At 51.8% G+C, this 204,765-nt stretch overlaps 8 protein-coding genes, 3 long non-coding RNA genes, 1 other non-coding gene and 3 pseudogenes across 99 annotated transcripts; 9 read left to right on the plus strand and 6 right to left on the minus strand.

The window, feature by feature from the left end:
* Nucleotides 1-1,009: 1,009 nt before the first annotated feature.
* CRKL (CRK like proto-oncogene, adaptor protein) lies at nt 1,010-48,927 on the plus strand. 6 transcript variants are annotated; one of them, XR_013398558.1, is made up of 4 exons: nt 1,010-1,846; nt 23,488-23,953; nt 39,405-40,954; nt 42,892-43,427. XR_013398558.1 is itself a non-coding variant. In XM_077948177.1 (3 exons), exons 1-3 carry the CDS (start codon nt 1,536-1,538, stop codon nt 34,394-34,396), a joined length of 993 nt encoding a protein of 330 aa, XP_077804303.1. In that variant the 5' UTR covers nt 1,010-1,535; the 3' UTR covers nt 34,397-35,024.
* LOC144331956 (uncharacterized) lies at nt 6,271-12,036 on the plus strand. Its single transcript, XR_013399576.1, has 2 exons — nt 6,271-6,733; nt 11,879-12,036. It is a non-coding gene; the product is annotated as an uncharacterized LOC144331956 (long non-coding RNA).
* On the plus strand, nt 46,751-54,329 carry LOC144331927 (uncharacterized). The gene is made up of 2 exons (XM_077950747.1): nt 46,751-47,552; nt 54,062-54,329. The coding sequence occupies exons 1-2, from the start codon at nt 46,877-46,879 to the stop codon at nt 54,211-54,213; spliced, it is 828 nt and encodes a 275-aa protein (XP_077806873.1). The 5' UTR covers nt 46,751-46,876; the 3' UTR covers nt 54,214-54,329.
* Nucleotides 54,330-54,971: 642 nt separating this feature from the next.
* AIFM3 (apoptosis inducing factor mitochondria associated 3) lies at nt 54,972-71,520 on the plus strand. Of its 44 annotated transcripts, none has more exons than XM_077950679.1 (21): nt 55,160-55,207; nt 57,744-57,998; nt 63,511-63,724; nt 63,969-64,078; nt 64,274-64,383; nt 64,463-64,507; nt 64,723-64,819; nt 64,902-65,014; nt 65,874-65,960; nt 66,397-66,488; nt 66,590-66,720; nt 66,832-66,947; nt 67,052-67,123; nt 67,210-67,273; nt 67,877-67,953; nt 68,065-68,182; nt 69,430-69,528; nt 69,789-69,864; nt 70,182-70,286; nt 70,910-70,930; nt 71,157-71,520. In XM_077950679.1, the coding sequence occupies exons 2-21, from the start codon at nt 57,968-57,970 to the stop codon at nt 71,194-71,196; spliced, it is 1,818 nt and encodes a 605-aa protein (XP_077806805.1). In that variant the 5' UTR covers nt 55,160-55,207; nt 57,744-57,967; the 3' UTR covers nt 71,197-71,520. The 44 variants fall into 44 exon arrangements, 40 of the variants coding, with proteins under 40 accessions (XP_077806804.1, XP_077806805.1, XP_028683779.1 ...); XM_028827946.2 differs by having other exon boundaries at nt 57,828-57,998; XM_002798284.4 differs by lacking the exon at nt 55,160-55,207 and adding an exon at nt 57,271-57,319 and having other exon boundaries at nt 57,828-57,998.
* Nucleotides 71,521-72,452: 932 nt separating this feature from the next.
* Nucleotides 72,453-90,132, plus strand: LZTR1 (leucine zipper like post translational regulator 1). 7 transcript variants are annotated; one of them, XM_077950670.1, is made up of 21 exons: nt 72,453-72,731; nt 73,189-73,251; nt 76,287-76,343; nt 78,038-78,117; nt 78,544-78,652; nt 79,630-79,713; nt 80,451-80,508; nt 81,442-81,581; nt 82,660-82,861; nt 83,234-83,389; nt 83,818-83,928; nt 84,684-84,776; nt 84,946-85,041; nt 85,126-85,291; nt 85,580-85,749; nt 85,896-86,052; nt 86,774-86,900; nt 86,991-87,140; nt 87,750-87,855; nt 87,940-88,064; nt 88,188-90,132. In XM_077950670.1, the coding sequence occupies exons 1-21, from the start codon at nt 72,532-72,534 to the stop codon at nt 88,315-88,317; spliced, it is 2,580 nt and encodes an 859-aa protein (XP_077806796.1). In that variant the 5' UTR covers nt 72,453-72,531; the 3' UTR covers nt 88,318-90,132. The 7 variants fall into 7 exon arrangements, with proteins under 7 accessions (XP_077806796.1, XP_015005268.1, XP_077806797.1 ...); XM_015149782.3 differs by having other exon boundaries at nt 87,940-88,020; nt 88,287-90,132; XM_077950671.1 differs by having other exon boundaries at nt 85,941-86,052.
* A 700-nt stretch (nt 90,133-90,832) lies between these two features.
* THAP7 (THAP domain containing 7) lies at nt 90,833-93,154 on the minus strand. Of its 2 annotated transcripts, XM_015149745.3 has the most exons (5): nt 93,115-93,154; nt 92,861-92,940; nt 92,288-92,443; nt 91,698-91,838; nt 90,833-91,485 (listed from the first exon to the last, which is right to left on the minus strand). In XM_015149745.3, exons 2-5 carry the CDS (start codon nt 92,938-92,940, stop codon nt 90,933-90,935), a joined length of 930 nt encoding a protein of 309 aa, XP_015005231.1. In that variant the 5' UTR covers nt 93,115-93,154; the 3' UTR covers nt 90,833-90,932.
* Nucleotides 93,155-94,689: 1,535 nt separating this feature from the next.
* LOC144331928 (tubulin alpha-3 chain-like) lies at nt 94,690-101,613 on the minus strand (annotated as a pseudogene).
* A 9,171-nt stretch (nt 101,614-110,784) lies between these two features.
* On the plus strand, nt 110,785-133,112 carry P2RX6 (purinergic receptor P2X 6). Of its 19 annotated transcripts, none has more exons than XM_077950727.1 (12): nt 110,785-110,958; nt 111,561-111,711; nt 113,603-113,674; nt 118,826-118,901; nt 119,093-119,186; nt 119,269-119,349; nt 119,426-119,571; nt 119,680-119,769; nt 123,088-123,181; nt 123,295-123,360; nt 123,536-123,613; nt 123,700-124,594. In XM_077950727.1, the coding sequence occupies exons 1-12, from the start codon at nt 110,795-110,797 to the stop codon at nt 123,968-123,970; spliced, it is 1,383 nt and encodes a 460-aa protein (XP_077806853.1). In that variant the 5' UTR covers nt 110,785-110,794; the 3' UTR covers nt 123,971-124,594. The 19 variants fall into 19 exon arrangements, with proteins under 19 accessions (XP_077806853.1, XP_077806854.1, XP_001084368.4 ...); XM_077950728.1 differs by having other exon boundaries at nt 119,426-119,567; nt 119,660-119,769; nt 123,088-123,191; nt 123,284-123,360; XM_001084368.5 differs by having other exon boundaries at nt 119,426-119,567; nt 119,660-119,769.
* SLC7A4 (solute carrier family 7 member 4) lies at nt 125,306-144,747 on the minus strand. Of its 15 annotated transcripts, none has more exons than XM_077948162.1 (7): nt 144,652-144,747; nt 143,670-143,971; nt 142,089-142,160; nt 127,734-128,537; nt 126,296-126,936; nt 125,921-126,029; nt 125,306-125,815 (listed from the first exon to the last, which is right to left on the minus strand). In XM_077948162.1, the coding sequence occupies exons 3-7, from the start codon at nt 142,096-142,098 to the stop codon at nt 125,640-125,642; spliced, it is 1,740 nt and encodes a 579-aa protein (XP_077804288.1). In that variant the 5' UTR covers nt 142,099-142,160; nt 143,670-143,971; nt 144,652-144,747; the 3' UTR covers nt 125,306-125,639.
* Nucleotides 131,171-131,267, minus strand: MIR649 (microRNA mir-649). Its single transcript, NR_032667.1, has one exon. It is a non-coding gene; the product is annotated as a microRNA mir-649 (primary transcript).
* Nucleotides 144,748-145,625: 878 nt separating the features above from the next.
* Nucleotides 145,626-162,154, plus strand: LRRC74B (leucine rich repeat containing 74B). The gene is made up of 9 exons (XM_015149777.3): nt 145,626-145,819; nt 147,074-147,216; nt 147,566-147,698; nt 148,642-148,848; nt 152,453-152,562; nt 153,872-153,987; nt 155,638-155,716; nt 157,639-157,734; nt 161,173-162,154. Exons 1-9 carry the CDS (start codon nt 145,678-145,680, stop codon nt 161,326-161,328), a joined length of 1,182 nt encoding a protein of 393 aa, XP_015005263.3. The 5' UTR covers nt 145,626-145,677; the 3' UTR covers nt 161,329-162,154.
* Nucleotides 162,155-164,457: 2,303 nt separating this feature from the next.
* LOC100430390 (tubulin alpha-3 chain-like) lies at nt 164,458-172,499 on the plus strand (annotated as a pseudogene).
* Nucleotides 172,500-173,275: 776 nt separating this feature from the next.
* Nucleotides 173,276-184,058, minus strand: LOC144331486 (mitotic-spindle organizing protein 2B-like; annotated as a pseudogene).
* A 203-nt stretch (nt 184,059-184,261) lies between these two features.
* LOC114670385 (uncharacterized) lies at nt 184,262-194,826 on the plus strand. Its single transcript, XR_013399547.1, has 4 exons — nt 184,262-184,567; nt 191,171-191,294; nt 192,695-192,823; nt 193,374-194,826. It is a non-coding gene; the product is annotated as an uncharacterized LOC114670385 (long non-coding RNA).
* Nucleotides 191,169-192,582, minus strand: LOC144331940 (uncharacterized). The gene is made up of 3 exons (XR_013399560.1): nt 192,457-192,582; nt 191,461-191,547; nt 191,169-191,302 (listed from the first exon to the last, which is right to left on the minus strand). It is a non-coding gene; the product is annotated as an uncharacterized LOC144331940 (long non-coding RNA).
* Nucleotides 194,827-204,765: the final 9,939 nt, after the last annotated feature.

Here is a 204,765-nt window from a genome sequence, read left to right on the forward strand (position 1 = left end):
TGGGAAGCTGAGGCAAGCAGATCACCTGAGGTCAGGAGTTTGAGACCAGCCTGGCCAACATGGTGAAACCCCGTCTCTACTAAAAATACAAAAATTAGCAGGGCATGGCTGCGGATGGCTGTAATCCCAGCTACTCGGGAGGCTGAGGCAGGAGAATCGCCTGAACCCGGCAGGCGGAGGTTGCAGTGAGCCGAGATCGCGCCCCTGCACTCCAACCTGTGGACAGAGTGAGACTCCGTCTCAAAATAAATAAATAAATAAATAAATAAATAAATAAATAAATAAAAATAGAAAACAACAAAAACAAATAGGGATTAATAAATAGGGAGAAGCAGGCATAATCCAGGGCAGGCGAAGCCTCGGGGCCACGCCCGAGAGGCGTTTGCATTTTACCTTCAACAGTTCAAAGCCCTGGATGGCCAGGTTACCCAATTGTGGACTGCCTTGACTACTTAATTGAGTCAATCTAACCCCCACCTTCTCTCTCCTCTCTCTCCATTTAGCGGGTCACGTAGCCACTAGGGCTTCCTTAGCCTATCAAGCCACCTGGGGACTGAGTCATTCAGTCACCTATCTGGTAGTCACATCTGCCCCTGGAGTCATCCCTTTACTGGGCCACCTCGGCCCATCGTGACCTGTCACTTCTTGAGCTCCCTCAGGCCCCTAGGCTGGCCAGGTCGCCTCAGTGCCACGCCTCCCTGGCCCGCGATTCGGCCTGCACGTTACGCTTTGTTCCCAGAAGCAGGTTTTCGACACGCCGCTCCCTCTCGGCTCCAGCTGTTTTCCTGCCAGCGCTGGGAGACCCGGCAGCCGCAGCGCCCCCAGCGGCGCGCAGCGGCCCAGGAAGAGAGTGCCTACCGCCGGCGCCTCTTCAGCCTCCTCCCGGAACGCGGGAGCGGGCGCGACCAGCGCCCACCCAGATCGTGGTGACGGTGCTCCTCATTGGCAGCATTGTGTGACGCCACGGAAGGGCCCCGGCGGCCGCCGGGAGCCGGGGCTCCGCGCGTGCGCAGACGGAGCGCGCTGAGCGGAGGGGGAGGTGGCTGCCGCTTCTCCCGCGTCCGCCATTTTGTTGCTGTAGCTATTGGGAACGAGCTGGGCAAAACCATCCCGGAGGCGCGACGCTCCTTCGAGTTCGGTGCCTCGTGTGACGGCGGGGGTCGGTGAAGACCCGTGGAGCTGCGACGCCGGCGCGTTCCAGGCCGGGAGTCACTGGAGGCACCCCTGGGACGCCGAGCAGCCCGAGAACCCCGGGGTGGCCTCAGCTGCGGCTCGGCTTTGCGTGCCCTGACCCCCCGGCTCTGCCCTGCATTCCCGGGCGGCTCTCCGTGAGGCGGCCCCGGAGCAGGCGGGCGGCGTTGGAGGATGCTGCGGGCCTGGAGCCGAGAGGAAAGTGCTGGCCCAGCCCTCTGAGCGCTCCTCGAGGTGTGCGAGAGGCCCTTCCTCGGCCCCAAAGCCGTCTGCCGGGCTAAGGCGTGCAGAGCAGGCGAGGACAGCCGCCGCCCCTACCGCCGCAGAGTCCCCGGCCCGACACCATGTCCTCTGCCAGGTTCGACTCCTCGGACCGCTCCGCCTGGTACATGGGGCCGGTGTCTCGCCAGGAGGCGCAGACCCGGCTCCAGGGCCAGCGCCACGGTATGTTCCTCGTCCGCGATTCTTCCACCTGCCCTGGGGACTATGTGCTGTCGGTGTCCGAGAACTCGCGGGTCTCCCACTACATCATCAACTCGCTGCCCAACCGCCGTTTTAAGATCGGGGACCAGGAGTTTGACCATTTGCCGGCCCTGCTGGAGTTTTACAAGATCCACTACCTGGACACCACCACTCTCATCGAACCCGCGCCCAGGTACGCGAGAGCCCGCCCCGACCGCGGAGGAAGGTCGAGAACCGGGTCGGTCGAAGGGTGTTTGTGTAGGGGGGTGGGGCGCGCTTGAACCCATATTCCCCCCATTCTGAACCAAATTATTTTCCAGAAGGCCTTCCTAATGGAAAGCTAGTGTCAGGATCTAGGTCACTGGATAAGAGGATGCGTTTTTGTTTTTTGTATTTTCCTCATGAGGCTGTTTCTCAATGTCAGGAGGATGCGTTTTAAATGTTTAACGGGGGTGGCATAAAATGCACGCTTTTTGCCTTTCGTGACTTTCTCTGGGTGTAATACTGATGCAGGGATTTGCTGGTTTTCCTAAAAACCTTTTTTTTGAGACGGAGTCGCCAGGCTGAAGTGCAGTGGTGCGATCTCGGCTCAATGCCACCTCCGAGGGCCTCCCAGGTTCAAGCTATTCTCCTGCCTCAGCCTCCCGAGTAGCTGGGACTACAGGCTCACGCCACCACGCCCAGCTAATTTTTGTATTTTTAGTAGAGACGGTGTTTCACCATGTTGGCCGGGATGGTCCCGATCTCTTGACCTCATGATCCGCCTGCCTTGGTCTCCCAAAATGCTGGGATTACAGGCATGAGCCACCGCACCCGGCCAAAAACCGTTTTTAGCCATAGACTTCTTTGAGAATCTGGAGATAGCCGAGCACTCACCACCCAAGCCCCACCCCTCCCCGCCAAAGGCACGTACACACAAGTTTGCACACTATCCCAGGTTCTTGTACTCCCTCCAAATCTCTGAACTCCAGGTTAACTCCAGGACTGCAGCCTTTGTAACAGTCGACAAAATGAAACCAAAATATCAAAACTATATATTTGATACTGTGGTGCCAAGTTTGAAGCAGGCCAGACACCACCACTTTTATAGTACGTTAATCACAAAGATAAGGTGCATTGGCTTCAGCGAGGATATTTTTTGGAAAATGTATTTAATATTTTCTCCCCAAGGACCATTAGTAGGCCAGAGATTAGTCTGATTAATTTCCAAGGTGGAATTAGGCTAAAATGTTATTAAGGAAAATTTTTGAATTACACTGAGTTGTATCCTAGTTCAATTTCAGACATGCTTTTTGTGTTAAGTCTAATGACTTAGTATCTCTTATTTTTAAATTAATGCAAAGTGACCAAGTAGTCTCTTTTCCAAGTGAAATACATTATTTTAATTGATTAGTTGCTTTAATTTGCCTTAAGCATTTTAACAAAGATTTGTTTTTATTGTTGTGTTTGCCCTGTAACACTTTGATTTTATCAGAGGTTTCTTTTATTTAAATTATCCCAAATTTGAGTTGAAAAGTTGCCTAGAATTTTTAAAGTAACAAACTGGCCAGTTCATTTCTTAAACATCTGTTTTAAAAGGATTGGGTGTTGATGCAGTTTTTCCAGGGTTAAATGTTTATGACTTTATGGATTTGTCGACCGGGTATTACTCTAAACTTTAAACATTAAAAGCTATTATAATTAAGGACACGAACTGTTTGCATAGTGAGATAGGGATAGAAAAAGAAGCCATGATAGTATAATGACTTTAAGATTAACTACTGAACTAAATGGACTTTAAAAGTGGGCAGAAAGTGATTATAAATCAAATACTGTATAACAAAGACCAGGACACCAAGAATCTGATTGGTGAAACATGCGGTTCCTGGCAGATGCTGGTAGTTGCAGTCAACTTTGAGCACAATATAATTCCAATTTAAGGGGTTGAGAATCTTAGAACCCACTGTAGTGAGATTTGTAGTATGATTGAATAAATTATTCATCTCGTTTGTGAGAGTGAATTATATAATTAATACCAGGCATTCATTAAGCCATGCATGTACTTACGTTGAGGTGATGAATACTAATAATACAGCTGTTTCAAAAAGCGAGTTAATGGCGGGGTGTGGTAGCTCACGCCAGTAATCCCAGCATTTTGGGAAGCCGAGCCAGGCAAATCACGAGGTCAGGAGTTCGAGACCAGCCTGACCAACATGGTGAAACCCCGTCTCTACTACAAATACAAAATATTTGCTGGGCGTAGTTGGGGGCATCTGTTATCCCAGCTCCTGGGGAGGCTGAGGTAGGAGAATTGCTTGAACACGGGAGGCGGAGGTTGCAGTGAGCCGACATCGCGCCACTGCACAGCCCCGCGACAGAGTGAGGCTCTGTCTCAAAAAAAAAAAAAAAAAAGAAAGAAAGAAAGAAAGAAAAAAAGTGAGTTAATGGCTTGAATCTCTTTCTAGAGGGAGGAAAAGAAGTATGCTGCTTCTGTCTATCCACAGAATCGCCTCCAAATTTTCCATACATGCATGTGTCTTCTTAGAGAACAAGCATGTAATTCTGTTTTTGCCTCCTCTCGTCCTTCCTTTGCTGCAGCTCTACTAGGCTGCTCACTTATTCCCTGGTAGCCATCCTTCCTTACTCATACCTTTGTACCTTTGCACCTTTGCTCCAGCTGTTGGCTCTTCATTGACTGCCTTAACTACACCTCGCTCTCCATCTGTTGAAATCCTACCTGTTGTTCCAGTCCCTTCACAGATGATAGGGCCTTTCTCTGACCCTCCCCCTCACGTTCAGCTTTGTTTCTCCTTCTCTGTGCCCTCTGCCTCAGGCCTGTTGCTTTAATTTAGTTTTTCATTTTCCTAGGTATCTCTGAAGGAGATCACCATGCTGGGTGAATTAGATACTGACTGAATTTACTTTGTTATACTGAATCTTCGAATTGCCACTCCCAAGCCTGGTTTTCATGGCTTAGCCTTAACATGTTATTAGCCTTTTATAGAAAGCTAGTGACTACTAGAGCCTTGCCAAACGGAAAACTCAGTGTAATGCTTCTTCACATCCCAAACAGGATAAATTTAGTGGCTTAACTTTTCAGGCATCAAAACTGAGCTTTTAAAGCCAGAATTTAATACCTCTTGGCTAATATTTTGGTTTATCTTGCATAGCTAAAATTTGTAACAATAATGTCCTACTCGAAATTTAAGGACTGGTGGCTTGCATTGTTATAGTCTTATCCTTTTTATTGGAACGTTTCATAATTTTTAATTTTATATTTTTGTTCAAATGTTTATAAGAGAATTATAACCCAGCGTAGGTACTGGGAAGGATGTGTGACAGACATACTTTCTCCCTGTGGAACTCCTACTGTAGTGGAGAAGACAGACTGAAAAGTAGAAAAATAAAGTACTAGTAAGATTAATAAATGCTATGAAGGAAATAAACCAAGGCTGAAGGACTATAACAGGAGGGACCTACCCGGGGTGGTGTGGTAGGAGAAAGCATGAAGCTAAGACCTAAGAGTAAAGAAGAACCCTGCCTAGGCAAGGCTTGGCTTGAGAGGAGGGGAAGAGCTTACCAGGTTTAGGGAAAAGCTTATGGAGATGTCCTGAGGTGAGAAAGTCCATTGTGTTGGGAGTGTGTTGTTTCTTTCTCTTTTTTTTTTTTTTTTTTTTTTTTGAGACGGAGTCTAGCTCTGTTGCCCAGGCTGGAGTGCAATGGCCGGATCTCAGCTCACTGCAAGCCCCGCCTCCCGGGTTCACGCCATTCTCCTGCCTCAGCCTCCCGAGTAGCTGGGAGTACAGGCGCCCGCCACCTCGCCCGGCTAATTTTTTTTTGTATTTTAGTAGAGACGGGGTTTCACCGTGTTAGCCAGGATGGTCTCGATCTCCTGAACTCGTGATCCGCCCATCTCGGCCTCCCAAAGTGCTGGGATTACAGGCTTGAGCCACCGCGCCCGGCCTTTCTCTTTTTTTTTGGAAGATGAGGTCTCACTCTGTGGCCAGGCTACAGTGCAGTGGCCCAATCTTGGCTCACTGCACCCTCCTCCTCCCGGGTTCAAGTGGTTCTCCTACCTCAGCCTCCTGAGTAGCTGGGACTACAGGCGTCCGCCACCATGTCTGGCTAATTTTTGTATTTTTACTAGAGACAGGGTTTCACCATGTTGGCCAGGATGGTCTCCATATCTTGACCTCGTGATCCACCTGCCTTGGCCTCCAAAGTGCTGGGATTACGGATGTGAGCCACCCTATCTGGCTCGGGCGTGTTTCTTAAAGGAGAAAGGGGACATAAAAAATTAGTTTGGAGATAAAGATGAAGGTCAGGAATTGGGTTTTTATTTAAAGTGCTGTGGGCTCCAAGGAAGGAATTTGAGGCAGAGGAGTGACCTGGGGCTGTTATTGTAATCCAGCTACAAAATGATGGTGACTAATAGTGACAGTGGAACTGTGACTTGGAGGTGCCTATTTTGGAGATAAAATTGATTTGCTGGTGGGTGGGGATGAAGGGAAAGGGAAGAAGGGATGATTTGGTATGTTTGTAACTTTGTATCTTCTGTGTTTTTATCTTTAACTGCTTTTTGTATTTGTGATATTCCTATGATGGATTTCATTTCACTTTATATATTTTTTGAGACCAAGTCTTGCTCTGTCCCCCAGGCTGTAGTGAAGTGGTGTAATCTCGGCTCACTGCCACCTCCACCTCTGGGGTTTAAGATTCTCCTGCCTCATCCTCCCTAGTAGCTGGGATTACAGCATGCACTGCCACACCTGGCTAATTTTTGTATTTTTAGTAGAGACAGGGTTTCACCATGTTGGCCAGGCTGGTCTTGAGCTCTTGACCTCAAGTGATCCACCTGCCTGGGCCTCCCAAAGTGCTGGGATTACAGGTGTGAACCACCGCACCTGGCCTAGCTCTAATGTTTTTTATTTAATAGGGGTTGTTTCCAGTTTAACAACAGAATGCTTAAGAAGGTAGCTTGCTTTGTTTGACATTTTCCATTTGTCGATAGATACATTCAGGCTACAAAGAAAAATTAGAAGAAATAAAATTTTGCCATTAAAAACTAAAGGAGGTTGGCCCTTCAAGAAAATAATGTATTGTACTCAGCAGACTTTGGGCATTGCATGCACCTAGTAATATGGAACCAACATTGAATCAGAGAGCTCTATCATGCTTCTGAGGAGCTTACTGGTTACTTTTTTTTTTCTCTTTTTGAGATGGAGTCTTGCTCTGTGGCCCAGGCTGGAGTGCAGTGGCGGGATCTTGGCTCACTGCAAGCTCTGCCTTCTGGGTTCATGCCATTCTTCTGCCTTAGCCTCCCAAGTAGCTGGGACTATAGGTGCCCGCCACCACGCCCTGGTAACTTTTTGTATTTTTAGTAGAGATGGGGTTTCACTGTTAGCCAGGATGGTCTCAGTCTCCTGACCTCATGATCTGGCCCCCTGGGCCTCCCAGAGTGCTGGGATTACAGGCATGAGCCACCACACCCAGCGTTTTTTTTTTTTTTTTCTTTTGAGACGGAGTCTTGCTCTGTTGCCAGGCTGGAGTGCGGTGGTGCGATTTTGGCTCACTGCAACCTCCGCCTCCCTGGTTCAAGCGATTCTCCTGCCTCAGCCTCCCAAGTAGCTGGGACTACAGGTGCATGCTACCACACCCGGCTAATTTTTGTATTTTTAGTGGAGATGGGATTTCACCATGTTGAGCAGGATGGTTTCTATCTCTTAACCTCAGGGGATCTGCCTGCCTCGGCCTCCCAAAGTGCTGGGATTACAGGCGTGAGCCACTGCGCCTGGCTACTAAAAAAAATAAATAAAATGTCAGCTGTGCTTGGTGGCTCATGCCTGTAATCCCAGCACTTTGGGAGGTTAAGGCAGGAGGATCGCTAGAGCCCAGGAGTTCGAGACCAGCCCTGGCAAGATAGTGAGACCCCATTCCTATAAAAAAATTTAAAAATTAGCTGAGCATGGTATCATGTGCCTTTAAGTCCCAGCTACTTGGGAAGCTGAAGTGGAAGGATTGCTTGAGCTTGGGAGGTCGAGGCTGCAGTGAGCTATGATCGTGCCACTGCACTTCAGCCTGGGCAACAGAGCCAGACTTTGTCTCAAAAAATGAATAAACGAATGAATGTAAGTTGTATGTGTTTAATTTCCATGCATGGTAAAGCAGCTGTGGGAGAACCGAGAAAGGGTGCTTAGTCTAACCTGAGAGCCCAGAAAAGGAGCCTCACACACCTGTGAAGTAGAAGCCAATCCCTGAAGGGACAGGAGGAAACAAGCATGGTTGTGCCTCCTCCTTACATCCCCTGTTCTAAATATTTAAGAACTCAAGTCTAGACTTCCATAATTGGGAATAGGGGAAAGGATTGCCAGTAATTTTAATCAGCATAGAATTCAACACTGTGAATAAACCCCTTTGCATTTCTCCTGACCAGTGGTTAAAATCATATGAATTTGATTCAGATAAAATACAAGAACATGGCCGGGCACAGTGGCTCACACCTGTAATCCCAGCACTTTAGGAGGCCAAGGCGGGCGGATTGCCTGAGTGCAGGAGTTTGAGACCAGCCTGGGCAACGTGGTGAAACCCCGTCTCTACTAAAATGCAAAAAATTAACCGGGCATGGTGGCGTGCTCCTGTAGTCCCAGCTACTCGGGAGGCTAAGGCAGGAGAATCACTTGAACCGAGGAGGCAATTGGGGGGGGGTGGAAGTTGCAGTGAGCCAAGATCGTGCAGCTGGACTCCATCCTGGATGACAGAGGGAGACTCTCTCCAAAAAAACAAACAAAAACCAAGAACACTGTGCTTATGCTGAGAATGGAATCTTGTCCAGTTAAGAGTTGTGTTCCCAGCCGGGCGTGGTGGCTCACACCTGTAATCCCAGCACTGTGGGAGGCCGAGGCGGGCGGATCACGAGGTCAGGAGATCAAGACCATCCTGGCCAACATGGTGAAACTCCGTCTCTACTAAAACTACAAAAATTAACTGGGTGTGGTGGCATGCACCTGTAGTCCCAGCTACTCTGGAGGCTGAGACAGGAGAATCGCTTGAACCAGGGAGCCTGAGGTTGCAGTGAGCCAGGATTGCGCCACTGCACTCCAGTTTGGGCAACAGAGTAACACTTCGTCTCGGAAAAACAAAAAACAAAAACATTATTTTAATTATTTCAGATAAGTAAAAGGGGACACAGCCTATTATTGGGGAATTCAGATTAACTTGAGTTGAATCTGAGCTAAAATCATAACAGGTTAGGTGGGGCCACTAGGCACATAGCAACTCACCTGGAATGAACGTGAGAAGAGGCTTTGAAGGCACACTCAACAGTATTCGAATTCTGTCACACCAATTTTCTGATAGAATTAAACCATAGTTAGGTAATTCAAATATCCGAGCTTTTATGCTTTCGGAAACAGAAAAGGAGGGAAATTGGAAAGGGAATTTCTTTGATATATGGAGGCCTACTATATACCAAAACTCACTGCTAGACTCTTGGCATCTACTGGAAGTAAACCATGTTTTTGTTTTTGTTTTTTGTCTTTGAGAAGCTTGGTCTATTGAAAAAATTAAAATAGAATGCCATGACAGCTTAAAAGCAAAGGTCATCAACTGTACCTGAGAGGTGGGGAAAGGCTTGAAAGAGGAGATGCTCTTCAACTGATTCTTTTTTTTATTTGAGAGGAGTCTTGCTCTGTTGCGGCCCAGGCTGGAGCGCAGTGGCTGGATCTCAGCTCACTGTAAGCTCCGCCTCCCGGGTTTATGCCATTCTCCTGCCTCAGCCTCCCGAGTAGCTGGGACTACAGGCGCCCGCCACCCCGCCCGGCTAGTTTTTTATATTTTTTTTAGTAGAGACGGGGTTTCACCGTGTTAGCCAGGATGGTCTCGATCTCTTGACCTCGTGATCCGCCCGTCTTGGCCTCCCAAAGTGCTGGGATTACAGGCATGAGCCACTGCACCCGGCCCTCAACTGATTCTTTAAGGATGAGAACAAGTATACGAGGTAGAAGAGGTGGTGGCAGTGCCTGCTGGTAAAGACACAGTTATAATTAATGTAAATGATGGGCGGGAACCTAGGAAGGAAAGATAAAGCCAACTTGTAAAGGGCCTCCTGTGCCTTGTAAATGAGTTTAACAATGGGAGCCATCTAAGGTTTTTAAAAAGAGAACTGTCAAATTTTAAAAGGAGAACTGATGAGTTTTACTTTTGAGAAACTGCTCTGGGTGGGGAAAGATCTGAAGGACTAATTCTCTTACTAGAGAGGGACCCTGAGAAGCTGAGCCAAGGTCAAATGCCATAGGAATGTAAAGTGGCACATAGAAGGTGAGGGAAGAGGTATGATGACTTCAGAGAGGATTGAGTGGTACCTTTGAGAGAAGAGAAAGGGATCAGGGTGGGGGGTGATTCTTTTCAACAGAAAGAATCTTTCTTTGAGGTACCTTCTGGAAGCTAGGTGGTATTCAGCAATCTGATGGGTTTGTTATTGAGAAGAGAGGTAAGGGCTGAATACACATAGATTTGGGAATCTCAGCTTAGATAGGATCACCCAGAATGAGCAGGCAGAACAGGAATAAGTAGAGGAAGAGAAGCTGTGGAAGGAGTGGCAGCCACAAGCATAGGAGGAGGAGCCATTAGTGATGCCCTGAAAGCCCAGGGACAGAAGGAAGGGGACCTTGGCGTTAAATGCTGGTCAGTGATAAAGAATGGTGGTTACTGGCTGGGCGTGTAATTTTAGCTAGGTGCAGTGGCTGGTTCACATCTGTAATCCTAGCGCCTTGGGAGGCCAAGGCAGGTGGATTGCCTGAACTCAGGAGTTTGAGACTAGCCTGGGCAACATGGTGAAACCCCATCTCTAGGCTGGGCGCGGTGGCTCAAGCCTGTAATCCCAGCACTTTGGGAGGCCGAGACGGGTGGATCACGAGGTCAGGAGATCGAGACCATCCTGGCTAACATGGTGAAACCCCGTCTCTACTAAAAAATACAAAAAACCATAGCTGGGCGCGGTGGTGGGCGCCTGTAGTCCCAGCTACTCGGAAGGCTGAGGCAGGAGAATGGCGTAAACCCAGGAGGCGGAGCTTGCAGTGAGCTGAGATCCGGCCACTGCACTCCAGCCTGGGTGACAGAGCGAGACTCCGTCTCAGAAAAAAAAAAGAAAAGAAACCCCATCTCTACTAAATTATAAAAAATTAACTGGGCGTGGTGGTGTGTGCCTGCAGTCCCAGCTGCTCAAGAGACTGAGGCAGGAGAATCGCTTCAACCTGGGAGGCAGAGGTTGCTGTGAGCCAAGATAATACCACTGCACTCCAGCTTGGGTGACAGAGCAAGACTCCGTCTCAAAAAAAAAAAAAAAAAAAAAAGAAGAATGGTGGTTAAAAGTAGTTTCACTAGAGAAGTACTTAGCTTATCTTGGAATTGAATTTTTTTTTTTTTTTTTTTTTGGAGACGGAGTCTCGCTCTGTCGCGCAGGCTGGAGTGCAGTGGCCGGATCTCAGCTCACTGCAAGCTCCGCCTCCCGGGTCTACGCCATTCTCCTGCCTCAGCCTCCCGAGTAGCTGGGACTACAGGCGCCCGCCACCTCGCCCGGCTAGTTTTTTGTATTTTTTAGTAGAGACGGGGTTTCACTGTGTTAGCCAGGATGGTCTCGATCTCCTGACCTCGTGATCCGCCCGTCTCGACCTCCCAAAGTGCTGGGATTACAGGCTTGAGCCACTGCGCCCGGCCTTTTTTTTTTTTTTTTTTTGAGACAGTGTTGCTCTGTCGCCCAGACTGGAGTGCAGTGGCGTGATCTTGGCTCACTGCAGCCTCCACCTCCCAGGTTCAAGTAATTCTCCTGCCTCAGCCTCCTGAGTAGCTGGGATTACAGGCGCCCACCACTACGCCCGGCTAAGTCTTGTATTTTTAGTAGAGATGGGGTTTCACCACATTGTACCAGGCTGGTCTCTAACTCCTGACCTCAGGTGATCCACTTGCCTCGGCCCCCTGATGTGCTGGGATTACAGACATGAGCCAGCCACTGCACCTAGCTAAAATTAATTTTTCTACCGGTGTTTTTTGTTTGTTTTTAACTGTGAAATATTTCATACATGGAAAAGAGTAAGGCGGCCGGGTGCGGTGGCTCACACCTGTAATCTCAGCACTTTGGGAAGCCAAGACGGGTGGATCACTTGAGGTCAGGAGTTGGAGACCAGCCTGGCCAACGTGGTGAAACCCCATCTCTACTAAAAAGACAAAAATTAGCCAGACATGGTGGTAGGCACCTGTAATCCCAGCTACTTGGGAGGCTGAGGCAGGAGAATTGCTTGAACCCGGGAGGTGGAGGTTGCGGTGAATTGAGACTGCACCACTACCCTCCGGTCTGGGTAACAGAGCGAGACTCTGTCTCAAAAAAACAAAACAAAACACAAAAAAAGAGTAAGTCTGGGCACGTTGGCTCATGCCTGTAATCCCAGCACTTTGGGAGGCTGAGGGAGGCAGATCACTTGAGGTAAGGAGTTTAAGACCAGCCTGGCCAACATGTGAAACCCATCTCTGTTAAAAATACAAAATTAGCCGGGCAGTAGTGAGGCCCTGTAATCCCAGCTACTGGGGAGGCTTAGGCATGAGAATCGCTTGAACCCGGGAGGCAGAGGTTGTGGTGAGTCGAGATCACACCACTACACTCGAGCCTGGGCAATAGAGAGACTCAGTCTCAAAAGAAAAAAAAAAAGAAAAGAAAAAAAGAAAGAAAAAAAGTATATGTAAGCTGGGTGTGGTGGCATGCACCTGTAGTCCCAAATACTGGGGAGGCTGAGGTAGGAAGATTGTTTGAGCCCAAGAGTTCAAGACCAGCCAACATAAACCCCCATCTCTGCAAAAAAATTAAGGATTAGCTGGGCATGGTGGCTCATGCCTGTAGTCCCAGCTACACGGGAGGCTGATGTGGGAGGATCACTTGAGCCTGGGAGGTCAAGGCTGTAGTGAGCCATGATCATACTGCTGCACCGCAGCCTGGGCAACAGAGCAAGACGCTATCTCAAAAAATTAAAAAAACAAACAAAAAACTATCATCACTGTGCTCCCTTTAAAAAAAAAAAAAATAGAACATTGGCCAGGCATGGTGGCCCAGACTGTAATCCCAGGACTTTGGGAGGCCGAGGTGGGAAGATCGCTTGAGCGCAGTGAGTTCAAGACCAGCTTGGGCAACATGGCAAGAACCTGTTTCTACAAAAAATACAAAAATTAATCAGATGTGGTGGCATGCACCTGTAGTCCCAGCTACGAAGAAGACTGAGGTGGGAAGATCGCTTGAGCTTTGGAGGTTGAGGCTGCAGTGAGCCATGATTGTGCCTCTGCACTCCAGCCTAAGCAACAAAATGAGATCCCATCTCAAAAAAAAAAAAAAGAATATTACCAGCACCTTTGAAACTTCCTTTTTCCAGAAGTTGATTGTATTGGTTCTTAGCTTGCATAAGGAGATTTTAAGCTTAGAACATATTAAAACTTGGTTTAAAGATGTTTTGTGTATGGTTTATACATGTAGAAACTGAGAATGCTTTTAACCAAAAGAGCTGAGAGATTCATTATCATCAGATAAGAAAATTCAGTTACGAATTAGTTGTCTGGGGCTTTGCTGCTCAAAGTGTGCAGTGGACAATAAGCAAAAAGTGAGAAGTATGGTCAAGGGTGTTTGAATGGGCTTGGAAAACCCTGTACATTTTATTTTATTTTTATTTTTTTGAGGCGGAGTCTTGCTCTGTTGCCCAGACTGGAGTGCAGTGGCGCGATCTCGGCTCACTGCAAGCTCTCCTTCCTGGGTCATGCCATTCTCCTGCCTCAGCCTCTGGAGTAGCTGGGACTACAGGCATGCACCACCACGCCCAGCTAATTTTTTTGTATTTTTAGTAGAGACGGGGTATCACCGTGTTAGCCAGGATGGTCTCCATCTCCTGACCTCTTGATCCGCCTGCCTTGGCCTCCCAAAGTGCTGGGATTACAGGCATGAGCCACCGTGGCCGGCCTTTATTTTATTTTTATTTGTTTATTTATTTATTTATTTTGAGATGGAGTTTCACTCTTGTTGCCCAGGTTGGAGTGCAATGGCGCGATTTCGATTCACTACCTCTACCTCCTGGGTTCAAGTGATTCTCCTGCCTCTGCCTCCCAAGTAGCTGGGATTACAGGTCTGTGCCATCATACCCAGCTAATTTTGTATTTTTAGTAGAGAATGAGTTTCTCCATGTTGGTCAGGCTGGTCTTGAACTCCCGACCTCTTGTGATCTGCCCGCCTTGGCCTCCCAAAGTGCTGAGATTACAGGCGTGAGCCACTGCACCTGGCTTATTTATTTTTTGAGACGGAATCTCCGTTTGTCACCAAGGCTGGAGTGCAGTGGTATGATCTCGGCTCGCTGCAACCTCCGCCTCCGAGGTTCAAGCGATTCTCATGCCTCAGCCTCCTTAGTAGCTGGGACTACAGGCACGTGCCACCACACCCAGCTAATTTTTGTATTTTTAGTAGAGATGGGGTTTCACCATATTGGCCAGGCTGGTCTCGAACTCCTGACCTCATGATCCACCTGCCTCGACCTTCCAAAGTGCTGGGATTACAGGCTTGAGCCACCGCGCCTGGGCAACCCTTTATGTTTTAAAGGGAAGTTGGGGGAGGGTGCTATTTTCAACCTTGCTCAAAGAACAAATAAATAATTGAGAAGCAATAAATTTTTCTGATGAATGTGCTTCATATTTCTTTAGACAGTGGGATCTAATGGAAAGGCTAAGATATCTGACATGGAGCAACATACATTTATCTCTTCAGTGGAACTAATGTGTAATTTTCAGGGGAGTTTGATGAATAAATAAGTTTGAGAATATAGGGCATAGGACTTGGAATTTATGTCAGGGTTATGACTGGTGAGATTGATTTGCTGTCAAATTTATGAATATCTCTGCAGATACTAACACAGAAAATGAGCCCCAAGGTCACTATAGCAGTATAGTAGTGGAGGGAAGTAGAAACTATCTTTATCATATTTGTACACAGACATACCCCTCACCAGGGAAGCAAAGAAGTTGAAAAACACACTGCCTCCCTGACCCAGGAATTTAAACGAGGGATCAGCAAACTGTTGAGTAAAGGGTCAGATTTTATTTTATTTTATTTTATTTTATTTTTATTTTTATTTTTTTTGAGACGGAGTCTCGCTCTGTCGCCCAGGCTGGAGTGCGGTGGCGCGATCTCGGCTCACTGCAAGCTCCGCCTCCCGGGTTCACGCCATTCTCCTGCCTCAGCTTCCCGAGTAGCTGGGACTACAGGCACCCACCACCTCGCCCAGCAATTTGTTTTGTATTTTTAGTAGAGATGGGGTTTCACCGTGTTAGCCACAATGGTCTCGATCTCCTGACCTCGTGATCCCCCTGTCTCGGCCTCCCAAAGTGCTGGGATTACAGGCTTGAGCCACCACGCCCAGCAAGGGTCAGATTTTAAATATTTTCAGCTTTTCCATAGGGTCTCTGTCCAACTACTCAACTATGCCCTTGTAGCGAAAAACAGTCATAGACAGTACAAAAATGAATGGGCTTGGCTATCTTTTTTTTTTTTTTTTTTTTTTTAAAGACAGAGTCTCGCTCTGTCACCCAGGCTGGAGTGCAGTGGCGTGATCTCGGCTCATTGCAACCTCTGCCTCCCAGGTTCAAGCAATTCTCTTGCCTCAGCCTCCCAAGTAGCTGGGCCTACAGGTGCATACCACCGCACCTGGCTAATTTTTGTATTTTTAGTAATGACAGGGTTTTGTTATGTTGGCCAGGTTGGTCTCGAACTCCTGACCTCAAGTGATCCTCCCACCTCGGCCTCCCAGTGTTGGGATTACAGGCGTGAGCCACCACATGCATGGCCCTTTTTTTCCTTTTTTTTTTTTTGAGATAGAGTCTTACTCTGTCTCAGGCTAGAATTACAGTGACGCAATCTTGGCTCATTACAACCTCTGCCTCCCGGATTCAGGTGATTTTCCTGCCTCAGCCTCTCAAATAGCTGGGATTACAGGCGTGCGCCACCACGCCCAGCTAATATTTTGTAATTTTAGTAGAGATAGGTTTTACCATGTTGGCCAGGTTGGTCTCGAACTCCTGACCTTAGGTGATCTGCACATCTTGGCTTCCCAAAGTGTTGAGATTACAGGCGTGAGCCACAGTGCCCAGCCATAGATAATTTTTTAATTAATTAATTAATTTTTTTGATATGGAGTCTCGATCTGTCGCCGTGGCTGGAGTGCAGTGGTGTGATCTCAGCTCACTGCAAGCTCCGCCTCCCGGGTTCGCACCATTCTCCTGCCTCAGCCTCTCTGAGTAGCTGGTACTACAGGTGCCCACCACCATGCTCGGCTAATTTTTTGTATTTTTAGTAGAGACGGGGTTTCACCGTGGTCTCGATTTGCTGACCTTGTGATCTGCTCGCCTTGGCCTCCCAAAGTGCTGAGATTACAGGTGTGAGCCACCGTGCCTGGCCAGTAATTTTTGTACAGTGTACTGGAGCTAAGAATGATTATAGTTTTGAGATGGAATCTCACTCTGTTGCTCAGGCTGGAGTGCAGTGGCGCAATCTCTGCTCACTGCTACCTCTGCCTCCTGGGTTCAAGCGATTCTCGTGCCTCAGTCTCCCGAGTAGCTGGGACTGCAGGCATGTGCCACCACGCCTGGCTAATTTTTTGTATTTTTAGTAAAGATGGGATTTCACCATGTTGGCCAGGTTGGTCTCAAACTCCTGACCTCAGGTGATCTGCCCGCCTTGGCCTCCCAAAGTGCTGGGCTCACAGGTGTGAGCCACCGCACAAGGCCTGATTATTTTATTTTTAAAGAGTTTGAGAATTTGTGACAAAGACCATATGAAGCCTGCAAAGCCTAAAATGGATACCATCTGACCCTTTATGAACATTTGCCGACCTTTGAAAGGCCTTGGCCAGCCCAGCTCCTGTTATGTGCCTGTGAGAATTAATAGCATAATGTGTGTACTGAGGGCTGTGAGAAGACTGGGTAGGGGAACATTTGAATGAACTTACTGGGCTGTAGTCCATTTTATTTATTTATTTTTGAGTCAGAGTCTTGTTCTGTGGCCTAGGCGAGAGTGTAGTGGTGCCACCTAGGTTCACTGCAATTTCCACCTCCCAGGCTCAAGTGATTCTTGTGCCTCACCTTCCCGAGTAGCTGAGATTAGAGGTGTGTGCCACCATATCCGGCTACTTTTTTTTTTTTTTTTAATTAAAAAGTAAACTTTAATGTCGCGAAAATGCAAACTTGGGGAGGGCAGAAAGATCACACACAAGGCTGTCACTTCACACTTGGAGGGTTGCACAGCGGCCGGGCAGAGGCGCTCCTCACTTCCCAGACCCTGGGGCAGCCAGGCAGAGGCGCTCTTCACTTCCCAGATGGTGGGGGAACAACTGGGCAGAGGCGCCTCTCACTTCCCAGACAGTGTAGGCGGTGAAGGTGGAGTGGGAGGCTGTGGGGGAAGGCGCTCCTCACTTTGCAGGCAGTGCAGGGACTAGGCAGAGGCACTCCTTGCTTCCCAGGCGGGGCAGCAACTGGGCAGAGGTGCTCCTCACTTCCCAGACAGTGGGGCGGCTGGGCAGAGACTCTCCTCATTTGCTAGAGCCCAGCTACTTTTTGTTTGTTTGTTTATTTTTGGAAATTAAGTCTCCCTCTGTCACCCAGTCTCCCAGGCTGGAGTGCATGGGCACAATCTTGGCTCACTGCAACCTCCACCTCTCGAGTTTCTCCTGCTTCTGCCTCCCTAGTAGCTGGGACTACAGGTGTGCGCCACCATGCCTGGCTAATTTTTATTTTATTTTATTTTTGAGATGGAGTCTCGCTCTGTCGCCCAGGCTGGAGTGCAGTGATGCAATCTCGGCTCACTGCAAGCTCCACCTCCCGGGTTCACACCATTCTCCTGCCTCAGCCTCCTGAGTAGCTGGGATTACAGGCGCCCGCCACCACACCTGGCTGATTCTTTTTTTCGTATTTTTAGTAGAGACAGGGTTTCACCATGTTAGCCAGAATGGTCTCGATCTCCTGACCTCGTGATCCACCCATCTCGGCCTCCCAAAGTGCTGGGATTACAGGCTTGAGCCACTGCACCCGGCCCTGAGTGCCACTTTCTAAACGGGTTCCCTTAGATTTTACCCTATTCCCCACATCACCACCACCCTTGGTTAAGCTTTTTTTAATTTTTTTTTTTTTTTTTTTTTTGAGACGGAGTCTGGCTCTGTCGCCCAGGCTGGAGTGCAGTGGCCGGATCTCAGCTCACTGCAAGCTCCGCCTCCCGGGTTCCCGCCATTCTCCTGTCTCAGCCTCCCGAGTAGCTGGGACTACAGGCGCCCGCCACCTCGCCCGGCTAGTTTTTTTTGTATTTTTTAGTAGAGACGGGGTTTCACCGGGTTAGCCAGGATGGTCTCGATCTCCTGACCTCGTGATCCGCCCGTCTCGGCCTCCCAAAGTGCTGGGATTATAGGCGTGAGCCACCGCGCCCGGCCTTTTTTTTTTTTTTTTTTAAAGAGAGATGGGGTCTGTAGCTCCTGGGCTTAAGGGATCCTCCTGCCTCAGCCTCCCAAAGTGCTAGGATTACAGGCATTAGCCACCATGCCTGGCCTCTAGTCTATTTCTTTCCTTTTTTCTTTCTTTTTTTGAGACAGTCTTACTCTATCTCCCAAGCTGGAGTGCCGTGGCACAGTCTCAGCCCACTATAACCTCTGCCTCTTGGGTTCAAGCAAATCTCCTGCTTCAGCCCAATCCGCCTGCGTTGGCCTCCCAGAGTGCTGGGATTACAGGCATGAGCCACTGCGCCTGGCCTCTAGTGTATTTCTAATGGAGAACCAAATACATGAACCTGTGTTCAGCAGAATCATTCAACTTCAAGAGGAGCAGCTTTCTGTGCATCACCTCCTTAGCTTGTTCTCCTGACCTTTAGCAAAACTCCTTCCTTTGAGTACTCCTTGACCCTATCAGCTTCTGTTGGGACACATGTTTGTTGTTATTGTTGTTGAGATGGAGTCTTGCTCTGTCACTCATGCTGGAGTGCAGTGACTCATGCGACCTCTACCTCCCAGGTTCAAGTGATTCTCCTGCCTCTGCCTCTTGAGTAGCTGGGCTTATGGACTCATAGTACTACACCAGGCTAATTTTTGTATTTTCAGTAGAGATGGGGTTTCACCATGTTGACCAGGCTGGTCTTGAACTCTTGACCTCAAATGATCCACCTGCCTCGGCCTCCCAAAAGGGCTGAGATTACAGATGTGAGCCACCATGCCCGGCTGAGACACATGTTAATTATACTGTGTTCTCTCATTTGCCTTTCTCTGTTAAATTCAGTCTTTTGAGAGGAGGAACTTGGTTTTATTTACTTTTTTTTTTACCTCTAAATTCTTTTTTTTTTTTTTTTTTGAGATGGAGTTTTTCACTCTTATAGCTTAAGCTGGAGGCTCACTGCAACCTTTGATTCCAGTTTTCAAGCGATTCTCCTGCCTCAGCCTCCCGGGCAGCTGGAACTACAGGCGTGCACCACAATACTTCGCTAATTTTTTTTTTTTTTTTTTTTTTTTTGGAGACGGAGTCTCGCTCTGTCACCCAGACTGGAGTGCAGTGGCGCGATCTCCACTCACTGCAAGCTCCGCCTCCCCGGGTTCCCGCCATTCTCCTGCCTCAGCCTCCCGAGTAGCTGGGACTACAGGCGCCTGCCACCGCGCCCGGCTAATTTTTGTATTTTTAGTAGAGACAGGGTTTCACCGTGTTAGTCAGGATGGTCTCAATCTCCTGACCTCGTGATCCGCCCGTCTCGGCCTCCCAAAGTGCTGGGATTACAGGCGTGAGCCACCGCGCCCGGCCACTTCGCTAATTTTTTGTATGTTCAGTAGAGGTGGGGTTTCACCATGTTGGCCAGGCTGGTCTCAAACTCCTGACCTCAGGTGATCTGCCTGCCTTGGCCTCCCAAAGTGCTGGGATGACAGGGCCATTCTCCCACCTCAGCCCCCCTAGTAGTTGGGACTACAGGTGCAGAACAAAGCACAGCATCTGGCTCCCAAATTCTTAGTAGGGCCAGTGGATACCTGGGTAAATGGATTTCATCAGTGTTAATCCCCCACTGAAGCTATATTAAGTGTTCTCTTGTAGGACTGCTTTTTTTTTTTTTTTTTTTTTGACACAGGGTCCTGCTCTGTCGTCTAGGCTGGAGTGCTTTATATGCAATCTCCACTCACTCAGCTTCTGCCTGCCAGGCTCAAGTGATCCTCCCACATTAGCCTCCCCTGAGTAGCTGGGACCACAGGCTTGTACCACCTTGTCTGGCTAGTTTTTGTATTTTTGTAGAGACAGTTTCAGAGACAGAGTGGTCTCGAACTCCTGAGCTCAAAGTGTTGGGATTACAGGAGTGAGCCACCACACACAGCCAGGATTAACTGCCTTTTTTTTTTTTTTTGAGACAGAGTCTTGCTCTGTTGCCCAGGCTGGAGTGCAGTGGCGTGATCTGGGCTCACTGCAAACTCTGCCTCCTGGGTTGACACCATTCTTCTGCCTCAGCCTCCCGAATAGCTGCGACTACAGGCGCGTGCCACCACGCCCGGCTAATTTTTTGTATCTTTAGTAGAAAGATGGGGTTTCACTCTGTTAGCCAGGATGGTCTCAATCTCCTGACCTCGTGATCTGCCCACTTTGGCCTCCCAAAGTGCTGGGATTACAGGCGTGAACCACCATGCACTGGCTAACTGCTTTTAACTATACAAATAATAAAATACTCTTGGATGGAGTCTTAAGGTGGAACTGCCTATGCTCTTAATAGTGTCTGAAATTTATATGGTACTTACTAGACTCGTCACAGGATCTCTATGGCTCTTCAAATAGCAGGGGCTGGGTGTGATGGCTCACACCTGTAATCCCAACACTTTGGGAGGCCAAGGCGGGAGAATTGCTAGAGGCTAGAAGTTCAAGACAAGCCTCGAAAACATAGTGATACCCCCATCTCTACAGAAAATTTAAAAATTGGCTGTGTGTGGTGGCAACTGCCTGTAGTCCCAGCTGCTCAGGAGGCTGAAGTGGGAGGATCACTTGAGCCTGGGAGGTAGAAGCTACAGTGAGCTGTGGTTGTGCTGCTGCACTCCAGCCAGGATGACAGCAAGACCCTGTCTCAAAAAAAGAGAAAGAAATAGAAGCAGTGATGTACTTGAAGGGTATGTGTATGTTCATGTGGTTATATTGAATGCTTGGTGCTGGTCGGTAATTTTGAATGCTTCACATGCATTATGCCATTCTCATACACCTAACAGATGCAGGGTTCATCCCTAAGGCTGATTAGCTCATTATGAGTGAGGAGTCTAGAACCAGACTCCCTGAGTTCAAGTCTAACCTCTTCTTTGGCTCCTCCTTTGTAAAATGGAAATGATAACAGCGTCTACCTTACAGGGTTGCTGTGACTATTAAATAATCTAATATCTTCAAACACCGTAAACTATGCCTAGCATAGATAATAAGTATGATCTCTTTATTATTACTCCTGTTCCTACTATTCTTGCTAGCTATTTATTTATTTTTTTTTTTTATTTTGTTTTTTTGAGACAGAGTGTTGCTCTGTCGCCCAGGCTGGAGTGCAGTGGCGTGATCTCAGCTCACTGCAAGCTCTGCCTCCCAGGTTCATGCCATTCTCCTGCCTCAGCCTCCTGAGTAGCTGGGATTACAGGCACCTACCACCACACCTGGCTAATTTTTTGCATTTTTAGTAGAGACGGGGTTTCACCGTGTTAGCCAGGATGGTCTTGATCTCCTGACCTCGTGATCTGCCCGCCTCGGCCTCCCAGAGTGCTGGGATTACAGGTCTGAGCCACTGTGCCCGGCCTCTTATTTATTTATGTTTTTTTTGAGACTCGCTGTGTCTCCCAGGCTGGAGTGCAGTGGCGTGATCTCGGCTCACTGCAAGCTCCGCCTCCCGGGTTCACGCCATTCTCCCGCCTCAGCCTCCCAAGTAGCTGAGACTACAGGCGCCCGCCACCACGCCCGGCTAGTTTTTTGTATTTTTAGTAGAGACGGGGTTTCACCATGTTAGCCAGGATAGTCTCGATCTCCTGACCTCGTGATCCACCCTCCTCGGCCTCCCAAAGTGCTGGGATTACAGGCTTGAGCCACCGCGCCCGGCCTTATTTATGTTTTGAGACATAGTCTTGTTCTGTTGTCCAGGCTGGAGTGTAATGATGCAGTCATAGCTCCCTGCAGCTTCTAACTCCTGGGCTCAAGTAATGCTTCTGCCTCAGCCTCTTGAGTATCTGGGACCCCAGGTGTGTGCCACCATGCCCAGCTAATTTTTTGTCTTTTTAGTAGAGACAGGGTTTTGATATGTTGGACAGGCAGGTCCCCAAGTGATCTGCCTGCCTTGGCCTCCGCAGGTCTCCAAGTGATCTGCCTGCCTTGGCCTCCCAAAGTGCTGGGATTACAGTTCTGAGCCACCACTCCTGGTAGATTTATTGTTTTTAACTTGGCAAGTCTGTAAGCCCTTTTTTGTTCCTTTTTTTTCAAGGGGCCAGAGGTAGAGGCCTTTGTCATTTTCTGTGTGTCCAGGGAAGTGTGCAGGATGTATAAGCCATAGATTAGGAGTGGGAGGAAGAGTGTGTGGTGGTTGTGACAAGGGTCCAAAGGAAGGCAGCTTCCGAACTTACTTGAGATTATAAAAATAAATTTAAACCAGGTATCTCTGTGTAATCAAAAGGTTTCTGTAAAACAGAGATGAAGTGTATGTGTGTGTATATACTTGTAATTTGAAAAGACATTCAGAATAGTAACTTCTGGGACAGTACAGACTACAAAAATTACAGCATGATAGAACCTTCTTAACTACTAAGAATATAGAAAGGAAAATAAGGCCTGGCATGGTGGCTCACACCTGTAATCCCAGCACTTTGGGAGGCTGAGGCAGGTGGATCACTTGAGGCCAGGAGTTTGAGACCAGCCTGGCCAATATGCCAAAATCCTGTCTCTACTAAAAACACAAAATTTATCTGGGTATGGTGTTGCACATCTGTAATCTCAGCTAGTCGGAAGGCTGAGGCAGAAGAATCACTTGAACACCGGAGGCAGGGGTTGCAGTGAACTGAGATTGCGCCACTGCACTCCACCTGGGTGACAGAGCAAGATTCTGTCTCAAAAAAAAAAAAGTCTGGGCTCGGTGGCTCACACCTATAATCCCAGCACTTTGGGAGGCCGAGGCAGGTGGATCACGAGGTCAGGAGATCGAGGCCATCCTGGCTAACAAGGTGAAATTCCGTCTCTACTAAAAAATAGAAAAAATTAGCGGGGCATGGTGGCATGTGCCTGTAGTCCCAGCTACTCAGGAGGCTGAGGCAGGAGAATTGCTTGAACTTGGGAGGCAGAGGTTGCGGTGAGCTGAGATCCCGCCACTGCACTCCAGCCTGGGCAACAGAGCAAGACTCCGTCTCCAAAAAAAAAAAAAAAGTAGGGGCCAGGTGTGGTGGCTTATGCCTGTAATCCCCAGCACTTTGGGAGGCTGAGGTGCATGGATCACCCAATGTCAGGAGTTCAAGACCAACTTGGCCAACATGGTGAAAACCCTTCTCTACTAAAAATACAAAAAAACATTACCCGGGCATGGTGGTGGGTGCCTGTAACCCCAGCTACTCGGGAGGCTGAGGCAGAAGAATCACTTGAACCAGGGAGGCAGAGATTGCAGTGAGCTGAGATCACGCTATTGCACTCCAGCATGGGCAACAAGAGCGAAACTTGTCTCAAAAAAAAAAAGAAAAGGAAAATAATTTATTGTAGAGGAAAGTGGTTTATTAAGAAGTTTGACAGGCACTGGCTTAGAGTAAGATTTTTCTCTTATAGTAATTTTCTTTCTCTCTTAAGGTATCCAAGCCCACCAATGGGCTCTGTCTCAGCACCCAACCTGCCTACAGCAGAAGATAATCTGGAATATGTACGGACTCTGTATGATTTTCCTGGAAATGATGCCGAAGACCTGCCGTTTAAAAAGGGTGAGATCCTAGTGATAATAGAGAAGCCTGAAGAACAGTGGTGGAGTGCCCGGAACAAGGATGGCCGGGTTGGGATGATTCCTGTCCCTTATGTCGAAAAGCTTGTGAGATCCTCACCACACGGAAAGCATGGAAATAGGAATTCCAACAGTTATGGGATCCCAGAACCTGCTCATGCGTACGCTCAACCTCAGACCACAACTCCTCTACCTGCAGTTTCCGGTTCTCCTGGGGCAGCAATCACCCCTTTGCCATCCACACAGAATGGACCTGTCTTTGCGAAAGCAATCCAGAAAAGAGTACCCTGTGCTTATGACAAGACTGCCTTGGCATTAGAGGTAAAATCTGTTCAGACTAGCTTTTTGGGTCCTTTGACATTTGGTTTTAATTTTTAGTTTTAGTTTCTGCTCATTTAAGCTTATATTCATGGAATTAGAGCACTTAGATGATTTTGGGAGATACGCACTGTTAGCATTTCATGTTTAAATTTTTTTACAGAGACAAGGTCTCTGTTAAAAAGAGTTGTTTGCCCAGGCTGATCTCGACATCCTGGCCTCAAGCAAATCCTCCTACCTCAACCTCCCATAGTACTGGGGTGACAGATATGAGCCACCGTGCCCGGCCTGTTATTAGTGTTTCACAGGTTGTTTTCTTCTTTCCTATTCCTTGTTTGTCCCACATTCTCAGCCTCCTTGCTCTTTTTTGTTCCCAAAGCCTAACAGATTTAGTTTTGCAGTCATTGGTTTTTCTTCCAGTAAGGAAAGATAATAATTAAGGAAGACCCATGACCTAGAGGCAAAATCAGCATACAGATGCATAGCTACTTGTATGGTTCTGTATTTCTAACATTGGAATCAGTTGAGAAATATGAAAATGTCTTAGAATTTCTCTTGAACTTGGTAGAGGAATTAATTTTTTTTTTGACAGAGTCTTGCTCTGTCACCCAGGCTGGAGTGCAGTGGCGCGATCTCTGCTCACTGCAAGCTCTGCCTCCCGGGTTCACGCCATCTCCTACCTCAGTCTCCCGAGTAGCTGGAACTACAGGCACCTGTCACCATGCCCAGCTAATTTTTTGTATTTTTAGTAGAGACGGAGTTTCACCGTATTAGCCAGGATGGTCTCGATCTCCTGACCTCGTGATCCACCTGTCTCGGCCTCCCAAAGTGCTGAGATTACAGGTGTGAGCCACCGTGCCCGGCCCAGGAATGATTTTTTTTGAGATGGAGTCTCGCTTTGTCACCCAGGCTCCAGCACAGTGGCATGATCTTGGCTCATTGCAACCTCCACCTCCCGGGTTGAAATGATTATCCTGTCTCAGCCTCCCAAGTAGCTGGGATTACAGATGCCTGCCAGCCTGCCCATCGAATTTTTGTATTTTTAGTAGAGATGGGGTTTCAACATGTTGGCCAGGCTGGTCTTGAACTCCTGACCTCAGGCGATCTGCCTGCCTCGGCCTCCCAAAGTGCTGGGATTACAGACATGTATGACCACGCCCAGCCATAGAGGAATGATTTTAAAATACATCAGCCCTTGCTTGTTACAGGTTTTGTAAATTACAATAGCATGATATAGAACTTGAACATTTTAATTACCAAGTCATTTTCTTTTCTTTTTCTTTTTCTTTTTCTTTTGAGACAGAGTCTTGCTCTGTTGCCTTGTTGCCTAAGCTGGAGTGCAGTGGCGTGATCTTGGCTCACTGCAACCTCCGCCTCCTGAGTTCAAGAGATTTTCCTGCCTCAGCCTCCCGAGTAGCTGGGACTACAGGCACGCACCACTATGCCCGGCTAGTTTTTGTATTTTTAGTAGAGACGGGGGTTTCACCATGTTGGCCAGGCTGGTCTCGAATTCCTGACCTCAGGTGATCCGCCTGCCTCAGCCTCCCCGAGTGCTGGGATGACAGGCGTGAGCCTCCGCACTCAGCCATGTCATTTTCTCTTAACTAAACATTACTTTTTAAAAAGACTCTTTCTCAGCTGGGCACAGTGGCTCATGCCTGTAATCCCAGCACATTGGGAGAGCGAAGCTGGTGGATAACTTGCGGTCTGGAGTTTGAGACCAGCCTGGCCAACATGATGAAACCCTGTCTCTACCAAAAAATACAAAAATTAGGCAGACGTGGTGGGCACACGCCTGTAGCCTCAGCTACTCAGGAGACTGAGGTGGAACAATTGCTTGAACCGGGGAATTAGAGGTTGCAGTGATCATGCCACTGCATTTAAGCCTGGGCAATAGGGTGAGACCCTATCTCAAAAAAAGGGGGGAGAATGTTAAGAGAGACCCCAAGTGCAGTTCAGAAGGATGAAGTAAGGGACCCTGTTGCTTCAAAAAAAACAAATCCTGACTCACCAAACAACCTGCCCACAGATAAAAGTTGTCTAGAATTGGTTTGTCCATAGGTCATCCTCAATGTTTTTTTGTTTTTGTTTGTTTTGTTTTGTTTTGTTTTGTTTTGAGATGGAGTTTCACTCTTGTTGCCCAGGCTGGAGTGCAATGGCACGATTTTGGCTCACCGCAACCTCCGCCTCCTGGATTCAAGCGATTCTCCTGCCTCAGCCTCCAGAGTAGCTGGGATTACAGGCATGCGCCACCATGCCCAGCTAATTTTTTGTATTTTTAGTCGAGACGAGTTTCTCCATGTTGGTCAGGCTGGTCTCGAACTCCTGACATCAGGTGATCTGCCCGCCTTGGCCTCCCAAAGTGCTGGGATTACAGGTGTGAGCCACCATGCCTGGCCCTCAATTTTTCTTTGGACCAGTAGTAGTATCTGAATGAACTGAACCTGAAGGTTTGTTTCAATGTTTGATTTTTGTCTCCCTTTCATGTTGGCTATAAGGAAAGAAGGAACATCTGAGGCTGTGGTGGGGGTCTGGGACTGAGAGGCTCCAGGTCTGAGGAGGCTGCCTCCGCAGATAGGAGTGCTGGCTGAGCAGGCCTTCCAGCTTTCTTTCCTTCTTTTTTTTTTTTTTTTTTTTTTTTGAGATGGAGTCTCATTTGTTGCCTAAGCTGGAGTATACTTGGTATAATCTCGGCTCACTGCAACCTCTGCCTCCTGGGCTCAAGCGATTCTTCTGCCTCAGCTTCTCAAGTAGCTGGGATTACAAGTGCCCGCCACCACACCCGGCTGTTTTTAGTAGAGATGGGGTTTCACTCTGTTGGCCAGGCTGGTCTTGAACTCCTGGCCTCTGATCCTCTACCCGCCTCAGCCTCCCAAAGTGCTTGGATTACAGGTGTGAGCCACTGCGCCTGGTCAGGCCTTTCAGCTTTCTTACCCCCACACAGACCGGCCTAGGCACAGGTGCATGCCTCTGGCCTGGTCTACACCTCAGCACCTTAGAATAACATGGGATGCTCTGGGCTGTTAATATGTTGTAGCATGCATTGTGTTTTCAGCCTTTTGAGGCGTTTTCACATCTGTCATAGCATAGGATTGGGGAGCTAGGAGTCAGAGTGGGTGTGACTCGTGTGTGTTTGGCAGCTGCTCGTTGAGAACCTTGAAGGTGGAGGCTCCCAATCAGAATTTTAGGTACCTGCCTGTTGACCTCTGGCTCTAGGATTGTGTGTTTTAGAAACCTATATCTAGTGTGCGTGCGTGTGTGCTCATTGGAGCGAGTACTAGGAGGTTGTAGGGAGGAACATCAGGTATTACAGAAGGGATCATTTAGAGCTTGGTGTGTGGGTGGATAGGTAGGTGCCCGAGACAGGTCAGGAGTAGGAGGAAGGAAGCCTAGTTAATGATTGTGTATTTTAAGATAACCTACATACTTTGCCATTACATAGCTCCTAGTCTCTCTGGCCCCAGAGAGAGGTTCTCCACACCTGAGCCTCATGACACTAACCCAGCCAGCTGAGCTTCAGCAAATGGTTTTTTTCGTGCTTGAATGAGAGAAAGTGTAAATAGGACTTGAGAAATAGACCTTTACCAAATTCCATTTAATGGTATTTCGCTTTCTGTATATTTAAATGAAACTTTAGGTTATAGCATAAGTAAAAAAAAACTTTTTTTTCCTGAGATCGAGTCTCTGTCACTCAGGCTGGAGTGCAGTGGCGTGATCTCCGCTCGCTGCAACCTCCGCCTCATGGGTTTAAGCGATTCTCATGCCTCAGCCTCCTGAGTAGCTGGGGTAAATATTTTTTTGATTGTTACCTTCTAAAACTATTATTAGGATAGTGGTGCCTGTCTGATCTTGTTAACAACAACTCTTGGGACTTTTGCAATTAGGTTACTAGGAAAAGTATTAAAATTAAAATGAGAAACAGACAACTAGGACAAAATGTGCCAATAATTGAAGCTTCATTATTCCCCTAGATAGTATTACAGAGAACAATGATGGCTTAGGTGACTTTATACCTTAAATTATTTTACAAGTTTTTTTTTTTTAATAAAACTTGATTTTCAAAAGAGTATTCCTGTAAGTAAAGAGGTATTTCAAAACCAGTCTGTGTTTAGCTATTTTCTTTTCTTGCTGACTTTTCTGTAAGAAGAGAATTGATCCTGAGATTTGATTTGAAGGGGAATACTTGGTATCTGTAAGGTGAGTAGAGCTTGTGTGATGAGACTAATGTCACTGAATAGCTGTAGATAGGTGAGCATGCTGGGCAAAGGGCAAAAGTGGCAAAAGACAGCCAGGGCAGTAGGCTGTTGCCATATCACGAAGGGCTAAGCTGAGGAGATTAACAGTTTTCTTGCATTGCCTTCATTTGAGTCATGAAACAGCCAGTTTCTCACAACTGACAAGGTCAGGTTTGCAGGCAATTTCTTTTTATTTATTAATTTTAAAATTTAGAGCAAATGCTTGACTCTCATGTAATAATATCATTCTCATCCATTTGCATTCCAGTATGCTTTTCTGACTAAAAAGAAAGGGAAGAAATATCTTAGCAACTTTAGAATTGTACTTAACCCTGGGTACACACACCCCTGAATATTTGTATGAAAATTTGTATTCAAATGTCTAAATGCAGCCTCAGCTGTGCTTTTCCCCCATGGTATGGTATAAGAAAACAGTTGGTGACACAAGCTGGGGATCTGTGGGAACTGAAGTCAGTGGTACAGATCGTGTGGAGGAAAAATAGTTTCCCAGGCTTGCAAGTGAGACTTAAAGTGATTTGGGATGGAATTGATAGAAATCAAGCAGAAAGGTTGTATTGATACCTTAGGTCATTTAGTCTAATCATTTTCCCAGTGCTTTTAGCCCTCTTCAGAGTCTAACTCCATGGCCCTCCAGTCTCAACTCGGACACCTCCAAAAAAGCATCACTTCAACAAAAGTTCATTGAGTGCCTATTATGTGACAGGCTGGGAATTTGGGATACAGTAGTGAACAAAACAAAGATGTCTTTCCTGTGGAACGTCTGGAACATAACAGTTTCATGCGGTGGTGTCTCATGTTGTATGGCTCTGGTAGCTGACAAGTCTTGTGTTCTGGCTCTCCACCAGGGAGAAAGAAGCCACAGCCAGTCCCCTTCCTGTGTTTGGCTAGCCCAGTGTGTGGACTTAAGTGCATGGCCCCATAGTTGTCCCTCTTGAGTTTTGTTGTTGTTGTTGGTTTGGTTTTTATTGATCTTGTCATACCATCTGTGTACATCTCTGAATCCTTTTCTTTTTTTTGAGATAAAGTCTTACTGTGTCGCCCAGGCTGGTGTGCAATGGTATGATCTCGGCTCACTGCACCCTCCACCTCACAGGTTCAAGCAATTCTCCTGTCTCAGCCTCCCGAGTAGCTGTGATTACAGGCGTCTGCCAACCACGCCTGGCTAATTTTTGTATTTTTAGTAGAGAAGGGGTTTCACCATGTTGACCAGGCTGGTCTCAAACTCCTAACCTCAAGCAATCTACCTGCCTCAGCCTCCCAAAGTTCTGGGATTATAGGCATAAGCCACCACGCCCAGCCTCTGAATCTTTTAAAATCCTGATGTCATCTAGTGTATTCATTACCCTCCAGTGTCCTAACTGCAGGTTTTGTAAAAGCACCAACCAGATCTTTGTACTAAAGTCCTTCTCTGCAGCCTCTCCAGATCTGCCTCTTATATCTATAAAAAGACAATGAGGCCGGGCGCGGTGGCTCAAGCCTGTAATGCTAGCACTTTGGGAGGCCGAGACGGGCAGATGACGAGGTCAGGAGATCGAGACCATCCTGGCTAACACGGTGAAACCCCGTCTCTACTAAAAAATACAAAAAAAAAAAAAAACTAGCCGGGCATGGTGGAGGGCGCCTGTAGTCCCAGCTACTCGGGAGGCTGAGGCAGAAGAATGGCGTAAAACTCGGGAGGCGGAGCTTGCAGTGAGCTGAGATCTGGCCACTGCACTTCAGCGTGGGTGACAGAGCAAGACTCCATCTCAAAAAAAAAAAAAAAAAAAAAAAAAAAAAGACAATGAGGTTGATCTGGTGTGACTTGGTGGGCTCATGCTGCTTCCAGATGCTCTACTTCCCATTCTAAATCCTCACAAACCATCTGTTAGCTAATTGCATCCAGAATTTTTTCTGGGATTCATTTCAAGCTCACTGTTTTACATTTTATGGAATTTGCCATGTTTGTTTTGACAAAAGAACGAGGGAGACTTGACCCTTTCTAAATCTTCTAGTGTCCTATGATATAATTTCTCTATGACGAGACTAGTCTTGGACTCTTACTCCTGCTTGCCAGTGTATTTGGTCAACTCTTACGTACCTGTCCTTTTCAGCATGAGAACACCCTTTCATCATCTTTGGTGCTCTTTTTTTTTTTTTGGCATTTTTTTCTTAGTGATGCTCAGTTCTTTGAGCTCACCAGCATCCTCAACATTCTTCTCTTCGTTCCTGTACTTGCTCTGTGTCATCTGTGATTGCGTTTTTCTTTTCTTTTTTTTTTTTTTGAGACGGAGTCTCACTCTGTCGCCCAGGCTGGAGTGCAGTGGCCGGATCTCAGCTCACTGCAAGCTCCGCCTCCTGGGTTTACGCCATTCTCCTGCCTCAGCCTTCCGAGTAGCTGGGACTACAGGCGCCCACCACCGCGCCCAGCTATGGTTTTTTGTATTTTTTAGTAGAGACGGGGTTTCACCATGTTAGCCAGGATGGTCTCGATCTCCTGACCTCGTGATCCACCCGTCTCGGCCTCCCAAAGTGCTGGGATTACAGGCTTGAGCCACCGCGCCCGGCCTGTGATTGTGTTTTTATAATTTCTTCTTGGATTGTCTTTGCCCCGTTTCAAAACCTGTAGTCATTTGGATTACATCAGGTCTCTGTGTCTTTTGAATTGGCCTTCCCAAGGGCCCATGGTACAACTTCCGTCACTGACTGAGCTGGAATTATCAGATTCCCACTTTACCAATTGGTTTTGCTTCATTGCTTAGAGTTAAATTTGTATTAGCATTTTCTTCATTGCTGCTTCTACTTGCTGAGGTGAAGTAATCTACAAAGTAAGTTTAGGTTTCAGTAATACTGATTGTACTTTGTAATCTCTTAGGGATCATCATGAGTTCCTCCTACTGGGTAGCCTGCAGTGGTGTTGGGCCTGTATGTATTCATCATGAAGCATCTGACTCAGGGGTCCATGCAGCAAGTTTAAAGCCTCCCAGTGTAACGGGGCTGCTGTCTCTCACTTCACGTCACGTTCTAGCAACGTGAAGCCTTCTTACCAAGGCTTCTCGGAAAGGCCCACAAGTTAGCATTCACCTTAAGCAAGAATCTCAGGTGTGTTCTACCCATGTCGTGGTGGTGTGTGTGGATGTCTGGTGCCCGAGGAATCATTTCCACTCGCCTCCTTGGACCTTTCTTTCGTCAGGACTGGCCAGGATCCTCTTCCACCCTTCTGTCTTTGACATTGTGTCAGTTGTCCTTCACAGCATCTCAGCTTTATTTCTTCGGTACCAAAAGTGCTTTTTTCCCTTGATTATAATACCATGCAAACATAGGAATCTTTAGAAAGTCCTTTAGAATTTTAGAAGATTCTCCTATTTAAAAATATATACATATATGTGTTTGTGTGTGTGTGTGTGTGTGTGTGTGTATATATATATATATATATATTTTTTTTTTTTTTTTTTTTTTTGAGATGGAGTCTTGCTCTGTCGCCCAGGCTGGAGTGCAGTGGCGCGATCTCAGCTCACTGCAACCTCTCCTTCCCGGGTTCAAGCAGTTCTCTGCCTCAGCCTCCCAAGCAGCTGGGATTACAGGTGGCTGCCACCAGGCTGGGCTAGTTTTTGTATTTTTAGTAGAGATGGGGTTTCACTGTCTTGGCCAGGCTGGTCTTGAACTCCTGACCTCATGAGCCACTGTGCCCAGCCCAGAAAAAAAATATTTATTTATTTATTTATTTATTTATTTATTTTTTGAGACGGAGTCTCGCTCTGTTGCCCAGGCTGGAGTGCAGTGGTGCGATCTCGGCTCACTGCAATTTCCGCCTCCTGGGTTCATGCCATTCTCTTGCCTCAGCCTCCCAGAGTAGCTGGGACTACAGGTGCCCGCCACCACGTCCGGCTAATGATTTGTATTTTTAGTAGAGACAGGGTTTCACCGTGTTAGCCAGGATGGTCTCAATCTCCTGACCTCGTGATCCACCTGCCTCGGCCTCCCAAAGTGCTGGGATTACAGGTGTGAGCCACCACGCCCAGCTGAAAAAAAATTTTTTTAAAGGTTTTTGTTCCTCTTTCCTAATGTGTAAATTAAGTGAGAATGCCATGGAATTGGGGCCCTGGTGTGGTTCAGGCAGGGCCTGTCCCATCCTGGTCATTATGCTGACCTCTGTTTTCTGTGATAGCTGTTTTCTGATGATAGCTGTTGAGTGAGAAGAACCATCAGCTAGGGGTTCACAGAAGTTTATTCTCATTACTGCTCCCCCACTAAGAGCTTGAGGTTTATATAATTTGCCAGCAGTCCACCTTCTGTCTATGAATTTACCTATTCTAGGTATCTGATATAAGTAAAATGATACAATATTTGTCCTTTGGGTCTGAATTATTTCATTTGGTACAATGTTTTCAGAGTTCATCCAGGTTGTAGCATATATCAAAACTTCATTCCTTGTCCCAGCATGGGGTGGCTCACACCTGTAATCCCAGTGCTTTGAGAGGCCAAGGTGGGAAGATCACTTGAGGCAAGGAGTTTGAGACCAGCCTGGGCAACATAGCGAGACTCCATCTATACAAGAAATTAAGATAAATACTTCATTCCTTTAGGGCGAATAATATTCCATTGTTATGTATATATCACATTTTGTTAATCCATTTATCTCTTGATGGATACTTGAGTTGTTTTCGTTTTTTTTGGCTATAGTGAATAATGCTGCAGTGGACATTGACACACAAATGTTTGAGTTCTTGCTTTCAGTTATTTTGGTTATATATCTCGGAGTGGATTTCTGGGTCAAATGGGTAATTCTGTGTTTAGCTTTTTTTTTTTTTTTTTTCCTTGAGACGGAGTTTTGCTTTGTTGCCCGGGCTGGAGTGTCGTGGCACAATCTCAGCTCACTGCAACCTCTACCTCCTGGGTTCAAGCGATTTCTCCTGCCTCAGCCTCCCAAGTAACTGGGATTACAGGTGCACGCCACCACACCTGGCTAATTTTTGTATTTTTTAGTAGAGACAGAGTTTTGCCATGTTAGCCAGGCTTGTCTCAAACTCCTGACCTCAACTGATCCGCCCACTTCAGCCTCCCAAAGTGCCGGGATTATAGGCATGAGCCACAGCACCTGGCCTGTGTTTAGCTTTTTGAGGAACAAACTCTTTTCCATAGCAGCTGTACCATATTCCATTCAACCAGCAGTATGTAAGGGTTCCCTTCTTCACTGCCAAAAAAAAATTCTTCCACATCTTCACCAACACTTATTATTTTCCATATTTTTTATTATAGCCATCCTAGTAGGTGTGATGTGGTATCTCATTGTGGTTTTGATTTGCATGTTCCTAGTGACTGATGTTGAGCATCTTTTCATGTTGGCTGTTGGCAAATCTTTGGAGAAATGTTTTCAAGTTCTTTGCCCATTTTTTAATTGGGTTATTTGGGCATTTTTGTTTGTATTTTATTTTATTATTATTTTTTTTTTTATATTTTTTGAGACAGTCTCTGTCGCCCTGGCTGGAGTACAATGGCACGCACGATCTCGGCTCGCTGCAACTTCTGCCTCCCAGATTCAAGCGATTCTCCTGCCTCAGCCTCCCGAGTAGCCAAGATTACAGGCGCTTACCACCATACCTGGCTAATTTTTTGTATTTTTAGTAGAGATGGGGTTTTACCATGTTGGCCTGAACTCCTAAACTCAGGTGATCTGCCTGCCTTGGCCTCTCAAAGTGTCGGGATTACAGGCGTGAGCCACCATGCCTGACCTTAGTTACTGTATTTAGGCTATTGATCCATTTTAAAAATGACTTTTTGTGTACAGTGTGAGGTAAGGTTTCAGAGTCTTTCTTTTAAAAAAGTGCTGGAATTACAGGTGTGAGCCACTGTACCTAACCAGTATTAACATCTTAATAATAAGTCTTTCCATCCATTAACACAAATGTTTTTGCATTTATTTAGGTCTTTAATAACTTTTGGTATGCAAATCTTTCACCATGGTTAAATGATTCTCGGTTTGTTTTGTTTTGTTTAGATGGAGTCTTGCTTTGTCACCAGGCTGGGGTGCAGTGGCACAATCTCGGCCTACTGCAACCTCCGCCTCCCCGGTTCAAGCGATTCTCTTGCCTCAGCCTCCCAAGTAGCTGGGACTACAGACATGTGCCACCACGCCCAGCTAATTTTTGTATTTTTAGTAGAGACGAAGTTTCACCATGTTGACCAGGATGGTCTCGATCTCTTGACCTTGTGATCTGCCCGTCTTGGCCTCCTAAAGTGTTGGGATTACAGGCATGAGCCACCACACCCAGCCTATTCTTGGATATTTTTATTTTAGATGCTATTGTAAATGGAATCACCTTTTTTTTTTTTTTTTTTTTTTTGAGACAGAGTCTCGCACCGTTGCCCAGGCTGGAGTGCAGTGGCACGATTCTTGTGCCTCAGCCTCCTGAGTAGCTGAGACTACAGGTGCCTGCCACCACTCCCAGATAACTTTTTTTTTTTTGGTATTTTAGTAGAATTGGGGTTTTACCATGTTGCCCAGGATGGTCTCGAACACCTGAGCTCTGGCAATCTGCCCTCCTTGGCCTCCCAAAGTGCTAGGATTCAGGCATGAGCCACTGTGCCCCGCCTGGAATTGCTTTCTTAATTATTCATTACCAATATATAAGACACAACTGATATCTATGTGTTGATCTTGTACCCTGCAACTTTGCTGAATTTGTATCTTTTCTTGTGGAATCTGTGAACTTTTTTGTATATATGATCGTGTCTTGACTTCTTCCTTTTCAAAGCCCATATACTCTTGTACCACGGCATACTGGCCTGTGGTATCTTTAGCCGTGCCATCTACCCTTCCGAAATAAAATCTCTGTTAACCAGTAAACAGCCCTCTTGAATCAAGTTACTACTCTGAAGGATAGTGGTAATTTTAAGGAAGAGACGGAGTCTTCAGTATTAAAACCCTATTAGATAGCATTCAGTTGTGGGCTTGAGCACATGAGATTACTTGACTGCTACCCAGGGCACACAGACAGGGAGCCTAGCCCTCTAAAGTCTCTGTCTCTCTGGCTACTCTGATTCGGGTGCAGGTGCACAGAGAACATAGGGGCAGGCAGTGGACCCATGCAGCTCCGTGAGGGCCAGGGGTGTTTGTCTCCTTTGTGTCCCCTCTCGTATCTCTCCACAGCCTACACATAGATCTTCAATATTTGTTGAATGACTAGAGGAATAAAAGCCACAGAGAGCAGGATGATACCTGTCTGGTGATTACAGTACATGGACTTTGTTTTGTTTTAGCTATTTTGGGGGCTATAAGCGCCTTTGAGAATCCAGTGAAAGTTGTGCAGTCTTCAGAAAAACAACATACATTCATGCATTTGCATACAACTTGGCAGGATGTTCTTTGGTCACGGAGACCCATTCACGTCACCCAAGTTAGAATTTATGATTCCAGTGTCACCAGTGTACTCCTGATCTTTTATGTAACCTGAAAGCATGAAATCTCAGAATATCAATACAGGGAGTGGAGACTGATTATGGAACCAAAAAACTGCTGTGACAACCAGTGCTTGGGCCCTCCAGTGCCTTGACTGCTCTTTGAATCAAGTGCTACATGCCAGTCAGTAGAGTCTTTTCCTGGACAACACTCTGGACAAGTAGGGCTGTAGGAAACTATTGCCAGCAGCAAGAGGTACCCTCTTGCTATTTAACTCATGGTAGACATAAAAGGGCTGACTAGTGTCCCTGGCATATGTGTTTTAGAGTTAATGTGTCCACTCCCCAGGTGCTAAGTGCGGCCAGCCCCAAAGATAGTATTTTGACAGTACTTATAATGATTAGGATTGTCCTGTTCCATAGGGTGAAAATTAATAAAGATGACGCATTAGGTATGTGCTTCCTCTTAATCTGTTGATAAGGTAAGCCACATCTTCCAGGTATAGTTTGCCCCTTGAACCAAGTTGGTATCTACCTACATCAAGATTGATCTGCCCTCTGACTGCACTTTCAGGGATCATTTCTTTTTTTTTTTTTTTTTTTTTGAGACGGAGTCTCGCTCTGTCGCCCAGGCTGGAGTGCAGTGGCGCGATCTCGGCTCACTGCAAGCTCCGCCTCCCGGGTTCACGCCATTCTCCTGCCTCAGCCTCCCGAGTAGCTGGGACTACAGGCGCCCACAACCGCGCCCGGCTAATTTTTTGTATTTTTAGTAGAGACGGGGTTTCACCGTGGTCTCGATCTCCTGACCTTGTGATCCGCCCGCCTCGGCCTCCCAAAGTGCTGGGATTACAGGCGTGAGCCACCGCGCCCGGCTCAGGGATCATTTCTATAGTTCATTACTAGAGAAGTTTCTCTGAAGGTGTAGAGCACCAAAAACAACAACAACAACAACAACAAATTGATCCCTCCAGAGTGAGTGCTTCTTTGAACTGGATCCGTGTACCATGAACCCAGAGGAAGAATAGGGAGTGATGAGGGAAACAGCAAGGTGACTGCCAAGCTACCAACCATTTTAGGATCTCAGCACAAGCACTGTTCGGTAGAGCCATGGAAGAAGCTGGTCCATAGCCAGGCCTGTAACTGGGCAGCAGGCTGCATAACAGCCAGGATGTCTTTTCTGTGTTAAGATAGAAAACAGCATGAGGAATGATGATGGTGTTTTAGCATGTGGAAACTCCTGCAAGGCCACAATGAGGCACTAGTGGTCAAGGGGCCACCAGAAGTCTCTCAGCCATTCTCTTCCTAGGCTGCTCTTTGACCTACTTCTGCTGGTCAAGGTTCCCTCTGTCTAAGCAGTAGCTCCTTGATCCTATGCTCTGCAGCATTGATTTAGTAGTGTTTTTCTGCCACTTGCTGCTTTTATGTGTCTTCTCTCTCTTTTTTCTTTTTAATAGAAGCTAGGTCTCACTATGTCACCCAGGCTGGTCTTGAACATGTGGCCTCAAGTGATCCTCCTACCTTGGCTTCCCAAAGTGCTGGGATTATAGGCGTGAGCCACTGTGCCTGGCTACACCAAGTGCAGTGACATGATCTTGGTTCACTGCAACCTCCACCTCCCAGGTTCAAGTGATTCTCCTGCCTCAGCCTTCTGAGTAGTTGGGATTACAGACATCTACCACCACACCTGGCTGATTTTTGTATTTTTTAGTAGAGATGTGGTTTTGCCATGTTGGCCATGCTGGTCTCGAACTTCTGACCTCAGGTGATCCACCTGCCTCGGCCTCCCAAAGTGTTGGGATTACAGATGTGAGCCATTGCGCTCAGCCTTTTTCTTTTTCTTTTCTTGAGACAAGGTCTCGCTCTGTCACCCAGGCTAGAGTGCAGTGGCATGATCACAGCTTACTGCAACCCTGCAACCTCTGCCTCCTGCGTTTAAGCGATCTTCCCACCTCATCCTCCCAAGTAGCTGGGACTGCAGGTGCATGCCGCCATGCCTGGCTCATTTTTGTATTTTAGAGACAGGGTTTCACTGTGTTGCCCAGGCTGGTCTTGAACTCCTGGGCTTAAGTGATCCACCCGCCTCAGCCTCCCAAAGTGCTGGGATTACAGGTGTAAGCCACTGCGCCCAGCCACTTAGTGTTTTTTACACTATGTTATTATCTAACAAAGATTCATCGTGTATCCCACTTAAAAGACAAGTTTTTTGAGGATACGAACTGACCTGCCCATTTTCCATGGAATAGATGTTCAGTAAATTTTATTTAATTGTTTAGGTAGGATCATGTAGAAAGTATCCTGTTAAAGACCGCCAGACTCACAAGTTAATTGGAAGGTATGAGGTGTGAGTGTTCTTGGTAGCTTTCAGTCCCTAGCCTCCTCATCTCCATCTTCCCGTTGTCTTCCTTGGCTGCTCAGTATCCATCACAGTAATTTATTAGACCCCGTTTTCAGCCTGTTCCTTGTTGGTTTTGAGAGGACCCTTGTTGGTGACAAGGTTGGAAATCCTCTGATACATACAGTGCTGTGCTTCTCAGTGCTAATTCCAGCTCTTCCCTTCGTGCATCCAAAGGGTATGATCATTAGAGGGGGCGTGGGGCTGGGTTCTACTCAGGAATCTCTACTCAAGTAACAATCATTTGATTACTGTAAGACCCTTTCAAAGTTGGAAGGAAACTGAGACTTGGAGAACTTAAGCAGTTTGCTACAGTCATGTAGTTTCTAAAAGTGGCAGAACCAGGACATTTGTTTGGTGTCCTGCATGTTCCAAAGTTCATGGCATGGACCACTGGACTGTGCCACCTTGTGCCTGTTTTTATTTTGAGATGTAGTCTTGCTCTGTTGCACAGGCTGGTCTCAAACTCCTGGGCTCAAGCAATCCTCTCACCTCAGCCTGCCAAGTACCTGGAACTACAGGCACGCACCACTATGCCTGGTTCTGTATGTGTTTAAGCAGACGAAAGCTTTTATTATTGTCTTAGATCTTAGGCGTGTCTTATATTCAAGTAGTGTTTTTATGGACCTGAGTACACAAAATAGAATCTTAGATTAGTGCTCTGCTGAACAGAGAGCACAATGTCTACAATGGCTACCACCTGAAGGTCTTTTTTTAAAATACACCTTTTTGTGTGATTTGACTTTAACCGTTCTCAGAATCATGTGTTCATTTCTATCCTGTTGGGGTTAGTAGCCAAAATAAAGGGTTGGTTTGGGGAGGAGCTGCTTTGTGCTCAAAAGCTGTTTGTGCGTGTGCGTGTTTTTGTTTTTTTGAGCAGGGTCTCACTCAGTTGCCCAGTCTGGAGTGCCATAGAACGATCACGGCTCACTGCGGCCTCAGCCTCATGGGCTCAAGCCATCCTCTCACTTCAGCCTCCTGAGTAGCTGGGATTAGAGTCCTGTACCACTACACCCGGCTAATTTTTCTATTTTTTAGAAGAGATGAGGTTTCACCATGTTGCCCAGGCTGGTCTCGAACTCGTGACCTCAGGTAATCCCAGGAGTTCAAGGTACAATGAGCTGTGATCGTGCCACCGCATTCCAGCCTGGGTGACAGACCCTGTCTATAAAAAATTAATGTGCATGGTGGTGCACGCCTGTAGTCACAGCTATTCAAGAGGTGGTGGTGGAAGGATCACTTGAGCCCAGGTGTTAGAGGTTACATTGAGTAGTGATCTCACCACTACACTCCAGCATGGCTAACAGAGTGAGACTCTGTGTCTAAATAATAATGTATGGGCCCTTTGGATAAGGTAGTGTTTGTGATTTAATGTAAACTGTCTTTTTCTTGTTGCAGAGAAATGCTAACTTTGTCTTCTTCATCCGTACAGGTTGGTGACATTGTGAAAGTCACAAGGATGAATATAAATGGCCAGTGGGAAGGCGAGGTGAATGGGCGCAAAGGGCTTTTTCCCTTTACGCATGTCAAAATCTTTGACCCTCAAAACCCAGATGAAAATGAGTGATTGCCGTTGCCCCATTTCCTGCTGCTTTGTTGTTCTGCCTGTCCTAGTCTCCTTTGAAGTGGGAAAGCATTCTCTCTCATAGGCAAGTCACACTGCATTGCCGAAGTCCAGCTTTCTGCAGACTGGCAGTCGCACACACATTTGGAATGCACACAGCGACTGCCTCCTGACGTTTGTATCATAGTTGTATTGTCAAAGAGTAGCCGATTTTAGAGTTCTTTTGGATCATAAACTGGAAATACTGATGGAAGCACACAAGTGGAGAGAAGTTGACGAGGAAAGGGTCTTCCTTCTCATCGCTGCCTGTTTGTACATGGGACTGATTCTGTCGTGTTCACCAGAGAAAGCCTGAGGCCATGGCGAGATACTGCATGTTTGCTGTTCCACAGAGCAGTGGCTCAGCTGCCATCTTGCTTTTCTTTGGACAACAGGAACTGAACCTTAAGGAAGAGAGAATTCTGTCCTAAAACTCCAAAATCCGGCTTTTTTTTTTCTTTTGGTTTGGTTTGGTTTTGGAAAACTAATTAATTAGACTTGTGTGGGGTTTTTTTGTTTTGTTTTGTTTTGTTTTTTGTTTTTTTGAGACGGAGTCTCGCTCCATCACCCAGGCTGGGGTGCAGTGGCGCAATCTTGCCTCCCTGCAGTTTTCGCCTCCCGGGTTCAAGCAATTCTCCTGCCTCAGCCTCCCGAGTAGCTGGGATTACAGGCGCGTACACCACGCCCAACTAATTTTTGTATTTTTAGTAGAGACGGGGTTTCATCATGTTGGCCAGGCTGGTGTCGAACTCCTGACTTCAGGTGATCCACCCGCCTCAGCCCCTCAACGTGCTGGTATTAATAGCCATGAGCCGCTGTGCCTGGCCTAGACTTGTGTGTTCTAAACAGGTTAAGTAGCAGGTTGGGTTTTTATGATAGTGCAAGGAATGACACATGCCTCTGAGCTTCTAAACTGAAGCTGCTGTAACTAAAGGAATCTGAAAAGAACAACCCTGAAGCAGAGGCCTTTATTGTCTTGGTTGCCAGTAGTAGTTTGTTTTGCCATGTAGCAGAAAACACACAAAATAATGCAGCTGTGGTGTGCCATGCTATGTGCACAGCCCCTTGGATTACTTTGTTTTAAAAAACATCAGAGTTGGGGGGTACTTTAGGGAAACCTTTGCTTACCTTGTTTGCCAGTGATAAGAGCAGTGGGTTGGAGGGCAGTTGGCCAGTTTTCTGTTCAGCTTTTCAGTGAATGTACCCCTTTAAGGTTAAGACTTAAATTCCCCTAAAAAGTGGGGTTGTTCATAGAATCATTGGACTCATTAATGAATCGTTAAATTCCACTCACTGAAGCCCAGACCTCCGTACCCAGGCCCAGTCTCACCAGGCTGCCAGAGAAAGTTGGTGCTGCTGATACTGGTCTCACAGTCTAAGTAAGTGTCTGATGCTCCCAAGCAGTGGAAATGCAGGCTCTGGAAATTGGTTAATGTATTTGATGTCTTAGTGTTTTAGTGACTAGGGAGACCATTAACCAGTTTATCATTAACCACTTATCAGTGTATTGATGTTAAAGCATTTCCCTGTTAGCTAAAAGAGGCCTGTTCATACAAGCCAGCTGGTATATATGTGTGGTTCATCCGTCATCTGCTGCTCATGGCAGACTAGAATTCTGGGAACCCTGTGTAATTCAGTCTGTTCTCCCTTCTGGGCCCTGGTAAAGACAAGCCTCAGCTTATAGTGAACACAGCAGACCTAGAAATGTAGCAACAGCCTAATGAGTAACTGTCATTTACTGAGTATCTGCTGTGACTGTGGCCCTGTCTGGAGGTTCCTAGGTTTTGAGATTTAGAACAATGCCTTCTGGAGACAGAACCAGCAAAACAACCATTTTTCAATTTTTCTTTAAATCAGTATTCTATTAGGCAGATAACTGCCATATTCATGAATCTTGAGAGTGTTCCCTGTGACAGAATTAATGGTCAGTTGGGAAAACTATCACCATGGCTTCCCATCTGTGGTTCTCTAAAATTCTTAGAGATTAGCCCTTCCTTGCCAGTGAGAACGGTGGCCGCCTCCTGCTCTGCATGGTCTGCGGCAGTTGCCGCTTCTGGTTAGGTGTGTCAGGTTGGCTTATTTTGGGCTCAGGCCTGGCGTAGCACCCACAAGTGGCAGATATATCACAGAGTCCCCAAACTCTGCCTAGAAATAGTGTTTGCCCTTTAGCCAGTGACCTGGTTCATCCCTGCCCAAGTTGAACCCTGAGTGGAGTTTCCAGCAGAGGGATGAATGTGCCTTGTTCAAGGAGGGCACAGACCCTTAAGCCTTTTTCAACCAGATTTAGCTGAAGGACTTGACACCTTTGAATTACAGCAGTTGACTTAGAGCGCAAGAAGTCTGTGGCCATTTTGGAAAGCAAGGTTTCCTTTCAGCCCTGTCTACTGACCAATACCCCAACTCACCTTGTGTGGCGCACTTCAGAATCAGATATACCTAGAGTATACCTGTGGTTTGGTTTTATAATTAATCAGCTCATCACTTCAGCCCATGAAAATGGCATCCAGGGCTGTCAGGAGATTCAGAGCTCAAAACAAGGCGAGCTTGAGTTCTGCACTCCTGATATGTGCCAAAAGTAAAACTTTTTGACTTACAACCTTGTCAGTTTTTTAAATCAGGCAGGGATATTCTCTTTTTCACACTAAACATATGAAAGCAGCACCCCTGCCTCAGCTCAGCTTCGTGCCTGGGTTCCCCACTGGTCTGGGAAGACAGTTGTGCTCCATAGAGCAGTGCAAATCTGACCTAGAGGGTGGGTGTTCGTAACAGCTACTTGCTCTGCTCTACCATGTTTTAAGAAATATTTGGATGTTAAATTAACTCACTATGGTTTTTCACCTGGGAAGGAAACAAATTACATACTAGAGGGCATTGACTGTTTGGTTATAAACTTGTGTATTCTGGGAAGGACCTGCGGTACAGAAGTCAGCCATGTCTGTGCTGTGTGGAACCACCTGACGACATGGTTAACGAGGAAGATGATGTGTTGACCGGCTGCCGTTTGAGGACTTTGGTCACCCAGACTAGACACCTTCTGTGCTCATGTTTGGAAAGCTGAAAGGGAAGGACAGCTGTGCCCTCCTGGGAGCTCACGTGTCCCTGGCACTGTGCTAGCTTTCCTTTACAGCTGTTTACAGACAAGGCAGGCCTGAGGAGGATGGCCACTGCTCTTGTGATGTTTGCTCAGAGGAATATGAACATTTTATTTTTGAAAAGGGATGATGTGGTTTTGTGCCAGGTGTTTATAATTTAATCCTTTAATATTATGGTTATTAACCTCTTAAACGTGAAAGAATTCTTGATTGTTTTAACACAGTACCTAAGACTAATGCTTTCTGTGGACACCACTAAGCTCTGCCTCAACTCCACCCTCTGGGACCGGAGAACTATGCCCCTGGAAACTGCTGTCGGTGTGGACACTGTGCTGGTTCTATTTTCTAAAGGAGTAGAAAGACAGGTCTCTGAGACAGGATCGTTGTCCCTGCAGGAGGAACAGTGGCCTTGCTTCTTAGACGGTCTTCACTGTGTGTTTTAAAACAAAAACAACAACAACACCGTAAAACTCTTTTGACCTGTAATTTAAAGATCATAAACTTCAGGCAATAATATTTTCTGTGTAAGCTTTTAAAATTATTTTTGGGGATCATAGCTTGTTTTATTTTGTGCTATAAAATTAACAGTATTAAATGACTTATATTCTTAGAACACATCGAGTGTCTTTTCTTAACAGATTAGTGCCTTTTTATTTTTGTATTCCGTTTTACGTTACTGGTCCCAGCATCAAAACCCTTGTTTCCATGGCCTGTTTGTATATTGTCTCAATAAAACTTGCATCAGCCGGTGGTGGCGGCAGCTTCGGTGTTTCAGTGTCTCCTCAGTCAGCCCCCACTAGCCTCCTGGCAGTTGAGCAGTGGTGAAATCTCTGATGCTCCTCAGTGACCCCTTAGTGCTGCTGCTGACCAAGAGCTAGAATGAAGTCTTGGCATCCGCCCATTCCAACACTCCGGTACCCAGAGGAGAGCACTTGGGGTATCCCTCCAAAAGAGAAAAAATCTGGCTCCCAGAGTGTCTGCCTTGTAGGACTGTACGGGAGCCTAGTGTTTGGCCTTTTTGAGCATGGGGCAATAGTTCCCACAGGTTGCACCAACACAGAGAACTTGGATTTTTTTCCTTCTAGGCACCCATATCTGAGGCTTCTAGTAAATATTTCTTCAGCTTGAGCTAACCAGGGTTGAATGGTTTCAAGCAGAAGTCATGGGAAGTGAGCAGCCTCATCGCAGGTCAGGGCATGATACCTATGCGGCTTTCTTGAATCCTTTTCTGTTTTTGGCTGTACGTGGTTCTCCTGATGAACTTTGGGAGACCTCCAAATGGATTGGCTTGAGGTGTTGGGAGGCCCACTGACACCCCCTCAGCCAGGGCCTTGTCTCTCCTACTCCCAGCTCTCAGTACATTTTATCTTTGACTTCACTTGTACTCTATTCCCATAACTGTTTGTGTATTGAGAGGTGCATATTTTCTTGCAAAACCTCAGGAAGCCATTTTTTAAAATTATGGCTGGGTGTGGTGGCTCATGCCTGTAATCCGAGCACTTTGGGAGGCCAAGGTGGGCAGATCTGGAGTTCAGGACCAGCCTGGCCAACATGGTGAAATCTCATCTCGCCAAAAAATATAAAAATTAGCCAGGCGTGGTGATGCACGCCTGTAGTCCCAACTACTGTGCAGGGAGGACCAAGGTGGGAAGATCTTTTGAGCTTGGGAGGCAGAGGTTGCAGTGAGCAGACATACCACTGCACTCCAGCCTGGGTGACAGAGGGAGATCCTTTCCCCTCCGCCCCCTGAGACAGTCTTGCTCTGTCGCCCAGAGCTGGAATGCAATGGTGTGACCTCAGCTCACTGCAACCTCTGCCTCCCAGGTTCAAGCAGTTCTGCCTCAGCCTCTCCTGAGTAGTTGGGATTACGGGCGTGTGCCACCACGCCCAGCTAATTTTTGTGTTTTTAATAGAGACAGGATTTCACCATGTTGGCCAGGCTGGTCTCGAACTCCTGACCTCAGGTGATCCACCCGCCCCAGCCTTCCAAAGTGCTGAAATTACAGGCATGAGCCACCGCGTCCAGCCAAGACCCTGTCTTTTTTTTTTTTTTTTTTTTTTGAGGCAGAGTCCCGCTCTGTCGCCCAGGCTGGAGTGCAGTGGCTGGATCTCGGCTCACTGCAAGCTCCGCCTCCCAGGTTTACGCCATTCTCCTGCCTCAGCCTCCCGAGTAGCTGGGACTACAGGCGCCCGCCACCTCGCCCGGCTAGTTTTTTGTATTTTTTAGTAGAGACGGGGTTTCACTGTGTTAGCCAGGATGGTCTCGATCTCCTGACCTAGTGATCCGCCCGTCTCGGCCTCCCAAAGTGCTGGGATTACAGGCTTGAGCCACCGTGCCCGGCGACCCTGTCTTAAGAATAAATTTACCAGCACTTTGGGAGGCTGAGGCAGGTGGATGTCGAGGTCAGGAGTTCAAGACCAGCCTGGCCAAGATGGTGAAACCCCATCTCTACTAAAAGTACAAAAATTAGCTGGGCTTGGTGGCGGGCGCCTGTAATTCCAGCTACTAGGGAGGCTGAGGCAGGAGAATTGCTTGAACCCGGGAGGCGGAGGTTGCAGTGAGCCAAGATCGCACCACTGCACTCCAGCCCCATGGGTGACAGAGTAAGACTCCATCTCAAAAAAAATAAGTAAAGTTAAAAATTTATTTGAGACAATGTCTTGCTCAGGCTGGAGTGCAGTGGTAAGATGATAGCTCACCTCCAACTCCTGGGCCCAGGCAATCCTTCCACCTTGGCCTCCTCAGTAGCTGGGATTATAGGCATGAGCCTCTGTGCCTGGCCCAGGATATATATTTATATAGAACTATGATGCTAAAATGTCCCTGATTCCTACTTTCAGGTTTCTGCTGAATTAGAGAGAAATCTGCCATGAAATATCAAAACTGTTACATCATTCTGAAAGAAACAATACTTTCCAGATACAACTTTGAAAACTACCTTTAGAGCCTGGTGCAGTGGTGCGTTCCTGTAGTCCCAGCTACTCTGGAGGCTGAGGCTGGAGGATTGCTTGAGCCTAGGAGTTCCAGACTGCAGTGAGTTATGACTGTGCCTGTGAACAGCCACTGCATTCCAGCCTGGTCGACATAGTGACCCCTATTGAGACATAGTAACATCTCAAATTTTTTTTTTTTTTTTTTTAAACAGTCTCCTCTGCAGTGGCATATTCTTGGCTCACTGCAACCTCCACCTCCCAGGTGGGAGTAGCTGGGATTACAGGCGTGCACCACCATGCCTAGCTACTTTTGTATTTTTAGTAGAGACGGTTTCACCATGTTGACCAGGCTGCTATTGAACTCCTGACTTCAGGGGATCTGCCCACCTCGGCCTCCCAAAGTGCTGGGCGTGAGCCACTGCGCACGACCAGCATCTCAAGTTTTAATAAATAACTAAAAAATAACAAGTTTGAAAAAGTAGATCGGCCGGGCGTGGTGGCTCAAGCCTGTAATGCCAGCACTTTGGGAGGCCGAGGCGGGCGGATCACGAGGTCAGGAGATCGAGACCATCCTGGCTAACACGGTGAAACCCCGTCTCTACTAAAAAATACAAAAAACTAGCCGGGCGAGGTGGCAGGCGCCTGTAGTCCCAGCTACTCGGGAGGCTGAGGCAGGAGAATGGCGTGAACCTGGGAGGCGGAGCTTGCAGTGAGCAGAGATACGGCCACTGCACTCCAGCCTGGGCGACAGAGCGAGACTCCGTCTCAAAAAAAAAAAGAAAAAAAGAAAAAGTATATCTTGGCCAGGAATGCTGACCTGGGTTCCTTCGAGGCGAGGGAAACTCTTGGACATGGGACATAGTCGGGACTACCCCTCTGCTTGCCTCCCTGCTGGGTTAACAGTACAGCTGGCCCAGCCAGTCTTGAAACCTTACCCTGCAACAAAAACTTGACACCTCCAGGCTAGTCATTCCGGAGGTGTCTTCTCTGGCCAAGTCGGTGACTCCCCAGCCCACTATTGTAACTGGACTCTGTTAATCCAGGCTGAAGGAGCTGGATGGGGCCAGGGGCAGTGGCTCACCCCTGTAATCCCAGCACTTTGGAAGGCCTGAGACGAGAGGGTCGCTTGAGCCCAGACGTTTGAGACCAGCCCGGGAAACATGGCAAGACCTGGTCTCAAGCCACACATGGTGGCATGCACCTGTGCTTCCAGCTGCTTGGGAGGCTGAGGCTGGAGGATCGCTTGAGCCCTGGAGGTCGAGACTCCTGTGAGCCATGATCGCACCACTGGACTCCATCCTGGGTGGCAGTGAGAACCTGTCCCTAAAGAACTGGGTGACCTCGACCCTCCACATCGCTGGCTCTCCACGGGCGCTGCACAGTGGAGACCCGGGATCTGATTGCATAGGACTGGGCACTGGAGTTTTAAGTTCTCCAGGGAGGTTTAATATGCAACGAAGTCTGGGAACCACTACCAGTGAACCCCTTCATTTTGTGTGGCTCCGGCTCCTGGAAGCCCTAGGACCAGGAACTGTAGCCCATCTACCGCGTAGTGTTGGTGTGAGAGTGGAGCCCGGGTCTGTCCCGGCGCGGGCCCGCGGCCACCGCGTTTGGGTTCCAGATCCCAGCCCCCGCGCTCAGTCCGGGCTTCCTGTCCGGCGCTCTCCCAGTCCCTTCCCGCGCGCTTTTACCTGGGGTGTGGTGGGGGCGGGGGACAGAGCCGGGCGCAGTCGGGAGCACAACCCTCAGGCAGGGCTGTGGGCCACTGTGCTGAGGGCCAGGCCGCCACGCCCCTGGACCCTGAAAGCGGGCTCGGATCCCCGCTGCAGCGCGGACTCCGGCGTGGCCTGCAACCCGGACCCTGGCCAGCTCCGCGTCCTCCAGATCTTTACTCATGGCCCGGCATCGCCGGGCCCAGCTGCACCTTCGGTCCCCGCCCGCGGCAGCCGAGGTGGGGCATCTCCAGCGCCGAGTCTGGGGGAGGTGGACATGGCACGGAAGCGGGTTAAGGGCAGAGAGAATCCCAGCTTGGGATGGGGGTAGAAGGTGGTGGACCCTGCGCGGGGTGGGTGTGGAGGGTGGCCGAACTCTTGGGGCCCCTGGTGCTTCCGGGAGCTCCGTCCTAGCCCTCGGATCCCAAGGAAGAACTTGATGTTTCCCTGACATTCTCCAGTGCCCATGGCTTCTGGCGTCCACAGATGGCGGGGGCACATTCAGAAGCTGCAGAGACTGGGGACTGTGGGCTGGGGCAGCTGCGGGGCGGAGGGTGGCATGGGGTGGGGTTGGGTGGCGTGAGGTTGCGGAAAGCAGGGCGTGGGGCCCAACCGCTGGCTGCGCCGCCCTATGGCTCTTCGGAGCCATCGCATTTGCCCTCTCAAGGCTTCCTGGGCTCTCGGCCCTAAGTAACCTGTGTCCCTGAGTCCCTGAGGGAGGCGCAGGATCTTAGCTCTGCCCTCGCTAAGATGAAAGCAGGACCGTGTGGAGGAGGGACGGTTGCATGGGATGGCCAGGGTGGGCGCCCCAAGAAGACAGCTTCCGCCTGCCCTCCGGCCAAGGAAAGCCCTGGGGAACACATTCTCAGGCTAAAGGGTCTGAGGAAGAGAAGACTAGCAAGGCGGAAGCCCTGGAGATGCCCAACAGTCAAGTCCGGGAAGGACGGAGTAGGTAACCAGTAACTGCCTAGAGAGTGGGAGCCAAGAAGAGGAGGGGCCTGGACAGGGCTGCAAGGAGGAAGACACAGGCCGCCATGCCAGCCCTCTGGAAATAGCGGTTTGCAGACCACCTGAACTCACCAAGACAGCTCTGAAGAATTTAGTGAATTATGCTTTGGCTTCTGGATTGAAGGAAAAAAGTATCTATAGGATGCAGCATTCAAAAGACCTGTAGGCAGGGCACGGTGGCTCACACCTGTAACCCCAGCAATTTGAGAGGCTGAGGCGGAGAGGATCACGTGAGCCCGAGGGTTCAAGATCAGCCTGGGCAATATAGTGAGTCTCTACAAAAAAATAAAAATAAACAAATTGGCCGGGCGCGGTGGCTCAAGCCTGTAATCCCAGCACTTTGGGAGGCCGAGACGGGCCGATCACGAGGTCAGGAGATCGAGACCATCCTGGCTAACACGGTGAAACCCCGTCTCTACTAAAAAATACAAAAAACTAGCTGGGCGAGGTGGCGGGCATCTGTAGTCCCAGCTACTCGGGAGGCTGAGACAGGAGAATGGCGTGAACCCTGGAGGCGGAGCTTGCAGCGAGCTGAGATCCGGCCACTGCACTCCAGCCTGGGTGACAGAGCGAGACTCCATCTCAAAAAATAAATAAATAAACAAATTAGCTGGACCTGTAGTCCCAGCTACTCCACAGGCTGAGATGGGAGGATGGCTTGAACCTGGGAGTTGGCCCCGGGCGCAGTGGCTTATGCCTGTAACCCCAGCGCTTTGGGAGGCCAAGGCAGGCGAATTACTTGAGGTTAGGAGTTCGAGACCAGCCTGGCTAATCATGGTGAAACCCCATCTCTACTAAAAATACAAAAATTAGCCAGACCTGGTGGCCCATGCCTGTAATCCCAGCTACTCAGGAGGCTGAGGCAGGAGAATCGCTTGAACCTGGGAGGCAGAGGTTGCAGTGAGCCGAGATTGCACTACTGCACTCCAGCCTGGGCAACAAAGCAAGACTCAGTCTCAAAAGAAAAAAAGGAAGGCCAGGTGCGGTGGCTCATGCCTGTAATCCCAGCACTTTGGGAGGCTGAGGCAAGTGGATTGCTTGAGTCCAGGAGTTCAAGACCAGCCTGGGCAACATGGCGAAACCCTGTGTCTACCAAGAAAATACAAAAATTAGCTAGGCATGATGGCGAATGCCTGTAGTCCAGATACTCGGGAGGCCAAGCTGGGAGGATCACCTGAGCCCGGGAGATGGAGGCTGCAGTGAGCTGTCATCACACCACTGCACTCCAGTCTGGGCCACAGAGCAGGACCCTGTATCAAAAAAAAAAAAAAAAAAAAAAAAAAAAAATATATATATATATATATATATATATATATGTATTTTTTAACACAATTACAAAACACTTTATAATTAAAAATAATAAAATGTTTGTAATAAAAAACCTTTTCATGGCAGAACAATATTCCACTGTGTGGACTGAGACAGCTGGATTTTTGTTTTTTTGTTGTTGTTTTGTTTTGTTTTGTTTTTTAGACAGAGTCCCACTCCGATGTGCAGGCTGGAGTGCAGTGACGCGATATCGGCTCACTGCAACCTCCACCTCCTCGGTTCAAGCAATTCTCCTGCCTCAACCTCCCAGGTAGCTGGGATTATAGGTGCCCACCACCATGCCCAGCTAATTTTTTTTTTTTTTTTTTTTTTTTAGTAGAGACAGGGTTTCGCCATGTTGGCCAGCCTGGTCTCGAACTCCTGACCTCAGGTGATCCACCTGCCTCGGCCTCCCAAAGTGGATTACAGGCGTGAGCCATCGCGCCTGGCCGGAGACAGCTTATACTAGCCCATCAGTCACTGGGAGTGTGGAGATTGTTGCCAATCGTGTGTGTGTGTGTGTGTGTGTACGCACACACGCACGTGTGTTTAGAAAGGGGGTTTTGTCATGTTGCCCAGGCTGGTCTTGAACTCCAGGGCTCCAGCGATCCTCCTGCTTTGGCCTCCCAAAGACCTGGGATTACAGGTGTGAGCCATGCTCCTGGCCTGTTGCCAAATTGATGATAGAAATTCCTCAGGGGATCCAATTAAGGGCCGCAGGGACAGGGCCACCCTGTAGCCCTGTGGGCTAGCTCACTCTAGGAGTCCTCTGACCTCTTCCCCCTACCTCTTGCCTCCTTCCAGTCCAACACCAGTCCTAGGTTTCTTTCCTGAAGACACATGTAACCGGACACAGTGGCATATGCCTGTAGTCCCATCTACATGGGAGAATGAGGCAGGAGAATCCCTTGAGCCTAGGAGTTCAAGGCTGCAGTGAGCTATGATCGTGCTTCTGAACTCCAGCCTGGGTGACAGAGAGAAACCCTGTTTCAAAAACAAAACACATGTGATGAAGACCCCTTACCCAGCTCCCCCTGTTCCTCCAGACCAGCCAACATCCATGTAAGGCCCCTGCCTAGAACTTCATGGCAAGCTGGACCGGACTGGCATATTCTGAGTTCTCCAGAATCTACCATCTTACCTCCTTGCCCACACTGTTTCTTCTGTGTGAATGCCCTTTTCCTCTCCTGTGAACTACGGGCATCTGCCCTCAGCTCTTGCCACCTCCCTCCATGAGAACAGGGATTAAGACTGGCTATGCCTCACCAGGCATGGTGGCTCACACCTGTAATCCCAGCACTTTGGGAGGTCAAGGCAGGCAGATCACCTGAGGTTGGGAATTCGAGACCAGCCTGACCAACATGGAGAAACCCTGTCACTACTAAAAACACAAAATTAGCTGGGCATGGTGTTGGGCGCCTGTCGTCCCAGCTACTCGGGAGGCTGAGGCAAGAGAATGGCACGAACCCGGGAGGCAGAGTTTACAGTGAGCTGAGATTGTGCCACTGCACTCCAGCCTGGGTGACACAGCAAGACTCCGTCTCAAAAAAAAAAAAAAAAAAAAAGACTGGCTATCCCAGAGTCTGGGGACAGGACAGTGCACGCTGCAAAGCCAGCCATTTGAGGAGGGCCTCGTCTGAACTGAATAGATCAATGGGCTGGAGCTGACTTTGGACAGAGTTGAACAACCCCAGAGAATGTAGTGGGTGCTGGGCATACAGTGGTCAGGCCTGTGTAGGCAGACCTGGGCTGAGAAGAGGCTGGGCTGCAGTAGCCAGGGCAAGGCAGAGGGGCAGGGACAGGAGTGGGTGATGGAGTTGGGCCCCAGTTCTTTACTTGCATATGAATGAACCACTGTACAGCTGCGGGCACCACTGCATCAGCTTGCGCCTCCACACAGCTGCCTTTGGCTCATGTTGGCTGTGCTGTATCAGTCCTTCAATGTTTCCCGGGGATCAGTTAATTAAGTTGAGGTCTCTGCATCTGGAAATCCACCTCAGCCTGCAGGGAAAAGGCCCCCAGTCTTGGTCTTTGCCTTCAGAACCCTCAAGGAGAATCCTGCTGATTCTCAGATTGGGCTCCAGGGGGCGACAGTGTCAATCACAATGTTAGATACTGAAACTGGCTCAGTTCTTTTTTTTTTTTTCCTTCCCTTCCCTTCCCTTCCCTTCTTCCCTCCCCTTCTCCCTCTCTTTCCCCCTCCCTTCCCTTCCCCTCCCCTCCCCTCCCCTTCCCTTCCTCTCTTTCTCTTTCTCTTTCTTTCTTTTGTTTTTTTTGACGGAGTCACACTCTGCCATCCAGGCTGGAGTGCAGTAGCGCAACCTCAGCTCACTGCAACCTCCGCCTCCTGGGTTCAAGCGATTCTCCTGCCTCAGCCTCCTGAGTAGCTGGTATTACAGGTGTGCGCCACCACACCCAGCTAATTTTTGTATTTTTAGTAGAGATAGGGTGTCACCTTGTTGGCCAGGCTGGTCTCGAACACCTGACCTCAAGTAATCTGCCCACAAAATACTGGGATTACAGGTGTGAGCCACTGCAGCGGCCTTTTTTTTTTCTTTTTTTGAGTCAGGGTCTCACTTTGTTGCCCAGGCTGGATGTAGTGGCAGAATCATGGCTCACTGCAGCCTTGACTGCCCGGGCCTAAGCCATCCTCCCACCTCAGCCTCCCAAGTGGCTGGGACTACAGACTTGCACCACCACACCAAGCTAAAGTGTTGTTTTGTTTTTTTGTAGAGACAGTTTTGCCTTGTTGCCCAGACAGCGATCCTCCTGCTTCAGCTCCCCAAAGTGCTGGGATTACAGGCGTGAGCTGCCACACCCAGTCACTTTCTTACCTAAAATACCTGCACACCCTGCTTGGAGACTCTAGGGTGAGGGGAGTGGGGAATAGGAGAATCTGACAGTAGAGGATAAATGTAAGGAGGAGAGGGACAAGCTTGCTGTGTGGTGGGATGCTCCAGGGCTGGGGGTGCCTAGGGATCTACCTCTCTCCCAGGCTGTGGAATTATCCTCCCCACACTCACTGCTTCTCTAACCTTGGCTATCTCCTCCTGCCTTTGGGGTGTCTAATGGGCCTGAGGGACCTCCCAGCTGCTCTAGGTCATCTCACTGCAGCCATGTGCCCCATTTGGTACTGTCAAAGCTGCTGGAATATTATCGCCTTTCCAGAACCATCCTTGGGGCAAGATCAGGACCTCAGGCTGCCAGGGGCTCAGAGCCCTGCTGGGTCTTCCTGGGGCCCCTGGTCCACACACATCTCCCCTAAGCCTTACGGCCCTTCGAGAGGCAGCACTTCTAGCCTGCCATTGGTTTTAGCTTTTGCCCTATGAAGATCTTGTGATTTCTGCCCCAGCATGAGGCAGCAGGAACCTCAAGCACAGTGCCTGGGGCCAAGAGAGTCACAATGGACTTGCCCCAGGTCAGGCCTGCACTTGCCTTGTGTCAGGGTATCTCCCCAGGTTGCTGGCCTCCTCAACCCCCACACTGACCTGTTTCCCCAGCTTTCTCTCTGGCACCCCAAACTCAGCAGCCCCGACCCCACTTCCCGAGCACCCCCTGTGACTGGTTCTGCACCTGTCATGGTGTCCTGGCAGCAGTCTGGGAGAGTATTTCAGTTACCCCCGGGATCCTGGGGAGGCTGGAGCAGAGGGGTCCACTCACTGATTGCCACGGTCACAGAATAAGACTTGAATTGTGCACTGGAGGCCCTGCGGCCTTGCATGAGCCTGGTAGGCCTCTCCCCTCCTGCTTCCAACCCTCCACCTGGGAGGCCAGCCTGCCCAGGGCTGCTCTGCCACTTAGCAGCTGTGTGGCCCTGGAGAGTCCCTAACCTCACCGGACCTCAGTTTCTCTGCTTGTGAAATGGAGATAATACAAAGAGAACCTTCCTTCTCAGGCTGTTGTGATGGGTAAGGAAATAAATGCATGCAAAATCACAGCCGTAGTTATTATGAGGCACACTGTCTTCCTGGCTGCAGGAGATTCTGAGGGTGGGTGGGGGGTGGGGCAGCCAGATCACCACGTGCATGAAATGGGGGCAGGCTGGTTGGAGATGGAGGGCACCAGGCCCAAGCACTGCCATCTGCCCAGTGATGGGACTCTCCTATGGCAGTGGCAACGGTCCCACTGTGGAAGCGACACATGAGCTGAGAGGACTTTCCTGAACTGAGCCACATGTGCCCTTCGGGCCTGGGCACCCCACCACCTGCTCCCAGTGTGACCCATGCAGGGCCTGTTCCTGACCCTGAGCAAGACCAAGACTTCCTGGGCTGCGTTCCCTATCTGTAAAATTGTAGGAGGGTGGTGGGGTTGGGGGGCTCGAACTTGCCCCCTAGTGGGGTGGGGCACAAATAGTCCCAGAGGATGGCCTGGGAAGACCGGCTGGGCCTGGCACAGGGGACTATTACTGCTGTCATTATTGTCCTCCTTACAGGAGAGGAGAGTAAGGCCCAGACAGGGGAGGAACCCACACAGCCTCTGTGCTCTAGCCTGCTGGAAGGACAAAGTCTACCTACAAATGCAGAGATCCACACATTAAAGACAATGAAACACCCAAGTGTTAGGAACCAGAATAATCAGCCCTAATAGAGGGGAGGCTGGTCAGGGAGGGCTTCCTGGAGGAGGAGGCACAACACCAGGATGCACTGTGATTTCTGGAGACCCAAGGAGTTCTGGTAAATGACAGGTGAGAAAAAGAAAAATGTAATAAAATATAATTGAAAATAGACCCTGGTACGTGTGGAGAGAGGGCCGGGAGGAACCTAGGACACAGGTGAACCTGAACTCCCCCACCCAGTGAAGGGAGCTGTGGGCAGTAAGGTTTGATTGGGGTTTTCTTTTTTTCTTTTTTTTTTTCTTGAGACGGAGTCTTGCTCTGTCACCCAGGCTGGAGTGCAGTGGCCGGATCTCAGCTCACTGCAAGCTCCGCCTCCCAGGTTCACGCCATTCTCCAGCCTCAGCCTCCCGAGTAGCTGGGACTACAGGCGCCCGCCACCTCGCCCGGCTAGTTTTTTTTTGTATTTCTTAATAGAGACGGGGTTTCACCGTGTTAGCCAGGATGGTCTCGATCTCCTGACCTCGTGATCCGCCCGTCTCGGCCTCCCAAAGTACTGGGATTACAGGCTTGAGCCACCGCGCCCGGCCTGATTGGGGTTTTCTTTCTTGTGGAGGTTTCTCAGAGTGATTCAAGTTCCCCCACCCCGCCCACAGTGGTTCTGAGACTTTGGAAAGAAAGAAAAGTAAAAAAGAAGCAGACCCTGCCCGCGCCCCAGCTGGGCATCCCTGGGAGGTCGCGAGGATCCCCGGAGACCCAGACCCGGGTCCGGGGCGCCCCCTGCCAGAGCGGCCCCCGGCTGCCTCCCCACGCTCCGCGACTCCGGTCCGGACGCCGAGGGCCTCGGCCTGCTCTATGTCCCCCACCGCCCACCACCTGCTCCGGCCCGGCGGGGCGGTGCTGGGCGCCGCGGGCTCCCCGGCCGCAGTGCAGCCGCAGCGCCAGCCCCGCCCCGCCCGCGCCTCCCCGCCCCCCCGCGCCCGCGGCCCCAAGCGGTTCCCGAGTCCAGGCCCGCGCCGAGCCCAGGTGAGCGCCCGCCCCGGGGACCCCGGTCCCCGGAACCCCGGTCCCCGCCCGCCGCCCTGCCTCTTCGCCCCGGCGCCGGGGGCCAGCGCTTGTGCTCGCAGGTCTCGGACCCGGGCCCGGCACGTTAGGGGTTGGGGGTCGGCAAGCGTGGCTACAGGCACTGCCCGGGGGCCAGAGCACACCTCGTCCTTCTCTCGTCCCACAACCGCCCCTTCCCTGCTCGCCGCGGCTTCCCACTGTGTGCCAATCCCCCTTCCCGGGCTGCAAGGTCTGGCGGGGCACCGGGATGGAGCCGGCGAGGCTGCTGGCACCGGCCACCGGCTTCCCAGAGCGAGGGAACTGCACGTGCAGAGGCGAGGAGAGTGGACAGAGGCTTGCGCCTGAGCTCCGTGGGGGAGGGGAGAGCGCGGAGCCCCCACACTCCAAGGCAGGACTGGAATCAGATGCCACCCCTAGGACGCCTGGAAGCCACTGGGAGCCCGATCTGGGCAGGAGCCCTTGGGATGAGGCAGTGGGGGCGGGTGGGCAAGAGGTGGAGGAGTGGGGAGAGGACCCTGCCCAGCCTGCACACGGGGCGGGCGCCAGGAACCCCGGGAGGGTCAGGTGGAGCAGTGGCCGCTCAGTGAGATGGGGGTAATCCAGTCCCGCTTCACAGGTCCTGGGGTCCCTGGGACAGACAGACTCCTGCAGAGTCCAGTTAGCACTGGACTGTGCTAGAACTTTTCTGCAGTGGGCAGCTCATGGGCAAGGAACAGCACTCTGGCATTCTGCACAAACCTGGGGGGCCCTACTGCCCTGCCCCTAGCAAGGACCTTTGCCTTTGAGTGGGGTGACTGGGCTCCAAGCCGATCTAGCACACAGTAGGCCGAAGGCACAGGGGCCCCACCCAGTCTTCTTCCTGGCCCAGGCCCTGGGGGATTCAGGGCCCTGGGTGCTCCGGAAGGGACAGCACAGCCTGGGCAGGTCCCCAGTGGCAAGACCAGGTCTGACCTTTTCTGGGATCTGTGGCCTAGCAGGTGAGGCCTGAGGTCAGCCAGGAAGGAAGTGGGCAGGGCTGAGCTAGGGCTGAAGCCAGGACCCGGGGAGGGGCTGCCTAGTGCCCAGGGAGGGGGCAGGTGGGGCAGGTGGCTGTTGAGTTTTACAGACCTTCCTTGGTGACAAGTGGGGGAAAGAGCCAAGGCACACCCCAGTGGCTGTGGGAGTCACCGGCTCCTCCCCTGTAATGGGCACCTTGAGGGCCGACAGGTGCAGGGGCCAGGCACCAATGGTCTCTCTCCAACCTGGGCTTTTGTTTGCACCCCTCGCTCTCAGGCACCCACGCACAGCCCTTCTGGGATCTGGGCCAGACCAGGTGGGCCTTAGCCCCACCTCAAGTGAGACTTCAGGAAGAAGTTCCAGAGGAAACCGGAGGATGACAGTGGGATGGACTGTGGGGAGGTCATTTGCAAACAAGGCAGCTATGCCTGTGCCCTGGGCCTTCCAAAGTCCTACCTGTAGGCTGCATCTTCCAGAAGGCCTGCCCTGTAGCCTGGAAGGCACCTGGGCTACAGTGAGCTCTCTGCTGTGCAGGTGTCCCTCCCCCAGGGCACCTTGCAGGGCCTTAGGGTGATATGGGGGCTTTCTGGGCCCCTGCCCATCTTAAAACTGATGGAGGTGGGAGGGTGGGGTAGGAGGCCACAGGGATACCCCTGCTGCTTGACCTTGATGAGACCTTGGCCCCTTGCTTTCCCCATCTGCTGTTGGGCAAGACCCCAGCACCACAGGCCTAGTGGGCATTTGCGAAGGGCTGGAGTCGGGGGTAGGGGGAGCTTATGGCTGCTGGGCACAGGCATGGCAGGGCTGTGTGCCCGGCTTCTCTTTCCCCTAACCCCATCAGGGCCAGGCTGGCCGCCCACTTCTGTTCACCACAGAGCTGGGTTTCCCTGGGGACCAGTGGACTGGCCCAGCCCCACACCACCCCCCAGCCCCTCCTGGCCACAGCTTGAGCTGGGAGGAGGGTGGAGGCTGGGCCGCCTCCTGGACCCCTGCCCTCCCTGCCCGGCCTTCCAAGGCCCGGCAGCCTCAGTCCACTGCTGGGCCTGGAACACGGAGCAGTGGCTGCCCTGAGAGGAGGTGGGTGTCCAGAGTACTAGCCAGGGTAGGGCTGGGCTAGAGGGAGCCTGATGACACCCGCATTGTAGGAGGGAGAAGACCAAGGATGAGGAGGGCTTTGGCTTGCCCAAGGTGACCCACTCTTTACGCTTAGGCATGGTGGTCTCCCGGTACAATGGAGGGTCCAAGAACTCTCAGGCTGTGGGATTTGGAGAGGGGAAGGGGGGCATGAGGAGGCAGCAGAAATCAGGGAGGATTTCTTGGGCAAGGCAGCTGTGGGGCTGGACCAAGGGTGGCCGAGGTTGGGGCGAGGAACTCCACTGGAGGAGTGAGAGAGCTGAGCTTGGAGGGCTTCAAAGGGGAGGTGTCCTCCAGGGCCCCACGCTCTGGGATCAGGCTCACCTACACGCCATGGTTCCCAACTCAAATGTAAGACTCTCTGAAGCTCCCACCATCTCTCTCTCTCTCTCTGTGTGTCTCTACCTCTGCCCACACGCCCCGGTCATGACGGCCCCAGTCTCCCCTGCAGGTCCTAGAGCAGCTCCAGCAGGATGGCATCTCCAGCATCTCTAAGGCCTTCAGGGGGTCCAGCCCCATGGGGGGCGCCCTAGGCCTCCGACAGCTCCCCATCTGTGCTCCTGCCTGCCGGCCATCTTCAGGCCACTCGCCATGGGTGGCTGTTTCTCCAAGCCCAAACCAGGTACCTCCTGTCTTCTTGCCTCCATCCTTCCTCCTCCCTCCCCACCTCTTCCTCCCCCCTCTTCCCCCCGCCCTCCCCCTCTGCACTCGGCAAGCCTCCGAAGTAGGTCAGGCTAGGCAGGAGCCTGCTCGGAATGTTAATACGCTGCAGCCAGGAGGGGGTAGGGGGCCTGGAGCAGTTCCCCAGCTGGCCCCTCCTCCACTGGGTGCCCCTTTTTCTTTGGGGCTTTGAGTGTTGGTGGTGGGAATAAGAGCAGGACCCTTCTTGGAAAAGGAAAAGCTGGTTCCTCCTGTTGCAGGGTTGGGGAAGGGGCTATGCCCCCAGGGCCAGGGAAGTGGGGGGACTGGAGACAACCTCAGCCACTCTATGACCTAGGGCATGCAAGTTACCCCTCTGAGCCTCTGTTTTTCTCTCTGCAAAAGAGAGGGCCTGGCCACTCTGACCTCTTAGAGTTGCTGTGAGGGTGTAGTGAGCAGATCCTGGCTCTCTTCGCCTCCTCTGATCCCCTGTGTGGTCTCGGGCTGCCTTCTTGGCCTTTCTGGGCACACTTCCCCATTTATACAGGAAATCACCACCCAACCTAGCCTGAGCTACTCTGGCCAGAAGTGATAGTGTCCTGGGGTGCTGGGAGAGGCCTGCGTCTTTTCTCCACTAAAGACTCATGTCTGCAGAGCTCTCCCTCTGGCCCCCCACTTTCCCTCTTCTCTCCTCACAACACCCAGGGAGGCAGGAGTGTGCAGCTCTGTCACAGATGGAGAAAATTAGGCTTAGAGAGACCTCAAGAGCCCAGCCAGTGCTCCACTCACCCCGCCAGGCCACCCTGCCCCAGCCAGCTCACCCCAGCTCCCCTTACCTGATACCCATCGGCTCCGTTACCTTGGAACTTGTGAGCCTTTTCTCCCTTTCCTGGGTCTAAGGGGGAACTTAGGGGAGAGAGGAGAACTGTAGTGACTCACCAGACAGAGGGACCCACCTGCCTCTGCTCCAGGGAGCCACTCTTCCTCCCCCAACTCCTGTGCTGTGGACACCCAGGCCTGGGCTGGATCCCTCCCTGCCTCAAAATGTGCCTTGGGCAGATGATGTCCATTGTCTCCCCCTAGAAGTGGGTGGGATGATGCCAGCTGGCCTCATACCAGGCGTCTGTGGCACTGCTGGGCTGGCAGGAGGCCCTGGCAGAAGATGCCACCTGCAGGTTCTTTTAAAGGACCCCAAAGGGCTGGCCTGCCTGGGACCCGTGGCCCAGTGTGGGGGGTGGCCGCTCTCACCAAAGGCAGTGCTAAGAATTTAGGCAAATCCAGCCCTGCCCTTTCCCGGCTGTGAGGCCTTCAGCATCTGAGCCTCTGCATCCTCATTGTAAAGTGGGGCTGTTGTGCCTAGCATGGGGGCCTGACACACAAGAAACACTTGTGGAATATTATTTGTTATCCCTTCTCTGAGCTGGGCTCTGTGCTGCCAGGCCTCCCCTGTGGGCCCGTAGCCAGAGGCTCAGGCCCCAGGTGCCCATGCTGGGCAGGTCAGGCATGAGGCTCAGGGAATTTCCAGATATGGGAGTTACAGCGTTTGGGGCATGAGGGTTCTGCTGGGGTCTTAAGGGGCCACAAAGAGACTACAGCAAGCAGAAGACCTCTGTGCAAATCACTCACTATCTTGCCCCACTCGATTCTGTGGCTCCATGTGCATCAGCACCTGCTTCCTGGGTTCCCTCTGTGCTCCTGCGTGTCCCGTCTGAGTTCTTGATAAGAAGATATCAGGCCAGTCCCTCACCTAGCTCAGAGCTAGGAGGAAGTGCAGCTCTCTTAGCATCTGTTCACCCGCCTTTTATTAGGCCACAACTGCTACCTAAAGGCTTTCCATCCTCACCATGGCTGCTAGGAGGCTCAGAGCTAACTGGTAAAACACTGCTGCCCAACTCCATCTATTGAGCTTCTACTTTGGGTTACATACATTATTTCCTTCAGCATCCACTATCACCAACGAGGTAGGCATTTGCTGTTCTCTCTGTTTTATTTTCATTTTTTGAGATGGGCTCTCATTCTGTTGCCCAGGTTGGAGTAAAGTCGCATAATCATAGCTTGCAGCAGCCTAGAACTCCTGGGCTCAAGTGATCTTCCCACCTTAGCCTCCTGAGTAGCAGGGGCTACAGGCCTGCACCACCACGACTGGCAATTTTATTTATTTTTATTTATTTATTTATTATTATTATTATTATTATTATTATTATTATTTGAGAAAGAGAATCTCACTCCCTTGCCCAAGCTGGAGTGCAATGGCACGATCTCGGCTCACTGCAACATCCACCTCCCAGGTTCAAGCGATTCTCTTGCCTCAGGCTCTCAAGTAGCTGGGATTATAAGTGCATGCCACCATGCCTGGCTAATTTTTATATTTTTAGTAAAGGCTGGGTTTTACCATGTTGGCCAGGCTGGTCTCGAACTCCTGACCTCAAGTGATCCGCCCGCCTCGGCCTCTCAAAGTGCTGGGATTACAGGCGTGAGCCATCATTCCTGGCCAACAGGCAAATTTTTAAATTTTTTGTACAGACCGTGTCTCACCCTGTTGCCCAGGCTGGTCTTGAACCCCTGGACTCGAGCGATCCTCCTGCCTTGGCCTCCCAAAGTGTTGGGATTACAGGCATGAGCCACCGCACCTGGCCTTCTCTCCATTTTGTAATAAAGGCATCTTAAGGCCCAAAGGGGCTAAGGCGGGTCTTATGGGCAGCCAGAAGTCACTGATCTGGTTTTGTGGGTGAGCAGAGACGCCCCTCCCCTCCACCTTTCCAAAGGGCCCCTGACTTAATGGCTTTCGTTAGACCGCATCAGTGAGCAGGCTTGGAGCCTTCTGGGAGGAGGTGGAGGATGAGAGCAGCCTGGCTTGGCGTTATCTGGCCCCCCTGCCAGGCTATTTGTGAGCTCCCACAGCTTCCAGAGCTGGTGTCAGCTAAGTCCAAAGTATTTCTCTTTTTAAGTCTTCCAAAAACATTATAACACCATTACATAAAGTATAGAAAATGGAATGAAAGCCCCACCCATAACCCCCCACCTGATAGGACGGCCTCAGTGTGGCTCTGTGCTCTGCACCTTCCCTGCTGGGCTGGGGTCAAGGAACTGACCTTTGCCCCTGTCCCCTGCTATGCCTGGGCCTGAGCTGTAGGGCTGGGACTTGGGACTGGGGAGGGGGCCTGGCCAGGGTGGAGGATTTAGCAGAGCATGAGATGACGGATATGCAGGGGCTGGGCAGCCAGGAGAGGCAACTCCTGAACCTTGTCTGGGTAGATAGGAAGGATGGCAGAGGGCAGCCCCAGCCCAGCGGACAGCTCAGACGAAGGCCTGGAGGTGCATCTCGGCAGCCTCTCTGGGTTCTTGGTTTCTGGAGTGTCAGGTCTGAGGTGGAGGGGATGAGAGGTAAAACCCAGAGGCGCTGGTGCCTTGGGAAGTGAGAGAGGTAGGTACCTCTGCTCCAGCATTGGGCCCATGCTGTGCCAGGAGCTGAGTGTCCATCGCTCAGCTTCCTCCCGGCTGCAGCAGCCTGGGAGGCTGGATTATTGCTGCTAAAAATTCTGTTTATTGTTCCCTTCTAATTAGAAAAATATCCCCGGCACATCACAGGGAATTTGGAAAATGTGGAAGAGTATAAAGAAGAAAATGGCAATCTGGCTCACTCCCCGCTAGAGCTGGCCCCGTGGGCACGCTGGGGAAGTGGCCTCTGTACGGAGGCTGTCGGGGGGCTGTGCTGTCCACATGCCTTCCCATGCTCGGGTTCACCCCCAGGGCACACGAGGACACTGAAAACCCAGCACCTGGTCAGTGAAGGATTCTCAAATTGGTGAGAAAAGCTATTTTAAGAAGTTGAAATTGGGCCGGGTGTGGTGGCCCACGCCTGTAATCCCAGCATTTTGGGAGGCTGAGGCCGGTGGATCACCTGAGGCCAGGAGTTCAAGACCAGCCTGACCAACATGGAGCCCCGTCTCTACTAAAAATACAAAAATTAGTTGGGCGTGGTGGCACATGCCTGTAATCCCAGCCGCTCGCTTGAACCCGGGAGGCGGAGGTTGCGGTGAGCCGAGATCGCGCCATTGCACTCTAGCCTGGGCAACAAGAGGGAAACTCCATCTCAAAAAAAAAAAAAAAAAAAAAAAGAAGCTGAAATTATGCTGTGAATTATGCTGTGTACATTTATTTATTTATTTATTTTTATTATTATTATTTTTTGAGGCGGAGTCTCGCTCTGTTGCCCAGGCTGGAGTGCAGTGGCGCGATCTCTGCTCACTGCAAGCTCCGCCTCCCGGGTTCCCGCCATTCTCCTGCCTCAGCCTCCCGAGTAGCTGGGACTACAGGCGCCGCCACCACGCCCGGCTAATTTTTTTGTATTTTTAGTGGAGACGGGGTTTCATTGTGTTAGCCAGGATGGTCTCGATCTCCTGACCTCGTGATCCGCCCATCTCGGCCTCCCAAAGTGCTGGGATTACAGGCTTGAGCCACTGCGCCCGGCCAGTGTACATTTATTTTTATTTTTATTTTTATTTTTTGAGATGGAGTCTCGCTCTGTTGCCCAGGCTGGAGTGCAGTGGCCACATCTCAGCTCACTGCAAGCTCCGCCTCCCGGGTTTACGCCATTCTCCTGCCTCAGCCTCCCAATTTTTTTTAATTTTTGAAAACAATTCAAATATACGGGAAAGTTGTAAGACTAGAACAATGAACCCTTGACTTCCTGTCACCCAGATTCACTGGATGGGACCTGAGCTGCTACCACTTTTGAATTCCTGTGTGCACTTGAGTTGTACCCTAAATGTGTCCCTGAGCTGTCAGGGACATCGTCATTGTCCGTCGGAAGATGCAGGACTTGAGGGTCTCAGGGTTCTTTCTGCCACAGAGGTTTCTGCAGCCAGGAGAGTTGCAGGGTTGAAGGAACTCAGCTCTGTGCCCCCCTCACTAATACTGTCATTGAAAAAGGAAGTGGGGCACAGTGGCTCACGCCTGTAATCCCAGCACTTTGGGAGGCTGAGGTGGGCAGATCACTTGAGGTCAGGAGTTTGAGACCAGCCTGGCCAACATGGCAAAACCCTGTCTCTACCAAAAAATACAAAAATTAGCCTGGCGTGGTGGTGTGCACATATAATCCCAGCTACTGGGGAGGCTGAGATGGGAGTATTGCTTGAACCCAGGAGGCAGAGGCTGCAGTGAACCGAGTTTGCATGACTGCACTACAGCCTGGGCGACAGAGTGAGACTCTGTCTCAAAAAAAGAAAAAAAAAAAGGAAGAAAGAAAAAAGAAAAAAGAGACATGCAGAAATTAATTCAAGCAGACCCGGGTGTACCCCTACCCATATATGCCCCTCCTCTGCTTCGTGCCAGGTTTAAGGCTCTTTGCTGGTGGTGCAGAGGGCATTCTGAGGAGGTTACCAGGCAGGGCAGAGCCTCCCGGCACCCCAAGGAGCTGGCCTCTGCACCCAGCTTGATGGATGGGGGAGGAAGTGAGCTGAGGTAGAGGGCTGAAGGCGCTGACTTGCCCACAGTGGAGCTCAAGATCGAGGTGGTGCTGCCTGAGAAAGAACGAGGCAAGGAGGAGCTGTCGGCCAGTGGGAAGGGCAGCCCCCGGGCCTACCAGGGCAATGGCACGGCCCGCCACTTCCACACGGAGGAGCGCCTGCCCACCCCTCACCCCTACCCCAGCCCTCAGGATTGTGTGGAGGCTGCTGTCTGCCACGTCAAGGATCTCGAGAATGGCCAGTGGGTTCTGGGCCTGCCTGGGAGGGGGGATCAGGGGTCCCAAGGTGGGAGGGTGAGGTACAGGCCGTAGCCGGGGGTCGGGGTTGGCCTGAAGGGGCTATGACCAGCTGCTGCCCTGGTCACTGCCTTTGTGGCTTCTACCGGTCTGGGCCTGCTCCCCAGAAGGCTGGATGGACACTGGGAGGAGCTGCCAGGAGGTTGTGCCTGGTGTCTGGCCTGACCTCTGAGTGCTGCGGTTCCCCAGGATGCGGGAAGTGGAGCTGGGCTGGGGGAAGGTGTTGCTGGTGAAGGACAATGGGGAGTTCCACGCCCTGGGCCATAAGTGTCCGCACTACGGCGCACCCCTGGTGAAAGGTGAGCTGTCAGGTGGGAGGTGTGAGGGGGACCTTCCAGGCCCCATGCCAGCTTGGCTCCTCCCCAGACCCCAGGATCTTCATCTATTAGTGAAGTCTCCCGGGCTTTGAGGAGGGGCCCGCAGTTGCCAGGGCACTGAGATCCTTGGGAAGCAAGCCCTGCTGGTGGCCCCAGCCTAGCACCTCCCCTTCCCAGGCGTTCTGTCCCGTGGTCGCGTGCGCTGCCCCTGGCACGGCGCCTGCTTCAACATCAGCACTGGGGACCTGGAGGACTTCCCCGGCCTGGATAGTCTGCACAAGTTCCAGGTGGGGCCAGGAGTGTGGTGGGGTGAGAACCTGGGGGTGTGGGGTTTGGGGCTGGTCCTGAGGAATGCAGCCCTTGCAGGTGAAGATTGAGAAGGAGAAGGTGTACGTCCGGGCCAGCAAGCAGGTGAGGGGGTAGCTCGGGGCTCAGGCAGGAGGGAGGAGCCGGGAGGGCATCTTGGCCCAGAGAATGGCATGTGCAAAGGCCCTGCGGTGAGAGGAGCTTGGCACATGTCACTTGAGCAGAGTGAGGGGTTGCGGTAGGGATGAAGCTGGGCTGGAGTGGCAGGACCTGCCTGCCAGGATGATGGCAATGACCCTCCACCCTCCTGGCACCCACAGGCCCTACAGCTGCAGCGAAGGACCAAGGTGATGGCCAAGTGTATCTCCCCAAGTGCTGGGTACAGCAGTAGCACCAATGTGCTCATTGTGGGCGCAGGTTGGTAGTGGGGTCGTGAGGGGCAGGGTGGGAGATGGGATTGGTGAGAAGTGGTCCCCGGCCCACGGGCCCCTCCCCTCAGGTGCAGCTGGCCTGGTGTGTGCAGAGACACTGCGGCAGGAGGGCTTCTCCGACCGGATCGTTCTGTGCACGCTAGACCGGCACCTTCCCTATGACCGTCCCAAGCTCAGCAAGGTAGGGGGGGTGGGGCAAGTGGGACCCTATCCCTCTGAGTCCTAGTTAAGCCCACTTCAAGCCTTGCTTGTCACCCCATGGAGGTCTGGCCGGCTGCCCTCTCTGCTTATGCCAGGCCTGTCCGTGGTCCCCAAAAGGTCTAGATTCCTTGTTGTTTTGAGACAGCATCTCATTCTGTCACCTAGGCTGGAGTGCAGTGGTGCGTTCTCGGCTCACTGCAACTTCCATCTCCTGGGTTCAAGTGATTCTCGTGCTTCAGCCTTCTGAGTAGCTGGGATTAAAGGTGTGTACCACCACCACGCCTGGCTAATTTTTTGTATTTTTAGTAGAGATGGGGTTTCACCATGTTGCCCCGACCAGTCTTGAACTCCTGAGCTCAGCCCACCCACCCACCTCAGCTTCCCAAGGTGCTAGGATTACAGGTGTGAGCCACCGCACCTGGTTTTTCTTTTTTTGAGACAGGGTCTTGCTTTGTCGCTCAGGCTGGAGCGCAGTGCCTGTCTCATGGCTCACTGCAGCGTTGACCTCTACCTCCCAGGCTCAAACAATCCTCCCACCTCAGCCTCCCGGTAGCTAAGACTACAGGCGTGCACCACCACGCCTGGCTAATAATTTTTTGTAGAAACGCGGTTTTGTCATGTTGCCCAGGCTGGTCTTGAACTCCTGGGTTCAAGCGATCCTCCGGTCTCAGCCTCCCAAAGTGCTGGGATTACAGGCATGAGTCACTGCGCCCGGCCAGATCTGGGTTTGCTGAGTTCTGTCCTGCAGCCCCTATGTCACTGGGGCTGGCCCTACCTTCCCTGGGGCCCAGTGTCTTTTGCTGTAAACTGGCTCCTCTCAAGCTGGCTCGCCCCTGCAGTCCCTGGACACACAGCCTGAGCAGCTGGCCCTGAGGCCCAAGGAGTTTTTCCGAGCCTATGGCATCGAGGTGCTCACCGAGGCTCAGGTACAGGGTCAAGGGTGGGAAACAGGCCCCGAGGAGGGAGGGTGGGAACATGAGGTTGTGTGGGCCCCGGGGGTGGGGTCTTGGTGCTCTACCTTCCTGGCCCCACTGCCCAGGCACCTGGGAGGTGCTCCAGGCTTGGGAGACAGCAAGGAGCTTTTTCCCGACAGGTCATGGGCACACACAGAGCCCCAGGGTGTGCGGAGATGAACAATCAGGGCTGGATAGGAGAGACTGGTGGGACTTGGGAGGGTAAGGAGAGGTTTGAGGGGAAGGTGATGTCTGAAGCTTAAAGAACAAAGTCCAAGTGGCAGGATCTGTTCTAATGGGAGCTTCTCAGAGGCTGTGGCTGGGCTGTGGGTGTACTGCAGGACCCAGGAGTGGGCGGCGAGGCCCAGCCCCATGCTCAAGCTCATGCTCTGCCTGGCCGGGGTTGCAGGTGGTCACAGTGGATGTGAGAAACAAGAAGGTCGTGTTCAAGGATGGCTTCAAGCTGGAGTACAGCAAGCTGCTGCTGGCGCCAGGGAGCAGGTGGGACGGTCTCCTTTTTACCCATGGGACACTGGGCAGGACACTGGCCTGGACGGGGCTGGGGCTGCCAGGAGGCCCTCACTGACACTGCCATGTCTCAGCCCCAGGACTCTGAGCTGCAAAGGCAAAGAAATGGAGAACGTGTTCACCATCCGGACGCCAGAGGATGCCAATCGCGTGGTGAGGCTGGCCCGAGGCCGCAATGTGGTCATCGTGGGAGCCGGCTTCCTGGGTGAGAGGTAGTGGGCGGTGGGGATGGTGATCAGGTCGTCATGGCCAGTCCCAGGGAAGTTCTGGTTGAGGAAGGTGCAGGTGCCAGCCTGCCACCCCTGCCCACGACCAGGGATGGAGGTGGCCGCTTACCTGACGGAGAAGGCCCACTCCGTGTCTGTGGTGGAGCTGGAGGAGACGCCCTTCAGGAGGTTCTTGGGGGAGCGCGTGGGTCGTGCCCTCATGAAGGTGAGCCCACTCCAGCACGCACCCAGCGCCTTGGAGCCGTGGGGCCCAGCCTGGCCCCTGGCTGGACTCTCATCCACTGCCCACCTGCCCACTTGTCCTGACAGATGTTTGAGAACAACCGGGTGAAGTTCTACATGCAGACTGAGGTGTCAGAGCTGCGGGGCCAGGAGGGAAAGGTGGGCCCTTCTCCCTTCTCCTTTCTGTCCTCTGTCCCCTGAGGCCAGGAGTTGGGCCCACCTGTTCACCCACCCACTCCCCACAGCTGAAGGAGGTTGTGCTGAAGAGCAGCAAGGTCGTGCGGGCTGACGTCTGCGTGGTTGGCATTGGTGAGTTGGTATGTGGGCAGGCAGGCGCAAACCAGCACAGCCATCTGCACACGCTCACATGTGACCTTGGGCTAGTCCCTTCCCCTCCCAGAGCCTCAGTTTCCACCACATCTGTCAAACGGGGACCCCCAACCGCCCCTACTTTACGGAGCTGTTGAGGAAGGTGTGTACCGGGCTCAGCCCAGGCCTGGCACAGAGGATGCTCCCAGTGCCTGCTGCCCAGTAACACTCATCTCCATGCCTTTCGAGAGTTGACATAGACAAGCCCTGAACTGGCTCTTGCTCCAGCTGAGGTGCTAATTTGGGTAGGGGCCAAGATGGGAGGTGGTAGTGCCTGCAGGGGCTGAGGAGGTGTGGCATGCTGTCCCTCCACTTAAGGGCCTCATGGAGCACTTCTTGGAGAAGGTGATACCTCAGATCTTGCAGGAGGCACCGGATCTGTGGGAGCCCGGTTAGTGGGGGCCAGGGTGCATGAAGGCCTCAGGTGGCAGCGCCTGGAGGATCAGTCTGGGGATGTCACATCAAACGCAGGGTGTGGGGTGTGGAGAGTGACTGTGCAGAAGGGAGGGACAGGGGAGTGAACACAGGCCTCTGTCCTGTCAGGTGCAGTGGCCGCCACAGGCTTCCTGAGGCAGAGCGGCATCGGTCTGGATTCCCGAGGCTTCATCCCTGTCAACAAGGTGGGGTGGATGGCACTGGGTGGGGAGGGCCCGGTGCTGGGCTGGGAGTGGCAGGAGGTTCAGGTCAGGGCCCCTGTCGCACCCATGGAGTCCTGGGCCCTCTCTCTACAGATGATGCAGACCAATGTCCCAGGCGTGTTCGCAGCTGGTGATGCCGTCACCTTCCCCCTTGCCTGGAGGAACAACCGGAAAGTGAACATTCCACATTGGCAGATGGCTCATGCTCAGGGTATGGCCAGTACCGAGGCACATGGAGGGGTGTGAGGGAGTCCCAGGGTCTCAGTGTCCCCATGCCCATGCCTCAGTTGCTGACCTTGGGTCTCGGACACTGTTAGGCATCAAAGCTCTGATGTGGATTCTCTGGCCAGCCTCATCCTGGCGATCCAGCCAACACAGAGAGCAACACCCCATTGAGCCAGCCACAGCTCCTCAATCTCAGTTTTCCTTCTAGTAGTCTCTCCCTTTTTTGTCCTCAAGGACCTATATTCTGCAGAATTCCTGACCAACCTGTGCAGTTACCCTGGGGAGGGAGGGAGGGATTTAGTGGATCACCTTCCTACTTTGTGCCTCTGTTTCCCTTGGGCCACTCAAGTATCTCTGTGAACTCAGTTCAGCCTCATGCAGGTCCCCGAGGTGCCATCTAAGCCCAGAGACCTGGGCTCAGTGGAGGCACTGTGCTTTCTGAGGAATAGCTTTCCCCTCCTGCTGTTTGCCGGCCACCAAGTCCCCCAAGCCTCATCCACTGTGCACATCTGGTCTGGGCCCCTAAGCTGCAGGTGCCATCACGTTAGTTGCCTCACTGCCTCAGAGAGAGGACTGCCAGACCCCCAGCCTGGGACAAGGGACCTCTCTGCACCCATTTTCCCTTCCCTCTGCCTTTACACCTGAGGGTCTGCTGCTTGAGACCCCACTCCTGGTACCAATTTCTATTCAAGTCCAAAGTCTAAAGTTGTTGCTAGGTTGTAAGTAACCAAAGCTACTGATCCGCCAAGTATAATTAGGATTTAACTGGGAGAGTTTAGGGGACTTTGAAGTACATCCAACTACAGAGGTCTACTGGGGCCTCATAGGAACTGGGGAGCCATCCACACTGGTCTCTTCGGAGCCCTGTGTGTGGCTGTCATCTGTGCTTCCCTGCGTACTTGTGGCCCATTTTCCTCCCTCTTCAGACCTGATATGTCTGATTAGGTGTCTGTGTGCACAGCCCAACCCCAAGAAGCAGACCTTCCAGAGGCAGGGCACTGTATTCAGATTCTCTCAGGAAGCAATCAAGTGGCGAGCTTGGAGTCAGGTGTTCCCCTGCAACAGTCAGCTGCAGGTGCAAGTGAGCAGTGGTATGAACAATGATGTCTCTTGACCTCTGGGGAGACCAGGAGGAGTAGCCACACATGTCAGGGGTCCCAACGGCATCAGGAGCAGGCAGTGTGGGAGTGGTAAGGGCGAAAGTCAGGGTTCTCACGGCCCTGGGTCCTTCAGGGCGCGTGGCAGCCCAGAACATGTTGGCGCAGGAAGCGGAGATGAACACCGTGCCCTACCTCTGGACCGCCATGTTTGGCAAGAGCCTGCGCTACGCGGGTAACCCCGGGGCCTCGAATGGGGGCGGGGCCAAGGGCGTTTAGGGGCGGGGCTTGGTGTGGGGCGGGGCGGGGCGGAGAGCCTACGGGCAGGGCTGTGACTGCACTAGGAAGAGGCCGGTAAGAACTCGCTGGCGGCGAGGCTAGGAACTACCTAAAAGGACGTATGGAGCAGGGCTTGGGCGGGGTTAGGAGGGGATCCTGTGAGTCTCGTTCCCTCCTCCGGCTCACGTGGGTGCCACCCACCTGCCCGGCCCACAGGCTACGGAGAAGGCTTCGACGACGTCATCATCCAGGGGGATCTGGAGGAGCTGAAGTTTGTGGCTTTTTACACTAAGTGAGAGCACCGGGGTGCAGCTTGGCGCGAAGCAGCGGGAGCTTAGTCGGGAAGGGGGATTCATCCCAGGCAAAATCCCAGAACAAGAGCCCAGCCCTGAGCCCCGCTGAGGAGTGCTGGAGCTTCCTTAGGAAAGCCTGAAGCTTGTGCACGGTCAAGCCCCGATGTGCAAAGCAGGGAGGGCTGGGTGCTCAGGACATTCCTGTTCCCCTGGGGTAGGTCCTTCCCTGGGCCCCAGAATGACAGCAGTGCATCAGGATCTTCAAAAAGGGGCTGCTGCCTGGCAGTCCTCAGGCTTGGCCATCCTCTCCCTGCAGAGGCGACGAGGTGATCGCCGTGGCCAGCATGAACTACGATCCCATTGTGTCCAAGGTCGCTGAGGTTCTGGCCTCAGGCCGTGCCATCCGGAAGCGGGAGGTGGAGTGAGTGTGGGTGTGGGAAGCCTGGGGGCGGGAGTAGTTCCCTGGAGGACTGGCTAAGGTGCCCACGACAGCCAGCCGCCCCCACAACCCTCCAGGGCTTTGCCCCTCACTCTTGGTTTGCATCACCGGAGGCTTCCAGGACTACAGGGAGGTGTGGGGCAAGGATCATGGTTTGGGAGCAGGCTGGTTATGTGTTCATGGTGGATGGAAGGAATAGGGATGTGTGTCCCCAGGCAAGGCCAGTGCTGTGGGGAGGGGTCAGGGCCCAATGCATGGGCAATCACCAGGCCTGGGACACCTAACGGGACATGGTTGTGCTGAGCCCGGCAGAAGCTTGTGGGAAATGCAGCTACTGATGCCCTGGGTATGCCCTCCACAGAGATGGTGGGGGTGGTTCTAGGTTTCACTCAACACCAGCCAGTTCCCTTATCCTGGTGTGGTGTCAATGAGATTCACCCTCTGGGAGAAAGCTCCCAGGGACTAAGGACAGCCTGGAGGCCACTGGGGAGCTATGAGACAGGGGCAGGCTCCAGGCTGGAAACAATGGAGGACCAGAAGGGGACATGATAAATGACATGCTCTCTCCTTGGCCTTCTCTCTGTTTCTCTCTTGCCTTCGTGAAGGCTGTTTGTGCTGCACAGCAAGTACGTGTGTCCTTCATGTTGACTGTTCTGAGCCTTTCCCATGTCAGCCCAGACCCTCCACCCAATGGTCTATCTCCATCTGTCCAAGTACACCTCCCCGCTGGGCACTAGGGTCTGGCACAGAACAGACCCCCTGCTGTCCTCAAGGGCCAGCTGTTCAGGGTGCCCAGAGTGGAGAGCCTGTTTTCTTCTGTCCTGATGTTTTCTTCTCCCCTCATTCCTGCAGGACTGGCGACATGTCTTGGCTTACAGGGAAAGGATCCTGAGCTCACATGCAGTAGACTTGGGCAGGCAAAGGGGGGCACCAGGGCAGAGGCCAAGCCTTGGGGGCAGGTGCCAATCTCCAGTCCCAGGATCCCCCAGGGCAGAACCTGAGCCCTCCCAGTGCTTGCCTTCAGCCACCTGGCTCCCCTCCTGGGAGGCCTCTGCTGGATCCAGAAGATGCTCAACCCTCAAGGCCTCTACTGCCACTGACAGCTGGCACTGGAGGCAGGACAGGCCCTGCCTCTTCTCCCTCTATTGGGACTGGTCCCCTGAAGAATCCTGCAACATGTAGACATTGCCGTAAAATTAAAACGCACAAACTTGCAGACCTGTATGACTCCCAGTGTAATCGGGCCGATAGGCACAAGGCCAGACCACAGGGAAACAGGCACAATCACAGAATGCTAGGTGCCACACCAAGGAAATTTGGCCTGTGAACTCCCAAAGGAGGTAGCAACTAATTCTGCGCCCCACGCCCTCCCACATCCCTCTCCCTCTCTGCGATCAGCGAACGCTTTTTGCTTTTGGCTCTGAATTTCGAAGGAAGGGTATTCCAGGTAGAAAGGACAAGCCCAAAGGTCTTAAGATAGTAAATGCTCCTTCAGAGGTGGCTCATGCTTGACACTTTGGGGCATTTGCCCACTTAGGGTTGTGGTAGTTGTGTCCTGAGACAGACCCCATGCTTTTCATAGCTGGAGCATTCTCAATCCCAGTGTCCGAGGTGACGCAGCTGAGGCCCTGCTAAGTAGAAATGAGAATCCAGAGGCTCATCGCCGGGCTGTCTCTCAGTCAGTAAGAACACCAAGGAGAGAGGGGAGATGCAGGGAGTCAGGGCTGGGGGCGCTAGCGGGAAAGGGAGCGTTGAGCGCCTGCAGAGGCCGCTGCGAGCCCGGAACCCTCCTTGGGGAGTCCCGGCAGCGGCAGACGATCCAGGCCGGAGCCATGCGCAGATACAAGGCATGCTGGGAACTGCGAGCCAGCCGCGGGTCTTCGGGCTTCGTGGGCCTGGGAGGCGCCGGGAAGAGCAGTCGCGACGGGGTTAGGGACGAGACACTGCATTCACTGGAAGGGACAACCTGGCGCCAGTACATAGCCTGAAACGCTCCCCAGAGAGTCCCACGCTTGCTGCGCCGTCCCCAACTGGATCCAGCACTCGCCCGCGGTGTCTTGGCAAGCGCTAGGCTTGTCGGGAAGAGCGGAAGGGCGCAAGCGCGGCGCTGGCCGGAAGTGCCGAGCTGTCAGCGCAGGGCTCGCCGGGAAATGTGGTTCCTCCAGGCGGCCCGGGGCGGTGGCCGCAAGTTCTGCGGACAGCGCGGCCGATCAGGCGTGGACCCGGGATGGCTGGACCGGGCAGCACCGGGGGCCAGATTGGGCCCGGGGCCCTGGCAGGCGGCGCGCGGTCCAAGGTAGCCCCTAGCGTGGACTTCGATCACAGCTGCTCGGACAGTGTCGAGTACCTGACGCTCAACTTCGGGCCCTTCGAAACAGTGCATCGCTGGCGGCGCCTCCCGCCCTGCGACGAGTTCGTGGGTGCCCGGTACGGTGGGCTTCATGGGGTCCTGAGGACAGGAAGGGCGATCTGCGAGAGTCCCAGGGCGGGGTCCAGGGCGAGGCCGGTGCGTGGTGTCCTGGGGTAGGATCTGGTAATGAGGGGGATGGTGCTGTACAGGACGCTGTTCAGGGCAGGGGAGAGAGGGTTCCGAGGGAGTCCCAGAGCCCGATGACCTGGGACAGAATACTAGAACTAAGTTGTGTTTGTGGATATTGAGCTGGGGTCCCAGGTGCTCTGAGGTGGGGTGAGGAGTCCAGAAAGTCCTGGAGCCGTGTCAGGGGTCCTCACTTGCAGGGTGATTGGTGTTATCTTAGAAGATGATCGATCCTAGCAGTTGAGAGGTGATATCTAACTTCTGTGGCAGCTCTCCTGCTTAGTCCCATTCCTTAGGTGCCCCCCAGGAGGGTCCTGTCCTTACCGCCCTCCACTCCTTTCTTTCCAGGCGCAGCAAGCACACAGTGGTGGCCTATAAAGATGCCATTTATGTATTTGGTGGAGACAATGGGTGAGTGAGTCTGAGCATCAGTGTTTGGACCAGGTAGGGAGAAGTACTGTGGTCAGGGACTGGGCCTGCCCAGCTCCATTACTGTCCTTTCAGATGTTAGCTAGTGCCTCTAAGCTTCAGTTTCCCCATCTGTGAGATTCCTTGCACTCACCTCCCTGGTCGTGGTGAGGATTAAATGAGATCCTGCACTCATGATCCTCAGCACAGCTTCCAGTGGGTGGCACTTGCTCAGTATGTGGAACTGTCCCTCTTCTGAGTAGACGCAGCCTTGAAAGAAACACAACCACTCTTGCGGCCAGCCCTGCCAGGCACTTTTCTTTCCCTGGGCCTCATCCGGTATGGAGGACACAGTTTTATTTATTTCATGCATTTTTCACTTTTTGTGAGGGTTTTCCCACATTGCTGCAAACATTCAGGCAACAACATGATGTTTTGTTGGTGGGCACACCTCCTTTCACATAAACTGTCTCCAGTTAAGTTGTGGCTGGTTTCCTTATGCAGAGGGTGGAGTATTTGCACATGACCAGTTGTCCTATTCCTGCCTCTCAGCCCCAGGACCTGGCATGAAGTCCTGGAAGAGCTGGCTTCTTTTTTTTTTTTTTTTTTGAGATGGAGTCTCGCTCTGTCACCCAGGCTGGAGTGCCGTGGCCGGATCTCAGCTCACTGCAAGCTCCGCCTCCCAGGTTCACGCCATTCTCCTGCCTCAGCCTCCCGAGTAGCTGGGACTACAGGCGCCAGCCACCTCGCCTGGCTAGTTTTTTTTGTATTTTTTTAGTAGAGACGGGGTTTCACCGTGTTAGCCAGGATGGTCTCCATCTCCTGACCTCGTGATCCACCCGTCTCGGCCTCCCAAAGTGCTGGGATTACAGGCTTGAGCCACCGCGCCCGGCCAGATATAGAGCTGGCTTCTTATTGGCTCTGCAGCCTTGGTCCTGCAGGCCTCCCTGGGGGGCTGGCTTGAGGATGGTGGGGTAGTCTGAACCCCACCAGGATCCGCAGACTGGGCAAAAGAGCCTCCTTGGGCATGGTCCCCTGGCTTCAAGCCTGCCTTCCTCCCACTCTCTTTCCCCAGGAGTAGCCAGTGGGGTCCATTTACATATGCAAGTCAGAGTGTGTTCCTCTTTGGCTCATCCTCCTGTGATGCCTCCCTGCCTCTCTGAGTAAAAGCCCAAGTCTTCATGAGAGTCTGCTGCTCCTCTGCCCTCAGTCTCTCACTGCGCTGGGGCTGCACTGGCTGCCTTGCTATGTTTGGATTGTACCAAGTGCCCCTTTGCTCAGGCCCTTGCACTGCCCATTCTCTCCTCCTACCTTCCTGCCCCTCCTCTGATGCTTCTTGTGACTGAGGCCTTCCTTGGTCATCTGGACCAACTAGAGACCATTACTTCCCCTCCATCCCTCTTACCATCTTCATTTGTTCCTGAGGCACACAGATGTTGGTTATTATCCATCTGTTCAGTCAAGGCAGGGCCTGTGCTCCTTTTACTATTGTAAAAGAAAACTCAATAAATGTTTGTCAAATGAAGGAATGAAATAAAGAAGAGATGCCTACCCACAGGCGTTTACTGGCGCCTTAATGAGAACCCTCCAAACCAGAAAAGGCTTTGGTGTCCAGTACAAGGCAGCAGGTGGGAAATGGGGGACCTTCATCCTCAAGAGTGTCCGTAACAGGTAGTTTGTGTGACAACTGTGTAGCAATAAGCAGAAACATTTTTGCTGCCGTGTGACAAAGAAATAGGATACAAATTTGTCTCACTCTAGTCTTAACTTTATAAAGACTGAGTACAAAGAAAGATGGCCTCCTGCAGCACGTGGGGCAAGTGAGGGAGGGAGGGGCGATATCACAGTCACCACCAGCTTCTAGGCTCCTGGCTTCCTGGCTGCATGGCCTCAGACACAGCCTTTGAACCACTAGGTATCTCACATCCATTTCACAGATGCACCCGCTGGTGCAGACTAAGACGGTGCAGGAGGCACCCAGCACAGGCTGGGCGTGAGGGGTGCTGGGCTCCTGTCAGTTTGCCCTTCTTCCCAAGGGCTGGGTAGTAATATGCCAACTGGTTGTATTAGGTGGTCCAATGACCAGTGAATTTGTTTTCTATTTAATTGTATCTTTAACATGATTATTACATTGGCTTTTGCAATAAAGAAATGGCAGGGGCCAGGTGCGGTAGCTCACACCTGTAATCCCAGCACTTTGGGAGGCTGAGGTAGGAAGATCGCTTGAGGCCAGGCATTCAAGATAAGCCTAGGCAGGAAAGCAAGACTTCGTTTCTATTTTTTTTTTTTTTTTTGAGATGGAGTCTTGGTCTATTGCCCAGGCTGGAGTGCAGTGGCACCATCTTGGCTCATTGCAAGCTTCGACTCCCGGGTTCAAGCGAGTCTGCCTCAGCCTCCCCAGTAGCTGGGATCACAGGCGCCTGCCACCACGCCAGGCTAATTTTTTGTATTTTTAGTAGAGATGGGGTTTCACCATGTTGGCCAGGTTGGTCTTGAACTCCTGACCTCAAGTGATCCACCCACCTCGGCCTCCCAAAGTGCTGGGATTACAGGCACGAGCCACTGAGCCCAGCGCATTGACTCTATTTTTTTTTTTAAAGCAGTGGCAGGAAGATCAGAGAGAAGTAAAGGGCCTCCCATGAAGCATGGGCAAGTGCTTGCATTGTGGGGTACAGCCTCAGAAGAAGGGGATTGGGACGTGTGAATAGGGGTTCTGGAGGCTAGGGTGAGGTGTGAGGGTGACTCTGGCCTTTGGGCCATTTTATGCCTGCTGGTTGGGCTCCTGGTGGCCACATTCATGCTTTGGTCCTGACCCCAGGCAGGCTGGTGGCTGCCTGTGTGGCAGCCCTGGTGCCCATGTCAGTTGGGGAGCCTCCTTTGTGGTCACCACTCTTGGGCATCAGCTGGTTGCCTGGCTGTGTTAGTGACCCAGCCCAAAACAGCCCCCTCCTCTACCCTGGCTACATGCAGTACCCATCTCTGGGGGTCCTGCAGAGCAGACCTGGCTAATGCCACCCTCTCTTCCGACTGCCTTTCAGGAAGACCATGCTCAATGACCTCCTGCGGTTCGATGTGAAAGACTGCTCCTGGTGCAGGTGGGTGGCCCCGTGCTCCAGGGCCCTGCCTTTCCTCCTAGAACACAGTGGCACAGTTCTGGGTCCCAGTTGCTAGCAGAGTCTCTCTCATCATGGGAAGCTGGAAAGAAGTTTCCAGGAGGAGACAACCATGGCCCCAGGGATGCCACACCCAGAGCCACCCTGTCAGGGCTGAGGAGATGAAATAGTTGCCCAGCACCTGCGGCTGCCAAGCTGGGCACACAGGGCGGCTCTCTTCCGGGCGCCCACCTCTACCCTGAAGCTGCTGCTAGTGTGGGTACAGAAGTTGCTATGTCATTTCTCTCATATGTGATTTTGTAAGATAGCTAGTAGTTAAAAATTAATTTTAAAAATCATTCTGAAGGCTTCGCAATTATTTGTCAAAAATTGCTTAACTATAAAACTCAGAAAAAGAGCAGCCCCAGGTCAGCAGTGTAAATGGATTTTGAATTCAGTACATAAAATGTAAAGGCAGGGCACAGGGGCCCATGCCTGTAATCCCAATGCTTTGAGAAGCTGAGGAGGGAAGCTCCCTTGAGGCTAGGAGTTCAAGACCAGCTGGGCAACAAAGTGAGACCCCGTCTAGAAAGATAGACATATGATAGATAGATAGAAAGACAGAAAGAGAGATGATAGATAGATAGAGAGATAGATAATAGGTAGATAGCTAGATGATAGGTAGATTAGATAGATGACGTAAATAGTGGATAGTTGATAGATGACAGATCAACAGACAGATGATAGATGATAGGTAGACAGATGATAGATTAGATAGATAGATAGATGGATAGATAGATAGATAGATAGATAGATAGATAGATAGATAGATGGATGGATGATGGGTAGATGACAGACGATAGATGACAGGGAGATAGATGATGGATAGATAGATTATATAGATAGGTTAGATGATAGATGATAGATAGGTAGGTAGGTAGATGATGGTTAGATAGATAGGTATTAAATGAAATTGATGGACCCCATGCTGTAAGACGCTGCACTGCTGCTGAGAGCAGGAGTATGGATGGTCCTGAAGTAGCATGAGGACCTGGTCACATTCTGTGAGTTGAATAAGCAATTTACAAAATATCTACCACTTGATTCCATTTTAAAAAATTCCATGGAAGCCTAAGTATGCATAGGAGAGGGGTGCAGGGAAGACCTCAAGGTGTTGCCAGAGGTTTTCTGGTCATGGGAATTTGCATGAGCTTTAGTGCCTATTTCGTTTTTTCCTTATTGGTGAGGTGTTTTTTTTTTTTAAGTTTCTATGATGAGACAGGTGTCACCTTCAAAATACAAAAATGAAACGTAGCCGGGCGCGGTGGCTCACGCCTGTAATCCCAGCACTTTGGGAGGCCGAGGCGGGCGGATCACCTGAGGTCAGAAGTTCAAGACCAGCCTGGCCAACATGGTGAAATTCCGTTTCTACAAAAATACAAAAAACTAGCTGGGCATGATGGCAGGTGCCTGTAATCCCGGCTATTCAGGATGCTGAGGCGGGACAATTGCTTGAACCCAGGAGGCGGAGGTTGAGCCGAGATGGCACCACTGTACTCCAGCCTGGGTGACAGAGTGAGACTGTCTCAAAAAAAAAAAAAACAAGAAAGGCAACACAGGGATGCAGGGCCACCCTGTGAGGGTGTGGACCTCATGGGTGACGGCCGCTGACTCTCACCACCTCTGTGCAACCCCAGGGCCTTTACCACTGGGACCCCACCGGCCCCCCGTTACCACCACTCGGCCGTCGTCTATGGGAGCAGCATGTTTGTCTTTGGTAAGCAGCCTCTTGCCTCCCAGGGGCTGTGTCGCCCCCGAGGCCCACAGACACCCTGCCCTTCTGCAGGCCTGGGGCGTTTGTGCTCGTGCTGTATACAGCAGGGGCTCTCTGTTCACCCTCGGCTTTGTCTGCCAGTCCTCTGAATTCTGCGCTGGATCTGGGACCCCTTGCCCTAACAGCCCTGAACTCACAGGGTTGGGTGTCTTTCGGTGTTGCTGGGCTGTGGCTGGGAACAGTGTCCCGCTCATCTCTGCGTCCCCAGAGCCCAGCACGGAAGCAGGCGGGCAGTAGGTCCTTCTAGGGCTTGTGGAGGGAGTCCTGGCTTATGCATGTTCAGTGGGGCCAGATTCTGGTCCACCTTCCAGGGTTTTAAATCTTCAAGACTGCCTTTGGGTTTGACAGTTTCTCACTCTCTTTACTCAGGGGGTTACACTGGGGACATTTATTCCAATTCTAACTTGAAGAATAAAAATGACCTCTTTGAATACAAGTTTGCAACTGGCCAGTGGACGGAGTGGAAAATTGAAGGACGGTGAGAAACTCTGCAGAAACATTTGGGACAGGCGGGGTTCTGGGTGGCATTGGATCTGGGATCTGTGCCCTGTTGCCTCCCAGATGAGGACCCTGAGGGCACACAGTAGCGGGGAGCTTAGGGTTGGTGGAATATCCCCCAGTGCAGCTGTGCATGGCCTGCTACCAGCTTTTAGATTCCCTCCTTTCAGAAGAGACCCAAATGGGCCGGGCGTGGTGGCGCACGCCTGTAGTCCTAGCACTTTGAGAAGCTGAAGCGGGAAGATCACTTGAGCCCAGGAGTTCAAGGCTGCAGTGAACCATGCATGCCTCACTGCACTCCAGCCTGGAAGATGGAGCAAGACCTTGTCACAAACAAATTTTTTAAAAAGACCCAATGGGCTGGGCGCGGTGGCTCAAGCCTGTAATCCCAGCACTTTGGGAGGCCGAGACGGGTGGATCACGAGGTCAGGAGATCGAGACCATCCTGGCTAACACGGTGAAACCCCGTCTCTACCAAAAAATACAAAAAACTAGCCGGGTGAGGTGGCGGGCGCCTGTAGTCCCAGCTACTCGGGAGGCTGAGGCAGGAGAATGGCGTAAACCCGGGAGGCGGAGCTTGCAGTGAGCTGAGATCCGGCCACTGCACTCCAGCCTGGGCGGCAGAGCGAGACTCCGTCTCAAAAAAAAAAAAAAAGACCCAATGTACTGCTGATGGCGCTTCTGGGGTCCTGCTTTTTGAGTACCCCCTTTGATATTTTGGTGGCACCTGGGAGAAGGTTCTGTGCCTCTGTGGCTGTCTGAATTCCTCTTCAAGCCTCCAGTCGGCCTCTGAGGCTGTTGCTTATTCCTAGTGCCTTGTGGAGGCCCTGAAGCCCCAGCGTCGGGCGGATGTGGCCATGCAGCCTGGCTGTGGCCCCTGCACTGACCGTATGGGACTGCGAGGCTCAGGTCTGTGCTGGGCGGCCTCACTCCCTCCCCTCTTCCCTCACACTTCAGGTTGCCAGTCGCTAGGTCGGCCCACGGGGCCACGGTGTACAGTGACAAGCTGTGGATCTTTGCTGGCTATGACGGCAATGCCAGGTGGGTGGTGGTCCGGCCTTTGCACCCCACCTCCGACTGCACAGAGACCGGAGGAGGCCATCCTGGCATTTGAGGGCTTAGGCTGGGAGAGCTCTGCCTAGTAGATTTTGAGTGTCACTGTCCAGGGGTTTCTTGGGAGGGGGACAGGGAAAGAGGAGGATGGGCAGATGGAGGTGAGGACCACTGGGTGGAGCCCCATGGCTACCTCAGTTGCTCGGGTGAGGATCCTCAGCCAGGAGTCGCCGTGCAGGGCTGAGTCAGTGGGCGGATGGGCGGTGCCCAGGCTCAGGCCCAGCCCTGGTTCTTGCCCAGGCCAAAGGCCTTTTCCTCCTTATTTTAGAAAGTTGGCTTTGCTCTCTTTTTGTGATTACAAAAGTAGCATGTGCTGGTTTCCCAAAACTTCAGCATCATAGAAACTCCTAACAATGCAGTGATGATGGTGGTGTCTGTGATATCTGTGTCCTCTCCCCACCCAGGAGGGACACAGCTGGCCTGCCACACTGCCCCAATGTCATGCATGAGAGTACTTGTTCTGTCTGGGTCGGGCAGGGGGCCCAGCATGGCAGGGATTTGAGGCAGTGCCTGCCACCCCACACAGAAGTTCCCGCCTCCTGGCCGCACAAGTCCCCTACCCTGTGTGGGGGTGGGGGTCCTCCCTTCAGCCATCCCTTCCAGCCAGGACTGGCCCACCCTGACAGCCAGACCCAAGGGGTCCTCACTGGTCTGTCCTAATACAGGTTGAATGACATGTGGACAATTGGCCTCCAGGACCGAGAGCTCACCTGCTGGGAGGAGGTGAGGGGCACCGGGAGCCAGGGTGCAGGTGGAGGAGGTGAGGGGCGCAGGGAGCCAGGGTGCAGGTGGAGGAGGTGAGGGGCGCAGGGAGCCAGGGTGCAGGTGGAGGAGGTGAGGGGCGCCGGGAGCCAGGGTGCAGGTGGAGGAGGTGAGGGGCGCCGGGAGCCAGGGTGCAGGTGGAGGAGGTGAGGGGCGCAGGGAGCCAGGGTGCAGGTGGAGGAGGTGAGGGGCGCAGGGAGCCAGGGTGCAGGTGGAGGAGGTGAGGGGCGCAGGGAGCCAGGGTGCAGGTGGAGGAGGTGAGGGGCGCAGGGAGCCAGGGTGCAGGTGGAGGGAGGTGGGAGGCAGGCAGAGCCAGGCTGGGGGTCGAGGCTGCTTTCTTCCCCTTGCAAAGCCCAGCCTTGACCTGAGCCTCGCTCTCCTCCCTGGTGACCCGCAGGCCTTCATGACCACGTCCTCACTGTGGCTGCGCAGTGATTCGAGCCTTGGTGTTTTAGATGGGCAGAGCGCCACGTGTGTGAGGGATGTGGTTTTGCTTTAATCCACCCTTTATTTCAATGCAGTGAGGGCAGTCTGCTATCTAGTGTTCTGCTCCCTGAAACTCCCCCTGGGATTGCTTTCCCCTTTAGAAACATGGAATTTATTTATTTATTCATTAAAAAAAAATTTTTTTTTCTCAGTCTTCTGGACATGAAAAACATATGGGTTTAGCTGCTGCTGATTTAACCCTGACGATTTTAGCCCTAGCTGTTCACAACTGGGCCCCCTGAAGTGGAGGAGACAGGGCTATGTGCTGCTCGAAGACAAATGAATCTGTGAACCCTCATCTGGGGAAGTTTCAAGAATAAAAGCAGTCCCATCTCAGCAGTCTTGAGCGTGGTGAAATGTGAGTGGGCCCTGGGAGGCCAGGGCTGAGCTGTTCTCTCCCCCATGCAGGTGGCCCAGAGTGGCGAGATCCCCCCGTCTTGCTGCAACTTTCCCGTGGCCGTGTGCCGGGACAAGATGTTTGTGTTCTCCGGGCAAAGCGGAGCCAAGATAACCAACAACCTCTTCCAGTTTGAATTCAAGGACAAGACGTGAGTACTCTGGCCAGTGGGGTGGAGGGAAGATAGTCAGCGCCCCCGAATCCTTGAATGTGAAGGACGCCCCCTGCACCTGGTGGCCATAGTAACCACCCTTCTGAGCTCTGCAAACAGCAGGAGGTTCCAGCCTGGAGCAGGGATGTGCAGGTCCCCAGGATATGGCTACAGTTTAGCAAGATAGGGCCTGGCAAAGAGGCCCCTGACTAGGCCTCCCTCTGACTATGAAGGACATCCCCTTCCCCGTGAATGGCTTGGTCAGTGCCACCAGTAACAAACGTGCCCTGCATAGATCTCAAATGATGGCAGAAGACCAGAGGGGCCTGCAGGTCCCCAGAGGTCTGGCCCATGCTGCCCCTGGCTGCTGGCCAGCCCTTGACCCTGCAATGAGGCTGCAGGAGAGGGCACAAGGAGTGTGAGCTGCAGGTACAGAGGGTTTGGGAAGGGACTTGGGAGCTTCCCTGGAGGCCACGGATGCGTGGGAGGATGGGCAGGGTGCCCCAGGACGAGGGAACCTGTCGAGGGCCCGGGGCTTAGCAAGGAGCCAGATGGCATAGCCCTGCCAGGCCAGGATCTGTTCTGAAGTCTTCAACTAACTTAGCAAAAGAGGGCACTTGCTGGGAGGTACTGGGAAGCCTGGGAGGTGGAAGGTGCGGAGCAGCATCAGGATGTAGGGTGCAGGCAGCTCCCAGGATGGGGACTCAGCTGTGGGGATGGTCTGACTGGGCAGCATGAAGATGTGCAATGGTCTCTGCACAACTTCACTCCCCAGAGAGCAGGACTGCCTGGCGGGTCAGATGCCACCCTCCTGCCCATCACTGCTGCCTGCTCCATGGGGAGACAGGGGAGCTCCGGAAGGACCCCACGGTGGGCCACATGGAACCAGGCAGGGCTGGTGCCAGTGCTGGATGGGGCGAGGGGTGCTCAGCGCAGGTGTCTAGGCCTCCCTCTGGACCCTGGGCTAGTCACCGTAGGGGCTGCAGGGGGACCTCCCAGTGAGGGCCTGCTGTGGGGAGGCCCCGAGGGTGAGCAGGAGCCCCTGTCCCAGCATTGGTTCACTGTCGTGTACCCCCAGGTGGACACGCATCCCAACTGAACACCTGCTCCGGGGTTCCCCACCACCCCCACAGCGGCGCTACGGGCATACCATGGTGGCCTTTGACCGCCACCTCTATGTGTTTGGGGGTGCGGCCGATAACACGCTGCCCAATGAGCTGCACTGCTATGACGTGGACTTCCAGACCTGGGAGGTCGTCCAGCCCAGCTCCGACAGCGAGGTGAGGGCTGCCGGCTGGACACCAGTGGCTCCTACCCTGCTCCCACCTTCTCCCCAGCTCCTCACAGCTTTGGGGCCACTTGGGGTTCCAGACAGCTACCAGGAGCAAGGCCAGGACACCTGGGCCTCAGCCCTGGACACCTGCCCCAGCCTCCAGCCCCAGCTTCACCCCACAGCCTGCAGGTGGTTAACGCTTCACACCCCGTCATGGCTGCATGGGGCTGCCGTGCTGCAGACCTTTCCTGGGAAGCCCACAGGCATGCGGCTCTTCCTTCTTTCCGAACCCGCTCTCAAGGCCAGGATGGTGGGGGTCTCTGGGCACCTACCTGGCCCTTGCCAACTGATCTCATGCCCACGTGTCTCTCCTCCTCAGGTCGGTGGGGCTGAAGTGCCCGAGCGAGCCTGTGCTTCCGAGGAGGTGCCCACCCTGCCCTTTGAGGAGCGAGGCGGCTTCAAGAAGTCCCGAGATGTGTTCGGCCTGGACTTTGGCACCACCTCAGCCAAGCAGCCCGCCCAGCCCGCCTCGGAGGTACAGGCTGGGACCCTCATTAAGACTCCATCACCTCCTGAAACAGGTCCTGTGATCAACCGCTCTCACACATGGGGAGACTGAGGCCCAGAGAAATACTCGCTTGGGGTCACACTCCAAAGGAGGTGCAGGGCCAGGAGCCCTCACCCTGCTGGCCAGGCTGCAGCTTTCTGGGATGGGTGCCACACACTGGCCCGAGTGCCCCACCCACTCTGAGGGTCCCCATGGCCCGTCATGCCCCACTCGACTACATGGGTATTCAGGTCCCGCCTGTGTCTGTGGTTGCACCCAGGGGCCCTCCTCCCTTGGGGACCCTGCCCCCTGGCCCTTCATGGCCATGAGGTGCCGCGTCCTTGCCCTTACCTGGCTGCACCAGCCCCACTGTGGAGGCTCTGCCCCCCATTCCACCCTGCCTTCTTGTCCCCCAGCTGCCCAGCGGGAGGCTCTTCCACGCGGCTGCTGTCATCTCGGACGCCATGTACATCTTCGGGGGCACGGTGGACAACAACATCCGCAGCGGGGAGATGTACAGGTTCCAGGTGTGGGGCCTGTGGGCCTGTAGGAACGGCTGGGTGGACGGATCCCCTGTGATGGGAAACTGAGGCCAAGTCGGGGGCGCGGGGCTTATCCAGGCCATTGCCAGGGCCACACCTGGTGGGATGGAATCCTTGGGAGGAGCCCTGTGGGCTGAGGGTGGGCTGAGGTGGCACTAAAGTGGGCAGCCTCCGTGCAGTGGGGCAGGCGGATGGCACTGGGGCTCACAGCAGAGTCAGTGGAGGGAACCGGGCCAAGCTAGGCTCAGCACCAGAGCCTCACAGGCATCACAGCCTGGCCCAGGGCAGCCAGGGCTGACAGTGGCTTGTGCTGACAGCCCCTTCCCAGGCCTGGAGGAACAGGTGGTCAGGGCAGGGACTCACAGCCACAGTGAGGTCAGGGCCGGCTTCCTAGAGGAGATTGGGGTGGTGCTGGTGGGGGCCAGTGTGAGGACGCAGGTCCAGGCAGAGTGGAGACGGCAGAGCTCTGCTGAGGCCTGGGCCCCAGCTGAAGGCAAGAGGCAGGGGAGCCCTTTCCTGCTGTGGAACTGGCCGTGGACAGTTGCAGGTGCCGAGGCTGGAGCCAGGCTGTATTTTCAGGGTGGGGTGGCGGCGGCTTTCTCTCCTCAGCCAGGCCCACCTGCCTTCTGGGCCCTGAGGGTCAGCATGGGCCAGGTGGGGACCTCAGGGTCAGCCTGCGCAGCCACACTGGGGCCACTCTGCCATCCTCAACATCTAGCGTCACTGGGCCCCTCTTGCAGTTCTCCTGTTATCCTAAATGCACGCTGCACGAGGACTACGGGCGGCTGTGGGAGAGCCGCCAGTTCTGCGACGTGGAGTTCGTGCTGGGTGAGGTGAGTGCCTGTCCTTGCACCCTGCTCTGCCTGCTGTGCCCGGGTAGTGGGAACTTCGCCCCTCAGAAAAACAGCTGCTGGCGTGGTGGTGCTGACCCTGGCCGGCTGGGTCTCTGTTCTCTGGGGCGAGGGTCCCATGCCCTCTGCCAGTGCATTATTCTTTGTGCAGAAGGAGGAGTGCGTGCAGGGCCATGTAGCCATTGTCACAGCGCGGAGCCGCTGGCTTCGCAGGAAGATCACGCAGGCACGGGAGCGGCTGGCCCAGGTGAGGTGCCTAACCGCCCCGCCCGGACCTGGCAGCCATGCCTGTTGTCCACTGGGGTGCCCGTGAGCTCCCTTCTCCCCACAGAAGCTGGAGCAGGAGGCCGCCTCAGTTCCCAGGGAGGCCCCCGGCGTGGCTGCTGGTGGGACCCGGCCGCCCCTGCTGCACGTGGCCATCCGGGAGGCCGAGGCCCGGCCCTTCGAGGTGCTCATGCAGTTCCTTTACACCGACAAGATCAAATACCCACGGAAAGGTCCGCCTGGGTGGGGGTGGAGCAGGATTGGTGTGGGCTGGGGTGCGGGCCGCAGAGCCAAAAGGTGGGTGCTGCCAGCCCTGCCTTACTGATGGGCCCCCTGAGGCTCAGAGGCTGCAGGTCACCCTCATTACCCATGATCACTGCCACTGGATACCATCTGAGTCCCCCGAGGCCTTGCTCCTACCTAGTGGCCCCAACCCACACTCTTCCATGCGGAGAGCCCTGTGCCCTGTGCCCCGCCCTCCCCTCTCCGGCGCCCTGAGACTCGGGGGCTCTGGGTCGCAGGCCACGTGGAGGATGTGCTGCTCATCATGGATGTGTACAAATTGGCACTGAGCTTCCAGTTGTGCCGCCTGGAGCAGCTGTGCCGCCAGTACATCGAGGCCTCCGTGGACCTGCAGAACGTGCTGGTCGTGTGCGAGAGTGCCGCCCGGCTGCAGCTGAGCCAACTCAAGGTGTGGGGTGGGGTCAGCACGATCGGGGTCAGATGGGGTGTGCTCAGGCTTTGGCCCCCTCCCTGCCCACCACTGTGAGCCCCTCGCCCAGCCTGGGACCCTGGCTTGACCCTGCCTGCCTGCCCGCCTGTGCCTGTCTGCCCCAGGAGCACTGCCTGAACTTCGTGGTGAAGGAGTCCCACTTCAACCAGGTGATCATGATGAAGGAGTTCGAGCGCCTCTCCTCGCCGCTGATCGTGGAGATTGTGCGGCGGAAGCAGCAGCCACCCCCTCGCACTCCCTCGGACCAGCCAGTGGACATTGGTAGGGAGCCCCGTTCCCCTTCCCTCGGGGCTGGGAGGGATGGTGTTCATCTGTGGCAGGAGACTTGGGAGCCATGGAGAGCACCTGCCAGGCCCTCGGGGTGGGGGTGGGTGCCATGGGACCCCAGAGTGCTCTCCTGGGTACAGGGCAGAAACAGATGGAGGCAGAAGCCCCCAACCCATGGGGCTTGCCACAGTGGGCTGTGTCCTGGTGAGCTGGGATTTCCTGAGCCAATTTCTGGGGGTGGACATGGGTACCTCTTTTGGGCTGGGATGTCAGGTCTGATGGCCCAGGGTCACAGTGATCAGTCACTGGACTTCTCTTTGCTTATAATGTCACAGGCCCCTTCATTCCCCCAGCTCTCCTTGGGGGTCGTGCTGACCCCAGTTGCTGGCTCTTGGTGACATCTGCCGGCACCAGAGGCCATGCAGTGGGCCTGGAGGGGCTTGATCATGAGGGCAGCGAAGGGGGCACAGCAGGCTGGGTGGAAGATGAGACGCTGGGTGGTGGGCTGTGTGTTCGGCATAGTGCTCGAGTTGGCCAGGGCGCTGAGGGAGGACAGAATGTGGCTGATGGTGCCTCAGGGCCAGAGTGAAGCCTTCTGCCTGGGTGAAGTTTTGTTCAGAGCGGCAACATGGGCAGATGTGCAGGAAGATAGTGCCATGGCGCCCCAAGGCCAGAATCCCAGGCTGTACCTGCTCAGGGTCCCTCCCACCCCCAGGCACATCTCTGATCCAGGACATGAAGGCATACCTGGAGGGGGCGGGCGCAGAGTTCTGTGACATCACGCTGTTGCTGGATGGGCACCCACGGCCAGCCCACAAGGCTATCCTGGCAGCCCGCTCCAGGTGGGTGGGGGCTGGACGGGAGGGAAGGGTGGGCCTGGATGGTGTCTTCGTTCTGCTGACAGCCGGGTGCCTGCCGCTCATTGTCTACAGCTACTTTGAAGCCATGTTCCGGTCCTTCATGCCCGAGGACGGGCAGGTGAACATCTCCATCGGGGAGATGGTGCCCAGCAGGCAGGCCTTTGAGTCCATGCTGCGCTACATCTACTACGGCGAGGTCAACATGCCGCCTGAGGACTCGCTGCATCCTCACTCCCCAAGGAACTCCCAGGTCCCCACCAAGGGGTCCTGGCACCCACCTCGAGTGGCTTTGAGGCCCGCTTTCCTGCCCCAGCTAGGCGATCTGGGCCCAGCGCCTCCCTCCAGAGGATTTGCTGGTGCCTGGAGCTGGGCCAGGTGCTCTCCAAAGCAGCTGGCAGCTGGCAGGGAGGGGTTTGCAGCCAGGAGGAACCAGTGGGTTCCTGACCCTCACAACTGCCCAGAGGATGGGGTGGGTCATTGTTTTGTGTGACAGTTGAGCACAGACATGGAACTACTCCTCTTATGTCACTTCAGTAGGGGTCCAAACATGGAGGGTCACGATGCCTGTTAGGCTTGCAAGGCCATGGAATTGCGCTGCAGATGTACAGACAGTATTTTTCTGGGGAGGGGATTCATGGTATTTGGATCCTCAGTGGGGCCTTTGACCCACTGAGTAGTTCAGAATCCATTTAGAGAGCATGCTGGCGTGTGGGCTGGATTGGAGTCTGGCCCCTGGTGGGCTTGGGGCTCCACCTGCGCCCCTCCCTGTCCTTCCCTGGGAGGGTGTGGGCGGACCAGGTTCCTTTGGTCAGCTCCTTAACCAGGCCCCAGCTACTTGTTTGCGGCCCCCTACTACTACGGCTTCTACAACAACCGGCTGCAGGCGTACTGCAAACAGAACCTGGAGATGAATGTGACGGTGCAGAACGTACTGCAGGTAGCCCCCCAGCCCTGTGCCCACGGCTGCAGCTCCCACTGAGTGGGTGAAAGGGGCAGCGCCTCAAGGTCCCTGCCATTACAGATCCTGGAGGCAGCCGACAAAACGCAGGCGCTGGACATGAAGCGGCACTGCCTGCACATCATCGTGCACCAGTTCACCAAGGTCAGGGCTCTGGCCTCCCCTTCAGGACTTGCTTCCCCTCAGCAGTGGGCACGCCCAGGCAGGGAGGGGTGCCCAGGCTCTGTGGTCCCCTGCAGTGGTGGGTCCTGGGGGGTGAGCGAGCAGAGCAGCCCACCACTGGCTGCACCTTGCTTCATCCTTGGGACTAGCCTGAGCCCCGAGCAGCGTGGGCCCCAGAGGGCTCCACTGCCCACCATGGCCCTTATGTGGATCTGGTCCCATCTCCTTCCGGCCTGCTTGCCTTGCAGGTCTCCAAGCTGCCCACGCTGCGGTCGCTGAGCCAACAGCTGCTGCTGGACATCATAGACTCCCTGGCCTCCCATATCTCAGACAAGCAGTGTGCAGAGCTGGGCGCCGACATCTGAGGCCCTGTGGCGCCTGCCCATTGTGAAGAATTGCCGTGCCTGCCTGCCCTGCCCACTGAGAAGACTACTGGCTATGCGTCTGCCTATGGCAGAGTGGGTGCACCTGCCAGGCCGAGAGTCGGGGTGCCCAGAGCCTCCAAAGAGAGCTGAGGGGATGTGGGGCCCCAATCTCCTCAATTCACTGAAGACACAGGTCCCACAGAGAGCAGATGATAGCAGATGATGAAGCAGACCCCCTCCCCTGTCATCACCCTCTCCTGATGTGATGTGGATGTGAGGCCACGGCTCAGTAATGGGCTCACCACCTGGAAGTGGGGAGAGACCTTGGGCCTCCCACCCAGTGGTGCTTGGCCTGGCTCCTATGGCCTGGGTGTGTTGTAGACCCAGGCACTGGGGCCTGTCACCAAGGCTCCTCCAACATGCGGGAGGCTTAGCAGACTTGCGCTGCACCATGGAATCTGCCTGGGCTGCTCCTGTCCCGCCCACCCTCACTGAGATCCATGTAAGGGGCTCCTTTTCCCACCCGGAACTTGTGAGTGTGGACCCATGATGTGTGGGTCTCACCTGACTTGAGGTGAATTTTGGAGTAAGGGCCCTGAGGTCAGCTCCCAGGTCAGTCGTGCTGGGCCAGGCCTGGTTTTCACAGGGGCTGAAGGATCCCAGTCCACCTGTGTGCATGTCAGGGCTCAGCCGGGACGAAGCCAGCCAATCCTGCATGTCCCTTGCTGAGTATTCTGTCACAGACAAGCCTCCATTAAAGCCACAGCAGTGCTACCTACCACACACACCTTGCTGGCCCAGCCAACACTGCTGGCCTCAGCCCCTCGGCCCTCCTGCAGCCGAGGACTGGCTCTGGAGCCCATGGCTTAGCAGATCCCCAGATGTAGGTCAGTTGGTCTTACCTGTCTCTATCCATGCTGTCAACTGCCCCCACCTGGGGTCACCCAGTCACACTAGGGAGAAGGGCTATGAAGGCATCCAGGCTGGCCCCTCCCAGGGGAATCCTGGAGGCCTGGGGTGGGCTCCTGCCCCTTCTGCCCTGCCTTGCCCCTGCACTGTGGTCTTGGCTCCTGTGGAAGGCAGGCTGCCCTCTCGCCCTAGTGAGGGCCCCATGTGAATCCACTCTGATGCTGGGGAACCAGTGCTCCCTTATTGGGAAGAGGATTCCAGGACCCCTTTTTTGTCGTGGCTGCCATGAAGCCACAACTCACCTTAGGGAAGTGACCTGCTCTCCTCTGGCTGTATGCAGGTGGAAGGGGGCCTTGAGTGGCAAGTTGCTAACAGGAACAGATCCATAGGCAGCCTGCAGGCTAGGAAGTGGCCTGGTTCAAGATGAGCTGGGAACAAGAGAGGAGCGAGCGGGAGCTAGGGCAGAGGCTGAGCCAGGAGGCCCATGCAGTGATGACACAGCAGGCCCAGGACCATGGCTAGGAGGTAAATGTCAGCACCTGGAAGTGGAGTGCAGGCTGGGGCAGCCAGCCATGTGGGCCAGGTGCATTCACTCAGAGTGGGGCCACAGAGCCACCTACCCAGTTTCCACATGAGGCTCCTGCCACACCCACAGGGCAGCCTCCTACAAATCCCTCTCCTGGACAGGTCAGCCCAGAAGCCTCCTTGAACTAGTCTGCAAACCCTGCTCTATGCTGACCCTTGTCGCTAAACCCTCAACTGTCTCTTCTTGACTTATATGAATAAATGAAATTATATGCCAAGGGCCCTAAAAAGCAAATTTTACAGAATTGTGTGGCAGTTTCTGGGAGTAAAATGAATTCAGTTGTGCTCCTTGGCAGGGAGAGGCCATGCTTGCAGTGAGTCACCCCACACACAGAGCTGTTGGAGAATTACAGCTGCAGCAAGGCCTTCCAGGTTCTGGGAGTTGAAGGAAAAGGATGCCGAGGCCAGAACCTGAGGGCTTGTCTCCCAAGTTCTAGCCACCTCTTCCTAGATTTCCAGGGGCTAGCTTGTTGGGGCTTCACTACCTGCTGACATGCCCCAGGAGGCTGATGACTGTCGTCGTCGTCCCTGTTTTTCGAATAGAGATGGTAGTGAAGGGGGACGGGGAGAGGGTTGCCCTGCTTACCCACCAGGCTGATGGGGCCTGTGGACAGAAGCCTGTCATGCCCCTGCTTGAGAAGCGAATCTGGACTGGGTTCCAGAAGTGTTCTCAAAGGGGCTGGCTGGTTTACGTCAGGGCTGTTTCAGATCCTATGGAAAGAGCACCTGGAGCTTCAGAGAACCCTGTGGGGCATGGAGCTGCACTAGCAGGGCTGTCTGCCACCAGTAGCTCTGAAGTGTGACAGCCAGGCTCTCTGTTCTCCTTGGCAAAGAGCTTGGACTGAGCCCTCTGGAAGCTGCAGCCACTGTCTGGGACAGCAAGCTTAGTACTCAGAGGGGCTCCAGCCCCCAGCTGAGCCATACAGCAGGCCCTCTGTCTAGAATCCGCTTTATTATGGCACCTGGTGGGATCTGAGGGAGGAAGAGGCAGCAGCCTTGCTGGGCAGCCCCTCAGTCAGTCCAGCGGCACCTCCCTTAGGCCATGCTGCTGCTCAGCTGCATGGCAAAGTCCTGCACATGCTCCTTCAGAGTCTGGCGGGCATCCGCCTGTGCCCTCTTCTCCCGTGCCCGCTCCTGCTGCAGCTTGGTTAGTCTCAGCCGCAGCCGCTGCTCCCGCCGCTTGCAGGCCTGCAGCTGGCGCTGGGCCTTGTCAAGGGCATCAAGGGCTGCCTCAGCTCGTCGCTTCCAGAGTAAGGCGCTGCCCACCTGGTAGCTGTGTTCATTCTGGATGTAGGCTCCAGCGGGTGGGGGCAGGCGCAGCATATAGGCTGAGGGGGAGACTGGCCGTGGCTCGAGAGGGGAGGGCTGCCGCTCTGGCGAAGGCTGGGCACTGCAGCCTGCTTCATCTGCCTGGGCACCCAGGGGGCCCAGTAGGTCTGAAAAGGGGCTGCTAAGGCCAGGCTCCAGCCTCCCTGCTGGGGAAGCCGGCAAAGTGGCAGGTGCTGAGGCCTCTTCCACAGGAAAGCAGGTGACATCAGCAGGTGGAGGTGGAGAAAATGGAGTTGTGGGCCCTCGGCCTTCGGAGCAGCTAGTAAGGGGGAAAAGAGATACTGATGGGCTAGGCTGAGGGCTTGCCAGACCACACTCCACCAGTCCACCTGATCCCCTTAACGCCCAAACCCGATCCACAGATTCTGTGCAGCAAGAACCCTGTCCAGTTAAGACTGCTGGCAGACCCCCTAGGGCCCAGTCTCTCAGCCTAGGGGTAGGAGTGGGGCATCCCCCACCCATACCACATACCGCTTCCTGCATCGTCTGAGCCGGCTGACTTCAGGGGGGCCAGGTGGATAACTGTGTCCTTTGGTTTTGGTTGTCCTGCGCAACTTGGAGAAAGACTCAAATATGGTGGGGACTGCCCCCTCCTTTAGCCTGTGATATCCGCTGTGGGGAAAAGCAACCCAGATGAGCTGGAGAGCAAGTGCTGCCTCCCCAGGCCAATCTGCCCCCAGCACCAGCGCAGTGGGAGGCTGGAAGGCACCGCGCAAACAATAGGTCTGGGGAATGCCAAGTCAGAGCCACACCAATCGCTTCCCTGCAGGACCCCTCAAAGTCGAGGTGCGTGGAAAACCTGCACAAGCAGAGCTGGGCTGACCAGCCAAAAAGAATTCTTTGATTTGTGGACTTGCTGGCAAGACTGGGGCTCTGAAAAATCCTCTCTGGAAAGGCTCAAGTTTTTCCCCGTGTCACGGCACAGTGATCCTGGGGGTGGGTCTCACTGTACAGAGCTGGGAAGAGGAAACAGCCCCCTCGGACGCAGGCTGCTCAAGGGACTTCAGGACCTGCAGCTGTCCCAATCCGCCAGAGGCCCCACGTCCTACCCCAATCCTCACCTGATTCCCACCAGCTCAAAGCAGTTCTCCTCAAAGTGTTTGGAGCAGAAGTAGATGTACTCGGATGCCGGGTCCCACAGGCCCTGGCCGCTGGGGTCCAGCCGCTGGCAGTTGGCCAGCCACAAGCCTCGCCTCGGGTTGTCCTTCTTGGGAAGTCTGTGGAGCCACAAACCCGTGAGCACCAGGCTGTCCATAGCCCTGGGCTCATGCTGCCCAAGCTCCCCAGGGGGAAAACGCAGACCCAACACGCGCCGCCACGAGACCTCCCTGCGACCCCGCCAGGTAAGCACCACCGCCCCGGCACAGACGAGGCAATGGGAGTCTCGAGAAGAAAAACAGTTTCCTCAGCGTCGTCTGGCAGGTAACAGAGTGGGGCACGTCCAAGCCGGCGAGACTTCCCGTCCTCCCCGTCCCGACTGCATTTGGTCCCGCGGGGACCGTCCCGCTCCGCCTCCCACCCACAGGTTCAAGCCTCCTCAGGATCCGAGAAAGGCGCGAAGCCTCTACGCAGTTGCGGCCCGAGGCGAGCAACGACTAGCGCATGCGCACGAGAACCCGCGCACGCGCGCTGACCTGTGGAAGGAGATGCCGCGGTTGCGCGTCTCGCGCGTGTCCCGTGTGCAGCAGCCGGCAGCGGAGCAGTGACGCGGCATCTGGGGAAGAGGCGGGAGTTAAGTCGCAAGCGGCTGTCCGGGCTTCCAGAGGAGCCTCGCGCCTCTAGCCGCCGCTCCTCCCCAAAGGGCTCTGGCCCGTCGGGGTGTCCCCCGGCCCGTTGTTGCCCCAACCCCGTCCCAGCCGGTTTCTTGACTTCTGTCAGCGGCACTCACGGTCTGGCCATTGCTGCGCCGCCGAAGTCTCGCGAGGGGTAGCGCGCGCCGGAAGTTGGTACCATAGAGACTGGAGAGCTGGAGGAGCTCCGCCGCGGGGCGGGGCGGGGCGAGGTCCTAGCGAGCTGGGTTCGGAAGCGGCGCGAGTGTGCGAGTCTCTGTTGCGCCCGCGTCGTCCTAGCTCCTTGGACTACCAGTGTTGTCGCCCATGTGGGCTTCTCTTTCGTCGGTTCAGGCCTCACTCTTCTCCGTAAACACTCCGGCACGATGAAGCGGCCCCAGTGTACGGGTCGGCCCGGGAGCGGAAAGCTGCAGTGTCCTGGGAGCCTCGAAAGCCGCGGGGGCGGCAGCTCGCTTCCGGAAGACCTCTGACTGACGAAAGAAAACGGGGCCTGGGACGCTTGCACAAAAGAACCCGACAAAAACCAGAGCCGGCACTCACTCTCGTACCGGAGAGGTGGACTTGAGGGAGGGCAGGGTATGCCCCTGAGTACACTGGGGACGTGTGCTGGGCCGGAGGTTCCATTGTAGCCAGCTTCGGCAGGGGCGTGACGGAGGGGGGGAAAGGCTGAGGATGCCGGTATGACAGGCAGCGTCGGGAACTGCTCCTGCGAAGCCGGTGGACACATGACCCGGCGGGCTGCTTGAGTCCTCATCTCCTCCCGTAAGACTCAGTGAAAATAGCCGCTCCATTCAAGGGCTTCAGAAGGTTTAAATGCAAAATAGGCCGGGCGCGGTGGCTCAACGCCTGTAATCCCAGCACTTTGGGAGGCCAAGGCGGGCGGATCACAAGATCAGGAAATGGAGACCATCCTGCCAACATGGTGAAACCTCGAATCTACTGAAAATACAAAAAAAAAAAAAAAAAAAAAAGCTGGGTGTGGTGGTGCGCGCCTGTAGTCCCAGCTAGTCCGGAGGCTGAGGCAGGAGAATCGCTTGAACCCGGGAGGCAGAGGCTGCAGCGAGCGGAGATCATGCCACTGCACTCCAGCCTGGGCGACAGAGTGAGACTCCGGCTCAAAAAAAAAAAAAAAAAAAAAAAAGTAAAGCATTTTGTCCTAATTCTTTCAGTTAGTGTTTTGAAGCCAGCATCAGGAAAGTAATGCAATTACTAAACATACTGGCATGCTTAATTTCTTCAAGAAAACAAATTGGCCGGGCGCGGTGGCTCACACCTGTAATCCCAGCACTTTGGGAGGCCGAGGCGGGTGGATCACGAGGTCAGGAGATCCAGACCATCCTGGGTAACACGGTGAAACCCCGTCTCTACTAAAAATACAAAAATTAGCAGGGCGTGGTGGCGGGCACCACTCCGTTGAGACTTCGTTTCAAAAAAAAATGAAACAAATCGATGTTTTTTCCCGTAGAAATGCACTTGGAAGAGAAAGGTTATCTGGAGGAGGAATCTCTCAAAGTACAACATAGGAGAAAGACAATATCGCAATACAGAAATTTTATTTATTTATTGAGACGGAGTCTCGCTCTGTCACCCAGGCTGGAGTGCAGTGGGGCGATCTCAGCTCACTGCAAACTCTGCCTCCTGGGTTCACGCCATTCTCCTGCCTCGGCCTCCCGAGTACCTGGGACCACAGGCGCATGCTGCCACGCCCGGCTAATTTGCAATACAGAAATTTTAATAGATAATTAGCTCTTCTAACGTTATGGTGGGGAATACAGAGGGATGGTTGCCTGCCGCACCCTCCCCTCACTATTCTTCGCCTTCTTCAGCCTCAGCTTCCATGGAATCCATGCCCACCTCTTCATAATCCTTTTCCAGAACTGCCAGATCCTTGCGGGCCTCGGAGAATTCCCCCTCTGCCATGCCTTCCCCCACCTATCAGTGCACTAAAGCGCACTTGGCCGAACTTACGATCCAGGCAGGCCCAGGCCTTCGTGATGGCCATGGTGTTGCTCAGCATGCACACCGCCCACTGCACCTTGGCCAGGTCTCCCACAGGGACTACTGTGGGGGGCTAGTAGTTAATGCCCACCTGTCAGAGATGGGCAGCATAGAATGAAGTTTATATTGGCCTCAGAAATGGTAGCTCATTAAAAATTAGAGCTGTGGACCAGTTCCAACACTGTGTTTTAAGAATTTTTGGCATTATCTGTTATCTATTGACAATATCCTTTGATGACTTCCTTTTTCTTTTTTTCTTCTTCCTCCTTTTTTTTTTTATTGCTGTTGTTGTTAAGACAGGGTCTAGCACTGTTGCCCAGGCTGGAGTGCAGTGGTGCAGTTGCGGCTCACTGCAACCTCTGTCTCCCAGGTTCAAGCGATTCTCCTACCTCAGCGTCCTGAGTAGCTGGGATTACAGGCATGTAAGATGGAGCCCGGAAGACAGAGATTTCAGTGAGCCGAGATTTTGCCACTGCACTCCAGCCTGGGCTACAGAGTGAGACTCTGTCTCGGAAAATATATATGTGTGTGTGTGTGTGTATATCCCATATTACCCATACAGTAAAACACCTGAACAAGAATGAGAATCCTGTCTTGGGATATAAATACATCCAAGGTATATTGTATACTTTGTAAAAAAAAAAAAAAGTGAGTTGAAATCTGTATTTGTGTGCAAAAAAATCTATGTAATAACATACACAGGCTAGAGCCTTGGGCAGCTAGGGTAGCATCATGCCGGAGGAGGACAAACGCCTACCGAGGCGGTGACCCTACCCTGCCCTAACAAGCACTTAGCAGTTAGCAGCAGCTAGATACAGACAGACTCCACAGGAGTTGGAAGCGGCAGAGAGAAGGGTTTGTACCCTGATCAGAGAGTGTTCTCCCACAACTCTAAGGCCAAGCCAATCAGCCCTTCCAAGTGGGAGTGCTGCCAGCTTTCTGTTTACTGTGACCACCTGTGTGCAGTGATTGGGCCTGTCACCTGCAGGAAAGGGACATACATGTCTGCTGGCCACTGCCAACATCACCTGTATAACGAGAGATTACTATGCCTTGAATATGTACAGAACGTTTTTCAGAGGACAGAAGCAGCTCTGGGGAAGAAGAGGACTTCAGCTTTTCAGTCTTCTGCATTCTTTTAGTATTTTGCCACATATCAGGGTTTTTTTTGTTTGTTTGTTTTTTGTTGTTTTTGAGACAGGGTCTCACTCTGTCACCCAGGCTTGGGTGCAGTGGTGTGATCTCAGCTCACTGCAACCTCTGCCTCCCGGGTTCAAGCGATTTTCCCGCCTCAAGTGATCCGCCTGCATCAGCTTTCCAAAGTGCTGTGATTACACGTGTGAGTCACCGCACCCAGCCCATATCAAGTTTTTTGGGGTTTTTTTGTGTTTTGTTTTTTGCTTTTTTTTGAGGTGGAATCTTGCTCTGTCATTCAGGCTGGAGTGCAGTGGCACAATCTCAGCTCACTGCAACTTCCACCTCCTGGGTTCAAGTGATTCTCCTGCCTCAGCCTCCAGAGTAGCTGGAATTACAGGCAACCACCACCACACCTGGCTAATTTTTGTATTTTTAGTAGACACAGGGTTTCACCATGTTGGCCAGGCTGGTCTCGAACTCCTGACCTCAGGTGATCCGCCCACCTTGGCCTCCCAAAATGCTGAGATTATAGGCATGAGCCACCGACCGCACCCAGCTTTTTTTTTTTTTTTTTTGAGATAGGGTCTTGTTATGTTGCCCAGGTTAGAGTGAAGTACAGTGGTGCCATCTTGGCTCACTGCAGCCTCAACCTCCCAGGCTTGAGCAGTCCTCCTGTCTCAGCTTCCTGAGTAGCTAGCACTATAGGAAATGTGCCACCATGCCCAGCTAATTTTTTATTTTTTGTAGAGACAGGGTTTTGCCGTGTTGCCCAGGCTGCTCTCAAAGTCCTGGGCTCAAGCCATCTACCCCATGGATTACAGGTGCAGGTGTGAGACATGGTGCCTGGCCAACATAAGTACTTTTATAACAAAAAACCCAAATGTTTGGTTTTTTTTTTTCTAAGGGTCTTGTTCTGTCACCCAGGCTGGAGTACAGTGGCACAATCATAGCTCACTGCAACATTTGCCTCCCAGGCTCAGGTGATCCTCCCACCTCAGCCTCCCAAGTAGGTAGAACTATAGGTGTGTGCCATCACACCCGGCTAATTTTTTGTATTTTGTGTAGAGATGGGGTTTCATCATGTTCCCCCAGCTGATCCTGAACTCCTGGACTCAAGCTTTTTTTTTTTTTTTTTTTGGTGAGAAAGGGCCTCACTTGGTCACCCAGGCTGGAGTGCAGTGGTGTGATCTTGGCTCACTGCAACCTCTGCCTCCTAGGCTCAAGTGATCGTCCTACCTCAGACTTCCAAGTAGCTACAGGTGCGTGGCATCATGCCTGGCTAATTGTATTTTTGGTAGAGATGAGGTTTCACCATGTTGCCTAGGCTGGTCTTGAACTCCTGAGCTCAGGTGAGCCACTGACCTCAGCCTCCCAAAGTGTTGGGATTACAGGCAATGAGCCACTCTGCCCAGTCCCCAAATGTTTTTAAGCATGGAAAAGACTCTTGGAAAATAGCGTATCGGAGGCTGGGTGCAGCGACTGACGCCTGTAATTCCAGCACTTTGGGAGGCCAAGGCAGGTGGATCACTTGAGTTCAGGAGCTCGAGACCAGCTTGGCCAACATGGTGAAACCCTGTCTCTACTAAAAATACAAAAATTAGCCAGGCATGGTGGTGCGCGCCTGTAATTCCAGCTACTTGAGAGGCCGAGACAGGAGAAGTGCTTGAACCTGGGAGGCGGAGGTTGCAGTGTGTTCTGTTGTACTCCAGTCTGGATGACAGAGTGAGACTCCATCTCAAAAAAAAAAAAAAAAAAAAGCAGCAAATGGTTGTTAAAGAACATATGGTTGGCCGGGTGCAGTGGCTCACACCTGTAATCCCAGCACTTTGGGAGGCCAAGGTGGGTGGATCACCTGAGGTCAGAAGTTCAAGACCAGCCTGCCCAACATGGCGAAACCCCATCTCTACTAAAAATACAAAAAATTTGGCCGGGCGCGGTGGCTCAAGCCTGTAATCCCAGCACTTTGGGAGGCCGAGACGGGCGGATCACGAGGTCAGGAGTTCGAGACCATCCTGGCTAACACAGTGAAACCCCGTCTCTACTAAAAAATACAAAAAACTAGCCGGGCGAGGTAGCGGGCGCCTGTAGTCCCGCCTACTCGGGAGGCTGAGGCAGGAGAATGGCGTAAAAATCCGGGAGGCGGAGCTTGCAGTGAGCTGAGATCCGGCCACTGCACTCCACCCTGGGCGACACAGCGAGACTCCGTCTCAAAAAAAAAAAAACAAAAAACAAAAAATTGGCCGGGCGTGGTGGCTCATGTCTGTAATCCCAGTACTTTGGGAGGTTGAGGTGGGCGGATCACAAGGTCAGGAGATCAAGACCATCCTGGCTAACATGGTGAAACCCTGGCTCTACTAAAAAATACAAAAAATAAAAATAAAAAAAACTAGCCAGGTGAGGTGGCGGGCGCCTGTAGTCCCAGCTACTAGGGAGGCTGAGGCAGGAGAATGGCGTGAACCCAGGAGGCAGAGCTTGCAGTGAGCCAAGTTCGCGCCACTGCACTCCAGCCTGGGCGACAGAGCGAGACTCCGTCTCAGAAAAAAAAAAAAAAAAAAAAATTAGCCGGATGTGGTGGTGGGCGCCTGTAATCCCAGCTACTCAGGAGGCTGAGGCAGGAGAATTGCTTGAACTGCAGAGGCAGAGGTTGCAGTGAGCCGAGATCACATCACTGCACTCCAGCCTGGGTGACAAGAGTGAAACTCCATCTCAAAACAAACAAACAAACAAAAAAGAATGTATGGTAAATCACATTAAGACTGACAAAAAGGAACTTAGAGCAAAGAGAATTCAACAAGGTCCATCTGGAGCTGGACTATCTTCTGGGAGGACAGGAGAGGCTGTGACTTTATCTCCCCACAGACTACTGTCTCACAAGACTTAGCTACAACAGGAAACCTTTGCAGAGCGCAGCATCTCCCACGGTGCCTGCCAGCTAAGGATGTCTTCACCTTCCAAATGTAACACCAATTGAAAGAAAAATTCCTCTACTCAAGTCGAGAGGCTTAGTAATTAGACACAGAATGGAAGGTTTCACATCCTACTTGTAACATCTAACATCCAAGGTCTGTAATCCTCCTATGTAACATGTAATGAACATTCCAGGCTGGTGTAACTGTTGTAGATTTTACCCTTCTTTTTCCTTTTTTTTTTTTTTTTGAGACAGTCACACTTTGTTGCCCAGGCTGGAGTGCAGTGGTGTGATCTTGGCTCATTGCAACCTCTGCCTCCCTGTCTCAAGCGATCCTCCCACCTCCGCCTCCCCATTAGCTGTGACTGCAGGCATGCACAACCATACCCGGATAATTTTTATATCTTTTGTAGAGACAGGGTCTCACTATGTTGCCCAGGATGGTCTTGAACTCCTGGGTTCAAGCGATCTTCCCACCTTGGCTTCTCAAAATGCTGGGATTACAGGCATGTGTCACTAAGCCTGGCCGATTTTACCCTGATCTATGAATCACTTTAAATCTGTCAACTTAAAGACAATTTACATCAACGTGAGATGAAAAATAGAGATGATCTGTGTCAAGGTGTTGTAAAGTGGCTGACAGAGGGCCAGACAGATTCAAGAAGTTGTGTGTGTTCAGAGGCAAGCTATGGCCATTCCACATGGGAAAAGGAAGACACATACCTGTGACTTTCTCATATCATTTCAATCTAGAATGATCCTGCAACTTGCAACTCCTCCAACACTTTCAGAACTCATTGACACTTACAAATGTGGGATCTATAGCTTTGCCTAATGTGGAAACCACTGTAGACAAGGGCTCTTAACTAACCATAGGGCACAAAGTTGACCAACACAGGTGTGGTGAGGCATTTAGCCTAGTCATCACAACAGATCTTTGAGCCTGACATTCTGTTATTTGGCTTCCAAATACATGGTACTTTTCTCTTGGTAGACAATGGACTGTAAGCACAGCTAAAGGAGCACCAAATCATCAGTCTGATTGTGTGTGAGGCAGAGGTCTCTGCTTGGTTTGGAGAAAGGGCAAAGACCTGCCTTTGGTCTTCACAGTAAACACTGCACAATGTATTTAAAAATCTTCACAGAAACATAGTGTTGCCCAAACTTCAGTGACAACAGGTGACCAACATGATGTAAAGTGTAAAAACCACTGTTTAAAACACAAAAAATGATACCATAGAACCTGATAAATTACTAAAGTAAACAGTGGAGTAATGTGGAGGACAGACCAGGACCTGCAGTCAGATCATCTCTGATTTCTCTCTGCATCACTTGCTGCCTGTGAGGCTTCAGACACCTAAAGCTATCTCAGCCTTTGTTTTCTTTCTTTTTTTTTTTTTTTTGAGATGGAGTCTCGCTCTGTCGCCCAGGCTGGAGTGCAGTGGCGTGATCTCGGCTCACTGCAAGCTCCACCTCCCAGGTTCACGCCATTCTCCTGCCTCAGCCTCCTGAGTAGCTGGGACCACAGGTGCCCGTCACCATGCCCCGCTAATTTTTTGTATTTTTAGTAGAGACGGGGTTTCACCGTGTTAGCCAGGATGGTCTCAATCTCCTGACCTCGTGAGCCACAGGCCTCGGCCTCCCAAAGTGCTGGGATTATAGGCGTGAGCCACCATGCCCGGCCTCAGCCTCTGTTTTCTAAAGTGTAAGATGCTGGTGATATTGCCCCATGAACTTTAAAGGGTGGCGGTAATATATAAGGGAACATAAAGTATTTGGTAAAGTATAAGGCGGTAGGAAATAAATTACTAAAATTATTCTCCTTGCAACCTAGCTGACATGAAAAGGGGTTGTCTCCACAAAGGATGTGGGCCTTCATGGGCAGCATTATTCTGCAGGTCTGCTGCTTCCTGACAGCACAAGGACTCCACCTCACCCAGTCCTACCTTACATCCAGTCGGACACCAACCCACAAACTGGTTGGTGCGCTTGCTCTCAATGGTGGTGACAGCCGCACTGACATCTTTGGAGACCACATCCCCGCTGTACAACATGCAGCAGGCTATGTACTTGCCGTGGCAAGGGTCACAGCGACCATCTGATTGGCTGGCTCGAAGCAGGCATTGGCAATTTTGGCCATGGACAGCTGCTCGTGGTAGGCCTTCTTGGCTGAGACGACCAGGGCGTAGGTGGCCAGGGGTAGGTGGATATGGGGGTACGGCACCAGGTTGGTTCGGAATTCTGTCAGATCCACATTCAGGGCCCCATCAAATCACAGGGAGGCCATGATGGAGGACATGATCTGCCTAATCAGATGACTGAGGTTGGTGTATGTGGGACACTCGATGTCCAGGTTGCACTGACATGTCATAGGTGGCTTTGCCGTCGACCATGAAGGCACAGTCAGAATGTTCCAGGGTCATGTAGGTGGTCAGGATGGAGTTGTAGGGCTCCACCACGGCCGTGGAGACCTGGGGGGATGGGGAAACCGCAAATTCTAGCTTGGACTCTTCCCGTAGTCCACCGAGAGCCACTCCATGAGCAGAGACACGAACCCAGAGCCAGTGCCGCCCCCAAAGCTGTGGAAGATGAAGAAGCCCTGCAGTCCCGTGCACAGATCCGCCTGAGAGAAACCAGACAACGTGAGCCAATGCCCATGGGAGCCACACCACCAACCTCCACCAAGCCAGGGCCACTTCTCTTTGCCTCTGAGCATTGATATGGATTCAGACCATCCATAACGAATGCACATAACACTTTGAAGCAAAGAAAAGCAGACAATACAGATCTATGCCCAAATCACTACGCATACTTCATAGTAAGACGTTGCAGACTCAGTTGCACTCGAGATGCTGCTCTAAGTGTTGTGAAAATGACCTTCCCTTCACCATCCAAGGCCTGTTCTCCCATGCAGGACAACGTCCACACGAAGCCTTCTCCTTACCAGTTTGCGGATCCGGTCCAGGACCAGGTCTCCTTGCCGATGGTGTAATGGCCTCTGGAGTAATTACTGGCTGCATCTTCCTTCTCGGTGATCAGCTGCTCCGGGTGGAAGAGCTGCCTGTAGGTCCCTGTGTACACTTCATCTACAAAGAGACTACATGTGCTGTGAGGCTGTAAGGCCTACTGTACACCAAGGTGGACACGTTCCAGGACTGTTCACTTCTACAAAGTACATGCTGTTCAAAGTACATGAGCTACATGTTGTAGGTCAACAGTGGCAGTGTCTGGTAGAAAATGTCTGTGTGTGGGGCCGGGCGCGGTGGCTCACGCCTATAATCCCAGCACCATGGGAGGCCGAGGCGGGAGGATCACAAAGTCAGAAGATCGAGAGGCTAACATAGGGAAACCCTGTCTCTACTAAAATACAAAAAATTAGCTGGGCGTGGTGGTGTGCGCCTGTAATCCCAGCTACTCAGGAGGTTGAGGCAGGGGAATCACTTGAGCCTGGGAGGCAGAGATTGCAGTGAGATGGCACCACTGCACTGCAGCCTGGCCACAGAGCGAGACTCTGTCAAAAGAAAAGAAAAGAAAATGTCTCTGTGTGATAACCAAACTGCAAATGCAATTTAAGGTTCTAGGAAGTTAAAGTCAGCTCTGGTATAAATGTCAGCAGGAACAGTTTCCAGTGAAGGGAAATAAGCTCTTGCACCCCCCGCCCCGCCTAGGTAATTCTATAGGTACATACGTCTTTCCTACCTGAAGCTACATTAAAAGTTAGAAGTTAGAAATCTGACTGGCCGCAGTGGTTCACACCTGTAATGCTAGCACTTTGGGAGGCCGAGGCAGATGGATCACTTGAGGTCAGGAGTTTGAGACCAGCCTGGCCAACACAGCGAAACAAAATTAGCCGGCATGGTGGTGCACACCTATAGTCCCGGCTACTTAGGAGGCTGAGGCAAAAGAATGGCTTGAACCCAGAATGCACTCCAGCCTGGGTGACAGAGCGAGAGACTGTCTCAAAAAAAAAAAAAAGTTTATTATTGCCATATTTGAGAACTGAAACCCTGGAGCATAGATTAAAGTTGCCTTAAATACACAGTCTAATTAACAGCAGTTACAATATGCTGTGTTATTATTATTTTTTGAAACAGGGTCTCACTCTGTTGCCCAGGCTGGAGTGCAGTGATGAGATCACAGCTCACTGCAGCCTCAAACCTCCTCAGGCTTAGGCAATCCTTCCACCTCAGCCTTCCAAATAGCTGAGACTACAGGCAAATGCCACCATGCCTAGCTAATTTTTTGTATTTTTTTTTTGTAGACACAGGGTTTCGCCATGTTGGCCAGGCTGGTCTTGTACTCCTGGACTCAGGCAATATGCTTGCTTCAGCCTCCCAAATTGCTGGGATTACAGGCACGAACCACCACACTAGGCCAGAGATGCTGTTTTTAAATGAAAAGAAGAGGCAGTTCCTAAGTGGTTTACCAAAAATTGCTCTTTTTAAAAAGATTAAAATGGGTCTCACCGAGGCTGGTCTTCAACTCCTGGCCTCAAGCAATCCTATCACTTCAGCTTCCCTTGCCACAAGAATCTGTATTAAAATAGCATAAGCTATTGATTGTCCATATATTATTCTTTGCATCACAAATTCCAGGAACGCGAAGATAATACATTAAGCCAGTCAGGAACAAAATGCCTTTAAACAGCTGGCCCCTGGGCATTGGTACGAAGTGTGTTACTGAAGTCCCATATTCATTTTAATCTTTTTCTTCTTCTTCTTATTTTGAAACAGGGTCTGGCTCTGTCCCCCAAGCTGGAATGTATTGGCATTGTCATAGCTCACTACAGGCTGAACCTCCTGGGCTCAGGACCACAGGTGTGTGCCACCATGCCCAGCTATTTTTTTTTTTTAAGTTTTTGAAGAGACGAGGGTCTCCTGATGTTGCCCAGTCTGGTCTTGAACCTCTGGACTAAAGTGATCCTCCCACCTTGGCCTCCTGAGTCTGGAATTACAGGCGTGAGCCACTGTGCCCTGCCTGAAGTCTCATATTCACGACTCTGGGCCTGATAAATTCTGTATACCCCACATAGCTCAAAGTGCTCCGAGCTATTTTTCCTTTTTTCACTTTCTTAGTGAAGAGTGAGTTTCTGGCCACCAGAAAGGGAGAGGCACATCCCTGCTCAGGGAAGAGCCAAGCTGGGACTCAATACTCATTTTGGAGGACTTTGGAACTGATTCTTCCTTTTTTTTTTTTTTTTTTAATAGGATCTCACTGTGTTGCTCAGGCTGGGCTCAAACTCCCAGACTCAAATGATCCTCCTGCCTCAGCATCCTTTGCAGGCTGGGCGTACAAATCATACACCACCATGCCCAATTTTTTTTTTTTTTTTTGAGACAGAGTCTCATTCTGTCACCCAGGCTGGAGTGCAATGGTGCGATCTCAGCTCACCGCAACCTCTGCCTCCCGGGTTCAAGTGATTCCCCTGCCTCAGCCTCCCTAGTACCTGCGATTACAGGCATCCGCCACCACGCCCAGCTAATTTTTGTATTTTTAGTAGAGACAGGGTTTCACCAGGTTGGGAAGGCTGGTCGCCAACTCCCGACCCCAAGTGATCCACCCACCTTGGCCTCCCAAAGTGTTGGAATTATAGGCGTGAGCCACCGCACCCGGCCTTGACCTCTTTTCAATTTGCGAAAGCACCAGCACCAGCATGTCTGCGGGCTGTCCTCCAATTAAAAGCCCCTTCTGCACATGGCTAACAGCTCCTCATCCTCCTAATCCTTTTTTTTTTTTTTTTTTAGACAGGGTCTCATTGTGTCACCCAGGTTGGAGTGCAGTGGTGCAATCATAGCTCACTGCAGTCTTGACCTCCTGGAGTCAAGTAATCCACCTGCCTCAGCCTCCTGAGTAGCTAGGACTACAGGCATGTGCCACCATGCCCAGCTATTTTTTTTGTTGTTGTTGTTTTTATTTTTAGTAGAGACAAGGTCTTCTTGCTACGTTGCCCAGGCTGGTCTCAAACTCCATGGCTCAAGTGATCCTCCCGCCTTGGTCTTCCTAAGTGCTGAGATTACAGGCGTGAGCCTCCTCATCCTTCTAATCTGGGTTCATAGCATCAGGAAGCCTTGCCTGCCTGGCTGAGCTTACTGGATGGCCTTGAGCCCCATGTCCTTCCACGGCTCTGGCCATTAAACCTCTCTCTGCCTAGTGGGTCTTTCCTACCAGTCTGAGAGTCCCTTGGAGATCTGAAGTTGACCTCTCTCCATGATCCCAGCACCTAACATAGGTCTAGGAAGGCTGGTTTGAAGAAATACATAGAATAAAAATGGATGGATTAACCAGAGCGCTCAGCGAGCCTGCTGGACTGGCACCGGTGGCTACAGACACTTTTTTAGCACCATGGAGAGCTCCCTGCACAGAAGCAAGGACTCAGGGCATTGCCCCCTTTCTACCTGAGAACTAGACTCAGCGCCCAGCACTGGATTTGATAATACAGGTACTCAAATACATATGCTTTTCTCTTTACTCAGACACTTCTAGGGCTGGCAGGGTCAGACAGTAATCCCCCACTTTGTAGGGAGGCCCTGTTTTTGCTGAACAGCTCAAGGGTAGGAAGATTCTTTCTTCTACACTCCTACAACTGCCAATGCTTGTTCTGTGTGACCCTTGTAGCGGTCCTATGTTGTAGGTGCTACCATTGCTACAGATCAAGTGGTGGAGGCAGAGACCCGAGCTCCTTCACCTCTCAAGGGAGTCGGGCCCTCCCACAGAGCTCCTTCTGGAGAAAAAAAAATGGCCTTGCTGGGCCTGTCCATTTCCAGTCCCCACCCACCTCCCTCATGTACATGTGTCTGTTTGTGAAGCCTTCATACCACCTTAGCTTCCAGGCCCTCCATCCTGGCTGCCTCTCCGGCACTTGCCCTTTTACTGTGCAGGTCCAAAGAGATCCCTATATTCAGTTTGTCAAAGTCTGAAATAAGCCTGTCTTTTAATTTCACTGACTCCCAGTAGTAATTTTTTTAGAAGGCAACTTGGTTCTCTGGCAGTTACACGTCAGGGCTAATTCTCAAAGGCCAAGTCTGGTGCCATCCCACTCCCTCTAAGCTGCTTGAGCCAGATCAGAGATTCTGAAACACTGCAGAAAAGAGAGTTCTCCTGGGGCATCCATTAAAATGCAGATTCACGGGCATTCCCCTAAGAGTTTGGTTCAGCAGGTCCAGGGTCAGCATCTGCATGCCTAACCCAGGGTCCCAGGTGATCCTTACTATTATTAGACCATTTGAGGAGAGGCAGGTGGAAGTGCATATTCCTGGCAAAACAAACACTCAGGAGCATGAGAGTGATGAGATCAAGGAATCTCAACCATGTCTTCTATCTCACCTGGAACAAAATCTTCACCCTTTTTTGCCACAGTCAACAGTCCTGCAGCCCCCTCTGCCTCTCCACCCCACAGCCTGGCCACGCTTCCCTGGCTCCCTAGCCTAGTCACACTGCTGTCTGCCAGTGTGGGAACAGGCCCGCATGCTCACGGTTCCTCTGCTTGAAATGCTCTCCCTCTGATCTTGCCAAGGCTGACTCCTTCCCACTCTGCACATTTCAGCTTAAATGTCACTTCACAGAGGCCTCCCCAGCCACCTCTTTAAAGCAAGGGGTCCCCATTCTTCTTCAGAAGCAGAAACTATTTGTTTCTTCTGAGAATGATGTTGTCAACATTGTTCCTTGAGGCCAGGAACTTGGTTTTGTTCAAGGTGGATCCCTGGTGGCTAAGTCAGTGCGCAGCACATACAGCAGTGGGCAATGAGATATTTGTAGAAGGAATGAAGAGTTCTGTGTGGCTGGAGTGGAAGAGGAGTGGGGCAAGGTGGGGTGTGGGGAGCAGGAGCCAGAGCACATGCTCCCTGGCGATGTGCAGTGCGGTCCTGCCAACCTCCACCCACCCTTGCCCTAGGAAGCTGAGCTTTTATGGCCCATGGTGCCCTGGGCAGGTGTTACCTGCTTGCTCATTCAGCTGGTTATAGCTCAGGTCCAGGGACTTCAGGTCTGTGTGGGCCAGCAGGATTTCAGCAAGGTACTGGGCCGCCTGCTCCTCCAGGCCATTCCCTGACATCTGTATCTTCCATATGGCCTGATTCACGGTGCGGGTGGCACAGAGGGCCTGGGCTCCTGCCACTCCCAGCTGGTTCTCCGACAGGTCCACATCTGGCGGACAGATCCACTCCTCAGTCAGTGGGATGCAAAGCCAGGCACCCCCCACCATGTCCCTCTTCTGCCATCCGCCAAACCTCCAGGTCTGAGGCAGAGGAAGGGGCCTTATAGGTGAACTGTCCCGGGGTTGGATGGTAGCTCTGGCTCCCAATGGCTGGGTCCCCTCTGCCCCTGACCTCCCTCTCCCTGTGTGCCCACGAGCTTCTGTGTCAAGTGGTTAAAACCGCCTACCTCTTGGTACTGTAGAGACTGCTGTGGTGGGGGGCAGCCACCCCGTCAATGATTGTGTCTGGCAGTGATATCACCACCCACTTCAGAAGCCCTCATGGCCCCATTGCCAGGATTGGCAATAACAGCCCAGGTGGCCATGCATAGAGCGCTTACATGGGTCACACACTCTGCTGACCACTTCAGGAGCGCGTTTCACTTCATGCTCACCACAGCCCCAAGCCCATAAGATATTGTGGGGGCCATTTCACAGATTGGAAACTGAGCTGCTTTCATAAGTCACCCTGTTTTCTCAGTGGCAGAGCCAGCATTTGGATTCAGCTCCAATGAACTTACACCTTGCCCACCCCTTTCTTGAACTTCCCAGTCCGCAACTCTCTGTGTTGCAGGACTTTCCACCCTGCATTCAGGCACTGGGAGTCTCTTATGTGCAGGGCAGGGCAGGAGAATGGGTTCCAGCCAGCAAGGAAGGAGAGTGGTGGGGTGGGGTGAGTGAGGAGGGGACTTGTATCCAGCATTGACTGCACAGCGGAGGGTCTAACTCCACCCCACATGCCCCCTCCTGTGATGAGGCCCCTCTTCTATCCACCAGCAACACCAGCAGGCCCCAGGTGACATGGCCCAGCTTTCGGGGGTGGAGGCACATCCCTGAGGAAAGGGAGGACTGACGCCTGCCCACCTGACCCAGGCCCAGCACCTACCACGGATGCTGCTGCTTTTGCTCAGGGCACCTGCCAGGGCCTCTGTACCTGCCCCATAGAGCCCATTGTCCCAAAGGTTCAGCTACTTGACATATGGATTGGAGCTCAATGAGGAAGCCAGAGCTCGGCACCCTGGGACAGACAGAGCAAACACACTGGCCACTATCCTGGCTCATGCTCCAGGGCTCAGCCCACTCCACGTCCCTGACCTGGAAAGTACCCCGCTTCCCACCTGCTTAAGAGACACCTGCTTCTCCTTTTAGGCCCCGCCCAGGTCTCCCCCCACTCCCACCTCTCCCAGAGCCCCCAGCGGGTTAGAAGCTTGCAGGCTCCCCAACCCTTAATGCCATCTGTCATAGCCTCAATCCCATCTGTCTCCCAGATGTGGAGGGTAGGGCGTGACTGGCACAGGCAGAAGCTGGCAAGTGTAGGGGACAGACTCAGGGGCACTCCCATGGCTGTTGTCTCCCGGGGCCTCTCCCTGTAAGCCTGGAACCAGTGTCCTTCCACTGGTACCTGGGGCCCCAGGCCACCATGCGGCAGGTTCAGCTCTGGGCCGCTCCCTTGGCACAGAAAGCAGAAGATGGGCACAACGCTATGGATCCAGCAGGACCTCAGGTAGAGGGTGTCCCTGACCAGTTCTTCAAGCCCATGGGTGCCTGGTAGGAGACAGCAGGATGAATGTGAACCCCTGCATGGCTATAGCCACCTGCCTCCTCCCCTGCCCTGCATCACTACCTGGCTTATTGTTTGCCTCTAGAAGAACTGCTCCCTACACTCCTTGGGACCACTACCCCCATATGACAGATGGGAACATCGAGGCTAAGGCAACGCAAATCTTTTCCTTAAAGTCATACAGCTGTCAAAAGCAAGCTGGACAACCTGGGCAACATAGTGAGATAAAAAATTATTTAAATTAGCCAGATGTGGTGGCTCCCTGTAGTCTCAGCGACTCAGGAGGCTGAGGCAGGAGGCTCACTGGAGTGCAGAGTTCAAAGCTGCAGTGAGCTATGGATCCTGCCACTGCACTGAAATCTGGGTGACAGAGCAAGACACTGGCTCTAATAAATGAATTCATAAATAAAGTACCACAGCTAGTGGTAGCCAGTCCTGCCAGAGTCAGGCCTCTGCCTGTCTGATGCCAAATTGCACGCTGTGTCTTTTAACCCGATTGCAGACCACAAGTGTTTTGTGAATATCTTCCCGGGGAAAAAACAGAAGTAGTTCTAAATTCTATACATCCATTAGCTTAGTTTTACCTATGGATTGGGAAAACCCAGCTCTGATTGCATTTCAGGCCGGGACAGCCCTTGGTGCACTGTCTGGCGGGATTTTGCATTTTAACCTCCTTCTGGAAGCGCCTTCTCATGCTAAAGTTACTGATGCCGCCAGGAGCGCCGAGGGGAGGGCGAGGGGCTGCAGACGCCCCGCAGAGGGCTACGCGCCCTGCTGAACAGGGGTCTCCTGCCTCCTCGGCCCCAACCCACCTCCCACAACCCCTGTGGGAGAAGCCTCCAAGGGGAGGAGACGGGCCTGGCCCCTGCCCTGAGCACCTTGTGTCTCCAGGTCGGCGTTCGAATCGGCCTCGAGACCCTGCTTGGCCTGGGGGACCCCTGCAAGACGTCCACAGGCCGCCGTCGCCTCTTCCTCCTGCTCTTCATCCTCCCCAGACCTCTCGCAGGAACCATTCATGGTTAAGCCCCTTTCGCAGGTTAAGCCCCTTTCGCAGCCTCAGACCCTCAGGCGAAGACCGCTTGGCGCCTCACCTAGAGCGCGGCCCGGGGATGTGGGCGGAGTCTGCGGCTACGCTGACCAATCGAATGTGGCGTCCATCGACTGGCGTCGGCCACGCCAATTAGCGACGGGCTCCCCAGCGGCGGTCGCCCCGGCAACCCGGTGTTGTTGGTTGCCGTGGAAACCGTGGCCAGCCTGAGCTGAGGCTCCTCGCCTGAGAGGGTAAACTGCACGCGCCACGGGCCATGCACTGGGTTGGGCCCCTTGTGGGCATTTATCCTCCCTGCCTCCCTAGGGGGTTCCAGCATCGCCCCCCTTTCATGGACTGGGAAACACGCCTGACTCCAGGACTTGTGTTTTCCTCACTGCACTGGGGAAGGTGGCAGGGGACAGCTTTTCAGGAGGGCCTGGGGAACTTCGCAGAGCCTCACTCTGGGCCTGTTAGTTCTCTTGCATGCTCTGACCTTTGCATACGCTGCTCCCTGCACCAGGAACCTCCATCCCCATCTTTTTCTGCTTGTCGAACTTCAGAAATCTGCAAGGGTCAGCTTAGAGGTCACTTCTTGCTGAAGCTTTCCTCAACACCCTCCCCGCCCTGCTGCTGCTGCGCTCAGGCCCTCCTCTCACAGCACTGATAACAGCTGTCTCTCCCCACCCTCCCACCACCTCCACTCCCACCCCAGGAAGTGAGGCCAGAGGGCAGGGACAGAGCTGCTGCTGTATTCTGTGTGCCACCAGGGCCCAGCAAAGGGAATGTAGGGAGGGTGGGAGGTGCAGGACAGCTGGGGTTAGGGGCTGAGGGCTGGGTGTTGGAAGCTGGATCCGGCTTTAGTGGAAGTGTCCCTTTAACAGTCGCTGGCCTGGCCTGGCTCGGGCCCTGCTTTGCCTCCTGTTCAGCTGTGACTGCAGCTACCATGCTGACTCATGTGCCCGCAGCTAGCAGGAGCTGGCAGCATGGGCTCCCCAGGGGCTACGACAGGCTGGGGGCTTCTGGATTATAAGACAGAGAAGTATGTGATGACCAGGAACTGGCGGGTGGGCGCCCTGCAGAGGCTGCTGCAGCTTGGGATCGTGGTCTATGTGGTAGGGTAAGAGAGAAGAGCTTTTGGCCAGGCTGGAGGGGCAGGGGAAGAGGTGGGGGGTGGGGCTTGGTCCTGCTGGGTTGAAGTTGAGGGTTGGGCTGTTTAGGGGCTGGAGGGGAAGGGGGCAGATTGGTTCGGGGGCTGGGAGGAGGTAGGCAATACAAGACAGGAGAGCAAGAACAAGCTGTGTGTTTGTCCTGTGTGCCCACCTGCCTCCTTCCCAGTCCCTCCCCACGGCCCCACCCAGGGAGCGCAGGACATCATCCTTAACATCTGTGAGAGCTGGAGCAGTAGCCCCAGAGAGACCACCAGCTATATCTCGGGTCAGGGGAGTCTAGAAGCTGGGAGCTGGGTCTAGTGAGGCTGGGGGTGGGTGCTGACTGGGGAAGGTGATTGTCCGAGGGCACTGGCTCTCTGACGCGTGGCTGGAGCTTCTGTCTCGTTCAGGGGGTCTGGAGTGGGAAGTGGGGCCAGAGAGGAGGTGTGGCCCTCGATGTTGGGCTGGGAGCCTGTAGGGTGTGGGGAGAGAACTGAGCATGTAGGGCCCAGCTCCGACCCTGTCAGTACACCCTGGGGACACACCACACTGCCTAACTTCTCTTCCCCAGGTGGGCTCTCCTCGCCAAAAAAGGCTACCAGGACCGGGATCTTGACCCCCAGATATCCGTCATCACCAAACTCAAAGGGGTTTCCGTGACTCAGATCGAGGAACTTGGAAACCGGCTGTGGGATGTGGCTGACTTCGTGAAACCACCTCAGGTGGGGGCCCTGGTGCTGCTGATGGGGGCACAAGTCCTTTGCCCACTGACAGCTTGGACACCTGCCATGCAGCCATGCAGAGAGAAGCATGTGATGCCGGAGACAGCTGGGTGTTCTCAGGAAGGCCTTCACAGAGGAGTGGCGCCTGGATAGGGCTTTCAGGGATGTGTAGGAGGTTTCAGGGTGGAAAAAGGGGCTGGTCAAGAAGCCAGGCCAGGGCTGGGTGTGGTGGCTCACTCCTGTAATGCCGGTACTTTGGGAGGCTGAGGCGGGCGGATCACGAGGTCAGAAGATAGAGACTATCCTGGCTAACACGGTGAAACCCTGTCTGTACTAAAAATACAAAAAATCTGCCGGGGATGGTGGCGGGCGCTTGTAGTCCTAGCTACTCGGGGAGGCTGAGGCAGGAGAATGGTGTGAACCTGGGAGGCGGAGCTTGCAGTGAGCCGAGAAGGCTCCACAGCACCCCAGCCGGGGAGACAAAGAGAGACTCTGTCCCCTGTCCCAAAAAAGAAGCCAGACCAGAGAAACTGCATTTCCAAAGACTGCCAACAAAAGAAGGGGGTGTCCGGGACTAATGGCTTGAGCTTGAGAGTGGTGTGGGGTGCTGGGGCATGGAACTTCCTGTAGCCCTGCTCCCTGACCTGGGGCACTGTGGTCAGGTGCTGCTCCTCCCCTCTGCTCGGCTGTGTTTCCCTCCTCCTTCCACCCAGCTCATCCCCAGCCTCAACTTCCACTTCTGCTCTTCTGATGCCCAGGGTGTATGTAGCCCCAGTGAACACCTGCCCAGAGCACAGCTGTCTTCCAGGTGCACACCCACATGTCCAAAGATGAATTATTTCCCTCTCCTGGCATGGCCTCTGTGACATCCACTAGTCACGATGGCTGTGACATCCACTAGTGCCTCAGCCAGATCCGTGACTCAACCTCGACCCCTTCCTGTCCCTTCTAAGATTTTTCACCACTACCCTTGCCATGCCTGCATGAGACTATGGCCTCCTAGAGGGCCCTTAGATGCCCCTCTCGCCTCCTCCCTACTGCTCAGTGCACACCCCGCAGCAGCCAGGCTGAACTTTCACATTAGGCATCCTCAGAGCCTGCAGCCCCTGCTTCTACTCTCAGGAATTCCCCCAACCCTGCCTATGACGGTGTCCACACATTCCTCCCAATCCTAATGGCTGCCACTCTCACCACCCTCTTCTCAGCCCTCACCTTCCCTTCCTGTGCATACATTCCTCAAATTCACAGTGCTCTCACGAGCAGCACTGGAGGGTCAGCCTTTCTTTCCAATGTCCTTGACCACAGGCAGAGCTTTCCCTCTTCTCCCCTGGCCCTTGCTGTGCCAGTGCTGCTGTGTGTGGGATGGGAGACTCACCTCTTCTCCATCCTGGGCAGGTGCCAGGCCCAGCTCTCCCCTAGATCTTCAGTACTAGAAGCAGCAGGCTGTTGGAATATTCTGGTTGAAGCCAGGCATGGTAGCTGGAGCCTATAGTCCCAGCTACTTGGGAGGCTGAAGCAGGAGGATCTCCTGAGCCCAGGAGTTAGAGTTTGCAGTGAGCACTGATAATAACACTGCACTCCAGCCTGGGTGACTAAGTGCAACCCTGTCTCTAAATGCACACAGACACACGCACACACACAAATAAATTTTGGTTGAGCAAATGAGAAAGAAACTTGTCTCAAGAGATGGACATGGGCACGAGGCTTCCCGGTCTCAAAAATGGCCAGAACCCTGCCGGCCTCCCATCTCTGCTTCAATCTGCCTTATGGGGGGACAGGGTTAATGACTTGATGGGGCCAACATCCCTTCCCTTATAAACCAGGCTGCCGGCTTCCGGCCTTTCTGGTCAATGCGAGCCCATCCAGGCCAACCTTAAGATTTGCCTCCTAGGGAGAAAACGTGTTCTTCTTGGTGACCAACTTCCTTGTGACGCCAGCCCAAGTTCAGGGAAGATGCCCAGAGGTGAGTTTGCCCAGGATCCTCCCAGTAGGCCCCTCGTTCCTCCACCAGCCCCAGGTGGCCACCCGTGTTTCCCTTTCCCCTTCCCAGGTGGTTGAAGCCTCAGCATGTGCTTAGTGTCCCCCAGGTCCTGGGCTACATCTTTGTGTGAATCATTTCTTTTAGTCTTCATATATCCCCTGCCTGGTAGGAAGTCCTGTGATCCGCATTTCAGAGGAGAAGACTGAGGCTCAGTGAGGTTGAGTCACTTTCTTAAGGCCTCCCAGCCTGTGGGTGACAGTGCCCCGAGCTCTGGGCAGCAGCAGTTCCCGTGAGGTGCCCAGACCCTCCCCATCCTGGTCCTGCCTCTGGGTACTCTCCAGGTTGTTATTGTGACACCCAGAGCTGGGCACATGCTCAGGGAGGTTCTAATAGCAAGAGCCAAGCTGGAATATCACCTCCCCTTCTGTGTTCCCAGCCTCTATTAATGTGTCCTGAAGCAGCTTTCATCTTTGTGAGCCAACACAGCACACTCTTGCTCATGGTGAATTCAGGGTTGCTTATGATTTCTGGATATTTTTGTTTTGTTTTTGAGATGGAGTCTTGCTTTGTCACCCAGGCTGGAGTGCAGTGACGCGATCTTGGCTCACTGCAAGCTCCGCCTCCTAGGTTCACACCGTTTTCCTGCCTCAGCCTCCCAGGTAGCTGGTACTACAGGCGCCTGCCACCATGCCCAGATAATTTTTTTTTGTATTTTTAGTGGAAACGGGGTTTCACCATGTTAGCCAGGATGGTCTTGATCTCTTGACCCCGTGATCCGCCTGCCTCGGCCTCCCAAAGTGCTGGGATTACAGGCGTGAGCCCTGATTTCTGGATAGTTTTTACATCAACCATGGTCAAGCCAGAGTCCCCCACCTTGTTCTTCTTCATTTCTGATCCAGAAATACTGATTCTCCCCCTGATATTTCACCTTTACCCCTTGCCTGGAGATGTCCCTGGGATCCTGCATCTGTCACAGAGCACGCTCATTCTCTCCAGCTGTGAATTTTGTTTGAACTATTGAGACTCAGGACACAGTCCCGAAAGTTTACTTCCACAGTGACATCTTTCTTTAAACAAGTCCAACATTTACCTGCTTCCTGGGCTGGAGGGTCATTGTGCAGATACCTGTTCCCTGAGCCCTGGTGGTTAGTCCTAGCACAGTTGCTGGAGACATCCCATGTCTGTAGTTGGAAATATGCACAAAGGATTGCTTACTCTTTTTTTTTTTCTTTTTTTTTTGAGATGGAGTCTCGCTCTTGTCCCCCAGGCTGGAGTTCAATGGCCCGATCTTGGCTCACTGCAACCTCCGCCTCTCGGGTTCAAGCGATTCTCCTGCTCAGCCTCCTGAGCAGCTGGGATTACAGGCGCCCACTACCACGCCCAACTAATTTATGTATTTTAAGTACAGACAGGGTTTCACCTTGTTGGCCAGGCTGGTCTTGAACTCCTGGCCTCAGGTGATCTGCCCGCCTTGGCCTCCCAAAATGCTGGGATTACAGGCGTGAGCCTGCCGAGACCAGCTTGGTCGGGGAGACCCTAACCCAGCAGCGCTAGAGAAATTAGACACACATACAGAAATACGGAGGTGTGGAGTGGGAAATCAGGGGTATCACAGCCTTCAGAGCTGAGAGCCTTAAACAGATTTACCTACATATTTATGACAGCAAGTCAGTGATAAGCATTGTTTCTGTAGATTATAGATTAACTAAAAGTATTCCTAATGGGAAACAAAAGGATGGACCAAAATAAAGGGATGAGCTCTGGCGAGTTATCTGCAGCAGGAGCATGTCCTTAAGGCACAGATCGTTGATGCTATTGTTTGTGGTTTAAGAACGCCTTTACGCGGTTTTCCACCCTGGGTGGGCCAGGTGTTCCTTGCCCTCATTCTGGTAAACCCACAACCTTCCAGCGTGGGCGTCATGGCCATCAGGAACATGTCACAGTGCTGCAGAGATTTTGTTTACGGCCAGTTTTGGGCCGCTTTATGACCAGATTTTGGGGGCCTATTCCCAACATGAGCCACTGCGCCCGGCAGGATGTGCTTACTCTTAGTGAACCCACACAATGTCCTTCCCTTTCTTAATGCTCAGGTGTCTGTTTAATATTCAGTTTGTAGACTGTTCTGAAATTTGGCTGGATCCGTGGGTCTGTGTTTTTCAGAATCTGTGCAATTCCTCTTTGTCTGCAAGCACACTTCTGGCTCTTCCCATGAAACGTCAGGGCTAAGGCCGGGCGCGGTGGCTCAAGCCTGTAATCCCAGCACTTTGGGAGGCCGAGACGGGCGGATCACGAGGTCAGGAGATCGAGACCATCCTGGCTAACACGGTGAAACCCCGTCTCTACTAAAAAATACAAAAAATTAGCCGGGCGCGGTGGTGGGCGCCTGTAGTCCCAGCTACTTGGGAGGCTGAGGCAGGAGAATGGCGTAAACCCGGGAGGCGGAGCTTGCAGTGAGCTGAGATCCGGCCACTGCACTCCAGCCTGGGCGACAGAGCAAGACTCTGTCTCAAAAAAAAAAAAAAAAAAAAGAAATGTCAGGGCTGGGTCGTCATTATCAGATCTGACAACCTGGCTTTCCCAGAAGACCAGAGTTCTGCCAGCTCCTCTCGGGATCCTGGCGCCTGAGCCCTCCCGTACATGCACCGTGCTCCTTTAGTGTCACCTCCCTCAGCAGACACCACTGAGCCTCCCCACTGGGCCAGGGGGCTAGCTATGCTGAATTCACAAAACTCCATCTCCCATACCTCAAGGACCACCTGCGTGGACAGCCCAGCCAAGGTGGCAGGTCCTATGATGGGACAGAGGCCGTAGGTGGGGGACCCAGGGCTGCACTTGAGCAGAATCTTTTTTTTTTTTGAGATGGAGTCTCACTCTGTCACCCAGGCTGGAGTGCAGTGGCATGCTCTCGGCTCACTGCAACCTCCACCTCCTGGGTTCAAGCAATTCTCCTGCCTCAGTCTCCCAAGTAGGTGGGACGACAGGCACAAGCCACCACACTCGGATAATTTTTGTATTTTTAATAGAGACAGGGTTTCGCCATGTTGGCCAGGCTGGTCTCGAACTCCTGACCTCAGGTAATCCACCCACCTCGGCTTCCCAAAGTGTTGGGATTACAGGCATGAGCCACCACGTCCGGATGAGCAGAATCTTAAAAAAGGGTGAGGAGAAGCCGGTGAGCAGGTGGATTTGGCTGGAGCAGGATGTCCACACAGAGGGGGCTTGGTGGGCAAAGGCGCTGAGCTATGTGAGGTGAGGTGCCTTTAGGGCTATCAGCCACTGAGTGGAGCTGAAGTGAATATTTGAACTGGGGTGGGAAGAAGGTAGTTCAGGATTTCAGGGGCCCCTGTAAGCCCCACTATGGAGCCAAACTGTTTTTGTTTGTTTTCTTTTTTTCTTTTCTTTTTTCTTTTTTTTTTTTTTGAGACAGGGTCTTGCTCTGTCACCCAGGCTAGAATGCAGTGGTGTGATCACAGCTCACTGCCTCCTTGACATCTCGGGCACAAGCAATTTTTCTGCCTCAGCCTTCTGAGTTGCTGGGACTATATATGCGGGAGTGACCATACCCAGCTAATTGTTAAACTTTTTTTTTTTTTTTCCCTGTAGCGATGAGGTCTTGCTTTGTTGCCCAGGCAGGTCTCGAACTCCTGGGCTCAGGCAATCCGCCCGCCTTGGACTCTCAAAGTGCTAGGATTACAGGCATGAGCCACCGTGCCTGGCAGGAGCTAAACTTGAGAGGAGCAGAAGAGAGCCACACATGGGCTCAGAGGCAGGGTGCTCAATCTCCTGCACATTGTGGGATGCACCACTTGGGCTGCTGGGGATAGGTGGATGAGGGTAGGGGGAGACGTGGGGGCCCCATTGGTAGTCACTGTGGGGTCTAGTTGGAGGAGACGGTAGCCCAGCTGGGGTGGAGAGGAGAGGCAGACACAGGACATAGGTAGGGACAAAGAAGCAGAGCATGTGGCTCTGTTCCACCCTCCACACAATCATGATGGCCCTGTCTTTCAGAAATTCCCACTGCCTCATTCTGGCTTCTAAGAGGCGCTCAGCCTTCCTTGAGCCCCTGGTGCTGGTGTTCCTCCTGCTGCCCCTGAGCTGAGTGCCCTGGGCAGCAGTGTCCATCCTCAGCCGGGGCAGAACCGTGCCTGGGAGAGTGCCTGGTGCTCAAGGGTGCCTTCCTCTCTTGGGTCTGGGACCCCAGAAAGCTCGCCTGTCCTCCCCTTCTGCCAGAGCCCCATAGTCCTATGCCTCTGTGCAGGCATTAATGTCCCCAGGTTACAGAAGAGCGAGCAGAAAGGAGTAGGCTGTGGCCCTTCAGCAAGGGTGTGGGGTCCTGCTTTAATACCCAAGCCCCTGACTCTAGGGCCCTGATCTTTGTCAGTTATGCCCCCATTTCGGGCATCAAAAACTTACCCTCCCAAGGTATATTCACCTTCCCTAATCTGTCATCCAGATTGGAGCAGAGGAGGTAGACCTGGAAGAATCACTTCCGTGTCCACCACAGACAGAACTCTCAGGAGGGAAGGGCAGGGCACGTTGTCTCACACCTTTAATCGCAGCACCCTGGGAGGCTGAGACAGAAGGATTGCTTGAGGCCAAGAGTTTAAAACCAACCTGGTCAACATGGCAAGACTCCATCTCTACAAAAAAAAAAAAAAAAAAAAAAAAAAACAACTAAAAAATCAGCCAGGCACAGTGGTGTGTGTTTGTAGTCCCAGCTACTGGAAAAACTGAGGTGAAAGGATTGCTTAAGCCCAGGAGGGCGAGGCTATAGTGAGCCACGTTCTTACCACTGCACTCCAGTCTGGGCAACAGAGTGAGACCGCATCACTAAAAATAAATGTTTTAAAAAAAGAGGAAAGAGGTCTCCCTTTGTCTTTGAAATACAGCATTGTACCCTCATCTGGCCAGGGCGTTGCTCTGCTCCCTCCTCTGACCACCTCCTTTTATTTGCACCCTCCAGCTTTCCTGTGTGGCCCCAGACTCAGGGTACTCTGGTGGGAGGGTGGTGAGGAGGTTTAAGGTGGGAAGGGGGCCTGTCCTTCCCACCTTGAACCTCCCTGCCTTTGAGACTGGGCTGTGGAGGGGAGACATCCCCTGTGCCATCGGTGACTGCTCTCTTGCCCACCTCAGCACCCCTCCGTCCCACTGGCTAACTGCTGGGTCGACGAGGACTGCCCCGAAGGGGAGAGAGGCACGCACAGCCACGGTAACTGTGGGCTCTGTCTTCCAGTGCCCCCAGCAGGGTGGGGGCTGGCCTGGGATCCTGGGTGGCTCCTGAGTGCAGGCCCCATTCGCCTCTGTCCCTGCATCTCTCTTTCTGCCAACAACCCCTTGGCTGACGCCTTCCCCAGCCCTGCGGAGATTTGAAGGTCTGGAGTTCATCTTTTGTTTTTCTAGGCGTAAAAACAGGCCAATGTGTGGTGTTCAATGGGACCCACAGGACCTGTGAGATCTGGAGTTGGTGCCCAGTGGAGAGTGGCGTTGTGCCCTCGTAAGTGTCCCCACAATCCCCCACCCCCACCGGCGCAGGGCCCCAGGCCTGGCAGAGGCTGTCACCTCCCTTCCACCTGCAGGAGGCCCCTGCTGGCCCAGGCCCAGAACTTCACACTCTTCATCAAAAACACGGTCACCTTCAGCAAGTTCAACTTCTCTAAGTAAGCAGAGTGGGTCTCATCTGCCCCAAGACCCTCCTTGTCTCCTACCTCGTCTGACCTCCCCCACCCCCGCCAGGTCCAATGCCTTGGAGACCTGGGACCCCACCTATTTTAAGTACTGCCGCTATGAACCACAACTCAGCCCCTACTGTCCTGTGTTCCGCATTGGGGACCTCGTGGCCGAGGCTGGAGGGAACTTCGAGGACCTGGCGTTGCTGGTGGGTGCCAAGTTGGGGGCAAGGTTCCCGGAGGGCTCTGGGAGAGGGTCCCGGGCCCACCCACCAGTGGAACAGCAGTGTGCTATGTGCAGGGTGGCTCTGTGGGCATCAGGGTTCACTGGGATTGCGATCTGGACACTGGGGACTCCGGCTGCCGGACTCACTACTCCTTCCAGCTGCAGGAGAGGAGCTACAACTTCAGGTGCGGCCCCACTGCTCCCAGTGCCCAGCTGCTGTGCCCATCGCCCTCTCCCTGTGGCGGTCAGGACAGACCACACCCAGGCCCAGCCCTCTGGATATTCCACTGGTGTGCGAGGGGCTCCCAGGAGCAGGAGAGAGCTGTACTCAACCCCACATCCTCCAGCACAGGCTCCATCCTGCTCCCCCAAGTCCTGAGCCCTCCACCCCATCTGTCCCGGGCCCCTGCCCAGCTCAGGCTCCTCACTGTCAGCCCCTCCTCCACCCCACCCTGCCTCTAGTATCTCCCCTCCACAGCAATGGGGGGTTTCCTTTTTACCATCCCCTTCTTCGTTTCAGCTTTTTTTTTTTTTTTTTTTTTAAAGACAGAATCTCATTCTGTCACCCAGGCTGGAGTACAGTGGCCCGATCTTGGCTCACTGTAACCTCCGCTTCCCGGGTTCAACCGATTCTCCTTCCTCAGCCTCCGAGTAGCTGGAATTACAGGCGCCCACCACCACTCCTAGCTAATTTTTATATTTTGGTAGAGATGGGTTTTCACGATGTTGGCCAGGCTGGTCTCAAACCCCTGACCTCAGGTGATCCACCCACCTCAGCCTCCCAAAGGGCTAGGATTACAGATGTAAGCCACCATGCCTGGCCTCCCTTCAGCTTTTACCTAAACATTTTTTTTAAAAACTCTAGACAAACTTAAGATTAGTACCATGAACACCCATATACGTTCATCTGGGCTTACCAGTTTTTATGTTACCATCTGGCCACATTTTCTTTTTCCCTGTCTGGAGTGAACTGGGTATGTTTAGATTTCAAACGGAACTGTTTGAAAGTAGGTGGCAGACATCCGGACACTCACCCTTTTCAACATTGTCCTGAGAACAGGGACCTTCCCCATGTAGCCACTGTCTTATTGTTGCACTCAAGAAATTGACCTTTGGGTGCAGTGGCTCATGCCTGTAATCCCAACACTTTGGGAGGCTGAGGCGGGAGGATCACCTGAGCCCAGGAGTTTGAGACCAACCTGGGCAATATAGGGGGACCCCTATGTCTACAAAAAATACTTCTAAAATTAGCTAGGCCTGATGGCAGATGCCTATGGTCCCAGTTACTCAGGAGGCTGAGGTGGGAGGATCATTTGAGCCCAGAAGACTGAGGCTGCAGTGAGCCATGATCATGCCACTGCATTCCAGTCTGATGACAGAGTGAGATGCCATAAAAGAAAGAAAGAAAAGAAAGAAAGAAAGACATTTAGCAAGAGTAAATCTTTTTTAATTTTTAAAAAACAGTATAGAAACGGGGTCTCACTACGTTGACCAGGCTGGTCTTGAACTCCTGGCCTCAAGTGATCAGCTTCCCACCTCAGCCTTCCAAAGTATTGAGATTACAGGTGTGACCCACCTTCCAGGCTGGCAGAATAAATCTAATACTTAATGCTCCCCAGCTGTGCCAACAGTGATCCTAAACTTTTGTACTTTCCAATCTAGGATGCGCTCAAGGATTTTTTTTTTTTAAAGACGGAGTCTCACTCTTGTCACCCAGGCTGGAGTGCAATGGCATGATCTCGGCTCACTGCAACCTCTGTCTCCCAGGTTCAAGCAATTCTCTTGCCTCAGCCTCCCAAGTACCTGGGATTAGAGGCGTCCACCACCATGCCCGGCTAATTTTTGTATTTTCGTAGAGATAGGGTTTCACCATGTTGGTCTTGAACTCCTGACCTCAGGTGATCCACCCGCCTCGGCCTCCTAAAATGCTGGGATTATAGGTGTAAGCCACTGCACCTGGCCCTTTTTTTTTTTTTGAGACAGAGTCTCGCTCTGTTGCCAGGCTGTAGTGCAGTGGTGCAATCTCGGCTCACTGCAACCTCCACCTCCCAGATTCAAGCAATTCTCCTGCCTCAGCCTCCCGAGTAGCTGGGACTACAAGTGTGTGCCACCATTCCTGGCTGATTTTTGTATTTTTAGTAGAGACGGGGTTTCACCATGTTGGCCAGGATGGTCTCGATCTCTTGACCTCATGATCCACCTGCCTTGGCCTCCCAAAGTGCTGGGATTACAGGCATGAGCCACCACACCCGGCCTTTATTTATTTATTTATTTTTAATTTTTAAATTTTTTTTTTTTTTGAGACGGAGTTTTCACTTTCTTGCTGTCTAGGCTGGAGTGCAGTGGCGTGATCTTGGCTCACTGCAACTTCTGCCTCCCAGGTTCCAGTGATTCTGCAGTCTCAGTCTCCGAAGTAGCTGGGATTACAGGTGTGTGCCACAGTGCCTGGCTAATTTTTGTCTTTTTAGTAGAGATGGGGTTTTGCCATGTTGGTCAGGCTGGTCTCGAACTTCTGACCTCAGGTGATCCACACACTTCGGCCTCCCAAAGTGCTGGGATTACAGGCATGAGCCACCATGCCTGGCTTTTTTTTTTTTTTAGATGAAATTTTGCTCTTGTTGGTGCCAGACTGGAGTGCAGTGGCCTGATCTCAGCTCACTGCAATCTTTGCCTCCCGGGTTCAAGCAATTCTCCTGCTTCAGCCTCCCAAGTAGCTGTGATTACAGGTGCATGCCACCACACCCAGCTAATTTTTGTGTTTTTAGTAGATATGGGGTTTCACCGTGTTGGTCAGGCTAGTCTTGAACTCCTGAACTCAGGTGACCCACCTGCCTCAGCCTCCCAAAGTGCTGGGATTACAGGCCTGAGCCACCGCACCTGGCCTCAAGGTTCTTAAATTGCATTTATTATCATGTCTTTGAGTCTTCTAAGCAGATTTATTGGATCCTTCTGCCACTGAGTGTCACCTCGTCATGCAGGCAGGCACACACGGCCACCAGGCCTGGGGATGATGCCCCTCAACACAGCTCACTGCATCCCGTCTGGTCTGGCTTCCCCAACCTCCCGAGCCCTTCGAAACCATGCGGGGCTGGCTCCCACCCACATCCTGTTCCCCCCCGCTCTGTGCTGGCAAACCATTTGTGTGCATGTTCCTCCAGGCCCAGTCTCATGTCCCCTCCAGGAAGCCTACCCCAGTTCCCAGGGAAAAGTGCGTTCCCATCTCTGGAATCCCTCAGCCCTGAGCCTGCTCCTTCACATCCCCGCTGCTGGGTCTGTTTAGGGACTCCTCTGTCCCCCATCCCCTCAGCAGGCAGGGAACTTCTGAGGGACAGGTCTTGGTTTGCTTTTTCTGTTTTCTCACCAATGACACAGGGCTGAGACCCAGGACTCAGGCTTGGGCTGGGGTTTACAGTCAATGGATAAGTTGGACAGAGGCCTGGCAGGGCCAGCCCCACCTGTGGGTGGGCAAAGCAGGCCACCAGAGCCCTCTTTCCTGCCCGCAGGACAGCCACTTACTGGTGGGAGCAACCGGGTGTGGAGGCCCGCACCCTGCTCAAACTCTACGGAATCCGCTTCGACATCCTCGTCACCGGGCAGGTAGGCACAGGTAGGGGTCAGGCCGGGGATGGGAGGCGGCAAAGCAGACAGGGCTGGAGGAGGCATGAGGCCGACAGTCGTGGGCTGAGAGGTTCAGCTCAGATCTCTCTCAGGCAGGGAAGTTCGGGCTCATCCCCATGGCCGTCACACTGGGCACCGGGGCAGCTTGGCTGGGCGTGGTGAGTGCAAGCACTGTGGGCACCTGCAGGCTGCGGTGAGTGCCGCTGACCAGGGTGTGTCCAACGCATGCTGGAGGCTCCGGTGCCTGCACATTGAATCTCGGGGTGCAGGCTGGGGAAGTGGCAGGAGAGCAGGCTTGGGGGCTGGAACATGGGTTGGCCCTGCCTCTCCCAGGTCACCTTTATCTGTGACCTGCTGCTGCTGTATGTGGATAGAGAAGCCCATTTCTACTGGAGGACAAAGTATGAGGAGGTGAGCTGAGGTCACTCTGCTTGGACTCTGGGTTCTGCCACACTTAGAAGTTGGCTGGATCCCTGACCTGCTGTCCTCGTCTGCAGGCAAAGGCCCCGAAGGCAACCGCCAACTCTGTGTGGAGTGAGCTGGCCCTTGCATCCCAAGCCCAACTGGCCAAGTGCCTTAGACAGATCTCAGCACCTGCACCCACGGCCACTGCTGCTGGGAGTCAGACACAGACACCAGGATGGCCCTGTCCAAGTTCTGACACCCACTTGCCAGCCCATTCCTGAAGCCCGTAGCCATTCCCTGCTGGTTGAGAGTTGGGGGTTGGGGAGGGTGGGGCCCTGCTTGGGGATCTCATCCTTGAGATGATTGAGGATTAGGGGTAGAATTCCACCCTTGAACCCCAGCAGACAGTCTCTCCCCTGACTCCTGCCTTAGCAGGATGCTGCCTCGGGGAACCACAGAAGTCAGCCACAGAAGTCATACTTAGGAAGCTGTCTGAGCGCAGCTGCTTGAGGGAGGCCCTGTCTCTGATCCCAGGCTGGGTGGAATGGCTGGAAGGAATGGTTCCAAACACCACCACCGAGATCTCCCTCAGGCTGGCTGGGTTTTGCAGCTGGAATTCTCCTCTTGGTCCCAGGGCAGGGCAGAGAATTCTAATTGTCCAACCCAGGGAGGCAAGGGGCTGCTTTCCATTGTGGGTACCTGGTGATGAGGGCATGCTGTGGAGGGCCAGGGGTGGGGCTGAGGCTGGGCTGACATCTGGAATCATCTGCCACCTGGAGCCTCAGTAAAATGCCTGGGGTCCCTGCTGCCTCTCAGTCCCCAGAGCCATGTCCCTTGGGAGCTAGGCTTTGAAGGGCTAGGGTGGGAGAGTGTGGCCCCTGAGGCCTGGGTATCCAAGGAGGGGCACATGCACCTGATTCTCCTTGGGGCCCAGAGAAAGCTGATGTCATGGCTGGAGAAAGTCGTGGAGTAAAGCCAGCAAAGCCACCCTCTTCCTGTGTAGTCCTTACAGGCAGGACTGGAAAGTTGGGGGGCATCTATGGTAGACATGGCACAGCCATGGGGAGACCAGTGGGGCAGTGCAGGGTGGACTTGGGGACTCTACCCCTGAAGACTGAGGCCCTGCAGCTACCGGGTGGGCTAAAAGGTAACTGGAACAGGCCTGGACACTTGCGCACCCATGTCGGAGCCTGAGGGCCACATTGTTTTCACCTCAAAGCCCTTGAAGAGTGGGCAGAGACAGCAAGAGAGCCTCAGCCTGGGCCTGAGCTCAGAAACAGCTGTCGCCTCAGTCTGCACATAGGCGTGCACCCCAGGGTAGTGCCGGCAGGGACGTGTGTGTCCCTGTGGGTGTGCCTGTGCCGGGCAGGCCTCAAGCGCATGCCATCCTCTGAACCCTGCTGCCCTGTCTAGGAAGCCTCCTTGGGGCCCCAGCTCTGCTCCCTGGATCTGCCACCTAGCAGATGTGGGGAGCCTGACCCCAGGCTTGTCATGGAACCCTCCTTGCCTGGTGTGTGTGGCTCCCCTCTTAGCTGGGCACCTGGATCCAGGCCCACCTGTGTCCCTGACTCAGGGTGGTCCCAGGACTGGCACCTACTCTTTGGAGAGCCCCAGCATCTTTGGTGTGGATTGGAGACAATTGCCTGGTTCCATGGGGCAGGTGAAGACTCGGTGCCATAAAGAACGCCACAGTGGATATGCCAGCAGGCCACATGGCTGGCCAAGCAATTATTATTATGGATCCCTTGGGCTGTGGGCCTTCCCGTCCACCCCACCACACCTGCCCAGGTAGTTGGAGCTGATCATAAACAAGAAGGCTCTGGGCAGAGTCCACGGCACCAGCATCGGCCAAGGCCCACTCCTGAAGACCTGAAGTTCAGCTCCTGGACAAAGTCCTAAGGTCCTGAGGACGCCCCAGCCTGCGCAGGCCTGCAAACCCAGGCTGCCCACAACAGAAGGGGCTCCTGGCTTGTCCGGCCTCTCTGGCCTCCCAAGCAGGTGTGGGAGAGCAGGGCAAGTGTGGGCTGACCAGCTACTCCATATGGCCGGGGTCCTGCGCTGGCGCCTGGCTAGGGGGCTGCACAGCCTGCACTGTCTCCTCCAGGCTGCCCCTGGGGAATACCACGTAGTGCGTGGAGTTTGGCCCTGGCAGCTCCCGCTGGTTCTCCTTGCTGTGCCGGATGCCGTAGCCAAAATACACTGCGAGTCCTAGACAGGGCAGGAGGCAGGGCATGAGCCTGAGGTACAGGTTCCAGCCCTTCCTGTCCTCTTTGCCCTCCTCCTGACCCCGGTCCCAGCCTGGCCCCCACTCACCCATCAGCAGCCAGATGGAGAAGCGCACCCAGGTCAGATAGCTCAGCTTCAGCATGAGGCAGATGTTGAGGAGGATGCTCAGGGCTGGAATCAGGGGAACCATGGGGATCTGAGGAGGCAGGGGCAGGGCAGGGCTGGACCGGGCTGCAGGAAAGATCTGCCAGCCCAGGGCCCACTTTCTCGGGAATCCATACAGCCTTTCTCCCTCTCAGGAGGTTGTGGAGACATGTGCTCACTCACCATGCAGAAAGGGGTGCGGGATGGGTGTGCCATCCTCCCCAGCCCTGTGAGCCTTGTTCATTCTGGGATGGCAGTGGGGGAAGGGGAGGCAGCTGTCTGGGCAGAGCACGAGTGGGTGCTGGCTGGGGGAGGTACCTGAAACAAATCTTCCCGATACTGTTGCTGATGAGCCCCCAGGACGAGGAGGCTGAGCAGAAACACGACACTGGTGAGCAGGAGCAGCAGGATGTAACCCCAGTGTGGGAGGTGCAGGGTCGAGTTCCCAAAGACGAGCACGCAGCCTATGGTGATGGCTGAGGCCAACATAACGCCAAGTGCCCAAGTCACCACTGCTCCAGGGCTGTACCCATCCAAGAAGCCCAGGTAGGGCCTCAGGGCTGGCTGCAGCTCCCCTGGCTCAGGCAGGGAGGTGTGCGTAGTGCCCACTAGCTGTAGGTGGTCTGAGAAGGAGCTATGCTGCTTGGTCAGGGGGCCAGGGCTGGCTGGGCCTGGGGAGCTGGGCGGGGAAGACTTCTGGAAGCGCAGCACAATGATGCTTGTGGCCACGAAGGTGTAGGCCAGGAGTGTGCCAAGGGACAGGAACTGAACCAGCGACTCCAGGTCCAGCAGTAGTGCCAGGAAGGCTGTGAGAAGCCCGAATGCCAGGGTGCCTGCCACAGGCACCTGTGTCCGGGGATGCACACGGGCAAACACCTGGAAGAAGAGCCCATCGGCGGCCATGGCATAGACAATGCGTGGCAGGGAGAAGAGGAGGCTGAGCAGGACAGTGTTCATGGCTGTAGCAGAGAGAGTGGGGAGGGTCAGCATGGCGGAGAAGCCCACCAGGGGCCTCTGCTGGGGGTCGGTGCATGGGTGGTTCCTTAGGAACATGGGCATGAGCTTGTCTGGGCTCTCAGAGTAAGCATGAGTGTGTGTAGGAGTAATAGATTGTCAGTGCTCTGCCCAAGAACAGGACATCTGGGATAGGTCACAGGCCCACTGGAGCATCTGATCAGAGCTGAGTCCCTCTGCCTAGGAAATAATCTATAAGGACATGCCCAGCACTAATATGCTATGGACCATGTGTGGGGAGGTCCCGTCCAAAAAGTTTCTGAAGAAATTTTTTTGGCCGGGCGCGGTGGCTCAAGCCTGTAATCCCAGCACTTTGGGAGGCCGAGGCGGGTGGATCACGAGGTCAGGAGATCAAGACCATCCTGGCTAACATGGTGAAACCCCGTCTCTACTAAAAATACAAAAAACTAGCCGGGCGTGGTGGCGGGCACCTGTAGTCCCAGCTACTCGGAGGCTGAGGCAGGAGAATGGCGTGAACCTGGGAGGCGGAGCTTGCAGTGAGCCGAGATCGCGCCACTGCACTCCAGCCTGGGTGACACAGTGCGAGACTCCGTCTCAAAAAAAAAAAAAAAAAAAAAAAAAAAAAAAAAAAAAAATTTTTTGAAGTGAAGAGTTTCTAATAATTAGCACTTTCCTTGCCCTATTATGCAACTAGTAAAACAGCCTCAGGTGAAGGTGAATCTGAGGACAGAGCCCCCCCCCTTGCTCTTTTCCCTGCCACCCTGCCCAGGAAGTCTCTTACCGCAGATGGAGCCAGCTGCCACGATGAAGCCAGCCCACCTGTAGCCCCTCCGGTAAAAGGCATCTGCGAGCGCTGAGTCGGGGTCCAGGCTGTGCCAGGGCACCATGAGGGTTAGCACGGTGGAGACAAGGATGTAGGCACCAGCTGCAATGGCAAGTGAGATGGCGATGGCCAGAGGCACGGACTGCCGTGGGTTCTGGGCCTCCTCGCTGGAGGCGGCAATGACGTCGAAGCCCACGAAAGCATAGAAGCAGGAGGCAGTGCCAGCCATGACGCCGGAGAAGCCAAAGGGTGCAAAGCCGCCTTCCTCAGCGCTCCAGTTGTGAGGCTGGGCCAGGATGAAGCCCAGGATGACAATGAAGAGAATGACAAGCAGGCTGATGGCTGAGAAGGTGTGGTTGAGCCAGGAAGAGACGCGGGCTCCACAGGAGACAAAGGCAGAGGCCAGGAGGATGATGCCAGCAGCTAGGAAATCCGGGTAGTGGCCCAGAAGGGGCACCTGCCAGGAACCCACGTGGGTCTCAGTGAAGTTGCGGACACTGTGGCTGAACATAGAGTCCAAGTAGCCACTCCAGGCGCGGGCCACGGCGGCACCACCAATGATGTATTCGAGGAGAACATTCCAGCCGATGAGGAAGGCCCACAGCTCGCCCATGGATACATAGGTGAACAGGTAGGCAGAGCCCGTGCGTGGCACACGTGCCCCGAATTCTGCATAGCATAGGGCTGCCAGCAGGGAGGCCACAGCAGCCACACCGAAGGACAAGAGCACAGCAGGGCCAGCCACGTCCTTGGCGACAGCACCTGTAAGCACATAGAGACCCGAGCCCACCATGCCACCCACGCCCAGAAGAGTCAGGTCCAGTGTGGACAGGCAGCGCCGCAGTGACGTCTCCATGGTGGAGTCCTCCAGCGGCTTCAGGCGGTTCAGCTTCTGGCATAAGCGAGCCAGGCTGGCCATGCTAGGCAGCCCCCGGGCCATGGCAGGTGGCAGAGAAGAGCACCGAGCCAGCTACTGGAACCTGCTAGGGCCAGAGGGGAATGACAGGATGCCCAGCCGGCCTTCCATCCCTTCTGGTCTGACCACCCCCAGTCCTCTCTCCCTCCCTGCCCTGCGGACCTGGACACCGGAATCGAAGGCCTGCTGAAGGGCTGGAATGGGGCCGGTGTCAGAGCCTGTGGGCAGGAGGTCATAGGAAGCCTGGAGATCCTGTCTGCATCCCAGGCAGCAGAGGAGGCCTGGTGGGGCCCCACCTACTCACCTGCTGGGTGGGGTGGGGAGGGAGCAGCTCCAGGTGAAGCTGGGAGAGAGACTGGGAACGGCTCAGTGGTGGGGTCCCAGAGCCAGATGAAACCGAGGCTTCCCCAGAGTAGAGCCGACCCGGAACAGGAGCCACGGCTCTGCGTCGGGGCGGGCGTGGCCCAGGCAGCCACCTGCCACAGACAGTGGCGGCCACACACACCCCGCCCCCGCCCCCGCCACCGTGGCCAGACTGGGGTATCCGCGCGCCGCGCCGGGCGGAATGCAGGGGCGCCCTGGGCCCGCACACCTCCCCATGCCCGACACGCCGCTGCTGCCAGAGCCAGCTCCGCCGCGCCCCCGTCCTCGGACACCTGCGCCTTCGCTTGCTCTTGGGCCTGAGCCCGTCCCCCGTCCCGTCCCCGTGCCCGTCCCCGTCCCCATCCCTGTCCCCGTCCCCGTCCCCATCCCTGTCCCCGTCCCGGTCCCGCGTAGGATCCGCTGCAACCCACCTGCTGCCGCCGCAGCTGCCTCGGCTCTGAGCTCTGAGCCCGCCCAGTTTGCCGGCGCCGCTGCCAAGCGCAGGGCCCGCCCCCACCTCCAGGCCCCCCGCGCGGCCCCACCCGCTGCCACACGCCCAGATATTTCACCCTGCCCACCCTGCCCCGACCTCGCAAGGTCATGACGGGAGCTCACCGGGGTCTAGGGAAGCCCTGTGACTGTGACTCACTCACAGATGGAGGTCAGACCACCGGCTAAGTGACTAGCCTAGGTCATTCGGGAGATTAAGGGCGACGTCTGAAAGTCCGCAGCCCGCCCTCTTTCCACTGCAGCGGACACCCTTCTTGATCCCTCACCACAGTATGTGAACCCCACCCAGCTGGGCCCCAGACAGACCCCGCAGCACCGTCATGTGACCTTCAGGCACAGTGAGTTAAATGAAGACACAGGTCTGCCGGAGTGGCCTGGGGCAGTCCCTGACCTCTACTCTTACAGTGGGGTGGCAGTCAGCCACCCTCACAGGTTGGCAAGAGACTGCAGCCTTTTGAGAGAGTTCTGCGAATTGGGGGAACGCACGCTAGCTGTTTTGAGCCTGCGCTACCACATCCTGCAAGGGAGCAAGCAGTTTCTGGGACCAACCTCACAGCCCTCCGGTAGGGGACTAGACCTCCTCAGACCCCAGTGGTAGCCCCTCCTAGCCTAGGTGCCTCTGGCAGTAACCGGGAGGGCCCTATAGGACCCCAATAACAGATCCACACTTGTGTTTATCAGTGAGCCACTGTGTCCTGAGTACTGCATCCCAGCGCCCCACGCCCCAGGCAGGCAGCACCAACACACCAGGCTAATTTTTTAATTTTATTTTTTTTAGAGACTGGGTCTCACTATGTCGCCCTGGCTGGTCTCAAACTCTGGGACTCAAGCGATTTTCTTGCCTTGGCCTCCCAAAAGGCTGTGATGAACCATGGCTCCTGGCCTCCCCAGAACGCTATACTAGACATGTGTTCAGGCTTATGTGTGGTTTGTGGAATGGGATCTTAGGAGCATCTGCAGCCTGTCCAGCTGGGCTGGTGACAGGATGATGTACTCCCAGAAAACATAGTGCTAATTTGGAACATGCTGCCTCGGCCAGAATGCCAATACCTTCTAATATTTGGCTGGTATTGTCTTGAGGAACTTCTCAGATGGCTCCCACTTCCGGTGGGATGGTAGCCTCCTTACTCCATCCCTGTGTTGCCTGAGTAGACGTCCCTTGTCCTGAAATGTCACCACAAAAGTCTAGGCACTTCAGGCCAGAGGCTTAGGCAATTTTGTGATGGGAGCTCCCCCAAGGCCTTATCAATGACCACCATATTGCTGGTGTCCAGTGTTTTGGAGTGTTGACTTTTTATCTACCTGGAGAAGGTGTGACACCTTCTGCCACAGGCACCAACATGCAATGGATATGTGACACTAAGCCGGGCTAATGCAGTAAATTGTACATTTCCAGGGATATTTCACTCACTACTGAGTGAGACAGTTACACAGAGCAACCCCACGTGATGCAGTGAAGATAAACCACCAGGAAACAAAAAGAGGAGGGAATAATTTCTAACTCATTCTACAAGGCCAGGATTACCCTGACACCAAACTCGACAGACATCACAAGAAAAAAAAGCCACAGACCCAAATCCCTTATGAATATAGATGTAGAAATCCCCAGCAAAGCACAGCGGACTCTTGAACAACACAGGTTTACTAATACACAGATGTTTTTCAACCAAATGTTGATAAAAAATACAGTATTTGGCTAGGGCCAGTGGCTCACACCTGTAATCCCAGCACTTTGGGAGGCTGAGGTGAGAGGATCGCTTGAACCCAGGAGTTTGAGGCTGCAGTGAGCTATGATCCTGTCACTGCACTCCAGCCTGGGTGGCAAACCAAGACCCTGTCTCCAAAACTACTAAATAAATAAATTAAAATAAGTGGTGGGCACCTGTAATCGAAGCTACTTGGGAGGCTGAGGCAGGAGAATCGCTGGAACCCTGGAGGCAGAGGTTGCAATGAGCTGAGATGGCACCATTGTACTCCAGCCTGGGTGACAGAGTGAGACTCCGTCTCAAAAAAAAAAAAAAAAAAAAAAAAAAATTCATATGGAAATGCAAGGGATCCAGAATAGCCAAAATACTTGGGTATTTTGCCTGGGTAACATAGGGAGACCTCACCTCTACGGAAAGGTAAAAAAATTATCTGGGCATGGTGGCATGCGCCTGGGTCTCAGCTACTGGGAGTGGGGGGTTGGTGTTGAGGTGGGAGGATTGCTTGAGCCTGGGAGGTTGAGGTTGCAGTGAGGCATGTTTGTGCCACTACACTCCAGCCTGGGTGACACAGTGAGACCCTGTCTCAAAAAAAAAAAAAAAAAGAAAAAGAAATTAAAGGCACCATAAATAAATGGAAAGACATCCCATGTTCATACACTGTAAGATTTTAAGGCCGGGCGCGGTGGCTCAAGCCTGTAATCCCAGCACTTTGGGAGGCCGAGGCGGGCGGATCACAAGGTCAGGAGATCGAGACCACAGTGAAACCCCGTCTCTACTAAAAATACAAAAAATTAGCCGGGCGCGGTGGCGGGCGCCTGTAGTCCCAGCTACTCAGGAGGCTGAGGCAGGAGAATGGCGGGAACCCGGGAGGCGGAGCTTGCAGTGAGCCGAGATCGCGCCACTGCACTCCAGCCTGGGCAACAGCGTGAGACTCCGTCTCAAAAAAAAAAAAAAAAAAAAAGATTTTAAATATAAAATGGCAGTATTCCCCAGACTGGTCTACAGATTCAGGAGTTGCATAGATTCTGTGCAATTCCTATTGAAATCCCAACTGCCTATTTTGCAGAAATCATCAAAATTAATGTGGAAATGCAAAGGATCCAGAATAGCCAAAATACTTTTGAAAAAGATTTGGAGGACTTACAATTCCTGATTTCTAAACTATGAAATGACTGTAATCAAGATTGTGGTGGTGACATAAGAGTAGACATATAGATGAATGGAATAGAATTGATAGTCCACAAATAAACACTTATGTTTATGGAAAAGTGATTTTTAAAAGTAGACTTTAGGCGCGCCATTCGGGGCGGCCGCCATGTTTGTCTTGTCTTGTGTTGTCTTGTGTGTTCATTCCTTTGTTTAGGAAACACGCGGACCCCAACATCTGGCGCAGCGAGCAGGGTCCGTGGCTCCACGAGAGCAAGGAACCGGAGGGGGAACACCCCAGGCAGACTGAGTCTCGTTCTGTCACCCAGTCTGGAGTGCTGTGGCGTCACATTTGACTTTTTAAAGTATTCTACTTGTGAGCATGCCTTCTGCTCAACTGCTTTCAATTGTCTACGCTGCCGTACATGTCACTGAACTAATCTGCTATTTCCTAGAAGACCATAAACTTTACTGGAGCCTGGTGCAGACGACTCAAGAATTTAAGATGCAGCCAAAATGTTTAATTTTGCCAGGAGAAGAAAGCTATACCAGGAAAAAAGTGGCTACCTCTACAGAGAACTAGTTCTTCTCTGGCATCATCCAATTCTAGAGAGAAGACAAACGATGCATCTTTTTTATTGATGAGAGAATTATGCAAATAAGTATAATAAAATATTTCCAACTGGCTTTGCAAAATAGATAATGTATAAATGAATTGTTTTCAGTGTACCCACACAGGAGTGCAATACACACCCCATGAGAGCGTTATTGTATCTTAATTGTAGCAATCAAATTTAAGAAAAAACCATAGGGCACTTTTAAAATCTGTCTTGACAGGTTTCTGGCAAAAATTAAAACATCCTAAACAAAAATAATCTTTGTGGTGTCAAGCTGAGACTAGGCCACCAACTGATACAGACATCAGAATGCTGCAAAAGTAGATTTAGATGATTGCTTATAATTATTTTGGAGCCACTGAACAGGATCATATATTTTAATAATTTATATTCAGTGTTCATAGTTATTTAAGATTGTGGAAAATAAGTAAGAACTAACAAACAATATGATTACATGTCTACTGATAAGGTTGGGAAAAAAGTAAATTGAGTTCATCATATATAAAAATATATTCATAATAGAAATGAAAAGCATTTGATCCCGGCTTCAAAATAGTACATATTTTCTCAGTATAAACATATTTTTTATGTTAAACGTATACATGTAGTAATTATATATGTTGAAAATATTCATGTAGTAATAAACAAAAAAAAGGCATTAAAAAAAAAAAAAGTAGACTTTATTAGCTGGGAATGGTGGTACATGCCTGTAGTCCCAGTTACTCAGGAAGCTGAGTTGGGAGGGTAGCTTGAACCTAGGAGGCAACATAGCAAGACCCTGTATCTAAAAAAAAAAAAAAAAAAAAAAAAAAGAGTTTTCAGAGCAGTTTTAGGTTCACAGCAATATTGAGCAGAAAGTACAGAGTTCCCATATACTTCCTCCTTCCACACACGTGTAGCCCCCTCTCCCACTACTGACATCCAGCACAAGAGGGTCATGTTTGTTACAATCGATTAACCTACATTGACACATCATTATCACCCAAAGTTCATAGTTTACATTAGGGTTCACTCTTCGGGTTGTACATTCTGTGGGTTTGGACAAATGTGTAATGACACATATACACACCATTATTGTATCATACAGAGTAGTTTCATTGCCCTAAAAACCCTCTGTGCCCTGCCTATCCCTCCCTGTTAACACCTGGCAACCACCGATCTTTTTCCTGTCTCCATAGTCCAGTCTTACTTTTGCAGAATCTTTTTTTTTTTTTTGAGACGGAATCTCACTCTGTCACTCAGGCTGGAGTGCAGTGGTATGATCTCGGCTCATTGCAAGCTCCGCCTCCCGGGTTCACACCATTCTCCTGCCTCAGCCTCCTGAGTAACTGGGACTACAGGTGCCCACCACCATACCTGGCTAATTTTTTTTTTTTTTTTGTATTTTTAGTAGAGATGGGGTTTCACCGTGTTAGCCGAGATGGTCTCGATCTCCTGACCTCGTGATCTGCCCGCCTCGGCCTCCAACACTGCTGGGATTACAGGCGTCAGCTGCGGGGCGCCTGGCCTGCAGAATCTTATGTAGTTGGGATTATAGAGTATATAGCCTTTTCAGGCTGGCTTCTTCCCCTTAATAATATGCATTTGAGATTCCTCTATGACTTTTCATGGCTGAATAGCTCGTTTTAATTTTATTTTTTATTTTTATTTTTGAGACAGAGTCTTGCTCTGTCACCCAGGCTGGAGTGAAGTGGCGTGATCTTGGCTCACTGCAGCCTCTGCCTCCTGGGTTCAAGTGATTCTCCTGCCTCAGCCTCCCGAATGGCTGGGACTACAGGCGTGCGCCATCACACTAAGCTAATTTTTGTATTTTTAGTAGAGGGGGGGTTTTCCCATGTTGGGCAGGCTGGTCTCAAACTCATTTCCTCAAGTGATCCACCTGCTTCAACCTCTCCAATGTGCTGGGATTACAAGCGTGAGCCACCCCACCTGGGCTCTGCTATTTTTTTTTTTTTTGAGATGGAGTCTCGCTCTGTTGCCCAGGCTGGAGTGCAGTGGCGCGATCTCGGCTCACTGCAAGCTCCACTTCCCAGGTTCACACCGTTCTCCTGCCTCAGCCTCCCCAGTAGCTGGGACTACAGACGCCCGCCACCACGCCTGGCTAATTTTTTTGTATTTTTTAATACAGATGGGGTTTCACTGTGTTAGCCAGGATGGTCTTGATCTCCTGACCTCGTGATCCACCAGCCTCGGCCTCCCAAAGTGCTGGGATTACAGGCGTGAGCCACCGCGCCCAGCCAGCCTGTGCTATTTCTTAAATGCAGAGATGAAGTTGCCATGTGAAAGATGCAACATTCTTATCTTCAAGGATGAGAAACTGAAATGAGAGAATTCTGTACAAACCTTGTTAAAACACTCTTATCTTTTAAGCCTCCCCACATAATTTAGTTGCTTCTTCATAACTTATTATTCTTTGTCCAATTCAGTGTATAAGTAACAGACTCTAACTTCTTCTTTGGGTCTTCATATGTCCTTATGAGGGTTCCCAACCCATGTAAAACTTGTACCCAATACATTTGTGGGACTGAGTGTGGTGGCTCACTTCTGTGATCCCAGTGCTTTGGGAGGCCAAGGGGGGCTTGCTTGAGTCCGGGAGTTCAAGACCAGTCTGGGCAATATAGTGAGACCCCGGTTCAACAATTTTTTTTTTTTTTTTTTTTTTTTTTTGAGACGGAGTCTTGCTGTGTCTCCCAGGCTGGAGTGCAGTGGCGTGATCTCGGCTCACTGCAAGCTCCGCCTCCCGGGTTCACGCCATTCTCCCGCCTCAGCCTCCCAAGTAGCTGAGACTACAGGCGCCCGCCACCACGCCCGGCTAGTTTTTTTTTTTTTTTGTATTTTTAGTAGAGACGGGGTTTCACCATGTTAGCCAGGATAGTCTCGATCTCCTGACCTCGTGATCCACCCGCCTCGGCCTCCCAAAGTGCTGGGATTACAGGCTTGAGCCACCGCGCCCGGCCCGGTTCAACAATTTTTTTGTTTTTTTTAATTAGACCGGTGTGGTGGGTGGCATGTGCCTGTAGTCCCAGCTACTCGGGAGGCTGAGGTGGGAGGATAGCTTGAGCCCAGGAGTTTGAGGCTGCAGTGAGCTATGATTTCGTCACCGCACTCCAGCGCCCCTTATTTATAAATAAATGTAATGGCTAGCCTTAGGGACTCTGTGAGCAAGATTAGAGAACAGAAATCAGATGTAGAATAGCATATAAATAAATTTGTGTGCTTTTCTCCTGTTAATCTGTCGTATGTCAATTTAATTCTTGGACCCAGCTGAGACCCTAGTGATGGAAGTGGAGTTTTGCCACCCCTACAATTTCTGGTGACAAGGATGAGATCCTCTCAAGCCTAAAGATGGGATCCTGGGAGAACAAATAAAAGCAGGCACAGGTAGGAATTCTTACCAAAGTGAACTCTTCTGGATCTCTGTCTGTAGTGCCTGGTTGAAAGAGGAGAGTAAAATTTTTCCTTGTCCCTTTCCAAATTCAAACTGGCAGGAGAAAAGCATTGGTAAGAATTGATTCTTTGAGTTACGACTCTTGTGTCAACCTTAAATAATGAGATTCAGAAAATATCAGCTAGGCACGTTGGCTTATGCTTGTAATCCCAGCACTTTGGGAGGCCAAGGTGAAAGGATCACTTGAGCCCAGGAGTTTGAGGCTGCAGTGAGCTATAATTGCATCACTGCATTCCAGTCTGGGTGACAGAGACCTAGTCTCAAAAAAAAAAAAAAAAAAAGAAAAAAGAAAAAAGAAAGGAAATATGATTTTTATTCTAGTTCAAAGCTTGAGGATGGACACCCAGGAAACAGCTTCCAAAGGGTTGGGGTCATTGTTCCAAAGTGGGGAAGCTAAGGTAGAAACAGAAACAGTGCCAGCAGGATTGCAACATCTTGTGTACAAATCCAGTATGTTAGATTCGATTAGTACAGCTTGCTACATTCCAAGGAAAATTGTTTCAACATTCCGTGAGAAGAAGGCAAGCTCTGAGGGCATCTTATCTCTGATGCTGCTCAGTCATTTCCAACCATTTACAGGAAAAAGCAGAAGTTGCAATCGCATACTCCATGCCTCAGGCCACATGGCCACATTCCTCCCGAGGCTCATAGTAATGTAAAGATCCAACAGTTTGGCAGTGGCTCACTCCTGTAATCCCAGCATTTTGGGAGGCCGAGGTGGCTGGATAACTTGAGAAAGGAGTTTGAGACCAGCCTGGCCAACACAGCGAAACCCCGTCTCTGCTAAATATACAAAAATTAGCCCGGCGTGGTGGCAGGCGCCTGTAGTCCTAGCTACTCAGGAGGCTGAGGCGGGAGGATTGCTTGATCCTGGGAGTTTGAGGCTGTAGTGAGCCACGATTGCAGCACTGCACTCCAGCCTGGGTGACAGAGGGACACCTTGTCTCAAAAAACAAACAAAAAAAAGAATTATTTGATTTCACACTTCTGAGTTTGGTATTTGGCTCTGCATACATAGTGGCTGTTGACTCACAGCCTCCCAGAAATACAGCTTGTTTTCCATGTCTCTGTCTTTTGTGTGATTTATTATATCTTGTTTTATGTCTTGAGAACATGGCTCTGTGACCAATGAAAATCTTCTCTTTGGTTTCTGCCAGCTGGGGGGGTTGGGGGACAGGTCGTCGTTAGGCTGCCAGCCAGCTGCCCAGGAATCAGAAACACAGTGTCTCTGTCCAACGGTTTCAGCTCTCAGAGGAGTTTGTCCTACTTGTCTCAGCTTTCATTGCCTTGATAACAATTAGGATATTTGCTTGCTTAGGCTATCTTGAGAAAGACTTTGGATCTTGAGGGGGATTGCATCTTTTCCAGCCTGTTTGGGATGCTCTTCTGTGTCTCCGGTTAAGCCAGAAAAGGCATACTGATTTTAAGCCATAAAAAGGCTTATTGGTTTTGAGTCACAATTAAAGTAGGTATAACATTGAAGATTTGGACTTTTGAATCTAAAAGCTTTTTTTCTTTTTTTTTGAGACAGAGTCTCACTCTGTTGCCCAGGCTGGAGTACAGCGGCGTAGTCTCGGCTCACTGCAACCTCTCTTTCCTGGATTCAAGTGATTCTCCTGCCCCAGCCTCCCAAGTAGCTGGGATTACAGGCGCCTGCCAACATGCCTGGCTAATTTTTTGTATTTGTAGTAGAGATGGGGTTTCACCTTGTTGGCCAGGCTGGTATTGAACTCCTGACCTCGTGATCTGCCTGACTCGGCCTCCCAAAGTGCTGGGATTACAGGCATGAGCCACTGTGCCCAGTCTAAAAGTATTTTAAAGAGTGCTACTGGCCAGGTGTGGTGGCTCACACCTGTAATCTCAACTTTGTGGGAGACTGAGGTGGGAGGATCGCTTGAGCCCAGGAGGTTGAGGCTGCAGTGAACTATGATCTTGCCAACACAGTGAGACCCCATTTCTAAACCGCCCCCCGCCCCCCCCACACAAAAGGGTGATTTCATCCTAAACAACTGTCCTATTGGTAACTAGAGAAAGATCAAGTCAAAAGGAAGACACAAAGAAATATAGGCCAGGCACGGTGGCTCATGCCTGTAATCCCAGCATTTTGGGAGGCCAAGGCAGGTGGATTACGAGATCAAGAGATTGAAACCATCCTGGCCAAAATGTTGAAACTCCATCTCTACTAAACATACAAAAATTAGCCAGGCGTGGTGGCACGTGCTTGTAGCCCCAGCTACTCAGGAGGCTGAGGCAGAAGAATCGCTTGAACCCGGGAGGCTGAGGTTGCAGTGAGCCGAGATGGCGCCATGGCACTCCAGCCTGGGTGACAGAGCCAGACTCCGTCTCAAAAAAAAAAAAAGAAATATAATGGTTAGCTTTAGAGACTTCCTTTAATCTTCCTCAACATTAAAGAGCAGAAATCAGATGTAGAATAAAAGTTAAAATCTGCATCCTCTGTAAATTCTCCTCCTCCATCCACCTGTGCTCTGCTTAACCCCCAAGTCCCTGTCCCTGAAGATCTTTCAGATATCTGGGCCCCTGACTTAAACCTACCCTCCTCAAAACTTGGCCCTATCTCCTCAGCAAATTTCTTTTAGACCTAAAACTTCTCCAAATATCCTTTCAATGCCCAGCTGCCTAATTATCTTCCCTTTTCCTGTAAGATTCACAGAAAGCACCCCAGCCTGTTTTTCAGGCCCAAGATATACAGGTGACATGTAAATACTGATAGCCAGAAAACAGACCTAACACAGGTTCTGGGAATGAGCAGCCAGGCTTGCTTCACTGTACCTTACAATTCCTCCCACTTCCTGGGGCTCTGTCATCAAACCTCATCAGCTCAGGCATTCCCATGTTTAGGCCGAAACCACAAAAAAATCTGCTGAACTATCGTACTCTTAGGAAAAAGAAACCATAAACATCACCCTAGATCTCTGATAACAAAAAATATGCTCTGAAACTCCTTCTTGGAGAAAATCTACATTCTTTCTCAGTTCCTTGAAAGTGTAAATCTTATCATATCTTTAAAACTTAAGTATCTGAGGCATTGGGCTGGGCGCAGTGGCTCAGCCTGTAATCCTAGCACTTTGGGAGGTCAAGGTGGGCGGATCGCTTGAGATCAGGAGTTTGAAACCAGCCTGGCCAACATGGTGAAACCCTGTCTCTACTAAAAATACATATATAAAAAAAATTAGCTGGGTGTGGTGGCGTGCGCCTGTAATCTCAGCTACTTGGGGGGCTGAGGCAGGAGAATTACTGGAACCACTTGGGAGGTGGAAGTTGCAGTGAGCCGAGATCATGCCATTGCACTCTGGCCTGTGCGACAGAGCCAGACTCCGTCTCAAAAAAAACCAAAAACCAAAAAACAAAAGTGTCTGAGGAATTAACTAGAACAACCCCTAGTATGCTCATATGAGATTTAAAAAAAGTGTTGAATGTTTAACATTTTAGATACTTTACTTCAATAATGTTTGATATTTGCCTAATAAATATGTCAAAAAAATTGCCAGCAAAATAAAACTTAATAACTAGCTTTGTCTAATGTTTCATGAAGTTTTCACAATTCAAATCTAATTTTTTTTTTTTTTTTTTTTGAGACGGAGTCTCGCTCTGTCGCCCAGGCTGGGGTGCAGTGGCCGGATCTCAGCTCACTGCAAGCTCCGCCTCCCGGGTTTACGCCATTCTCCTGCCTCAGCCTCCTGAGTAGCTGGGACTACAGGCACCCGCCACCTCGCCCGGCTAGTTTTTTGTATTTTTTAGTAGAGACGGGGTTTCACCGTGTTAGCCAGGATGGTCTCGATCTCCTGACCTCGTGATCCGCCCGCCTTGGCCTCCCAAAGTGCTGGGATTACAGGCTTGAGCCACCGCGCACAGCCTCAAATCTAATTGTTAAACAAACTAAACTTATATAAATGCAAGTGGGAAAAAATTTGTAAATAAGTTATAATTATTATTTTTTGAGACTGGGTGTTGATCCGTTGCCCAGGCTAAACTATAGTAGTGGGACCGTAGTTCACTGTAGCCTTGAACTCCTCTTGCCTCAGTATCCTGAGTAGCTGGGACTATAGGTGTGTACCATGATGCCTGGCTAATTTTTAGAAAAATTTTCTTGTCGAGTGGAGTCTTACTATGTTGCCCAGGCCGGTCTCAAATTCTGGGCCTCAAGCAATCCTCCTGTCCTGGCCTCCCAAAGTGCTGGGATTACAGGTGGGAGCCACTGTGCCCAGCTATAAATAATTTTTTATTGTTTTAATTTTTATTTTTGACTGACTTATTGCTAGACATACTATTTAAATAATGATTACATTTTATAAAATATGTCTACTTAAAAATAATTTCCAGGAGTTCAAGGCTGCAGTGAGCCATGATTGTGCTATTGCACTCCAGCCAACTCCCACTATTATTGAGACCTTGTCTCAATAATAATGACAATAATAATGATGATAATTTCTGGCCGGGCAAGGTGGCTCACACCTGTAATCCCAACACTTTGGAAGGCCAAGGAGGATGGATCACCTGAGGTCAGGAGTTTGAGAACAACCTGGCCAACATGGCGAAACCTCGACTCTACTAAAAATACAAAAATTAGCCAGGCATGATGGCAGGCACCTGTAATCCCAGTTACTGAGGAGGCTGAGGTAGGAGAATCGCTCGAACCCAAGAGGCAGAGGTTGCAGTGAACCGAGATTGCACCACTGCACTCCAGCCTGGGTGACAAAAGCGCACACACACACACACACACACACAAATCCAAAATCTTTTCGGTAATCTAAAACCTTAAAGTCAAACTAAGTTAAATTAAAAGATGGTTATTTGTTGAATATCTAGATCACTTCCAAATAAGATATAATACAGAAACATTGATTGCTGAACTTAAGTATAAGCTTATTCAACTTTGGTTTCTTACTACACGGGACCAAAAGATATCTGTGTCTCTCAAGAAACGTGTCCTGGGCTGGCCTTGGTGGCTCATACCTGTAATCCCAGCACTTTGGGAGGCTGAGGGAGGAGGATTGATTGAGTCCAGGAGTTTGGAAGCAGCCTGGGCAACACAGTGAGACCCCATCACTACATAGAATAATACAATTATCTGGGTGTGGTGGCCTGTGCTTGTTGCCCCAGCTATTCTGGAGGATGAGGTAGGAAGATCACTTGGGAGTTTGAGGCTGCAGAGAGCCATGATCATGCCACTGCTTGGCTCTTGCTATTGGAGCCTCCCTGAGCATGTGCCCAGCTCTGGGTGTCACACTAACAACCTGGAGAGTACCCAGAGGCAGGACCAGGATGGGAGGGCCTGGGCACCTCATGGAAACTGCTGCTGCCCAGAGCTCGGGTTTCTGTCACCCACAGGCTGGGAGGCCTTAAGAAAGTGATTCAACCTCACTGAGCCTCAGTCTTTGCCTCTGAAATGGGGATCCCAGGAATTCCTGTGGGGATATGTGAAGACTGAACGAAATGATTCACACAAAGATGTAGCCCAGTGCCTGGGGGACTCTAAGCACATGCTGAGCCTTCAGCCACCTGGGAAGGGGAAAGGGAAACACGGGTGGCCACCTGGGGCTGGTGGAGGAATGAGGGGTCTGCTGGGAGGATCCTGGACAAACTCACCTCTGGGCATCTGCCCTGAACTTGGGCTGGCGTCACAAGGAAGTTGGTCACCAAGAAGAACACGTTTTCTCCCTAGGAGGCAAATCTTAAGGTTGGCCTGGTTGGGCTCGCATCGACCAGAAAGGCCGGAAGCTGGCAGCCTGGTTTATGAGGGAAGGGATGTTGGCCCCGTCCAGTCATTAACCCTGTCCCCCCATAAGGCAGATTGAAGCAGAGATGGGAGGCTGGCAGGGTTCTGGCCATTTTTGAGACCGGGAAGCCTCGTGCCCATGTCCATCTCTTGAGACAAGTTTCTTTCTCATTTGTTCAACCAAAATATCTTTTATTTTCGTTCTTATTTATTAGTTTTTTGAGACAGAGTCTCACTGTGTCACCCAGGCTGGAGTGCAGTGGCACGATTTCGGTTCACTGCAACCTCCGCCTCCTGGGTTCAAGGGATTCTCCTGCCTAAGCCTCCTGAGTAGCTGGGACTACAGGTGCACAGAGTTTCACTTTACTCGTCCAGGCTGGAATGCAGTGGTGTCATCAACGCTTACTGCATCCTCTAACTCCTGGGCTCCAGAGATCTTCCTGCCTCAGCCTCCCAAGTAGCTGGGATTATAGGCTCTAGCTACCATGCCTGGCATCAACCAGAATATTCCAACAGCCTGCTGCTTCTAGTACTGAAGATCCAGGGGAGAGTTGGGCCCGGCACCTGCCCAGGATGGAGAGGAGGTGAGTCTCCCATCCCACACACAGCAGCACTGGCATGGCAGGGCACAGGTGAGAAGACAGAAAGCTCTGCCTATAGTCAAAGGGTGGCCAAGGATGTTGGAAGGGGAGGCTGACCCTCCAGTGCTGCCCACAAGAACACTGAATTTGGGGAATGCATGCCCAGGAAAGGAAGGTGAGGGCTGTGCAGAGGGTGCTGAGAGAGGCAGTCATTGGGATTAGGAGGGATGGGTGGCCACCATCATTGGGGGGTGGGGGGGCTCCTGAGAGTAGAAGCAGGGGCTGCAGGCTCTGAGGATGCCTGGTGTGAAAGTTCAGCCTGGCTACTGAGTGGTGTGCATCAAGCAGTAGGGAAAGGGTGAGAGGGGCATCTAAGGGTCCTCTAGGAGGTCATAGTCTCATGCAGGCGTGGCATGGCAAGTAGTGAAACATGTTGGAAGGGACAGGAAGGGGTTGAGGCTGAGTCACGGGTCTGGCTGCTGCACTAAACTAGTGGATGTCACAGAGGCCATGCCAGGAGAGGGAAATAGTTGACCTTTGGACATGTGGGTGTGCACCTGGAAGACAGCTGTGCTCTGGGCAGGTGTTCACTGGGGCTACACACACCCTGGGTATCAGAAGACCAGAGGTGGAAGTTAAGGCTGTGGATAAGCTGGGTGGAGGGAGGAGGAAAATGCAGCCGAGAAGGTGGAGGAGGAGCACCTGACAGAGGTGCCCCATCAGGGAGCAGGGCTACAGGAAGTTCCGGTTCCAGCCCTCCCACACCCCTCACCCCTCTCAAGCTCAAGCCATTAGTCTCAAACACCCCCTTCTTTTCTGTTGGCAGCCTTCGGAAATGCAGTTTCTCTGGCCTGGCTTCTCAACCCGTACCTTTTTCTACCGGAACTTCCTACAGATCCCTGAAAGCCCTGTCCAGGCGTCACTCCTCTGTGAAGGCCTTCCTGAGAACCCCCAGCTGTCTCCGGCATCACATGCTTCTCTCTCGCACGCACTGGCTGCATGGCGGGTGTTCAAGCGGTCAGCGGGGAAAGGACTTGCGCCCCCGTCTGCAGCACCAGGGCCCCCACCTGAGGCGGCTTCACCAAGTCGGCCACTTCCCTTTGTGTTTGGTGATGGAAATCTGGGGGTCAAGATCCCGGTCCTGGTAGCCTTTTTTGGCGAGGAGAGCCCACCTGGGGAGGAGAAGTTGGGCAGTGTGGTGTGTCCCCAGCGTGTAGTGACAGGGGCGGAGCTGGGCCCTACATGCTCAGTTCTCTCCCCACACCCTACAGGCTCCCAGTCCAGCATCGTGGGCCCTACCTCCTCTCTGGCCCCACTTCCCACTCCAGACCCCCTGAACGAGACAGAAGCTCCAGCCATGTGTCAGAGAGCCAGTGCCCTCGGACAATCACCTTCCCCAGCCAGCACCCACCCCCAGCCTCACTAGACCCAGCTCCCAGCTTCTAGACTCCCCTGACCTGAGATATAGCTGGTGGTCTCTCTGGGGCTACTGCTCCAGCTCTCACAGATGTTAAGGATGATGTCCTGCGCTCCCTGGGTGGGGCCGTGGGGAGAGACTGGGAAGGAGGCAGGTGGGCACACAGGACAAACACACAGCTTGTTCTTGCTCTCCTGTCTTGTATTGCCTACCTCCCCCCAGCCCCCGAACCAATCTGCCCCCTTCCCCTCCAGCCCCTAAACAGCCCAACCCTCAGCTTCAACCCAGCAGGACCAAGCCCCACCCCCCACCTCTTCCCCTGCCCCTCCAGCCTGGCCAAAAGCTCTTCTCTCTTACCCTACCACATAGACCACGATCCCAAACTGCAGCAGCCTCTGTAGGGCGCCCACCCGCCAGTTCCTGGTCATCACATACTTCTCTGTCTTATAATCCAGAAGCCCCCAGCCTGTCATAGCCCCTGGGGAGCCCATGCTGCCAGCTCCTGCTAGCTGCGGGCACATGAGTCAGCATGGTAGCTGCAGTCACAGCTGAACAGGAGGCAAAGCAGGGCCCGAGCCAGGCCATGCCAGTCGCTGTTAAAGGGACACTTCCACTAAAGCAGGATCCAGCCTCCGACACCCAGCCCTCAGTCCCTAACCCCAGCTGTCCTGCACCTCCTACCCTCCCTACATTCCCTTTGCTGGGCCATGGCACACAGAATACAGCAGCAGCTCTGTCCCTGCCCTGGGGTCTCACTTCCTGGGGTGGGAGTGGAGGTGGTGAGAGGATGGGGAAGGACAGCTGTTATCAGTGCTGTGAGAGGACGGCCTGAGGGCAGCAACAGCCCCGGGGAGGCTCTGAGTAAAGCTTCAGGAATAAGTGACTTCTGAGCCGACCCTTGCAGATTCTGAAGTGAATAAGCAGACAAAGATGGGGATGGAGGTTCCCAGGGGAATGAACAGCCTATGCAAAGGCCAGCGCATGCAAGAGAACTGAGAGCCACAGAGTGAGAGGGTGACCTGGCTCTGAGAGGTTCCCCAGACCCTCCTGAAAAGCTGCTCCCAAGTGCAGTGAAGAAAACACAAGCTCAGGAGTCAGGCATGTTTCCCATTCCATGAAAGGGGGGCGATGCTGGAACCGCCTAGGGAGGCAGAGAGGATAAAAGCCTCAAAGCGCCCAACCCGGTGCATGGTCTGTGGCGCATGCAGTTTATCAGCCTGGGCGAGGAGTCTCAGCACAAGCACCCCCCACAGTTTCTACGGCAACTAACAACACCTGGTTGTCGGGGCGACCGCGGCGGGGGAGCGCCTCGCTATTGGCTGTGCGGGGCGCCTGTCGCTGGACGGCACATTCGGTTGGTCAGCGCAGCCGCAGACTCCGCCCACAATCCCCGGCCGCGCTCTGAGTGGGACGCCAAGCTGTCCCAGTCTCAGTGTCTGAGACTGCGAGAGGGTCGTAACCATGAGGGGTTCCTGCGAGAGGTCTGGGGAGGATGAAGAGCAGAAAGAAGAGGAGGCTATGGCGGCCTGTGGGCGTCTTTCAGGGGTCCCCGAGGCCGTGCAGGGTGCCGAGGCCGATTGGGACTCCGACTGGGAGATGGAAGGTGCTCAGGGGAGGGGGCAGGCTCGACTCCTCCCCTTTTGGGGTCTTCTCCGGCAGGAGTCGGGGGAGGCGGGCTGGGGCTAAGGGGGCAGGAGACCCGTGTCGAGCAGGGAACGTACCCGTCTGAGGGGCGCCTCCAGCCCCCTGCCCTCCCTTCATTGCTCCTAGAAGCATCAGGGTAAAATGCAAAATCCCGCCAGACTGTGCACCAAGGGCTGTCCCGCCCTGAAATGGAATAAAAGCCGGGTTTTCCTGTGTCCTGAAATGGAACCAGTCGGGTTTTCCCAATCCACAGGAAAAACTAAGCTAATGGATGTATAGAATTGAGAACTATTTCGGTTTTTTCTCCCGTAAAATGTTTACAACACATGTGTGGTCTGCAGTCCAGGTTAAAAGACACAGCATGCAGTTTGGCATCAGACTGGCAGAGGCCTGACTCTGGCAGGATTAGCTACCACCCCTAGCTGTGGGACGCTCAGCGCAGGCCAGCCACGGCTTCTACCGCAACCAACAACATTGGATTGCCTGGGCTCATATTTATTAATAAACAAATATATAAATAAATTATGTATTTATCAGAGCCAGGGTCTTGCTCTGTCACCCAGGCTTCAGTGCAGTGGCAGGATAATAGCTCACTGCAGCCTTGAACTCTGCACTCTAGTGAGCCTTCTGCCTCAGCCTCCTGAGTAGCTGGGACTACAGGGGACCACCTCACCTGGCTAATTTAATAAATTTTTTGGCTGGCCGTGGTGGCTCACGCCTGTAATCACAGCACTTTGGGAGGCCTGGGCAAGCGGATCACCTGAGGTCAGGAGTTTGAGACCAGCCTGGCCAACATGGTGAAACTCCGTCTCTATTGCTAAAAAATTAGCCCCGTGTGGTGGCAGGCGCCTGTAATCCCAGCTACTCAGGAGGCTGAGGCAGGAGAATTGCTTGAACCTTTGAGGCAGAGGTTGCAGTGAGCCGAGATCGTGCCACTGCCTTCCAGCCTGGGTGACAGCAAGACTCTGTCTCGAAAAAAAAAAAAATTGTCTGGCTATGTTGCCCAGGTTGTCCAACTTTCTTTTCATAGCTGTATGACTTTAAGGAAAAGATTTGCGTTGCCTGAGGCTTGATGTCCTCATCTGTCTTATGGGAGCAGTGGTCCCAAGGAGCACAGGAAGCAGTGCTTCTAGAGGCAAAATATAGGCCAGGTAGTGACACAGGTGGCTGTAGCTGTGCAGGGGTCCACATTCGTCCCCCTGTCTCCTACCAGGCACCCATGGGCTTGGAGAACTGGTCAGGGACACACTGTACCTGAGGTCTTGCCGGGCCCATAGCGTTGTGCCCGTCTCCTGCTTTCTGCGCCAAGGGAGCACCCAAGAGCTGAACCTCCGGCACCGTGGCCTGGGGCCCCAGGTACCCCTGGAGGGACACTGTATCCAGGCTTACAGGGAGAGTCTGTCCCCTACACTCCCCAGCTTCTGCCTGTGCCAGGCATGCCCCACCCTCCACATCTGGGAGACAGATGGGGTTGAGGCTGTGACAGGTGGCGTTAAGGGTTGGGGAACCTGCAGGCTCCTAACCAGCTGGGGGGTCAGGGAGAGCTGGGGGTGGGAGGAGACCTTCACAGAGCCTGAAAGGAGAAGCAGGTGTCACTTAAAACAGGTGGGAAGGGGTGGGCTTTCCAGCTGGAGGACGTGGAGCGGGCTGAGCCCTGGAGCATGAGCCAGGATAGTGGCCAGTGTGTTTGCTCTGTCTGTCCCAGGGCGCCCGGGCTCTGGCTTCCTCGTTGAGCTCCAATCCATATGTCAAGCGGCTGGACCTTCGAGACAATGGGCTCTGTGGGGCGGGTGCAGAGGCCCTGGCAGGTGCCCTGAGCAAAAGCAGCAGCATCCGTGGTAGGTGCTGGGCCTGGGGCAGGTGGGCAGGCGTCAGTCCTCCCTATCCTCAGGGATGTGCCTCCACCCCCAAAAGCTGGGCCATGTCACCTGGGGCCTGCTGGTGTTGCTGGTGGATAAAGGAGGGGCCTCATCACAGGAGGGGGCATGTGGGGTAGAGTTAGACCCTCCACTGTGCAGTCAATGCTGGATACAAGTCCCTTCCTCACCCACCCCACCCCACCACTCTTCTCTCTTGCTAGCCAGCATCCCCCTCTTCACCTGGCACATGGTAGACTCCCAATACCTGAATGCAGGTTGGGAGAGTCCTTCCACACAGAGAGGTGGGGGTTGGGTATTGTAAGAAGCAGGTAGGCAATGTGAGAGTTTGATGCGGCTGCGGCCAAATGCCCGTTCTGCCACCGAAGAGCTGGATACCTGGGCAAGCAGCTTCACCTCTCTGAGCTTCAGTTTCTGATCTGTGAAATGGCCCCCACAAGACCTCATAGGCTTGGGGCTGTGGTGAGCATGAAGTGAAACGCGCTCCTGAAGTGGTCAGCAGAGTGTGTGACCCATGTAAGTGCTCCATGCATGGCCACCTGGGCTGTTATTGCCAATACTGGCAATGGGGCCGTGAGGGCTTCTGAAATGGGTGGTGATATCACTGCCAGACACAGTCATTGACGGGGTGGCTGTCCCCCACCACAGCAGTCTCTATAGTACCAGGAGGTAGGCAGTTTTAACCGCTTGACACAGAAGCTCGTGGGCACACAGGGAGGGGGAGGTCAGGGGCAGAGGGGACCCAGCCATTGGGAGCCAGAGCCACCATGCAACCCCAGGACAGTTAACCTGTAAGGCGCCTTCCTCTGCCTCAGACCTGGAGGTTTGGGGGATGGCAGAAGAGGGAGGTGGGGGGGTGCCTGGCTTTGTGTCCCACTGACTGAGGAGTGGATATGTCCCCCAGCTGTGGACCTGTCGGAGAACCAGCTGGGAGTGGCAGGAGCCCAGGCCCTCTGTGCTGCTTTCACCATCAACCGGGCCGTGCAGAAGATACAGCTGTCAGGGAATGGCCTGGAGGAGCAGGCGGCCCAGTACCTTGCTGAAATCCTGCTGGCCCACACAGACCTGAAGTCCCTGGACCTGAGCTATAACCAGCTGAATGAGCAAGCAGGTAACGCCTGCCCAGGGCACCATGGGCCATAAAAACTCAGCTTCCTGGGGCAGGGGTGGGTGGGGGTTGGCAGGACCGCACTGCACATCACCAGGGAGCATGTGCTCTGGCTCCTGCTCCCCACACCCCACCTTGCCCCACTCCTCTTCCACTCCAGCCACACAGAACTCTTCATTCCTTCCACAAATATCTCATTGCCCACTGCTGTATGTGCTGCGCACTGACTTAGCCACCAGGGATCTACCTTGAACAAAACCAAGTTCCTGGCCTCAAGGAACAATGTTGACAACATCATTCTCAGAAGAAACAAATAGTTTCTGCTTCTGGAGAAGAATGGGGACCTCCTGCTTTAAAGAGGTGGCTGGGGAGGCCTCTGTGAGGTGACATTTAAGCTGAAATGTGCAGAGTGGGAAGGAGTCAGCCTTGGCAAGATCAGAGGGAGAGCATTTCAAGCAGAGGAACTGTGAGCATGCGGGCCTGTTCCCCAGACTGGCAGACAGCAGTGTGACTAGGCTAGGGAGCCAGGGAAGCGTGGCCAGGCTGTGGGGTGGAGAGGGCAGAGGGGGCTGCAGGGCTACAGGCTGTGGCAAAAAGGGTGAAGATTTTGTTCCAAGTGAGGTAGCAGACATGGTTGGGATTCCTTGATCTCATCACTGTCATGCCCCTGAGCATATGCAGGAGCTATCTGCTTTGCCAGGAATATGCACTTCTACCTGCCTCTCCTCAAATGGTCCAATAATAGTAAGGATCACCTGGGACCCTGGGTTGGGCATGCAGATGCTGACCCTGGACCTGCTGAACCAAACTCTTAGGGGAATGCCGGTGAATCCGCATTTTAATGGATGCCCCAGGAACATTTTCAAAAGAACAAAAACCGTTTTTTTTTTTCCTTTGAGACAGAGTGGAGTCTCACTGTGTCACCTAGGCTGGAGTGCAATGGTGTGATCTCTGCTCACTGCAACCTCCACCTCCCATGTTCAAGCAATTCTCCTGCCTCCTGAGTAGCTGGGATTACAGACGCGCGTGACTATACCCAGCTAATTTTTGTATTTTTAGTAGAGATGGGGTTCCACCATGTTGGTCAGGCTGGTCTCGAACCCCTGACCTTGTGATCCGCCCGCCTCAGGCTCCTAAAGTGCTGGGATTAGTCATGAGCCACCGCACCTGGCCGAGAATTGCCTTTTCAGAAGCACTTCTCTGTCTCAAGCAGCTTAGAGCAAGTGGGGTGACATCAGCCTTGGCCTGTGAGAATTGGCCCTGGCATGTGACTGCCAGAGAACCAGTTTGCCTTCTAAGAAAATTATTGCAAGAAGTCGGTGAAATTAAAAGTGAGGCTTGGCAGGGCACTGTGGCTATCTGTAATGCCAACAACATTTTGGGAGGTTGAGGGGCGCAGATTGCTTGAGGCCAGGAGTTCGAAACCAAACTGGGCAACATAGGGAGCCTCAGTGGTGACAACAAATAATTTTAAAAATTAGCCCTGGGTGACAGAGTGAGACTCCGTCTCAAAAAAAAAAAAAATAATAAAAAGCCCCAAGTGGTGGCCTGTGCCTGTAGTCTCGGTCAGGAGGCTGAGGTAGGAGAATCGCTTGAGCCCAAGATGCCAAGGCTGCAGTGAGCCGTGATTGTCCACTGCACTCCAGGTTGGGCAACAGAGTGAGACCGTGTCTTAACAACAACAAAAGGCTAGCTTTCTTTCCTCTTTAGTGCCTGTTTCCCTGTTATGATGTTAAAAGCAGGTACTGTGATGTGCAGCTGGTTTCTGCGTCTTATGCAGGTGCTTTCTTATGTGTATAAATGTTCGTGAAGGGGGCCAGCCCTTCCACACCTGTGGGTGTTTCTCTTCAGGTGGGAAGAGAGACTGAGGAAAGAAATAAGACACAGAGACAAAGAATAGAGAAAGAACAGTGGGCCCAGGGGACCTGCGCTCAGCATAGGGAGGATCCCCGCCCGCCCGCTGGCACTGGTCTCTGAGTTCCCTCAGTATTTATTGATCATTATCTCTACCATCTCCTCAGAGAGGGGGATGTGGCAGGACAATAGGGTAATGGTGGGGAGAGGGTCAGCACATTTGAGCAATAATGTTTGTGTGATAAATAAGTTTAAGGAAAGGTGCTGTGCTTTGGTGTGGGAGTACACAAACATCAGTATTGCCACGGCTCACCTCCAGCCCTAAGGCAGTTTTCTCCTATCTCAGTAAATAGAACATACAACTGGGTTTTACACGGAGACATTCTATTCCCAGGGAGGAGCAGGGGACAGATGCCTTCCTCTTATCTCAACTGCAAAGAGGCACAGACCCTTTAAGGTCAGGTCTTTCCCTTCCCAGGAAGCCATATCTCAGGCTATCGCATGGGGGAAAACCTTGGACAACACCTGGCTTTCCTAGGCAGAGGTCCCCGTGGCCTTCGCAGTGTATTGTGTCCCTGGGTACCTGACATTAGAGAATGGTGATGACTTTTAACAAGCATACTGCCTTCAAGCACTTTTTTTTAACAAAGCACATCCTGCACAGCCCTAAATCCATTAAACCTTGAATCAACACAGCACATGTCTCTGCAAGCACAGGGCTGGGGCTAGGGTTACAGATTAACAGCATCTCAAGGCAGAAGAATTTCTCTTAGTACAGAACAAAATGGAGTTTCTTATGTCTACTTCTTTCTACATAGGCACAGTAACAGTCTGATCTCTCTTTCTTTTCCCCACATGTTCGCTTTGGTGTTCCTGTGAGGGTTGTGGGATGACTGCTGGAGGGTTCTGTTCGGCCATGTTGCTCCGCCTTCATCTCCAGGTCTCGCTTTTTTGTCCAGGCTGGTCTTGAACTCCTGGCCTCAAGAAATCCTCCTGCCTCAGCCTCCTGAGTCACTGGGACCACAGGCACACACCACTGCCTGGCTTTCACCTTCCTTTCTCTACCACCCCCATCTCCTCTGTATCACAGCTGTGCCAGCCCAGTCACCTCGTGCCGACCCTATGGCACCAGCCTTCTACGTGGTCCCCCAGCCTCTTGCCTCTGCCCCCACCCAGCCCAGTCTATCCTGGACACCTGCCACTTGCTGAAATGCTAGTCCAGCCTCATCGCTTCTTAAGGCCCTCCCTGACTCCTTGCCGCTTGTATGTGCTGCCTAAGCCCCTTAGCTTGGCACTCAAGGCCCCTCAGCATCTCTCAAGTGCCTGTTACTCCTTCCTGACCTCACTGGCTTCGCCCTCCCCAGCCCCAGCTCCAAGCCTGCATGCATTTCCACAGGTGCCTCTGCCATTTGCACTTTCCTGTGTCTCCTCCCCACTGTGCATGCACAAGCCCGTCAGGAATTCCTCAGTCCTGAGTTATCTCCTCTGTCCTCTTTCCTGACTGTCCGCAAGACAGGTTAGCCACCACTCGGTTCCCATGCCTCCCCCTTTGCAGTCTAAATGAATAGCTCACATCCCATACGTTTGTATTTGTATTTCCCCCATGAAATGTGAGTTCCTTAAGGGCATGGCAGGCCCATGTTAGTTTCATGTCTGTGACCCTCCTGCCCAGCAGAGGCTCAGTGGGCATCAGTGCGATCTTTTGAAGGAGTGAAGAGAGTGAGTCAGAAGGTCTCTCTTGGTGTTTCTGAAGGGGAGACACTCGGACCAGCCCTGGCAGAAAACACTGGACTCACCGAACTTAACGTGAGCTGGAATCACCTCCGAGGCCCGGGAGCTGTGGCATTTGCCAGGGGACTGGAGGTATGAAGCCCCCACCTAGTCAGCCCTGCAACCTGTCTGCTGGGACCTGCCTCACAGGGGCCAGCTCCCTGTCTCTGCAGCTCTTCGGAAATGAACCTTGGATCTTTTTTTTTTTTTTTTTTGAGACAGAGTCTTGCTCTGTTGCCCAGGCTGGAGTGCAGTGGCGCGATCTCGGCTCACTGCAAGCTCTGCTTCCCGGGTTCACGCCATTCTCCTGCCTCAGTCTCCTGAGTAGCTGGGACTACAAGCACCCACCACCATGCCCGGCTAATTTTTCGTATTTTTAGTAGAGACGGGGTTTCACCGTGTTAGCCAGGATGGTCTCGATCTCCTGACCTCGTGATCCACCCGCCTCGGCCTCCCAAAGTGCTGGGATTACAAGCGTGAGCTACGGCGCCCGGCCGAACCGTGGATCTTTTAAGCAGAGCTTAAAGACTGTTTCTTTAGGTGATTTTAATTTTCCTGGCTTCATTTAGTGACCACAATACGCTGTGCTCACTGTCATATCATTTCCTGAAGGGTCACTGTTGAATGTCTTGCACCTTCCCCAGACACCATAGACACCCAGCTGGGAAGGGACATCTGTGCAGTCTGGTGACACATGCTCACTGTTGGGCATAGGCAGGTGGTTTCCTGAGATGAGACCTTGCACCCTTGGATGCCAGCACAGCCTCTCAAACACCCACCGTTCCCTTCCATGTGTGGCTCATAGGGCTCGGGAATGGGCGGCTCAAGCTGGTGCTAGGGTGGTACAAGGTGTCTGCAATGTCCCTAGTGCCAGATACCCTGTGGGGTCCTCCTCAGGCCATGGCAGCTGCTGTCTTGCCCTGATACAGGGGCTGACCTTGGGGTCCTGCCCCACAAGGTGGCATGTCACATTCTGTCTTGCCAGAGCACCTACTGTTCTTCCCATCACAGTACCCTGGGCAGGTTTCATCCAACAGCTCTTCACTGGATCTTGGGATCCCTGCCCTCCAGAGCCATTAGATGGGTGTGGAGTCCGTTCAATGTTTCTGGGGCCTGCTGCTGCTCTGCACACATCCCTCCCGGTCTCTCTGAGGGCCATTCACGTCTACACCGGTCCTTTCCTGTTGTGCTCTGGGCCACTGGGCTCTGTTGACCACCATCATCCAAGCTGTAGCCACCGGGGGGTCTGCATGGCACTTTCCTGACCCTTCCTTGGAGCCTCTCCCCTTCTGCCCTTTATCCCTTATCTTTGCTCCTCAGGACTCCTGGCTCTGAGGCTGTGGCACCCTGGCTTGCTCCACTGTCAGACGGGGTTCCATGACTACACTCTTCGGTATTCTAGGCAAACATCTTCCTGAAAGTTCTAGACATCTCATACAATGGCTTTGGGGATCCTGGAGCCTCTGCGGTGGGTGAGGCTCTCAAGGCCAACAACGTGTTGGAGGAACTCAACATGAGGTGAGGATCCCCGGGGGCACACCCCAGGAATCGTGGGCTCCATGATCTTTCTGCTGATCCACACAGTCTACCCGTGACGGGGCTTGAGCCACAGTCCCAGAGCAGCTCTGTCATCCTTATCACTGGAGTTTATAATTTTATGTATTGATTTAAAACAGCATCTTGCTTTACTGCCCAGGCTAGAGTGCAGTGATGTGATCATGGCTCACTGCAGCCTTGACTTTCCAGGCTCAAGCAATCCCGCCACCTCAGCCTCCCAAGTAGCGGGGACCACAGGAGTATGTCACCAAGCCTGGCTAATTTTTTCTTTTTTGTAGAGACAGTCTCCTGCTGGCTTTGAACTCTTGGGCTGAAGCAGTCTTCCTGCCTCAGCCTCCCAAAGTGCTGGAATTACAGTCATGGGGAATTCATCACTGTTACATAGAGACCTGTGATTCCTACAGCACAGGCGGATGGCTGCGAATTGCACACAGTGTGTATAAAGCATCTCCCGCAGAGCCTGGTGCATGGCGGGTGCTCCATGCAAGCTTTCCTCCCTTGCACATGAGCCAAGGCCAGGTTCTGTGGCTCACACCTGTAATCCTAGCACTTCAGAAGGCTGAGGTGGGAGTATCCATTAAGGACAGGATTTTGAGACCAGGCTAGGCAACATAGCATGACTCCATTTCTATGCAAAATCTAAAAATTGTCCATTTCCGGTGGCATACACCTATCATTCCTGGTACTTGGGAGGCTGAGGCAGGAGGATTGCTTGAGCGTAGGATTCAGGAGTTCAGGCTGCAGTGAGCTGTCATCATGCCGCTGCATTGCAGCCTGAGCAACAGAGGGAGAAAAACGAGCCTAGTCCAGATGAGGCAAGGCAGGACCCTGACAAGTGGGCCCCAGTGCCTGTTTTGCTCAGCATGTGGCTACTGGAGCATGCCCTGTGTGAGGGGCTCCTCCAGGCCATGCAGTGTCCCAGTCTAGCCAGGGGGCACAAGCCCAGAAGGAAGAAAAGAGGTGGATGCCAGGGAGGTCATGGGCCAGAGGCCAGGGAGGTCATGGGCTGCTGTGGCTGAGACCCTTCCCAGGGGCAGCTCCCCGTGGGCAAGAAGGCCCCACTCAATCCTGCCCAGCTTTCCTCCCCATGGGAGGAGCTAAGACTAGGGGCAGCCACAGAGGCTGAAAATGGAGGTGCAGCCAGAGCTGGGGTCTGAGAAGTGAAAGGGAAGTGGGACTGGCTCCGGAGACAAAGTGGTCCAGGGTGGTGCTGAGGCCTGCAGTTTGGGAACAGCGGGAGGAGGAGAGGCCTTGGACAGAAGCAAGGTGATTTTCTGGAACAGGCGTTGTCATGGTGATAGGCATGAGATGCCAGCTCGGGCAGAATGCGTGGGAGCACTTGCAGAGCTCAGAGGGCCAGGGAGCGGCAGCTGGTGTCCACCAGGACAGGGACGCTTTAGGCGTGTTTGCTGCGTGATCCCTCTGAACGGTGTCATCTCTACCTTTTACCTGTTGACCTATCCAGGGTTCCTGCGGTGTGAGTGGAGGGCTGGAATGAGAGACCCAACCTGGTGGCTGCAATGGCAACTCCAGTGGGCACCCTGGGGCAGTGGGCTCTGCACGGCTGCTTGGAAGGTTGCACAAAGCATGTGTCTGTTGTCTTTGTTGCAGCAACAACCGCATCTCTGCGATGGGAGCCCTGAGCCTGGGCCTGGGTCTCCGGGTCAACCAGACGCTGAGGATTCTTGTAGTGAGTGCTAGCCTGATGACTGAGACCCCAGCACAGACCTGCCCTGTACCAGTCCACACAGATCCCTCCCCCGCAGCCCCCACCCAGGGGCAGTGGGCAGGTGCACACAGGCTGGCTCGCTCCCTTGCCACTCACCCTGCATCTGGGGTCTGGCCCTCCTCTTCTCCCCTTCCTCCCTCCCAGCTTCTCTCCCGCATCTTCTTGCTGCCCTTCCTCCTCTGTGGGCTGGGGTGCTGCTCTGATGAAGGTGGCTGGGCACCCCTTGTGTCTCCCTCATCTTCTCCCCTGCCTTTCCTCTGGTCTTGCTGGGACCCAGGCCCCACCCAGGTGTTGCGTTGGCCACTGCTCAGGCCGACCTGAGGCCTGGTGTTTCCAGCTGGAGTCCTTCCCCTGGGTTTGCAGGTGGGGAGGGAGTGCTGAGCAGGACAGAGAGCAGAAGACAGACACAGGAGGGAGGCGAGTGGGGAGCAGGTCCCCAGGGGACCACTGTGCCCACAGCAGGTACATGCTGGGGGACAGTATTGCTAGCTGGGTATGGACACCCAGCTCTGTCGGCCCTCAGCTCCCCACCCCAGCCTTCCCTGGGCTTCTCCCATAGCTCTCCTCCCCTGATCCCTGCCCCACAGGAACCTGGACCTCTCTGAACCGTAGACCTGAGTTTCCAGTCACCTCCTAAACAGTCCTCTAAATGTCCCAAAGTCACGTGGGAATGTGAGAGTCCAACCTGAATGCATCACCCCCCTCTAAGGGCTGCCTCCTGGTGGGGGGCTCCTTCCCAAGTCACCAGCTGGGGCCCAGAGCCTACTTGCCCCTCCCTTTTCCACACCATCCCGCCTACCCTCTGCAGGGGCTCACCCTGCTGACTCCTCCCTCTTCTGACTTCCCCTCTCAGCTTCTGTGAACTTGCGGGGTTCCTGGCTACAGTCCTTCCTTCCCACCTGCTACCCAGTGACCTTTCTAAACCAGAAACATGCCCTGCCTGAAAACTGTTGGAGTTTTATCCCCTCTGGATAAACCCAAGCTTCGAGTGCATTTTGTCACGGGGAACTGGGCGTGGTGGCTCACGCCAGTAGTCCCAGAACTTCCAGAGGCTGAAGCAGGTGCCTGAGGTCAGGAGTTTGAGCCCAGACTGACCTACATGGTGAAACCCTGTCTCTACTGAAAACGCAAAAAAATTAACCAGAAGTGGTGGCGCACACCTATAATCCCAGCTACTCTGGAGGCTGAGGCAGGAGGATCCTTTGAACCCAGTAGGCGGAGGTTGCAGCAAGCTGAGATCTCACCACTGCACTCCATACTGGGCGACAGAGCATGACTCTGTCTAAAAAAAAAAAAAAAAGGTAACATAGCATGTCATGGGGGATCTGGGCTCTGCCAGCCCCTCTCTTCCGAGTTCAGTGCTCTCACCGCAAGCTCGGAGTACACACACACACACACACACACACACACACACACACACACACACGGTACTATTTTTCACCCCTGCCTTTGTTCCTCTGCTGTTCTTGCTGAAATGTCCAGCTCCGGCCACCTCACCTGGGAAGCTCAGCTGAGCCCTACCCAGATACACCTCCCCTCCCAGCCTTTCCCTCCCAGGGGAGTTGGTGCACACTCTGCGCTGATCACACCACATTTCATGATGCTTCCTTTCCCTCCCCTCTCCCCAGCAGGCAAGTTCTTAAAGGCAAGAGTGTGTCTTGTGTGTCTGTATCAGTCAGAGGCCTCTCCCTTCCTCTCTTCTCTGGCCCAGCAGCCTCACCAGGGCATTCTGTCTGACTGTCTGATGGAGACACCTTCTGAGCTGAGACAGTGTGGCCATAGTAACTGTGTCCTCAGAGATAAGGAGCCCCTCCTTCCCTTTCACGTTGCTCTCTGGCCTCCCCAGACCCGGCTTCTCGCAGCTTTGTGTGCATGTTTCTTAGGTGTCCAGGAATCCCATGCGAAGTGAAGGCTACTTTGGTCTCCTCAAGTCTGTCCAGGACAATCCAGCCTCTGCCCTGGAACTGTTGGATTTCTCAGTAAGAGCATTTTATAAATCTCCTTTCTGATCCTCCCAACAGCCCTGTGAGGTATCATCATTTTAGAAGAAGAAAGTGAGAGTTAGAGAAATCAAGAGCCCTGCCCAGACACACGGTGTGGCAGAGGCAGAGTTGCAATAGGGACCTGACTGCAGGCATGGTGCCACTCGGCTCTGCCCCCTCTGGACTGGTGGTTCTGCGGGATCTTGCCTGGGGACCCTGCCTGGGTTCTTCATTGGCTGAGAGAGGGTAAGTGGAGGTCTGGGCACGATGCTCCCTATCCACTGAGGTTTAGATCTGCAGTTGCACCTGCAAGGCTGCCCTCTGCCCCTCCCCCGACTGTCTGCAGGTGGACTGTGGTGCTGGAAGGTTCACTAGAGTGGCTGTGAGAGAGATTAGGATCCCTTTTCATTCAATTCTGCCACTTTTTTTGAGTCAGGGTCTCAGTCTATCGCCCAGCTGCAGTGCAGTGGTGTGATCATAGCTCACTGCAGTCTCAAATTCCTTGGCTCAAGTGGTCCTCCTGTCTAAGCTCGCCAAGTAGCTGGAAGTACAGGCACAGGTCACCATACCTGGCTAATTTTTTTTAGAGATGGGGGCTTGCTATGTTGCCCAGGCTGGTTTCAAACTTCTGAACTCAAGTGATCCTTGTGCTGTGGTTTCTCATGTCTTGGGTCAATTTTGATTTTTTTTTTTTTTTTTTTTTTTTGAGACGGAGTCTCGCTCCGTCGCCCAGGCTGGAGTGCAGTGGCCGGATCTCAGCTCACTGCAAGCTCCGCCTCCCGGGTTCACGCCATTCTCCTGCCTCAGCCTCCCGAGTAGCTGGGACTACAGGCGCCCACAACCACGCCCGGCTAATTTTTTGTATTTTTAGTAGAGACGGGGTTTCACCGTGGTCTCGATCTCCTGACCTTGTGATCCGCCCGCCTCGGCCTCCCAAAGTGCTGGGATTACAGGCGTGAGCCACCGCGCCCGGCCTTTTTTTTTTTTTTTTTGAGACGGAGTCTCACTCTGTCACCCAGGCTGGAGTGGAGTGGTGCTATCTCAGCTCTCTGCAACTTCTGGCTCCCAGGTTCAGGCAATTCTCCTGCCTCAGCCTCCCAAGTAGCTAGGATTACAGGTGTGTGCCACCATGCCCGGCTTAATTTTTTTTATTTTTAAATTTTTTTAGTAGAGATGGGGTTTAACCAGGTTGGCCAGGCTGGTCTTGAACTCCTGACCTCAGGTGATCCAACCACCTTGGCCTCCCAAGTGCTGGGATTACAGACATGAGCCATTGAGCCTGGCAAATTTTGATTTTTAATGTAGAAAAAGTGCCAGGTGAGGTGGCTCACACCTATAATCTCAGCACATTGGGAGGGTGAGGTGGGAGGATCCCTTGAAGCCCAGAGTTCAAGACTCTCCTGGGCAACACAGCAAGATCTCCATCTCTACAAAAAGCTTTTAAAAAAATTAGCCAGGCATGTGTCACATACCTGTAGTTTTGGGTACTCAGAAGACTGAAGCAGGAGGATCACTTGATCCCAGGAGTTTGTGGCTTCAGAGAGCTATGATTGTGCCACTGTACTCCAGCCTGGGCAACAGAGCCAGACTCTGTCTCAAAAAATATAAAAAAAGAAGGAAACAAAAAAGTTGAGTTACAAATTAGTGCTGATTCTAACCCTGATTTTTTTCAATCCAGACTTGAGTCAAAGCCTTTCCAGAAATGTGTGTGTGTAGTTTCAGTTATTCAGGTTTGGGACAACCGATGTCAAACATCCTTACCGTTTCCTTCTAATGGCCTGTTCTTGCCCTAACCATGTGCCTGCTGCTCTGAGAATTCCTGTCAGCACTGGATCTTTCGTTCTAAAAGAAATAGAATGACATATGGCATTATCCTACCCAAATATATACTTACTTGACACAATGTATGGTCATTATCAGAAGCCCCTAGTCTCATGGGAATGCCATGGGCTTTGGAATCAGTTCAGGCTTGGGACCAAATCCTGTGTCTATCAATGTGGGATCCTGGACAAGATTCTGAGTCAAAGAATCATAAACAATCAATCAATAACTAGCCTGGGCTGGGCATGATGGTTCAAGCCTATAATCCCAGGACCTCGGGAGGCCAAGGCAGGTGGATCACCTGAGGTCAGGAGTTCGAGACCACCCTGGCCAACATGGCAAAACCTGTCTTTACTAATAATACAAAAATTTGGCCAGAGTTGGTGGCTCATGCCTGTAATCCCAGAACTTTGGGAGGCCGAGGCAGGCAGATCACCTGAGGTCAGGAGTTCAAGATCAGCGTGGCCAACATGGTGAAACCCTGTCTCTACTAAAAATACAAAAATTAGCCAGGCGTAGTGGTATGCACTTGTAATCCCAGCAACTCGGGAGGCTGAGGCAGGAAAATCACTTGAACCCAGGAAGTGGAGGTTGCAGTGAGCCGAGATTGCACCATTGCACTCCAGCCTGGGCAACGAGAGTGAAACTCTGTGTTGTAAGCTGGATGTGGTGGTGCCCTCCTGTAACCTCAGCTACTCAGGAGGCTGAGGCAGGAGAATCGCTTGAACCAGAAAGCAGAGGTTGCAGTGAGCCGAGACCGTGCCACTGCACTCCAGCGTGGGTGACAGAGCGAGACTCCATCTCAAAAACAAACAAACAAACAAACAAAACAAAAACACGAAGAAAAACAATTAGCCTGAATCGAATATTCTATTTTCTATTCCTTAATTGTTGTTATCTGTTATCACTAGTATAATCTGACTAGCCCAGATTTTATTCTGGGCTTTGAGGGAAATAGTTTTGAAGACTTATAATTCAAGGAAAATCTTTCCCTGGGCTCAGACTTGTGTTTTTGTAAAATGGGGCTAACGTCTACCCCCCAAGGCCATCATGAACTTAAGCTGAGATGACAGACCTGAGGGAAAGGCCTTGCACAGAGAAGGACTCAATCAGTGCCAGTTCTGTTCTAACAACCCCTTGGTTTTTTAATTGAGGAACAACATTTATGCTGAAAAATGCACAAAGATTAAGCATAGAGCTTGGAGAATTTTCACAAACGGCATAGGTGTCTATGTAACCAGCCCCCAGATCTGAAAACACAGCATAGCCGGGCATGGTGGTGGGCACCTGTAGTCCCCGCTACTCTGGAGGCTTAAGCGAGAGGATAGCTTGAGTCCAGGAGCTCAAGGATGAAGTGAGCTATGATTGAGCCACTGCACTCCAGCCTGGTGACAGAGTACGATCCCATTTCTAAATAAATAAATACAGCAGGACTTAAACGTCCCACATTGTCCCCTTCTCTCCTGGATCTTACTAGTTTGCGGGTATGAGATTGTCATCCACAGGGGAGAAGCCGCCCGAAGGAGCTTCTCTGAGACCTTGTGTGTGTGAGTGGAAAATGGTCAAGTTCTCAGATAGTAACAAAGTTCATCCTTGTAATGGGTGTCTCCTCAGGATATCCAGGTGAACGCGGAGTTTGATGGCCTTGCTAGCTCAGTGAGGGGAATTCTTCCAGAGCTCTGCATAAAGACTGGTGCTTGCAGAGTGGAGTATAAAAAGGAGTTGCTGCCAGTCTTCAGACCAGCCCTGCCAGCGTCTGTCCCTAAGTGACCTTGGAGTGCGACTTCCTCATCTCCAATCAGTTGCTTTGACCTCCAGGGTGAGAAGCTCTTTGACTCACGAGGCCTTGTTACCACTTGTGTCTGCACTGAGTCCCCACGTCAGCAGTGTGCTAAGTCCTGTGGAGCTGGCCTTCACGGTGCTCACACACCTGTACCCTCCACTGTGCCCCACGGACCCTGCACTCATCTGGGCTTTCATGTGCTCTCACTCATTCATGTCACACAAACCTCTACTAAGTACTGCACATTGAGCTGGGCGTGGTATCCAAGATGCCCAAGCAAGTCCCTGCCCTCCCCATGTTCATGTTCTGGTGACCTCAGGAAACTATTAAAATATAAGGAGGGGTGCACACTGTGCTTTTGAGAATGCAAACGGGCACATCCTTTTTGGAAGGCAATTTATCATTATGCACTGAGAGCCTCAAAACTGCCTGTGCCCTTTGATACAATTATTTGACTAATGTGCTCTAGAGAAATAACCAGAGATGCCTAAATAAAAGATTGGTGCCTAAAGATGCTCATGGGGCTGGGCACAGTGGCTCACACCTGTAATCCCAGCACTTTGGGAGGCCAAGGCGGGTGGATCATTGAGGTCAGGAGTTCGAGACCAGCTTGACCAACATGGTGAAACCCCAGCTCTACTAAAAATACAAAATTAGCCAGGCGTGATGGCACACACCTGTAATCCCCGCTACTCGGGAGGCTGAGGCAGGAGAATCGCTTAAATCCTGGAGGTGGAGGTTGCAGTTCTCACCATTGCACTCCAGCCTGGGCAATAAGAGCACAAATCTGTCTTAAAAAAAAAAAAAAAAAAAGCCCATGGAAATGCTGTTTATCATGATGAAAATCGGAAGTGTCCCCAATAACAGGGGATCGGCCAACTAAAATTTGGAACTCTGCAAATGTTAAAAGCCACATGCTCAAAGGACACTTAACAACTCATGAAAATATACATGATTAATGTTAACTGAGAAAATTGGGAGGAAAAAAATCACATGGCAGCTGGGTGCAGTGGTACGTGCCTGTAGTCCCAGCCATTCAGAGGCTGAGGTAGGAAGATTGCTTGAGCTCAGGAGTTGGAGACCAACTGGGGCAATACAATAAGACCCTGTCTTTAAAATCAATCAATCACATGGCTTATCTGACAGTTCCTCAAAAGCTTAATCATATAATTACCATATAGCCCATTAATTCCATTCCTAGGTACTTACAAGAAATGAAAACATATGTCCCTGCAAGAACTTGTGCAACATTATTTATAATATTCTAAGAGTAAAAATGCCCACCAGTGGATAAATACAATGTGGTATATCCATACAATGGAATATTATTTGGCAATAAAAAGGAATTGGAGGTGATAAAAATGTTCTAAAAATGTATTGTGGTGATGGCTACATAACTGCATATTCTAAAGGCAATTGAATTATATATACTTTAAAGGAATGAACAGTATGGCATGTGAATGACATCTCAATAAAACTGTTTCAAAAAGAAGGAAAAGTACTGAAACATGCTAAAAATGGATGAAACTGGGAAACGTGATGCTAAATGAAAGAAGCCAGTCACAAGCCCACATGTTGCATGATTGCATTTATATGAAACATCCGGAGTACGCAAATCTATAGAGACAGACAGTAGATGATAAGTTGCCTAGACGTAGAGAAATAGAGGGATTGGAGGTTGACAGCTAAAGGATATGAATTTCTTTGCAGGGGGGTGATAAAAATGTTCTAAAATTGATTGTGGTGATGTGCAACTCTATGCATATGCTAAAAACCACTCAATTTTACATTTTAAAGGGTTATTTATGTGGTATGTGAATTACATCTCAAGAAAGCTGTTGCAAAAAATATCATACTGGTTAAGCTTAGTGGCATTAAAAAAGTATAAATATGATGCAGCTACTCTGGAGGCTGAGGCACAAGAATCACTTGAACCTGGGAGGTGGAGGTTGCAGTGAGCCGAAATTGTGTCACTGCACTTGAGCCTGGGTGACAGAGTGAGACTCTGTCTCCAAAAAAAATAAATAAATAAATGAAAGTATGAATATATAAACACAAGAAAAAAAGACCAAAAAAGCCCAACTGAAATATTAATAATGTTTATCTGTAGGCTGCGGGTTTTTGGATGATTTTATGCTCTTTTTGTTTTTAGATTTTCCATACTTTTTTTTTTTTGAGGCAGAGTCTCGTTCTGTCGCCCAGGCTGGAGTGCAGTGGCGCGATCTCGGCTCACTGCAAGCTCTGCCTCCCGGGTTCACGCCATTCTCCTGCCTCAGCCTCCTGGAGTAGCTGGGACTACAGGCACTCACCACCATGCCTGGCTAATTTTTTGTATTTTTAGTAGAGATGGGGTTTCACCGTGTTAGCCAGGATGGTCTTGATCTCCTGACATTGTGATCTACCTGCCTCAGCCTCCTAAAGTGCTGGGATTACAGGCGTGAGCCACCGTGCCCGGCGATTCTCCACACTTTCTACTGGGAACATGTGTTACTTTTATAATCAGAAAAACAAATACAGCAGTCACGTGGCATATCATAATGTTTTGGTCAACGACAGACAGCATATACAACAGTGGTCCCCTAAGATTCTAATATCATATATATATATATATTTTTTTTTTTGAGACAGAGTCTCGCTCTGTCACCCAGGCTGGAGTGCAATGGCCAGATCTCAGCTCACTGCAAGCTCCGCCTCCCGGGTTCCCACCATTCTCCTGCCTCAGCCTCCCGTGTAGCTGGGACTACAGGCGCCCGCCACCTCGCCCGGCTAGTTTTTTGTATTTTTTAGTAGAGAGGGGTTTCACCGTGTTAGCCAGGATGGTCTCGATCTTCTGACCTCGTGATCCGCCTGTCTCGGCCTCCCAGAGTGCTGGGATTACAGGCTTGAGCCACCGCGCCCGGCCCTAATACCATATTTTTTCCATAGCTTTTCTGTGTTTAGATATACAAATCCTTACTGTACAGGTCTGTAGCCGAGGAGCAATATGCTGTACCATATGGCCTAGGTGTGCAGTAGGCTCCACTATCTAGGCTGGTCTAAGCACACTCTATGATGTTCTCCCATCAACAAAATCGCCTGATGATGCATTTCTGAGAATGTATCCTAGTCACTGCACAATGCATACCTCTATTGAAGAGCACTGTGTGATGCAGGCTACAGCTGAGTTCTGTGCACGATGTGGTTGGAGCCCTGAGGAAGGGGAGGGCTGTGGACTGAATGGTATCCCCCTCAATATTAGACGCTGAAGCTCTAGTCCCCAGTGTGACTGTATTTGGGGCAAGGGCCTATAAGGAGATGATGAAGATTAAGTGAGGGCATAAGGGTGGGCCTTGATCCAACAGGATTAGTGTCCTTATAAGAGACCAGAGAGCTTGGGTGCTACCTTCCCCCACCCCGTGGGAGGACATGGTGAGAAGGTGGCCGCGTGCAAGCCGGGAAGAGAGGCCTCTGGGACTTCTAGCCTCCAGAACTGAGAGAAAATAAATGTCTGTTGTTTAAGCTGCTCTGTCGATGGTATTTTTTTATGGCACCTGGAGCTAATACAGAATGATTCACCCTCCTGGGGAGAAGGGGCAGTGGGGGCAGTGGCCTCCTCTGGTTTCCGTGGCCCTCTGCAGAACTCCCTCCCTGCCCCTCCTCCTTGTGCCAAAGCACCCTTCTAAGGGCAGACCTGATCGCACTGTTCAGAGGTCCCCAAAGCCCACAGAAAAGGCCCAACTCCGGACCTCATGTGTCTCATCCCACTGGAGGAGCTTCCTCTCCCTTCTCTGCTGTCTTCTCAGGAGGGAAAGTTAAGGGTCTGCTTGACAACCCTCTGGGGAGAGGCCAGAATGGGGTGCTGCATTCCAGTGATGAGCTAGGGGTAAGCCTGCATGTCTCCTCCTGTGCTTTCCCAGAAGTGAATATACAGTGGATATGCAAGAAAGTAAAGACTGGGGCCGGGCGCGGTGGCTCAAGCCTGTAATCCCAGCACTTTGGGAGGCCGAGACGGGCGAATCACGAGGTCAGGAGATCGAGACCATCCTGGCTAACACGGTGAAAACCCGTCTCTAATAAAAAATACAAAAAAAAAACTAGCCAGGCGAGGTGGCGGGTGCCTGTAGTCCCAGCTACTCGGGAGGCTGAGGCAGGAGAATGGCGTGAACCCGGGAGGCGGAGCTTGCAGTGAGCCGAGATCTGGCCATTGCACTCCAGCCTGGGTGACACAGCAAGACTCTGTCTCAAAAAAAAAAAAAAAAAAAAAAAGAAAGTAAAGACTATCTTTACGAGTGAATGGCCGGGCGCGGTGGCTCACGCCTGTAATCCCAGCACTTTGGGAGGCCGAGGCAGGTGGATCACCTGAGGTCGGGAGTTCAAGACCAGCCTGACCAACATGGAGAAACCCCGTCTCTACTAAAAATACAAAATTAGCTGGGGTGGTGGCGGGCGCCTGTAATCCCAGCTACTCTGGAGGCTGAGGCAGGAGAATCGCTTGAACCCAGGAGGCGGAGGTTGCGGTGAGCCGAGATCGCACCATTGCACTCCAGCCTGGGCAAAAAGAGCGAAACTCTGTCTCAAAAAAAAAAAAAAAAAAAAAAAAAAAAAAAAGAATGAATTGAATCAGCCTGGGCATGGTGACTCACGCCTGTAATCCCAGCACTTTGGGAGGCTGAGGTGGGCAGATCACTTGAGGTCCGGAGTTTAAGACCAGTCTGGCCAACATGGTGAAACCCCATCTCTACTAAAAATACAAAAATTAGCTGAGTGTGGTGGTGGGCGCCTATAATCCCAACCACTCGGGAGGCTGAGGCAGGAGAATTGCTTGAACACAGTAGGCGGAGGTTGCAGTGAGCTGAGCTCACGCCACTGCACTCCAGTCTGGGTGACAGAGCAAGACGCGGTCTCAAAAAAAAAAAAAAAAAAAAAAAAAAGGAAGAATCAGGCTTAGCTCACTGGCACATGCTTGTAATCCCAGAAATTTGGGAGGCAGAGATGGGAGTGTCACTTGAAGCCAGGAGTTCCAGACCAGCCTGGGAAGCATGGTGAGACCCCTGCTTCTACAAAAAACTTTAAAAAAAATTAGCTGGGCATGGTGGCATGTGCCTGTCGTTCCAGCTACCTGGGATGCTGAGGTGGGAGGATCACTGGAACCTGGGAGTTTGAAGCTGCAGTGAGCCATGATTGCACCACTGCACTCCAGCCTAGTTGAGAGAATGAGAATCTGTCTCGGAAAAAAGAATGGAAGGATCAAACTGGGCGTGGTGATGCATGCTTGCCTGTAGGCCCAGCCTATAAGGGACCCTGAGGCAGGAGGATCATTTGAGCCTGGGAATTTGAGCCCAGTCTGAGCAACATAGTGAGATCCTGTCTAAAAAAGAAAAAAAGGAAGAATCAAATAATTGTTCCAAAGTCCTTCAAAATGAGTATTGGGTCCCAACTTGGCACTTTCCTGAGCAGAGATATGTCCCCTCTTTCTTCTTTAGTGAGGTATGCAGAATTTATCAGGCCCAGAGACATGAATATGGGACTTCAGGCAGGGCGTGGTGGCTCACGCCTGTACTCTCAGACTCAGGAGGCCAAGGTGAGGCCAAGGTGAGGCCAAGGTGGGAGCATCACTTTAGTCCAGGAGTTTTGAGACCAGCCTGGACAACATCAGGAGATCCTTTTCTCTTCAAAAACTTAAAAAAAAAAAAAAAAGCTGGGTATGGTGGCACACACCTGTGGTCCCGAGTCAGAAGGTTGAGGCTGCAGTGAGCTATGACCATACCAGTGCATTCCAGCCTGGGTACACAGCGAGACAGTGTCTCAAAATAATAATAATAATATGCTGGGTGCAGTGGCTCATTCCTGTAATCCAGCTCTTTGGGAGGCTGAAGTGGGCAAATCACTTGAGGTCAGGAGTTCGAGACTAGCCTGGCCAACATGGTGAAACCCTGTCTTTTCTAAAAATACAAAAATGAGCCAGGTATGATGGTGCATGCCTGTAATCCCAGCTACTTGGGAGGCTGAGGCAGGAGAATCGCTTAAGCCCAGGAGGTGGAGGTTGCAGTGAACCAAAATTATGCCACTGCACTCCAGCCTGGACGACAGAGCAAGACTCTGTCTCAAAACAAACAAACAAACAAACAAAAACCCAAAAAAAACAAACCAAAACAAAAAACAAAATAATAATGTAACAATGAAAAGAAAAAGAAATGAATATGGGACTTCGGTAACATATTTCGCATCCATGCCCAAGGGGCAATTGTTTAAAGGCATTTTGTTCCTGACTAGCTTAACCCATTATCTTCCTGTTTCTGGAATTTATGATACAAAGAATAATGTAGAGACAACCAATAGCTTACGTTGTTTTAATATGAATTCTTGTGGCCAGGGAAGCTGAAGTGATAGAATTGTTTGAGGCCAGGAGTTGAAGACCAGCTTCAGTGAGACCCATCTCAATTTTTTTAAAAAGAGCAATTCTTGGTAAACCACTTAGGAACTGCCTCTTCTTTTCTCAGAAAAACAGCATCTCTGGCCAGGTGCAGTGGTTCACACCTGCAATCCCGGCACTTTGGGAGGCTGAAGCAGGCAGGTCACGTGAGCCCAGGGGTTTGAGACCAACCCTGATAACATGGCGAAACCCTGTATCTACAAAAGATACAAAAAATTAACTGGGCATGATGGCACATGCCTGTAGTCCCAGCTATATGGGAGGCTGAGGTGGGAGGATCACCTGAGCCTGAGGAGGTTTGAGGCTGCAGTGAGCTGTGATCTCATCACTGCACTCCAGCCTGGGCAACGGAGTGAGACCCTGTCTCAAAAAATAATAAAATAGGCTGGGCACGGTGGCTCACGCCTGTAATCCCAACACTTTGGGAGGTCGAGGAAGGTGGATCACGAGGTCAGGAGCTCGAGACCAGCCTGACCAACATGGTGAAACTCAGTCTCTACTAAAAATATAAAAATTAGGCAGGTATGGTGGCACATGCCTTTTCCAGCTACTCAGGAGCTTGAGACAGGAGAATCGCTTGAACCCGGGAGGCAGAGGTTGCAGTCAGCTGAGATCCTGCCACTGAGCAAGACTCTGTCTCAAAAAATAAATAAATAAATAAAATAAAACAAAATAACATAAAAACTAACATAAAACAGCATTTTGTAACTGCTGCTAATTAACAGTGTATATTTAAAGCAACTCAAATCTCTGCTCCAGGGCCGAAGGTCTTAAATGTAGCAATAATAAACTTTTTTTTTTTTAAGAGCTCTGTCACTCAGGCTGGAATACAGTGGCACAATCACAGCTCACTGCAGCTTTGAACTCCTGGGCCCCAGCAATCCTCCCACCTTGGCTTTCCAAAGCGCTGGGATTACAGGTGTCAGTTACCTCACTCAGCCTTCTCCCTTCTATTTACCGTCTCCCTTCTATTTTAGTTTGTTATTCTACCCTTTTAAGAGCTAGTAGAGACGGAGTTTCCCTATGTTGGCCTCTCGATCTTCTGACTTTGTGATCCTCCCGCCTCGGCCTCCCATGGTGCTGGGATTATAGGCGTGAGCCACCGCGCCCGGCCCCACACACAGACATTTTCTACCAGACACTGCCACTGTTGACCTACAACATGTAGCTCATGTACTTTGAACAGTATGTACTTTGTAGAAGTGAACAGTCCTGGAACGTGTCCACCTTGGTGTACAGTAGGCCTTACAGCCTCACAGCACATGTGTTCTCTTTGTAGATGAAGTGTACACAGGGACCTACAGGCAGCTCTTCCACCCGGAGCAGCTGATCACCGAGAAGGAAGATGCAGCCAGTAATTACTCCAGAGGCCATTACACCATCGGCAAGGAGACCTGGTCCTGGACCGGATCCGCAAACTGGTAAGGAGAAGGCTTCGTGTGGACGTTGTCCTGCACGGGAGAACAGGCCTTGGATGGTGAAGGGAAGGTCATTTTCACAACACTTAGAGCAGCATCTCGAGTCCGACTGAGTCTGCAGCGTCTTACTATGAAGTGTGCTTAGTGATTTGTGCATAGATCTGTGTTGTCTGCTTTTCTTTGCTTCAAAGTGTGATGCACGTTCGTTATGGATGGTCTGAATCCATATCAACGCTCAGAGGCAAAGAGAAGTGGCCCTGGCTTGGTGGAGGTTGGTGGTGTGGCTCCCACGGGCATTGGCTCACGTTGTCTGGTTTCTCTCAGGCGGATCTGTGCACGGGACTGCGGGGCTTCTTCATCTTCCACAGCTTTGGGGGCGGCACTGGCTCTGGGTTCCTGTCTCTGCTCATGGAGTGGCTCTGGGTGGACTATGGGAAGAGTCCAAGCTAGAGTTTGCCATTTCCCCATCCCCCCAGGTCTCCACGGCCGTGGTGGAGCCCTACAACTCCATCCTGACCACCTACATGACCCTGGAACATTCTGACTGTGCCTTCATGGTCCACGGCAAAGCCACCTATGACATGTCAGTGCAACCTGGACATCGAGTGTCCCACATACACCAACCTCAGTCATCTGATTGGGCAGATCGTGTCCTCCATCACGGCCTCCCTGTGATTCAATGGGGCCCTGAATGTGGATCTGACAGAATTCCAAACCAACTTGGTGCCGTACCCCCATATCCACCTCCCCCTGGCCACCTACGCCCTGGTCATCTCAGCCAAGAAGGCCTACCACGAGCAGCTGTCCGTGGCCGAGATCGCCAAAGCCTGCTTTGAGCCAGCCAATCAGATGGTCGCTGTGACCCTTGCCACGGCAAGTACATGGCCTGCTGCATATTGTACAGGGGGGATGTGGTCTCCAAAGATGTCAGTGCGGCTGTCACCACCATTGAGAGCAAGCGCACCAACCAGTTTGTGGGTGGGTGTCCCACTGGATGTAAGGTAGGACTGGGTGAGGTGGAGTCCTTGTGCCGTCAGGAAGCAGCAGACCTGCAGAATAATGCTGCCTGTGAAGGCCCACATCCTCTGCTTGTCTGGAACTGTCACCTGCCCCTGTTCCATGGGCTAGGCTCGTGGGCATCAATCAGTGAACCAGGGTGATAATTAAGTCAGTGGTGTCTTTTGAACTTCCTTTGTGAGTCATCACACTATATATCTGTGGTGAACTTTTTGTGTTTTTTTAAGAATAAGGTATTTTTTGGAGGATTTTGGTGCCCCTTGCTTGGATAGCAGAATTTGTGTGGAAAAGACAGGTTGAACTTAGTAGAAATGTTATGGGCATTTTGGGGAATCATGTGGATGGTGTGTGTATTTTAACTTGGGCATCGTTGTAAACTGCTCTAAGTTCTACTTCATGTAAGTACGTCCACGTTGCACTGACATACGTCATAGGTGGCTTTGTTGTTGACCGTGAAGGCACAGTCAGAATGTTTGTCTGTAGAAATTATATCCAATGTAAATGTCCTTTGGAGTGTTTGATTTAAAGAGAGGCTATCAAGAATCTTTTTTTTTTTTTTTTTTTTTTGAGACGGAGTCTTGCTCTGTCGCCCAGGCTAGAGTGCAGTGGCCGGATCTCAGCTCACTGTAAGCTCTGCCTCCCGGGTTTTTTCACACCATTCTCCTGCCTCAGCCTCCCCAGTAGCTGGGACTACAGGCGTCCACCACCTCACCTGGCTAGTTTTTTTTTTTTTTTGTACTTTTTAGTAGAGACGGGGTTTCACTGTGTTAGCCAGGATGGTCTTGATCTCCTGACCTCGTGATTCGCCTGTCTTGGCCTCCCAAAGTGCTGGGATTACAGGCGTGAGCCACTGCGCCCGGCCAATAATCTTTTTGTGATAAAAACAGCACCATCTTTATTTCTCTTTTGGGAAGCCTAGTAGTTTTGGCCTGTGTTTGCCTCAGACAGAAAATCTGTCCCCACCTTCCACTGACACATGGAAGAAAGCTTGTGGTCCCCTTTCAGCTTTTCCAGGAGTTGGTGACTAAATCCTGTCGCTTCTTCCTCTGTCGGACCTGTGTGTCCTCTGCTTTGCTTTCCCTGCCTCCTCTGGCTGAGACACCCACTGCCTCTGGGGAGACCACTGCAGTCAGCTCTGACTGGGAATTCCTACTCTGGGCTTCTCTTCCTCTCCTTCAGGGGTTAGCATGGCTGCTGGACTAGCCACCTAATTTTGTAAGTAAGGTTTTGTCTGAACACAGTCACCACACCCCTTCATTGCAGATCGATTTTGCTGTCCAGCCTCAGAGTGGGGTCGGTGTGACAGAGCCCATGTGCCTGTAAGGCCTAGAATTTGTATGATCTTGTCCTTTATAGGACGGGTTTGTTGATCCCTGCTCTAGTTGACCCCATGCACCACTCAGGACGTGTTATTCCCAAGTTCTGAAACTTGGAATGCTTCCCTTTTGGTTCCCACCTTGGAATGTCACTTCCTACTCAAGCAAGCACACGGACTACTCTTGCTGCTGCGGTAGCTTCATTCAAGTGATCTTTGACCTGTCACCTTTGCATATTTCACAGCGCCTTGTTTGGTGGGACAGCATGGGGTATGACCTTCCCCGTGGTATCACAGTTGTGTACTCAGAATCTATCTGGGTGGAAAAAGTTTAGCTGTGGAATTTTATTACTATCTTGTAAAACCCTCTGGAGTAAATAATCTATAAAGAAGACAGGCAGGGTACATTTTCAGAGGGAAGACAGTCTTCACCTGGGCACCTATCACATGTCACAGTTGCTAGGACACAGCCCTTCGGGCAGCTTGGGACCCTGCCAGGGTGGCCACCTCAAGGCTCCTTTCTCTTTATTCCTTGTCTGGAACCGTCACCCTGCCTGGCACAGAGAAGGGCTTAGTGAGGTTTGTGGGGGTGAACTGAGCATTCTCCTAGTCACCTAGAGGGTGTCTTCTGCGTGAGGAAAAGTAGCCACCATTTCTAGGTTTGTTACAAGCTTCATGGACTGCTTTCTTCCCCTTCTCTGGCAGGTGGGCATTAACTACCAGCCCCTGACGGTGGTCCCTGGGGGAAACCCGGCCAAGTTGCAATGGGCCATGTGCATGCTAAGCAACATCATAGCCATCACCAAGGCCTGGGCCTGCCTGGAACATAAGTTTGGTCTCATGTATGCCAGGCAGGCCTTTGTGCACTGGTACATGCGGGAAGGCATGGCGGAGGGGGAGTCCTCTGAGGCTTGCAAGGACCTGGCAGCTCTGGGGGATTATGAAGAGGTGGGCGTGGATTCCGTGGAAGCGGAGGCTGAAGAAGGTGAAGAATAGCGAGGGGAGGGTGCGGTGGACTCTCTCCTGCCACCCCCACCATGGCTGCTTTCAAGCTGTTTGCAACTCAAGTTTCTCTACAAAACCAAGACCTCTGTGTGTCGTGCTGCTTGGCTCTGCCTACAGGAGCAGGTGGGACCCCAGAGCCTGCGTGGACAGTCGGTGGGGTCCCAGCCTGCCCTGCTGGCGTGGGGTTGGGGTGCAGCACGAGTGTATGTCCTTAAGGAGCTGCCATGGAAGTATTTGACCCAGGGGAAACAGTGTTTTCCCAAGCCAAGCGTTCAGTGGATAGGTTTCCTCAATTCTAGGAAAGCGAAGTCAGGGTTTCAACTGAATTTGCAATTTCTGGGGCTTGTCTATTAATGGGATGTGCTGGCTAAAAAGAAGAGCCTAGAAGTAGAGTGTTTAAATCTGAGGTATGTGAAAGGGGCTTGTCCATGAAATCCCTAAAGCTGTGGGTCAAATGTGTCAGGTCAGGACATTTTAGAAGGGGGAAGGAGTGTTACTGAGTTCTCCACGGTATTTGTGACCCACAGAAGGTCACAACACACCCATCCTGACCCCCACTGCTCCACGGTAACCTGGAAGGCAGCGTTTACCCTCCAGGCGCACACACGGTCGCCTTGCCCCTCAGCACTGTCAACTGTCTTGGTAGAAAACCTTGCACTTCAAGTGAAGCGTGTTGACGTCTGTTTATAGAAGACCTGGGAATCCAGGAATCTTTTCTCAGAACCAAAGTCAGCTCCGGGAAGTTGACTCACGGTGAAGTGACCTGGTTAGTTCAGCTGTGGCACAACCAGGACCTGCACAAAGACCTCATTGTAAGTTTGTGCCATAATATCATCAAAAAACAGCAGAGAACATATGACCCGGACCCTCTGCATCTCAGAAAGGCTTATTATCAACTGAAGGAGACAACATGTAGCCTTTGCTGGGGACAGTGGTCTGACAAGTCTCTGGCCCATCCAGGTGCTGCCCTGCATAGGGCTCTTCCCAGGCCTGCCCCACGTGGGCAGCCTGGTAGCGCTGGGCTGGCAGGGTGTCCCCTGGCTGGATCCTTTGCGGCCATTGCATTCCAACCGGGCCACCGCTCCCCCGAGGGACATGCTGCCTTTGTTTCTCCCTGAGGAGACACAAAGCACAACCAACAGGAACGGGCGAGCCCTGTAACTGCAGCACCTACTGAACTGTGCTCCTTGAGCAACATTTGTGTCTGCACATTTCCCTCAAAGTCACTTCAAGCTGAAGGCCCTATATCAGTCCCGAATCCTGAGGCTCAGAACCGCCAAAGGCAGGTCATGCCCCAGAGGGCTTTGGCCAGGGGTCTATTTAGGGAAGGGTAAGCGTGTCTGGTCCATACCTGGCCTGGACAAGGAACCTGGTCTGCCCTGATGGTGCCAGCAGCAGGGACTTGCCGCTTCATCCTCCAGGTGTGTTCACGCTGAACTGTACATCTGAGCTGCCTCAGACGGTGACAGGCAAGAAACACCGCAATCACCAAGTACTGGAATCGGGTTTCTTGCTTTGATTTTGGAAGCTCTCACATTGTTTCCTACCTACCCCAGTGTTCTGCAAACAGTGGTCAAGCCTCTTGCTTTTAGGTTTAGCTACTGGATTTCATGACTGGGTGTCTGCTGTGGTCTGAATGCTTGACACTTCCCTTCTGACCACCAGAGAGTCTCAGATGAAGACCACCGGTTCAGATTTCCCTTGATTTGTAATTTGCTTACTCTTTTTTGTGAAGATAGGAAGATCTGCAACCACGCTTGGGCCAGAGCTTTATTTTAATGGGATGGATTTCCCTGGGCTTGATGTTGTCAGCATCAGCAAGACTGAGAGGACCCTCCAGGGCACAAATGTGCCTGCATAGATGGCTTGCCCGTGGGGTCACAGCCCCCGATGTGGAGTGCCTTGGCCAGGGCTCTCCTCTGCTCCAGCCCGGTCTGCCCCATAGGCTGTAACCAGGGCATGTGTCCCCTGCTTGACTTACAGTGTTGGGTCCTCTATTTTGTCCCCCCACCTTTTCCTTTGTCCTGACCGAGAGTGTGTCTTGACTGCTCTGTGACCTGGTCAGCTGCATGTTCCCCCTGCAGGCTGGAACCCTAGCTGAGGCCTTGCTTCTTACCAGACACTGATAAACATGTTGTTTGTTGCCTGAAGCACTGAAAGATCTGACATGTTGCTAAGCATGTGGAAACTGGCCCCGCCCCCAGCCAAATTCTCTGCACCCTCATATAAATTCCACACCCCACCCCCACACTGCAGCATGCCTAGGCAGAAACCTCCTTCCTGGCTGTCCCTCGTGAGGCCATACTGCAGCCCTGTGTGTATGGAAGTCCCCCTAACACAAATGCTTTGGACTGACCACCCTGGCGTTAAGTGCTTCTGCCTTGGGAATCCCGCTGGCTCTCATCCCAACTGGCTCTCAGTCACCCAAGTGGAAGATCTGGGGCAGTCCCTTGCGGGAGCTCTCCTGCCACCACTTTTGGGGTGACACCAGCTGACGGTTCAGCCAACAGAACACCCACTCAATCCTGGTTCTTCCCTGGCCTCTTACCAAGTTTAGTCAAATAGCCTGCAATGGGAAACCGCGCTCTTGGAGGAAAGATGCAACCGGGTGTTTTAGGGATCCATCAGAACATTTCTGTTTCACCATTTGTCACCTTGAACAAGTGGAGGCTCCTGTGTCTGAGACGCCATGGATCTTGGCTACTCCAGAGGCCACTCCAGCTCCCTTTCTATGCCAATACTGAAAACAAAATTCTCCCCAAACCCCTGCAGGGATAGGACGGCCCTCCTTGTGAGTTTCTGGGGAGTTCTTCCTCAGAGAATGAGATCTTCGCTGCTCAGTGAGTGGTGAAGGTTATGGTGGTGTCATGCTTGGAACTCTGTCAGCTTGGCACACTCCACTCAAGAAAGATGGAGTCAGGGCTGCCCAGAACCAAGGAGGGGCACAGCCAGAAGCATGTGGTGGGTGAAGTTTGGCCACCTCAGTCTACCAGTGACTTGTGAAAAAGGCACAAGGCACAGAATGGCCACCACATATTTCCTTTAGTGCAAACTGCCATTATTTTAGTCTCCACTGACTGGTCACGGGGAAGGATCCCGTCTCCCATGAGCAGATGGGCCCCACCACCCTGCAGCAGCTCCCACAATGGGCCAGCATCCTCCTCTGAGGCCACAGGCCCTCTGCGGGCCAGGCCAGACGGAGTCAGATCGTCGTAGCCGTGGTGTTTAGGTGCCCACGTGCTCTCAGGGTGACTAACTCCCACCTCCCCACAGCACACGGCAGGGCAGACCTGGGCCTGACTCAGAGCTGGCTTCCCTTCAGCTTGGTGCCATCTGAGCTTCCTCTCTCCCTCTCAGTAATGACTCGGTCCCTTTTGGAAACAAGCATGAGAGGGAAACAGAAAGGAAGAAAGAAATTTTTTTTTTTTTTTTTTTTTGAGATGGAGTCTCGCTCTGTCACCCAGGCTGGAGTGCAGTGGTGCGATCTCGGCTCACTGCAAGCTCCGCCTCCCAGATTCGCACCATTCTCCTGCCTCAGCCTCCCAAGTATCTGGGACTATAGGCGCCTGCCACCACACCTGGCTAAATTTTTTTGTATTTTTAGTAGAGATAGGGTTTCACCGTGTTAGCCAGGATGGCCTCGATCTCCTGACCTTATGATCCACCCACCTCAGCCTCCCAAAGTGCTGGGATTACAGGCTTGAGCCACAGTGCCTGGCCAATAAGGGTTTTTAAATTTTTTTAAACATTTTTTTGGTTTTTAGAGACTGAGTCTTTTTTTTGTTTTGTTTTGTTTTGTTTTGAGACGGAGTCTCGCTCTGTCTCCCAGGCTGGAGTGCAGTGGCACTATCTCGGCTCACTACAAGCTCTGTCTCCCGGGTTCACGCCATTCTCCTGCCTCAGCCTTCTGAGTAGCTGGGACTACAGGTGCCCACCACTGCGCTTGGCTAATTTTTTTTTTTTTGTATTTTTAGTAGAGACGGGGTTTCACCATGGTCTCGATCTCCTGACCCCGTGATCTGCCTGCCTTGGCCTCTCAAAGTGTTGGGATTACAGGCGTGAGCCACCGTGCCAGGCCTAGAGACTGAGTCTTGCTCTGTCACCTGAGCTGGAGGGCAATGATGCAATCACAGTTCAGTGCAGCCTTGAAGTCATGGCCTCAAGCAGTAGCTGGGACTGCAAGCATGTGGCCACACCTGACTAATAATGCTTATCTTTAAATCTGACAGGGCTGACAAACCCTGGAAATATGAAACCAACATAACTTTAAGCCATAATGGATATTAAGAAAACAATTCTGGGAAATATGAAATAAACAGCCTTGTTGCTCTCACACATACACACAAAAGAAAGAAAAGAAAAGAAAACAATTCTGGAACCCTTCAACAATCATGTGCTCTTGGGGTTAGTGGGGAGCCCTGTTCAAGCCTCCCCACTTTATGAAGGACGAGGAGGCCCAGAAGAGAATGGCCTACAGTGTCTTGCAGTGGGAAAACCAACTTTTTTAGCTCTGCTCCCTTGGGAGGGGCTACTGAGTCAGACGGGTTGGACAGTGGGGTTGAACCAAGTGTGGCTGCAGGTTGGGATGGGAGGTTGGGGTGACTGATACCGCCAGGCCTGGTCCCTGGAGGGTCCTCCTATGAACCAAAAATAGTCAATGTCCACTGAATGTTAAAACAGACTTCACGCTGTAATCCCAGTGGTTTGGGAGGCTGAGGCAGGAGGATTCCTTGAAGCCAAGAGTTCAAGACCAGCTGGGGCAAAAAAGTGAGACCCTATCTCTAAAAAAACAAAACACAACCCCCCCCAAAAAAAAACACACAAAAGCTGTGCGTGGTGGCCTGCACCTGTAGTTCCTGTTACTCAGGAGGCTGAGGTGGGAGGATCACTTGAGCTCAGGAGTTTGAGGCTGCAGTGAGCCATGATTGCACCACTGCAGGGAGGGAAGGAGGGATGGCGACTACCTCTAAAAAAAAAAAATTAGATTAACAAAACTTAAAAATATAAAAATAAAAAAACAACAAAACCCAAAACAGCCTGGCTCATTCTCTTCAAGGTCAGTGCTCCTGCTACTCTGAAACCAGCTGGTGGCCACTACACATTCTGTGAGCCCCTAACGAAGCAAACCCCAAAATGCAGCCGCCTGTCAGCCTCCCATGATCTGGGGAATCCCTGAAACTGCGGAGTGGGCCAGACCAAGGTGGGACGTCCTCTGCCATTTACCTTTGGTGTGGCCTATGTGCGCCTGGGCAGAGCTGGTTGGGGAATGAAGATCTGTCCCTTCTTGCTGGTCCCCAAGGGTGGCCTTTCTGGTTTTGTAGTGGCAGCGCGACCTTGCGGCGACATGGGCTGACCAACATTTGTGTTAGGAAGGAAAACAGGCAGAGGTGAGGTGAGAGAACTGAGAGGGAAGGAAACCACCACTGGCCCTGCTTGAGAAGCAGCCACAGTCAGGGCAGGCGGCATCAGCAGTGGTGTCTCACCGGCGGGGCTGGGGGCTGCACAGCAGACCCGTTAGTCTGTGGCTCGCCTAATGCTCCCATCGGACAGTGCTGCTACAGCACATTCACGACACACCTTCAGCAACCCCAAGTCAGGGGCGTGAGCCACACATGCAATTTTTTATTTTTATTTTTATTTTTTGAGACGGAGTTTTGCTTTTGTTGTCCAGGCTGGAGTGCAATGGTGCAATCTCCACTCACCACAACCTCCGCCTCCCGGGCTCAAGCGATTCTCCTGCTTCACCCTCCCAAGGACTACAGGCACGCACCACCACGCCTGGCTAATTTTGTGTTTTTAGTAGAGATGCGGTTTCACCATGTTGGTCAGGCTGGTCTCAAACTCCCGACCTCAGGTGATCCACCAGCCTCAGCCTCCCAAAGTGCTGGGATTACAGGCATCAGCCAGCGCCCCCAGCTACAATTTAAAATTTTCTGGTAACCACTAGAAAATTAAATTTCTAGTGAAATTAATTCAAATAATATATTTCAATTAATCCAAAATATCCAACATATTATAATTTCAACATGTAATCAGTACATAAGTTATTCATGAAATGTTGCAATCACTGTTTTTTTCCTTTTTATTTAAATAGAGATGGGATTTCACCATATTTCCTAGGCTGGTCTCAAACTCCTGGACTCAAGTGATCCACCCACCTTAGCCTCCCAAAGTGCTGAAATTACAGGTATGAGCCACTGTGCCTGGACGGCATTCACTTCTGTTCTTTTGTTTGTAGAGACTGGATCTCGCTATGTTGCCCAGGCTGGTCTTGAACTCCTGGCCTCAAGTGATCCTCCTGCCTCTGCCTCCCAGTGTTGGGATTATAGCTGTGAGCCACCATGCCCTGTATTCACTTTTGTACCAGTCCTTTGGCACCTGCTGTGCATAACACACACAGTGCAGTGACCATGCCAGCCATATATAGCTCGTGGTTCCTGCATCAGGCAGCACAGCTCATGTGAGACTCACGGCTTCCACATAGCAAACGTCATCATCTTACATGCTCTGGACAACTTTTTTTTTTTTTTTTTTTTTTGAGACGGAGTTCACGGTCTGTCGCCCAGGCAGGAGTGCAGTGGTGCGAACTCGGCTCACTGCAAGCTCCACCTCCCGGGTTCCGCCATTCTCCTGCCTCAGCCTCCCGAGTAGCTGGGACTACAGGCGCCTGCCACCATGCCTGGTTAATTTTTCTTTTTTTATATATTTTTTTAATAGAGATGGGGTTTCGCCGTGTTAGCCAGGATGGTCTGGATCTCTCAACCTTGTGATCCGCCTGCCTCGGCCTCCCAAAGCGCTGGGATCACAGGCTTGAGCCACCATGCCTGGCTCTGGACAACTTTTAAAAATGTGTAGTTTCCCTAAACTTAAAAGACCCCTTGATGAATTTCCTTTTCCCTCAATGACTCCAGACCCTCACCACGACAAGCATCACCCCCTGTTCTTCTGGGGTCTTCTGTTTCCCCCTCCCTGTGGGTGTGAGTGAGCCTGTTGGTGGTGCTCCCTGCAGGCTGTCTGGATGGCTGGGGACAGGCATCCAGAGAAGCCTGGGCGCCTGCTGCAGTTCACAGAGGCAGGCTTGAGTGGGCCTGGCCCACGGCCTGGAGAACTCCACACCTGAGTCCTGTGTGAAATCTATGTCCTCTATGTCCCCCAGGTGGATCACTCTGACAACCCCCCCTTATGTTCTCCAGATTCTGCCATTACTGGGACAGCTGGGGCTCCGTGTGTTCAGATGTTGCAACATGCGGGCATCAGACAGCTCTCGGTATCCCATCTGCTGGCTCTACCTCTCATTCCACAGCACACTCCTGGAGTGGCCCCATCTCTGCCCCACTCCCCTCCACCTTCTCCCCAGGTTCCCCTCTATCCCTACGAGGCATCCCCCCAGGGCCTCTGTGCCCTCATATCCTGGCCTTCTGCTGCCCAGCCTACAGGACAGAGTCCTCGAAAAGTAAAGACCCTGAGGAGTCCAGCATGCCAGGTCACTCCTGTCCTCGTGCTTTGGGCTTCTTCCCACTTCTCTTGGAACCCCCGTTCACTCACATGGCACCCCGATCCTTCTGGTCCCTCTATGCCAGGGTTCCCAGCGCCATGACTCCTGCATACATCTTTTTTTTTTCTTTTTTTTCTTGAGTTGGAGTCTTGCTCTGTCTCCCATGCTGGAGTGCAGTGGCATGATCTCACCTCACTGCAACCTCCGCCTCCCAGGTTCAAGTGATTCTCATGCCTCAGCCTCCCGAGTGGCTGGGATTATGCCACAACACCTGGCTAATTTTTGTTTGTTTGTTTGTAGAGATGGGTTTTTGCCATGTTGGCCAGGCTGGTCTCTAACTCTGGACCTCAGGCCATCCACCCGCCTTGGTCTCCCAAAGTGCTGGGATTACAGGCATGAGCCACCATGCCTGGCCCCCGAATACATCTTGACTGTGTCCTGCTATCTCCCTCCTCCCGCCCTGGGCCCACCAGCGCCTGGACAGCACTCTGCCTCACCCACCACCTCCCACCACCCCAGCTCACACCTTCGGGGCCTTGTTGACCCCTCCTATCCCACCCTGTGTAACCCTTACTGCTCTTCTGCTCAGAAACCTCCTCCTCTCTCCATCACTGGTGGTTTTTCTCACCACCTCTCACTGGACCAAGTGTGACCATCTCACTTCCCTGCCACACCCTCTGCACTGAGAGCTGGGCCCAGCACCCAGAATTCCTGACTGAGTGGCAATATCCCCTGGAATGACAAGGACTCTGTTCCCAGATTCTTCTTCCCCTTGCAAACCTGTCCTTCAATTGCTCATCTCAGCCTGCAGTCCATGCACTACCCCGGCCTGTCCCTCAGCCCCTTCCCACCTTCCCTTGGGCCTGAGCTCTGGGTGGCAGTGAGGTGGGCGCTGTGGGGAGGAGCATACAGGAGGTGTGACCAGAGCTCCCTGGGCTCTCACAGTCCCCTGGCTCTGGGTCCCTGGTCTCATCACAGCTGGTGACACCTGGAAGGTGGCCCCAACTCAGGAGTGAGGGGGGCAAGGGGGCTGAGTGCTGGAGTGTGGCCAGGGGACCAGCACACAGCATCTGTGTGGTGCTGCCCAGGACGCTTGGGGAGGGCGGGAGCCTCTGTTTCAGCCTCCAGACTTCCTGTCTGGAGAGGGGATAGCTTCTAAGAGGCCGAGGTGTTTGTCACGCCTGGGGCTGTGCTCTCCAGCACAGCACACCACCCCTCGGCCTGCTGTCCTCCCCTGGGGTGGGGGGAGTTCTTTATAGGGCACAAGTCTCACTCACCACAGTTCACCTCTGGGGTGTGGGGTGTTGATCCTGTCCCCGGATGCCAGCCCAACTGTGGGCCATACCACGTCTCTAATAAACAGAGCCACAAATCGTGCCCTGTCACTAAGTTGCAGGGCAGCGATGGCCTACATGGTCCTGCCCTTGCAACTTACAGGTTTTCCTGCCTACTGGGGCCAGGCACTTTCCATGGAAACAAGGGAGAGCACCAACCCCCAGAGATAAGTCAATAAAAGCGGCCTGAGAAAGAACAGGCAGCAAGAGAGGCGGAGGGAATGGGGCAGGGCTGGAGAGAAAGGTGAGTGCGTGGCAGCCAGGCTGTGGGGCAGAACCCGAGAGGCTGCAGGCCGAGGGCCCGAGGAAAAAGTGGGCCTCACAGTGGGGCTACCGTTCCTGGCAGAGAGAAAGGAGTTCTCTGGAGGTCAGAGAGAGACACAAAGAGAACAGAGCATGAGGTCAGTGAGGCCAGTGCACAGTTGCCTGGGGCCTCCCAGGGCAGGGGGACTGAGTGCCCAAGCCCTGCCCCCATGGGGGCAGCCTGCTCTCCACCCCTTCTCAGGATGCCAGTGTGGGTGTCCTCATGCTTCAGGCAGGGAGCCAGCCCTGGGCCTCCTTCCAGTGGCCTGGAGGTTCTGCTGCATTTCAGAGGGAGCCCTCAGGAGCAGAAGCAACACGCGGGGAGGATGAGCAGGGACCGAAGCTCCACCATGACAAATCTCGGCCTCAGCATCTGCTGGTCAGCCCCAGTCACCATGCTGGACAGAGGAGGCCCTTCAGGCCCCACAGGTCTCTGTGGGAGTTCTGCCTCTGACTCCGGTCCTGCAATCCTCAGAGGGAAGCTGGCCAGGGATGGCGAAGCCCCTGCACAGGAACCTGGGCCCAGGTGGGGTACAGGCAGGGGGTGGCGGGAAGAGCTCTGCCTGCCCTGCTTCCTGGGCACTTCCCTGGACGCTGTGATGCCATAAGACAGGGACCAAAACTGTGCTTTTAAAAAATTTTTTTAATTAAAAAAAATTTTTTTTTTGAGAGGAGTCTCACTCTGTCACCCAGGCTGGAGTGTAATGGCATAATCTCAGCTCACTGCAATCTCCGCCTCCTGGGTTCAAGCGATTCTCTTGCCTCAGCCTCCAGAGTAGCTGGGATTACAAGCATGCGCCACCACTCCCAGCTAATTTTTGTATTTTTAGTAGAGACAGGGTTTTACCATTTTGGCTACGCTGATCTCCAACTCTTGACCTCAAATGATTCGCCGGCCTCAGGCTTCCAAAATGCTGGGATTACAGGCGTGAGGCACCAATCCTGGCTCAAAACTGTCTTTTAAAAAAACTTTTCTTTTGTGGGGGCTGGGCGCGGTGGCTCACGCCTGTAATCCCAGCACTTTGGGAGGCCAAGGCGAGCGGATCACGAGGTCAAGAGATCAAGATATCCTGGCCAACATGGTAAAACCCTGTCTCTGCTAAAAATACAAAAATATTAGCTGGGCGTGGTGGCGGGTGCCTGTAGTCCCAGCTACTGGGGAGGCGGAGGTTGCAGCGAGCCAAGATCGCACCACTGCACTCCAGCCTGGCGACAGAGCGAGACTCCGTCTCAACCTTCCCGCCTTGGCCTCCCAAAGTGCTGGGATTACAGGCGTAAGCCAACGCGCCTAGCCCAAAGTCGTCATTCCACAAAGTGGTCTTGATTCCTGACTTTGTGGAATGGAGGTATGAGTGAAGAGGCGGAGAAGCCCTTGCCCGCCTGGAGCACCCTGGACACGCGCTCTGTGTCCACCTGGCCTGGACGTGCCTCCTAAGGATAGCAGCGAGGCCAGGGAGCAGAGCCCACGGATGGGCCCTGTAGGGGCTCGGCTGAGACCGAGACAGGCGTGATCATTCAGGGCTAAGCCTCCGCTGCGCCGCGCCTACCCCTCCCCGCTCCGCCCCCCTCCTTCCCCGGCCACTGGGGCAGGGATGACGGGCCCGGCTCTGACTTAGGGTCTCGGGCACGCTCGACGTGAGCAGAGACAAGGCCGCAGAGTCCTGGGGCTCGCTCGCCAACCTCTGCCAGGCACACATCGACTTGAGCATCTGGAAGACGGCCAGGGGGCCATGTTCAACTTCAGCAGGTCCACCAGGGTCCCGGCAGGGACAGACGCCGGGTCGGTGAGCCCTGTCCGCCCAGCGCGGACCCGGGCCCCTCCCTGAAGACCCGACAAGGGCGAGAGCCTCCTCCCGACCAGCGAGCCCGGACTGACAGGGAGAGCACAGGTCGGGGCGTCGGGGGGCGCGCGGCCGCCGTCCGTCCAGCTCACTTGAACACCTCGGGGTCGATGGTGCCGCCCACCACCTGCTCTAGCTCTTACAGCTCCATCTCCTCAGCGCTCAGCGCCTTCTTCCGCTGCAGTGAGAGCTTCTGCCGGGCAACCTCCAGCCCCGGGGGCGCCGTGCGCCCCAGCCCAGGCACTGCGCCCTGCGCCGGCGCTCCCACCGTACCCCCTAGCAGTTGCGCCTGCAGCCCTCTCCCTGCAGCGCCAGTGCCCGGCCTCCCAGGCGGCAGTGGCTGACCGCAGGGGCCCGCTCCTTGGTGGTCAGGGCCTAGGGAGGCCCTGGCCGAGCATTGGTCATACTTGCTTAGGTGGCAGCACCCAACCCAGTGCCAGGCATACATTGAACGCTCAGTAAAATTTGCCTGTTGCAAGAAAGCGTACAATTGTCTTATCCGCGCAGGTGTCCCACTAGGGGGCGCTCCAAGGCGGCACTAAGCGCCCTGCTTAGGCGCACGCTCACTCCTTGCTGGAGAGAACGTGCTTGCACGTAATGGTAAGGGAAGAGGACGCCACTGCGCAGGCGCATTCAGTGGCTGCCCACCCTCCCCGCCGCCCTCCTCCCTCGCCACCTCCCCTCCGCCACCTGGCCGGCCTTCGCTTTGCACACGCGCCTTTCGATGTAGCCTCCTAAAGAGGCAGAGGCGCTTTTCCCGCGTGACGCCCGGCGCAGCTTGATGATGACATTTCGGCACCAGGTGGCCGAATAGCGGCTTCCAGCTCCGAGGCGGGCAACACACTGTGGGTCCCACAGGTGTGCGGCGGAGGACGCGCGTGAGAGGGTTCTGCGCCCCGGCGGCTTCCCCGAGCCCCTGCCGTGGCCGTCTCCGTTCCTCCGCGGGTCCTGGGACTCCGGCCGTCCCCGGCCACTCTGCCCCGACTGGGCGGGCTTGGGAGGCGAGGGCCGCAGTTGAGTCCTCATGACGGCGCCCTTTGGCCACGCCTTTGTGCCACTTTCCCGCGCGGCTCCTACACTGTTTCGGTAGGTGCTCCTTAAAGGTTAACATTCGCTGAAAGAATTGAGGGGAGGAGAGCTTCGTGTTGACGTTGAGCCTTCGGCTCAACAGGTGCTGTGGGAGGATGAGCGGGTGTGGGTCCCAGCTCGACCCTTCACACTGGATGCTTGACTTCTCCAAGCCTTGGTTTCCTCATCTGTGATAGGAAGGTCCCGATTCCCAATTGACAGGACAATTGGGCTGCTGCTGCTGCTCAGGGGAGGTCTTGGCAGTGGCAGGATTTACTTGGAATGATTGGCGTTGCCTGAGGGCTGTCGCTCTCGGAGGAAACTCCAAAACGGGTTCTAAACGGGTTCCGAAGCAGCTCCTGAAGAAAGTGTGTGTTGAAGAGGCGAGATGAAGCGGACGCTTGGTGCATGACAGAGGGGTGTGATGCGGGAGCGTGGCCATGGCAGGGTCAGAGAATGGCTGTAGGAGACACCGACCTCTCTTGGAAACTCCCGGGTCGGAATTTCCTCTCGGAAATTTCCCGGAAATTCCTCTGGGCCTCAGTCTTTCAGTCGCTGCCTATGAAAGCTTCCTCTGAGCAGAGATGCTCTCACTTCAGAGCAGAGAAAGCTCTGCACTTAAACAGTCTCCAATGTTGTGCTGCTTTTATCATTCTGTAGTGCACAGTGTTTTCTTGACAGAGTGCGTCAGGAGTGAAGTGTTTTAGGTTTTCCTTAACTCTGAACTTGATAAGTAGCTTAAAACCTGAGAGGTGTTCTTATTGCCAAGTGGCAGAGATTCCTGTCTCCTCTCACCCCTCCCAAATGTCTATGCAGCCTCCTTACACCCAGCCTCTCTTCCTCCACATAGATTGCCAGGTGCCACCCCTGTGCCTTTACTTGTGCAGCGGGCAGAGCTGGGCCATGAAAGCTGTCACTAGCCCACCAGTGGGACTTGGGAGACTTCCTCTCTGCGCAGTCTAGGTCTCAGCATTTTTCACTTCTGACCTGGGTGGGCGGAGAGGTAGGAATCTAGAGAGCTGATCCTAGTTTTCTGATGGTTCATTCATTCAAAGGCTCCCTTGGTGGAGCTTGCACTTTCCCTGCATTCATTATGTAGAGGACAGATTTACATAGAGTACATCTGGCTTTACTTTTAAGAGGCTTTCTCTTTCTTCTCACTAAACAACATAACCCAATAGTGTGGAGGGGATTTGCCCTCATCTCAGATCTGTGAGGCCGTCTTTGTATTTGAATCTTGGTTCTGCCATGTACTAGCTGGGTGGGGCTAAGTGACTTATTCCCTTTCTGCCTCTCCGTCGTCTGTACTGACCTGCACTTTGTTACACCTGTATTTGAAGATGGTTTTTCTATTCTTGTTTGACAAATTTAGCAGCTTAAACCAGTACCCATTTATTATCTCATAGTTATGTAGTCTGAAGTCCAGGCAGGCCTGGCTGCACATCACAAGGCTGGAATCAAGGTGTTGGCAGCTTTGCTCTTACCTAGAAGCTCTAGGGAAGGAAGAAGCTGCTTCCAGGCTTATTTAGGTTGCTGGCAGAATCCAGTTGCTTGGAGTTGTAGAACTAAGGTCTCTGTTTCCTTGCTGGCTGGGGACGGCTCTGTAACTTAAGGTCCACTAACTTAGGACTCTAATTGTATCTGCAGAATGCCTTTACAGCAGTACCCAGATGAGTGTTTGAAGAACCAGGGGACAGGAATCTTGGGCGGCTGTCTTTAGAATTCTGCCTACCACTGAGGATGAAATGAGGAAATATATGGAGAGTCCTTAGAGCTCTCCTGCTCCTTAGAGCAGAGTATGTTCTGGCATACAGCAAGTGCTGTACAAGCATTACCAAGGATTCACCACCACAAACTTGGCTCTGAAGCTGCTCACTGTGGGCTACATGAGAATGGTGTTTCTATAAAACATGGGAACTGCTACTCAGGCACAGTGACTCATGCCTGCAATCCTAGCACTTTGGGAGGCTGAGGCGGGAGGATTGCTTGAGCCTAGGAGTTTGAGACCAGCCTAGGGAACACAGCAACACCTCATCTCTACACACACACACACACACACACACACACACACACAAAATTAGCTGGGCATGGTGGCATGCACTTGTAGTCCCAGCTACTAAGGAGGCTGAGGTGGGAGGATCACTTCAGCCCAGGTTGAGGCTGCAGTGAGCCATGATCATGCGGTTGCATTGCAGCTACTTGGGAGGCTGAGGCAGGAAGATCACGTGAGCCCAGGAGTTTGAGGTTGCAGTGAGCTGAGATCATGCCACTGCATTCTAGACTGGGTAACAGAGCAAGACTCTGTCTCTAAAAAAATAAAAAATAAAAAATACATGGGAATTGGCAGTGTAGTGTGTGTGTTGAGTTACACAAATGTTTTCCTGGGCATTGTGAAACTATGTAATATTCTGTTAGGGATAAGTACAGTGGCTTATACCAGTACTCCCAGCACTTTGGGAGGCTGAGGTGGGAGGATTGCCTGAGGCCAGAATTCTAAACCAGACTGGGCAACATAGTGAGACCCCATCTCTACAAAAACAAGAAAATTTGCCGGGTGTGTTGGTTTACACTTGTAGTCCTTGCTGCTCAGGAGGCTGAGGTGGGAGGATCGCTTGAGCCCAGGAGTCTGAGGTTACAGTGAGCTATGATTGTGCCGCCGCACTCTAGCCTGGGTGACAGAGTGAGACCTTGTCTCTGAAAAATAAAATGATTCTGTTGTGTTGTAGATGTTGAGATTTCGTCTTTGTTTTTCACAGTGGCCACTTTTGCCTCTCCACTGGAGGCTGCTACAGCGTTTCCTCACCTGCAGCAGCGCAGCCCTCTACTGGTAAATATCAGCTGCCCGTGTGAGTGTCAGTGTGGCCATAGTTCTATAGCTGAGGGACTTGACTGTTGTTTCTACTGACTTGAAGCTCTCCAGCGGTGGTTTTTTAGGGGCATGTGATGGAAATAACAACAGACTCAGGGTTAGACTCCTTCAGCTTGACTTTGCCTCCTTATTACTGAAGGACCTTGGATTTACTCAACCTCAAGCTCTGGTTTTCTCATACAAGACTAGTTCATTCAAATGTTATTTTCCTTCCTTCCCAAGGGTATGAGGAGAAAGCGAGAAGGATGTAGCTCAGAATGTTCATGACCTGTAAATCCTTCTGCATACATGAAGCTGTTCTAGTAATCATAACTATCATCAGTGAAAAATGGAGAGGCACTGCTGTGCTGGGGGCAGCTAGGTTTGCACTTTAAGTATTAAACATGATGCTGAGAACTGGGTGCAATGACTTGTGCCTGTAGTTCCAGCTACTCGGGGGACTGAGGTAAGGAGGGTCACTTGAGCCCAGGAGTTTGAGACTAGTCTGAGCAACATAGTGAGACCCTGTCTGTACAAAAAATAAAAAAAAGTTAGTCAGGCATGATGGCACATGCCTATAGTCCAAGCTACTTAGGCGGCTGAGACAGGAAGATCACTTGAGCCCTGGAGGTTGAGGTTGCAGTGAGCCATGATGGAGCCACTGCACTTCAGCCTGGACCACAGAGCAATACGCTGACTCAAAACAAAACAATTTTCTCTCTCACTCTTTCATTTTCCCTTAGTCATCCCTGCCCTGATGTGCCTCTTCCTCTCTCCTAACTGCACTGTGGAAAGCACAGCCATGGTTGCAGAGCTGTGTTTGGTCTGGACCCTGCTCATCTCCCAGGTCCCCACACCTGGCACAGTTCATGCTACAGGTAGACAGGCAATCACAGTATGCAGTGAATGCAATCTGGCTTTACTTTTTTTTTTTTTTGAGACAGAGTCTCACTCTGTCACCCAGGTTGGAGTGCAGTGGCACAATCTCGGCTCACTGCAACGCCCACCTCCCAGGTTCAACCGATCCTCCTGCCTCAGCCTCCCGAGTAGCTGGGATTACAGGCATGCACCGCTACACCCGGCTAATTTTTGTATTTTTTAAAGTAGAGACGGAGTTTCACTGTGTTGGCCAGGCTAGTCTTGAACTCCTGACTTCAAGTGATCCGCCTGACTCGGCCTCCCAGAGTGCTGGGATTACAGGCGTGAGTCACTGTGCCCAGCCTTGGCTTTACTTTTAAAAGGCTTTCTCTTTTCACTAAACAACTTTACATCATCAAATAACCCATTTATCAATTAGAGGGTTTTTTTTTAGAGGTTTTTTTTTTTTTTTTTTTGAGATAGAGTCTTCCTCTGTCACCCAGGCTGGAGTGCAGTGGTGCCATCTCGGCTCACTGCAAGCTCCGCCTCCCAGGTTAACGTCATTCTCCTGCCTCAGCTTCCTGAGTAGCTGGAACTACACGCGGCCGCCACCACGCCCAGCTAATTTTTTAAAATTTTTTTTAAATTTTTTTTGAGATGGAGTCTCGCTCTGTTGCCCAGGCTGGAGTGCAGTGGCTGGATCTCAGCTCACTGCAAGCTCCACCTCCCAGGTTCACGCCATTCTCCTGCCTCAGCCTCCCGAGTAGCTGGGACTACAGGCGCCTGCCACCTCGCCCGGCTAGTTTTTTGTATTTTTTAGTAGAGACGGGGTTTCACCGTATTAGCCAGGATGGTCTCGATCTCCTGACCTGGTGATCTGCCTGTCTCGGCCTCCCAAAGTGCTGGGATTACAGGCTTGAGCCACCACGCCTGGCCTAATTTTTTTGTATTTTTAGTAGAGACTGGGTTTCACCGTGTTAGCCAGGATGGTCTCGATTTCCTGACCTTGTGATCCACCCGCCTCGGCCTCCCAAAGGTTTTTTTTTTGAGAAGGAGTCTCGCTCTGTTGCCAGGCTGGAATGCAGTGGCGCGATCTCGGCTCACTGCAACCTCCACCTCCCAGCTTCAAGCCATTCTCCTGCCTCGGCCTCCCAAGTAGCTGGGACTACAGGCATGAATCACCACGCCCAGCTTATTTTTGTATTTTTTTTTTTTTTTTTTTTTTTTTTTTTTTTTTTTTTTGAGACGGAGTCTCACGCTGTTGCCCAGGCTGGAGTGCAGTGGCGCGATCTCGGCTCACTGCAAGCTCCGCCTCCTGGGTTCCCGCCATTCTCCTGCCTCAGCCTCCTGAGTAGCTGGGACTACAGGCGCCCGCCACCGCGCCCGGCTAATTTTTTGTATTTTTAGTAGAGACGGGGTTTCACTGTGGTCTCGATCTCCTGACCTTGTGATCCGCCTACCTCGGCCTCCCAAAGTGTTGGGATTACAGGTGTAAGCCACCATGCCGGGCCTACCTAGAGGTTTTAAATTTTATGCAGAAATCAATTTTTTCCTATTGCACCTTTAAATAAAAACTTCCTTGTTGGTGGCAAAGAGTTGTTGCCTGGGTATGAGGGGAGGGTCTGGACAGAGTCTGAAAAGATACAAGAGGGAACTTTCTAGGGGGCAGAAATACTCTATATTGACTGTGGTGCTGTTTACACAGGTGTAGACATTTGTTAAAACTCAAACTGTAAACTTAGATCTATGCATTTTACATGTATTAAAAAAAAATTTAAACAGCTCTCTGTTCCATCGCAGCCCATAGTAAATTGAACTTGGCTGATGAGGGCTCGATCCAGGGTCTGTACTGAGATACATCTAGAGCCCCAGTCACCCTGGGACAGGCCTTGGAGGAGCTGCTCTCCCTTCCCTTCCCCTATCCCTCTAATGAGAGTCACTCACAGGGATGGTGCTAAAAGAGGTGGGGCTGTCTGCTTAAAGTACTGATTTGCTTTCTTTCATCTCTGCACCCTGGAAAACATACATCCTGCACAGAAAATGCCATCTCACACTTTGTAGCACATTGTAGTCATGTCCAGTAGGTTCGCCCTAGGCAGAGCACACCCGCTGCTGTGATGAGATACAGGGCGTTTTATTGTTTAATTTTTCCTCAGTAACCAACATGCTCAATTTCTCAGCCAAGGAAAACTTAGATCAAACCTCCGCATAGGTGCTAATATACTTACAGTTTAAGATGCAAAGCTCATGTACAAACCTGCACACCATGCACAGGTATCCCAGAACTTAAAATAAAAGTCAAAGAAAAAAAAATAGATTTTATAAAAAAACAATTTGTGTCAAAATTCAAATATGAATCAGCCATATGTCTATTGCCAATAATATTGTCTATGTGTGTATTTGCCTGTATAAATAATACTCTTGTGTTTAAAAAAAAAAAAAAAAAAAAAAGGAAGCAACAAAGCTCTTCTGGTGAGTCACTGTCAAACCACCTAGGTGGTCCTAGGGCCGCTGAAGGAGCCTGACCTCTCCCTTGGTCTTGTCAGTACTGCCCTATGAGGCCAAGGCAAGTCTGTGGAGAGGGCGCTGGAAATGGAGGCTTGTAAGTAAAGGCTGCACCGTGCCATGGGCCTCTCCAGCTGCACTCGATATGGCCTGCCCTCCTTCCTAATGCAAAGCCAGTCACACTCAACCACACAGGTGTCAATGGTGAGCAAGCTACAAATCTTAAGCACAGCAGTTATTTAACCCTCCTTGCATTTTTTTTAGAAAAGCCCAGAAGATGCCAAAATTCAGTTAACATACAGATTTTTAAAAACTACATCTGTAAGAAACTTTTTGTCCCCACGATATTCAGGGTAATCACCAGTCACGAGCTTTTGGTATTTTTTCCCTTTCTTTATTCTGTCTTTCAGATTTTCTCTATCAAGAGGTCTCCAGCCTGGGGCAGTGGCACGTGCCTGTAGTCTCAGCTCCTCAGGAGTCCGAGGCAGGACGATCCCTTCAGTCAAAGAGTTCAAGGCCAGCCTGGGCAACATGGTGAGACCCTTTCTCAAAAAATAAAAAAAAGAAAGATAAGAAAAAAGACTTTCCAAATGATACTAATTACCTCATCCCAAAATCAACGTATAGGTCCATAAAAAGGTGAAATGGGAGCTGTTAGTGTTTGACAATTTAGGCAAAGTTAATATGAAGTTCCTCTTACCTCACAAAAATTACCTCTTCTATTTGATTATTTCTAAGTAATCTTGATGAAGCTGCATTTCTTTCACCATACCTTTAAAGGGTTTAGCTATAAATAAAAAAGTAAAATTAGGCTGGGCGTGGTGGCTCACACCTGTAATCCCAGCACTTTGGGAGGCTGAGGTGGGTGGATCACCTGAGGCCAGGAGTTCAAGACCAGCCTGACCAATATGGTGAAACCCCGTCTCTACTAAAAATACAAAAATTAGCCGGATGTGGTGGCGTGTTCCCAGCCACTCAGGAGGTTGAGACAGGAGAACTGCTTGAACCCGGGAGGTGGAGGTTGCAGTGAGCCGAGATCATGCCACTGCACTCCACCCTGGGCAACAGAGTGAGATTCTGTCTTTAAAAAAAAAAAAAAGTAAAATCAACAATTTAGTCTAATCAGTCTTATCAACTATACAAAAATTTGGGGTGTTGTACTAAGTGATACTTTTTTAAAAAGTTTACTTTTAAAAATAATATCTGTAGGCCAGGCGCGGTGGCTCAAGCCTGTAATCCCAGCACTTTGGGAGGCCGAGACGGGCGGATCACAAGGTCAGGAGATTGAGACCATCCTGGCTAACACGGTGAAACCCCGTCTCTACTAAAAAAATACAAAAAAAAAAATTAGCCGGGCATGGTGGCGGGCACCTGTAGTCCCAGCTACTCGGGAGGCTGAGGCAGGAGAATGGCGTGAACCGGGGAGGCGGAGCTTGCAGTGAGCCCAGATCACGTCACTGCACTCCAGCCTTGGCGACAGAGCGAGACTCCGTCTCCAAAAAAAAAAAAAAAAAAAAAAAATCTGTAAAGTTTTGGGAAGTGATTGATACGGATGTTTATAATGAACAAATATGGTCATGCACCAGATAACATTGTCTCAGCCATTGATGGACAACATATACAATAGTGGTCTCATAAGATTATAATGCTGTATTTTTACTGTACCTTTTCTATGTTTAGATAAACATATACTTACCAGTGTGCTACAACTGCCTACAGTATTCAGTACAGTCACATGCTGTGCAGATTTGTGGTCTAGGAGCAAGAGTCTGTACCATAGAGCCTAGGTGTGCAGTAGGCTTTGCCATCTGGGTTTCTGAAGTACACTCTGTAATGTTTGGACAATGACAAAAATCACGTAACAATGCTTTTCCCAGCAGGTGTCCCCATCGTGAAGCAACATGTAACAGTATACACTTCAATATGTATTACAGCAAATACCATCACTACAGACATCTGGTCAAAGCCAAGGTTCACCTATTGAGAGCAACTGATGGGCACGCTCCAGTGTGCTGTTTAGCGCCAGCTGTAGCCCATGTGCAGGATACGTGTGCATGAGATGGGTGAGTCCTGAGCTCCACCTGTCCATGCAGCAGGAGCCACGGGGCAGCTGGGGGGACACAAGACATTCTCCAAGACAATGCTGGTCTTAAAAGTACCAGAGGTTGGCTGGGTGCAGTGGCTCATGCTTGTAATCCCAGCACTTTGAGAGGCCAAGGTGAGTGGATCACTTGAGGCCAGGAGTTTTGAGACCAGCCTGGCCAACATGGTGAGACCCCATCTCTACCAAAAATACAAAAAATTAGCTGGGCGTGGTGGCACGCACCTGTAGTCCCAGCTACTTGAGAGGCTGAGGCAGGAGAATTGCTTGAACCTGGGAGGCGGAGGTTACAGTGAGCCGAAATCACACCATTGCACTCCAATCCAGCCTGGGCAACAAGAGCGAAACTCCATGTCAAAAAAAGTGCCGGAGGTCTCCCTGGACTCTCACAGCAGTCCTGGATAAGCCCTGTGGCATTTGTGACAATAATGTCCTCTGATCAGGCAGTTTACACTGCTCTTCCTGTCCACATTGACTCTTTTGAGAGTAATTCTGTTATTTACATTTTACAGATGAGAGAACTGAGCCAGGTTGCTGTGGACAGTGTACCAGGTTGAATACTGTCCCCAACAAAATTCATGTCCACTTGGAATCTGTGACTGACCTTATTTGGAAATAGGGTCTTTACAGGTGTAAGCAAGTTAAGGGCACAGGCTAGAATAGGGTGGCCCTAACTCCAAGACTGGTGTCCTTCTAAAAAGAGAGAACTTAGGCACAGAGACAGAGACAGGGGAATAAACAGCCATGTGGAGATGGAGGCAGAGACTGGAGTAATGCAGCCAACACCAAGGAGCACCAAGCATCGCTAGCAGCCCCAGAAGCTGAGAGGCATGGAAGGATCCCCTGAGCCTGTGAGGGGGGTGGCCCAGCTGATGCCCTGACTTTGGACTTCTGACTTCCAGAGCTGTGAGAGAAAAATCTGTTGTTTAAGCCCCCCAGTTTGTGGCAGTTGGTTACAGCAGCCCTGGGAAGCTCCTAGAGATGGGTTAGGTCATCTCTTCCCAGAAAGACAGAGCGCGAGGCAGGGTCAGGACTCGAACCCAGCCATCCAATTCCAGAAGCAGCACTTTCTTGACCACCGTGCACCCTGCCACAGTCTGGCATCCATGTGGTCGGTTACTTCTCCTACACCTGTCCATATTTTCACCTTTAAGGCAAAATCCACCTGTTTTGGAAAATGTTTTGGAGTTGTGAATTGTTTCTCCTCCTTTTCTTCTAGAGTTACACAAATCCAAGTGCCTTTGTTGTGGTGTGGAGAAAAGTATCACAATTTTATGTTTATCTTACCTTCCCAACTCTCTCTGGGGGTACTTTGCAAATAATTGAGTCCAAACAGAAGTACCAAATGACCTATGAACTCTATGCTTAGTAAATATATTAAACCTGAATAACTTAAAAATTAATGTGCATTTTTTACAGAAAATTTGATTTTAACTTAGAATTGTGTCTTTTAAGTGTAATTTTCATAGGGACTTCTAATTTTTCTAATGAATGTTGGCTATACTTTTTTTTAATGGAATGAATTTCAAGTCATAATAATCAGAAAAGTTTTAGTTTTACTTTTACAGTATGGACTGAACTCAGATAATTAAACACTATTTTGAATCTTAACAAGAGGCATTTTTGTGTTAAGATGGTATCAGTCTATATACAGTGAATTGAAGAAGCTTCAGTCTTATCAGAGTTTTGCACATTTTAGCTCAATAAAGTCTGAATTAACTGTTCCAGATTTTCTTTATCTGTGTTTGGAAATATAATTTTGTAAAATCAATGTCTTACCTTTTTGATACAATAGATCATGTCACGTTTCAATAAAACAAGAAGCACTTTTATCTTTTGTTTTTCAGGGAAGGGATGAACATTTAATTGTTTACATTTTGTTATCACTGTTATGCAATGCTCATTTTATGTTGCTTTATAAGTAAGTTTACATATACCAGAATAAATATCTGCTCATGTAATCTACCTGTGACTGTTTTACTATCCCCTCCAGTCACTTCAGAGTATGCTGAAATTGACCGGGCATGGTGGCTCATGCCTGTAATCCCAGCACTTTGGGAGGCTGAGATGGGCGGATCACGAGGTCAGGAGTTCGAGACCAGCCTAACCAACACGATGAAACCCTGTCTTTACTGAAAATACAAAAATTAGCCAGGCATGGTGGCATGCGCCTGTAATCCCAGTTACTCAAGAGGCTGAGGCAGGATAATCGCTTGAACCCAGGAGGTGGAGGTTGCAGTGAGCCACGATCGTGCCATTGCACTCTAGCCTGGGCGATAGAGCGAGACTCCGTCTCAAAAAAAAAAAAAAAAAAAAAGGTTATGCTGAAATTTACCACTATTGGGATGAATGATCACTATTCACCAAGCGTATCTGAACATGCAAATGTTTAAGAAATAAGCATAATAAGGAGATAGCTTGGGTTAATAGGATTCTCATAGTTTTTTTTTCCCCTATGAAACATAAGTAATGATTTTAGTGTATTTATTATGGAATATACTCATTTTAAAAGGACTTTAAGAGTTGTGCTTTGGGAGACAGAGGCGGGTGGATCACGAGCTCAGGAGTTCAAGACTAGCCTGGCCAAGATGGTGAAACCCCATCTCTACTAAAAATACAAAAATTAGCTGGGCGCAGTGGCGGGTACCTGTAATTCCAGCTGCTCTGGAGGCTGAGGCAGGAGAATCAGTTGAACCCGGGAGGCAGAGGTTGCAGTGAACTGAGATCACGCCACTGCAGTCTAGCCTAGCTGACAGAGCAAGCCTCCGTCTCAAAAAATAAAAAAAAAGTTGTGGATGTGAATGCTGCATTCCTCTAATAAAAATTTAAATTGTATAATAGTTTAATAAAGTATTTACTTTTTTTTTTTTTTTTTTTTTTTAAAGTCAGAGTCCCGCTCTTGTCACCTAGGCTGGATTTCAATAGCACGCGATCTCCGCTTACTGCAACCTCTGCCTCCTGGGTTCAAGCAGTCTTCCCACCTCATACTCCCAACTTGCTGGGCCCACAGGCACGTGGGTTACCACGCTGGGATAATTTTTGTAATTTTTTTGTAGAGATAGGATTTCACCATTGTTGCCCAGGCTCTGTGCTCAAGCAATTGGCCTGCGTCAGCCTCCCAAAGTGCTGGGATTACAGGCACGAGCCATTGCGCCTGGCCTCAGTTATCCTTTCTATTACATCCTATGATGTTTTCATAGCCTACAAGACATCAATTTCTTCTTAATAATTGTCAATCTGGCCAGGCACAGTGGCTCATGCCTGTAATCCCAGCACTTTGGGAAGCCAGGGCAGGCAGATCACCTGAGGTCAGGGGTTCAAGACCAACCTGGCCAATGTGGCAAAACCCCCTCTCTACTAAAAATTAGCCAGGTGTGGTGGTGTGTGCTTGTAATCCCAGCTACTCGGGAGACTGAGGCAGGAGAATCACTTAAACCCAGAAGTCAGAGGTTGCAGTGAGCCAAGATTGTGCCACTGCACTCCAGCCTGGGCAACAGAGTGAGACTCTGTCTCAAAATAATAATGATGATAATAATAATAATCTGGTTAAAGAGGTAACAATGATCTATTAATGCTTTGGGAAAACAAGTTGGGTTGCCTTTGAAGGCCAGGGTTCTTAGTTCATTCAAAAATACGTATTTAATTTACAGCATGTGCCAAGCATTTTTAGCTTCCCAGTATACAGCTGTGAACCAAACAGATAAGGCCCTAACCATTTTCAGCATTCTGTCTAGTTGGGGTGGGATGGGGGCTTAATTAAGATAGAGATATAGAAAAATGTGCATCTAAATAATGTAAGTATGGAGTTGAGAGGAAGCAACTAACAATATGTTAGAGATCTTAGAAGTAATATTTTGCAGTCTTGTAACCTATATATTTTTTTTTTTTTTTTGAGACGGAGTCTCGCTCTGCCGCCCAGGCTGGAGTGCAGTGGCCGGATCTCAGCTCACTGCAGGCTCCGCCTCCCGGGTTCACGCAATTTTCCTGCCTCAGCCTCCCCAGTAGCTGGGACTACAGGCGCCCGCCACCTCGCCCAGCTAGTTTTTGTATTTTTTAGTAGAGACGGGGTTTCACCGTGTCAGCCAGGATGGTCTCGATCTCCTGACCTCGTGATCCGCCCGCCTCGGCCTCCCAAAGTGCTGGGATTACAGGCTTGAGCCACCGCGCCCGGCCTATTTGACTTTTAAGTTTGGGTAATATTAATAGTTGCAGATAGTGTAAAAAAGTCTTAATTTTTCACTTTCCTTGCTGGTAAAGGTAAGTTTATTTAGACTCTCCATTTATTTATTTATTTATTTATTTATTTATTTATTTATTTATTTTTGAGACAGAGTCTCACTCTGTTGCCCAGGCTGGAGTGCAGTGGTGCAATCTCAGCTCACTGCAAGCTCTGCCTCCTGGGTTCACGCCATTCTCCTGCCTTAGCGTCCTGAGTAGCTGGGTCCACAGGCGCCCGCCACCATGACTGGCTGATTTTTTTTTTATTTTTATTTTTATTTTTAGCAGAGATGGGGTTTCACTGTATTAGCCAGGATGGTCTCAATCTCCTGACCTCATGATCTGCCCGCTTCAGCCTCCCAAAGTGCTGGGATTACAGGCGTGAGCCACCGCGCCGGCCTAGACTGTGCATTTAAAGTAGTGTTTAACATGGCTGGGTGTGGTGGCTTCCACCTGTAATCCCAGGACTTTGGGAGGCTGAGGCGGGCAGATCACTTGAGGTCAGGAGTTCGAGACCAGCCTGGCCAACATGGTGAAACTCAGTCTCTGCCAGAAATACAAAAGTTAGCTGGGTGTGGTGGCAGGCGCCTGTAGTCCCAGCTACTCAGGAGGCTGAGGTAGGAGAGTCACTTGAACTCAGGAGGCAGAGGCTGCAGTGAGCTGAGATCATGCCACTGCACTCCAGCCTGGGTAACAGAGTGAGACTCTGTCTCAAATAAATAATAAATAAATACATACAGAAATAAAAATAAAAGTAGTGTTTAACATAACAATCCTGTGAAAGTGATTCTATTACATATTCACAAGCAAATTAGCTGCACACTCTTTCCTGTATTTTACAATTTAGCACAATTTTAGGCCTCAATCTTCTTTTCAAATCACTGGTGTTTTAAATTTGGCAATGAATAGGAAGTTACTTTTGACTTAGGAAGTGATTATATTATTACTTTAAAAACGTGTTAATATTTTAGGACAGTTTGGATCCTCTTTTTTTGAGTTAATATTTCAATATTCATTACTTATTCCAACACCTTCTAAGTGGAAATAGTATTTAGGCAATTAAATTGGCATATATTTTCAGGAATTTTCTTTCATTTTTAAGTTTTGTCATCATTGAGGTTAATTTTTTTTACCTGGTGTTCACTTATGATAGATATAAACAGTCTGTGAAGTGAAATAGTCTTAAGTATAACGTGTGATGCACCTACAAATAAATGAAAATGGTGTGCACCATGTCGCTTTACTATGGGAACTGTACTGGAAGATTTATGAAAGCATGTGAAATTGTACCTAAAATTGTGTTATTAGTGACTATAAGCAGCGGTGCTAAATTTTTTTATTGAACTTGATGAATGAATGCATTTAGTCTAGTCACAGTTACTTTGGTTTAAATGCATGTGTCTTTAGGGTTTGTATTAGTTTTCATACTGCTCTAGAGACCCCAGACTGGGTAATTTATAAAGTGATTTAATTGACTCACAGTTCCACGGGGCTGGGGAGGCCTCAGGAAACTTACAGTCATGGCAGAAGAAGAAGAGGCACATCTTACATGGTGGCAGACGAGAGAGAATGAATGAGCTAAGGCAGAAGAGACCCTTATGAAACCATCAGATCTTGTGAGAACTCACTCACTTTTATGAGAACAGTATGGGGGAAACACCCCCATAATCTAATCACCTCCCACCAGGTCCCACTCTAAACACATGGGGATTATATGGATTACAATTGGAGATGAGATCTGGGTGAGGACAGAGCCAAACCATATCAGGGTTTTATTTTTTATTTTATTTATTTTTTTTTGAGACAAGAGTCTCACTCTGTTTCCCAGGCTGGAGTGCAGTGGCATGATTTCGGCTCATTGCAAGCTCCGCCTCCCAGGTTCACGCCATTCTCCTGCCTCAGTCTCCCGAGTAGCTGGGACTACAGGTGCCCGCCACCACATCCGGCTAATATTTTGTATTTTTAGTAGAGATGGGTTTCACCGTGTTAGCCAGCATGGTCTCGATCTCCTGACCTCATGATCCACCTGCCTCGGCCTACCAAAGTGCTGGGATTACAGGCTTGAGCCATTGCGCCCGGCCCATATCAGGGTTTTAAAAAATGTGTTTGTAATTTGTACTCTTGGCAGGGTATTCTTGGGCTGCAGCGGTTATTGTCAATGTGTGATTTGTGTTTTTATTTTATAGAATAATGTGATGTACTGATTTTTATAAGTGATAGATAATTCTAATAACTGTGTATTTGACAACTTTATATGAAAATATTTTGCACTGGAACTTCTTTCATTAATTGTAACATGCTAACTGATAGTGGTTTAAAAATAACTCATTTAGGCCAGGCGCGGTGGCTCAAGCCTGTAATCCCAGCACTTTGAGAGGCCGAGGCGGGTGGATCACGAGGTCAGGAGATCGAGACCATCCTGGCTAACATGGTGAAACCCCGTCTCTACTAAAAATACAAAAAACTAGCCGGGCGTGGTGGCGGGCGCCTGTAGTCCCAGCTACTCAGAGGCTGAGGCAGGAGAATTGGCGTGAACCTGGGAGGCGGAGCTTGCAGTGAGCCGAGATCGCGCCACTGCACTCCAGCCTGTGTGACACAGCGCGAGACTCCGTCTCAAAAAAAAAAAACAAAACAAAACAAAACAAAAAAACAACTCATTTAACAACAACAACAAAAGAAAAATGATTAAAAGTAAACATTTTTATGGGAAATTTCTTATCCAAAATTCTTTCAAGATTTTACCTTATTTAGTGACTAGTTCTATATTTTTGCATGAGGAATAAATATGTCTCTGGTAGGAAAAAAACCCAAACTATTGCTATTAATAGTTATATGAACCTTTTAGAACCTAATCCAACACCAGACAACTAAGGCTAAAGAAATGCTAGATTGCAGCCCCAGTGACCAGACATGAATATAAGAAGGAAAACAGCCTGGGTGTGGTGGCTCATGCCTGTAATCCCAACATTTAATATATATATATATATATAAAATATATATATATATATTTAAAGACGGAGTCTCACTTTCACCCAGACTGGAGTGCAGGGCACCATCGTGGTTCACTGCAACCTCTGCCTCCCAAGCAGTTGGGACTACAGGCACACACCACCATGCCTTTTTTTGTTGTTTTCTGTTTTTTGGTTTTTTTTTTTTGTATTTTTAGTAGAGATGGGGTTTCACCATGTTGGCCAGGCTGGTCTTGAACTCCTGACCTCAGGTGATCCACCCACCTCAGACTCCCAAAGTGCTGGGATTACAGGCATGAGCCACACGCATTTTTTGAGACCGAGGTGGGTGGATCACTTGAGTCCAGGAGTTTGAGACCAGCCTGGCCAACAAGGTGAAACTCAGTCTCTGCCAAATATACAAAAATTAGCTGGGCGTGGTGGCAGGTGCTTTAGTCCCAGCTAGTCAGGAGGCTGAGGTGGGAGGATCACTTGAGCTCAGGAGGCTGAGGCTGCAGTGAACTGTGAGGAAATCACTGTACTCCAGTCTGGGCAATAGAGTAAGACCTTGTCTCAAAACAAAAAGACAATGATATTCAAAATAGCAATAGCAAACCATCCATGAATTCCAGTATTTAACTGACTTTCAAGGTGGCTGCTCCTGAACCGAAGGAAGAACTACCAAGCAAGCTTCCCCCAGAGTGAGGCACTCACATTCCTTCCTGGAAGTAGAAGTGTGGAGTGGCCACCCTGCCTCGCCTTGCCTGACAGGAGTGACCACTGGTCACTCATCTCTGAATGGCGTGCCTGGCATGGTATCAAAGCCTTCTCACGGCCATTGAGCCTAAGGTAGAAACGATACCGGTTTAAAACACTTCTGAATGTATGGAAGAATCTAGTTCTTTTTTTTTTTTTTTTTTGAGGCGGAGTCTCGTTCTTTTGCCCAGGCTGGAGTGCAGTGGCCGGATCTCAGCTCACTGCAAGCTCCGCCTCCCGGGTTCACGCCATTCTCCTGCCTCAGCCTCCCGAGTAGCTGGGACCACAGGCGCCCGCCACCTCGCCCGGCTAGTTTTTTGTATTTTTTTTTTAGTAGAGACGGGGTTTCACCGTGTTAGCCAGGATGGTCTCGATTTCCTGACCTTGTGATCCGCCTGTCTCGGTCTCCCAAAGTGCTGGGATTACAGGTTTGAGCCACCGCACCCGGCCGAATCTAGTTCTTTTAAAAAAGATGCAAGAGGCCGGGCATGGTGGCTTATGCCTATAATCCCAGTACTTTGGGAGACTGAGGCAGGCAGATCACCTGAGGTCAGGAGTTTTAGACCAGCCTGGCCAATATGGTGAAACCCCGTCTCTACTAAAAATACCAAAAATTAGCTGGGCATAGTGGCGGGCACCTGTAATCCCAGCTACTCAGGAGGCTGAGGCAGGAGAATCCCTTGAACCTGGGAGGTGGAGGGTGCAATGAGCTAACATGTGCCATTGCACTCCAGCCTGGGCAACAAGAGCGAAACACTGTCTCAAAACAAAAACAAAAACAAAGAAAACAAAAAAACTAGAAAGTTTGAGAAGCAGAAATATTTTGGATTTTGGATAACAATGGCTTTACTTTTTTTTTTTTTTTTGGTGGGGGGACAGTTTCGCGCTTGTTTGCCAGGCTGGAGTGCAATGGTGAGATCTTGACTCACCACCACCTCTGCCTCCCCAGTTCAAGCAATTCTCCTGCCTCAGCCTCCCGAGTAGCTGGGATTACAGGCATGTGCCACCACACCCGGCTAATTTTGTATTTTTAGTAGAGATGGGGTTTCTTCATGTTGGTCAGTCTGGTCTTGAACTACCGACCTCGGGTGATCTGCCCGCCTCAGCCTCCTAAAGTGCTAGGATTATAGGCGTGAGCCACCATGCCCAGCCCCTGGTTTACTCATTTTAAGTGCTATTTATTTGAGCCTCAACAATTAAATTTGTCCGATTGGGTGCCACACTGTCCACCTCCAATGGCATGTTACATTATCAAACTGGACTGACGCATTTCTGAGTTAGTGATTTATTTTTTGAGACAGGGTCTCATTCCGTTGCCCTGGTTGGAGTGCAGTGGTGCGATCACGGCTCACTGCGGCTTTGATTGCCCTGGGCTCAGGTGATCCTCCCACCTCAGCCTCCTGAGTAGCGGAGGCCACAGGCGCACACCACCATGACTGGCTAATATTTTTATTTTTAGTAGAGACAGGGTTTCACTATGTTGCCCAGGTTGGTCTCAAACTCCTGGGTTCAAGCTATCCTCCCAGCTCAGCCTCCCAAAGTGCTGCAATTACAGGTGTGAGCCACCATGCCCGGCCTAAGTTACTCTTTTCTTTTTCAAGTTAAAAACCCCTCTGTGGCCGGGCGCGGTGGCTCAAGCCTGTAATCCCAGCCTGTATGTTGGGAAGCTAACATTCCCATCAGGTCCCTAGAGATGAGACACCAAAAACAACAAATGAGAAGAGCTTTCCAAATAATCATCAAACCTTTACGGAAACACTGGCAAATGTTTAACATTTTGAAGAAGACATCTAGCTCTGTGTAGTCCACATTTCCTTCCACAAGTCAAAAGACTTGTCAAAAGTGCTTCTCCTTTGGCTGGGCGTGGTGGCTCAAGCCTGTAATCCCAGCACTTTGGGAGGCTGAGACGGGCGGATCACAAGGTCAGGAGATCGAGACCATCCTGGCTAATACGGTGAAACCCCGTCTCTACTAAAAAAATACAAAAAAAAACTAGCCGGGCAAGGTGGCGGGCGCCTGTAGTCCCAGCTACTCGGGAGGCTGAGGCAGGAGAATGGCGTAAACCTGGGAGGCGGAGCTTGCAGTGAGCTGAGATCCGGTCACTGCACTCCAGCCTGGGCGACAGAGCGAGACTCCGTCTCAAAAAAAAAAAAAAAAAAGTGCTTCTCCTTAACAAGCACTGGAGTAAAGAAGATAAAATATTTGTATTACACATGTTACTTGCTTAGAAAATTGTACTTTTCCAGAATGTCTGGTGATTTCTGATTTCAGATGAACTTGGTATTCACACACACACTTAGTCCTTTCTCTTCACCTCTTTCCCTTAATGCTGTCAGCAGGAAATTGCCTTGAGCTCCTACCAGGTCACAAGCACAGCCTCCGTTGGCCAGATTTGTAGGTAGATTGCCTAAGATTGATTTTTGACAGCTGGATTTTTAAGAGCTGAATTAGGGAAAAAAACTAAAGGGCTGGATGTACCGGCAAATACAACATCGCTCACACAGATGGACAAGTACCAAGTAATTTTCTTAAGTTCAATTAAAAAACCAAAAGCTCAATATCACATTTGAAAAAGTTGAGTCCTGCCGGGCGCAGTGGCTCAAGCCTGTAATCCCAGCACTTTGGGAGGCCGAGGCGGGCGGATCACGAGGTCAGGAGATCCAGACCATCCTGGCTAACAGGGTGAAACCCCGTCTCTACTAAAAATACAAAAAACTAGCCAGGTGAGTTAGCGAGCGCCTGTAGTCCCAGCTACTCGGGAGGCTGAGGCAGGAGAATGGCGTAAACCCGGGAGGCGGAGCTTGCAGTGAGCTGAGATCCAGCCACTGCACTCCAGCCTGGGCGACAGAGTGAGACTCCCTCTCAAAAAAAAAAAAAAGGTTGAGTCCTCACTAACGTCAACTCTGAAGTGTCACCGGTGAGGAACTACTATGTTATAGAAGACCCGCCTTCCGTTACGTGCTTTTTTGTAAGAAAAATGCTACAAGCCTGTGCTTCTCTCAGCCAGCAAGCAACTCTAGGAGCTGGCAGTGCGGGGCCAGGCCACTTCCTTGGGCCTTCAGGGAAGTCGTGGGTGTTTCTGACATGAAGGCCTGGAGAAGCAACACACATTTCATTCACTTCTCCTGATCCCCCTCCGCTGTCTCAGAATGATGAATCTGAAATCAGCCTCTCGTCCTCACCCACGAGCGCTGAGAAGGGAGGCAGTAACCCACTTGTCAGCCTCTTCGCACCCCCTCATTGGGCACACACTCGGGCCTCATGCCTCGCCAGGTGCTGACTACAATATACCTGACCATGAAAACATTTGAAATGAAATCAGTCATATGTCGACAAAAGGAGCCAAACTCTGTTTTTTTTGTTTTTTGAGACGAAGTCTCACACTGTCGCCTGGGCTGGTGTGCAGTGGGGTGATCTCGGCTCACTGCAGCCTCCACCTCCTGGGTTCAAGCGATTCACCTGCCTCAGCCTCCCAAGTAGCTGGAACTACAGGTGCCCACCACCACGCCCGGCTAATTTTTGTATTTTTAGTAGAGACGGGGTTTCACTATGTTGGCCAGGATGGTCTCGAACTCCTGACCTCGTATTCTGCCCACCTTGGCCTCCCAAAGTGCTGGGATTACAAGTGTGAGCCACCGTGCCTGGCCAAAAGAGTCAAACTCTGTGAAATATTTTGAAGAGACTTACTCTGAGCCAAATATGAGTGACCATGGCCCGTGACACAGCCCTCAGGAGGTCCTGAGAACATGCCAGAGGTGGTCAGGGCATGCTTGGTATTATACATTTTAGGAAGGTATGAGACATCAATCAAATACATTTAAGAAATATATTGGTTTGGTTCGGAAAGGTGGACAACTCAAAGCATGGGGGCTTCCAGGCTGTAGGTGAATTTAAACATGTTCTGGTTGACAATTGGTGGAGTTTGTCTAAAGACTTGGGATTGATAGTAAGGGAATGTTCAGGTTAAAATAAAGATTATGGA

This window comes from Macaca mulatta, chromosome 10 (genome assembly GCF_049350105.2).
Source record: "Macaca mulatta isolate MMU2019108-1 chromosome 10, T2T-MMU8v2.0, whole genome shotgun sequence".
In the NCBI taxonomy this organism is placed as follows: domain Eukaryota; kingdom Metazoa; phylum Chordata; class Mammalia; order Primates; family Cercopithecidae; genus Macaca; species Macaca mulatta.

What these genes read in the sequence shown, in the direction of transcription:
- CRKL (XM_077948177.1), top strand. Translation starts at nt 1,536, where the DNA reads ATGTCCTCTGCCAGGTTCGACTCCTCGGACCGCTCCGCCTGGTACATG. An exon ending in CTCATCGAACCCGCGCCCAG is followed by an intron (nt 1,847 to 23,487) that starts GTACGCGAGAGC and finishes TTCTCTCTTAAG; the next exon opens with GTATCCAAGCCCACCAATGG. An exon ending in AGACTGCCTTGGCATTAGAG is followed by an intron (nt 23,954 to 34,180) that starts GTAAAATCTGTT and finishes TGTTTTGTTTAG; the next exon opens with ATGGAGTCTTGCTTTGTCAC.
- LOC144331927 (XM_077950747.1), top strand. Translation starts at nt 46,877, where the DNA reads ATGATCGCACCACTGGACTCCATCCTGGGTGGCAGTGAGAACCTGTCC. An exon ending in CCCCGCCCGCGGCAGCCGAG is followed by an intron (nt 47,553 to 54,061) that starts GTGGGGCATCTC and finishes TCCTCCTTACAG; the next exon opens with GAGAGGAGAGTAAGGCCCAG.
- AIFM3 (XM_077950678.1), top strand. Translation starts at nt 55,037, where the DNA reads ATGTCCCCCACCGCCCACCACCTGCTCCGGCCCGGCGGGGCGGTGCTG. An exon ending in CAGGCCCGCGCCGAGCCCAG is followed by an intron (nt 55,208 to 57,827) that starts GTGAGCGCCCGC and finishes TCTCCCCTGCAG; the next exon opens with GTCCTAGAGCAGCTCCAGCA. An exon ending in ATAGTCTGCACAAGTTCCAG is followed by an intron (nt 64,384 to 64,462) that starts GTGGGGCCAGGA and finishes CAGCCCTTGCAG; the next exon opens with GTGAAGATTGAGAAGGAGAA.
- LZTR1 (XM_077950670.1), top strand. Translation starts at nt 72,532, where the DNA reads ATGGCTGGACCGGGCAGCACCGGGGGCCAGATTGGGCCCGGGGCCCTG. An exon ending in GTATTTGGTGGAGACAATGG is followed by an intron (nt 73,252 to 76,286) that starts GTGAGTGAGTCT and finishes ACTGCCTTTCAG; the next exon opens with GAAGACCATGCTCAATGACC. An exon ending in GGCTATGACGGCAATGCCAG is followed by an intron (nt 79,714 to 80,450) that starts GTGGGTGGTGGT and finishes GTCCTAATACAG; the next exon opens with GTTGAATGACATGTGGACAA.
- THAP7 (XM_015149745.3), bottom strand. Translation starts at nt 92,940, where the DNA reads ATGCCGCGTCACTGCTCCGCTGCCGGCTGCTGCACACGGGACACGCGC. An exon ending in CGCGGCATCTCCTTCCACAG is followed by an intron (nt 92,444 to 92,860) that starts GTCAGCGCGCGT and finishes GTGGCTCCACAG; the next exon opens with ACTTCCCAAGAAGGACAACC. An exon ending in TTTGAGCTGGTGGGAATCAG is followed by an intron (nt 91,839 to 92,287) that starts GTGAGGATTGGG and finishes TTTTCCCCACAG; the next exon opens with CGGATATCACAGGCTAAAGG.
- P2RX6 (XM_077950727.1), top strand. Translation starts at nt 110,795, where the DNA reads ATGTGCCCGCAGCTAGCAGGAGCTGGCAGCATGGGCTCCCCAGGGGCT. An exon ending in ACATCCTCGTCACCGGGCAG is followed by an intron (nt 123,182 to 123,294) that starts GTAGGCACAGGT and finishes GATCTCTCTCAG; the next exon opens with GCAGGGAAGTTCGGGCTCAT. An exon ending in GGGCAGCTTGGCTGGGCGTG is followed by an intron (nt 123,361 to 123,535) that starts GTGAGTGCAAGC and finishes TGCCTCTCCCAG; the next exon opens with GTCACCTTTATCTGTGACCT.
- SLC7A4 (XM_077948154.1), bottom strand. Translation starts at nt 128,715, where the DNA reads ATGGCCCGGGGGCTGCCTAGCATGGCCAGCCTGGCTCGCTTATGCCAG. An exon ending in ATCGGGAAGATTTGTTTCAG is followed by an intron (nt 126,030 to 126,295) that starts GTACCTCCCCCA and finishes CTGCCTCCTCAG; the next exon opens with ATCCCCATGGTTCCCCTGAT. An exon ending in CTCCATCTGGCTGCTGATGG is followed by an intron (nt 125,816 to 125,920) that starts GTGAGTGGGGGC and finishes TGCCCTGTCTAG; the next exon opens with GACTCGCAGTGTATTTTGGC.
- LRRC74B (XM_015149777.3), top strand. Translation starts at nt 145,678, where the DNA reads ATGAGGGGTTCCTGCGAGAGGTCTGGGGAGGATGAAGAGCAGAAAGAA. An exon ending in TTGGAGGAACTCAACATGAG is followed by an intron (nt 153,988 to 155,637) that starts GTGAGGATCCCC and finishes TCTTTGTTGCAG; the next exon opens with CAACAACCGCATCTCTGCGA. An exon ending in AGACGCTGAGGATTCTTGTA is followed by an intron (nt 155,717 to 157,638) that starts GTGAGTGCTAGC and finishes CATGTTTCTTAG; the next exon opens with GTGTCCAGGAATCCCATGCG.